Source organism: Pararge aegeria, chromosome 16 (assembly GCF_905163445.1).
Source record: "Pararge aegeria chromosome 16, ilParAegt1.1, whole genome shotgun sequence".
NCBI classification, from domain to species: domain Eukaryota; kingdom Metazoa; phylum Arthropoda; class Insecta; order Lepidoptera; family Nymphalidae; genus Pararge; species Pararge aegeria.
This window is the reverse complement of record NC_053195.1, coordinates 11950624-12177653: the sequence shown is the minus strand read 5'-3', so window position 1 is coordinate 12177653 and position 227030 is coordinate 11950624. Positions and strand designations below refer to the sequence as shown.

General features: G+C 35.1%; 10 protein-coding genes and 1 non-coding gene across 20 annotated transcripts; 5 read left to right on the top strand and 6 right to left on the bottom strand.

Annotated features, from left to right (window-relative positions):
• Positions 1-7550: 7550 nt before the first annotated feature.
• On the bottom strand, positions 7551-22160 carry LOC120630268 (polycomb protein suz12-B). 2 transcript variants are annotated; one of them, XM_039899426.1, is made up of 9 exons: positions 22019-22160; positions 21887-21933; positions 21518-21811; positions 19546-19750; positions 17387-17622; positions 14420-14630; positions 12722-12933; positions 9973-10247; positions 7551-9289 (listed from the first exon to the last, which is right to left on the bottom strand). In XM_039899426.1, the coding sequence occupies exons 1-9, from the start codon at positions 22116-22118 to the stop codon at positions 8596-8598; spliced, it is 2274 nt and encodes a 757-aa protein (XP_039755360.1). In that variant the 5' UTR covers positions 22119-22160; the 3' UTR covers positions 7551-8595. The 2 variants fall into 2 exon arrangements, with proteins under 2 accessions (XP_039755360.1, XP_039755361.1); XM_039899427.1 differs by having other exon boundaries at positions 12722-12924.
• Positions 22161-22416: 256 nt separating this feature from the next.
• Positions 22417-25164, top strand: LOC120630284. 4 transcript variants are annotated; one of them, XM_039899462.1, is made up of 5 exons: positions 22423-22923; positions 23056-23303; positions 23748-23880; positions 24240-24369; positions 24939-25164. In XM_039899462.1, the coding sequence occupies exons 1-5, from the start codon at positions 22561-22563 to the stop codon at positions 25022-25024; spliced, it is 960 nt and encodes a 319-aa protein (XP_039755396.1). In that variant the 5' UTR covers positions 22423-22560; the 3' UTR covers positions 25025-25164. The 4 variants fall into 4 exon arrangements, with proteins under 4 accessions (XP_039755397.1, XP_039755396.1, XP_039755398.1 ...); XM_039899464.1 differs by having other exon boundaries at positions 22425-22923; positions 23236-23303; positions 24939-25159; XM_039899465.1 differs by having other exon boundaries at positions 22875-22923; positions 23040-23303; positions 24939-25157.
• A 64-nt stretch (positions 25165-25228) lies between these two features.
• On the bottom strand, positions 25229-32224 carry LOC120630286 (ubiquitin domain-containing protein UBFD1-like). The gene is made up of 6 exons (XM_039899466.1): positions 32093-32224; positions 31537-31976; positions 28108-28233; positions 27365-27506; positions 26507-26553; positions 25229-26061 (listed from the first exon to the last, which is right to left on the bottom strand). Exons 1-6 carry the CDS (start codon positions 32103-32105, stop codon positions 25951-25953), a joined length of 879 nt encoding a protein of 292 aa, XP_039755400.1. The 5' UTR covers positions 32106-32224; the 3' UTR covers positions 25229-25950.
• A 413-nt stretch (positions 32225-32637) lies between these two features.
• On the top strand, positions 32638-38663 carry LOC120630573 (fas-binding factor 1 homolog). Its single transcript, XM_039899832.1, has 11 exons — positions 32638-33703; positions 34205-34356; positions 34720-34901; positions 35080-35340; positions 35841-36034; positions 36111-36217; positions 36304-36429; positions 36522-36659; positions 36729-36838; positions 37092-37548; positions 38200-38663. The coding sequence occupies exons 1-11, from the start codon at positions 32638-32640 to the stop codon at positions 38308-38310; spliced, it is 2904 nt and encodes a 967-aa protein (XP_039755766.1). The 3' UTR covers positions 38311-38663.
• Positions 38664-40197: 1534 nt separating this feature from the next.
• On the bottom strand, positions 40198-178548 carry LOC120630574 (rab11 family-interacting protein 4A). 5 transcript variants are annotated; one of them, XM_039899837.1, is made up of 14 exons: positions 178285-178548; positions 132163-132208; positions 115533-115630; positions 114362-114483; positions 105691-105774; positions 103125-103169; positions 85344-85382; positions 84927-85044; positions 48815-48949; positions 48542-48694; positions 45881-46163; positions 44660-44805; positions 42564-42608; positions 40198-41375 (listed from the first exon to the last, which is right to left on the bottom strand). In XM_039899837.1, exons 3-14 carry the CDS (start codon positions 115605-115607, stop codon positions 41238-41240), a joined length of 1383 nt encoding a protein of 460 aa, XP_039755771.1. In that variant the 5' UTR covers positions 115608-115630; positions 132163-132208; positions 178285-178548; the 3' UTR covers positions 40198-41237. The 5 variants fall into 5 exon arrangements, with proteins under 5 accessions (XP_039755771.1, XP_039755772.1, XP_039755767.1 ...); XM_039899838.1 differs by lacking the exon at positions 178285-178548 and adding an exon at positions 175101-175139; XM_039899833.1 differs by lacking the exons at positions 132163-132208; positions 178285-178548 and adding an exon at positions 120128-120348.
• Positions 108210-113798, top strand: LOC120630572. The gene is made up of 2 exons (XM_039899831.1): positions 108210-112946; positions 113387-113798. Exons 1-2 carry the CDS (start codon positions 108404-108406, stop codon positions 113575-113577), a joined length of 4734 nt encoding a protein of 1577 aa, XP_039755765.1. The 5' UTR covers positions 108210-108403; the 3' UTR covers positions 113578-113798.
• A 9134-nt stretch (positions 178549-187682) lies between the features above and the next one.
• On the top strand, positions 187683-194496 carry LOC120630645 (mpv17-like protein). The gene is made up of 4 exons (XM_039899908.1): positions 187683-187830; positions 189981-190066; positions 190164-190276; positions 194249-194496. The coding sequence occupies exons 1-4, from the start codon at positions 187699-187701 to the stop codon at positions 194494-194496; spliced, it is 579 nt and encodes a 192-aa protein (XP_039755842.1). The 5' UTR covers positions 187683-187698.
• On the bottom strand, positions 188987-189068 carry Trnal-aag. Its single transcript has one exon. It is a non-coding gene; the product is annotated as a tRNA-Leu (tRNA).
• A 3657-nt stretch (positions 194497-198153) lies between the features above and the next one.
• LOC120630722 lies at positions 198154-203340 on the top strand. Of its 2 annotated transcripts, none has more exons than XM_039900010.1 (6): positions 198154-198404; positions 199676-200659; positions 200732-200914; positions 201465-201642; positions 202418-202615; positions 203066-203340. In XM_039900010.1, the coding sequence occupies exons 1-5, from the start codon at positions 198207-198209 to the stop codon at positions 202567-202569; spliced, it is 1695 nt and encodes a 564-aa protein (XP_039755944.1). In that variant the 5' UTR covers positions 198154-198206; the 3' UTR covers positions 202570-202615; positions 203066-203340. The 2 variants fall into 2 exon arrangements, with proteins under 2 accessions (XP_039755944.1, XP_039755945.1); XM_039900011.1 differs by having other exon boundaries at positions 198239-198348.
• A 99-nt stretch (positions 203341-203439) lies between these two features.
• LOC120630644 lies at positions 203440-207691 on the bottom strand. The gene is made up of 6 exons (XM_039899907.1): positions 207566-207691; positions 206978-207188; positions 206143-206215; positions 205118-205319; positions 204089-204241; positions 203440-203508 (listed from the first exon to the last, which is right to left on the bottom strand). Exons 1-6 carry the CDS (start codon positions 207689-207691, stop codon positions 203440-203442), a joined length of 834 nt encoding a protein of 277 aa, XP_039755841.1.
• A 9896-nt stretch (positions 207692-217587) lies between these two features.
• Positions 217588-223290, bottom strand: LOC120630665 (MAPK regulated corepressor interacting protein 2). The gene is made up of 5 exons (XM_039899929.1): positions 223170-223290; positions 222997-223081; positions 221726-221835; positions 220139-220195; positions 217588-218982 (listed from the first exon to the last, which is right to left on the bottom strand). Exons 1-5 carry the CDS (start codon positions 223219-223221, stop codon positions 218837-218839), a joined length of 450 nt encoding a protein of 149 aa, XP_039755863.1. The 5' UTR covers positions 223222-223290; the 3' UTR covers positions 217588-218836.
• Between the last annotated feature and the right edge of the window lie 3740 nt (positions 223291-227030).

Sequence of the window (227030 nt, the reverse complement as noted above, 5' to 3'; positions counted from 1 at the left end):
AGGTTCCCCTTTAATGGCAATTCTATTATTTTTATCCTTTCTTAAAAAGAATCTTTTAGAGGCATTAAATTGAAAGTGCCAAGATCCAGGTAACTTAAGTACGTTTTTAACGCTTGATTTCCAATCATAAAAATGGAAGTCGCTGCCTAGTCTGAGAACCGTACCATACTTTTTAAAAATATCAAAATATGTCTGGGGTTCCACAATGACTTCTAAAGGACGTATTTCTCTTTCGATATTTCCAAATACACGGTCGGGGGGCAAAAATGAATGCCCCACTACAGGGAATATCAGCGTAAGTTTCTTGATGTGACGTGGAGCTTTTGTTTTTAGCCAATATGCCAACATTCCCAAAACGATTGAGTTTTTATTTTGCCCCCCACAACCGTCGCAAAATAATTTAATATGACTAACAGTGTCTTCAAAATTGGTATTCATTAGCCGATGAAATACCGCCGAAGCAATCTGATTAGATCCTTTCTTTGCCTCAGTTTCCAACCACGTGTAAATAAATGTGTTTAAACAGTTTTGAGCCCCACGAGATGGCCCTTGACATACTGTTAAGTTATACGTATACAATTGTCGGCTAAAGTAGGCACTCTGGTCTGGTACTTTTGGTAAAACCAAATTCTTTTGACAGTCAAAAGAGAAAATTATTTCGTTGTCGCCTTGTGTTTTGAGGCTAGTGTAAAAGCATTTGGCCTTTAGCTTGTGAATACGAAGCTGAGCTATTTGCAGCTGTTTTTTTGCTGTGTCGCGTTCTCTTTTAATAACTTCTTTTAATTGAATGCATTTAGAACATGCATCTGTAGCGGGAGACTTAAAACTCAAATTAAAGTACTTGTTAAAGATACGTCGGAAAAATTCATATCTCACTGACACATTCTGAGCGTCATCGTTGTAAAGTTTATGCAATTTTTTTATACTTAGATCGCTGCTCAGATATTGCACAGTAGATCTTCCTCTAACATAATGTGATTCCAAAGCTTCAAGTCCCTTTATAAACGATTTTACGGATTCTGTGCGATCAGAATACAGATTGGACTTTCTATTACCTCCTCTTCTTTCTTTCGGCATTGCCATCGTGATTAAATGCTGTTTACAAATTCTTTGAATTCTGTCCCTAGAGATTCCCAGAATTGTGGTCATTGCTTTTTGACACACCTTAATTAATTTGACGCGGCGTCTTCCAGCCAAATTTTCGTGCTTTGGTATAAAATAGCATATAGTCTGGGATTTTCTCTTTCCTTCTTTTTTAGGAGTTTGCGCTGTACAGTATTTTAATAAAAAAGTATCTTGGGTGACTTTAACTGAAGTTGAATAAAAATTCCGATGAAATTTACTGTAGTCTTGAACCGTTAAGTCGTTACACTTGTATCCCTGTTTTGAATTTCCATGTACACATTGTGGTATAACTGGCAGTCCCTTAGGCATATGTCTAAAACAAAACAGATAGGCACATTAATAAATAACAATAGAGCAAAAAAATCCCCAGCAAATAACCAGGTATCTATCCTATTTACAAAAGGTAACCATAAAATAATAATCTTACCGTTTCGACTTCTCAAGTTCTCTCTTCCATGTAGATTTATCAGCTATCTTTTTACGTCCTCTTCTGTTTGGTGCCAAAACAACTTCTTGTTCTTGATACTCCATGATAATTTTAATAGAAAATACCTCGTTTTTAAAAGCCTGCAGTATCTGAAGAAAGCAACGCGTGCATGCACTTCGACAGTATTATGCGTACTGGCACTCAAGATGGCGGCTTTTGCAAAAGTCACCACGCAACTTAGCGTCGTTTGCAAGTTAATACAAACTTAGCGATTTTTGAAAGTGGACTGCCGATCAACATAACGACTTTTGCAAAAGTATTGAGATTTCAATCCCATTTTATTCTTATCATAGCGAGTTTTAACACAGTATATTAAATGCTGACGTTAATATTTTAAATCCTTAACCGATTGGCGCCATTGGATAAAAAATGTTTTTTTTTTAACATAACGTGGTTTGCAAGTGGACTACTCACTTGAGAACAACAGATTTTTTGGTTGTCACTGTGTATTTTTTATTATATCTTTGTTTTCTTTAAAGTATTGATCTTAGGTAAAAGCCGTGGACCAGAATTTTGATCGAAATAGACTACGCACTACGTACAATGCTTTGTTTGAACTGAAAGTAATTAATATTTACAGATATTTGTATCTAACACTGAAAGTAACCTTAAAATTCGAATATAAAATACTAAGTTATAACTGTTTTAATATTGCTGATAGACATGAATAGCATTAATTTAATTGTTTGTACAATAGCACCATAGAAACACAAATTGTTTCGTAACATAAAACTTTTACTAATTATCTCGTCTTATCTCATGTCGATAGAACGAGAAAATGGTAGACATTATTATCTCGTGGCGGGCAACTTGACCATAACAGTATCAGTTGTCGAAGATTGTTGTAGTACTGGCATTCGCTACAACCCTTAGCAATTTTGATATCAGCTTAATTTTAATATTAGCTAAATTATTGAACATTCGAGCATTTTATTCTAGTCTTGATTAATACTTAAACTATCGTACAAGATTATTGCCTTTAAAATTGGAACTATGATTATTTGTCATTGTTACATAATTTACTGCGCCGTGGCGTTCTGTACCAAGGTACCATAAAACTTTAAGAGCAAAAAAAAGGCATTCAGTCAGCCTCATTGACATAATATAATAATACAGGATCTGTAGCCTTTAGTATATAGTTCGTAATTTTTCCTTACCTGTCATAAAATATAAACAACGTTTTCATAGCTTTTTAGTAAAAGTTAAACAAAATAAAAAAATATAATAAAAAAAAAACTCTTTATTTATATATATAATTATATTTTGAAACAATTGGTTTTATTAGTATTTTTGTATTAGTTACAAAAGAAGAGTTATAAAAATAATATAACTAAATCAAAGGCTAAAAAGATGCTTGGTAAAAATCGTTACTGTTGCCACACTAAAATATTTCATTAAAAATGTCTAATGAACCCAAATAATTACATTTAAATTCCTCTAAAACGAATAATGTGGCTTATTCACAGAATTATCTATTTAGTGATAACACAAATTGACATGTTTTGTATTATTTAATTTAAATTTTTTTAATTCCATTTAATTCCTAAGTTTAATATCAAATATGTACACCGGAAACAGGAGAATGTGGTGCACTGTGTGTATACAAACAAAAGAAATGACCACGTTTTGACAAATAAATAATCTTTAAATTTACATTTAAAAAGTATTAAAAAGATGTTTACATTCGAAGACAGTTATTTAAAAATGAGCATTCGTTTTCGAATATCAAAACTTTATAAACAGCAAAATGACGTAATGCGCCTCGTTTTGAAGTCGTCGCCATTTTAAACTGCTGATTCAAAATTAACAATAGAGTTTTAGTTGATGTATAAGTGCGAGCTAATTTAAACTTTGTAATACTGTAAACAAGGTGTTTTTTTGGCCAATACTAGGTTCGATTCTTTAAGTGTGGCGAGCGTGCAGGTCAGAATATAATTTTCACCGCCCCTTTCCCGCGGGTGTTGTACGAGGTGACTAAGGGGAATGAATATAACAGAACGGGCAGCGTCCTCCGTGCTATTACCACTATCTACTGCGATCACCAACCAGTCTGATCAGCGTGGCTAATATAGGCGCCAGTTTAGAGAGGGAGGGAGGGAACTAGAGGTAGTTCCAGCCGTGGACTATTACAGGTTATTGATGTTGAGAAGGCACGCGTCTCCTCTTAGAATGTGTAGAGTAAAGTCCACCGTAGTCAACAACGCTGGCCAAGTATGGTAAGGTAAACACGCCTTCACACGCCTTTGAAAAGGTTATGAAACAGTCAAGCAGGTTTCCTTCAACGTTAAATAAAGTGATATTTATTTGCTTAAATTTCGAAAAGTTTGAGGTGCGTGCTGATGTTAAAGAAGCCGATCTCTTACCCACTAGACCATCTTTATGATCACACACACAACTATTTGCGACGAAAAACCCGAATCAATTGAACTATAAGATTTCTTAGCAAGCACACGACTTCAGACCTAGGAATACTAGGAATTTTTTCTGATTTTATAATGTTTTGATATCCAAAACTAAGAACAGTGCTCTTACTAAAGGTACATTATTTTGACTCGAATTAAGTCCGTCAGAGCAAAAGAAGCATGGCAAAATAGCAATTTATTTAACCTTACTAATATCATAAATGAGAAATTTTGTGTTTGATTGTATCTCTTTCTCGCCCCAACTGAGCAGGAGTCAACTTCATTTTTGGCATAAGTTCGAAACGCGGCTACTTTAAATCTCAGGAAATCATACTGTTCACACGGAATTTGTAAAAAAAAATCCTTAGTAAACGTGAACAAAAAACGCAGGCAAGAAATAATTCATGAAAAATCGCCAGTAGCAAAGATGATAGCCTGGTTATTAAAAAAAAAAAAAGTACGAAAAAACACATAACATTGTTAATAAAGTCAATTAAATCATATACCTTAAGTTTACGAGATTTGCAGGTGCTGTTTTCATCGCAAAGATATAAAATGATAAAAACTCAGCAGCGTAAACAGAGTGGTAACCTGTTAAAGCATAAGTAAGATATTTTCCAAACAGATAACAGCTAATAACTTTTTTTTATATAATTATCGCCGCATAAAAACATTTGTATGATAAAAAGAACCGTCAAAGCGTTACCACGTTTTGAGAGATTTGTTAAGCAGTCCCTTAAATAATCCCAAAATTTAGTGAAACAATTCGCATGGGCAAATTAATAATGTATAAAGTTCAAATTAATGTTTTAACTATTATAAAGGACTTTTTCCAGAGCTGTTTTAAATTTAAAGCTAGGAAAATATATATAATTGAGTTTAAAATATAACCTTTATATATCAGAACGCTAGACAAATTATCTTATTCTTGAACGCATCCTTAATCCATAGAGAAGTAAAGACTTTTCTATAAAGGCTATTTCTTTCTTATAAATTTTAGTAAACAAGGCTGGTTAGCAGAGACGCTATTGTTCTTTTGTAATATATTTTCCTACATTTAAAGCCACCTTCGCACTGATTCTTGAACACATCCCTAAAACCATAGAGAAACCTTCAAAGAGAAGTATAGACTACTCTATGTAGGTTCTTTCTCTTTCTTCTCGTTGTTATAAATTTTTCTAGTGAAGGCTCGTTGTTATTTTTTTAACACGTATTTCCCAAAATTGTAAGCATCTTTCGCACTGACTTACCATATTCGGGTTATATTCTAATATTTATTTGTTCTAATTAACTCATTAGGTGATTTATTCCTAGTCTTTATTCAGTCGATTGATTTTAAAGTTATTGGAATACCTAATACTATTGTACGTCTGTATCAAATTCTATTGAACTTTATATTATCTATTAAAAAATGGTCTGTCTTTAAAGAAATTATACGCTCGCAAGCGAAGACGTTTTCAAGAATAAAAACACTGTAATACAGAGTAAAATGGAACTTTTGTCACTAGTTTTAGAGCTCAAATTCATTAACATTTCTTCAGCTCTCTGAGCAGAGCTGGCGGAATTCACGACTCTATAACAAGTAAAATAAGGTCAACTTTACTTTGCAAGCATATAGTTCCGCTCCACGATTCTACATTCCTTATACTAAGAGTGTTGCACTCGTAGCTGTTTTAAGAAAACTAACCATTATAACGTCAAAGAAAAATTATTCTTATGCCATCAAATTTAAAGTCGTACGGATGTTTTTCTTATACTCATTCTTCAAACATACCGCTTACGTGTGGATGAACTTTAGATTTTGAAACAAGGATGATTAGGCCCATTTTACTCTGACGTTACAGTTTTCGAATTCCAACACTCAAAAGGTCGGTTCACACCGGTAACATTTTCTTGACTTCGTGTTGCGAGCATTTAACCACGCAAGAAAATTTACGGGAGAAACGCTTAAAAAACCGTTTTCTCTCACCAAACTGTTCTACAGTGTACGTGCCAAACTGTACACAAATTGGCACGTAAAATGTAGAGCAGTTTGGCACGTTTGCGAATAAAACATACGCTTTTCCTTCTTTCGCGAGCACAAGTTTATTACGTAGTCATTCAACTGTTCTGTTTGCAAACGGATTTTCTTGCGTGGTAAACGCTAAAGATATGCGAAAAATATCTACCTAGTTGCAAATAACAAAAATAACAAGCCACTAAGTAATTTAGATATCTCCATTTAGTTATTTACTCAGTTTTCAATTTCCATAAAAACCGAATACAGTGAAGTCCTAATAAAATTTATCTACACGAATAAAATAGAACGCAACTTATAAGAAAAGAGATCCAAGATCAGCAAATCGAATAATACGTCATAATTTAGACAAACTTAACTATTTGCCGTCCATTTAATGGACTCGCGTGATGCCTATTTTGTATGGGACATGAGGCAGTAAAGAGCTCCCACAATCTTACGACAGCGAAGAAAGAAAGATTTCACTTTCCAACAAGTGGTCGTCTCCAAACAAAACCCATAAATTGGCAGTAAGTTGTCAACGCATTGCAAATTTTATATGTAGATGACAGAGCGTTATCGACCAGCAATTGTACAATGGCAAGACAATTTACACACAATCCGGTGGCAGTTCTAAAACCCGAATGAATTTCAATGTTAAATGGTTAATAATACACCTCAATATGATAGGTTACTGTTATGTTTAGTGCTCACGTATCCGACTTTGCTCTCTTCTACGTAAGTCCCAAGTAAAATAGACATGACGTAAAACTTAAAATTACTGGGCAGTATAGAAATTATCTAATCACATGACAAATTTTACTTTAAAAACAAACAAACATACATTTTCTCTCGTTTCCTCCCGCGCAAAAGATTTTTATAGTGCTTGAAACTTTCTACATGACTATTTAACGTTTCTAAATCCCGAAAACCCGAACGGGAACGTTTCTAAATGCGATAAAGGCATTTATGGCATTTAGAAAAACCCGTTCGGGTTTTTTTCTATTTCTACCACATTTGTCACACAGATAAGCGAATTTAAGAGGGTCTAGGGTAATCAAATTAGTTATGAATTGCCTAATTTTTGTCCTTTGTACCCTATAAAAACCTTTACGCGGATTGATTACACCAACAATACCTAATAATCTTTGAACAAATCTGTATCGATAAAAGACAGCGTACCAGCACGATACTGTATCGTAATGATACGCTAAGTCTACCAAGCCAATTACATGTAAACAACATTGCAACTACCATATCCCTACTCTTTCTAGATAACGCGATCAATGCACCAACACTCACTACATGAAAACATATAATGAAACAATGTATAGACACAACCGTCTCTCTTATTATATCTATAGACGATATGGCGCCTTTTTTAAAACTACGCGAACCGTCAGACAAAACTTTTACCTTTCCATAAGAGATTGTATAACAAGGATTAAGTATGAAACCTTTGAGTAATAGAGTTAACGTCATCAGCGAGCGGTCAATCAACCCAGTCAACGCTTACCCAAGCATTTCGTTATCAAATAGTAACATCCTGTACTATAATTCTTAGGAAAGCCCGTATCTTAGGGCCTAGTGCCTTCCCAAACATTGGTTAGATCATAGGAATAATTTCTAGTGCACTTTAACGAAGGAAAGTATATAATGGTGTGTTGAGTTCTCTTATAGTATAGTATAGGTAAGGATAGCATGCTGACAAAAACGTGTGTGTGGGTGTGTGTGTGTGTGTATTTGCATGTGTGTTTGTGTGTGGCCACAGACTTCCAGATATTAGGCTTGTTAGCGTAGTTCTAATGGGAAAACTACCAAAAAATTAGTTAAGCTACTGACATTAGCCTATTGAAGAAGAATTCATTCGCTTACCTCACAATTCAAACACATCTCAGGTGGAAGGTCAGTCTTAGTCTAACATTACGAGTTACCTGAAAATATCTCAGTTCTCGAAGCCTCAATTTCGAGCTAAGCCATCACAGCACATACCGAAAGTATTTTACAAACAGTATTCATCTTATTTAAATATATGCTTTGGTGGCATTTTTATCGTCCTACATGGCAGGCAATATTCAAAATGCGTTCAGCTTCAGCACAACATTGAATGTTAAGTTTTGAACCAGCGAATTACATTTGAATAAGCAGTGCAGTACTATAAAGTGATTTTTAATTGACTGAATTATTGCAGTATAAAGTATATCTTTATACTCTTATAGTATTTTTTTTATACCGGATATTTAAACTGCGTTGTAAGACGAAAAAAAGTCCCTAAGCGAAACGGTTGAAACGGCTGAACATAGGTATAACCGACCAGTTTATTGTGTTCCGCGTCGTGCGGACAAGCTCATGAATGAGAAACCCGAATGGGCTTCAAACTAGTCGGGCATACTCCGACAAAAACCCACGTGAGTTCAGCTGTTTCTATATAAGACTGTTTTAAGTTATCAAGTCATCATTTATTTCTATTATTCTTTTACTGGCGACGTTTGAATTTTCAACTTAAGTACCGATGAAAACGTGTACTTGCGGCGTGCTGCAATGCCAGCGTTGGGAGACCAGTCCATTTAAATACTGATTAAACGCTATACAGAGCTTTTTCTTTCCGATATAGAAGATCTTTTTCTACTCAGTATACTACCTGAAGACATTTTCCTTTTATTCTCCCCGATTGGTGCGGGACTGGCTGATTTGAAATTAGAACTAGCGCTTGCCATTCTATTGGCGTTTTGGAGATTTGACGTTTTTCTCCTTACGGATGGTGAAGCTTCAACGTTGTTCAGTTTAGCCGTAGCAGCTATAGGTTTAGGTTCTATAACAACTGGTTGTTGATATTTCCCAACCGAATTCCAATGTTCCCGTTGAGCTTTTAAAGAGTCCCTCATCTTTTCTTTGGCATCAGCGCTATCTGCTAACATTTGATTGAGCATTTGCACAGTTTGATATAAAGCTACCGGACTAAGCAGTCCAAAATCATGTAATGAACACATGTGGAGTGTAAAATTCCTATACAAATTCTTCTCTAGAAGTTCCTTCCCCTTCATCTGTAGGAACATTTGGCAGGCCAGCGGTATTTGGCAGTCCCCAACATAGTTGTACTTCATGACGTGTAAATTCCACATTTTCATAAGCTCCTTTTCTCCTTCGTTGACATCTGTGAACTCGTCGATCATCATCATAGTTTTTTGCTGCAGCCACAACGGGTCCGTTTCACTCTCAGAGTCGATGTCCAATTCATTGGGATAGACTGGCAGGCAGGATATTGTGTGATGATAGAGCCTAGAATAAAGAAATAAAATAGACTTGAGAATTCTATGCTATACTTTTTATACTATGAACATCTATGTGTAATTGTGGAGATATTTTTGAAAAAATATCTTTATTCAAGTAGGGCCATAGATGAAACTTATGATGCGTACATTACATGAGAAATATTTATCGGTAGTGAGATGATGGCGATAACAATGTTCGTAAATTTAAAACTAAAGCTACGACGGGCCCTGAGCTCACAACCTTAGCCAGGTGTTCTTTTTTCTTATCACCATCTTAGATTATCATTAAAAATTATTACAAGAGCAATAAGGTTGGAGCAATAACTCACATCCAAGCTTTTTGATCAATTACGTAGTCCTTTATACTATAATAGTAATTTATACAAACAGGTGACTATGATATATGACACCTGTTTTTTGTTACCATGTATAGGTTCAACCGTTGATCCAATCTTGATGAAATTTGGCACACATGTAGCTTCCATTCCGGAAATGGCTATAGGATACTATTTAACCTTGAAACGCTGCTGATAAAAGTTGAGTTGAGCTATGAAATGAATGGTTTTAGCGCCTTAGACGAATTTTATCCCACGAAAATAAAGGCATGTTTAGGAAGAAAAAAAACGCGCACAAAATAGAGAGCAACAGCTAGTTAAAACCTATGCCTTATATATATATATATACCCTTACCTATTATGACCAGTGAGATAAGGCCTCTGTGCATCCACAATATCGTTGTCATCCAACTCAAGAAACTCAGCTAAGCTGTGCCTCTGAGGTCTTCGTCGGATCCGAGGCCTCCAAACTAGTAAATGAGTTAACGAGGCCCTCCTCGTGGGCCCAGCTCGAGGCCCTGCTGCACTACTGCGGCCCTGTGCTGCTATCAGATCGTGGGGGGACCCGGTGTAAGATCCGTCGTAGAGTTCGTTTATTGAAACGTCTATGCGGGCACCTCCCGGGATTGGCTACGGGTATATGAAAACATAATATTAGGTTACTTCTATAACAGTTCACTGTGGATCTAAAGGTATCTCACAAGGGGAGGGTTTTGCCCACAATCACATCGCTGGGCAGACGGATTATTAATCGGAGTATATGGTAGTAGTAGCATAGAGGATGCTTGATGCGAGGATGCTGCCCTTTCTACATTGTAATACCTTTAGTCGCCTCGTACGACACCAGAAGGAAGAGAAAGGATAAACTAGTACCATCCATTCTTTTTGTAACATTAAACAAAAAAGTATAAAATTATAAAATGTAATAAATAGATTGGGCATGTTGTCAGTTATAAACTTTGTATCGGAAAGAGCAAGCCCTCAAAATACAGGTTGTTTCAAACTTAAATGATGTCTGAACAGTAGGCTATATACTGTTTTGTAGTGAAATTGAGATAAAAAATAAATTATCTTTCATTTTTTATTGGGCGAACGCTTGGCGCATTGCGCAGCCACCCTGCTTTGGGTTCCATTTCCACAACTGCGAAATGTTTGTGTGATGAACATGAAAGGTTCTGGGTGTTTATTTATTTATTAGTAATCCAACAGTGTTACAAATTATTTTGGTTAAGGAAATATAAACTGTGACAATTAAGCCATATGTGCAAGTACAACATATACAAAACAATCAGTTACGATATTCACAACAGCATGGATGAGTGTGAGTGGGTGTGAGTGTGCGTAAGTGTGTGCGTGTGTGTATAAGTGTGCAAATGTATGTGCTTGGGTGCGTGTGTGAGTCTTCATTTATGTAGAAGTGCAATCTTAAATGAATGATTTCACATTATTTATTATCTCTTGCGATGAAGTTTAGTTATGCATGGCTGCATGAGCACAACACCAACAACTGCGCTGGAAGCTATATTATGCATACCACCACTACACCTACACATTAAAGAGGAAGCCACACTTGCAGCCCTTAGACTGAGGGCTTACGGGCTGTGGAAGGAATTTTTATATTTCTTTTGATAGTATCCTTGTATGTCCTATGTTTGTAGGACATACAAGGATACTATCAAAAGAAATTAATAAATGCCCACAACTAGACTGGATATGTGACAAGACGCGGAAACACTATGTGCTAGACAGGCACTATAAAGTAGCCGCTGAAGGAGGAAAAACAGACAAAGCTGACACCGTCGTAATAGAGGTCTACACCGACGGATCAAAGACAAACTCAGGCACTGGAGCAGGGATATAGTGCCCGGAGCTTAACATAAACATTGCCCAGCCGCTTGGTAAGAACAACTCCGTCTTCCAAGCGGATTGCGTGGGCATAACAACAGCAGTCATAGCCATGCTAAACAGAAAAGTAAAAGGCTTCAGCATCAACATAAACAGTGACAGTCAAGCTGTACTAAAAGCCTTAACCAAACACACAACAACATCAAAACTCATACTTGACTGTCACAAGGCCCTACAAGCCCTATCAAAATCCAACAGAGTAACCCTAAAATGGATACGAGGTCACAACGGAAACAGAGGAAACGACGCAGCCGACGAATTAGCGCGTCAGGCAGCATCACTAAGGGTAGCTGGACCGGAACCCATCATACCCATACCCTTCACTGAATACAAAACATGGCTCCACAACCAGACGCAAACATCACACTCGGTGCTATGGTCTAAAACAAAAAAGTGCAAACACACGAAGGAGGCCGTACCAGTTCTCAACCCACGACTAACAACAAAATTACTGCAACTGAATCGACCTAAACTAAGGACAGTTGTAGGTATGATAACAGGGCACTGCCCACTAAACAAACACCTTTCCATTTTAGGTATAACTGACAGCCCTCTCTGCAGAGCATGCATGGAGACGGAGGAAACACCGATACACGTAATGCTCCAATGCAACGGAGTAGCAGATAAACGCGCAGCACACCTTGGCTCCTCAGCAACACTCCATGAAGCACTCGGCGACCTGGGCGGCCTGCTAAGCTTTTGGAGCGAGCTCGGCTGGCTGGAGTGATCCAGCCGCATCAGTGGGCATACGTACAACGGACGGTCCCAGACCAACCAAGTGCGGAAAAGGCCCAGGAACAGAAGAAGAAGAAGAAGAAGAAGAAGAAGTTTAGTTATTTCATTCTTTAATTGTGTTTTCGATAAATGGAATATATCAAGTTTTGTTTTTTGTTATCTGTGTATTATAAGTATTATTCATAGAAATATTCATCAATCATCAATCATGGAAATGTGTGTAATGTCAAAGTATATTTATTTATTTCTTCTCTTTCCACTGTCAGCTTTCACAGGGGCAGGCTACCAGATCATACATGGACATAGACTCTGAAAGTAGTTGCATCTTAAACAATGACAATAGGTGGATTGTCCATATAAAAGACATATAGCCCGTCTGTCAATGGCAGGCGTCATATCAGTAAGTACAATATAATACATCAGTACATCTCATAGTGGCTAAGAAGTGTTTTATAAAAACTTACAAAATATGTAAAGTTGAATCGCGAATGGCACAGCTTGAGGTGTTTGAGCAGAGAGTATAGAGTGCCGCAGTCTAGGGAGCACCAAGGACAATGTAGATCATCGCACGCTTCAGTCTGTTGTCTGGAATTGTTGTTGTATAGGAACTGGTATATAATCTGTTGGCGTTTCGACTCGCCCTCTCTTGTCTCCGATTTTGTTTTATCTGAAACATCTATAATAATAGGATTAAAAAACACTAAACCGACTTCCATATGTTATGGAATTGTTATATATTTACTATAGTATTCCATTGATTTACTAAGCTAAAACCAGTCTTAAAAAACTAGTCTTAAAACCAGTCTTAAAAAACCAGTCTTAAAATATTGTATTGCGGAGACCATTTTGCTGCCTGAGAATAATATCTACAAGAGTTTCATGAATATTGCTGTTATTTGCACACTCTTTTAACTGTGACTCAGTTTTGTACTAAAGCAGTATTATCGAATTTGGTTTTCTTTATATACATTCTTATGATTATCTAATTATGTCTTTAATTTACTGTGTAACTGTTAAATGATATAACCTTATTATTATTATTTTAACTTTTGTATTGCACTAATTTGGAAAATTAGAAAAAGTCCACAAAATTAAATAAAAATATGTTCTTTTTATGTTTGGGTCTGTTGATGATTCTATGTTATTATTATTCATATTTTATACTAGTGTTATCTGGCGACTTTGTCCGCGTGTGACAACCTTAAAAGGTAGACATTACTTATAAAACTTTGTCATACATGATTTTAACGAAACTTTAACCGATAACGCAATGCACGCAGCGGAAGCTCTCAAAAGGAAAAAAACGCGATTTGAAACATTCTTCATTGGTCTTAGGCCTATAGCTTTCCTCGTTAAAGGGCTCTCCAATACTGAAAGTCCATTTAACGAGGGCTAAATATTTTTATAATATGTTCTATACAGATCTATATTTTTAAAATTTCAGCTTATTTATGTTAATTAAATCATCTTTTTTTTTATAATAATTTATTTGTGTTTTTACCTACACTTGGAGGAATTATCAATTTTATAAATTTAAAATGCATATCATTTTTTTTTTTTAATTATTATCAAAATATAAAAAAAAGCAATGTGTCATCTCTTGTTTCAAACGTGTCTCATTGCAATATGCACCTTTGAAAAAGTAGATCGAAACTGCAACGTTTCCTACTAGATGCACTACAGTCGCTATAAGACTGATGTGAAAGGCATATACTAATTTTCGGCAGCGACGGTAGGAGAGCCGTAGCTTAATTGGTGAAAGCGCTCAGGCCGCGTTTGCCCGAGTAGCAGGTTCAAATCCTGTCGGTTCCGAAAATTTTTATATGCATTTTAAATTTATAAAAATAAATCAACATCATTTCATACCTTTTGTAGTCACTTGACGATTGATCAAAACAATACCAAATGTTACTAACCCGCGAAATGCTATGAGTAGTATACAGGGTTGTTAGACATGTAGAAAACGGTGTTAAACTAAAATTTTATGTTTAACTTGGAAATGCCCATTTTTGATTATTTATAGCACTATTTTATAAATTTTATAGATTACCTAATTGGTTCTCAATATATATTATTTGTTTTTATTTCTGCTATTTGAATGTTCCATAGCATAATAGCATTCAAAATCCTACTAAAACGAAAAATATGAAACATTCACTCACTTCTATCAATAGTGGAAATTTTCTGAGTAGAAAGTCTATCTTTGGCAGAATTTGTGTCCTTCTTGATACCATTGGTCTCCCCTTGCTGATACAACTTTGGTCTGTTCACTAACCCATTAGTTGGTTCTTGGCTCCAACTTAGTTTCAACTTTAACAGCGGCCTCACTTTGAATATGTTGAACGGATTAGTCTCTGATGTAAGATCATTTTCCTGGAGAAGAAAAAATAATTCATCATCATCAATAACCTATAACAAACCACTGTTGGGCAAAAGATACCTCTTTTTGCGGTGTACAATATATATCTACATTCATTCATCAAAATAAATTAAATAGTTCAAACAAACTAAAAAAACACGCTTGGTATAAAAAACTAAACTAATTTCTTTCTTTTAGTTTATTCATAATAGCGATTTTTTTTAGTTTTTCTTGATCTATTATTTTTATTAGAGCAAAATTAATCGGTAACCCATCCACCATTAAAGAGATAAAATATTTTTTTTTTTATTCAGTGTGCCCGTCTCTCGAAATGCAAGTTCTAATTATTATTTAAAACAGGCCATTAAAAAGTAATAGCAAACGCCCTCTACCATCTAGTAGCTTAATGTTTTCTGTGGAATTTGTTAGGTACGCGAACGCCATAAGTTTTTTACATTTGGGTCTAGATGGCGCTGTAGTAATTAGTAAAAAATCTTATTTTTTATAGTGAAAATTGGAATAATCTTTTCAGATTAGTGTATTGTCATCGGTCCTCGATATGTCTACAAAGTTTGAAAGAAATCTGACCGTAATAAAAGTAAATGTTTAAAATATATTGTGGACATTTGCAAATTTCTATAAGCACTTTTGAAATGTCAAGTATGTCTGTTTGTCATGACACCTAACAATTCGGAAGGCAGATTGTACTGAGGAGAAATTCAACAGTTGCTCTTTTCCAACATCAATATACAATTTTACAAATTATTTACAACAATAAAACAATGCTTTTAAGCAACCTTGTCAATAAGAAGTTCATCAATATAATACCTTTGTGTATTTTAAAACCATTTTTTCAAGTTATGTAAAGGTAAATCAAATAATACCTTAAATATCATGTTAATAGCATAAACTCAGCTCCACAAAGGTTTTCTGTATGTTTCTCAGACAACATGCACATATAACCAATTTGTGTTAGTTTCTACTAAGTTGACTATTTATTTGTACATATAAATATAGGTATATGTATATATGCACCACATACCTCATCTGTATTTTTGTTATTTACCATTGCCTAGAAAAAATCGCTATAAAGCGATAAGGCCGCCAAATTGTATACGCTGTTTTGTTATACTTTCTTTTTTATAGTTCCTTTTGTGGTGTGCAATTAGTGTTGCCCAAATTCAGTCTTGGTCTTGCAGTCTTGGTCTTGTTCTTGCGTTTTTGCAAGACCAAGACCAAGAACAAGACCGCGTATTTTTAGCAAGACCAAGACCAAGACTGACCGTGCAAGACTTGAGCAAGAACAAGACATAGCCTGCAAGACTCTTGCGTCTTGCAGCTAGGACTTAGCGCTATTTCACGGAGTAGTTAGGTGTAACAGTTCGGTGTATAGGTAGGTAGGTACGCTTAGGAATTCTATGAGACGCAAAAAACTATATCAAAGAATATGAAAAACTGGACCTATGCGCATTACGACTAATACCATAAACATAGCGAATAAAAAAATATCTATTAAAATCAAACTGAGTGCATGCATAGTTATGTTTTAACCATCGGCACTTTGATAATGCGGCATCAAAGGTTTTGTACTTACTTCTCAAAGAAATTTGCCGCTTTTCGGAAGTACATGGTTATGATACACGCGCCGGCGGCTTCTTTTGAAATCTAAAACAATCGTTGCCGCCGCGCCGAAATCATAACATTTGACACTATTCATGCAAAATAATTTCGAATTTTAAGAGTACCTACAGGTGTTCCAAAGAATAAATAAGTTTCAGAGTGCTTAGAATGAAAATGAATACATTATACTGATCACGCAAGTAGTATTATGATTAGGATAAAATGGTGAGGATAGGTAGTAGATGTCATAATAATTCATTCTAGTAAGTAATTATAATATTGATTACTTATATGGTTTTAAACTAATTACTTAGGTACTATTATTGTACATTTAGTCATTATATTTCTTAAGTTTTTACAAGAAAAAATAGCAAAAAAGTGTTCGAATATCTCTGAGAGAGATGATGAGAGTAAGTATTTACTAGCTGTGCCCGCGACTTCGTCCACGAGGAATAGTAACTTTGGAGGTATAGTGACGTTCAGGATTTATTTATTTATTTTAAAACTTCTGTCATCAAACATACAAACGAACTCTTCAGCTTTATTCAAATAAATGATAAATCGTAAAACTCTTTTATTAAATTTCTTATAAGTTGAGGGTTCAATCTCTTTCTAGACAGATAAGTATTGTTCTTTAAAATACAGTCAAGTTATTGTAATTAATTTGTTTTTTTACATGTTTTAGCAAATGTAAGCTTATAAATCATAAATGTTTATTAAGAAACAGTTACTTCCATGGAAAACGACATATAGGTCAGTTGATTTTTCGAATTTCTTATCAAATCTTCAGTTATTTATTAATCTGCTTGATCTTTACTATGGCTATGTTAATTCAAGCTCACAATGTTCCAATTCTAATACGTTTTTCTAAGATTTAAAGTAAACTTTAATAAATAGTAATAGACTAATAGGTAATTGCAAGACTTGCAAGACTCTTGCTGCAAGACCAAGACCAAGACCAAGACTGGGAGCGCAAGACCAAGACCAAGACCAAGACCAGGTGTATTGGCGCAAGACCAAGACCAAGACTGGCTAAGTCTCGTCTTGTTCTTGCATTTGGGCAACACTATGTGCAATATAAGTATTAAGTGTGCATTCATTCTGTCATTCATACATTTTTTTTATAAAGACTTTAAAAAAAAACACTTACAATAGGTATAGTTTCCCATTGAGCCATCAGAGCCTTATGGGGCGACCTAGCTATAGTAGCGCTTCGCCCTCCAGGTGTTACATCATGTAATACTAGATCGTATTCACCGTTAGTTAGGAGGCAACGGTTATGCTTGTCATAGACTATTAATTCACTACCATAAAGCTTGCTCCATTTTGTATCTGTATTGGATGAGTTTAGGTCTGTTGATGATTTGAGACGCTTTGATAGAGGTTCTGGAATAGAGAGAATTCATGTATAAGCTATATTTTGTAAATCTCACCTGCTGCTAAGTGATAATGCAGTTTAAGATGGTATTTTGGGCTATTCTGTTAGGGGTATGTCATATAGCCCAAAATCCTAAGCGTTTTATACGCGACGTCGTGCCCGAACGCTTAATCGCTTAGCGGCACGTCTTTATCGGGAGGGTGGTAACTAACAACCTCCGAAGCAGACCGGACCAGAGAAAATTCAGAAATTATAAATTCCCTAATTGCCCCTGTCGGGGATCGAACCCGGGACCTCCCTCTTAAATTTACAGCTTCCAAAACTGCCCTTAAGCTTACAACCACAGAACAGGTACCTACTGATTACATACTTACCTTTTTCTAAATTGGATTGGATGATATTACTAGCATAGAAACAAAATCTAACACTCAGTCTACCCTGGCAGTGTTTAACTCATATCTAAAATACTGGATCATGATTATCATCAATTATAACATCAATTATAATTAGTAACTCAAAAAAATGATTCTAAACTAAATAACAAAAGAATGCAGCAAGGAATTGGTGTACAAGAATAGAGGACATAAAAAAATTATAATTTCCGCAAATGAAAATATTACATCTTAGTTTATTATTAGACTATTTTTGGGCAGTTGCTTTTAAGACAGAGTTAAACTTTTCTTATTAAGATGCACCAATTGATGATTTCTACTGAACAATAACATGCAAGTTTATTCACTAGTTCGGGATATTTGTAGAGATAGATACGCGAAAATAAGTGGTCTAAGAGACAAGCACCATAAGGGAAATGTGTTGGGTTCAATGCATGAATTAAGATTCACCAATTGATGATTTCTACAGAACAACATGTAAGTTAATTCACTAATTTGGGATATTTCTAGAGCTAGTACTATTAGATACGCGAAAATAAGTGGTCTAAGATACAAGCAAGGGAAATGTGTTGGGCTGAATGTATGAAATAAATGATAACAGCTCCTAACATTATCTTTATATGTGTTTATATGTGGAGTTAGGTTCATTTAAATTGGAATGGAGTTTGGCGACGTCATCCTCAACAGTAAAATGTAGGATCATTAGATCAGTGAGGTAGGCTGCATGTATGATATAAAATCATAATTAACAGCTCTTAAATTTTCACATAAATCACTATATGTGATGTATGTAGAATTTGGTACGAGGCGACTAGGGGACTATAACGGAGTATGGGTAGCAGCATCCTCTGTGCACCTACAAACATCTGCAATCACCCATCCGTCTGCCCAGGGTCGTGATTGTAGGCAAACACTCTCATTGGGAGAGCAGTTCCAGCAGTGGACTGTTGTAGGCTTTGATGATGAAAATAGAGGAGTTTAGTGACAGTCACCCTCAACATTAACATGTAGGATCATTAGAGGAGTGAAGTGGGCCGAATGTATGAAATAAAATCATAATTAACAGGTCTTACATTTCATTATTACATGTGATTTATGTAGAATTTGGTTTATTTAAAATAGAGGAGAGTTTGGTGACGGTAACCCTCAACAACTCTACATTAGGATCATCAGAGTAGTGAGGTAGGCTAAATGTAAGTAATAAATCAGTAGTAATTAACAGCACTTAATGTTATCACTATATGTTAGCACTGTGTTTAATGTTAAGTTAGGTTCATATTAACTAGAATAGGCTTTGTTAACTGTCTAACTCAAAGCTAAAAATAGTAGAATCATAAAACTACTGAGTTGGGCTAAATGTATGTAATAAACCATATTAAAAGGTTTTAACATCATCATCATATGCAATTCAAATAAATTGATTTTCTTAAAGTAGAGGAGGGTTTGGTGACAGTCACCCTCAAGATTAACATTCTGGATAATTAGGGCCGTAACACAGGCTGAATTTATGCAAAAATATATAAAAAAAAAAGCTCTTACCATCATCACCATTCGTGATTTCTGTAGAGCTAGCCCCATTCGAACTAGAAGATGCTTTAGTGACAGTCACCCTTAACATTAACATGTAGGACTTGACATTAGGGCCATGAGATGGGCTGAATGTGTCACTAGAGATGCTGACAGCTGATGCCATCGCTGGTGGCTCAGATGATGATGGGTTGAGGGGTACAGAACAACTGCCCACCTAAAAAGTTCAATAAATAGAATAACACCTGCTATTCATGGAGATTAACAGTTTTAATTGATTAAGTTACTAGTTCCAACTAGATGAACCAAATTCATAACTGAACCGGTAACTATGGATGTTTTAATTTTACCCTTACTTCCTCAGTGTTTCAGAGTAGAGTAGACCTTTTTTTCTGGTTGTTACCACTAGCAACTGATAATAGTTATGACCTTGAGAGTAGATTCAGAATCCCAGCCCACTGAACAGCATTGGCGCAGTGTGATGGGTCTAATCACTTATCATTATTGATAGTTCCATACCTACTAAAATAATTAAACACTACTAACCCAGTCTACGGGTTTAGACAACGGATTTTCTAAATACTATTCATTTGAATATTTACCAACTGGTGTATGACTATTTTTTCTTCTTTACCTAATAATGCACTAATTTCCAAGATAATAATCTAATTTACATAATAAGTAGTTTGTGATATAGTTTAATTTTATTTTGTTCTATTGTATATTATCAGTATGTATTTAACTTAGTTATAAGATTTGTGTCTATCAACAAAGTTATGCTTCTTCTCCTTTGGGAGAAGACCTGTAACGAGTAGCTTATTTGGTTTACTGATGATGGATAACAAAAATTAAACTTGATACTTTCATTGCAAAGCTCTATAACATGTTTTGGGGGGGAAAACAAGAAGATGGGGTCAAAACTCATATAATGCATAACAAGCAAGCAAGCAGATGAGGTTTATGGTCATGGCATAACTAAAGGCAAATCTTATTGAATAACAAAATAGTGCTCAATGTTTGTAGTTCCATGTAGATGATTTTAAAAGTAAGCCTGAAATGCAAATTTTATAGTTGACAGTCCATATCAACAATATTCCCTATTGTTGACAGTCCCACAACTACATTCCACTGCTTTCTATTGCACAAAATTTGATTAATTCTAATGATTGTAGTGTAATGTTAGATAGCATATAACCTAGCTCAGGGCTATGTATGCAATAAAGATGTTTGCAATTTTAACTGAACCCACGTTCCAGGATTAGCATGTTTAGCAAATAATAACTGATCAGTATTAGTAGAATATAGATATCATGTGATAATAATTGTTATGTTCACCAACTTGCATTAAAGTGGCATGTAATGACTAAACTCTACATCTCTTACATCTATGAGATAAGACTAGTGTCTGGAAGTGGGATACTAATTTAGGTGAGACTGATGATGATATTAACCTAATGATGCTAATTTGGTATGATCAAATTAGCATTAGCTTAGCTTTTAATAATTGTACTATGTTAGAATATTAAGTTAATAAATATCATGAGATCTAAAAGTGACTACACTTTATGTGTAGGGCATATGTAAACTCTTTCAATAAACCATACAACTTGGTAAATCCTGCTATCATTACGTTAAAGGTTTAGCTACCATTGCTGCATGGGTAAAGTGGTAGATCTCCTTGTAAAAGCATATAATCATAAAATTAATTTCTTCTTTCTTTTCTTTTAATGTAAAGAATCTATATGTATATATATTATGTTTTAAAATAAAGTATCTTTTAATAATATTAAAAATTATACAACACTTTAACACACAAATTTTATTTATTTTTATTCATTTTGACTTTATTTTAAAACAGTTGACATTTTTTAAAACATACTTCACACTTAAAATTAATAAATAAAATGGTTAACATTACAAGAAAAGTTAGGGAAAATAAGTCATATTTAACAAGCCTTATATAAAAAATACAGAGTTAACTTACCGAAACCTCCACTATGGCTGAAGAGCTTTCTTTCCTCTTTTTGTGACAAATTTTTAATAAAAGAGTTTCAACTTTAACCTGGAAGTCTCTGGTGCACGGCTCATCCAAGCTTTTGTCATAAAAGCCAAGGAATGTTAATGTCATATAACCACCCAGACTATTAGGCTGTAGCTCAGTACTCTTCTTCAAAGTTATTTTCTCTAACAATGAGTCCACTTTAAAACCGACTCGATTCTTGTTGGTCCGAGACATTCTCCGCTTCATATAAGACAAAGTCCTATTGAGAAATATTGGCTGCAAACGTAAAAAACTCGTCACAAACACTAGTCAAACTACCAATTACAAACAAATGAACCACCATATACGAACCGACAGCATATTTCGCGTCCGCAAGAATCTGTATATCTGTGTTGGTTCTGAAATAAGAAACAGATTTGAATAATATAGTGTGTGCGATTCTAAAGAGAACGCTACTTGTGTTGTCTCCAAATCGTGACTTACTTTCGAAAGCTTGCAGGAATAACTCATGGTCAGCCTGGAAATGATCAATTTTAGAGTTTTTGTTTGTTTCACTATCTTTTTCACGCTTCTTTGGGGGCATTTTAGGGTTCACCTAGCCAATTTAGGACTGAAACCGCCAAGTTCATCAGTTCGTTGACTTGACAGCGTTAGTTCAATCATAGACATCTCTTTGTTTTTTAATTGTCAACTATTGAACCACAGCACACTTACACAAAAATACCAGTTTTAAAAATAATTTTTTTAATTTGTCCCTTTTTTATCATTATTGATTTAAAAATAAAATTCTTGTTATAGCAAAATATAATTGCATGAAGCTTGATGCCTGTATTAAAATTATAAAAACTGCCTTGGTTCCTGAAGCTGAGCTTCATTCAAACGTCATTTTGACTACAACATATTGACTTTGAGTTTTACACACAACAAATAAATTGTTAATTGTTTGTGATAGAAAATAAATCCTGAAATATTCTACTTTTACAGAATTAAAATAAATTTCTCATGTAAAATTAAGTAATGATACAATGCAAAAGCTCACCAAAGAAAAAAGTATACGAAGAAAGTTAAAACTGATCCAAAGAACTGCACTACAAAAGGGGATTGACGAAGTTTTAATTAAAAACTTTAATTTTATTTGTTGCATTGGAGAGAATAAAGAAACCAATTTATTTGCAGGTTTAAATAGGAAAATAATAATAACAGTTGGTGTATCATTTATATCGTTATTGTTAGTAAATTTAGCGGCAGATTATATATTAAGTGCAAGGTGTTTGATACCTATTAATCACTTGGTGTGGGAAGCGGCACGTCCTCTTGCTGATTGTAGATATTGTGCGAATGTTACGAAACCGATTATATTGCAGAACGTTACGCGTCAAGGCTTTCGGGTATGATATTATAACTTTATTAATTTGAATTACCTAACAGTTTTGTTCCAATAATACCTATAGACTTACCTTGATGTTTTGGAAAGTTTTTTCAAAATATGGCCAGCAAATTTCAGGGTTATTTTTTTTCAGAAATATGCGTACTCATCAAAACCGATTATAGTGAAACATGCCATAAGTCATTGGAGAGCTATAACAGATATTAATTTTTCCATGTTAAAAAAATTGTATGAAAGTACTGCAGGTAGCTATGAGAGTCTTGAAGAAGGTTGCCAGTTTTTGAACTTTAAAACTAATCTTTTTACATTAAAGGAGGTATTTGAAATGCCAGCTGCAAGGGTGAAAAATGAGCGTGGCCAAGAACCTTGGTATGTTGGTTGGTAAGTATGATCACTAGATTATTATGCTCATACAGGTATTACTAGAGTATAATTTAATAAGAACATGATAATCTATAAACATAATACTAAGCAATATTGATGTCAATTTCAAATTTTGGCTCATACAAAATTCAGTCCAGTTTTTGTTTTTTACTATGTATTGGTTAGCTGTTGAGAGTTTTAAAAAGTTGAATGCAGTATATTTGAAGTATATGATATACTTATAGTCCATCCAATCCAATATGCGTATGCAATTGTTGAATGATCAAACATCACTTTTAATGTTTGTTTGTGTGAAGAGCAAAAACAAATTGACTTTAACTAGCTGCTTGCTAGCTAAAAAACTAACGAATACTCAAGTTTTGGCAACTGGATTTAAGAGACATTGGTAAGCTTTCAGTTCTCCGTTCAGGTTGAATGCTTTAGTTTTCATCTTTTTTTCAGGGGCAACTGTGACCCAGACATTTTAGCTAACATCCGAAAGTATTATGCAGTACCAGAGTTTCTTCCAGAAGATGCAGAGTTCCCAGTGACTGAAAATCTATTTTTTGGATATGAGATGGGAGCTGTTATGCATGTAAACAATTGTTTGTACATTCAACAATTATTTTACTAAATCTGAATTAATTGAACCTTGATAAGAATTGATATTGACACTTGGGAATTGCTACTTGACCCTGATTAAGAGTTTCTATTTGACCCAAATGGGAAATGTCTTTTCACTATAAAGTTTTATTATTTAAATTATCATTCATCCTAGCTGATAACTATTAATTCAATTCATACTTAAATTACTTTGTAGCAGACAAATAGTAATGGCAAGAGGCAAAAATAATATCACTGATGAGCCATAATAGTTTTTCTCTTGAACATAAACACCAAACAGTGCTTCTGTAGAATTGTAGTACTACAAGTGTTATTTCATTTTAATTGCAGTTAGACTATATCCCAAGACTGATGTGGCAAGGGCAGGTGAGAGGTAAAAAAACTTGGTCTTTAATACCTGTGCCAGAATGTGAAAATGTTTGCCATAAATTCCAATATTATGTGGAGCCAGGAGATGTGGGTATGTTTACAGCTCCTCTGTTAAATTATTATTTACTAACAATAAAATAAATAATATTCTAGAGATGTGGTAGTTTTTGTTAAATGCTTCATTAAAAACAACATAACTACTACAATTTTAACCTATTCTTTAGTTTGACTCAGAAAACCAATGGATTGCACACAATAAGTTCAAAAAATATATATTGATTTAAAAATTTATCTTAGTATAATAAAGAAAAGTCAGATACATTTTAATTCAAATTTCATATGTGTTTGTTGTTCATCTTGATCATTTTGGGTCTGTAGTCCATACACATAGTTTTTTTCATTTAGTAGATTATTTGATCATAGAGACAAAGCACCTTTCTAGAAGTCTAGAATAATCAAACCAAAAGATTAAGAAATAAAGGATACCAAGGAATGAATAGTCCTTTTGTTTTTAGATGAATCAGTTATACTCCATTTATAAATCTTTCTTACAAAACAAAAATTACAGCTGAGACCTTATTCCAAATTCAGATGAAGCATTTATCTAATTATAAGTAGTTCTTTTATGCTTTTTTAATTATTAATCCATTTTTGTTACAGTTCTACTAGACACAAGGCTCTGGTACCATGCTACGAGTATTCCAAAAGGACAGTTTTCTATGACTGTGCAGTCTGAATATGGCTGATGACCAGATGTTATATTTTCATAGTCTGATGTTTACAAACCAGTATTATTTACACATATCGAATGCCAAAAATTTTTAAAAATTTATTAAGGAAGCTATTTTATTCTGATGCAAGTATTATATTTAGCGTTAAGTAATGTACGTACTACTTTTAAGGAAATGATTTTATTAATCTTTTTTGAATGAGTAAAATAAAACAAGTAATAATTTAAAATGTTTTTATATCTAATTCTATTATCAAATTCTCATGAAGGATTGGTAGGAATATAAAGAACAGCATTCCGTTGGATGCTAAAATAGAGAAGACTGCTGTTGCAATATTCAGGCCAATCCTTCAGATTGAGTGAATTTTATAAAGTTCAAATAGAGATCAGGTTTCGAAACACAGGACAATAAGCTCATGAATCGTGAACGCGCGATACGATAATAGCAATATGTTACAGCTCAAAACCCCAAATGCATAAAATGCAATTCAACAATAGCAAATAAAAATTCTCACAAATGACCAGATAGATGCCAAATTTATTATCAATGGACAATTTTTAATTGACACGGCATAATGATATCACAAAATAAATAGTACCAATGGCTTGATACAGATTTTTTTACATTCTCAATAAATCGACAATCATAAAATTGTATTAAAAAGAAATTCAAATAGATTCAGGGATTAGGGTTACAATTTTTCGAAATGTTAATAATTTCGACAGTATTTGTATAAGAGAAACGGCACGAAAGCCCCTAGCACTAATTGTATTATGCTTAAAGTTTCAGTAAAATTGTATAACCATTAAATGTACTTCTAAATATAAAACATGGATTATACATACATGTGCTAGGGCACAACATTTATTATTTTATATATATTGCAACTACCCAAGTAGCTCCCAGGTGTTAGATACAGCAGACAGTTTGACATGATTGAATTAGAAGAATTGCCACACACCAAGTACTGCATCCTTTATGGCTTCAACATATTGTGCTGGCACCCAATATATCCAATATCTTGAAGCTTCAGTAGGGCCTAGTTGAAGTCCCTGAAATTATAACATAGGTTGAAATTAAGTGACAAATGCAGAACTTGAAAAGATTTGCAAAACTGAAAATGCAGGTTTTGTAACCAAGTTCAGCATTTATTGCTTCTAGCTCATAACTTGGTGCAGGTTGCATTTTAAGATTTGCGACTCATTTCTGTGCTGTATATGTCACTAATTCATTTGGGAATTTAATTTGATTTGTATTTTAAATAAATTCAGGCCTTTCCCTAGATGGCAAACGGAGAACATTACTCTCATATATTTATATATTTTTTTGCTCTGCCTTTTTGGGGACGGTAAGGAACGCCAATGAGACCCCAATTATTAAAATCGGCCCAACATCAGCATCACAAAAGTGTAACATCTGTTCATATATCTATTATTATTTTTGAACAAATTGAACATTTCTATAACCTTGAATAAAAAATGCCTTTGTTTTACTTACCATAATATGATATTCCTCATGTTCTGTGATGGGTTCCGATACGATACCTAGAAGAAGTATTACAATTTTATTAATAACTGGTTATCAATTCGATTTTTTTTTTAATATTTGTTACCTCATAGCTCTAAATATATAAGCCGATTTAAAAAATTATCTTCGTGTTTGAAACAGTTTACATTAAATTCATGTGGTCAATTTCATTACGTTAAGGGATTTTTTTTAGAGAAATCGGGGGAACTCTTCAAATATAATAGGAACACCTATAGCAATTCAAGTACATGAGCATTTGCTTTTGAAAAGCACAAAGAAAATTACTGGTGCTTTCCTTGCTACTACATAAAGGAAATACAATGTATATTATCCATGCCTAGTAATTTTCTGCATTTTATTTGGCCCCAAGTTAAAAATAGTTATTTCTAGCTTTTTAGTTGTATAAGTGGGTTTTTCTTGTCATTTTTTTTATTATCCTTCCTTCACTCCTGCCTATTGGTATACCTATTATCGCTGCATTGCTGGGCCTCCTCTCTCATATTAATGAGTGTTTTAGAGTAGCCTTCGATCAATAAACTAGATAGTAAAAATTTGGTTATTACTCACAAGTGCTAGTCATTGTGTTTGCGTTTGACATCAAATAAAAGCGCCGGAATATTTTATGAAATTAAGACATAGATATAATAAGTTAATAAACATGTTTAAAAGCTTAAAAGATAAACATCAGAGCAAAAAAAAAAACCGAGAACTCTGCCTGATTTTGTACGAGTCTATATCTAGGTTATTACTGATCAAAGGCATATACTCATCACGCTGCTCCAATACAAGAACAAGGAATGGAACCAGGTCAAACAGTGAAGCACTCACTTTTGATAGAAGTCATGGCAAGTTTCTCAGTGCGTTCTTTGGTTCCTAGCCAGAGCTGATCCTGTTCAGGCTTGAATGTGAGCCTGACTTTGCCTCCATGTTTGTTTAACATCCCACTTACTGGCACAGGGGGTAGGGGCTCCTGAAAATAACATTAATTTATCAAGTTCCAATGAAAAGTAGAAGAAATAAATAAGAAAATTAAAATAATTAAAAAAAAAAGATTATTTTAATTTAGACTAAGCTAGGTCTCTTTTTTAAGTGAACTAAGATTTGTATCTAATCGAAAGAGCGCCATCTAGTGACAATAAATTTAAATTAAAAATTCCTTATTCATATACACCTATCAGACACACTTCATTAAAACTAAGCTTTAGTTCTAAGTTAACAAATTTTTATCACCATCACAATAAGGTTCCAAAATTAAAAGGGAAGTGTGTTCTTGATTGATCTTAATAATAGAAATACTTTGAATCGTTTTCTATTGTACCTTAGTACAGCAGTGGCGTGCCCTTCATACGTGCACAAAAGCACTACATACCCAAATTATTTTATAACTAGTATTACTAGTATTGAAGAGGAAATTTTTCCATTTTATGCCATATACCTGCTTTATGCATACCCTGGTCGCAAACCCCACGCCACCGTAGTACAGAACCCTCATTTGTGACTCAAACACGCAATTAGCTAATTTTTGATATTATGACGACATACACCTTATGATTATAAGAAGTAAAACATACCTTAATTCCTTTGATTCCAGGCATTACATCTGGGGGAATACCTTTATCTAAGACTTTCCTGTGTATCTTTTGCGTGCAGAACAGCTCCTTACTTGTCTGACTATTATTTTTTTCTTCTAGAATTTCCTAAATGAAAATGATAATTCAGTATTAGAATCGCTCTTGCTCATTCGTCTAGTAGCATGTTAGGATGTCTGTGGATTGGGAGGTCCTGGGTTGGATTCCCATATCCTAGATAAATATTGTTAGGTTTTCTTTTTAAGAAATTCTAGTGGCCATTTGATAGGAAATTGATGTTGTTTCAACTGTTTACCTATGATTATAATCGTTAAAGCTTTGAAACTCGCATTGGAACTGCACGGAGGGTCTGATCTCCAAAACCATCTCTCCAATGAAAGAGAGCTTGTGCCCAGTGGAGGGAAATTAAAATGGTGATGATGACGATGATGATGATGATTATTGAAATTGCTTGCTTACTTTGCTTAATTGTGATTAGAAGTGGGTAAAACAATCATGAGGAATTCCATAGAAGAAACAGATTCAGACATAGCTCAGCTAATTGCAAAGCTGAAATGGGCAGTAGGTATACGTCACTTAGGAGGGCAGATGAAGTATGAAAATTATGGTCTCAAGTTGCTGGAGTGGTAAGTGGTATTTAGACAAGTTAGGTCGGTGGTATATGTAGCCATCCCATCCATGATTAAAATTGCTATTAAGGAATTCATTTAAATACCATATTATTTATAGTAGGTATTCTGTAATCTGGCTCCCACCAAATCTGGAATATGCTATGGTTCAGCCTTTTGTAATTAAGCTGTCCCATTCTATAATCTACAGGATTATAGAGCAGGTCAGTATCATATACACAGATTGGTGATCACCATTTTATCTATATCTATACAAATGAAGAAAATTGAAGTGTCTGTCTGTGATTTTACAATAACTGTCAGTAATTGAGCTTATATGATTATTCGATAGATAGCATAAACAAAACATAACTTTTTATAATATTTGTATATCTATAACTAAATCACATTTTTTCATCGTGAATATCCTGAATGCCTGTAAACGAAAGTTTTCATCATATGTGTCCCCTTCATCCTTACATATGAAGCTGAAATATGGACACTCCACAAACATCATAGTCCACAAATAAAAATGGCATGAGCTAATATACAAAGGGATGGAAGTTTCCAAACTAATACATTGCAAATGAAGAGATCTACAGCAGAACCAAAGCCATCCATCCATTGAGTAATTATCTTGTTGGTGGGATTGCCTTTGTGGCCAGAAAATCCTTGTAGAAAGCAAACAAGTTCAATAAGTAATAGCATGGGATGCTCTCTCTCTACATGATGCACCGCAAAAGTGAAGGAAGTGATAAAAATTTAATAGATCAAGAAAGCTGAGGACTAGGTATGATGCATTTTGGGAAAGGCTTAGATCCAGCACTAGATGTCTGCAAGCTGAAATGATGATTATGATGAAGACATCTGTTTTTCGAGGCTAGCCATTGGAATTGCTGAAACGATAGGACTTCTAACAGGAGACAGAGATTTCCTATAAGCCATTCCTATAATATAAACAAATAATTTAAGTAAAACAACTTTTACAAAATAGTTTTTGTTTAACAGTGTAAAACATGGGATGAAAGTTGTATGGGACAATTTTACATACTATCAGAAACGAGAAGTGCCTGTAGCTTCGCCAACATGTATTAATTTAATTATAAAGGAATTGTGTTCTGGCTTTATATGCTAGTTGTGCATTTTTGGGGGATATAGTTATTTTTAACACGTCTATACAAAACTTTACATCATTGCGCAGTTGCTGAGTGATTGATGGACAAACCAATTAACACTTTATAATATTAGTACGGATCATACAAAATCATCATAAAAACAATTACTAATATGCACATCAGCAAAGTCTTCTATAAGTAACAGTAATATCAGACACACTGTCGCTGGCAATGGACGGTGTTTAAAATAGTAAGCACGCTTAATTTAAGATTTGAGGACAAAGAAGCACCTGTTTTTCTCAGTGTATATAATTTTAAGTTTGTTATTCAGTTTTTGATCAGGCATATAAAATAGTACAGCATTTTTTTTGCATCTTAGCTGTCCCCTTCTTTAATTCAACAGTTTGAAGCAGTAGAGCATATGCACACATTTGTTTTTTGAAGTGAAACTTCATAGGCATACAGACATTTTTTGGATTGGATACAAATTACAAGTTATTGGTAAAACTCTGAGCAGTGTATTCTCTTTTAATCAGTGGTGTGCATAGAAAGTATGCACAGGGAATGCAAATGACATAAAATAAAGAAAATCTCCAGTATGATTTATAAAAAACTTAAGGATAGGCACTGTAAGAGTTATAAAAAGCCTACCCTTAAGTATCCAAAACTTGTACTGGAGATTTTCTCATCTGCATATCCTGTGCACGGCACTGCTTTTAATGTGACATGAGCGAAATATTTGTGCCCTGTGCATGTATCTGAGAGAGAATTATACATTTGATACAAAGTTATAGAATTAAAGCATTTTAGATGTACACTCAAAAAATGCAGCCATGTATATATGAACCGCAACTTGGAATGAATGATTAATGAATGATTAATTAATTAAGCAGGTTCACTTCAATGAAATGTAAGGTGTTGTACACACAATTTCATTACATAAAAGTAACAAAATCAATCATCATAACATGCATGCATTAACAAAATTTTGACACAGCAGCATCTTCATTTAGTAAGGAATATAAAAATTATCACTAACATTATCATCTTTATCATTAGACTATTCCCTACATACATCCCTTGGTTGAGCACTAGCCTCCTATCTCATAGGAGAGAGGATTAAGGAGCATTGCATATGGCTCCAAAGCCGTGGGTTCATATTTTTCTTTCAAAACCGGTTTAGTGGAAATGATATAGGTACATGGTTACAGAGTGTTTATAGTATTCTTTTTTTACATTGCTTTTAAATAAATATGACTTGTAGATATTATTGAACTATATACCTATATTGAAAATTAAACTAAATAAAAATTATGAATTGTTAATTTCTTATAAGTAAAATATCCCATACAAACTTTTATCTCTTATTTTACATTGATAATGATCACTTTTTGAAAAACAACATTTAGTTAAATTCAAAAGTATTCATTTTCAAAAACAGGACATTCTCAAAACCATTCCATGCCACATTTTACTGATCATGTTGTGGGTTTTTGGAATAAAATGTAGCATACATTGCTATTTGCATAGTCCTCTACATGTTCAAGTCCCATCAAAATTAGTTCAGCCATTCTAAAGATTAACCCAGAAAGACTGATGACAAAAATCGTAAAAGCTTAAAAAGAGTCAGTTATTTCAAAATCACAGGCAGACACTTCAATTTTACTTATTTGTATAGATTAGCATACCTTTGGTGCACTTTTCACAGCCAAAATATCATCCATTTTGGATCCAACTAGCATGACTTTTCCACCCTTGACTATTCCCGAATTCCTCAATGTGGCAGTATCTCGGGCCATGCCTTTGATTATAAGTTTCTGAGCGGACTGCGGCACGCCGGATATTCTCTCTAAATGAGCTTTAAGTTCTAAAACGGTTGCATCATATGCAAACGTCACGTCATGTTTGTTTTTGTTAAAAACTACGATAAATTCGACCTGTTCCGGGATCTCGCACAGTTCCGAGTCCTCTGTTGACGAAGAAGCACAGGCTCCACCCTCTGTGGGATCTTCGTTGTGTGAACTCCCATGATCAACAGAAGGTTCGCATTCCATATCAGGTTTAGAGCTGCCATTAGCTACTAAGGAGTTCGGATCACGATTTTCTGCGGTGTCTCCCTTTTCTGAAGCTAAAAAAACAAAGGGTGAGTTAGCAAAATTCTAGAACAAAAGGTTCCTCCAGGCCGAAACTGAATTGTCAAAAACCATTACAACGAATACGCAGTTATCCTGAATTAAATCTTACCTATATAATCCATGTTTGGCTGTTAGTCGGATAGACAGAAAATCAGTACTTTTGCAGCAATTGTTTTGAAAAAATAATTAAAAATACAGCCGACTGGCTGACGTGAAGCAACAAATTTTCATCAATCGTCACTCTGGGGTGCGTTCAGAAACCCTTGTAATGTACAAGGGTTTCTGAACGCACCCCACTGTTTAATTAGAAAAACCAATTACTAACTATACATTAAAAGTCAAGGTAGCACAGAATAGTTTAAAAGTCTATTTTGAATCTTCGAATTAGTAAAAAAAATATCTTTATTATTTATATCTTATAACTTATGGATTTTTTAAACGTTTATACCGTAGACTAGCCAATCTATCCTTTTGTCGTTCCGTTGCTATAGCGGCAAATTTTCAAACAACGCCGCGCTCTGACCTTTATTATACAAGTGCCTCGCTGTGATAAACGGTTTTAGTAAACGAAGTATAAGTTAGGAATTATGACTATACTAGGGTGTTTACAAATTAACTGATAGGATTTATACAGTAGTAAATTAGATTACAATAATGAGTTTTAATATCGAAGATCCATTAGCAGGTATTCTAAGTGACGGTAGCGACGACAGCTTCTTTGACGATAATATACTCGGTAAGAAAAAGCCAACAAAGAAAAAAGAAACGCCTACAGCGGAGCGGAAAAACGCTTTGTTTGACATAGGGGAGCCAACAACACAAACAAGTAGTTCAAAACCTGAAGATAAAGATTTTTTTGGAGATACAAGTTTGAAAAGAGAGTCTTCATACAATGAGGAAAGAAATGTACAAAAAATGTCTCCAAATCCTTTTGTACGTACGATGTCTAGAGATTCAAACAGACTTAATCAGAGTGAAGCTAAAAATAATTTTGCAGCTGAAAAAATAGAAGTCACAAAGTCTCCGGGTAAAGTTAAACCTAGCGCAAGCATTGACAAGCTAAACATTTTAGACGATAAATTGAAACCTCTAGATAGGAGTAAAAATTCGCAATATTTATTAGACGATATATTGGGCGGCTCATCTATGAAAACAGGAATATCAAATCAATCAACAAGGCCTGCTACAACTGCAAAAAAACAAGAATTTGATTTAGATTCTATCCTTGGAAGCTCAGAGCCTAAACAAACCACATCAAGTAAAATGGAATCACAAAAAACTGCAAAAAATGAGCCCCCCCAAAATATAAAACCAAAAAAAGGCAAGTCCAGTGATGATTGGCTTGGAATTTTTGAAGAAACAGATAATGGTGTCGAAGAAGAAGACCCGGAGAATTATGTTCCAGAATGGTTAGGTGGTGGTAACAAGAAGAAAAAGTCTCTCAAGGAACCAATAGTAGAAAGTAAGCTATCTAAGCAAAGCCATTCTGGAGAAAATCTTAAGATTCAAGATGAAACTGTTAAATCTTTGAAAACCGCCACCGATACTAATATAGATAAGGTTATGCAAGTTGATCCCACTACAAATTTTTCAAAACTGGGTATAAATCAGGAAGATATTACAATGGAAGGAGCATCTATTTACTTACAACAACAGGAGTCTCAGCTAATGATTGCTCTGCAGTTGAAAGCGCAAGATGAAAAGTTAGCTTCCATGCAGTGTAAGCTATTTCTGCATCTCTCATTTACAGTTTCAGTTACTGCTAATACTAATCATCAGGCCTCTGGGCAATTTGAAATGGTTCCAAATTAAATGGACAGGATTTTTTTTCATAATCTTAAAGATTAAAACTCGTCAATATTTAGTTCTTCACAAGAGGATTTTTTCGGAATGTTTGATGATTCATCTTACTAACTAAGTTGTTATGTTGCCTCCGTTTAACTTGGCTTTCCTAATCTGTTCAAAATTAGCTTCTCCTTTAGTGTATGTATTTTCGGAATATAAAATAGCTTTAATCAATTGATTAAAGCTTCCTTTCTTCATAAAAATTTTCAAAATATATTTAATGTACAGAAATAGTTAGGGACAGTATTACTAAATAAGTATAAATGAAGATCAAGGTAGGATCGTCAGATACTCAAACGAAGAATTTGCTTCTATTTTTGTTTTGTGTCATCGTTTTCATTATAAGCTTGTATAATATCAGTAACTCTTTGAATAGTGCGTCAGAAAGAAAGCCAACGTGTGCAACGTGATGCCGCGCTAGCACAACACGATCAGGTTGATGCGATGCTTCGAAGACAAGCGGAACACAGACAGCAAATGCAAAATATCATTGCCGCCCATCAGGAGCGAATTACACAGAGGATAAAAGTATTAAAACATTTTAGACTAGCTATTGCTCGCATTTATAACGGGGTTTTTACAAATTCCGTTTGAACTGTATGTTTTCCTGGGATACAAAGAAGCGTATTTTGGCTGCTTTTTTAGGGTGTAAAGGAAGGCAAACAAACGATTACACTTTCGCATTTATAATATTAGTAAGAAAGTAAGAATAGCTTTCACGATTGTTTGCTAAATTACGTCGTAATTGCTTTACCATGCTTTTAGCTTTATTAGATAAAGCTTCAAATAAGATGGAGTGAAATGTGGTAAAAATAATAATGTCTTACTTATGTGGCTTACTTGAACTAAGAAATAATTTGTTCCCAAGAAAAACTTTTTATTTTAAAACAGGCTTTATTAGGTGATGCTAATACTGAGAACGACGAAGTTCACGGAGTGCGTTATGAATATGAAGGTTCAGATCAATGTAAGGAGACTCCATTCGCAAAGGAGAGAAAGCAGTTGTTGCAGCTCGTCCAGTCTTTACAAGAAAACCATGATAAGGAAGTAGATTTAATGGAAACTTCATATAGGTAGGATCGTTTAATTATCTAGAATTCAGTCATAAAATGATTTCATATATTAACACTAGCAGTAAGCCATTTAAAAAAATTAACTGAATTCGTTACGTTGTTGCTAAATTTTTGCATTTGCCTAAATACTGGTCCATAATTGTAGACGAAAAATAAGTGTAAATAATTACTTTAACAGACGACAGCTAGCTTTCTTAGAGGTTTCTTTTACTCAAACAGAAGAAAGAATGAAAGAAGAAAGCGATAAACTCGTTAGATTCTACGCTGAAAAAATAAGTTGGTTGGATGAACATCATCAGTTGTATAAAAGAACGTACGAAGAAAATTTAAGTACTTTAACAGAAAGACATAAGAATGAACACGATATGTTAAGACAACAACATTTGGACAATATTAAAGTTTTACAGGATCACCATACAACTTTAATGGAAAATATCAAGTAAGTTATTAATATCGATCAGTAGGGTAGTCTACAAATTTGATTCAGTTATGTCAATTATCGTTTATTAAAGAGCGTTTGTTGTGTTTCTTGATTGATTTTAAAGTTGTTGGAGCCTAGCAAAAACAAGAAATTTAAGAAGTCGAGAAAATTTATTCTTTTCCTCTATCATTTTTATTATCATCATCATTATAATCTTCCACAGGCCAACTATAAGGCACGGGTCTTCTTACAGAGTGAGAACGGTTTTGCGTGTGCGGATTGGTAGACTTCCCAAGCCTTTGTGAACATTATGCTGCACTCTCAGTAATGCAGGTTTCCACACGATGTTTTCCCTCCCAGTTAAAGTTCACAAAATTGACAGGTGCTGCGTGCTGTAATTCGTAGTCAGTTCCCGAAAAGGAAACTGAAGTCCAATATGTTATCACAGCTTTAATATCTTTTCTTTAGAGCACTCATATTATGCTCCAGTTTTAAGTTTAATCGAGAACTTTTTTTAGAAATGCGGTTAAACAGGAGCAAGCTCTCATAAAAGACTCTGCTAGCTTTTCGGCAGATCTACACGAGTTATTATCCAACGTGATAACGAGTAATGAGAAATGTGGTAAATTATATGAAAAATTCGAATCACTATCGCAAAACACTCAACGGGATTCCGAAAGGAGTTTGCAAATCCGAGAAACACAGATTACAGGTAAGGTCGACAAAAATATACTATCTGATTAAATTCAGCTTACAGCTTTTATAAATCACTTTCTTCATCGTTCCAGATATGATTGAACAACTGAGAAAAGAAAGAGAATATTTTGAAAAAGAGAAATCGGAAAGCAAAAATGTGGTCATCATGTTGGAGGCAAGACTCAAGCAAATGACATCGGTAAGTGAATGAACAGGAGTAATGGAGTATTTTTGTACTTTGCGCTGGATTAAACTAAAGTTATATTCGATTAATTATCGTTCTAGATGATAGAAGAAGAATCTGCATTGTTAAGGCAGAAGAAAATGGAATTTGAGTTCGAAAAAGCGACATTTAGTAAACAAACTGAATTCGCTAAGAATGTCTTGAAGAAACAAGACGAAGAAATTAAGGTTATTATAAACATTATTGGAAAGAATTTCGGATAATACATTCTTATGAAATTCTTAAAAACGTAGATAATTTTTAAAATAAAAATTTACAGACGTTAAAAGAAGAGACACAAAAGGAATACCAAGATAAAATCGTGAAGATAGAGGAAGAAAGGGCAAAAGCTTTGAAAGACAGCGCTTTGGTGGCTAAGGAGAAATCTTCAATACAAAGTTTGAAGATGGAACTGGAAGTAAGTTAAGTATAAACATATATTTTTGATATTAAAGTCCTCATTTAATTACGTTTGTATTTATGTTAGAAAACAAAGGCCGAATTGCAAGCGCAGTTAGAAGAGTTAACAGAAGAAAGGACGAAAATAAATACCGAGAAGCAGGAATTGCATTTGGAAGAGCAGAGGGTTATGTCGAAGTAAGTTTGGTAATTTATAACCTTTTCAGTACAATAACTCCAAAGCTAAACGCTATCACCATAGCCTAGCATATAACACAGTGAGGAAACCTCCCTAAGAGTTTCCCCATAATGTTATCGAAGATGTGAATTCGACCAATCCACACTTAGCCAGCGTGGTGTACTACGGCCTACACCCTACATTCAGAGTTGAGACACGAGCCCTGTAGTGAGACGGTAATGTTCATGATAAGTTTTCTAAATATTATTTTAGAAGCAGAGATTTAGACCTATTAGCCAAATCAGCAATGGAGAAACAGTCTCAAGCGGACAAGAAGTATTCCGAAGCTGAATTCCTCCAGAAGAAATACGAGGATAGGATTCGAAGAGTTCAGGAACATGTTGTATCACTTAATGCGAGAGAAAAACAAATTGCCAAGGAAAAGGTGGCGTTATCTCGTGAGAGATTGAGTCTACATAACGAAAGAAAAGAGATAGATAATCGCCAACAGTGTTCATTATGCAGAAACTCCCAATATAATACTGAATATGCTTATATGCCATACAATTTGCCTGTATCGAGAGATTATAAGAATTTATCAAGGGAATATGGGAATTTGAGTTCTCCTGTAAATTTGGTAGAGGCTGAAATGGCTCAACTTATGGGTAGGGTAAGACAAGATATCAACGTTGATGGGGTTGATGGTAATCAGGAACCTGGGCCGTATAAGGTAAGTTTTAGGAATGTATCTAGCAGTTTTTAATTTGTAAAGGACAGTTTAAAAGAGATTTTTTTATTTTCAAACATTGCCGAATCTATTCGGACTATTCTATTCTTAGCAATAATCAAAATAATTGAAATTAAACAAATCAGTAAGTGAATAGATCTTTTATTTTTGCGCTAGATAATGCCCGCGTTCGTTCTTCGTCCGCTTTTATTTGTTGTTTAACCGTTTGTCTTCCCAGTATAAAAAGTAGCTGATGAAATTATGTACCCGAAAAAATATTAAATCTATAGGTATAGATTTAATATTTTTCGGCTGCATGAAATTACCGCAATTGAATGAATTGATTCCGCCACGCCGCGCCGCCGCATCGGGCCGCTGACCCTCGATATAGGATGCTTCTTATACCAATGTACGACGACGAGTTGGGAGCTTGTTTTCGTTGGGTTGCTAGTGAAAAAGCCGAAGTTTGTTACTTCCGATAAAATTCTTAAAAAAATAATATGATTGTATTTAAAAAAAAACAAATACTTAATTATTAGTAGGAAACAAAAACCGGATTTTTTTCTGCTACATTTTTTAAAGGATTATTAATTCTAATACATTGACGATCAAAGGGGCAAGGCTATTTACTAACAGTGTGTATTACCCTTTCAGGATTACATGGATCCGAAACTAATGATGCTGCGATTAGATGTTCAGCAAGTAATAAGTCGTTTAGACCAAACTAAGAAAGATGAAGAAAAAATTAATGATCTCCAGGAATAAACAGTTCTTCAAAGCTTAGTCAAAGTAAATGTTTAAAGCAGTGTAGAAACTACCAACATACGTGCAAAACAGCACACTCACACATATACACGTATTTCCGAATCCCCAAAGCTATTTTCGAAGTTTTTTTTTCGTCGGGGTAACCGTGTCGAGACGAGCGGTCGCTCGCCTTACTGTAGTGATGGTAGGTCGCATGGAGTGTATATATATTTATTATTTATTATTATTTACTGTGCCTAAGTTAAGCGGCCTAATAAGCGAGCATGGACATCTTCTTCATAAGGACAGGACCAAGTGTTTTCCCACAGTTTTATCCCTTCTAAGCAAGGAACCAATAAAAGACTGAAAATATATTAGAATTGTTTCATTTATTTTACTTTGACGATTATAACATTTTTATTATTAGGTATTTTTTTCCATATTAATCGTGTTATCAAAATGTACACAAATGGCTTAACAATAGGGGGAATCCTTAATTATATTTCAATGTAAAAATAGTAACTATTACATATTTTATTTATATCTTTACTACATTATTATAGGTACTATGGTATGTCACTAAACATTAAATTTAGAAGTACATACGCTTTAATGGCTTTATATTAAAAAATCATAAATAATAATATTGATTATATATTTTTTTTATTACGATGCTTTTTGCACCAAATTTTTTATTACCTACATCCAGTCTTTAGGTAAAAAAAATAATTTAGGTAGCAATATATGGACGGCCTGGCCTTTGTAAAGTCTAGTGTCGATGTATATAGATCGACCTTTATCACTTTTATATTCCTATAAACTATACAGTATAATACGCTAAAAGCCCTTCGCACGCCAGTTAGAATGGATAAGTGAGCTATATATATTTCCCGTGCGACATAAAGTACTACTACATTTTGTTATATATACAGGTAATTTATTTAACTAAATGAAATAACCATTTTATGAATGAAGTTTTAAGTTGATTAAAAAATGCCGAAACGATTAATAGCTTAGATAGATTTGGCTGAGATAAAAGCGCGCTTTTCATCTATAAAGGCCTACTAATATACATCGATGGTCTTTAAATATTAATATTATACACAGATCTAAAACGCACACCATGGTTTATATTAAAAAATTAAAACCAACAACTGGACTAAAGAATTAAAATATTCAAACCAAGGAAATACTTTCTATTTTGTATGTACATCATTTACATTGGATATTAAGTAAATCTTCTTTTCTCTGTAAACAAATATTGTTTTAAATGGAAAAAAAAGAATAAAGTAAAATTATATTTTTTATATGTATAATAAGTATACCTTTTTTTTATCTGTTAAATATAATCAATTTCGTTGGCTTTCACGTGTAAGAAAGGATTTTTATTGGGCAGTTTTTTTATAAGTACATATTACATTGCCTCAAAACGTTACCTACCCCTTCCGCAGTCGGTTAATGTTTTTAAACACATCTCTTAATTTTTTTTTTAGTAGTTATATCCACTTTAGGTTTGCCAGTAAAGCGTAGGAAATTGATTATAATAAATAATTCTAACAGTAGAAAGATCCTTAAAATAAAACACATTGCATACATTAAATTAAAAAATTACAAACGTTTCTATTTAAATAACTAATATCAATAACATTATAATATTTCCAGTTTTCAACATTGTTGCAATTCTAAACAGATGCTTATTTTCCTATTTATACATTGATCTAGGTTTACATACATTCTCACATGCATTTTGCTGTATTACACTTCATTAAATTAATATAAATATTACTTACTGATCGTGAAATTATCGATATAATAATTGCATACATATATTTTTATTTTTACTAATTTTATCACAGTGTTATTATCCGATTTGAAATAAAAACGATACCAAAATAAATTTAATAAATATAATTTTATATTTTAATGGAACACATATTTTAAAATAGGTATTGTTATTGTTATTAATAGGGATTGTTATTCATATGCTATGAATATTAGGCCCTATTTACACTTAGACAGTTGCTTGGCAGAGGAACTCGATGTTTCTAATTGGTAGAGATTTAGCTCGGCTGAGTTGTCGAAGCCAGTAATTAATGTTAATATTTTTGACCAAGCCATTGGTATAGACAAAATACTATTTACCTTATACCTGATCTTTATGGAGGCGTGAAAGTGTGCAGTTCACGTAATCTTGGCCGGGCTTTTGAGATGGCTCTCCGAAACTTAAGCTTTTTTTTTATACAAAAAATGTTACTGGCTTCTTATAAATTCCTTACAGCAGAATATGCGATACTTCTCGTGACTTACTGTAGTCTGGCTACTTAGATCGCCCATACCGTGCGTTTACATGATAAAAACTGGCACTTTTTTCTTGTGGTATACTAAGCAAGTTTAAGACTTAAGATGATATTAAAACGCATGAGTTGATTAACAGTAATGCGAAAAAACATTAAATTCCAAGTAGGTTGTTTAAAATATTAAATTAAATAAAAATATTAAATGAAAGAGGTATTAATATAAATTTTAATAACATTTGCTAAGTAAGAGCCCATGGACTGAACACGCCCATCGCATTTTAGCGATACACAGTTAGATTGTTAATTAAATCCTGGCCAGGAAAATAAAAAACCTGCCATATTGCGCATAAAAGTGAAACTATTATTTTCTATACACTTACTCAGTCGAATGTATTGCAATGCAAGTGTGGCGTGCCCAGAACAGGTTTTTTTATGTTCACTGGTGAGGCTTTCCACCGGTACATGTGTATCTATTCCAGCATTAAGAATTGAATTTTGGCGTCCCCAGAACAGGTTTTTTATTTCCCTGGTCAGGTTTTAGAACCGTTACACGTAATTCCATTCCAGGATTTTGGATTAAGACTTGAATGTCATAAAATGAGGGCCTAACTTATCCATCTGAAGTTCACTCTACTACTTTTTGAATGGGTGTTATGACTTGAAGTTGGATTTTTGATGTTTCACCTCCAGCAGCTGTGGGTAGTTTTCGACGATCGACAGAAGTATGCCATCTATGTAGTCCCGCAATTGAACGTTCACGTCCTGCTGTTCTTTCAAAGCTTTTTGTAACTGTAAAGGAAAATTTCGCAATTAGTTTCTTATTATTCAAATGGAGGTCTAATCAGGTATATCAGTTACGACCTTTCAAGCTCCAGAAATCGGCCATATATCGAGGGATATAATTTTAGAATCTAGACAGTTTGCATGGGTACAGCATCTAACACCCAAAGTTGTAAAAATCAATTTTAATCCAAAATGTCAAGATGGCAGATTGAATTTAGTAGTTATATCCCTATCTACATGGTAGGAAAAGGACAGCACTACTAAATTCAATCTGTTATCTGAAGATTTTGGATTAGATCAATAATTAATTTCGGGCGTATAAATTTTAAGATTGGATAGGACTGTAAGATTGTGCTCGCGTCAGGGTTTGTTTAAAATACTGTTGATTTAAAGTCCCTTGTTACGAACAATGATTGTGAAAGTATTCATACAATTTTTACCCAAAACTTTTTTCGGCCTTTACGGAATTAGAACCTGATATATCTTAATAGACCATTAAAATAAAAGGATGAAGGGCCACGTGCGAGAGATAATAAAGTGTTGTGTGTGATAGGATCATGCTTGTCGAAATAAAAAAAAACATAAAGTGAAAAAGGTACTAAAGTAGTATGAATACTAGGCGTAAAAACATTTAAAAAAAAACGAATTATTTTTTGACGATCAAATATTTAGTTTTTTCGTTGTGTCCAAACGTTGTGTGCTTAAAATGTTTGTTTAATATTTGAGATAAACTAAAATATATCCGTTGATCGGTGTGAGCGTTGACCGAGTTAAATGACCGCTCGTTTTAACAGCGAAGCGGTAGCTGGTGGTCTTGGTTACATTGATCCAGTTTCGATGTGCTAGAAACTAGTTACAGAGATGATATTTTCAAATATTTTTTTTCACATTCGGATCGAACATTGTACAGAAACGCTAAATCGCTATGCGGCACGTCTTTTTCGGTTACATAGCGGCGGCCGAAGACACCCACCAGAGAAATTCGGCTGAAAGGGCCTTGCGCATAATAATGGACACACCAATTGAAACCGCTTTATGACTTTTGACCGAAGCAATGTAACCAAGGCATATGAATTTATCAACAAATCGCATGCGTTATTTTCGTTTATTATACACCTAGTAATGATGAATTAAAAAAAAATCATGCAGTTAGGCAAGGTACAGGGCATGCACACATTAGTGTAAATGGCGTACCTTTTCCAACTCTATGCTGTGATCTGTGTGTGTGCTACCATCGAGCTGCAAAAACGCATAGATAATAAATATTGTAGCATCGCAAATCGATCGTTGGTATTAACCCTTAGTATGAGATTACACAGGTGATGGTTTTCGAATTACAAAACGTTATAATGCCAAAGTTTATTTAGGACTTAATGAAGCGATAAGATGGCCGGAATGAAAATATACTTAATTGCCTCATTGGTCTAGTGTTTATCATATTCAACTGCAGGTCACGAGGTCCTGGTTTTAACCCCCGAGTCGGGCCAATGTAATGTGTTTTCTAGAGTTTGGAAATTGGCGATGTTGACCGCCGTGCCTCGAAGAGCACGTTAAGCTGCACGTAAGTATCAGTGAGAGAACAAAGAGTGCACTTGTGTTTGCACACACACTTGTGCACCATAATATCTACTGAGTAGTTGGAAAATCTCTCAGGATTATTGACCACTGTGGCCGAAATCGGTCACGGATACTGATTTTGACTATATCTTCGCAAACACTCGATACTAATATCAGACCGGCCATCGTCCATGCGTCCTTCAAATAACTAATCACCTACTAATGTTCCAGCCATCCGGAAATTTAAAAAATGTCTCTGACAAACTTTATTTTATTCACTACTATAAAATAAAGAATATAAAGTAATTTTTATACTGACTGGGATATAAATCGCAGATATACAAAAATATTAAACAAAAACAAATTACAGGAAACGTAACCCTAGTAGGTTTGAAGTCTATTAAACCTTCGTTCGCTCCAGTTCTTAATGTTTTGTTCTCGAAAACTTATAGCGATCTGCAGTGCAATTTCACACTAAGGGTACAACAAGTCTTTTATACAAAATCCATTTTCTGTAAGCATTGGTACAAGCGGAGGGACTTCTTCTTATGATTTGATATTTGTAAATATCTCATGCAAATCATGACCATGCAATTTGGGTTTCCCTTAACATAAATGCTTGCGGAAAACGTTTTTGTTAAAACCCTCTGATAAGCAAAGCGATGTAAAATTAAATTTTTTAGATGATGACGTCAGTATTGAGTAAGTAGTACCTACATTTTTTCACATCGTTACGATACTTTAACAGAACAAAGCTGTTTAAAAATAAATGTAAGATTATCATGATAATGAAGCCAAAATATTATTATTATATAAATCGATAAGATAACAAAGTTTCATGAAATGGTAATAATGATGATGAAAATAAATTAGTAAGTAATACCATCTCAAATAATTACAAATTTATTTCCCCAGATAAGATCCCCATACAGGCGAAACAGCTACCAATAAAATTTGTTACCAATTTCCAATAAGCTTTTATTTTTACCCTAAAGTTGATCGCAGACTTGCAAAATGCACAAGGTCTACAAGAACAGCTTGAGCCACATTTCGCGTAATTATTTTAGTAATGCAAAATGTTACTGCCCTTTTTTACGAAAAGCTTAACATATTTTACCGAAATCTTATTCAATTCCCAATTAGTTGAACCTTAGTAATTGGACTTTTATATAATTGGACTAAATTGTTGACCACTTATCATAAAATTACAACCTAGCATTACTAAATGTGACGACAAGTCACTTTTATGCAAAATTATGCCACCTTTTATGCATAAAATCCCACCTTAAGTCTATGTTTTTTTCTTACACGTCTTACAATTAACAATCTTTTGTTAGTGCACATTTTATGTAAAAGTTGTTGAGATGATGAAAATACACTTTAACATAAAGAAAATATGTTTTTATCTTGTTTCTTTTATTTATTGTGTCACATTAAAAAGTAATGAAAAGATTCGTTTATAACATTAGAAAAAATGGAGAGTCAAATAACAGACAACCTGGTGGTAGGATTGACAGTACCATCGGCAGTGACCACATTAATATTATTACAGACTGGAAAATGGGTTAAGTGCGGCTCTTGCTGATTTGGCAAGTCTTGCAGCGATGTGAGATCAACTTTACCCACATGATCATAGTTCAGTTACCCTTTACTTAAATAACATATTTCATAAGTATATTAAGCGGTATTCTACTCAATGGCAATAAAGTTCTAAAATGCCGTGAGATATTTACCTCGTGATCGCTCATCTGCGAGAGTTCATGCGCGAGGGAGTTCGTAGCAACGAGTGGTCCGCTTACGCCGTCGAGCAAGCTGCGTCCTTCTTCTACGCCGCGGGTTAAGATTTGCGCTTGGAGTTCCTCTTGGGCTTCCGTTAAAGCTGAAAAACAAACAGTTAGGTAACTACAAACTTACTATCTTTGCTCTTCATACGGAGCAGAATCAACTATTTCTTAGTCCTTCAAGGCGAAGGACTAGACTAGAAAATAGCGCCGGCGCAAGTTGCATTCTTATTTCAACTATTTTCATCCTATTCTGCATATGAATAAATTACATTTTGTATTAGTTACTTAATTTTGACGTAGTTCGGTCGGTGGGGACGGTGTGGCATGTTTGCAGCTTTAGTTAAGTAACGCAAAGTTGCGCTCGGACGATTTTGGCCGCATTTCGCTTACTTCAATATGCATCCCGTGACTGGCTGAGTTGTCTTTCTATTTCTCTCTTAATCTACTTACCCTTACATTAATTACAATAATTTCAAATAATTTCTTACATTTACCTAGATTAAATTCAGTTTTATTTCAGTTCTTCAACAAAAGAGAACCGTTCACGCAGCGACGAAGTTCACATTTCTGTTGCAATTGTTGACTAGCGTACTAGTGTAATTTACATTTGATTTGCGCACGAGGCAAAGTAAGTTCTTCATTTAGTTAAAGATAGAGGGCGGGAGTGGCCCTCAGGAATCGCAGCTCAAGTTGCGTAGCGGTACCTAAGTTTCGTAGCGGTACCTAAGTTACGTAGCGGTACCTTAGTTGCGCAGCGGTACCTAAGTTGCGCAGCGGTACCTCAGTTGCGCAGCGGTACCTTAGTTGCGCAGCGGTACCTAAGTTGCGCAGCGATACTTTGCGCAGCGGTAACTTGCACAGCAGTAACTTGCGCTGAATTGTGTGTGAAGTAAGTTGTGCTCGGACGATTTCGGCCGCTTTTCGCTTACGTTATTCTGATTCCCGCCATGCATTGAGCTGTCTTCCAGTTTTTTTTTAATGCTACTTACCCTATTATAATTTATTGTAACTTACACTTCACACACAGACACTTACATTGTAATTTAATTTCTTTCAGCAAAGAAATTGCTGGCGCTCCTGGCAGCAACCAATACTGGCTGGGAGATCTAGACAGCGGCGTTACAATAGATCGCAACCTGCGCCACAAGCAGAAGAAGAAGAAGAACTTACATTTGTTCTGCGTACGAAGCAACGTCAGTTCTTGTCTTAGTTCATCAAGGCGAGGGTCAGGCGGTGGGGGCGGGGCGGCCCTCAGGGTTCGCAGCTCAAGTTGCGCAGCGGCAAGTTGCGCTCGGACGGAGTCGGCAGCTTCTCTCTCACGTCGCTCCGCGTCCCGCGCTGCGCTGAGTTGCGCTGCGAGCTCGCCCGCGGCTTCCTGCGCTTCGCGGGCGCTACGAGTGCCGATGTCGGCGTTTGCACGTAACGTTTCTGCTACACCGCGTAGCCGTCCGACCTAAACAATAATAATACACTTAGCAAAATACAGAAGTCGTAGCATAGTGCATCAAAATCCACTCCACTTTAAACTGTAACAATATAAATATTAGAAGCAAAAATAATCACGTCGTGCAGTTTACTAGGCTACATAAAATTGCTAATTCATTCAAGGGCAATTGTATATTATTGTATAACAAATTACCCAATGAAATGTTTAAGATGTCTCTTAATAAGTTCAAAGTTTAAATAAAACGTAAGCTTATAGAAAAATCCTATTATAATGTTATTCAAAAAATTTTGAATTTGAATTTATAATGTCGATGGTTTCTCGAACAAAGTCAACTTCTCACTTTAACTTCTCAGTTCAATTAGTCACTTCATACCATTTAGCAGTCGACCTTAGTTATTTTACCTCTAATGTTCTAAACATTCACCGTAAAATTGCTAAATGGGGGAAAGTTTGCGAGCTAGAAAGCATACCCCTTACTGGTTGAATATAAATGCCATGGAATAGCCCTAACAGGTTAGCCCGCTACCATCTTAGACTACGTTATCTATCTCAACTAGGAGTAAACTCCCAGTTGAGATGGCAGTCAAGGTTGGCTAACCTGTAGTGGAGTACAAATAAGAAAAGGTTCAATCTGTAGAGGCGTATTGGCAATTTCTATTTCAGATACGCTCGCATTATAATAGTTTAAATTTACGGCCTTGCAATCACGACGGATGCAAATGAATGCTCTATCACCGTTTTAAATTATGTAATAAAATATTTGTCTGGCATAAACACACTTTGAACACTTATCCTTCGCTCGTTAACTATTGATGTTTATGTCTCATAAAAGACAGTTTTTAATAGGTACATGGTGAGCTTTCACAGATTTGCATTGTTAATTTTACTGTTATTAAACTTGGTATCGGATAGCGAGTGCAAAAGGTCACTTTATGTTTTGTTTATTATTGTAAATGCGAAAGAATATTCCATTTGCTTCTGATTAAAATAAAAAATAAATGTTAAATAATAATTTGAAAGAAGATTTTTTATACATAAAAAAGTTTAGGGCCGCTTTTCTGTCATACGGTTTTCTGTCTGCGTGCGGATCTGATCTTTGCCAAGTGTGAGATATGTAAGCTACGTTTACTTATTCGATCGCGCGAAAGTTAACTACGACTTGTATGGTATCGAAAGTATCCATCTAGTTTCCGGACGGTTTCCCTGTAATACCACTAGATGGCGCTTCTCTGATACCATATGAATCGTAGTTAACTTTCACGTGATCGAATAAGTTAACGTAAGTAGAAAATCTCTCACTTGGCACTCAGCATGCGTGTGATAGGTAGGTATGCGCAGTGATGTTGCATAGAGGGTATGCAAAGGGTATGCAGATGATATAAAATGAAGAAAATCTCCAATACAAGTTATAAATACTTAATGGTCGGCTTTTTATAGCTCTTACAATGCCTATTCTTAACTTGTTTACAACTCGTCCTGGAGGTTTTCTTCATTTTATATCACCTGCATACCGTGTGCATACCTTCTATGCACGCCACTGGGTATGCGTCCCGCATGAGTGCTGTCCGTGTGATAGGATACAGGAGGCTTCCAGGCGAATCAGATCCGGGTAGCAATCCGCATGACAGGAAAAGAGCCACTTATAAGACCAGGCCAGGTTTTGGGCAATGTCGTTTAAATCCACGCTTGGTGAGCCTAACCTCTAAATCCATCTCTCCTATGAAAGAGAAGACTTGTAAACAGTTGTGGCACTTAAATTATATGAGATATATCAATCCATTACCGGCCAACCACAAGGCACGGGTCTTCTCCCACAGTAGAAAGGTTTAGGCCTTAGTCCGGCACGCTGACCCAACGTGGATTGGTGGAGATATTATCCATAATCAATAGCCTATATAATTTCACTGCTGGATTAAAGGCCTCTGACAACTTGCCTTAGTAAAAGATTTGCTCGCTCGCTATCGAAGAGTCGTTTTCGAGTATGGAAAACTTGAACATCGGAGTATAATGGATCTTATTTGCATTGTGTTTAAGCTGAAATTTGCCTACAAATATTTAGCTCGGCTTTTTAAAAGAACGTTTGTAAAACAAAATTCAAAAGTACCTACAGGATTTGCGTCTCTAAAACGTGAAACATTTATTGCCCCATTCATTTTGACGATACACAGTTTAATACACGAAAACGATTCCGCGATTGCTAGCAAACGAATATTGTATAAAGGGTTTACTGCTCATACGAGTAATGTATAAATATGGGATTTAAGAGAATTGGCTTTGTTACTTTAGCACGGAGTTAAAACTATTGCGAGGGGAACATTCAGGCCAATATAGAGTGATGGTGCTTTGATACGGCACGGCATGCTAGGTAAAATGCTAGGTCTTACCTCCTGTTTAAGGTGGGATGCTTCTGATTCAGCAGCACCCAGCCGGTCTGTGAGTGCGGACAGCTGCGCATCGCGGTCGCGTTCGACGCGAGAGATCGCTTCCCGGCATCGTTTTTGCTCTTCCGCTATGCGCTCCTCGCATCTGCACTCGATCTGAAAAACAATAATAAAAGAATTACAATTAAGTAGGTACAGTACTAGTTGTGATACTAAGAGACATCAAGCGAGTCACAGGAAGGGAGTGGTATTTAGATTAAAGAAAATATATAATACCTCTCGGATTTGCTCGTCGAGCATGTGTACTCGCGCTTGCAGAACCGCGTTGTCAGACTTGGCGCGGGCGTACCTCTCGTCTGCGGTGCTCTGAGTGTCCGCCAGTGACGTCACTTGCTGCTGCAACAGCTGAACCTTGGAACAGAAAAAAATGCCATTATAATAGGATAGGATTTTTTCAAAGCTACTCGCGACTCTGGCTAACTTTTTTATTTATAGTATCCCCTGACAAGGAATACAATTACCTACCTACCATCTGCTAAAGCATGGGAACATTGAATAAGAGGAGTTTACCCCCGTTTATTATAGCACATATATTATTATTTCCATTTGTGCGCCAGTGCTCTAAGAGTAGATAAAGCTGTGAGAAGATACATTTTTATCCTTTCCCCGGCGAGAAAATTGTCTCCGGCCCATGCTAGCCTTGCTATGGTAAGATGAAAACACTCATTATCATATCAACCCATTACCTATATAACTATTTATCCGTCAATTATTAGTACATAACTAAAAAAACAAGTTTTTGGAGATGTATAGAAGTTTGTTCTCTTGTTCGTGCTCTTTCACGTCAAAACTACTATTTGGGGTTTGAATAAAATTAACATTAGTTCCTTATTCTTGGTAAAGTCCAGCACCTTGGCTGACACACTGTCCTGTGTCTTGATAAATGCGATAGTTTGGATGTACGTTTGACATTAAATCACGCCAAAATAGCTGTATTGGTTTTAGATTGGATGAAAGGCGCGCGTTGGTTATATTATAGTCTGGATAGCACAAGTTTATCAAAAAACCGAAAAAAGCGCAACGAATCGCGGGCGATTACAGAAACAAAATATTTAAATATTGGCTAGAAGCAGGCGTTACTTTGCGGAATTCCATGATAGATTATGAACACTAAGGTTAATTTTCTATATAATTTGTATTCTTATTTTGTTGCTATACTCCGACACCGAAGCAAAATTCGCCAAATGTACGAACGCCTTTTATACCTTTGAAGATGCTCCAGTGTTGGAGCGCAACGTGCGTAGAGAGTACATTGCCGAGAATTTGTTTGGTCTAAAGATTGAAGAAATTATAAATTACATCATATAGATTTTCCTGCTTTTTGCGGAATACTTATAGCATAAAAAACCGAACGAAAAATATCGTTGGCTGTTTTATGTTAAAAGGATGTTACTTAAATAGAAATTCCGAAAATCTCATAAAATTATTCGAAAATGTAAAGTAGATGACTCGAATAAGAAATCTTGGGACTGTTCATTCGACTTACATAATTTATCGACTTTCACGTATGAGTGAATTGCATGTTTTTTTAATTATTATTTATTAAAATGTGTAAATGTTTAACACAATCTGTTAAAGTAAAGTTACGTAGTACCCAATTAAAGTGATTTTATGATTTACGACACTTGCTTCATCCACCAACTTTGTGCGCCTCAAGACACTACTCATAATACTCCAATCTCCTGAACTATGCTGTAATCCACTAATGATTTTTTTGATACTACAATGTCTTTATTATAAGGAACAATATTGTATTCCCAATAATGACTATTGAAAAGCATCTTAATTTTCAAAATATTTTCGACATTAAATGTGTTAAAAATTAAATACCTATCTACCAAGTAAACAAGCCATTTTGTGGGATTAGATCTACTTAAGACCACAATTTTTGTAGGATATTGTTTATGCATGTCATGTCATGTCATGTTTATGTTAGAGTACGCAAATAACGAGGCAAGCTACTATAATATTATAAGGAGTAGTAGTAAAATAATATATGCCTTCAGGGAAAAGTTGCAGCAAAAATGTTTAAAAAATATTGTAGCCATATTCAAAATTAACATGTAAAATGCAATTCATGTACAAGGACAACATGTCTGTAGTGATTTCCTCCAGAAATCCTTGAATGAGAGAAAAAAATAACGGGTAAGTATATGCTGAGTAGGTACTTAAAAGATTAACTGATACTCATTAAGAATACAGATATACAGAGACATGCACAGATGTGGTATAAATACCAAACGTAAACTATAATGTATAAAGCTTGGGTATGAATTGCTCTAACTTCATACGGTGGTGGATGGTGATAACAAAAAACACCTGGCTAAGTTTTTTGTGGGCTCTTCTTAGACCAGGGCGCGTTTGGAACCCTCCTAGCTTTAGTTTAAGTTAATGAATGCTTGCAGTTATCACCATCACTAACATTAGTGTAGCAAAAAAAATGTATGAACGCTTCATAAGTGCCTGAGGTCTATATGAATAAAACATTTTTGAATTTTGAATTTAAACTATTTTTTTAAGCTACGAACGTGCGATCACGACGGTGCGATCAGTCTAGCCCAGCGTGGTCATTACCGGGAAAATCTTTGTATGGTTGGAAAAAAGACATCAGCGAGTAGCTAGGGCCCTGGACCGTGTGTTGTGGAACTCCCTACAAAAGACCTATGTCCAGCAGTGGACGTCAATTGGTTGAGATGATGATGATCATGAAACGTAAAAACGTCGAAAACACTCTACTATATAATAATAAATAGTAAAAATATAATAAAATAAATTTAAGGGACACCCCAATACATACAATAATATATGAAATTGATAATGGTTAAAGAGGCATCGATGCCTCTTCATTATTAATTTCAATAATAATAATGGGTAAAGCAGCTTAGCTAAACACACTTAACATTGGTAATTAGTAGGTACAAGGTCAGTTCCTCCCACTGTATTATGTATATAGTGTAGTAAACAGTACTATAGTACTATTACCGATTTGTATAGTGGGTGAGCGCATAAGTAAATTAGAACTATTGAGGTACGCGTACCAGGGGCCGATGAGTCACTAAGGAGCTCAGTGACAAACAGGAAGGGAATCGTTAATTTCATACTGAAAGAGCAATGAACGTTATGAATAAGACGGCTGTTTGACTAACTAGTCGGTACATATGTTTATACTCCTAAGACGTGTGACCATTCTAAATTCTTGTCCATCCCGACTGTACACAAAATAAAAGCGAACAAATTACAAATTATCTTAGCCTCCTCGCACACAGTCAATATTATTGACAATGCAAATATTGACAGTCAACAGTTTTTATCAATATTTCGATTCTGCATTACATGACACATGGCAATGTTCAGATTATTTACGTGTGTACGAGGTGCTTTAATTAAATTTAAGAAAAAAACCAGTTAAGTGCAAATTAGATTCGTACACAAAAATTCTTTATTACAGATTATAAAAAAAGACACGTTTTTTTGTACCTTGGGGTGTCCCTTAATTTTATTTTATTATATTTTTACTATTTATTATTATATAGTAGTGTCTTTTCGACGTTTTTACGTTTCATCATCATCATCATCTCAACCAATTGACATAGGTCTTTTGTAGGGAGTTCCACAACACACGGTCCAGGGCCCTAGCTACTCGCTGATGTCTTTTTTCCAAACATACAAAGATTTTCCCGGTAATGACCACGCTGGGCTAGACTGATCGCACGTTCGTAACTTAAAAAAATAGATTTTTTTAAAAAAACAAAAAAATATCATAATCATACCGTACAGTATGATTAATCATAGACAATAATAAAACTCAGAAAAAAAGTGACTAAAGTGCCAGCAGCTGTGGAAAGATGGAAATTGATCGTATGCCAAAATGTTATTCACGTACTTGTATCACAAGTTACAATAACGAATCTTCAGACATTGATAAAAAAAAAACTGGTGTTTGGTACCTTCACCTAAACGACTTATGCCCGCTTTCACTTAACCTAGGTATCACTCGAATGCCTAATGATTTAGGCGATGCAGTCTAAAGAAAAAAAAACTTTGGTGATAAATATTGGTGAACGGTTGAAAATTTAAACAATGTTTTGTATGGGAATAACCCATTCAAATTATGTACTTTTAATAGAGCGTTCTTTAAGTGGCACGAAGTTCGCCGGGTCATCTGGTAGATTATGTGTCGTCAGTGCCCGTGAAAAATTTAGTTCTTACCAACGAATTGGTAACATATATTTTTCATTAAGCCAATGCATAGCACAATGCAATTAAAGGGGCAGAATATAAATTCAACATAATAGGTTGGGGAAAAAGTCTTTTCGCATTATAGTATGTATGAACTTGTAATAAAATCTCTTCAGCTATACTATTTGTATCCGGTTGGTTTTGGTATCATTAAAAGTTTAAATTTTAAAGAAGATAATTCCAAATTCAAATTAGGAAAGTGTGTGATTTTTATTTGTTTTTCGTACTGTGAAGATGAGTGAATCTAATGAAGAAATTCGATACATTTTAAAATTTTACTACAAAAATTACAAGATGGCAAAAAGTTATCGAACAAAATGGTAGCTACATACTCTAGTTACCTAAATATAAAAAAACTATATAAAAAATGTTTCAAATTTTCTTAAAAAATGTGAAGAAACTTTTTCCCCAGCCTAATACATATTTTAAGCTATGCATATTCAATAATAACAAACAAAGACCCTTTCCTTCTTCTGTGATGGATATCTGTATGAAATTGCAAGTTTCTTTAATTGTAAAATGTTAATGTAAGAGTCTTATCTTAGACTCGACAGTATAAACTAGTAAGGCCTTTATTGATCAAAGGTCTGTTAGGTAACGTTTCGTTACCGTTGTTCCAACAATCAAAGAATGAAATTGTTTAAAAATCGTTCAAGAATATGATTAATCTATAGCACTCTCCGTTATAGTGGACCACATTACGTGAACGTAAGAAAATGGGATTTCTTATAGACATTTTATGTCTTTGTCTGTGAAAGTAGCTTTGGTAAATAAACCTACTGCAATGGACAATTATGTGGAAGCAGGTCGATGTAAGATCAAATTCAGTATCGACTTTCTCGTGCCAGCATGCGTAAACCAGTATCACAAAACTGGGCAGTTACTTAACATTACACTAAAGGAATAAAACGGGTAATAGCTACTATATTTAAATGATGATGCTATGCAGAGATTGTATGATGAATATAAGTTAAATAATATGCAAATAAATAAATATATACTACGACAATACACACATCGCCATCTAGCCCCAAAGTAAGCGTAGCTTGTGTTATGGGTACTGAGATAGCTGATGAATATTTTTTTTTATGAATACACAAAAATACTTATAATATACAGATAACCACTAAGACACTGAAAAACTTTCCTGTTCATCACACAAACATTTTCCAGTTGTGGGAATCGAACCCACGACGTTGGACTCAGAAAGCAGGGTCGCTGCCCACTGCGCCACTTCGCCGTCAAATGGTCCAAGGTAGAAGCTTAAAATAATATTTCGTTAAGTCGAATGTTTCAGATCATTATTGACCTTATCTTACTTAGTCGATTAAATTAATTATTTGGTATATTATAAAATCTATAAAAATAAGGATGCTTTTGTTCAGATAAGATAGGTTAAAAGTGATGGATCTGACTGGCAGATAATGTATGATGGATATCTTATGGCCACTTCGCACAAAAACATAAAATATTGGAACATGTGATATATTTCTCGAGTTAAGTCTGAAATAATGAACCTTTCTGAAGACAGAAGATAAATAATTTTCGTGTTCAGTTTGATAGACATGAAAAAAAAAAATTCAATAAAATAAGTTTGGTTTACTATTTCGATTAGGATCCTTATCTTCCAAAATTAAGTACGATATCATTTGGCCTTTAAACCGGACCGAATAGTTTGTTGACATTTTTATATTAATCAGTAAAAATTATACTTTATACATTACGAATTGGCCGAAATATACGGACCTAAATAATTCCTGAACCTAAATAATTCCTAAAACCTAAAGAATATAATAAATACATCACTGGTGAATTAGGGATTTTGTTTATGTATTATTATTATTATTTATTTTGTTTATTTTTATTTTATTTACTATAGCTACGAAAGGGGTCAAATGAGACCCAAGTTTCAATTCCCTTGTAATCATTTATAATTTTTAATTAAGTTAGTTAGGCACTACCTACTTATAAAAGTATCATTGAACTCGTGACCTTAAAGTCTGCTTCAGTTTCAATAAACAACAATACAGAGCAAAATGGGCATTTTAAACTGTAAACAAGTAGAAAATACATAATATTATTTACAAGCTGTTGTCCGAGATCTTCGTCCGCGTATATTACAGTTTTTTTACAAATCCCATGGGAACCATTTGTTTCCTGGGATGAAATGTAGCCTACGTTACTTACTCCCCGTCCTTTCAACTAAGCTAAAGAACAAGGTGATTGGTTAGGACGTGAAGCAAGGAAACAAACAAAAATACATTCGCTTTTATAATATTAAATAGTCAGTAGTATGAACGTTTATAACACGAAGCTAAGATGCAAGGTGATATTTATTTAATGGGTGCAATTATTAATAATCGTGTCCAATAATAAAAATCCCAACCTGAATACATAAATAAAAATACCAGTAAGAAATTAATAGTTGTTTGAGTCTCTTTGGAAAGAAAACAATATTCTGTTGATATTTCAAGCGCCGGTATTTATACAAAATCATTCAGAACAATAACTATTCATTCATCAGAATCCGCTCTCACAAATCACAGACTGCCCTACTTGTCAGAATATTACCGACCGGTCATTTTCGATCAAGTATTTCAGCTTTTTGATTTTTTTATTATTTGAAAAGAAGGCTCGCCATTCTAGCGCACCTATCTACAAGGCATGCTTAAAAAAATTGGTAACGTAATTAATATTAAGACTTCCTTATAATTTTAGAATTTTTTCTGGTCTTTTTTGGTGGAAGGGGTCGACTGTGGTTCGTAACCAGTAACCACCTTACCGACATAGACGAATCACAAAGCTATTTAGCGCTCTGATAAAAGGCCGTGTAGAAACGGCCATACCCCAAAAAGGTTAGCCCGCTACCACCTTAGACTGCATCATCAGTCAACCAGATGAAATGGCAGTCAAGGGCTTTTGAAGTGGAGTATAAAAAAAACAATTTATCTAATTAAATCTGGGAAAAACAATAAATTTAAGGAGAATAACGAAATTTTACCTACAAAGTTTTAGTTACGGTTACGGCTAAGGACTTAAAGAGCGGTTATGTGAAAAATTCAGTTTCGGTCGCTCACTTATATATAGGTTACTAGAAATAATACTGCTTTAATCGCCAATTAACTTTTTATATAAGGAAGTTCGACATCAGGTTTAACTGGTTTACATGTAAAACGTTATGGAAATAAACTTTCTGTACCAATTATTATTCAAAGTAGCATACTTAATTGTAATCGCGTGTAAATATGTCTCGAAACTAGATAAGCATTCAACCAATCTTGGCGGCAATTATTAATAATATTATTGTTTATCTACAATTCAATTTTCAATGTTGACGGAATTGCTACGTATTTCAATTACTGATTAGAATGGATATAGAATAGTAGAATGCTTATATTGATCAGTTTTCATTAATAGTGTGATTAGGTACCTAGATGTTATCTAATTGTTTTAAAAAGTATATTTTCTCTTGGATCATTAAACATGTCAACATCATGAATATAACATAAGTGAAAGAGGATAAACAGAAGATCGAAACCTTTGGAAATGAGCACGGCATGCGTAATTAAAATAATCTAAAAGCTAATCAAATAACAAAACATAAATTTTAATTTAATACCTTTAATACTATGCGAAGAAAAGAGATGATAAACAAGTAAAAAAAAAAAAGTGTTGGAGATATTTAAATACAAGAGGCTGGTAGAAAAATAATTCGCTTAGGTCGTAGAATTTCTACGTGTTTTTATAGTATTGTAGCATTATTACAATTTTAAATAATTCCTCCATGGACGCCGGTAGACCTTTTTGTATAAGATGCCACCAAAAGATCACTTTGTTTTATCTTCTTTTTATTTAAGTTACCACATTTGTGTTTTCTACATTTAAAAATTGTTCCGGTTTTGGTAGCGCGAAACATTTGATATTTAATTAATAGAACTGAGATGTTTGCATAATCTTTCCAAGGCGCATTATTTTAAATTAACCATAGCCATAGGAAATAATATACCATAACCGTGGTCGATTACTATGGGTCTCATTAGAAGTCTCAGAGTAAGAGTCACTCAGCAGGCGATGGAGAGAGCTATGCTGGGAGTGCGTATCTGTACGTGATAAAATAAAAAATGTTGAGATACGTAGAAGAACTAAAGTTACTGCCAGCTCAGCGAGCCTCGTAACTGATGTGCCAATGGGCGGAGAACATAGCTTGGAGAACCGATGGCCGTTGCTATCCCAAGGTTCTGGAATGGCGACCCCACATTGGTAAACGCAGCGTTGATTGGCCCTTAACGAGGTGGACTGACGACAACAAACATGTCGCTTGGAGCAGCTGGAAACAAGCGGCCCTGGGCCTTGGATTATGAAACTCAAATGTCTAGAGGTGGACGTCAATTGGCTGAAGGAAAGATTCACTAAGTTCAATAGTGTGACGAATAAATTGATTGTTCTCCGAACGTAGTTGATGTATTAAATAACAAAGAGCACGTGCGAATAGTGTTTAAGAATAGATTTATTGATACAAACAACAAAGTCTGCGTAGTACGACGATATATAAGAAATCAGTCGAGCATATCAAAAACAGTGCATCCACTGACCTAGCATGTTTTAATCCAAAATAAGTCTTTCTATGAGCTTTCAGTAGTAGGTAAATATGAGAACAATATTTACCTGCTACTGGAAGCGTCAGTGTAAGACTAGGCAGTTGAAAGTCATGGAAACTTTTTGTAGGTTGGAAAATGATCGAAACACCACACTACATTTAACATCAAAACAACATTAAGGGTCCAATTTGTTTATTAGCTCAATTCATTCTTTCTTCGTTAAATTTCTCAGATAGGCAGTCAATGATGTTTTCTTGTAAAATAACGCAGAAGAGAAATTATGATCGTATTTATGAAGTAGTGAAAGTGAAATTGAATTTAAAATAATGTTATGCGATTTATAGCTGAGCCGGTATCTATTGAATAATATGCCATAGAGTTTAATGATGTTTAATAGATTTGTGATTTTTTTATTTCACATACTTTCAAGTGATGTAACGATACATTACAAGTGTTTGCGTTGCTAGTCTTCTTATATTACTAAAGATTCCTTAATTAGAAACTCAATTTAGGAATAATTTTCAACACGTCATTTAATAGCTGAACATGTTAGATGGCCTGGACGATAAAATAACAGTAAGAATGAACTTTAAAAAAAAATTAAAATTTATCGGTAATTAATATAAAAGTGCTGAAAATACAAAACTACGTTTTTTTAGCTATACACCGTGTTTTTTATCGTCGAACTTTGTCACTTTAATATATCCGATCTACAGTATCTCTAAGCAATGTTCAAAACAATTGATGTTTACTCAATGCACTTGTGATAAAAAAACATCTGAATTTAGATATTTTGGAAGTTTTGTTTGTTTATAAAATATCTTTATTAATTAAATAATTGTATTACAGTTCATATCCTAGTGACTAGCCTAGGTTGAACAAATCAATAATATACTTACAGTTTAGCAGGTTACAACACCTTTTTAAAACTTTACAGCATATAAACTAAACATTTTTAACAACTTATTGAGCCACATAACAGATAATAATAACTTTTTTTACGTAGAACTTAGTACATTGAACTGTTAAAGATCATATTTTGGAAGTAGCTCATCAAATTAAGTTCTGCCTATTCAAATACCGATAAGTGAGAACTAAATTTAATACGCCGCGCCGCCGCTTACACTCGATACAATTATGATGGACTCTTTTACTTCTTATGCAACAACATAGGAATTTAATGTTATTCATGTTTTATTTTTGTTTATTGTTACCAATGGATAGTAGACATCGGACAGCTTAACTGGCTAAAAAAAAAGTTACATGTACCTATACGAATAGGTTTCATGAATGAAACTAGTATCAATATAACACCCAGTCGTTTTTTCACCGGGGGTTAAAAATAAAAACGAAGTGACCATATATTAATCGTAATAATAAAAGCTGTAAAATCGATACATTATATTGAAATGTTGAGATGCTCTGTATGTTATTTGCGATAACCTCTTTAATTAGATATGTAAGTAAAATCATGACGTTAATGAGTGAATGAGATCATTCTCGACAAATGTGCTCGTCGGCATCTTATTCATGAATAAGCAAGCAACGAAATTTACCTCCGAGATGATAATAACATCATTGTATTTTGTATGTACCATCATATTCTATTATCCGTGGCGTCTGTAACGGAGACAGCATTTTAGACCATTAAACATTTCAGATTTATTCGATATAAGTTAGTTTGCCCTCTACAATCGAATGCAGTCATACTAATGCTAGTTTAATTTGAATTGTTCACAGTTAATGGACATTTTAATATACTCAATCGCTTAAGAACAAAAACAATACGCTTTAAACAGACAACTACTTCTTCCAACAGACTTATGCGCTACTGGAAACTCAACATACGACATACGTAAGCAATCAGTAACAAGTAAGAAGTTATAATGTTTAAAGTTAATACCCTTTACATAGAGAATGAGTTGAAATTGCCGATTATTATCGCCACGGCAAGTGCAATAGGCGCTTTGGCTGAATAGCCGCTCGTGACTTCCCAGAGCGGGAACATTTTCCAACAACTTGTCTAGTAACTTTCCACTATTTGTTCGCAACTTTATGTATGAATATTTACACATTGATATAAGATAAAGAGAGAAAAAGTATACAAAGAATTACAAACGAACAAACGAATTTTTTAAATCTCTCTATCTCATCCCTTTAACTGAGCAATTGTTGTATACAACGTGTAAACGATTTACGAAATACTTTTGAAGGGTGAATAAGAATATATCATAAGGAATCGCCCTGTAAAAATATTAAATCAAAAAAAGCATATTTATTTTTCCAAACGAACTAATTCAAAACATTCTAAATGTTTACGTGTGACAACCCTATTGAAAATAAAAGACCTTATAAAGTGTCAGGAGTCAATTGATTTTAATTTTGCATGTTATCTTAGGGCTGTGTCTGATACCTTTTAGTAAAAACTATAGCAGTGTTTTACTCAAAATCTATTAGCATTCCGGTTTCACAGATAAGTGTTGGAGAACATGGGGATAGGACAAGTTTCAGAGACAGTAAATAATGTCTTTAAAGCCTGTGAAATAATATTTCGGTTTTCATTTACACGTTGTATATGTATACATATAATCTGAATCTCAGAAATCTCAGAGTCCTTCTGTAAATTTATTTAACAGGGATTACGCGTGCGACGAATATAATAAATAAATATACTACTACAATACGCACATCACAATCTAATTGAAAAATATTCATGTTCACCAGACAAACAGTTTCCAGTTGTGGGAATCCACCCTAAAGCTTAGGGTTTAGAAAGCAGGGTCGCTAAAGGAAGTTTTATAATTCTAAAACAATTATTTAGAAATAGTTCACGGTTCCTTTGGAATAGAATATATAATTAATAACATTAATTATACATATTCAGCAAGTTTCGAGTCCGAAATATTTTTTCGGACTTTTGTTTTAGAATACAAGACATATCGTATCGATGTAAATTTATGGCTTATGGTTGAAACTCGAGTTCAATTGCTGTAGCAAGTGAATGTTTGTCATGTTGTAATGAAAAAGAAAGTAATTCCGACATGAATGTTTAATGTATAACAATTTCTTGAAATTGGATCTGATTACTTGAAGGACTTAACGCATTTTAAGTGATTGTACGAGTAACAGTATCGTATTGGATTTCGGGTTAAATATATCGGGTTACATAGCAAAATTTACCTAGATTTGATGACGGTTTTAGTTACAAAAGATATACAATACATCTAACTTCTCGGCTTTTCTGTTTATCCTTGTATTCTGGGTCCTAATTGATGGTTATAAATTTGAATTTATTGAACAGTTTAATGAATGTAAACAATAACTTATTATTTCTTACCATAATACCATTTCTTTCAATTGTCATTAGTTTCATGTACAGATTGTTTTAATGAGAGTGATCTGTAAAGCGACGACTTATGTTTATAATTAATACTGCCAGAATAGCGCTATGCTGCTATAAAGTTTTTTTTTGTCTCCAATAGTTTTAGATTTTACAAAATTGATTTCATCAAATTTAAATCAGCAGCCGTTGCACCTCATGCTGTTGCACCTATATATATTATAAGCAATCAGCTCCACTCTCATCTCTAGCAAGATAGAAAAAAATATTGTAAAATGTTGATGTGTGAAAAGAGCAATTGCTCAGTTTCTTGTTGGCTTCATCTTGGTAGAATCTGTCTTTCAAAACGGTGGTAGAGTAACTATAAACATAAATACTCGGCGTTTGAAAGGCCTTATTTATAACATGAAACAAATTAATTTTGAATATAAAGTAATTCCCACCCTGGGTATTCCATCTTAGTTTATGTCATAAAAATCTCCTCTCAGAAGGAGAAGTGTTTAGAATTCAGTGTATCTCACTTTTCAAATTGGGCTTTGTAGACCTCACACGCCTATGAGAACATTATAAAGAACTTTCAGGCAGCCGGTCTCTTTACGGTGTTTTGCTTCACCGTTATAGCAAGTGATATTGATTTTTGTATCTGCCAATATTATGAAACCCTTCATATGCTTTATTTTCCGATCAAAGTTGATTTATTGTATCACCACAATTGTCTATTACTAGATTCTCTAATGCTCCTTAATGTAATAATGAAGCCACATTTGCATTTTACCTAGCAGCCGAACTAAATGGAACCAAATCGCCGGAGCGCGGACGAATCGATATATATGCATTGATACGTTGCTAACGGTCGATGCTGTCGGTCGGCGACCGCTTTCCTACTCGAATTACTGCGTGAAATAATTAACAATCACTATTTTACTCACACAGTACATTAATACTTGAACCTTCACAGAAACACCTGCGTTGACCACACTGAATGAATATAAAACTTATAGCGGAATATATCGGAAACATGCGGACAAAGATGACGAAGAAGCCGCACTGACTGAAGTTAATACGTGGACTAATTCAATAGTTGACTAACACGTGTGCGATTTTAAATAAGCGAGTCTGACGTATAGTGCCGAGGGAAAATTTTACTTCATTGATAAATAGTAAGACTGAATTAGTAATAAGTGAGAAAATCTGGTGGACCTGTATACAAACATGTTTGAGATCTTTAATAAGGGAGTCTGATGTATAGCCCCGAGGAAGAAAAATAATTGATAAATACTAAGATTGAATTAGTACCAGATTTTGAGACCACAAGACCACAATATGCCGGAATTTCAATCCTGTATCAGAAGTCAGTGTAAGTAGACTGAAAGATAGTATAAGTACAGTACTAGGCTTATTTAAGGCACACGAACTAAAAAAAACCGGAAGAAGTCAATGAAAATCACAAAACCTTCCAGTATATTTCGGAATTTGCACAAAGGCGGTCCTTTCCATCAGTTTCTCAGCTCATACGTCTTTGAAATTATGAATAATTTAAGAAAAAAATAGTCAAGCTATTAAATTCCTACATAAAATAGATTAAGAGTTGTTAAGATCTACCTAATGAGACGTTATGTGTGGAAACTGATCATATTTCTGTACGACATTGTGCTTTCTTTACCGAAAAGTTTGTCCAGTATTCTATAGTTATAGTAAGCATTCGCAAAATTGAACTTATGATAAAGTTGAATAAAATAATTCAAATATTGTTCCAAATCCAGTAGTAGCTACTAATCATACCGTAAAGTCATTTACTCTGTTTCGATTGTGCAATAGCAGAAATAGTAAAAGTATAATAGTATGAGAATGTGAATACATAAACATCTTGTGATGGATGGCGAAGGCAAAGACCCAGTAATAATCTCCAACGCTAATGATCCTAATAATTTAGATGAGTTAGATTAAACCCAATAATGTAACTTGAATAATAGTAAGATTTTACAACTGACAATCATCTACGGAGTAATCATGATTTAATGGCAATTTTCATTGCTTTATTTTATTACTTCTTGCGACGCGTTTTTTTTAAATAGCGTAGAATTCGTAACTGACGTACATCACACTTTTGTCTTAATTCAGAAATACGAACATTGGGTTTCCATAGATATGGTTAATAGCGAAACTATCTCTATGGATACAACTTTATCGTAGTACACATTTAAATACACAATTGTGTGAATATCTTTTATATAACTTTATTTATATATATTTTCTTACTTACATTGTCTTGGCTTTATACTTGTTTTTTGAGATGACAATGATTTAGCTGTTCTATACTTTTTACAAGATTATACGATATAAGATATAGTTTTATCATCTTATCGATGAAAACGATAATAAACAAGGACAAATCTCTTGGCTAGTCGACTTGAAAATCTGTACCAATTTTGTTGAACATAAAATTATAAACTAATTGTATTACTAAAATAAAAAATACCATACAGGTCCTAAATAATATAGATTGTGCTGTTAATATTTTTACGTGTAAAGAGTTGACAGGTACATTTAGATTACATAATTGGTGAAAACCAATTAATCATTTCAACGCTACTAGTAAAGACACGTTCAAACAATCAGTGGCATATTATTAATGTTGATTGGCGTTGCACAACATTTCAAATATCTCACGAATTTTATAAATAAGCAATAATGAAATATATAATAATTTTTTCATACTTAACAAGATAATTCGGTATTATCTTTACTTTGATAACGTGAAAATCTACTGTTAGTAAACTAACGTGCAAATTCGAATAAATATAAATATAATGTACTACAATTTAGTGCATCCAGGAAAATACCAAGCATCAATTAATTTCTTGCAAATAAATCATTGAATTGCATTTCTTTGTAAAATTTAAAATATGTTGTGTTTTATGATTTCAGAGACAGATCAATTTTAAAACAATTCAATGATAATATAACCAATAATGGTAATGGAATTTGTAGCGAGGAACTTATTAATTAGAATTTAACTAACTTGAACGCTCTGGGAAAGTAAAACACGATGTCAAGGATCTTTAATCATTATATTATTGCATTACCGTGTTTCCTGTTTATATGAAATCATTTATAAATACTAGTAGCATTGTAGCTTCCTTGCTAATATTATACTTCCTAACTCTACATCAGTTTAAGAGAGATAAATTAACAAGAGTAATTAATCAGTAGACAAAGAAAAGATGGTATAGGAAGTATGAAGTCTAGCTAGACATAGGTTTACATTATAAGGTTGTTTTAGCGACCCTGGCATACTTGCTGGCACTGATAAACGTCAATAATTCTGTTGACCTATATTTAAATTATAGGGGTGGTATCATTGCGGGGGTTTGAACGTAAAGTATGCAAACGTAACAAAATAAACGTACGGTATGCCGTATGTATGTCCTGCGTATACTTTACAATCCTGAATTGTAAAGTAAGGATTGTATCATAACCAATAATGAAAATATGAATAGAATAGTCGATCTATGAATGCATTAATATTTATAAAGCAATTTTGTGGTTATTCATTTAGCTTTATGAAATGGATGACTTTAATGTAAATATTTTAACAGCTGAGATCTAAAAAAACACATAATTCCAAGCATTCAATAGACAATGTAAGATGGTGATAAAGAAAAAAAGAACCGGCTTAGTTTGTTGGGGGTTTTTTCTCAGTGCATTAGGAACCCTTGTAGCTTTAGTTTTAAGTTTACCATCAATTTTCTTATATATATACATATTTTACATGTAATGTACGTATGAAAAGTGCCATCTATACGCTTATTTAAATAAGAGTTTAGATGGCATAAAGAAATATTTAACTTTGACTTTCGACTTTGATGGAAAACGACACTCGACAAGGAAATGGGCAATTGGGGGCTGGGGCACTAAGTGTGTGAGGATACGGGTCTATGGTGATAGCGATGGTAAAAAAGTAAAAGCTGTGATAAATAAGACATCGACGCGGATTTTTTACTAGGTTGAACAATATGTTAGTTCCTGAAAGTTGTTATAACTGATTCTTATTTTGACTGTTAATTTTAAAGATAAGAACCATTTAAAGGGTTGTCTTGCATTATCATTTTTTCCAAGGTAAAATGTTATTTTGTAAAAAAATTACACGAATTCATAAAAATTATCATTTATCATCGTATAAGAATTTTAACGAGGGAAATCACTTCTATATTTACGAGGGATTACTGATTAGGTTCGTTCTCTATTAATATAATTATACCTAAGTATTTGATATTGACTTGTAGGTAATCACTGACGTAATATGAATAGGTGGTATATGGTTTGATATAAGTCAGGTAGGTAATAGTCGACGTTATTACTATTTCCTTTTTATTTTATTTGACTTGTTTCCCCCTTTTTCTTAGAATGGATCTTTTGGGAGATTCTTATTCACTACCAGAAGGTGCTGTGTTATGACTCCAAGGTGTTATTTTTCTAAAGGGAAATGAGGTATCTACCGCCCCTGTATATATATAGTCAATCCTATATTTATAATACTAACAACAAGAATGTTAGCTTTAAATTTTGTGCCATGAACAGTAAAATAGATTAGCCAGATAATCGAAACATGTTTGCTAATTATCAATTCACGAGGCTTTCTATTATCTCGCATAATATGTGATTTGACGTAACGGGCCGACAGCTTGTCAATGCATCGTTATGCAAAGTGAAACATTGTAGACATTTCCTTCTTACGGCCAATTGTCTAACTGGCGAGTAGTTTGCAACGATTTGTGAGGCTGTGAGAAAATATTGCTCATATTAGTGCGCCTAATCATACGTGTAATTAAAACGTTGATTTAATTAAAAACGAAAGTGTTATGTATATGCCTGTGGAGAAACTTAAAAGCCTTTGCGATTCCTGTTTCGTTTACGAAAACAAACTAATGCTAATGTTTTTCTTTATCGGTTTGTTACATAAGAATAGAGCGTATTTTCAGATACAGCCTACCCAAAAAGTGCTCAGGCTGATCTCATGATAAATGAGGAATGATTACTACGATGCTAGATGCAGAAATCAAAGATACAGATATAGAATTTCTACCTTCTTTCCATTTAATAAATGCCACGGACCTTGTTTGACCCGTAATAAATAAAACCTATGGACATACAAGTGATATGAAGTACTAAAAAATCCTGTTTAACGATAATCGTATGGTTGTCTGAACTTACGCGATAATAAAGATATGATAACAACCGATACTGAATGTGGTAGATACAGAGAATAGATGATTTAAATATTGATTTACAAAAACCCTTCATTAAAGTGCCACTAACCATTGGCAGGAATTTTCTCGATAGTTAAGTAGTAATTACAAGTACTTGGATTTAAACACGTATACTTTAAGCAAATGGCATTTTAAATGCTAATTCATTCTGTACAAACTTCGACATCGCGTGCATAGGCTCTGCAGGGTTGTAAATACGTCAAAACATTTCACGCGATTTACTTTCGTATACTCTGATGTTTATGTAATAAATAAGTTTTATGGAATCGTTAAGCCTTTATCTATGGTAGAGTATAGAAGATTGCGTGACAAAACCGCGATGGTACGGTCAGGTTGAGGAATGGAGACGTCACGCTCTAATCAGCCGAAAAAAACACTTTTGATTTCGATAGACTTGGCCTGAGTTATTCACAATCTATTATTATTGATTACCTTAGCATTTTTCTAATGTAATAATTTTTTTATAACTCTCCGATCATATGTCTCACCAGAATTAAATTTACTGTTGTTTGGTAGTGGGTTATTACATTTCATGATTCAAATAAGGACAAATATGTAGAGTAATGATAATAAAGGGACGTCATGATGACGGTAGTGAAATTAATTAAAATACAGTAATTTTAGATTTACGTCAAGCACAACTCACTTGATCTGACAAATTGTCGCACCATTGATGAGCAGCGGTTTTCTTTCCACCATTTACACCATTCGTTAGATGTGGCGTTAAAGGTCCTCCAGTAAACAAATCCTCAGTAACACTATTGTCTGACGTAATCCGCACTCTCACAGGCGGGTCCTGAGGCCCTACAAAGTCAAATTGTCCATCCCACATATCGTATTCTAGCTCCAAACTATCTTCAACCTCAATTGATTCACCCATGTTGCCGCTCGAGCGGTTAAAGAGTCCCGACTTAAACATTTAGAAGTTGGTCCATTAAATTACGTTGTCTTTGGATTTATTCATATATTGCACAAAACACGTTAGCCCTAATCAACATCTAATTTGACTTACAAAACGGATTAGATTAGTAAAGATAAGTCTTTGAATGGCACACTGAATTAACTGTACAAAACTCTTTGAAAGTTGTTACACAGTACTGCGTAGCAATTTAATTTGACTAATTGACCACTTTGTCTTACAGTAGTAAAATCTCACACTTATTGTCACATAGCGTAAACACTCGCACAGCTTTCGCACGGCTTTTATTATTTGTATGTAAGTTATGAACTTCCAATTAATTGTCGTCATACAAGAGGATCAAAATATCCGGCAAAAAGAGACATTGACGAAGTCTATTTAAAACGTTTAACGGCTGCCCTAACATCGTTTGTGTAGCACTAACCGTCACGTCCACTGCACAGGTTCCTACTACTCCATTCAATTTCGTTTCAAATGGGGCTTTACTTTGAATGATTGTATGAGGGATAAACTTTTAGAATCAACGTTTACGTTACGTTGAGTCAGAGTCACGCTCGGCACTGAACGGCTGACGGCCGGCTCGCCCCACCCATCGGCACGACGTGATTATCAGCCTGCCAACGCCGCACAGCCATACAAATAAACTTTATTCGCTCCCTGCACATATGCACGATCGTGTGATGGATATTCCCGAGGCAATAACCCCTTACATTTGCTCCCCCAGTCTGGATGCATCTCGTAATTTTATGGACGAGGGGCCACCATGATTGCTCGGTCATTCAAGAGCAACTCTATTTAAATATGAACGTAGGTTTTTTCTATGATACAATATAAACTGTCGTCGATACAAGGAAGCGACAATTAAAAATAAAAGACAACTGTGTCATTTATGAAATTACCAATGACTTTATACAGCGTTAACAGTTACAAGTATATATCCTGAAATGCCAAACTAATCGAATCTCAATTGAAATTATTCGTTCAAGTATTTAATTAATGGAAAATTAATAATCAATACGAAAGTATGTGAAAGTGAAAAAGCATGTAATTAATAATAACTTGATTAATCTTGGAAATAAGCAAACGGACGATCGAGATAAGACGATAAAAAATGTTTACCTAATCAAACATCGAAATTGAAACTATTGTCAGTGAGAGCGTGTAAAATGGGAGGTTGGATTGAATGCCACCAATGTCGCGGCCTTATTTTATGGATAACTAATATCGTTGGATAAGAGATAATTAAATCAAAAGCAAATCTAAATTAAATTGAAAAATTTGATTTTAAACACAAAATGCTTACGTATTAAAGATTTTGAGTTGGAAAACACTTAAAGACGCACAGTTTTTATAAACATCGTATTCATTATCGGTTTTTGTTTCAACAAACAAAGATGATAGTGTCCATATGGCGTCCATGAATACATCATTCCGTTCACCTTATCTGGTTCGTGATAACTTGAGGAGGCACGAAAATAGAAGCTACTTCATCTCCCTTAACGACTCTTTTAATGCCCATATAATGCTTTTCTTATCTTGTCTTGCCCTTAAGTGTACTATATTTTAATTAAATTACTCTACTATACATAGATGAACTGGCATTCTAACTGATTGATTCGAATTTAAGATGTAAATGTAGTATAACTATACAAACAGTTGATACTGTACACGTAATTTTTGTTTTATTAATAAATACTCCTTATCGTCTTTGGCAGCATCATTACTCATTAGTGGCCAACTCTCTAGATTTGATGGTCACCTAGTGATTAAAAAAATGGTATAGTAATCACGATTACCTCGCAATATTGAAAAAAAAAATATTAAAGCTACAAAAGTGACCGGTGGCTTATTTAGATAGAGAAGGTTTTTAACAATCAGCAATGGATCATTTTGTGTTAATCTCAGAAGCTTAACGAATCGCTGAATTGGAATATTCAGGGAATAATGTTAAGACGTTGGGATGGGTTTAAAATTTGTTTAGATATTAATTAGCTATTAATGCCTCTCCAGTGTGTTATACGAGTATAATGCAATAAGAAATAAATCTAAGTTTGTGGTGCCTCGTTTATCTTCGTGTGAATTTGAGTGATGCGACAGCTCAAAAAGATACGACACAGTGTGTTACACGTAAACAAATGAGCGAGAAGTAGATTGTATCAATGACTACGAGAAAAGCACCAGTATACACAAATTACACAAAATTACAGAACAATGAACCATTATAGAGAACTTTTTGTTAGTCAGTACTGTAATACAGTCGTTAGAGTTATGTCAGGTTGCAAACAATAGAGCGTTTAATTCTTTGCAAATGGGATTTGGAATATTTGCGTATTATATTAAATGTACATTGACTGTAGATTTAAATTTGATTATAATATGACCAATTCCGCAAAACTCTTATTATTACTTCATTATGAAATATAACCTTGTTAATATGTAGTAACAGTAGAGTCAATAAATAATTTTTAATTCTTTTAAAATGGGATTTGGAATATTTGCGTATTATATTAAATGTACATTGACTGTAGATTTAAATTTGATTATAATATTACCAATTCCGCAAAACTCTTATTATCACTTCATTTTGAAACAGAATCTTGTTAATATGTAGGAACAGAGAATAAATAATTGTTACACTACAATGTAACTGTACTAGAATGCTTGGTTGCTTGATCGGTTTGAAGTATCTACGGTTTAGTCAATAGTATGAAGAAGTAACATATAATATGAACCAATTATTTAGGAACAGCCATTTCCTAAATTACTCGTATATTATTTCAAAGTAAAAATTCAACGCGTAAATATTACTCTGCTTAAACCAACAACCGTAGTCTTTATTCCATAAAATTTCAGGCAATACCAAGACAATTCCAGGATTGCTATCGGGCATGCGATGTGCTCGGATTTTCCCCTCTTACTCATCGACCAAGCTTCATCAGTCAAGAAATAACGAAGCTTTGTCGATCAATAATAGTTGGAGTTACAGGGCGTTTTATTTAATTTAGGTCCTTTAACTGATAAATACTCGTAGATTTTAACGTTTTGATAGTTTATGTATTAACAATCTGTCAATATATACATTTCTTCCATTAGCTGAAGTTCATTAATTGGTGATCGTCGCTGACAATATTGAGGATAAATTCAAAAATATTGTATTCATGTAGATAGATCTATCAAAGGCACTTGTGAACCTTTCATACGTATATTTAAACATTATGTGGAGGAGATGATGATAACTACATTAGTTAACTTAAAACTAACGCCAGGAGGGTTCAAAGGCGCTCTGTTCTTAGAAGCCAAAACAAACTAAACCGGGTTTTATTTTTTTATAACCATCTCTTAGTTAGTTAATATCAAGCTACATATAGTTTGGGCAATTCATACTCAAGATCTGGTTCATTCATGTTATCCTTAATATTAAAATAGCATTTTTCTATAAGCTTACGATCTGTGAACTTTAAACTTAAAAAACGGGTCTTATTTGGGTATTCTATACTACTGTATTCAATCATTGGGGCAAGGGAAAAGCCTGTACCTTGTACCATAAAGTAAGTAACTTCTAGAATTACTGTTATTTTTTTTTATTTCTACAATGACTAAGTGCAATAATAACATCAGAGTAAAGCTTCCATCTTAAGCGACATTCACTGAGATTGATAACATTGCTAGTGTTATTTATGGCTTATAAATTGAAACTAGAAGAAAACAAATTATTTAAAATAGTACATATTACTAATACTGGAGGTCGTATTCATTTAATCAGTTTTACATTACATACCTACTTAACTTGTGTACACGCCTTACATTTAAAAATTTATTTTACAAGTTCGTTACAACCAAAAAAAAATGCCTTCAAGTCAAATTCGAAGGTTCCAATGTTTACGTATTTTAAAAAACTTTGACTAGAGCTGAGTTAGGTTTTAACTGGATACATTTTAAAATTTAACGCTGTGCTAAAAAAAAATCCTTAAAATTATAGTATAAAAATAAATGTAACGGACTTAAAAATTACAAAATTTTAGAATTTTGACTGTCTTAAGACAGTGAAAATTCATCATTGCTTTAAAAAAAATCGGCTCCTAAAGTACTGTCTCAGGTAGGTATTTCATTTGCAGCTAACAGCGTATGTTAATTTAAATTATTCTTTATTCAAGAGTGGCCTTTGCAAGGTCTCACGATTCATTATATGTTGATGATGAGTAATGATTAACGATTCTTTGCCTTACTCGAACCGATCTGTATCTAACCGGAATTTATGAAAAAGTAACATTAGGTACCAAGCGCAATATCGGCAAATTATCTCTAGGCCATATTTACAAATTTATGAATATTTTTATTCGTAAATTTTCTTCATGAGTTAATGATCGGAAAAGTGATTGATGCCCTGCCGCGTCGCCTTACTTCGTATCCTCTCTTGTTATAGGGTTTTGTGTATGCATCGAATTCTATATTATTTCTTTCCATGTTATCGTTTGCAAATTCACTATCTCGCCATTGTAATAATAAAAAAGGTTTTTTTATTTTTATTTTTATTGACAGACCTAGTACCTATATGACCTACATGATTACCATCAGGTAATCAGGAAAACTATTGTCTATAAACAGAGCAATACTTTGCAGAGCACGCAAGGAACATGTCGTAAAACCTAAACCGTGTACACGCCTAAAATTGAAGCATCAAAAAACACTCCGCTTTAGCGTTGTTTCTCGAACAAACGGTTGGTCACCATTTCGCAGTTGAAAGTAATTATTTTACCTTTAATGTTCTAAACGCTTACCATAAAATAGGAAAATGAAAAAAGTTTGGGAGCTACCAACATTCAGCGGGTGTAATGAAAACGCCTTGCGCACGTCTCTACGTGCGCATGGCGTTTTCACTGTTTTTGGACACAATGCACTGCATACAATTATGAATTTGGATTCTGTATTTTCTTAATTCTGTGCTCCAAGTTTAGCTCTCCATCGCGCATTGGAACTTTCTCATGAGGCTCATAGATAGCGACTAGGAGAAATAAGTCATCACTGGCAACACACACTGTTTTGGAACATTTAAGAAGCTGTATTAAAATTTGCGACATCTCCCGCTAGGTTGGTCTCAATTACCGACTAATTATACATTTAGTCTAGAATTCGACATTAGGTACAGATCATTTGAACATGTGCTTGTCGATTGTTGCGGCTCTAACCTAGTTTGGTATCGTTGCTCCTTGCGAAGAGGAATTTAACTTATTGGCCCATTTTTAAAAGTCAAAAAAAGAATAAATAGGTTTTGTCCCATATAGTTTTGGCTGGCTGCGAAAACCAAATACAACAGATTGCCTTTTGGATACTGCCTCAAAAAACGTTGTGTATTTTACAAGATTTTGTCTAGTTTTACCTGCCCCGAAGTTTGTCTGTAATCAAATACCATCGGTATAACAAGAAAAATGATGTTAATATCATACGTATATCATAAGTATACGTATAGCGTACAACAATTCTGGAGCATTGCGCGATGAAATGCAACAAATATCATTCATATTATCAGACCAGTCAAAGAAGAAGAAGAAGAAGAAACACTTTATTGCACGTATAACATACAGGAAAAGAAACAGTAAGGAGTATACAGTACACAATGTAGACATGCAAAGGCGGCCTTATTGCTGCAAGCAATCTCTTACAGGCAACCTTTGTAGATAGGACTTACAGCAAGAGAACGGGATAGTGCCAAGAGTGTTGATAGAAATACATAAATACCAAAATGTAAAGATACAAATACATATATAATTTTAATAAATATACGTAATATATAAAATATACCTACATGATATATAAATAGAAAATATACATAATATATATAAAATTATTATAAATATATAACAAACATAATATATATAAGTAGATTTTAACACACAGTTAAAAAAAAAAAAAAAGAATATAAAGAATCTACTTCAAATTTCATCACTCAAAGAGAGGTAGTAGCAAAAAGCATTCAAACAAAAACAGAAAAAACAAACTGTTGAGTATCTCTTCAGCTTTTGTTTTAATATTTAGATAAATGTATAAATATAGGTAGATAGAAACAGATACGTGTCTATCGTTACTTCCCATTTGACATTTCGGTCCTAAATAAAACTTGATGCATTTGCGAAGGCAACTGGAACACAATTTCCACGATATAAACTTTGATTACCATTCTAAACATAGATTAATATCTATGTTTAGAATGGTAATAAACAAATTTGATATTGCATAATATCATCGGTTTTTGTAAGTGCATGTAAAAAGATAAAGGCATGGAGACTTCAATGAATATTAATATTAGATTTGCTTAGAGTTGTCAAGTGTCCTTGAAAAAAAAGAATTCACTCGTGAATTTTAAACCTATTTTTATGTTGTTTTTGTTAATAAATATTTTTTCATTTCTTCATTTTCGCAAGTGAAAAACCCAAGTTAAAGAAGAAAAAGCAATAAAAATTGACACATTATAAATCCTTACGAATATTACAATGCGAAAATCCTAACTAATTAAATCCAAATAAGCAACATGGTTTTTGGCCTAGAGATAGTTAAAAGGGCGGAGAGTAATATAGGCTACTTTTTAAATTGTTACTACAGTATTTAGACATAGAATGTGAGCAATAACACGTTATTAAATATTATTAAACTCTCAGCAGTCCTTCGGCAAAGAATTAAAACCGGATACTTTTTCTAGTAGATTTTTTATGACATACATACTCGTACAATATTGATCCAAGTATAGAGTAAGAAGAGGTCATAAATGCTAGAAATATAATTTGTCATCTGGATCATCATTATCATATCAACCCATTACCGGTCCACTACAGGGCACGGGTCTCCTCCCACAATGAGAAGGGGTTAAGGCCGCAGTCCACCACGCTGGCCCAGTGCGGATTGGTGGACTACCCAAGCATAAAGAATAATACAAAATGTTAGACATCAAAGACTCTACCGTATTACAAATACTTGGGAACCAATTTTATTTTCAAATGTATCTCGAAAGGTATCTTCTACTAACGCTATTTTCATTACCCATTTTTTATTGGCCCATTTTTAAAAGCCAAAAAAAGAACAAATAGGTTTTATCCCACATAGTTTTGGCTGGCTACGAAAACCAAATACAACAGAGTGCCTTCTTGATACTGCCTCGAAAACGTTATTTTACAAGATTTTGTCTAGTTTTACCTGTCCCGAAGTTTGTCTGTAATCAAATACCATCGGTATTACAAATACTTAGGAACTAATTTTATTTTCAAATGTATCTCGAAAGGTATCTTCTACTAACGCTATTTTCATTACCCATTACCTATTATTTCATGCGGAAAATACACTATATTAATGTAGTATCTGATAACATTATACAAATTATACAATTACGTGTAATCGTATCTACTGTAAGCATACTACACGTTTACGACTACCGATGTCTACCAGTCAGTAAAAACAGGTTTTTATGGTACGAGCTTTGACTTACTTGCTTGCTTAACTGTCTTAATTGTAATATGGATTGTTTATTATTTTCTTGCTTAATTCTTGTACAAACTGATTTATTTTCCAACATCTTTTAGGTGTGTAATCATACATACGAGTAAAACGATAAATAAAATGAAATACATGTGACATTTTACTATTTATTTTGCCGCTCGCACCAATTAGCATTTAATCCACCATTTTGAAAAAACTTAAAGTTACAAAATCTTTTGAAAGTAGTTCTTGTAGTGGACTAAAAACAAAAAAAAAAAAGATTTTTTTATGAATATTTATATCTTTATAAAGAATGAATAGTAACATAATTAATTTATTCACGTACATCATAATATTAGAAAGAATTTTTTGATATTTTGTTTTAATTATGCACATTCTTATTATTTGTAACAAAATAATGCTTAAGTAATTTTTTTTACATTGGTTTCGGAATCCAGAGCCGTAAAGCCACATCAAAAAATATGATAGACTGCCGATTTAACATTATCACTTTCAAGAATAAGCTTACAAGAAAATAACTTACAAGAATATTGGAGAGAAGCAAGCTTTACTTTCATAATACAAGAAAGAATGAAATTAAGGAATATACATACTACTATCTTCAACAGATATAGTAAAAGTAAACTATTTATTATTAGCTGAAACTGTTACTGTACTAATTATAACTAGTAGATAAGCTGCGAAATTAACACATCTGTTGATGTAAAAGCATTGAACTCTATTGGAGAACACAAAAAGATTTCTTGTTTCTATGTGTTTTGTTGGTCTACCCTCCCGTCTCTCCCTGAAGTTTCAAAGAAAAATTTTCTACAAAAAGTTTCCGTTCTTACACGTTTATGTTATGTTTGTAGCATACCTTAGCAACGTATACCTACAATGTAATTGGTTACAAAGTTTTAACAAAATAGAACGCATCTACAAACAATACCGCGGCGTTCGCACGAGTTTCTTCACTTTCCGTTTCGCAGTTTCTTGTTGAAGTTGCTGTTTAATTGGCTGAAGTTAGATAACTATTCTTACACTTGTGGGGTTTGATAGATTACATTTAAAGGAGACTATCTAGTGAATGTAATGATATGCATAATTTTATATTATATCTTCGTAATAGGCTAAGTTTGTTTCTTTAAATTAATTAATCCCTATACCTACTTCCCTATCCCTACCCTACTAATATTATAAATGTCAATGTATGTTTGTTTGATACGCTTTCAGGCAAAAAAATCTTAACCGATCCTCATGAAACTTTGTACACATATTCTTGGAAGTGTTATAAGTAATATAGCATAATTTTTATCCCGGCTTGGTTTCTTTGGGAGAGGGGATGAAAGTGTTTGACGATTTTACACCATAACTCCGGCAAATTATAACCGATTTAATAATTGTTTTTGTACCATAGAGGTTGTAATATGTGTTTAATTTTGCGTAGATCTTATGAATGTGGTTGGAGATAGAGGACAGAACTCCTCAGCGGACAGCAGCAAACGCCTCATTTGAGGCTTAGCGATACTGAATACTTTAATTTTTTTTAGAACTACAACTAAATTGAATGCCACATCAAAAAACAAAATCAAACGCAGACGAAGTCGCGAGCAACAGCTAGTAGTAGTAGTATACTATAAATAAATATACTACGACAATACACACATCGCCATCTAGCCCCAAAGTAAGCGTAGCTTGTGTTATGGGTACTAGAAGGACTGATGAATTAATATACATAAATACTTATAATATACAGATAAACACCCAAACTTGTTCCAGTTGTGGGAATCGAAACCACGGCCATGGACTCAGAAAGTCAATTATGTACAAGTACCTACTCATTTATTCATTGAAGTTGTGATAACCCAGTGGGTGGGACTTCGACGTCACTTTCGGGGAGCCAAGAATCCCAACGCGCACCTCTACCTTTTCTAAGTAATTAAAATATCACTTGCTTCAACAGTGAAGAAAATCATCGTGAGGAAACCTGCATACTTGAGAGTTCACTATAATGTTCTCAAAGGTGTGTGTGATCCGCCAATCTACTACGGCCTTAACCCCTTCTCATTGGGGGAGAAGACCCGTGCACTGTAGTTGGCCGGTGGTTGATATGATGATGACTCATTTATCATCGTCATCATTATCAAGCTATTGATAGCCCACTAAAGGGCGCGGTTTTCTTCTCAGAATGAGAAGAGCTTAGGCATTAGACCCCCTTGCTGGCCCAGTGCGGTTTGGCGGACATCACACACTTTTTTGAGCATTATGGATAGCACTTAGACAGGCTTTCCTTACGATGTTTTCCTTAACTGTTAAATTAAAAACGCACAGAATTTCAAATAGTAAGAGGTACGATCCGAGGATCGAACGCGGTCCCGTCTGAAGAGAGACCGAAGCTCTAACCACTAGGCTATCACCACTTCTTTACGAACAAGTTAGTTAAAGTAACCAAATCATAATTATATAATACTAGATGTTGCCCGCGACTTCGTCTGCGTTTGAATTTGTGGCATTAAATTTAGTTGTAGTTCTAAAAAAAATTAAAGTACTCAGTATCGCTTAGCCTTAAATGAGGGGTTTGCTGCTGTCCGCTGAAAAGTTCTGTCCTCTATCTCCAACCACAGTTTGGATAAAATTAAACACATATTATAACCTCTATAGTACAAAAATAATTATTTAAATCGTTTATAATTTCTCGGAGTTATGGTATAAATCTTAAAACACTATCACCCCCTGTCCCAAAGGAACCGAGCTTAATGTCGGGATAAAAAGTATCCTATATTACTTCTAACACTTCCAAGAATATGTGTACAAAGTTTCATGAGGATCGGTTAAGTAGTTTTGATTGAAAGCGTGACAAACAAAGTTACATTCACATTTATAATATTAGTAGGGATAACTAAACTAGGTACCCACAAAAAGTTTACTATATGTTAGGTATTTAGGTATACAGTAGTACAGGTAGTATATTACAGGTAGATAGGTACAGGAAAACCTACCTACTTATTAAATTGTACGTTTTCTTATTTTTTAAGGCAAAATTTCGCTTTCAAAGATGTAAACAACTTTCGGAGAGTTAAAATTCAAAGGGTCTCTACAAGTCTACGGCTTGCTCTCGAGTTTCTTTTATGCCACGAGAGGGCTCTCAAAGAGCAGGGATTCTTTGTAAAAAGCGGGTTTGTTTACAAAAATTGCGAAGAAATTCTTTTATGGCACAAGCACGACCTCTCTCGCTTTAGAGTCCTGGCTCTTGAACCGATTTGATAATTGTTAGCGGTTACATTACTTTTCGAAGCGGTGCATTGTAGCCCAGTGGTTAGGAATCCGACTTCACTACCGGCGGGGCCACTTCGAATCCTAGCTACCTACCTACCTATAACTTCTCTAATTTATGTGCTTCAACGGTGAAGGAAAACATCGTGAGAAACCAGCATGCCTGAGAGTTCTCCATAATGTTCTCAGAGGTATGTGGAGTCCACTAATCCGCAATGGGCCAGCGTGGTGGACTACGGCCTTAGCCCCTTCTCATTTTTGGAGGAGACCCATGCCGTGTAGTGGGTCGGTAATGGGTCGATATGATGATGATGAAAGTAAGAGAGATTTTTGAAGTGAAATTATAGTAAATAGTGTTATATAATGAATGTTTTTCAGTGTCTGGGTGTTTATATGTATATTCTAAGTATTCATGTATATTATTCATAAAATTATTCATCAGTCATCTTAGTACCCATAACACAAGCTACGCTTACTTTGGGGCTAGATGGCGGTGTGTGTATTGTAATATATTAAAAAAAATAAAAAAATATAGGTCATCATCTAGGTACATTCCTTCATATCTTACAACATTGCCAAGTCTAGACACACAGTCACCATTCAAATCAACATACATATCAGGAGTATGTCGGTAGGTAGTACACAATGGAGTAGGTATGCGCGAGTAGTGGGTGGGTAGGTGGGCTATGTATGTCAAGGATGTACGGAATTATGGGCATAGCCGAAAACGAAATGCTTAACTAAACGTTAGCAGCAAATTTCATAGGTACACAAATAATAAATTGGTTGGCTGATCATTGGGATCTCCACACAATTTTTCAAAATGTGGGACAAGCTGTGGCTCTTGAAACGCACAAATAAACTTTTATTTTTTTGAAGTATAGAAGAAGTGCCTCGCGGCGCACCTTTGTACTTTCTACGGCGTCCAGGTTGTGTACCCCTGGGCTAACTTGTAGTAGAATAAGGAAAAAAAACTAGCGATCTTAAGAAAGCAAAATAAAATAAATCTAGACCGGACCCATAACCTAGGATCAAAGTAATATAAGGTACCAGCAGCCTTTCATCCACCGCCATTATCCTTCAGGAAGTATTGCATAAAATCATTGAATACAACGCAGCCAGCCTTAATGACAAATTAATTCAAGCGCACAGTACGCTATTTGTTCTAATGCATTATTTATGTCCGTGCCTATCTAGGTAATGTTGCGTGCAGTTTCTCCCAGGGCCCATTGTCCGTTGCATTATGAAGCAGTCGCAAACTTAAAAGTGCGATTAAATTGATCCTTATTCAAACTGAATAGATACAAGTTGGTTTACCGCGCAACCGTAGCTGTAAAGTTGTCGCAACGCAGTCTGAAAGAGTCGCCCACGTAGTCGCAAATGACCCTATGCGTTCCGATTAATATTTCAAAGAATTTCTGCACTGATTTGAATGTTACATTCCCGTAACGAAATGGAAAGCGAAATTCGATTGGTATTAACTTATGCCAATTAAATTTTATAGACAACCGATACAAAAGCTTTCTATTGAAGCTCATAATATTATTTTTAATGTTATTGTGATCGAGAGACATCAGTGGGTCCATTGCGAAACATGTGGTTACAAAATATCGATTATTACAATGAACATAATAATAGAGATGTCATCATAATACATACATAACATAAATATTGTTATTGGCCGAATATATCGTATCTTGCTAATATTGTGTTTAATAACCAAGCGGTGGAGTTGATACCTCTACGCCAATCAGACTTTTTTTTTAAACCAGATAAAGGTTAAAGATTAATCTGATTATTAAAGAATACCGGACTAAAAATCTTAAAAATATTACTGCGGACGGGTAAGTATTTTTTTCTTATTTACGTTAGTGTATAAAATGCATATCTTCTAAATTATAGAATGCACGAATACATGAATGAAGTTAATACAATGAAGTTGATCACACTCGAAAAACGTTATACCTATAACAATTTGTGTTATTCGATTTTTTTTAAATTATAAGAAAGGGGGCGTCCATAAATTACGTGAGGTGTTTAAGGGGGGGAGGGGGTCGAGTCAAATCTCATCTAATCTTACGTTGGAGAGAGGGGGGGTCTCGGCAAATATCACGCAATTTTTTTTCTGATTGAAACAAAATTATACTATTTTGGTCCATTTAATCCAGATTGTACATGCTAAAGATTTTATCTTAAGCGTAATCGTAATACGATTAAGATCATTTATTAATTCGTTCGAAAGAAAATAATTTCATTCATACTTCGACGTTTTAGAGTAGATATTCTTTTTTTAATCACAGTAGTTACGATTTAAGTATTCTATTGTTAAATTTTTATTACACTTATAATTAAACTCTCAGCAATATTGATTACTAGTCTTGAATAGTCGTAAATAAAAGCATGAAGCAAATTTGTTTTTTTCTTATTACAATAACAATCCAACGCGTTTACGTACGAAACTCACATTTTGAAAAATCTCACGTGAGTTTGGGTGATGGGGGAGGGGGTTGAATGAAATCTCACGACATCTCACCAGGGGGGGAGGGAGGGGCAGAAAATTTAAAAAAACACCTCACGTAATTTATGGACGCCCCCAAAGGTTTTTCTCTGAATGGAGGTCATACTTTTTATGGTTGGTGACTGGTGTCCGACTAGGCATGTCTTAAATCCCGTCTTTGGAATAACATGCTCATCACTTAAATACGGTTATAGTAGTAAAGCTTTTTGCGACAGAGCTCGGCCGGTGAAGAACTACTGCTATTCTTATTGCTTATAAATAAAAAGCAGTTTATTTGTATAAAGGGCGACTAATATAAATTTTGCCCGGAGCGTCTGAATTGGCAGATCGTAATGCTGACGGTGCGTCATAAGTCTGTTAGATAATATTATTGTCATGTACAATTAAATGAACGCAATCCTGCCCACGCGCACCAATAAATCATAAAGCACACAAACACAATACATTATGATTGTTATTCCGTATATCAATCGTTTACGATATGGGCCGCACGCATCTGACCGGAAGGTGCCCAGGCACCTTTTCCGTCCGCCATAGTTGTTGTCGTACGCACTATCTAATGAACCGGCACGATCTATTGTTTAAAACCTTTCCTTGATATTCATATTGGGGTCATTGAACAGAAATTACTGATTATGTACACCTTTATGGGCAATTTTGACTATATTAGGTTTGTTTATGCCGGGTTTACGATGACTATACGTTGTGTTTCTGGAATATTAATAATAGCCGAACTATGCCTTTATCCTCATCCAGTATTAACGCATTGCTCTTTTTAATATGGCCGACGATCTCTTTGTTTCTCCGATAACTAGGGCTGACACTCTTGGCAGAGCTTTCCTAAGCTCACTGCGGTCCTTGCACTCAGTTACGCTAGCATCCTTATGACTCTATGATATGTCCTTAAATTACCAAATTTATTTAATTTATTAATTAAATAATAAACATACATACTACGACAATACGCCCCAAAGTAAGCGAAGCTTGTACTACTAAAGTGACTGTTTAATGTTCCTATGAACAACGTACATAAATACTTTTAATATAAAGATGAACACCCCGACACTGAAAAACATTCATGTTCAATACACAAACATTTTCCAGTTGTGGGAATCGAAACCACGGCCTCAGAAAGCAGGGTCGCTGTCTATCAATTGACAAAATATTACGTAGTTTTAGAATCTTCGCACCCTTAGGCTTTGTCAACTTGTCAGTGTACTACACATTCCTTTTAAATAACAGCTTAGGTGCTTAAATACTAAAATAAAACAAACCAGCATTTAATTTAATTATTAAATTTAACCAGGTAGTCCACTGTACTGACCCACAGTAACAAATTGGTTGATTCTGAATATTGATTCCGTGCATTAAACGCAAAGTTCAATAAGTTTATGACTTAAACTTCACGTTTGATGCGGACTTTACTAATTTAATTTTACTTTAATCATACTTACATTGATTTTAACTTCTATGTGATCACCGATAGGAAAGTGGTTAGTGAAAGTCAAATGTTACACAATAAAATGACGGAAACAGATTTGAATTATATGCATGGCATTAAAGGACTTCTGTGGCATCATGACCACCGAAGTTAAATAATGTTCTTCCCGTTGATGTTTATGCCAAGTTCGTTTCACTAGATCCGCACGATAACGAATGAAAATATATCACTAACTTTGCAGTTCCAAGGACAACATCATAACTGAGAGAACGGATCAGTTTTGTTGTACTGTGACAAAACTTACATCGGTTGCTCTATGTGTGAGAGTCTATCTGTGATACTTGATAAGATTATTTTGTATAAGAAGAATTAATATAAAAAAACAGTTAACATTGTATGCAATGGTAAGCATTTGCAAAATATTTAAAACAGTCTACGCTAGCGAATTAGTGAAACCCTACGCTAGGGACGCTAGTCGTAACTCGTAAGTTGAGAAATAAATAAATAAAATTTTGCAAGTTGACCATCAGCCTGGCCTTATGGACGATTCACTCGAGGTTATTCATTTATTTCGTCGTAAACTTCGTCATTCCCTTTGAATAGCATATACCTATCTGCAAAACGTGAAATACTTATTTTAGGATTTGGCGGGATTCCAATTTGACCTTGGATCGAGTTACAAATTCAAGCCGACATGCAATGTACTGTGATGTACAAATTATATTTTTGAATCTATTAGTTTGCTAGTACATATATAAATCGATGTTTTAAGTCTAGGTCATCGTAATAAAATGATATTAAGTTTACTTTATGCATTGAATCTTTCCTTACGGTAACCAATTAGTATTCTCGCAAAAATAAACAGATGTTTTCATCAGTTAAATTAGTACCCATAACAACGCTTACTTTGGGGCTAGATGGTGATGTGTGGTATGGTCGTAGTATATTTCTTTATTTATATTTATGTTCTCGGATCTGCGGGTTGTACAATGTACGTGATTGATCGAACGATTTGATAAAGACAGCATAACTTCAGTTTCACTAACAGTTCAGTAGAGTTTTAATTTAGAATACTGGACCATAAATGGAAACGTCTGTTTCATTGTTTTCATCATTTAGACTAACTGGCTAAGTAATGATGCCCTTACAAGAGGGAACAGAAAAAAAATCTTGATATTCGTTATAGTCAATAAATAAGGGAGTCGGGACCGATGAGACGGTTTCTGTTACGTTCGTCTTTTTCAGCGTTCAAAATGAATCCATATGTCTTAGTCACGAGGATGAATGGATGACTCCATCGGCTGATCGGATTATTCTATTTTTCGTCTGATTAAACATTAAGCAGAATTTTGCTTCGAATAAGCCCTCATTTGGCATGCCGAAAATAAACATGTTCATTGGAATCGGGCTTAGTAGCTGGAACCTATAAATTACCTTTCAAAAACAAAGTCTGCAGAATATACGCATACAGTAAAAAATATCTTTATTCCCCGTCTTGAAATCCTAATGCCAAAAAGGAACTTTAAAATCAAAGGAACGGTATAAACAGTGAGTACGTAAATGTTTATTAAAACAATGCTGAATTTAATGAAATTATAGCAAATTTTGAAAAATGCATCCATACAACCTTTTGATTCTCAGATTCGATTTACTAGTTACTGTTCTATTATTGATCGGTTTGCCTTACTATGTCTTGGACTACACCTCATCCTTATATTCAATTTCAGTCCAAAGGTTTTTATTATGATCTGTGTTATTTTCAAGATCAACTTTAAGTTTCAACTTTTATGTAATCAACGTGTTAAATCAGACATAATACTGCTCAAATAGTTGCATAGCTAAAATGGTGATTGGCGGGGCACATCGTTCAAGCAATCAACTGATATGAGGAAAGGTACGATGTATCGTAAGGTACTGGAATGGCGATTACTCTAGGTGATTAGACGATATCAAAAGCATGTTTCAGAAAGCTGCAAGCGGTAAAGACCTTGGAAAACTTTATCTTTACCAAAGATCAAGCACTGGTTGTTCATCGGTTGAGATGATGGTGATAATGATGTCTACAGGCTTTACGCGAGCGATAGGTATGAAACAGTTCCAAAAGCGTTTTAAATGGCTCAGCTTGCAAGAAGAGTTCATCTTTAAAGTTCTGTTGTATTTGATAAGTTGGTATTTGTTTAATACATTGTTAGAAACCTTTGCTATAACTATTAGCCTTATCAACAGATCAGCGTAAGAACAAGGATGATCAGTTAACAAGTCCGTAACGATATAACAACAATTTAACTTCAAGTAAAATTCACATTCCTCAAGTATGACCTGATGAGTTCGGATCAAAAACATCAGCCGATATCAGCGGAAGGAAGTTGACGTAACACCATTTTTATCAGAAAAACAATGACTTACCAATGACACATGACGGATAAATTACCTAACCTGTTTTCCAAGACAACGCGATAGTTTTCATGGAAACTTGTTTTTAATCGCGAATGAAGCACCTGGATTGGTTTTATTTGCAGCACCTACTTATTGGTTTTATTATTGTGTATTTAGTTCCCATAGTTTCTAAAGGAAGCGAAATTATTTAAAATAAAATATTTTATCAATTTTTCACAAAATTAATGAACTACTCAATCCACAATCCACAATGAAATACTGAATTCAATCCTAGATTAGACGCAAACTGACAGATCGATCTTCAAAGCAATTTCAATCCAAACTTTTGATAGGTATGTTTTAACGTGGGTTTAAAATGCCTGGAAAAAATGTTTGATATTTAATCTGGACATTTAAGACGACGATGTATTTTAAATGATAGGCTTTAGTGCCATAACCTTTACCTTATCGTAATGAACGATAATAATATGGGCTGAATCTTGTCAACAAACTGTAGGACGCCACCAGACAGTTAGCTTTGCTAGTGATAACCTATAGCATTGTTTTTAAGGATATTCAAAGATGTTTAGGACAGGAATTTTTTAGAAAACGACTATATATTATATACGATTTAGCGCTTCTTTATAGTTAAGATACTTAACACCTAAGCTGAGCTTGCATTTGCTTATTCTCTGAAATTTCAGCTTAAAGAGTCTAGGGACAAATATATATCGAAACTTACTATGGGTTTCTTTGTCCTATTTATAAAACATAACTAGGTCGCTTAACCACAATACTTTACAATTCTCTTATTCCTTATATTTCCAGACAATCTCCAGACGATTCTTGGTAGTCAGCTTATATGCTAAGAATTAGGAGTTAGAACATACCTTGTAATTGAGACCTTGAACATCCTCCTCGAGTGACACATCAGAGTACATGTCGTCAGCTGGCTCCCCACCCGATCCGCACCCGGATGAGTTGAAGGACGACGACCGGTACAATTGGCTAAAACAATAATAATGCACTCCATTACCTAGTCAGAGTCGTCAGGACACCTCAGGACAGGAATTTGAATTAAACGTTTGAGAATTAATCCAACGCTACTAGCGACAGCTGTCACGCACACTAGAAAACTTTAACGCCATCTATGTCCATTTTATGGTTAGGTTCAGTTAAACAACCATGGCACCATGAAGTATCCAAGTACACCAATAGATGGCGCTGTCAGTAAAATTATAGCAAAATTATAAAAGTAATTAATTTCTACTATACAGAAAATAGTATTACAAGAAAATATCAATTACCTGGCTAAGACATTGGAACCGATTTGTCGCTTCCCCGAGCTGAAACAATAAGGAAGCATTTCAGTAAATTGTGCAGTAGGTACACTTTTCAATAAAAAAAGATTTTTGGCAGCTTCTTGAGAAGCTTCTCAAATCTTTCACTTACTAATTTAGGTAAACAGTTAGTCTATTCAGTTATTATTAGATATTTACACAAATTTAAGTTTAGGAAAAGAATGAGAAAAAAATCCATTGTTATTAAAATTATTGATAAATTGGTATACTGTTCTCGTTACTCTAAGCTTTGAAAATGCTGCTTGTCTAGAAATATGAACTACTTATGTAATAAATTTTTTTTTTCTAACGTACGGTAAGTGGTAAGTTGGTAACTATATTCACTATACTGATTTATTTTTTCTGAGCCAAGTACACAGAAGAAAAGGGAAATATTGCGTTCTTCGGTACTTAAGCATTTCAAGCGCGAAACATTATCGCTATTGTGCATCTGTAAGCCAGTAATTATTGTGTTATATAAGCTAGAATGATGCATTGATGTAGACGCAGTGTTACGTCTTTATATTTTGTAAGTAAACAACATAAAATAATAAAATCAAACTAGCTGACGACTGTCGATTTTGCGTAGGCTGTGTCCAAAATTGAGAACCACACTCACAAGTTGCGTAAACTTGGAAATATCAAGGCTGTTAAATTTACAAATGGTAGGTAGGATATATCTACTTTAAACAATTTTAAGTGATATTGCGTTAGTTTTGCTTTTAATTTTGTGTTGTTATTTTTAATTGAGTTGGATCTCTTAATATATTATTCAATCATCTGGATTTATTTATTTGCCTTAAATACGATGTCAAAGAAAGGTAAGATCAGTTGGGGCAATTTTGGAAAAACAGGGCAAAAACGCAGGAAAACACCGTTTCTAGTTCCGGTTTAGAAGCCAAACGTGGCCGAGAGCTTATTTTGGACGATAGGTGTAGTGTCACCACAGATAAAAAATATAACACCGCACAGATTTGTCTGGTTGTGGCGTATAATAGAAAATGAAGCATCATTTCATTAAAAAAAAAAAAAAAAAATCTTATTGTTTTGTTGTTTATTGTACCGCGGATTGCGGAGCCTTAAAATTATAGAAGAGGAAAGTATTGAGCGTATCGCGGTGCATCGCTTTCTTACACCATTTCATGCACTGCGAGCAACGCGTAGATACCTATCACCATGACGATTTCACCATCACAGTAGCTATGCGTCCCTGGTATATATTTAATGCACTTATGATGTTACCAAGTAATTAAACCGGAGGTACTTATTATGTAATGCACTCGCAATTAACGCAGCTTTGCCTTTGATACTTTTAGAGACTGTATTTTTAAAAGAGCTAAAAAAAAGGAGGCTATCAATTCCATTAAATTACAAGCGAACTCCAAACTTTACTAGAATTGCGAAAGTGAGATGCCTAAAAAGTAAGAAAAATTGTATGAAGTGGAAAGATGAAAAACTAGTGAAATGTTTTTTAAAATGTCAGATTTTTTTTTATCTTCTATTTTTCTCATTATTTTCCTCTCAATCGATATTTAAAAGAGTTCAATCCCATTCTTAAAAATCTGCTATATGCAATCATTTGTACGTTGTAAAGTAATCATCTGATGATTGGCTCTGCAGCAAAATGCGCGAGAATAATAACATTTTGAACAATACGCATACGTTGCGTTTAAAATATAGATAAATAATTACATGAATATACATTAGAAAAAAAAAACAAGCGGGGAAGTCTTTGGGGACTGCCGATAGAAGTTAAAACAAAATCTATGTACCTACATATTTACACAGTAGGTATAAAGATAGCTCATGGGCAGCGTTTGGTGACGATGACGTGAGTTCCATGATTTTTTTCACCGAAAACGTGCTCAACTCTAGTGTAAAGAGTTTTCACTACAAAAAAAATATCCAAACATATATATGTCTTGTTAGAGAGGTTTTTAAGCAATTGTACAGGAATTTAGTTCAAGTTTGTGTATTTCCTTTCGATGTTATGATGTACGAATAAATGTATATAAACGTAACGTTTATTACTCGCTGCGTGATGTAAGAGTGTTACGTGTTGGTATTGTTTGATACAATTTGACCGGCGCTCCGGCACTAACATCCGCGAAATAAATAACTGTCACAAGCAATCATGGTATTTTGTTGTATACAAAAACAAGCGCTTGCCACATATTCCGTTGGCAGTTGTCAGTTCCCGATTCTTCCGAGAAGAATATTAATAAAATTATCCCTTGTAAATTAACTGTAGTATAAAACCATTTCTTAAAGGCCAAACGGCGGTGTCCTATTAACTTCTTTAGCGGCGTTCAAAATTGTGCCTAGCGGATGGATAGGCCAATCACAAGAAGCGCTGGTTTGTGCAAGGATCTTGATTGGTCATACGCGAAACGCAAGCTGGTACCTACTCCGGTGGACAAACTTAAATGTGGCGCTGTGGCTTTAGCCGCTGACTACACCCAAAATGGGCTTTTAGGGCTCCAGCGACCGTCTGTAATTTAATATCTATAACATTGTTGACATCTTGGAGATGTCTCCTAAAAAGTTCAAGGTTTTCATTAAACGTAAGCTTATAGAAAAGTCCTATTATAGTACAAAAATTACGTTACTGATAAAAAAGCTGGGGTTTGAATTATTGCTCTAACCGGGCTTGCTCCTCTAATTATTTTAAATGACAATGTGAGATGGTGACAACAAAAAAGAACACCCGGCTATGTTTGTTGTAGGCTTCTTCTTAGACCGTTTCCTGCCCTCGTAGCTTTAGTTTTAAGTATACGAATATAGTTATCGCCATAATCTCACTACCATGTACATAATTTTCATGTAATGCAATAAGTGCCATTTTGAATAAATATATTTTGGCTTTGACTTAAATCACTCTGGACAGAGCAGTAATTTTATATTTTCCGAATACGTTCATGATTGCATTCAGTGAACGACCAATCATAAAGCGCGCGTTCGTGTAAATCTTGTGAATGGTCGTACTTGAACGCTTGAACACCGCTGAAAACAAGGCTTTAGCGGATGGTTACATCTTTAATATCTCTAATGACTCTGAAAAGCACAGTAATTTTATACAATATTCCGAACTTTCATTCCTAGGGTTAGTTTATAGGGAATAAAAAGTAACCGACATTAATTAATTACTCCTTAACAGAAACATATTTTATATGGAAATCTAAAACAATACTAAAGCTGAAAAACAAATAGCTATCTCAAGTTTTAAACCCTCATTAAACAACAACGATCTTATATTGAACAAAAAGGCGTAGTCGGTGGCCATCATTGTAATGTCGACTATGCCATTTGTGATAGTCTGAAATCACCAAAGTCGTTTGTGTATTATACTTACACGTACGATAGACGATTTTTTATCTTCCCGCATTGTGGTCTGTCGGTGGTTTGCGTAACATAGCCACAAACATTTTAAAATCCAAAGCATAAAAGTCAGCCCGCAAAAGTCGAATATCTATGTTCATCCATTTAAAGATTTTTAAACTTATTACCCTCACGTAGTCGAGTAAAATAGTTATAATGTTATTTCTCAAATTTTAAACAATCCTTGGTAGGTGTTTGAAAAACAATGCCATATTCTTTCATAGTTTAAGTCAACATAGGCATCTGCAATTATAATAATACGTTTAATATAAGTAAATAACGTTAATTAACAGATAGTAGAAAAGATTCGGTATTAAGTGTTTTAAGTGCGTGTGCTAACGTCGTTCATCAAATGCTTTTCCAACGTTTTTGATGCACTCAGTTACCTAATTTCTCTTTCAGTAATTACTTTGTGACGGTTGGTAGCAGATAAATAAACGGATCATGAAATAAGATAAAAACTTATTGCAGACATTGTAAGGAACAGAAAAAGTGTGCAAATGCGGGATTTCCAAGTAAATATCTACTTTACACTGTATCTAGCCGCATCTATACAAAGGTTAACGGATATAATTCTACTCATGAATAATTTTACTACATTTTCGACCTAAAAAATTAGCTTATATATTGAGTTTTGTATTTTTTTTCAATTTTGATCGTTGTTTTTTTATCTTATTTTATTTTAATTAATATTTTTGAATGTATTTAGATTTCTTGATAAATATCCGGTTAACAGTGATAAATTTTAAGTTTTAGAGGTGGGCGTGATCACTGTTTTGCAGTCTCATACTTTTACAGTATCGTTTCATTCATTAGCGGTTATGTTATGTTATTTTTCACAAATAAATAAAAATAATAAATAAATAAATTATGATTCTGATTTAAGTGGATTTAGGTTTATGTGGGGGGTGTACAGTGTTAATAAATTACTTTACTTTACTTTTTATTAGGAAATAGTTAATTTTGTAATTATTTCAAATAACTTTACTTAATACTTTCAAAGTAGCTGGTATTGCCGTAAATAAAAATTCGTCATGAAATCTATCTACCAACTTGAATGTAACATAGTTTGCTCTCAGAAAATATCTTATATTTTTTAGGGTTTCCTACCCAAAGGGTAAAATGGGACACTATTACTAAGACTCCACCTCCACTGTCCGTCCGTCTGTCTGTCATCAGGCTTTACCTCATGAAGTAGTTAGACAGCCGAAATTTTCACAGATGATGTATTTATTTTTTATTTCTTAGCCCGCCTACAGTTAGTTTGTTCTTGAATGCAATCTCTCCTAATCTGTTCGGGGTATAGCAGTTATATTAAACCGATACACCTAATCGGTTTCTATACGGCACGCTAAACCGTTTGGCGGCACGTCTTTGAAGTTGGGGAGTCTTCAGGCGTACCTACTTACCACAGCCTCGGCCGAAGACTCCCGCCTGAGAAAAGTCAGAAATATCTCTAGCAAATAAAGCATGTTTTACAGACAATTAATTTTATAAGCTGGCAATCCTAAGACAATACTAGCTTGCTACTTACCTACACCGGTTATTGCCGAACAATACACTCAATTTAAAAGTTATGAGTACCACTATGGTCATATAATAAAGTATTACTAGTATAAATATTCAAATGAATTTTTATTAGTGCTGTGCATCAGTTTCCTTTGATCGTTAAAATCTACCGGTAATTGACCGTGACCAATGTGCCGCAGTTTTGAAATACATAATATTCGTTATTTTTTATGTTTGAATTTGAATTGCGGTCCAATTATTAGAATTTGCTAAATGTCGATATTTAACATACGTGTATGTAGCATAACGTTTATCCACCCACATTGTAAATAAATATACTATGACAATACACACACCGCCATCTAGTCCCAAAGTAAGCGTAGCCTGTGTTATGGGTACTAAGATAACTGATGAATATTTTTTTTTTATGAATAATATACATATAAACACCCAGACACTGAAAAACATTCATGTTCATCACACAAACATTTTCCAGCAGTGGGAATCGAACCCACGGCCTTGGACTCAGAGAGCAGGGTCGCTGCCCGCTGCGCCAATCGGCCGTCAAGTATTTGTACATTGGTGAAAGACGTTATTGGAAAGCAATTAAAATATCACTTGCTTCAACGGTGAACGAAAACGTCGTGAGGGAACCTGCATACCTGAGAGTTCTCCATAATGTTCTGAAACGCGTGTTAAGTCTCTGGGAGGAGACCCGTGTCCAGTAGTGGGCGGATAGTGATAGTAATATACAGCGTACACTCCAGACGATGATGCTATATCACCTTTGATGAATACCTATATAGGACATCAGTTAATAAATGGTTAACTTTGCATTTGAATATAGTTGACCGACCAATTATCTTAGTCCTTGAATTAAGTCAATCAAAAATAAAATGCTTTTAGTTCACAAACAACTACGGACGACTTATAAGTTAGAATAAATAATCGATTCCATTGCCATCGCGTGTTAGACAGTATCACTGCTCGTCCAAACCATAGTTTGAACAATGGAATGTACGCTATAAAATACCCATGCGTACACAATGTTGCCTTGTTCTCAGCGACGAGCAACTATTCTGCCTTGGCTGACAATTACATGCTATAAAAAAGTACACAGGCTGAGGTTTAAAACTAAAGAGGTATATTTAGGATTTAAAATTTTATCTATAACCTTTTTGCAGTTGCCTCAGTTATCCCTGACCCCATTTGACCTTCAATGTTAACACAGCTGATGTTATGGTTGTCACTGAGTAATTTTTGAGACAAATATGAATGTATATTTTGAAAGGTTTCTTAACAGAAGTTTTTCTTTATTACATTTAAAAAAAATTATAACAGAAGTAAATTAGTAGTACCTATCTAACATGATTTTAATTTAAATTTCATTGCTATTAGTACAGCGCTATATAAAGATATTCAATTACAGATTGGGAATGTAATTAAGCAGATTATATAGACAGGCAATTTAATTCGTTACTTACGTAAAGTTTTACAAAGTGATTGTAGGATAAAATTTAAATATGAATAGTTTTGCGTAAATGTAATTCATTTTCTAATGTTTACATAATTAGAGCGTGAAAAGTGAGGTCATTCTGAATTTAAGTTAAACGGTTCGGAACTTTTCGTAGGTACCTTATCGGATCAGTATTTGTTGTTGTCTGTTTATAAATTCAGTTTAATGAATTTCGTAGTTCATAATGGTAAAGAAGATTTTTGCACCAAACTTTGACAACATTTTAATTTTATGGATTTTTTTAAATTTCTAGTTACAAAGGCGTACCTAATTATTAAACAACAAATCTAAACTAATATAGATGTTATTATATTATCACATTTACTAAATTGGTATCATTCAAATAAAACTTCTAACCTGTAGGGCCGCTTTCTGTAATGCATGTGGATATTGTTCTGCTCCAGCTTTACAAATAAAGTGTATACTATTTATATGTTATACGTATTTGTAATCCGGTTTAAGTCGCGCGGAATTTACGCGACACTGTTCTGTCTACATCACTAATCGCATTCCCGATCACGTGGTAAATCGACTATGTTATAACAGCACTATTAAAAAAAAATACCGAATAAAAAGATCTGCCTTCGAATTTTTAAACTCTGCTTTGCGTGCGGTAGGTATAGAAAGAGCGCGCGGTCGCGATGTACTGACGCATCAACAAACATAATGGTGGACGATGGACCGCAGGCTACATCGCAAGGCATGAATTATCCACAATAGTGGACTGCGAAACACGGTCCGTTATTAAATTACTAAGCAGTCCGCGGCACCGCAGGCGGACGTAGTTCATATTAACAGTGCAGGTACTAAAGTATTAAAGCTATTTTATAGGCGGCCACTTTTTACAGATGTTAGTGATGTTTAGTTTTGAGGTAGTGTTAATATCCTCATTAATATTATTACTTATTAACTTGATTAACCCTTTGTCGTACAATTTACGGAATGTTTTTTTCTTCTTCTTTCGGATGCCAAATTACTGACGACAGATAGAGATAAAACATTGTATAACTAATCACATATCAAACTTTTATAAGTAAGGCCTTTAGTATGTAAAAAATTCAATAATTGAATTACTAATTTAGAAATGTATACTTCTACCAAAACTGTAAAAAATAACCATTGGACTATCCCTGACTGACGAGTTCATCTTTAGACCTAGCTAAAAACTAAAAATATAGAATAGTTGCATGGGTGTGAAACTTGTTCAATTAATGAAATAAAAAACAAGTTAAATTCAATATTTATTATAAACGGGGGCATCAAAATTTTAAGTAGATAGGCTTGCCTACTCTTACAGTTTTACCCTCTAATGCCAGAAATCTGGGCGGAATTTCTGACAACCCATCAGATTAAAAAAAAATCCCGCGGGGGCATATATTCATTCAGAAAGCAAAGCTCAGGGAGCAGATATAACTATATATATAAGTACCAAATTTTTGTTTATATCTTGAAAAAGGAAATACTTTTCTACAATTTTGTTTTATTTTTCGAGCTGGAAAATTTAAAATGGGTAAATAACTTTACGTTCTTTATTTTAAAAGAACGACAAAATGCCAATTTCTATGGCTAAAATGAAAATTTAAATTCCATATTTTATTTTCAAAAACTGAAAATGTTTCTTATGTTTTAACCAAAAACCTAAATACCAAGTTTAAAGGAAAAAGTTAAAAAAAAACCATTTTCGTACAAACTATCTTCTCTTGTTTTCTTATTAGGTACCTCCAAAGAATATTTAGTCAGGACAAAGTGTAGTGCTATAGAAAATGTAGACACATTAATTGGATTAGTTTTAAGACGAAAAATGTCACCTTATATTTTCATAATATCTGGCTTCGTATCAAAATAAAACTACCAAATTGAATTAGGAAAATACGGATTAGATATTGATGTTCACGTGTATTTTACGACGTTTACCACCAACACGTGTATTTTAATCCTAATTATTAGTAACACTGACGTTTGTGAGTACGACTTTTTAAAGTCGGTGTTTTGGCACAAACACGACTGTTTCAATCGCGTCAGTCGAACTCTTGTAGCGGCGTAACGTGACCAAAGTATCTACGATGTTTCAGGTATTATTCAATACTTCAAAACATCATTTTTGGAAAGCATGATATCATGTAACATTGTAGGCATGGAGGTGCGTCGGGTTGGAACATTGTGTTACTTTCTTGATGTAGTTACGGCCAGTAGCTTCAGTTTTAAGTATATCAACATTGAAATAACATAAATACGATTAATTAAACCCAGCTTATAAATCTTACAGTTATATCAACGGCGAATTTTCATCGTCGTACAACAGCGGCCTAGTAGATCAGTCCAATGTTTACGACGAACAAATAAATAGTTTGTTGTACCAATATATTAATTGTCATCATCATATCAACCCATTACCGGCCAACTACAGGGCACGGGTCTCCTCCCACAATGAGAAGGGGTTAAGACCGTAGTCCACCACGCTGGCCCAGTGCGGATTGGTGGACTTCACACACCTTAGAGAACATTTAGGAGAACTCTCAGGTATGCAGTTTTCCTTCACCATCGAAGCAAGTGATATTTTAATAAATTAAAACACACATAACTTAGAAAAGTTAGAGGTGCGTGCTGGGATTCGAACTAGCCCCCCCGAAAGTAAAGTTGAAGTCCTACCCACTGGGCTATCACCGCTTCCAATAAATGAGTAAAACCACACACCGCTCCGCCATTTCGACTCGTTAGCGCTAAGCGAAGCTAGCTTATTAAAGTGATTCTATTGGTTCTTAACAAACATCCCCTCCCACGCTTCCTGAGTGAGGATGCGTGGGAAGGGATGAGTTTGTTGTCTCTGGTGGAAGCGCAGCCTAAAGAAAGTGTTAGGTTGTGGTTTTTTTATTCCACTTCAATTTAGCCCTTGATTGCAATCTCACCTGATGGTAAATGATGATGCATTCTAAGGTGGTAGCGGGCTTACTGTTTGGGGGTATGGCTTCTTGGCGTCATCGTACCGGGATGATAAATTGCTTAGCTCGTCTGTGTCGGTGGCCATGACCAAAACCTCGCATTAAACCACACCAGACAAAATTTGGAAATAATAGAATCTCAAACCACCCGAGCCGGGAATCGTACCCTCACTTATAAGACCACATCGCGTAATACATTGCCAGGGATATCATCGAATTGTGTGACAATTTATCAACTCTATGTTTTTTGCATTGAAGTTGGCAACACTGTAAAAATATTAAAAAACAGGTCAAGATGGCGTCGTCGGCTAGCTCCGAAAGCCGCTTTATTAGCCGCCGAAAGTAATAAGTAATTAAATTATGATTTTATGTTAAAACATTAATTGCTATTCATTTTTATTATATACTTATCTACCTACGTCTACGACTTTCGAATTTGAAACAACTAAGAACTATATATAGAGAGGTAAATGAGTGTTTTTGTGCAGACAAGAAGAGTTTTTTTAGTTTAAAAAGGTTCTGACATCTGAGTTCTGATTTTAACAGATAGGCTATTTATATATACCTATCTATTAAAATCTTTCAAATAATTATTTATTCAAATAGTCACTTTGCGCCTATTACAAAAAAAGTTGTACATGGTAGGGAAAAATTCGAACACGGTTGGACTGATTTTGATACTGTTTTTTGCATTACTTTGGAACTAATATCATTATGGCGATTGTGTAAAGTTCTTCATAGATCGTTAATTAATGCAATTGGTCATAGATCGTTTCAGGGAAATTCGTATTGTATTAAACTGGACATTCAGTGAAGGCTAACAAAGAGTGATTGGTGATTTAAAAACAATAATATTGTTATTTTTAACCAATCATCATATCAACCCATAAACGGCCCACTTAAGGGCATGATTCTCCTCCCACAATGAGGAGGGGTTAAGGCCGAATTCCATCAAGCTGGCCCAGTGCGGATTGGTGGACTCCACGCACTTTTGAGAACAGTAAGGAGAACTCTCAGGTATGCAGGTTTCCTCACGATGTTTTCTACTACGCTTACTTTGGAGCTATATAGCGATGTGTGTATTGTCATAGTATATTTATTTATTACAAGATGTGCCATGCGGCTTCGTCCGAGTAAATTGCAGGACCCAGCGTCCTGCTTCAGTTTACACCTCCCTCAATAAATCAAATACAAAACGTAAAGTTTTTCAATATCTTAAATGAACAGAATTTGAACTGTTACAGTTTTATTATAAGTATAGATTTGTTTACCTATTATATCACAGGCACTTATGAAGCGTTCTTACATTTAACTTGTAACATGAGTTAACTTAATAATTAATTTGAAGTCTAAGAAGAGTTCACAACAAACTTAGCGTTAATTTTATCGTAAACTAGCTATTGCCCGCGACTTCGTCTGCGTTTGTTTTTTGATGTGACATTAAATTTAGTTGTAGTTCTAAAAAAAATTTAAGTATTCAGTATCGCTAAGCCTTAAAAAAGGGGTTTGCTGCTGTCCGCTGTTGACATTTATAATATTAGTAGGGATAGGGATAGTAGCGGATTAAATTACATAGTATATGTAAAGTAAAGACTACCGCAAAGTAAAAATTAGTTTGACCTCCCGCGACTATTTATTTACGAAACAGATCATTTAGTTCGACATGCCGGTAGGTACCTAATGGCTGTATAAAAAAGAAGGTAGTATTACGGGTCAGACTAAATTGCGATGTTTAGCCTCTCTGTAACCACAATTACTGTGTACGTGACGCAACATTAACATTATTTCGATTGTTAAAACGTAGATTGTCGTGTGTTGGGCAAACGTTGGGCACTGCGAAGGAAGGCGATTTGTTCAGAGTACCCATTGCCAAATCTTTCGATTACAGTACGTATTCGGGTTTATAGCTTTGTTAATACTTCCCATGTTTATTAAGAATTTATTCGAAGTATATTGTTTTTGTTTTTAGAGAGCGGTATGTGGAGCGAACGATATTAAACCTAGATATTTTATTAAGGTGCAAATTAATTGGACTGTGAGGAAAGTACGTTGTAGGTTTCATAAGAACCGTCCAAGTGCGAGTCGGACTCGCGAATGAAGGGTTCTGTAGACTGTACCATTATCTATAAAGACGGCAAAAAAAAGATTTGTTTTGTATATTAATTGTTTGCACTGTCCCTCTTTTATGTTTTCTATTATTACTTTCACGAAAGGTTGTCTGTAAGAGATTGCTTTTGTAATAAGACCGCCTTTGCATACAACTGTATTTAACTTTTTATTTTTTTCTGTTTTTATTTTATTTCATTTTTCTTCTCTTGTATTGTTTCTAAGTTTTTGTAATAAAGTATTCTAAATAAATAAATAATTTTATTCTGTTTTTTAGTATTTTTGTTGTTAAAGCTTTTTAAGGGTAATTGTTTTCACATACCATCGAGTAGCCTAACTGCTTAAATTACTGGTATAAAAAAGAAAAAAAAGATACGTGGGTATGAAACGTAATCACATGGTCCAATATCAGCATAAAAGGGGGACTTAACCTATCTCGCACCTACATTTATATCATCATCATCATCATCATCATTTCAACTAATTAAGGTCCACTGCTGGACATAGGTCCTTTGAAGGGAGTTCCACAATACACGGTCCTGGACCGCTTGCCTCCAGCGGCTCCTAGCGACTCGCCTCGATCTGTCCACCTCGTTGGGGGCCGAGTGCCGTCCCACGCTGCGGTTACCGGTGCGGGGTCGCTTCCAGCACCTTAAGACCCTAACGTACATCGGTTCTCCGGTTATACATATATATGTATACATTTATATACATCACTAGTTGTACCCTGCCACGCTTCGCTGTCGCACATTTTTATGGAATGGTTGAGAAATGAGAAACAAAACAAAGAATACATTAAAAATGTCAGCGAGTGTTTTTCTCGCTTTCAGCAGATGGCGCGGTCACTGGTACATTGATCGTTAAAAAAAACTGTAGTTTCGCGGTCGCGGATATGTGATCGATGCAAAAAATAGATAAAAACAATCCTTGATGCGGATTATATCATGCTAAAATTTCAGCTCGATCGGTGCAGAGCTTTTTGAGTTTTTGAAGCGTATACAAACCAACATAACATTTTCATATAAATAGATTATTAAAACCAAAGATAATAGACTGACCACCTGTCGTGATATTTCATTAACTAAAATTAGTTGACGCTCTGAAGCGTCGCCGTGAAACAATAGGCTTGCAAATAGATCAGCAAAAAATTCAGCTATTTACGGATGTTCCAAAGATAGGCCGTACGAGAAGTCGTCTGTAAACTTAGTTTAACTCGTGTTTATCCTGTTGTATGAGGGTTTAAAATAGGTGGCCAGTATCGCATTATTTACTGGCTGTTGCTCGCTACTTCGTCCGTGTTTATTTATTTACTAGATGTGCCCTGCGGCTTTAGCAGCTTAAATTACGGGACGCGGCGTACTGCTATGAAGTCTACACCAACAACTATCAGATCCCAAACTTGAAGTTGTTTTCAATTGTATGGTACTCGTACTGCCTCGTAATTGTACAAAACTATGATTTTAAGTACAGATAGTATTTAAACATATCTAAACAAACGACTGAGGTGCGAGCGAATGTACAAGTCTATAGTTGTATACCTTCAATCACGTAAACATTGCCAATCCCAAATGCCCGAGGACCAACTTCCGGTTTGCCTTATTTAAATACTTTGAATTCCCTATAATATATGACCGCAAATAATGTTTGGCTTAACAGCAGCAATATAAATTAGTCGTTAGCACTGGGTAATCCAACGTTACCCAAACGTTAACCCAAGTCAGTAAATGGATGGATGCTCGATGGATGCTCGTGGAAGGTTGAAAAATAATTTGGTATCCATCAGATCCTATCCCTAACAAAGAATCGTCATCGTTAAAGGAAGAATTTAATTCGAATTGTTTGTTGATTTGTATGCTAAAGGTTAACAAAGAAAATTTGTGGGTTTAAATAACTACTTTTGGTACTTACTACTATTAAAAATTTAAATTGACAGTCTTACTTGGTTCCTATCGTTCTACAATGTAGCAGTATGTTTTTCCCACAGCTGGATTTATTCTTCTAATTAACACCTTAGGTAATCGTTGCAGATAGGCACCGAGGACAAACCTCTGCGGTTTTTTGGGTGTTTTTATACTAACCATTTTATTGTAATTGCTTTATTTGATAAATAAATAAAAAAAAAAAAAACTGTTTCACCCCTTCCAGTACAACCAGATGAGATAAACAATCAAGGGTAACTTGTAATGGAACAAAAAAAAACAACGACACTGACAGCAATTATTTTTTATGTAATTTTTGGCAACCTCCTTGGCGCAGCTGTAAAGCGATGTGGTTTTTAGCTGCAAGATCCCGGGCTCGATCCGTGGTAGGAACAATTTGGGAATTTATAACTTTCTGAATCTTCTCCGGTTCAGTCTCTGTGGATATCTACCACCCTACTGACAAAGACTGACTGACCGGACTGACTGTATGGGGCTACCTGGACAAGGTTGGCGAGAAAGAGAAATAAATGGAAAAGGATGGAGAAGGCCTATGCCCAAAAATGAGCATTCCAATTGACGTAAAATACCTAACATTGACATTAAATACCTAACATTGACATTAAATACCTAACATTGACTTACAACGATTTTATAAATGACAAAGTAAAATAACAAAAATAATGAAGATTGAATTGAAGATAGCAAATGGTTGAAAAATTTTGACATACACAAACTTACTAAAATTATAATGAATATTATTATTTATTAATTACTATGTACGCCTTAAAATTGTTATGTGTAAACACGAATGCAAATGTTTTACAGTTGGAAAAGCCTTTAACTTTATTGTTATTATTATTATTACTGACAAAGACGTGCCGTTAATTCTTTTAGAGTTTTGACCGATTAGGGGAATGGGTTAAAATAAAATAATTCTATTGAACATCACAAAAAGTACATAAAAAAGAAAAGTATAACCAAAAAACGTTTACAATTTGGCTGCCTTATCGCTTCATAACGATTTCTTCCAGGCAACCAATGGCGAATAGAAACAATTGCAGAAATGTGGAGGAGTAAAAAAATAATACAAATACATTGATAATAATTTATTATTTAATCCAAAGGTTATAAAACTGCCTCGCCGTACCGTAACATGACTCATTGATAATCTCGGAGTAACTAGTGATCATGGAGTTGTGATTCAACAGTCTACTGCCTACGCGTGTAAAGGTCACAGGTAATAATTTGTCACTTTTAAGTTTTGTTGTTGCATTGACCAAAAGGGGAAAAACGCTACCCACACAATTTTAAGTTAATAATTGCTTAGGCTGGCCTGACGGCCATCGAGACAATAATATGTGTTTTTGTTATAGTGCAAATGGGTTCGAAGATCGTAGGTATATTAAAATAATCCTTAGGTACAGAGTATAAAACCAAGGACTTCAATTATAAATTTAATATTACTTATCAATCTGTCACAGTAGTTTAATTTATATTTACATTCTCATTGTTAATAGTTTTTATTTTTTATAATTTTACCGGAGATAATATTGATATTGCTGTAGGTATAAACCTATAATTGATTTTTGTAATGGCACTAGACAGAATTTGTAATTCTAACACAATTTTTTTTTTATGAATGATTTAACAATTGCTGGTGTGTCTTATGAATCTATCTATCTATATTCTATATATATATATATATATATAATGAAAATGGTCTTCGTTTAAGGCTCAATCACGCCTAAACCACTGATCGTATCGACATGAAACTACCACCATTCGATGCGAAATTTTTCCTAGATGGTTTATGGCTTCTATTTTTTGAATTCCAACATTCCTTCATTTTTTTATTGCTGTTTTACTTTTATGAACATTTATCCCGCTAATAAAAACAAAAGATAAGCATTTTCTCTTGATTCTTTTGTTTTCATGGATTTCAACAGAGTGTATTAAACGGATTATGGTTTTTTACATTCAGCTAAGAATCTACTCACGGTAGTGGAGAACGGCTGGACCAATTGGGCTTTTTTTTATCTTCAGAATTGTCAGGAGAAAGTTTTGTATGTAAGAAAATTTTAAAAAAGCCCGATTAAAAGTTAAAAATTTCGATGATAATCGAAGAATTCCCATCTATATAGTCACTCACCACGAAATCTCGGGAACCATAAGACTTAGAAACGTAAAACTTGGTAGGAATATTACATTTGCTATGTAGAGGTCAGCTATGAATAGATTTTAAGAAATTCATTCCCCAAAGGGGATTGCGGGGGCGTTAACAATGAACAATTCCCGTTTTTAAACTATAGCTCCTATAGACTTCAAATTTGGTAGGAATCTTCTGTAAGAGGTGTAGAAATAGGCTATGAACGAATTTTACGATAGCTCACCCCACAGGGGGTTGCGGGGGTGGGTATTAACAATTAATATTTTTAATTTTCCAGCTAAAGCTCCTACAAGCTCCAAATTTTGTAGGAATTTTCTATAAGTGATGTAAAAATGATTTATGAACAAATTTTACGATATCCCACCCCAAAGAAGATTGCGGGGACGTTAACAATAAAAATTTTCAATTTCCAAGCGATAGCTCCTATAGACTCCAAATTTAGTGAGAGTATTCTATATGTAATATAAAAATGATCTTCGAGCGGATTTTACAATGAATCACCTCCAATAAGGTTCGCGAGGGTGGGTGTTAACAATAAAAAATTTCAATTTCGAAATATAGCTTCTAAAAATTCTAAATATGGTAGGAATCTTTTATTATTCACATAAAGAACATCTCAAAATGGATTTCAATAAAGTCTACTTCCGACAGGAATTGCGGGGGTGGGTGTTAAAATCTAAAATTTTTATTTCTAACCTGTAACTTCTACAGACTCCAAATTTGGTGGGGATCTTCGTGTATGTAGGGATATTCGTGTATTTCTTTACAACAATCGTCTTTTTGGCAGCGGAGAAAAAGTTATTGAGAGGTTTCAAAAACTTAACTTTACATGTAGCTATCCAATCAACGGACTAAGAATTTTACATTCATTTTACTTTTGCAGACTACATAACCGACGAATTCTTTTATTGCGGGATCGCGGAAATGTAACAGATTAAAATGAATGCATTTTCCAAGCACATGAGATGTGGAAAAGAAATTTAGTTACTTATTCCAATAGAATTCATAAAAAACATGCACAATTAATTTTCTATAAAAAATTGATGTCACGGAGAAAATTTTAGTTAACAGAAAATTCGTCGCACTTGAACCTAGACAGATTTCAACTTCACATATGAGACTTGCAATGACTTTAACTTAAACTTTCAATGCTCATTTCAAATTTTTTTCTTCATGTCAATTATTATTAATTTTTGGAAGAAAGGCACGGAAATGTTATAATGATTGCACATTGAAAGTTACAATGAATATTAGTGAGAAAAATCACCTGGATGAAAGATACAGGCTAAATCGATGGAATTTAGAATTTGAGTAAGTCTAAACAATATCGATGCTTACAGTTCTATCCGCGGGGCCTATTTATGTTCATACAAAAATAAAAAAAAAGGAGAATAATAAAAAAAATGAAAAAAAAAAAAAATGAAACATAAAATGTAATTTATTTCCTTTTTCAATTCGCCCAGCGGAGCGGGCGGGAAACGGCTAGTAAATAAAATAAAATAAATTATATATTTTTTTTACCTCTTTGTACATTTGCACTTTTCATGAAAATATATCGAAGCACCACTTTTATTACTCACTTTATTACGTAACAGTACGTTTAGTTACCTGATTTAAAAATAAAGTAAATAAACCTTTCGTCTATAATGAGGTAGTAGATGTACATACATACACATAAGGGAATATCTATATATATATATATATATTATATATATATATAAGAAAGTAGTGTTAGTTATGTAAGTTAGTTACACCATTTATAACTCAAGAACGGCTGGACCAATATTTATGATTATAATTATTTGATTTTTTGGATTCGTCTTAGACCGGAATAGGATAGATAGTAAGTATATATTAAAATATAACATTCATAAAAAAATGACCCGCGGACGAAGTTCGCCGGGACAGCTAGTAGATTTACAGAACCTTATCATTTTTTTGGGTAAAAAACATCTCATCGGCGCAACATCTAAGTAAGTACGTAAAAGTCATTATGTTTTCACAACTTCATATAAAATTACTTCAGCTTAATGTTTGGTAACGAATACGTACACTACTGTCGCTTTTAGACTTACTGTAGTCATGATTTATGTTGCCCTTACATACATTACAAACTTTCATTTTCAAGGCTTTTAGAAATAACAAGAACACAAAATAAAACTATAAAAACACAATAAAAAAGTGCATGCAAATAAAAGAAAGAAATCTTACTGTCGCATAGAGCCCCATCGCCGATGCGGCAGATTCTCTTGATGACTATGAAAAAGAGCACAAAATAATGTGATAAGCGGCAAAAAGTGCAAAAAAAAAAACATAGCGAACCAAAAATAGCAATAACAACTTTATGATACTTGAAAATTACAGTATTACGAATAAATAGCCAAAAAAAGTTCATTAGCTAATTTTCTATACAACGTGTAAATGAAAACCGAAATAATACTTCACAGGCTTTTAAAGGCACTTAAACGTAGGGTCTCTGTGAATTATCTGTGAAACCGAAAACTTATAGTTTTTCAGTAAACCACTGCCATAGTATTTGCTGAACGAAATCAGATACAGCCCTAACATAGCATGCCAATTTTAAATCTGTGACCCCTGTCATTTTATTAGATAGGCGTAGCGTAGCGTAGGTACTAAGCGTGAGTCGGTCTTTTATCTTCAATAGGGTTGTCATAAGTAAACGAAAAGTGAAGAATTCGTTTGTATGGAAAAATAAAGATGCCTTTTGATTTATTTATTAATTTATTTATACTCTTTATTTGTACACCACCCAGAAAAACGAGAAAAATAATAGGACAAACGCATCAAGAATAAAGCAGGATACAAAAGGCGGCCTTATCGCTAAGTAGCGATCTCTGCCAGGCAACCATAGGATTAGGTAAACTAAAAAGAAAATTTAATATAAAAAAAGATTCAATTAATTTATAAAAGAAGATTTAATATTTTTACAGCGTTGATTCCTTATGAAAAATACTTATGCATCCTTCAAACTTATTTCGTAATTCGGTTACACGTTGTATAGCTTTAAAATGAAAACTTAATCGAAAAAAAAAATATAACGACAACGACGTGCATACAGACGCCTGGGCGTCTGTATGCACTAGGCAGTCAACAAGGTATTCAATCAGGATAGACCTAAAATAGGCAGATAACAACTGTTAAATTTAAGACTTAAAAAATTAAAGTAGGTACATAAATTCCTCGGGCTCACAGGTTCCAATAGGAAGCTGTGATAGTGTAGTGGGTAAGGCTACGGCTTTCCTTAAGTGGAGACCGAGTTCGAGCCCCAGCACGCACCACTGACTTTTCGGAGTTATGTGCTTTTTTAATTTAAGCAATTTAAATATCACTTGCTATAAACGGTTAAGGAAGATATCGTCACGAAACTTATATGCCTGAGAGCTCACAATGTTTTCAACGGCGTGTGAATTCCACCAATCCGCACTTGGCCGGCGTGGTAGACCACGGCCTGAGCCCTTCTCATTCTGAGGCGACCCTTCTAAATCCAATGTAATCCAATGTATAGGTATTGGATCTATGCCATCATCATCTTGATGTTATTTTATGTTATATGTCTGTTGCTGTTAGCGTTATCATTCGCTATTGTTTTATTGTTTTCCCGACATAAGAAGTATCCATATATTTACACACCCAGAATCACAGAATTAGGAACATTCAGAATCCTCATTCAGCCGTTTGTGTGCAGTGTATTGCGACCAAAAACAGTGAAAACGCCTCACTTTACACCCACGGAATGTTGCTAGATCACAAAGTTTTTTGATATATTCATTTTAAGGTAAACGTTTAGGACATTTTAGGTAAAATATTTATTGTCAACTGCTAAATGGTAGACTAGTGAATAACCGTTTGGTCCAGAAACACTTCTGAGGTGGAGTGGTTTTTTTTTTAAATTTTATTTTTACCTCTACAAGTTAGCCCTTGACTGCAATCTCAGCTGGTGGTAAGTGATGATGCAGTCTTAGATGGTAGTGGGCTAACCTTTTAGGGAGTAGTCATACCCCTAATCGGTTTGTACGCGACATCGCACAGGAACACTAAATCGCTTAGCGGCACGTCTTTGTCGGTAGGGTGGTACTGGCCGCGGCCAAAGCGTCCCACCAGACCAGACCAGAGAAAATTGAGAAATTATAAATACCCAAATATCCCCTGCCAGAAATCGAACCTGGGACCTCCAACTCAAATTCCCAGCGATCACCGGTTCGCCAGGGACGTGTTTAGGTTTCTGTATATTCTTAATTCTGTGATCTATGCCCTATATATCATGTCCCTCAAGATAGATGCAGTGATTGAGCTGAAAATAGGTAACAAACGAACTGGCACACTTTCGCATTCATAATATACCTAAGTATAGATACTGTAGAAGTATTTTAACATTTCGTACCGTCTAACCGCTTAATACCCTGATCGAATACATTGTGCTGCTGATAGGCATTTACGTAAAGTATTATCGTTATTAAATGAAGGTACAAAAATAAACGAGTAAGCATAAGAGGGCGCTAATTGTTTTGTACACAAACCTCTAAGCTAAACTAAATATAGTGCTATATTTTTCCAGTTTGAAAAGCACAGCTACTTTTAAACCTGATAATTCAGTTTAGAAATTTGTGTACAAAAGTATTGGCACCATTGCTTACACCAAATAATGTAGCATATTTGAATACCCACAAGATCCTCTGTTTATCAGACATTTAAAAGAATAAGTTCTTAAAATTTCCGAAATGACAGACACTAAAATATGAAGTTTCCATCAACATACCTCGGTGGGGTCCGCCTGAGACTGGTTCTCGTCCATGAGTGTCTGTTTAAATGATTACCGGGACTTCTGGATCCATTTTCTAATCTGTGAACAAAATAAAAGTACCTAGTTTAGTTTTTCTTTTTTAAATAATATAGTACGTAAGTACCTAATAGTAATTTCGTGATACGGATTGTGAAAATATAAAGTTACTGCGAAGTACAATCTCGAGAATTTGGCAAAAGGGCCTTGTAATATGTTGAAGGTGAATGAATAATTACACTCTTATTGTTGTTCAAACGAAAGTACAGAAAAAGATTAACAAACAATACATCATCATCATCATACCATTACCGGTCGGCCAGGATACGGATCTCCTCACACAATGAGAAGGGGTTAAGGCCGTAGTCCACCACGCTGGCTCAGTGCGGATTGGTGGACTGCACCCACCTTTGAGAACATTATCGAGAACTCTCAGGCATGCAGGTTTCCCCACGATGTTTCCCTTCACCATTGAAGCAAGTGATATTTTAATTTCTTAAAAAAAACGCACATAACTTACAAAAGTTCGAGTTGCGTGCTGGGATTCGAACTCGGCCCCCCGTAAGTGAAGTCGAGCTCCTATCCACTGGGCTATCACCGCACATCGTACCTATTCAATTTGGCGATCCTACCACTACAAAGCTATCTATTCTAGGAACAGGGGCATATTACCATTACTTAAAAATGTAATAGCTTAAAATTTCATTTTTTTCATATTCCTTGACGTCCTAAAAATAAGGATTATAATTCAGAACCATAAATTCAGAGGGTCGAAATTTTATAGGAAAGATAGCTTGATAATTGTATAGAAGGAGGTAACGCACATTGCTATTGCGGGTAGCGAGGGTTACACAGATAAACTGAAAGTTACCAAAATAAGAACAAAACAAGCCTTTAAGAGTTCCTTTAAATCCCGGTTATTAACACAAACGCATTGTGAAGTAATCGTTGAAGACCTGCTATGAGAGAGCAAGAAAGGAGTTCAGGTAACTTACTAGTGCTATTTTTTTTAATTTTTGACAGTCTTTTTCAGAATTATTATAATCCTTATTTAAGGGACGTCAAGATATGTCACATAAACTGACACTAGACTTTTTTGACTTAGATAAAGCCGTGCTATCAAGCTATTTAGCGTTGGCGTACGATGCCGGGTAGAAACCGATTAGGGTGTGGGTTAATATAACCGTTCCCCTTATTTTTTTATTCCACTACACACAAACCTGTTGGTTGCGTTTTGGCATATGTATTTCTTTACGATCGACCGCTTTTCTGACTTGAAACCTACTTGGGAAAGTAGGTTTTTATATTTTTCCTTTTTTTTATTCTAATGCAAGTTAGTCCTTGACTGTAATCTAACCTGGTGGTAAGTGATGATGCAGTCTAAGATGGTAGCGGTCTAATCTGTTAGGGAGTGTGGTAGTCATACCTCCTAATCGGTTTCTACGCAAAATCGCACCGGAACACTTAGTCGCTTAGCGGCACGTCGATAGGTTGGTAACTAGCCACGGCCAAAGAAAATTCAGTAATAATAAATTCCCAAATTTCCCCTTGTCGGCAATCGAACCCGGAACCTCCTACTTAAATTCACAGCGCTCACCGTTGCGCCAGGGAGGTCGTCAAACATTTTACAGGTTAGTCCGGTGCCATTTTAGACTGCATCATCATTAACCATCAGGTGAGATTGCAGTCAAGGGCTTACTTGCATTGGAATAAAAAAAGTAAAATATAAAAAGAACTTTCCCAAGGAAGTTTGAAGTCAGAAAGGCGGCCGGTCGTAAAGAAATATGCCAAACGAAACCAACAGGTTTGACTTCGAATTTAAAGAAACTATGTAATGTATATTTTAATTTATCACGTTAAATATCACTCGCTACAGTGAAGGAAAACATAGCGACGAAAACATGCACGCCCGAGAGATTCCTGATATTGTACTCAAAGGAGTGAAAACGCCATAATTCGCAATTGACCAACGTTGTGGTCTACGGCTTAAAAGGAAAGTACCTATAGGCAGGATCCTCTATACAAATGTTCTCCCTATTATCTCTCTGGAAAATCCTAGAGCAATCGTTAAATCAAAGTCTATTGTAGACAAGTCGTGTTCGATGCCCACTAGTATGCATCGAAACCGGTCCGCGGGTCGCGGGCTCCGCGGGGGGCGACCCGCGAGCTCGAGTTACGTGGCCCACACGATCATTCACGCATTGGCGGTCTCAGTGCATTTACTAAACTTTGTAACAAAATAAATCCTAGTAAACCAGCAATAAGTTTAATTTCAATGCATAAACATCAATACAGTCCAAATTATATATACACACAACATTTTGGTCCTTCGATCCTCAAAAGGATAAATAATCACACCTCGTGGAAAACTCGTGGTGGCCGCATCGTGAATTCATCAAGCCTTAGACCTAAGAAGACTTAGCGAGAAGGAGGCATCGCGGAATGACAAAAGGACAAGGGCACGATCTTCAGTGAGTCCGTTCCATATCCTTTTCTTTTTCTTTCCGTCTTTCTTGCCACTATTTGATTTGACATTGAGACCTTTTCGCATTTGTTATCGCTTGCCGGCCGGTCGGTCTCTTATACCTACAACGCACCGCACCGTGCCTACCGCTTGATTTGCGCGTTATTTTACGCGACTTACCTACTTATTTCTTTGTTATACTGAATTTATATATCCTTTCCTTTCAAAATGTCTGATGCACGGAGCAAAGACCTGATCAAACTTAGAGGGATCATTAAAGGAAAGTTAACAATTTTTCAAAATTTTTTAAATAGCTTAAATACATGTGAGAGAATAAATGAAACTCAATTTAACGAGCTGGAATGTCGTCTAAATAAACTAGATAGCGTACAAGTTGAGTATGATAAACTTCAGACGGAGATGGAGTTGTTGTCTGACGATCCTGAGCAGTTGCTACTCGAACGAGAAGAATTCGACACTAGATATTACTCGCTAGTTGCATCGGCGCGCACTCTTCTTGCTAAGTGTAGTCGTCAGCAACGGCGAACATTATCCATGTCCGAGTCGAGCGAAGGGAGCGAGCGAGCAAACAGGGGTGCCCTTCATGACTTCGTCAGGCTACCAAAAATAAGTTTGCCCATATTTGACGGAGACTTTCAGCACTGGCTCACTTTCAGAGACACGTTTATTTCTCTTATTCATGATAATAACACTATAGGCGATATTAACAAATTCCATTATTTAAAAGCAGCATTAAAAGGCAGTGCCCTAATTATGATACAAAATTTAGAATTTACATCAAAAAATTATAAAATTGCATGGCAATTGCTATCAAATAGATATGACAATGAAAGACTTTTGATTAATAATCATATCAATGCCATATTGGATTTCACTCCTATACAAAAGGAGTCATGTCATTTCTTAAGGAAATTGATAGACACAATTAGACGCAATCTTTGTGCTTTAAATACCCTAGGTCAACCAACTGATCATTGGGACACACTCATTATACACCTAATGACTAAAAAGTTAGATTCTATCACCTTTCGCGAATGGGAAGAGCATCGCAACACAATTTCAACTTCGCCTACATTAAAACAATTTGTTGACTTTTTAACAAATAGGGCAGATTTACTAGAAACTATACATCAAGATATAAAACAACGACAATCATTAACACAAACTTACTTAAACACACAAAGTACGGAAAGAAATCAAAATACACAAAATATAGAAACAAAATCGAAAAACACATTTTACAGCAATAAAACAAAAAATATCGATGATAAAATAATTGCATGTCCCATGTGTAAGCAAAATCATTTTTTATTTAGCTGTCCCGATTTTAGGAATTTAGACGTAGATACACGTATTCTCAAGATGCAAAACTTTACAGTATGCAAAAATTGTCTTAGACCTGGTCACAAAGCCAATTTTTGTAAACTTACACACTGTAAATATTGTGTTAACAAGCACAACACACTCTTACACAAAGACACAGAACAGCACAGCACAGTGGCACTATCTTCCAATATTAATACCATTAACAAGCCCTATATATTGCTTTCCACAGCTTTGGTTAACGTGGTTGGCGCGGACGGAAACCTACACCCTGCCCGCGCTCTTCTCGACAATGGTGCCACTGCGCACTATGTCACACGGCAGCTCTGTGAGAGGCTGGGTTTGGAACGGCGTAACGTAAGCTCCACTGTGACAGGTATCAATAATCAAGTTTCCCATAGTGCAGAGTCTTGTAACTTATCCATTGAGTCATCGTGTGGTGATTATAAACTCAATATAGAATGTTACGTTTTACCTCAAATTACAAATTCTTTGCCTTCTTGTAATATAGATATACAGTGCATAAAACTTCCGCCTAATATACAACTAGCCGATCCTTCTTTCCACATTTCGTCACCCATAGACATCTTGATGGGTGCAGATGTGTTTTGGGACGTTATATGTTCCAACTTGATAGATTTAGGTAAGCAACGTCCTAAGTTGCAACAAACAAAACTCGGTTGGCTTGTTTCAGGCACTTTTAATAAATACAGAAATACAAATACTTCTCCTACTACGTGCTTATTTTCTCAAAATAATGAGGCCTTATTAACACGATTTTGGGAATTAGAATCAATTAATCCTAAATATAGCTTATCATTAGAAGAGCAAGCCTGTGAGAAGAGCTTCGCAGAGAACACTTGGCGCGATAATGACGGTCGATTTATCGTAACTATACCTTTAAAGGAGTCCCCAGATGTACTCGGCGATTCTTTTCAAAGTGCAAAAAACCGCTTCTTAGCGCTTGAGCGTAGGTTTCAACGCAACCCTATCTTAAAAAAGCGGTATTTAGACTTTATGACTGAATACGAAAACTTAGGTCATATGAGTGACACATCAAAAACTTTAGAACCTAGTAACAAACCTCAAAACCGTTCATACTACTTATTTCACCATGGCATAGTTCGTGAGTCTTCTACTACCACGAAATTAAGGGTGGTCTTCAATGGTTCAAGCCCTTCGTCAAATAACGGTAAAACCTTTAATTCCATTCAGATGGTTGGTCCAGTCGTCCAAGACGATTTAATTTCTATTTTGTTGCGCTTCCGACAGCATAAATACGTAGTGTCGGGAGACATCGAAAAAATGTACAGAGCTATTCTTGTAGAACCCTCTCAACGCTCACTACAGCAAATCTTATTTAGATTTAATCCTAGTGAGAAAATAAGAACATTTACGCTTAACACGGTTACTTACGGTACAGCATCTGCACCGTACCTAGCCACCAAATGCCTAGTTTCGTTGGCAGAACAATGTTTTGATCCTGACGCAAAAACCGCTATTACTCGGGATTTCTATGTAGACGATTTTCTTAGCGGTGGGGATTCCATACAGTCAGTAATTCAACTATGTAAAAATGTTACCAACACCTTACAGTCAGCGCAATTTAGGTTACGTAAATGGCAGTCAAATAATACTGAAATATTAAATTCTTTACCTAGTGAAAATTTACTTGAACATATTAAAATAGATAAAACTTTAAATCTAGACAATTCACCCAGTAAAACACTTGGTCTCCATTGGGATTGCAATACAGATAATTTATTATTTACAATTATTAACCTAGATTCCAACTCAAAAAAAATGACAAAACGTAAAATATTATCTCTTATAAGTAAAATTTTTGATCCCCTTGGACTTTTAGGACCTTGTATTGTGCAAGCAAAAATTTTAATGCAAAAACTATGGGTTAAAAAATACAGTTGGGATGAAGAAGTTTCAAAAGAAACGCAAAAGTCTTTTTTAAATTTTACATCTTCCCTTACTTCTCTCAAGTCACTTCGCATTCCACGGTGGGTTTGTACTAATAACATGTTGTTATTAGAATTGCACACCTTTTCAGATGCTTCAGAGCGCGCTTACGGCGCGTGTGTCTATGTAAGAGTGGTTGACACTAATAGCAAAGTACAAGTTCGTCTTTTAACTTCTAAAAATAAAGTGGCACCTTTAAAGCCTACCACAATCCCTAGGTTAGAGCTTTGTGGTTCGCTCCTTGCCACCAGGCTCCATGCAAAAGTGATATCATCGTTATCAATTAAAATAAATAATTCCTACTTTTGGACCGATTCTACTATCGTGTTGGCATGGCTTAAAATTCAATCGAATCAATTAAAAATGTTTGTTCGGACTCGAGTGGGTGAGATACAAGACAGCACTGCCGGTCACAGATGGTGCTACGTTCCATCTAAAGAGAACCCTGCAGATCTAGTTTCTCGAGGGGTCATAGCTGACAGCATTAATTCTCGTACTTTATGGTGGTCTGGTCCAGATTTTCTAAAGTCTAAGAATATAGAATTTCCGATCATACCAAACACACACTCAGATACACATTCAGAAATCATCTTACATACTACTACACAAAATGATAGCACAAACTTACCAACAAACATACTACATAATTTCATAAATAGCAAATCAAATTATACATACTTAATAAGATCATTTGCATATATACAAAGATTTATTTACAATTGTAGAAATCCTAAAAATAAACATATTAAATCTTTATCTACAACAGAGTTACAAAATTCTGAAAATTACTTATTACAATTCGTTCAACAAATAATGTTTGCTGATGAATACATATTATTAAAAGCAAACAGGCCTCTCCCTAAAAATAGTAGGTTAAACTCATTATCACCCTTTATGGACTCAAATAAATTAATAAGAGTTGGTGGTCGTCTTAAAAATTCTTGTTATACATTTGACGTAAAACACCCAATCCTACTATGCAGCAAACATAATTTGACACAAATCATTTTTCAAAAAGAACACATAAGACTTATGCATGCCGGACCTCAGTTACTTTTGTCTCATGTGAGACAAAAATATTGGCCACTGGGGGGGAGGAACCTTGCCAGACGTGTCGTGCATGGTTGTGTACGTTGCTTTAGGTTCAAAGCTAAGCCGTTTCAACCCGTTATGGGTGACTTACCCAAAGATAGAACTAAATTAGAATTTCCTTTTTTACACACTGGTGTTGATTATGCTGGGCCAGTGTTGATAGCCAACCGTAAGGGCAGGGGTGCTAAATTAACAAAAGCTTATATTTGCATTTTTGTTTGTTTTGCAGTAAAAGCATTGCACCTGGAGCTGGTCACGGATCTTACAAAGGAGGCATTCCTTGCAGCGTTCCTGAGATTTATTAGTCGACACGGAAAGCCAATTTCGGTGACGTCAGATAATTCGACGACATTCATAGGAGCTAGTAACGATCTTACATCATTTTTTAGTCAATGCTCAGAAAACATTAAAAATGAATTAAGTAATAGGGGTATTGAATTTAAAACCATTCCCCCTTACACACCTCATTTTGGTGGTCTTTGGGAAGCGGCGGTTAAGTCTGTGAAACATCACCTTAGACGTATTCTAACACTCACAAACTTAACCTACGAAGAGATGTCAACTTGTTTGATTCAAATAGAGGCTATCCTTAATTCTAGACCTCTCACTCCTCTGTCCTCGGATCCTTCAGATCTTACATGCCTTACACCCGCTCACTTCCTTATAGGGCGTTCACTGTTGACAGTTCCCCGTCCTCCGGTCAGCGACGCTAATATCAATCGCTTGGACCGCTACGAGAGGATCGAGAAACTAAAACAGCATTTTTGGACAAGATTCTCAACTGAATACATTTCTCTCCTCCAGCAACGCTCCAAGTGGCGGTCTTCTTCAAGTTCTCTCCAGCTCGGCTCTATGGTTCTCGTGAAGGAGAAGAACCAACCACCACTTCTGTGGCAGCTGGGCAGAGTCGTCAAGCTGCATCCAGGCAAGGATGGTGTCAACCGGGTTGCCGACATCAAGACCAGGAAGGGCATCATTCAGAGGGCCTTCAATAACATCTGCCCCCTTCCAATCTCTTCATAAAGTTGAATGTCTTCAACGTTCCCCGGGCAGTATGTTCGATGCCCACTAGTATGCATCGAAACCGGTCCGCGGGTCGCGGGCTCCGCGGGGGGCGACCCGCGAGCTCGAGTTACGTGGCCCACACGATCATTCACGCATTGGCGGTCTCAGTGCATTTACTAAACTTTGTAACAAAATAAATCCTAGTAAACCAGCAATAAGTTTAATTTCAATGCATAAACATCAATACAGTCCAAATTATATATACACACAACAAGTCGCTTACATTTCTTTTTCTTGAAAAGCTAAATAAATACTTTAAAAACTGTGGTGTAACTAAAATTACCAATAACACATCTTTTTACCGCCATGTTCAGACGACTAAAGGCAAATAATAATCAAAAAAATAACATGAAAGAAAGAAAGAGAAATCTAGACCTAATCTTTATTTAAATATTCATGCGAAAATAATTGAATCGTATCATTTTTGTATGAGAAAACAGGGTAATCCGAAACGTCGATATCGCTCAATTTTGATTAGTAAAATCGGTTTGAGCTACATCCCCATTGCACACTACAGGTAAAGACAGGCAATAATTTTTTTTAAATACCTATTCATCAAATTTTTCCCAGCTATACTCATACCCATGGCTCTTTAGGGCCAGTAATGAATTGATAATCATGATGATGATATGATCCCGACCCCGTAGAACCTGAGATATGCGCAAGATGAAGAAGAATTTCAAACCGGTAACCGTTAAAAACATCAGTACTAACGTATTTGAACTGGGTGCGTCACCATCAGCTTCGCCGTAGCATTCGAAGTTCTCTGCGTCGGAGATCGAGTTCCCGGGGCTGGAGTCGGCGGTAGGAGTCGACTGGCTTGCTCCTGTGCCGTTCTGGAACATAAAAAAAATTATTACCAACAGTTTCCCGCGTTTATTTCAAATCCCGTGGGAATCGTTTGGTTTCCTGGGATAAAAAGTAGCATATGTTACTCTCCGTGTTCTTAACTAACTCTATGCCTAAAATGAAGTTGATTGGTTTCTTAGCTTGGGCGAGAAAAAGGACAAACCTGATAAAGATTTGTACCCATTCTTCTATATTAGTATTATAAAGAGTAAAATTTTTTGTTCGTTTGTACCCAATAGGCTCCGAAAGTAGTGGACCGATTTTAACCATTTCTTCGCCAAAAGAAAGCTTAACTATCACGAAGTAGCATAGGCTAAAATTATTTTCAAAATATTGGAGATCTTTAAGAAAATTGCAATAATTTAACCCAAAGTAGCCCTAAAAAAATTATTACTTGGCGTGCGCTGAGAAAACTATTGATGATAAATAAAAGTTATGTTCTACATGATTAATATACTCATTAATACCAACAAAAATGCTGAGGGAATATATCCAACTATCGATAGGATAAGAATGTTCTATATTCACGGCCAACAGCTAGTTTAATACTTCCCCGAACGAGCTGCTTAAACTTCAATCTGTATTCATAAAATATAAAGTTCATAGGCTAACTAATTTTTCAACGAACAACTTTAAACCTTTAAAACTGATTGGTCTGAAATTTTATAAAATAAGGTAAGTAGGCGTTAAAATAAAGAAAAAAAGGTCGCTTCATGCACGCCGTTTCCGCCATTTAATTTTTTCTCGATTTTCAGTCACTGTTCAATTATCACTAAATCGATAGAAGTGATTTATTTATTTATCCCTTTTTATATTATGAATGCGAAAGTGTCTGGGTTGATTTGCTTTAGTCAGTGCGTGGGTCACGTTGTTTGCATGGAACTGGTTGAAGAACGGTTTGATATATTGTACCACAAATCAATTTGTTCCAACGAAAGCGAAATGAAAACCAGTTTCACCAAAATATACATCGGTTACTCCAAACCGTTTCTAAGCTCTGATGATAATTTAAAAACTTAAAACACTTATTTGTTACCTGTAATTTCCTAGGCATGTTCCCTGGTGAAGAGCGCGGCGACTTGTTTCTCTGGAACACGCTGGGTGCCATCATGACCCCCTCAGGCACCTTCAGCTCTGGAAAAAACATAGACAAACATTATAACAACAAAAATCAAATTCAAAACAATCAAATATTGGATAGAAGCAGGCGTTACGTTGGGGAATTCCATGATATCTTATTATGAAAATAAAGCTTAATTGGTTATACTCCGCGAAAATCAGGAGACGGTGTAATTCCAAATCTCCTACGGTGTAAATAACATGTAAAATGTTAGTAAATTTTAGATGAAAACTGTTGGGCATAAGATTTTAGAGCATTCCTTTTTTTTTTTTGTTGACGGTGGGCGAAATCTTAAAAGATACCTGATTCTCTGCGGGAGAATTTGGGTTATGTGGGATTTCTACCTACTAAAACCCCCTCGGTAGCAAGCCTCAGTACATATTGAGAAGCTCCGGGATCCCCTAGGAACGCACCGATGTGCCTTTCGTGCACAACACTTGTAGCTAGTCCCGGGAAGATTGATTCCCGACTTCATGTAGGTACGTTACCTTGAGGTAAGGCAACACAGGTTGCTTTGCTTTAGTATTTAGCAAGCGACTGTCTTCCCAGGGTCGTAAGTAGAGGTGATGACGTGACTGCTAGTCCCCGTCAGACCGTTCTAGACCCTGCTGTTGCACGTTGCTCATATGTGGGTTACGGATATTAGGTCTCAACGTGTTGTTATAATGACTATGACCGACTTGCTAACTTGCGACTGAGAATGTTTTACGGTAAAAATCTGATGCCTTACAATACTTGGCCCGATCCGGATATTGCTCCTAGGACGTCGTGATTACAGTCTAACACGTCAACCATTGGTGTCTAGACGTATGAGGAGAGCATAAAGTATTAGTACCTACACTACTGCAAATTCAAGTGACTCGTACTTAGTTTAATTTGCTGTACTGATTCGCAGTCGCATCGTGTTTGATGTAATTTTTTTTTATTCTCCTCTAAGGGTGTTAGTGTTAGATCTAGTGAGAGCGTTTTTGCGTTCATCTGCGTGGTGTGTATAAAATATGAAATATATCATATAATGTAGCAAAAAAAGGCACGTGCGACGGTGCGAGTAAAAACTATATAAGAAAATATTTAAAAACAGAAATTTCTCAATAGAAATAGTTATCATAGTTTATTTATACAAGTTTATTTGCATACTCATCATCCTCAGGCATTTTTAGGTATATTTATAATATAAGTTACTATTAGGATAAATGCAATCCATGTTATACAATGTGTGAAAGTGAGTACTTATAGGCGGTTTTAAGTAACGGGTTAAATAGCAGTTTACCGTTTCTAACGGCCGGACTACACAGCGCGTTGCAGCAACGTCATATAGTAATCTCTCTTAACTACAAGGCTGCTTAGAAGCATTCGCACAACTCTCATCTCTCACAAGATAAAAAATTCTAACGATTGTTAATCTGCAAAATTATTTTGCTATCTGCTGAGTTTCTTGCTGGCTTATTCTAGGTCTGTCTGCCAAACTAATGGTTAAGTCACTACAAAAAGAATTGAATACAAAAGAAAGATTATAGCCAAGTCTCTCTTTCTTTCTTTTAAGTTTTTTTTCTTATATGATAATGGTTATTTAATGGTCATCTTATAGGGTCATTTTTCAAAAATATGTAGATTTTACAAAAAGATAAGAAAAAGGAGAGACATGTCTACACTTTACTTTTACGAAAAAAAAGATTGCTTTTGAGCACTGTAAATGTATAAAAGTAGCATGGAATCTACACATCTGCACGCATCTGTGTGAGTTTGCTGTTCATAGATTCCATACTGCTTTAATATAATGCGTCTTGAGGCAATAGGGAATCCAGATAGGAAAAAGGGAATATATATTTGTATGGAATATCCCGCCTATACTTTCCTCTTAACAGTCTGCACTGCATACTAATTTCCTACGAGTATGTAGGACGTCAGTTCCGTACCTACGCCTAGATGCTGCCGCAACGCACCGTGTGGACTGGCCTTAAAATACACACCGCACACACACACGCAATATTATTGTGAATAATCTAAATATTGTCAATAGTTGCCAGTGTGCGAGCCACATGGAATGATTGAAGTGTTAGTCCAAATATTTGCGAACCAGATGTTGTGTTCGTCCGTATTTTTTGAATTTTTATAAATCCTGCGGCCACCTTCCATTTTTCCGGGATCAAAGTACCTAGCATGTGTGTTAAAACAGGGTAAGTTTTTGCGTACATATCCATCCATCCAGCCTTACAAACTTTCGCATATAGTATAAGGCAGTAGGATATTTGACAAAAATATTGAGCGTCTGCGCGGTGTATCTTATGCACCAAATACCTAGTAGGTATTCGAACCCTTAGTCATCGTGGCCCTTAGTCGAATATCATCATAAACCCACTAAACCTATCTTTAGATGCATCTAACACTGTTCAAATAAACATATATTTTAGTACAAATTATAGGTTACCAAGTATTTCGTCGGAATACTACAAAATGTAAGAAACAATTTCACGGACACGATTCTCAGGAATGTAAGAGTAATAAAAGACTGGTTTTCAAGAACAATAATAATCAATGCACGCTGGTACCTAGCTCGTATCAGATGTCCGATAAGAAAGTATTTAAGGTACGCATTTTTATCACGTTCATGAATGTGATTAAGAAAACGCGATAATATTATCAGCTTCAACGATGATGTATTTATAATTAAACATTTTATTTGACAGTTACTACAACAAGTGCACTCAGCGGGCGATGGACAACCTATGCTTGGGCTTGGCTATCTCTACGTGAGAAAAACGGAGAAATGAATGATGAAATCCGTAAAAGAACCAGAGTTGACAGCGTAAAGTGCGACTCTTTAGGTTACGTCGGTAACTTTGATGATGCTGATGTGCCAATGGGCGGTTTGGTCAAATAGCTCAGAGAATCGATGGAAGTTCGCTGGAGTAGCGACCCTGTACTGGAAAGCGTAGTATCATCGTCGATTAATTCAACCCATTGACGTCCACTGCTGGACATCTAGGTCTTTTGTATGGGTTCCCCGGACGTCCAATAAATCCAACGAGAGGGACATGCCGTGGTGGTTTTTAGTTCGGGTAAACGAGTCCCACATAACCTCTGTCCTGCCCAAAAGGACAGAGGTAGCCATAAAGCTTTTCCACCACGACAAAAAAAAAAAAAAGGTCTTTCGTATGGAGTTCAACAAGCCACAGGCCTGGGCCGCTTGCACCCCGCAGCTTCCAGTGACTCGCCTGATGTCGTCTGGCCATTTCGTTGGGTGCCGACCTACGCTGCGTACCAGTGCGGGGTGGCCATTCCAGCACCTTAAGACCTCAACGTTCATCGGTTCTCCGAGCAATGCGACCCGCCCATTTCTACTTAAGCTTCGCGACTCGCTGAGCTATGTCGGTAACTCTAGTTCTTCTACGGATCTTCTCATTTCTGATTTGATCAGGTAGAGATACTACCAGCACAGCTCTCCTCATCGCACGCTGAGTGCCTTCTTATGAGGCCTATAAGACGGCTCAGAGTCCCCGTAGCGTCGTGTGTGTAGAATAAACAAACATTTGAAACATCAGAGGAACTGTCAATGCGTATAGCCGCACCATGTCAACTCATCGCCACAGAAGGAGAATATTGGACATGCAACTCGACAGGCAACTCATTATCGTGTCTTCGCCATATTTACTCGTTCTTCAAAATATTGGAATGGTGGCATTATGTAAGGTTTTACTTATTTTTAACTGCCATATTTACTTGTTTTTCAAAACACGTGTGGTGGCATAATTATGTAAGGTTTTACTTGGTTTTTAACTACGGCCTGTATTAATAATCTCGAGTATGGCCCTAAGCACAACACTTTTCAAAGCATACAAGGGCCTTATGTCACCATTAAGCCTCAAGTGCGTGTAATAAAATCAGCACAGTGTGCTCAGGATCTATTCGATCTCGTCCCATCCTCACCATTACACTGCAAGGCACCGGGAGGGTTTTCACACCTATGTTGTTAATATCCCAAAAACTCGCACGAAGCGATTAGCATCTTCTTATCCTTTACGCATGGCTGTGTTTTGGAACACCCTTCCGAGTTCTGTGTTTCCTCATTCTTCACAACCTGGGTATCTTTTGACGGCCGATGGGCGCAGTTTGCAGCGACCCTGCTTTCTGAGCCCGAGGCCGTGGGTTCGATTCCCACTACTGGAAAATGTTTGTGTGATGAGCATGATTGTTTTTCAGTGTCCGGGTGTTTATATGTATATTATAAGTATTCATCAGTCATCTTAGTACCCATAACACAAGCTTCGCTTACTTTGGGGCTAGATGGCGATGGGTGTATTGTCGTAGTATATTTATTTATTTATTATCTTTAAAACAAGAGTGAATAGTCATCTTCTAGGCAAGCGCGTCCCATCTTAGGCCACATCTATACTTTTCATTAGGTGAGATTGTTGTCAAGCGCTAGTCTATAGTTCTTCTATAGTTACTTCTACTACGGGCTTGTTAATACTGGCTTAAGAATAATAAGATGAAACATCAAAGGAGCCTACCATATATAACTTTGTTGACAAGGCGACAGCAACAGACAAACAGTCGTGCGAGAAGCAATAGCCCACGCCACCAAGCTTCCAGCAACCGCACAGCGTCTAGTGCATCCGTTTTCAGCACTATCACGATCTCCGACACGGAATTCAACATTGAAGTATTTTGTACACATTTAGATTAAGAGTTTTTTTTGGTGTATATCGTTTTTTAATGTGTCTGCATCGATATTATTTCGTTTTATTGGCATTATTAATGTTTAAGAGGATATTCTTATAACAAAATTTAAGCATTAACAAATATAATTACTTTTTTATCTGATTTTGATAATATTTTGAAATGAGGGCTCATCTACTATTCGGGATTGATATTAAAGCAAAATGTACTGTAGCCTATATTTATAGATTTTCTATTTGGCATGTTATTTGACTAATATAGAACCTCCAATATTCCGAGGTAAGCGCTACTGTTTTATAAGTGAGAGGTACCGGGATCGATTCCGGGCGGGGAAAATTTTGGATTTTATAATTTCAGAACTTTATATGGTCAGCACACCAAATTAAACCGCTATGGAAATCTGTCACCAAATAACCTGTTAAATCAATATTTTGCATGCTGAAACCTAATTTCATTTCACCTCGTTTGGCAGGTACAATTATATATTGTTTTGAGCGTTATTTGATGGCAACTTGTTGTTACAGTTGCTAGCTATATTTTGATTGTGGCTTCATACATTCATTTAGTTTTAATTCGTTCATTTGACCCTACCAACAAAGATGTGCTGCTAAATCAGGGGCGTTCAAGTGTTAATTTGTAGAGGATTATAAAAAAAACATACAAACGAATTTTTGAGCTATCAATCACAGAAAATCTTAACCGTACCGGCTATTTCAATTCTAACTGCTTACTCATAGAATTCTTATCAAACTTCGATGCAATTTATCTCAATTTGAACTGTACAATCATAAGTGTGGACGTTAACTCTTACTTTAACTTTATCAGTGTTTCGTTTAGGTACGTTAACGTCTTTGAAAATCTGATAAGGAACTGTGTTATCGGGTTACACTTTAAAATTGTGCGACTGTGCAAATAAAAGTCATAGTTATTTTGACCTAGATATTGAATAGGAACAGGTTTCTTAAATGATTGACCATACTAACCTTAAAGTTAATTTCATAATAAGGACCTTTCCTATACAGTGGCGTGCACTTCATACATGCCCAAAGCACTGCATACCCAAATTATTTTATACAACCCGTATTGGAGGGGGATTTTTCCATTTTATGCCATGTACCTGCTTTATGCATACGCTGGTCAAAAACCCTGTGGCAATAAGGGCACGAATGTCCGCTCGGATTAAGAAGGGTTTACGCACGCTGGCCCAATGCGGATTGGTAGAGTTCACTTGTGATCGTTATGGATCTTTTACCACTAGGCTTTTAAACTGCTTTCATCTCTTACAAAATTGTTAAGTTAGAGTTAAGTTAAGAGATAGGTGGATGTTCGAACTTAAATTAATATTTTAAAAAAAGACAAGAAGAGTTTTGTTTTAGTGTATTTTATTTTACTAGTCAAACCCTTGTATTTGATACCCATTTAGCTGGAGCTATGAAAAAATATGTAATAGAATATATTATCGTCACCCTGTTATCATCCGCGGATACTCATGTACTTCTGGTACACACACCTTAGTTATTACTTTACATTTCTTAACTCTATTACAATATCCACTCTAACTGCTATATAAGGTTTCTAAAATATATATACAAGGCAAAAAATCCTGGCTGAACAACCTTTGCCAGTGGTTTGATAAAAGTACTCGGTCAGGTTGCCAGAATGATCGCCGAACTTAGTTAGAAGAGACACTAAGAATTCCATAAAATCTTTAGTTCTTTCTTAAGAAATATGGCTAACATACTTATATATACCAAACCGTTACTTTGTTTATAGATTTGTGTACAACAAACAATCCGTTTTCACACATTATACCGCCCGCTGGACTTCACGCTCTCTGCACAGGTATCTTAAGAAATATCGCGTTGCACAGCAGCTGCTCTACTTCGCCTGATCGGTTCGAGACGTGAATACAACTATGTCATTGATTAATATAATATGTATGTGCACTATATGTTGTGCGTATCCGTAGTTTCCCATTACTTGTCAGCGTAAAGTCGGTCGGGCATGCCGGAACGAACGTAGTCATCGCTAACTTCAAAATACGTTTATAATACGTACTCGTATAGTGTCGACCTCCCTGGCACAGCGGTCAGTTGTGGTTTTAGGTCGGGGGTCCCGGCTTCGATTCCCAGCAGTGGCAATTTGGGATTTTATAATTTCTGAATTTCCTCTGGTTCGGTCTGGTGAGAGGCTTTGGCCGCGGCTAGTTACCACACTACTGACAAAGACGTGCCGCTAAGCGATTTAGCGGCACGTCTAAGTGGTTGCACGACGGTACTATAAAGTGTCCCAACAGACTTGGTCCACAGAACATTCAGAAATAATTTATTTCCATATTGCCCAATGCCCCAGCCAAATATCAAATTCGGGACTTCCACTAGCTACTTACTGCGCGAGGGAACTCGCCAGTTTCTAAGCGGATAATTAATTTATCCTATTTTTACCCGACTGCGAAAAAAGGAAGGTTATCTTTCGAGTGTACGTATGTATGTAGGTATATTTCATTGGTACGCCATAGAGCCTAAACGGAACATATTATTTGCATTTTTATGTGATCGATGTCAATAGATTCGTCTTAATCGAGACAGTGACAATAGGATAATACATCAAAATAAAAAAAAACAAAATAAAAGATTTTCCTAAGACTTTTTGTTGCTCTACCTATGCAACCAACCAAGTTATTATGAGAAGTGCTTTGGGCGTGTTATGAATATTCTTAGTTGACAGTGTTCAGTATCATGAACGCTGTCAACTAAGATTATTTCAAACCAAGATAAAATAGTCAAATTAAAATCTTGTTTCTATCTCTTCAGTTCTTCAATGAATTTAATAAAGATGGCAGATATTGACGCAGTCGGTTTTTTTGTTTTCTTTCTTTAATTTAACGACCCTTTTCACTTTTATCACGGCGAGTGCAGCGTATTTAACTGCTGTACATTAACAGATATTTCGAAACAAGTGCCCGTCTTTAATATCGCATGTTGTGTTTTTACTTTTTAATTAGAGACGTGAAAATGTTATACTTCCCCGCCGCCGCGACCGGCTTGCGAAAACACTCGTCCTGTTACTTATAACGGCTAAGTACCTCTGTATGTTTGTATCTATTTACCGGCAAAGAGAAAACTTACATGGTCGTAAAAATATCTCCTTCCACTGTAAGAAATAGTGTATAAAATAGTCGCGGGCAACAGCTAGAAGTACTATATACGAGTATACCTAAGTAGTATAAATAATACTACTGAAGCGGTGATAGCGCAGTGGGTAGGACCTCGACTTCACTTTCGGGGGGCCGAGTTCGAATCCCAGCACGCACCTCTAACTTTTCTAATTTATGTGCGTTTTAAGATATCGCTTGCTTCGACGGTGAAGGAAAACATCGTGAGGTAACCTACATGCCTAAGAGTTCTACATAATGTTCTCAAAGGTATGTGGAGTCTACCAATCCGCACTGGGCCAGCGTGGTGGACTACGGTCCTAACCCGGTCACTAACATCGTAGTGGGCCGGTAATGGGTCGATATGATGATAAAGACGACTAGCTGTTGCCCGTGACTTCGTCCGCGTTTTGTATTTGCATGTTTTGTAAATCATATATTAAGTTGGGTATTCTTGTATAAAAAATCTGTTCTCAAAACTTGTTTAGTTTTTTAAAAAACTTTTTCAATTAAGTGTATCTCGTAAAATAACTGTTAAGTTTTATTGTCTTTACATTTTTTTAAACAAGCGATAACTTTTACGTTAAATGTTCGATTGGAATGAATTAAAAAGTACCTATTGTACTGCTATGTAATGAACTTTCTTAAAGACAAAAATTAAAACAAAAAATACTGTAAAAAAATAAGTAAATATAGAATACGATAATATAACTGAAATCCTATTTAAATCGTAATTAAATGCAAATATTTATATATATATGTATACCTAAAATTTTAAAAACGTTAGAAGCTTTAGAAGTTATACTTCTTTGGCGTAACAAGATAAAAATCTTTTAAAAAATATTATTTTTCGCCTTTTTCTAGGTTTGTAGAAAAAACGACACTAACAATCGAGAAAAGGTATTTAATACATTGAAAGTTTTATTATAACGCATTATTTAGTTATGCCATTATCGGCCAACCAAGTTTCACTCAAAATTAAAATTTGAAATTTTTTGGACAATTTAATCAATTAAATCACCGGAATGAGCTCGTAGACTTTGACAATTGAAAGTGTACACTGTCAAAACTTTTTTGGAAAATTAAAAGGTTGTCTATAGCTTCTAACTAGGAAGCACCTAACTTCATGGTGTCGCCTTTTTGTGACGGTGTGCGCGCGCATCGTAAAAATGTACTCTCATAATTTTTCCCTAAGACGCCAAAAGAAGTATAACTTCAAAAATAAAATATTGAATATTTATTTGAATAAGAATTAATACTGCGATACTAATGTTACAAATTTACGTTTCTACTGGCGCGGCGGACTAATAAAACTAAGAACACAAAAGCTGCTATTGCGACATAACTATGATATAAAGATATATTCCCTCAACTTTTATTTAGGTAATAACTTTAATTATGTAGTACATAATTTTTATGTATCATCAATAGTTTTCTAAGCGCACGCCAAATAATTAATTTTTTGCTACTTTGGATTACATTATTGCCATTTTCTTAGCGATCTGTTTTTTTTTCTAAAATAAATCACAGCCTAAGTTTATTACTTTGCGAGATTTCAGCTTTCTTTTGGTGAAGAAATGGTTACGATCGGTCTTATCGATACTCTCAGCGAGTCAATGGTTACAATCGATACTTTCGGAGCCTCTTAGCGGCACGTCTTGGTCAATTGGGTGATAAGGGTTTTGGGTTGTCAATTTTTGTTTTTGGGTCATTTTTATGACAAAACTGATATTATACGTTATGTAATTTCTCTATAAATCGTGTATTATGTGATACTTTTTTATCTGTGGTATGTTAAGTGGTAGATTTTTGAGGGGTTCGCCTGGCCGCCGCTACAAAATCGCCATTTTGTAGCGGCGGCCAGCTTGGACTGATTATCATGAAACATAAGACCCCGACTTTCTCCGTTCAAACAAAAAAAACTAAATCAAAATCGGTTCATCTGTTCGGCCGCTACGATGCCATAGACAAACCGACACACACTCACACACACACACACACACGCAACACGTCGAACTTAATAACACCCCGTAGTTTTTGCGTCGGGGTGCGTTTAAAGATGCCAATAAGCAATATTGTCAATTGCAGTGGATATCAAGTATCAAGTTTATTCATTACACGTTTGGTTCCACTTCAGAAATGGTAAAACGTCCTTGAGCAGACGACATTCCTGAGCCACATAAGTTCTGCAGGCTCACATCTGCATTCCGATATAACTAGGTGGGTAAAGATACTCGTATTTTACAAGCTTTCTTTTCTTTTAACATGACAACTAAAGGTACACCTAACTGATTAACTGAAGATAAGTCCGGGAACAAAGATATATTATTTTGATCATATTTCTGAATTCATAGTTTTATTCGCCGCACATAACTAACTTATCGAATCGGTCTGAATTAAAAAATATGCAAAAATGAGTACCAACGTTTTTAGCAGGTAAGAAACTGTAATCCACAAAATAAAATAATATCGATTTCCTTTAAATTAGGTTTTAGGCCAGTAATTCAAATGCCTAATGACCTTCACTGGAAACTTTATTTTGTAACGGAGAGAGACTTTTCTTTTTTTGAACTTTATTTTTATATTCTATATCAGTGTCTATATCAGAGTATATATCATGTTATAAATAGATAAAAAACACTATTTAGGTAGTTTCGAAAAACACTGTACTAATTTTAACTTTTTCTTTTTACACCATCACCGGCTATAGATATAATTTTATTGCGAGAATGAACATTGTATACGTTAAGCACTTTTTTATATTCTCAACGCGTAATGAGTGTTAAAGTTTATTTTTATAGTTTTATATTAATTTTTATGTTATTAGGTTCGGCTATGTATATTTATGTGAACGCGGCGCGACCGACGTCGACGGCGGAGCGCCGGCATCGACTACTGCACAGCTTTGTGGTTACGCAACCTGCAACATTACGGTATTATCGACAAAGTGTACATAAAAAACAGCTGTTAGTGCTGGCAGATTACAAAAAAGTCGGTAACAGACGTATAAAAAAGGAAATTTGGTGAATATTACTGTGTATTGTGTATTGGTCAAAGTGACTGCTCTTTGACTTTTAGGTCGATTTGTTTGGCAACATAATTTTACTATATTACATTTTCTTTGTAAACATGAACTGACGGCCGATTGGCGCAGTGGGCAGCGACCCTGCTTGCTGAGTCAAAGGCCGTGGGTTCGATTCCCACAACTGGAAGATGTTTGTGTGATGAACAGGAATGTTTTTCAGTGTCTGGGTATTTATATGTATTTTATCAGTATTTATGTATATTATTCATTGAATAAATATTCATCAGTCATCTTAGTACCCATAACACAAGCTACGCTTACTTTGGGGCTAGATGGCGGTGTGTGTATTGTCGTAGTATATTTAATTATTTATTTATTTATTTTTATTTATATCCTTTTTAACGTATAAAAAGTGGTCATAACTCATCACCATTGCTACATATCTACGAAAAGAAAATTTTATTTTATTTATTTAACCAATCGTTTTTTTTTTACATTTAAATAACGGCGTAGTGGGGATAGCCTAGGAGGCATTAGGGGCGAACGAGTTCGATCTCCGGCACGCACCTCTAACTTTACGGAGTTATGTGCGTTTTATTTGTTTATTTGTTTATTGTTATTAGGTACACAAAACAGGTAATAACTAAAAGTAGATCTAAATATAAGTAATAACAAGTTTTGTTCTAAGCTACAACCCAAAGTATGTGTACACAACTTGGAATTAAATTAAACAGAAAGTAAAGATAAAATTGAAGTTGAAACAAAAAAGAAACACTTAAATAATAATATATATATTATTTCCCTAAAGATTATGTGGAATAGTGCTTAATAATTTGATTTTTAAAAATATTTATCCTTTTGTTAAAAATGTCAATATTATGATTACTTGATACTAAATCATTATAAAGGCGACACATGCGAACCGTACCGTAAACGTAACCGTAAATGCCGTTTTGAATTTAAGCAATTCAAATATCACTTATGAAGGAAAAAATCTTCATCCCGCACACTGGAGAGTTCTCCATAATGTGCTCGAAGGTGTTTTAAGTTTACCAATCTGTAATAAGCGTGGTAGACTACGGCCTAAACTCAATCCGAGATTCCCGTGCCCTATAGAAGGCTGGTAATGGATTGATGATGTTGTATATTCCCGCCACACTTGTGCAGTGGTTGGATGGTAGTTATATACCTCATTATCGTCATCGCACAGACCTCCTCTCCCATAGGAGTAACGGTTTTAGAGCATAAATCTACCACGCTGCTTCAATGCGTTGATGCGTTGGTAGACTTGTTACCTATAACTTTGTTTATTTCACAGGCATACTCATAAGTGTGTTACCAAACTATTAACAATGTTTACCACATTATTACAGGTTAAATCGGCTTATGAAACATTAATTGTTCCGTTTGGTGCGGTACACCACCGCGCCGATCGAAAGGCGCGGCGCGGGCGCATGTTTTGTGCAACACCTCACATTGCAAACCCCAATGCCATTTAAGAAATGAAATTATACTAAATAGACCGCGAACACACGTTCACTTCTTTGAAAATTCCACAATGACTTCATAATTCCTCGGCCTATGAATTTCTCTTAATTATTTGTAGGCTTTCTCTTTCACAGACCAGCTTATTTTCTGGCTTAGTGGAAAAGCTTTATGGCGGTCCCTTGGGAAGACCTCCCCCTCTGGGAAATGTCATAATTATAATAATTTCTGCCTGCGGACGTCCACTGCCGAATATAGGCCTTTCCCAAAAGGTACCACCACACCCGGTCCTCAGCCTCCCTCAACGACCCACTACCCGTCACTCTGTATGTCGTTGGTTCATCATGCTTAAGGATGAAGAAGGAACGTTCTGGAACTTTCCAACTTTTGGCCTGCTCATTAAGTACCATTTCAACTTGCTGATAGTTTGGGCTAAGTCAACTTGCTTAGTACTTTGATTCTCGTGGTTGGTTCTAAAGAAGGTATACCCAAACTAATAACCACCGCTGCATGACCCTCTTGTTGGCTTAGGAAGTCGCCCGTCGTATAATTAATACATTATTTGTGGAAATTATGTTTAAAAATAAAAAAATAAACTGAAAATGTTTTTTTTGTTTGAATTTTATTTTTGTTTACAACACTTTTAAATGAAAATATTGTTATTATAATTACTGCAGACTGTTTTCCTTGGGTTGTCGTAATCTTAAGGTTTTTTTTAATAAATAAATATACTACGTCAATACACACATCGCCATCTAGCCCCACAGTAAGCGTAGCTTGGTAATGGGTACTAAGATTACTGATGAATACTTTTATGAATAATATACATAAATAATTATAATATACAGATAAACACCCAGATTGCTAAAAACATTCATGTCCATCACACAAACATGTTCCAGAATCGAATCCACGGCCTCGGAAAGCAGGGTCGCTGCCCACTGCGCCGGTCGGCCATCAAAAGTCGGTTGCCTGGCATAGATCTCCACTAAGCTATTACTCTCGATAATAATATAGCCTTTATTCAGATACAGAATTTTACATTATTAAACTTATATTAACAACTCTGGTGAGTATTAGACACCAACAACTTGTCTGTTTGCCCAACTTTGGCAAAGATCTCCTCCATTCGTTTCCACTTTTTTCTGTTACATATAGCTTTCCAAGTCCATGTTTTTTTGTTGTCTTCCCACCTTCAAAGCTGTCAACCTCGATTCCTTTTCCTATCTATTTTTAATTATTCTTCTTTTATTGCTAAAACTTTAAGCAGTGTGCAAATCTAGAGTAAAATATAAAGAGAAAAATGTAGAAATAAATAAAAAATGGAAAACGTAAAAAAATAACTATAATTGTATTGGATAGAAGCAGGCGTTACTTTGCGGAAATCCATGATATATTATCAAAATTAAGCTTAATTTGCTACTTGACTTTACAATGAATAATTGTTAACAATTATTGTTAAAAATTATTTATTGTAAAGTCAACATCTCCTGATGATGCTCCGGTTTCGGAGCGAAACGTGCGTAGAGGGTATATTGCCGAAGATCTGTTTGGTGTGGGGTATAAGGATTGAAGAAATTATAAATTACACCACACAGATTCTCCTGCTTTTCGCGGAGTATAGCAAATTAAGCTTAATTTTGATAATAAACTATAATTGTGATATACATTTGATCTTAACTAATCGATAAAGGTAACATATTCTCAGTGGCAATAAAAACTGCGAATTTAAAAAGCATGAAGCGATCAAAGTGAAATGATGAGATTACTGACACAGTAGGTCTACAAAGTAACAATAGAAGAGTTTTGTGCGATCGATTACGGGTGCGGCGGGAGCCATCGACCTCAAATTACGCAATCTGCAGAATTCGCAGATGCTTTTAAAGCAATTCATTTGTTATGCAGAACAATAAAATTGATTAATTAGGCAACAAACCCAAGGCATTGGAATGGTGATCGCATTGGACACTGCAGTGTGACAAGGAAAGGTGACTAACACCTGAAATTGCTATTTTTTAATACATATAATGAATTGTTCTGCCGGTTCAACTAATAAGCGGTGATGGCCTAGTGGGCACGGGCAGCACTTCGACTTCACTTTCGGGGGTTCGAGTTCTCTCTAACTTTCTCTCTCTCTAACCTCTAACTTTCCTAAGTTACGAGTATGTGCGTTTTTAGCAAAATATCACTTGCTTCAACGGTAAAGGAAAACATCGTAAGGAAACCTACTCGTACATGCCTGAGAGTTCTCCATAATGATCGCAAAGGAATGTGGAGTCCACCAGTCCGCACTGGGTCACACAAATCCAGCGTGGTGGACTACAGCCTTTAACGCCTTCTCATTGTGGGAGGAGACCCGTGCCCTGTAGTTGGCCGTAAATGGGTTGGTATGCTGATGATGACGGTTTTGCCGTGTGGTGCTGACATATCAGAATACAGTTGTCACCACCCCTCCTCTTGACGCGTGTTTCGTACGAGGCGGCTAAGGGAATATAGAGGAGAATGGGCAGCAGCATACTCTGTGCCATTAATATCATCTCCTGCGATTACCGGACCCAGACAACTGTAATGGAATGCTACCAACCGCCAAAAGTGGAGAAGAATCGCGCGGGAAGCCGTGAAATCCAATGATACCTAGCGCCATGAAATTCATCAGAAGATTTGTTCAGTTCACTGCGATTACGAACGCGTCTGCCCAGCATGGTTCTTATAGGCATACCACTCCCATTTCGAGAGGCCTTTATTCCAGCAGGCTATATCATAATATAATCTAATCCGAATTCTAGAGATGGCAGATGGTATGATCAGAAATAACAAATGAATTTAGTAGTGCTATCTTTTTCCTACTACTTTGTCTAGATAAGGATAGCACTACTAAATTCGATCTGCCATCTGATGATTTTGAAGATTGGTCGTCAACTTTTAACGGAGGTGCTAATTAAGACAAATCTTATCTATAAAAGACAAGGTACCGAGAAAAAACAGTGCAAGAACGTAATGGACATTGCATGACGATGACGCTAATACTTTAGGATTCTTCAAACCCTCGATTTATATCGACGACCTTATTAAAATTCAGACCATATTATAATTCTCGTTTTTCACTGAACAAACAGTACCTACGCGAGACTGCATAAAACAGCCAAGAGGCTGCGCAGATATGGATAAATTCAATGATGACATTGTAGGTGCATTATACATGCGCGAATGTCCCCTAGAACCAACTTAAAGTTAGTACCAATATTATGATCATGGGATCTGTATCTACTTACGTATTCTGTCAAGGTAAAAAGGTAGGTAGATAAAGTAATCCGAATGTCCGATCCGATGTGTCTTTGTGCTTGTTTATTACCTATGTATCGCATAACAACACAAACAAATATCCAACGTGTAAACGAAATCTTAAATAATACTTCACAAGTTTTAGAGGTACATTATGTACTGTCTCTGAGACTTATCAGTGAAACCGAAAACCGACAGTGGTTTAACTAACTACCAATAAACCATTGCCATAGTTTTTACTGAGATAATACAGCCCTAACATTACATACAAAAATAAAGTCATGTGACTCCTGTCACTACGCGCGTGTCGGTCTTTTATCTTCAATAGGGTTGTCATAAGTAAACATTTAGACTGTTTTGCATTAGTGTGCATGGAAATATAAATATCCTTTTTATTTTAATTTTATATTATTACATTACTTTTTAATTTAATATTATTACAGGGTCCTTATGAAATATACTTATGCATTCTTCTATATTATTTCGTAATTCGTTAACACGTTGTATAGATAAATTCAATTATGACTTTGTAGGTCTACATTGTACATGCGCGAATGTCTCCTAGAGCCAACTTCAGGTCGGCCAAGCAAGATCGTGCGACCTATTTGCTTACAGACTGGCTATAAATAGTAAAGTAGGTTGGAAGATATATAGCCGCGATTATCCGTATTCATAATTATTTTCATTAATGCGAAAGTATGCCTATTTGTTTGTTTGTTACATATAATACAGTACTGCAGAAAAGATTTTAGATTCCAATTTATAAGTGCAAAATTGTACGTAGTTGTTTTCTTTTTCTGACGTATTAGTACATAAGTAGTTTTATTACTAGATTATAGTATATTGTTATAAATTAGAAGGTTCACAAAGCCTCCAAAAAAAATTCAAATGTGTTTAATTTTTATTTCTTTCACACTTACATTGCCTAGGTCCACTTCCGAAATTGCTGTCTTGTCTTGGCTTTATCTGTAAAAAAAGAAATAATTTATTAAATACAATTTATGAAATGTCAATAACGGCATTAAAATAGGATGAGTATTAGGATTATTAAGGAAAACAACGCACACACGCCTTTAAACTCTAAATGCATAAAGGTCGGACACCTTTTTTGGGTTTAAAGATAAAAAAAAAGATTAGTAACACTTTTTATTCATTTATCATTTGTGCTCAATCATTAACTATCAACCAATATTTTTTCCAGCTTTCGACAAGTTTAGGTTTATGATAAACTAGCTATTGCCGGCGTCTTAGTCCGCGTTTATTATGGTTCAATATAATCTATATATAATCCTGTGGAAACAGTTTGTTTCCTTATAAAAAAGTAGCCTATGTTACTCTCCGTCCCGTTAACTAGCTCTATGTCAAAAATCTAATTGATGGGTTGCTTAGTTAGAACGTTAAGAAAGGACAAACAAACAAAACACACAAAACACTTTGATTTTATAGGTACCTGAAGATGTAAAATCATCGCGTATACAACTTTGCATAGATCGATAACTTAGAAGAGGCGCCAGACGGATTTAAATACTATCAGATTCAGAATCGACTTTGGTCACGATCAAAAGATCGATTAGAACGGTCCGTGCTTAAAGGTTTGCTTTTTCGCACACCTGTGAGTCACGACCGAATTATGTAGGAAGGTATTGACTACTGAGATCATTAGAGTAACCCAATGGGAATATAAAGGTTGTGCAATTATAGAAAAAGGATATTGCATTATTTTGCTTTTGTACTATATCGGGTTAAGCAATTATGGGTGTTGCAAAAACACTTTGTGAGGGTGTGTTGATTAACCTTAGTATATATACATAATATGACATATGCGTATATTTTGGTTTGGCTAATATATTTTTTCATGTCCAAGTTTCTACGTTGTGAGCTAAGTGAATGTTCAGCTTATTACAGGTTTTTCACAACGTTTACAAATAATTTTAACATTAATTACATTTTAAATATAACTGATTTACGAAATAAACATAATGTTAAAAAATTGAATAGAATTAAAATAAAATTAAAAAATAAAATTTTAAACATCAAAATCCGAGTTCGTTTAAGCTTATTAATAATAATAAGAATAGTAAGGAACGAAAAAAAAATAATCGAATCGAAAAATCGTACTATATTTAGATAGCACACTCAAAGCAGTCCACAAGATGGATAAATCAAAGAAAGTCGGTAGTTCACTACGCGATTGTGGATCCGGTGCCTGTTTTAGAAGGATGAAGACGAATTGTCAAAAACCACTTTACCTCTATTTTACTATAACAGAGGTCAATGACAACAACTTTGTTCTAATAACCACGTCAAAGAGAATACAATCACCACGTCACGCTCCTCTCTGTCGCGACTTCAGAAAAATTAATACAGATTCGAAATTTTTTGCGGGCTGTTTATTAGAGCAATAAGGTTTGGTTTCGAATCCTTTTTTTAGCTACCGATAGTCAATAATACAGTCAGTTACAACAAGGAACTCTCTCGAGAATGTGTGTAACCATAATGCAATTCGTAACGTTATATTTTGCACCGTTGCAACCGTAGATTACGTACTACATGTCTAATATTATGATTACAGACGTAATTCGAATCGAATCAATTTCGATATACTTACTCTAATCGAGTAGGCAATCGATATGATGTCTATTTTATTTAAAATGCAGCGCACGCTTTTATTACGTGAGTAATTTCAATATTATTTAATTTTTTTTTTTATTCACAGGAAATCCTTTGATGTTCTATTGTTAATACATACTGTGTGGAAATTTTTGAGGCATACGGATAATTGATTACGTAACAAAAAATGGTAGGTACGTATACATTCTCTACCTATTAATACCCCACTAGTGGTCACAGATTTCCTATCGCTTGAGAGACAAGAGAGTGTAGAGGCCCACTACACCGCTCTATCCTATCCTCTAGCCGTTTGGCGGGCTTTAACGATTTTTCTAAAATGCTATAACAATAGCATTTTATAACCGGAATCGACGACTCAACTTGCTCTCCAGGGTAAGGGGGTGCATACTGCCAATTTCTTAACACCGGGCTGTTAAGTTATTATCACGAATTACCATCAAAATCCAAAAACTAACACCATCTGGGACAGAGTCTATCGTGTTCGAACTACGAATCAAGAGGTCATCTTGAAACCACATATAAATGGGCAAGGTCTCTATTAATAAATTAAAATCCTCTTAGAGACTTTTTATTCACCTTACGATTACAGCCAGGTTTTTTAGGTGTATTTTATTTCCAAAAAACTATGCTCATGGGACTCATGCGGTATTATTAGCGACGATATAAGGAGACATCGAGAGTTTTAATCCTTCTTCCAGGAGTTTGATACGCTAAAAGTATACACCGAAACCTATATTAAAATGATTTTATAAAAAAATTTAATTTACTTAACTACTTTGACTTATTGGTAACCTTCTTTGTATATTAGATTTGGGCCATGATTTCGACCGCATACTTTCCTTTGTCTATTATTAAGTGTACGTTGAAAACTGGATCGTTAGAGATTTCAAAGTAGTGTGCTACTTTTTAAACCATTAAACACATCGAAAGTGCTTTATGCTAAATGAAATGTTGTTGGTTAACGCTTAATACGTTTGGTTACCTACATACTTACTTAATCTGTGCATTGACCCAATTATAGATGATATTTATCAGGTCCACCCATTACCCTGCTGTGATGAAGTTTGGAGGCAGAATTTATGTTTTTGATATCAATTGGACCGAACGGGGCACGGGGATGGACTACGCAAATTCCCTAATTCAGGCCTGGTTTTTAGAACCACTTCACAGAAATCCCGGGAAAAAATCTCAGGACCCCAAGATCCGTAGTCAAACCAATCAGGCAGTTAAATTACGTGAGACCGGTAAGCAATCCATAAAATTTGTCTGATGTTATTGTAAACACTAGACGGTTAATTAAAATCAATAGAAGTAGATACTGGGTTTATAATTAATTGTATCACCCCTTAATGACAATTATCATACAATATCTTAAAACTGAAGGTATATTGTGTTATAAATAATAATTGAATCACCTACTCTCAAACACCAAAGTCACATCTTAAATATCAATTGTTGTGTATTTAATAATGCATAATCCAAATCATCTTAATATCATATAATTTGACTAAACCAAATGTTACTCCCGCAATTAAAATGTAAACTAATCATTGAATTAAAATCAGATAGAATTGCTATTCGATACTAATATTCAAGATGGCGGGAATCAGCCATAACAATGATTATTCTAAAATGAACGACTGGCCAATTCATTTGACTGGGCGCGATTGTCAACGCACCACTAATCAAATTCACAACCTGAATACCAGAGGTATTTATTGAGTGGTTGCAGAGTCTCAGGAAGAGACTCTCGTTTGTATCCAGTTTATTGCATCTACTTTTATACGAAAATACCCACAGACATCACGTGTAATAAACACTAGCGGTAAGACAAATATTATTATGATTATTTTTTACTATTAATATATTCAAATTTCTAAAATTGCAGGTCAATTTTACGTAAGAAGCTAACATTATAGAAATTATTTTATTATTTTATGATAAACAGATTGTACAACAATCTCCAGCCCGAGGGCCCGATGACTTTAAAAAGGTAAAGTGTCTGGATAAGGAAGCAGAGGATCTTGTATGGTGCTGCATTTTCCGAAATACTTGTGTATCAACAGTGGGCACAGGCTGATTTAATGTAGGAAACCAAAGTAATGGTCGAAAGTATAGCATATTTGCACTTTCATTTAATGAAACTGCGTCAGTATGACCGCTACGTTTAGCTTAATGGACAAGTACTGTTGTTATGGTTGTGAAATAAAACTTATTTACATTACACCAGTGGGCTTGCAACACTTTGATTTTACCTGAAGATGTAAAATCATCGCGTATACAACTTTGCATAGATCGGTAACTTAAGAGGCGCCAGACGGATTTAAAACTACTATCAGATTCAGAATCGACTTTGGTCACGATCAAAAGATCGATTAGAACGGTCCGTGCTTAAAGGTTTGCTTTTTCGCACACCTGTGAGTCACGACCGAATTATGTAGGAAGGTATTGACTACTGAGATCATTAGAGTAACCCAATGGGAATATAAAGGTTGTGAAATTATAGAAAAAGGATTGCATTATTTTGCTTTTGTACTATATCGGGTTAAGCGATTATGGGTGTTGCAAAAACACTTTGTGAGGTTGTGTTGATTAACCTTAGTATATATACATAATATGACATATGCGTATATTTTGGTTTGACAGATTCGAAATTTTTTGCGGGCTGTTTATTAGAGCAATAAGGTTTGGTTTCGAATCCTTTTTTTAGCTACCGATAGTCAATAATACAGTCAGTTACAACAAGGAACTCTTTCGAGAATGTGTGTGTAACCATAATGCAATTCGTAACGTTATATTTTGCACCGTTGCAACCGTAGATTACGTACTACATGTCTAATATTATGATTTCAGACGTAATTCGAATCGAATCCATTTCGATATACTTACTCTAATCGAGTAGGCAATCGATATGATGTCTATTTTATTTAAAATGCAGCGCACGCTTTCATTACGTGAGTAATTTCAATATTATTTAATATTTTTTTTTATTCACAGGAAATCCTTTGATGTTCTATTGTTAATACATACTGTGTGGAAATTTTTGAGGCATACGGATAATGGATTACGTAACAAAAAATGGTAGGTACGCATACATTCTCTACCTATTAATACCCCACTAGTGGTCACAGATTTCCTATCGCTTGAGAGACAAGAGAGTGTAGAGGCCCACTACACCGCTCTATCGCCGTTTGGCGGGCTTTAACGATTTTTCTAAAATGCTATAACAATAGCATTTTATAACCGGAATCGACGACTCAACTTGCTCTCCAGGGTAAGGGGGTGCATACTGCCAATTTCTTAACACCGGGCTGGTAAGTTGGTATCACGAATTACCATCAAAATCCAATAACTAACACCATCTGGGACAAAGTCTATCATGTTCGAACTACGAATCAAGAGGTCCTCTTAAAACCACATATCAAATGGGCAAGGTCTCTATTAATAAATTAAAATCCTCTTAGAGACTTTTTATTCACCTTACGATTACAGCCAGGTTTTTTAGGTGTATTTTATTTCCAAAAAACTATGCTCATGGGACTCATGCGGTATTATTAGCGACGATATAAGGAGACATCGAGAGTTTTAATCCTTCTTCCAGGAGTTTGATACGCTAAAAGTATACACCGAAACCTATATTAAAATGATTTTATAAAAAAATTTAATTTACTTAACTACTTTGACTTATTGGTAACCTTCTTTGTATATTAGATTTGGGCCATGATTTCGACCGCATACTTTCCTTTGTCTATTATTAAGTGTACGTTGAAAACTGGATCGTTAGAGATTTCAAAGTAGTGTGCTACTTTTTAAACCATTAAACACATCGAAAGTGCTTTATGCTAAATGAAATGTTGTTGGTTAACGCTTAATACGTTTGGTTACCTACATACTTACTTAATCTGTGCATTGACCCAATTATAGATGATATTTATCAGGTCCACCCATTACCCTGCTGTGATGAAGTTTGGAGGCAGAATTTATGTTTTTGATATCAATTGGACCGAACGGGGCACGGGGATGGACTACGCAAATTCCCTAACTAAGGCCTGGTTTTTAGAACCACTTCACAGAAATCCCGGGAAAAAATCTCAGGACCCCAAGATCCGTAGTCAAACCAATCAGGCAGTTAAATTACGTGAGACCGGTAAGCAATCCATAAAATTTGTCTGATGTTATTGTAAACACTAGACGGTTAATTAAAATCAATAGAAGTAGATACTGGGTTTATAATTAATTGTATCACCCCTTAATGACAATTATCATACAATATCTTAAAACTGAAGGTATATTGTGTTATAAATAATAATTGAATCACCTACTCTCAAACACCAAAGTCACATCTTAAATATCAATTGTTGTGTATTTAATAATGCATAATCCAAATCATCTTAATATCATATAATTTGACTAAACCAAATGTTACTCCCGCAATTAAAATGTAAACTAATCATTGAATTAAAATCAGATAGAATTGCTATTCGATACTAATATTCAAGATGGCGGGAATCAGCCATAACAATGATTATTCTAAAATGAACGACTGGCCAATTCATTTGACTGGGCGCGATTGTCAACGCACCACTAATCCAATTCACAACCTGAATACCAGAGGTATTTATTGAGTGGTTGCAGAGTCTCAGGAAGAGACTCTCGTTTGTATCCAGTTTATTGCATCTACTTTTATACGAAAATACCCACAGACATCACGTGTAATAAACACTAGCGGTAAGACAAATATTATTATGATTATTTTTTACTATTAATATATTCAAATTTCTAAAATTGCAGGTCAATTTTACGTAAGAAGCTAACATTATAGAAATTATTTTATCATTTTATGATAAACAGATTGTACAACAATCTCCAGCCCGAGGGCCCGATGACTTTAAAAAGGTAAAGTGTCTGGATAAGGAAGCAGAGGATCTTGTATGGTGCTGCATTTTCCGAAATACTTGTGTATCAACAGTGGGCACAGGCTGATTTAATGTAGGAAACCAAAGTAATGGTCGAAAGTATAGCATATTTGCACTTTCATTTAATGAAACTGCGTCAGTATGACCGCTACGTTTAGCTTAATGGACAAGTACTGTTGTTATGGTTGTGAAATAAAACTTATTTACATTACACCAGTGGGCTTGCAACCATCGCTTAAAACAGTATTAATTTAATATGTAAATATACCCAGAAAACTTTACTTCTATGAGTCTTTGTAAATACAAACGAAAAAGTATGTACATGTCTTCGCATAATATTTAAAGTATACCGCGGACTATAGGTTCCTTAAATTTAAATTATTTTAAAAAGTAATTAAAATATTGTGGCTCTTTTTCTAAAACGTTCTTCCCAAAAACAGAACTTTAAAAAAAAACTCTTTGCCGTTATAGGCCAACTTCGGTTAAAATTCAGTTTAAAATGAAATGCATAAAGCGAATTCGAAACTATTCTGACCTAACTACGTTCTCTTCCGACATGAGGTCCCAATGAGTATACATACATAAAATAAGTTTTGGCTTAATCTTCAGAGTCGTTATCGTGCTGTGCACATATAAAAAAAAGACGAACGAATCTAATTAAAAAAAAATAAAGAGACTAAACACTATTATTGTGAATTGTAGTGACAACCCTAGCTGGCCGCTTACAATTATTGACGATCCGAAGCAGAGCGCTACCCGGTAGAGATCGCTCTGATTCACAACCACGTTTTATATTGCGCGTCTGTACCATAATATATTCTCAAACAACCCACTTATAATTACTAGTCTTTTGCAGTCAAGCCACACAACCTTTTCCTTAGGCCCAACGTAGTGGTGTACTTTGGCTGAGTAAACGATATTTCATTCTATAATTTATGTACTAGTTCTTTCATTGAAGCAATTAGCTATTTATCACTTCAAGTTGCTACCGAGTTAAATTGGTGCCTTGTTCAGCGTACGCAAGGACGTTTACAATACAGATTAGTCATGTTGCCGTAGGTAAGGCGCGAAAAGGCGGTTACGAGGTTTCAACTGTGTTAGAAGGCGCAATGACTCATTAGAGACTGTTATTAATACAATAATCAGTGTTATTTTCACTTAAACCATTATCGGCATATGACAATTGTAGTAGTAAAGCTTTTTGTGACAGAGCTCGTTCGGGGAAGTACTATCGCATGTGTTTGACTTTTAGATGGTGGTTAGTAAAGTCTTTTTATCTTGTACTGGTCCGAAAGCGAGTGGTAAACGACTAAGACACCGGGAGGTATATTTGGATAGTTCGAGTCCATGTAGGACTGCAGTGTATCGAAAATGCACCCGTATCAAAATACCCACAAACTCAATGGTTATTTTTTAGTTACAAATATAATTTTAACTGTTTCTTGAAAACTATTTAATAAACAAATAATAATAATTAGCGTATTTGTAAATATACTAATCAATTTATTAAAAGATTTGGCCAATATGAATTTATAGTTATCAAAAGGTTGGATATTAAACCACTTTATAAAATTACTGTAACACGAGGTTGCCAGTGTAATTACAGGCGCATGAGCCTTAACTTGGATATCAACGCGTTCTAATAACTAGGCCACCCCGGCTTTAAATCAAGGCTAAGATGGGTTAGCCTTATTTAATTAAATAATAAGGATTACATAGGACTTACTTAAAAAAGTACTAGGTTGCCATAATCAGTGAAGAGTTTCCGAGACATCACAGACTGACATCAGTGGCGTGCACTTGGTTTCTTACCAGGGTATGCATGCAGCAGGAAAATTGCATAAAACGGCAGAAATCCTCCCGCGATACGAGATATATATCAATTTTAGGGTATGCAGTGCTTTTGTGCATGTATGAAGCGCACGCCACTGCCTGACATGTAGTCTCTTTATTAGCTTATTTCTGCCGCTAAGCAGCATTGTTGCAGTGCTGTGTTCCGGTCTGAAATGGGTGGTTACTGGTGCAATTACAGGTACATGAAGCTGAACACCTACTCTGAGGTTTTTTTTATAGTAATCACTGATAGACCAAGCTGATCCATCTGATGGTAAGAGAAAAACCATCATCTATAAACAGAGCAACTTCACAGGCCATGCAAGGAGCATGTCCTGCAACATGCCGCCGTATGACCACCCTATGAAGTCAACGTAGGATTAGTTCTTTGATAGTTAATGCGCTTTCCGAGAAATTACCTATACTTAACTAAGTACTTACCTCAATCATACCTATACACAAATGGGTATATTAACCTCATATCCTTATTTTCCGCAATCCTTATTGAATCGAACTAAGGAAGAGTAAATCTTAGGGGATCGGATGGCCACAGATGATAAAAATCTAGGTCAGATACTGAAGATGATTACTATTGTGTAATATTAGATCAATGCATCTAGATGATAAATTTTGACATTATTATCAGTGTAGATGATGCACAGCTTATAAATAAACTAAATTTAATTTTTTTTTTTACTTTAGTCATAATTTTTAAGAGCCGTTACATAATTGTTTGTAAAGTGCATTGCTTACATAATCTTAACCTATGTTATAGCTGCATAATAGGACCCGTAAACCTTTATCAGTATCTTTTTTTTTATTTATTGTTGTATTTCCTATATTGTTTATCGAAGGCCTATTATGGTTTGGGGTATGCAGATAAATGCTTCTTCGATATAAAATATCAGGTATCTTAAACGTATCAAATGCGCTGTATATTGCTGACTAACGGAGACTGCTAGAATTGAGCTTAGCTTAAAAAACAAAACATTCTTTAAGTACAACATATTTCTTCGATATATCGATGCATGGATGTTTTCTTCAATTTATTGCATTCAATATTAATATGTATATATATTTTTTCAGATTTTTTTGGCATTGTAGTATATTAAGCTATAAGTGTTAATTTTTGTATACATCATACTGTTACGTATTGCACTGCAGATGTTTCGAGTTATGACAATTAAGTTAGTACATAAAATCAACCATTAAGTCGTACTCCATCCAGTATACGGGTTTCTGTGAAAGCAGCTGGCGTTATTCCAAAAGCGCGAGTCGTATTTCACTCTAAGCGAAATAGACTTGCAGATATAAAGTGTACTATTAATGTTTGCTATAATTGGCTTGCGTCGTCTTACAGTCTACCGATCGGCTCGACAAAAACCAATTAGTTTTGTGCATCACGTTCCTTCCTAACGTCACAGATAATCTCAGTAAAACATTGTTGCTGTTGTTGGTAAAAACATTGTTGTTGGTACTTGTGGTAACGACAGTTCAGAATATAGTTGCTACCTTTCTACTTTATATGAAATACAACGGACTACAGGCAGAAGCGTCTAATATTGTCTACTAACATCTACTGTGATGACTAACACGTCACCCCAGCGTGGTGGTTATGGCAAACTCTCCTGTTGGGAGAGGGCTTCAGATGTATTCTGATATCTGATCTGCGGTCGCAATACGTCAAAAAGAAGAAAAGTTCAGTATGAACTTAGTTGAAAATACTTGAGTACACGGAAAATAGTAAATATAGGTATACTCGTATAATTAATATGAATGAACAAGAACAAATGTAATGTAATGTGGTATACACTGTCTTTAAATTTATTAACCTTCTTGTTTTTTTCGAGATCTCAAGCTTTATCATGTGATTTAATTTTATATGATTTCTAATAAACTAGCTCACCCGGCCACGCGTTGCAGTGGTTTTCTTAGGTATTCAAACAAATTTTGTTTTGTTTGAATATTATTATTTAGCAATAAAATAATATTGCAATAATAAATTGAGGTATAAACTATCAACATTAAAAGAAAAAGCTAAATTTGGTGCAGTAGTTTCGGAGTTCATCTCGGGCAAACATCGATACACTGGAATTATATATAACATTAAACTTTTCAGTATTTAATTTTAAGATCATTGGAAATTAAAGGTGATAGAAATACTCCTTATAAATAATGGTCAAAAGAAAACTCTCATTCTACTTATGTTGCATCATCAATATCATAGTTCTCAGCTAATTAATTTCGCAAAGCTGATCATGGGCCTTCTCTTTATTAAGGCACAGTAAATTAGAGCATAGACCTACCACGCTGCAATAAGAGTTGGATTTTTAACCACATGTTAGTGATAGACTGACTAGCGAAAGACGCCTAATTAACAGGTTTAAAAAAATACTAGGATTTTTATCTGATCTTCTTTAAATTGAAGTTTGGCGATCAACAATCAAAAAGCCTTCCTATTAAGTGCCGCTTTCTTTAGATCTAGGTAACAAAGTCCGGTCTACCACCTCATATCGTCCAACCATTTGCGTATCTGACGTAAAATATTTATTAGGAATTTATTTCAGAGTAATGTCTAAGTTTTTATGTGTGTGTATTTGGTGTGCTTGAGACGCCATCTTGTATTTATTGTGCCGTATCCTAATACACTTGGGGTGCTTAGATGAAGCCAAAGACACCCCAATTGTTAAAATCGGTCCAATAGTGGAACATCTATACATACATACGCTGCTAAAAATATTACTCTCCAGTAGTCACGTGAAAGGCAATAAAATTTTCTTTAGAAATCAGTTAAGTTAATGGTTTCATATCAATAATTCATGTGACACTAAAATCATGTAGGTGTTGCAGTGGTCGGCATAGAAGGCTGTGCTATATACCAAGCCTCGGAACGCCTGACTCACTTTACATAATGCAATATGTAAATACACATTCACGGTAAATGCCCACCGCTACATTGTTATTTGTTACCGGTACTAAACTTTTTTGTTTGTTTTGCATACAACGTTTACTACCTATATTCGGAATCAGTGGCATTGGATTTCATAAATTTGATTTGTAATCACAATAGACTGATATTGCAACGGCCCCGTTGGTCTAGCGGTTATCAAATTCGACAGCAGATCACGAGGTCCTGAGTTCCATCCCCGGGTCGGGCCAATGAATAGTATTGGGTCTTTCTCTCTTCTTAGTACCAGCCCAGAGATTGGAAATCAGCGTTTTTAACCCCGGTGCCGCGGCGAGCACTCCTGATCTTTTACGAACGAGTCGGATCGGTCGTCGGACTATCAGAGTGAGGGAATAGATAGTGCACCTGTGTTTGCGTACACAGTTGCACAATAATATTTCCCGCGTATTTGGAAAATCTCTCGCAAACACAATCACGGTGGCTGTCATCGGTCAGGTTACTGTTTTTTATTTATTGCATTCTTTATTAAAGCGGAAAAAGTCAGGAGGCATTTAGTCGGTGTACCGTTTTTTTGCTTTGGCTTCGGTGAGTAACCAAAACTGTATATATATATATACAAGATAAAGGCGATTGACTGGCTGATTGCTTCAACGCACAGATCAAAGTTCTGGATTAGGAGGAAATATGGTATAGCTATTATAGCGTAGGCGATGAAATTAATTCCCTATAGATTTTTTATGTTAGGTATGCCATTGTCATTTTCCTGCTGGTTTTTTACCAATGTATTGACATTGATAAATAACCCCGAGCACGCCACTATGATGGTATTGCGTTCTTGCGGACCTGGCAGATATTCTCCTGCCCCGTAAAGCTGCGCCACCTATCGATCCAATTGTTTTTTCAAACCAAATTTTCACCTTAATTAATCCAGCAGATTGGAGTTGACAAAAGCACGTACCGAAGGGTACCCAATGTATATTAAGATTATCGATAAATATATTTAACATTTAATATAATAAATTTAAGAGCATTAAACGTAACGAAAAGATATACACAAAATATGAAAACTAATTATGTAAAAATACCACTTCTGATATTGATTCTGATTTAAGATTGAACGTACCTCCGTAAGATTAGGTCAGGTATTGGTGTACTAGATAAGGTCATTAAGGCCGTCGAACCGTTCCATCGATCGAGTTGGTATATACTTAAGTATAGCGACCGGAAACCAACGTCATTCCTACTCGGGCCCTATTGTTGTACTGGCAAAGCCTTTCGTGCGGTTCTAGGTCATAAGATAGGTAATATAAATTTTCTATGACATGACGGAACACGTCGCGAGTAGCTTTTAAGGTAATAAAAAGTCATTTTACCTTTTTGGGTTCTAGCTGGTAGGGAGAGTTTACTTGTTTTGTTTTGTTAGAAAAACAACAACCCCAATAGTTTTTTAGTATCGAGGTGTAGACAGTTGTAAATTTATTCTTTCATCATATGATCCTGTATAGCGTAGGGAAGAAAATCATGTTCCTAGAAGAATGTTCAATATAAATTTGGACATACAATTAAGTAGAGAAGGGCCAAAGACGGCCGATTGGCGCAGTGGGCAGCGATCCTGCTTTCTGAGTCCAAGGCCGTGGGTTCGCTTCCCACGACCGGAAAATGCTTGTGTGATAAACATGAATATTTTTCAGTGTCTGGGTGTTTATGTGTATACTTTAGGTATTTATGTATATTATTCATAAAAATATTCAACAGTCATTTAAGTACCAATAACACAAGCTACGCTTACTTTGGCGCTAGATGGCGATGTGTGAATTGTCGTCTTATATTTATTATTTATTTATTTATTTAAAGAAAACTTGGTTATCGATTGTGATTAAGAAAATATGTGTGTAAAAGGTGTTTTTTGCAATATGCCTTGACAGATAAACAGATGAAGGCTGACCGAAGGCTAGCAAAAAACCATCACCTATAAACAAAGACCGCATGCAAGGAACATCGACCCTGTATCCATCGTCTGCCTGTAATAGTGAGATGACAGCTAAAATAAGTGAGTGGGAGATGAAGATACGTTGTGCGATAGATGTGCATCGGTTAAGGGCAAGAAGAAGATCATAAAGTACAAATAAGGTAGATCTTTTGTTTAAATTTCAATCAAACCTTCAGACTGATACGTAACCTTATTTGAACCGTAACTTATACATTAATTTATATCAAAGAATTCGGTCCAAGGTGCTCGTAGTATTGATTGAGTTATTCGTAGATTGAACTGGAACTATAAATATAGTTCTTCACTACACAACGCTGAATCTACGCTACTAAACGCTAAAGTACTATGAAGTTGTGTCTTACGTATGAGTATTCCAAATTAGGTTCCAGATCACCACCATATCAACCCATTATCGACCTCTACAGGGCACGAGTCCACCACGCTGGCCCAGTGCGGATTATTGAACTCCTCACACCTTCACAACATTCTACATAATTTTATGTGCCACCGACTCTCAGGCATGAAGGTTTCCTCACGATTTTTTCCTTCACCGTTGAAGCATGTGATATTTTAATTGCTTAAAAAGCACCTAATTTTAGAACTCGGTCCCTCGAAAGTGAAGTTGAAGTCCTACCCACTAGGTTCTTGACAGCGAGAAAACCTTGTGATCCGTAGTTTAACATACCAACCACTAGACCAAAGATTCAGTTTCCATGGAACCTGACAACCTTTTCGTCTCTAATCACACTAAATCTGAAAGTGATGACGTATTTCAAGGTACAGCGCCGGGCGTGGGCGTGGTTTTCAAGAACCACTGAGGTTGAGATGAATCACCCAGTCAACGGATGCCAGAATTTACTCACAACATTCCACATTCTAGCGGTTAACATCGCCATCATGTCGTAGTGAACCTACTGTGATGTCTTCTTTTCTTGATATAACTTGGATCCTAAAAAGAAGATAAATGACTTCCTACTACATGAAAATTATTTTTATTCACCAATCAACTGTACTTAGTGTAAGTTATTTTGTCACTAGTTATTAACCTGTTGCACTAACTATCTCGTTTTCCCTTACTTCATTCTACCATAAAGGGTTGTCTGGAAGAGATCGCTTAAAGCGATAAGACCGCCTCTGCGCATTATATATATATATAATGCGCAATATTTGTTTTTGCGATATTTGTTTTTGTTATTTCTTGTTTTTTTTATTTTGACTTTATCTGTCTGATAGACATCTTTACAAAGATGGGCTGGGCTTTTAACAGTACCTACTGAATAAAAAGACTAGGTAGTGTAACGGAAAAAACATTTTCGGAAATCAGTCTAGTAGTAGTAGTACTTACGTATTTACGTATATTAGTGCGTTCAAAGAAATAAATTTATTATTTTTTATTTATCCAAAATATCTCTCGGAACAGGATCGCGAAAGCTAAAAAAATTAGTCAATGACGTAGACACAGAGGTATCTAATATCTACGTCATTTATTCTCAGTCGTATCTCTGACCTCTTTTATTAACGCATTGGACTAGCTGTCTCTATATATGAATATCTTAAATTGTGTCCCCATTTCAAGCGTCAGAAGTGACATACGAGATCTGTGATAGCTTTGGTTTAGACAGATACTACAGCAACTTACCCTGAACAGGTAGTACTACATACTACCTGTTCAGGGTCATCTTGAATTCTGTGGGCCATGATCCCCAAGCTGGGCTCAAGAAGAACCAAAATTAATATTATACCCTTAACAGGTTAGCCCGTTACCAACCGCATCACCACTTACCATAGAAGGAAGGATTGCAGTCTAAGCTTAGGGGGAGTCCATAAAATACGTGAGGTGTTGTTTTAAATTTTCTGTATGGTGAGATGTCGTGAGATTTTATTCAACCCCCTCCCCCATCCCCCAATCTCACGTCATATTTTTCAAAATGAGGGTTTCTTAAGTAAACGCGTTGGATTGTTACTGTAAAAAGACCAATGGACCAAAATAGTATAATTATTTTTGTTTATTTCAGAAAAAAATTTAGATTTGCCGAGACCCGCACTCTATCCCACTTAAGATAAGATGAAACTCGACCCCCCCCCCCCCCCCCCCCCCCAACATCTCACGTATTTTATGAACGCTTCCTTACTTGATAAGAAATAAAAACAAATCAAATCTACAGTTTTTATCTTTCCAAAAATAGTTTGAGTTAATATTACCCTCGTTTTAAATAAATTGCACATAAAAATTCCAATTTCGTCTTCGTATATTAAGAAACTCACAAATCACATGACGTGTGACCATTGAATTCAGTAATTTGGCACCAAACATTATTTAGTGACGTCAAGCCACGTCGACTCCGCACGTCTATAGTAGCGAAGATCAAGGCCCCTATGACATTGGCTGAACTAGGTATGCTACCTCCGTGATTTTTTTTTTCTAAATGCGCAGGTTCGGTATAGCTATTGGTCTAAACAATTTAATCAGGAGCTTGACGCAAACATAACAGGGAAATAGGAACTAAACTGAAACTCTTTACGAGTTTTGAGAGCACATGTACTCGTATATTATGTAAAGTAATTGTGGGTACTCTAATATTAATGTATGTGTGTACCGGCGTGAATGACAAATAAATCAGTATATCATCAGCTAGCGTGTTTCACTACAGTACCTTTACACTGAAGTTAGCAAACAATTTTAAAGCGTTCATGCAAATATGAGGTGAAATAAAAACTTTTTTTTTTAAATTCTGGTATAATTCTATGGAAATAAACTGGGTTATGCGTTTCAGAGTTTTAAAATTTGTCGAATAATTTTTTAACCTAATAACTTTTCCTCCCAAGGTCCAACGCAGTTGTCTTGCTTTTAAAAAAACCTAAACGGCAAATTGTTATTTGTGTAAGACTGTTTGCTCTTGACAGTGTTCAATTGTAAAGCCTTACAGGTACGTCAAGGCTGGACGATAGTTCAATGTAAACTAGTGTCTTGGTTTATTATTTAAAAATGCTGTAACCCTTTTTGCCAAACGCAGTATAAGACGAATGAAATAATAACACTTTAGTACAGGTTTTTAATTAAAATTAAATAAATCGTATTCAAAGTGTTAACCTTTTTATGGAAACAGCAGGGTGGTTCTGTCTTGTTTCATTACACGCTGCATATTGGTGGCAAGTGCTAATATTACGGCGCATTAATAACACAAATACAGATAAAAAGAACACGAAAGCGGGTAGTCAGATTCTGCCCGTGACATCCAACTTGACATCTCGTACCTACGCAGTCCCGTCGTGACCACGATCCATGCAAATATTGACAAATCCAAAAATATAAAATACTAGCTGTTGCCCGCGACTTCGTCTGCGTTTGATTTTGTTTTTAAAGTATTCAGTATCGCTTAGCCTTAAGTGAGTATTGTAGTATATATATATATATAACATGTGACAAATAATTTGCAATAAAATAAAATTGCGACTTTAATTAAAGATCTAAGATATCCTATCTCTTAAGTTGGACCAGACTGCTCACGGTGAGCCAATTTTATTTAAAATCGGTTAAGTAGTTTAGGAGTCCATCGCGGACAAACATCGTGACAGGAGATTTATATATATTAAGATTATCGTGGTAAAATATAGTTCAACGGTACAAACCGTTGAACTATATTTAAGAAATGTTGATTAACCACGAAAATCTTAATTTAAAATCTTAACACAGGTGACAATTCTGGTAAACGGTTACCTCCAGTGGCGTGCACTTAGTACATGCACAAAAGCACTGCCTACCCAAAAATTTATATATAACTCGTACAGCAGCAGGATTTTTGCCATTTTATGCAATTCTACTGCCAAGTAGATGCATACCCTGGCAAGAAACCGAGTGCACGCCACTGGTTACCTCATCTTTGGAAGTAGTAAAAACAATATAAGTTATAATGTTTAGTGGTTCCTTCCTATAATCAAAGCTTAAATTTCGTACTTAAGTAAAACTTCTGCGTCACAACCTGCTTTTAAAACGTAACCCGTTCTCTAACAAATTTAACAATGCCAAAGCCACATAATATCGATTATTTATGATTACAGACAAGCGCAGAAGCCGCGCTGCTGTCTCATAACACGTGGTAAAACTGAATGCAGTATCATAATCTATTTAGTCTAGGAGTTGGATATAACTAATGCTATTATTAACGATTTTCGCGGCTCATAGACCCCGTTCCAGCCACATTCATCATATCAGCAGTGGCGTGCACTTCATACATGCGCAAAAGCACTGCATAACCTAAAATATTTGTATAACTCATAAAGGGGCAGGATTTTACGCCATTTTCCTTCTTTATGCATACCCTGGTCAAAAGCCCTGCAAACGCCACTGCATATTAGCCAACATGTTTGTCTGTACCTACTATATGTGAACAAGTGCTGTTAGTTTCCCCTGGAAAAGCTGATACTTAAAATAAAATCGTTATCGTGACGCATTTTCGTTTAATCGAGTTTCAAATTACAACGATAAGACGACTTGTAGTCGTATTTATGTCGTAGTAGTATTTATGTTATTTATATGTTAAAGTATATATTAGTTTATTATTTTTTTTTATATTTATTATATTATATATTATTTTATTTGTGTAATCTAGTTCAAGTATTGGTATGTAGTTATTAGTTTGATCTTTTTTTTTTTATTATGCACAACCTGCAGACTGCAGTCTGTTATCCTTTTGTTTTGCTTATTCTGGCAGAGATCACTATTAAGCGATAAGGCCGCCTTCTATCTATGTCTTTTTTTATTCTTCTTCTGTATTTGTGTGCAAATAAAGAGTATAAATAAGAAAAATAAAATAAACGATTCTAAAGAAGTTCACTTCAAAAAAAACGAACTCGGAATATTATTTACGAATTAATTGTTGATATCACAACAATAGTTTTATTTTTATAATAGTCGCATGCTAATGTGGAATTTACACATGATGTTATACTTAACACGATTTCACAAGTCTATGTTCAAGGTTAATGCGACATATCTAATTAACAACAGTGGGTAAGACGCGAGATAATTAACACGCCTTTGTTGAAGTGCCGTGACATTGTTCTTCAAACTGAATTGTAAATGTTTGGTGTTTCTTTGTTTTGAAATAACTATAACTATTAATTTTATTTGGCTCTATTTAGGTACCTACTAACTATGTCGTCTAGACAGCGTCGCGACGGTGTATTATAGAGTTTATTTGGGCTACTTAATCTACTGAGACCAATACGGCTAACATGGACATTGGACATTTTTTTCTTCGGGGATACAACATCATAATATTATCTTCTCTTACAGTATTATCAACTCTCCGAGCATCAGCGCACTAGTGGAAATAATATACGTGTAGTAATGAACGGAGGTTAACTTCTACCATGCTTTGGCAGGTGGACACGTTAATTTTATCCCTTGTCAGGGGCAGTGGCGTGCACTCCATACATGCACAAAAGCACTGCCTACCCAAATTATTTTATATGACTCCGTATTTCGCAGTTAAGGCGGTGCGTAATGTTTAGGGAATTTGTAAACTGACACTCGACAAATGGAAAAAATATAAATTCGGTTTTTAATAACCCATACGAAAAATGAAGGATATGGTAACACATACACAGAATATCACATCATGTAGCAAGAATCATAGATAACTTAGGTTATAGAAATGCCTAGTGAAAATCTATTCTCTTTGATTAGGCGTTACCTACTTAGGTATTGCTTTGTTCGTCGTTAGAGATAATCGGCATCGGGGTCCTTTCTCACTACGAATTTACGGGACTTTGAGACGAGCAAAGGTTTCAGAAATAATAAATATTGTAGGATTAGCAATTTGCTAGTCATCGGATAAAGGAATTATTTATCTGCAGAGTTGCTAGATGATTTAATAAATATTATTTTTGTAATTGTATTTGTTACTGTATGCGAAATATAAACTTATATACATAGAAATAGTGGTCAATATAGCTTGCATATTTCAACGATGATGTTAATAAACAGGCTTTAGTCGTGACGCAGATAGGTATGAGATGTGTGTAGAATAATATTGTGATTTTCATTCGTTTTGTATTTACTGCGTACTATCTCGATCGCGAAGAATTTTAATTGACCGTTTGGTAGATAGGTTAGGTACTTATTTGAGCTGAGCAAAAACATAACAGGGTAAAATTTTATTTATTAGGAATAAAGTTTTTAATACATCTGGCATGTTAAGGCCTACAACGCGATTTCCTCGCGATTCGCGATTCGGACTATGAATTTTATTTGGTTAAGATTTGTTAAATTCAAATTCAAATTCAAAATTTCTTTATTCGTGTAGGCCTATCACAGGCACTTATGAAGCGTTCATACATATTTGTTTACATAATTGTAAGGGGATGGTGATAACTTCGTTCGCCAACTTAAATCTAAAGCTACGAGGGTTCCAAACGCGCCCTGGTCTAAGAAGAGCCCACAACAAACTTAGCCGGGTTGTTAGGTTTTAGTTATTATTTCACAAAGTTTACAGTAGCTAGGTATCCTAAAGTAGGGTAACTGACGCTGTCCATCCCTGAGATCAACAGTCCGTTAATTACCACTTGCATTATACTTTTCACCATTCCGATTTTACCTTCTACCTCACTTTATGACTAATTCCTAACTATATTACATTTTGTTTTCTTGCTATTCTTGTCTATGGTGTAAATCAAAAGTGAATTTATGGGTTCATCAAAATTCAAAATTCATTTATTTCAAGTAAGCCTAATATAAGTACTTTTGAAACGTCAAGTCTGTATGTGTGTAGTGACTCTACCACCGGTTCGGAAGGCAGATTCTACCTAGAAGAAGCCGGCAAGAAACTTGCTCTCTTCCAATTCCAATATCAACAATTAACATTTTACAATACATTTTTCTATCTTGTGAGAGATGAAAGCATCATCATCGTCATTGTCAACCCATTAACCATTTTAACCGTTTTAACTGAATTAGAAATATATATTGTAAACGATGATATACGACGTACAAATGAAAACCGAAATATTACTTTATAGGCTTATAGGTCGATTATTTACTGTCTCTGAGACTTATCTGTGAAACCGAAAAGTTTATAGTTTTTGAGTAAACCACTGCCATAGTTTTTACTGAAAGAAATCAGATACAGCTCTAACATCATATGCAAAATTAAAATCATGTGACTCCTGCCACTTTATTAGGTACGTACTTGTCGCGTAGCGTAGGTACTATGCGCTTGTCAGTCTTTGATTTTCAATAGGGTTGATATAAGTAAAAACTTGGAATGTTTTAATTTAGTTTATATGGAAAAAAACGTATGCTTCTTTTCATTTAATATTTTAAAGGGTGATAACTTATTAAATATACTTATGCACCCTTCGACAGTATTCGGTTACACGTTGTTGATAAAATTAACCTTTATAGAACTTAAGAACGTGATAGTAAGTCATTCTAAAAAGCATTGAAACTTCAAGGATATCCTTTGCCAACTGGTTTTTTTTGAATATTGAACGAATACTTAAACGCTTCCTGTTTTACTAACAAAAAATACGCCATAAGGTCTCAATGCGATCAAAATGATTTCCTTCTGTAAAATATTTTTAAACTTGGGTAGCAATTTTGCTCTGTTGTTTTTGTGTTCAGTTCCTTTTAGGTAAGTTAAATTTAGTAATCCTCATACTATTACTGTCATAAAAGAGAAAAAAAATAGAGCTTTAACCCACCACGCTACGCCAACGCAGATCGAATAATGAATTACGAATAACTTAAAAAAAGCGAGTATATAGCCTTTGTTGACTATATGACTTTGTTGACGGCCAACTGGCGCAGTGGGCAGCGACCCTGCTTTCTGAGTCCTAGGCCGTGGGTTCGATTCCCACAACTGGTAAATGTTTGTGTGATGAAAATGATTGTTTTTCAGTGTCTGGGTGTTTATCTGTAAGTATATTATAAGTATTAATATGTATTATATTCATAAAAATATTCAACAGCTATCTCAGTACCCATAACACAAGCTAAGCTTACTTTGGGGCTAGATGGCGATGTGTGTATTGTCGTAGTATATTTATTTATTTATTTATAATGTATGGTATGGACTACAGCCTCCCTTTCCTTAGGGGGGGCGTGCTCTATCCCCGGCACCTGTTACTTTTCGAAGGTATGTATATTTTAAACAATTGAATATCAATTTCTTTAAAGGTTAAAGAAAACATCGTGAGGAAACCTGCAAGCTTAAGAGTTCTCCATAATGATAGCTTTTAGTCACGATGTTTTCCTTCACCGCAAGCAAGTGATATTTTAATTGCTTAAATAACGCTCATAACTCCGAAAAGTCAGTCGTTCGTGCCGGGGCTCGAACTCAGTCTCCACGAAAGGAAATCCGAAGCCTTACCCACTAGGCTATAATTGCTTCTCCTATTATCACTTTAAGAAAATAAGGTTATGTTTTTTTTATAATTATCAGATGAAGTGATGACGAAGATAGAATGTTTGGCTATCAATTCAATTTCAGAATCCAACCCAAAAAATCTGGGTTTGGGTTTTCCGTCCCTATCTGTTTGTACGCGCCATCGTACTGGAATGCAATACATCGCTTGGCACGGCATTGTCGGTAGGGGATATCTAACCAAAGGCTTCCTCCCACCAGACGTACATTAATGTATTTTCTTGACAATGTGAGATGGTGATAACAAAAAAGAAAAACAACCGGCTAAGTTTTTTGTGGGTTTATTTTTAAACCAGATCGTGTTTGGAACCCTCGCAGCTTTACTTTTAGGTTGGTTTTTAAAATATTTTATATAATAATGTACCCATGTACGCAACAATGTTGTAAAGTACGCAACAAAAGTGCCATCTATTATGTGCCTATTAGAATAAAGAATTATTTGACTCTTACTTTGATTTGTTCAGACAAATATCATTACCACGATACATGGTTTCTTTCGAACCGGTCTTGTCTAGAAATATGGCTTCTCTATATGACTGCGTGGGAAACGAACGCGAAAGCATTTCATCATTGCGGTAACAATTAACAAAACACTGTAATTCGTTCATTTTCCGAGAGGCAGTTGAGAAAATCGAGGCAATATAGGTTTTGGAATTTACCTATACCTGAGTGAGTTCAAAGTCTTCGACGTCGTGCTTTTTTAACTCTGTTGATCTCTTGACTGCTATCCCACTCAGTGGCGTGCATAGACGAAATACACAGGGTATGCAGATGATATAAAAGGAGTTATATTAATCCAGTCCGAGTTTTAAAACTTAAGGGTAGGCTTTTTATAACTCCTACAATGCCTACCCGTAATTTTTATATATCTCGTACTGAAGATTTGTATCATTTTATGTAATCTGCATACCTAGTGCATGCCCTCGATGCACGCCACTGGTCCCACTTGGTAAGATGGTGCAGTCTAAGATGCCAACGGGCTGGCTTGTTAGAGGGCATGGCAGTTACATTAAACCTATAACTTAATCGGTTTCTACGCGTCATTGTACCGGAACGCTAAATCCCTTTGTCGTTAGGGTGGTTACGAGCCAGTAAACATTTTAATTCCTCTGTCGTGGATCGAACCCTGGACTTGAAAGCACAGCCCTCACTGCTGCGCCAGGGATGGTCTTTAGACCATGTCTTTAAGGCCTCCCAGCGTCGCGACATTCTTTCCATGTGCCGTCCAACCGTGGAATTACCTCTCGATTGCTTTAGACAAAGCAATCCGTGTATGCACGGGGCTTCATCGAACCTCTGTGTTTCTATTCTTATCTTGTGATATTCGTCATCAATAACCTGTAACAGTCCACTACTGGACCCATGATCACCAAGCTGGGCTGCCGAATTGGGGATCGCAGTAGATGGTGGTAGTAGCGAAGAGGACTCTGCTCGCTCCCTGTTAAATTTTCTTCGTAAAACGCCCGCGGGTCAGGTCAACTCGAGGAGGCATTCGATGCCACGAATGCGATTGTGATATTACATGCTATCATTGCTGACAGCCGGTGGGTGATAGTGAACTACATCTGTATTCTTATCTGCCGTCAACTCACGGACGCAACTCACGGAGATGCTGTGCATAGGATTGTGATATTACATGCTGTCATTTCATTACCTACTGAAACGTTATATGTCAACACAGACTACAATAATTCAACAACTGAGTACAAGTGAGTCCATGTTTGTGTTCGGATAACGCAACAATGCGAGCATCTGAGCAAACTTCATTGTTCGCAGGTGCTGATTGGCCTCAGTCACGATAAAATTATTATTTAACCTGCTCTATTTACTGAAGAACCATGTAACTAACTATACCTACATAACAATACCTGTACATTTAAAATTCAATATTCATATAAGTTTTAAGCGGGAAGAAATAACGAAAACACATTATTTTCATAATCCTTCGTTGCTATGGGAGATTAGGCCTGCAGTGAGATCGTTTTTTTATAGTTTTAATTGACTAAGCAGGTGGCCTACTTGATGGGAAGTGGAAAACCATCGACTAAATCCCTATCCCTACCCTACTAATATTATAAATGTCAATGTAAGTTTTTTTGTTACGCTTTCACGCAAAAACTGCCTAACCGATCCTCTTGAAACTTTGTACACATATTCTTTGAAAGTGTTAAAAGTGATATAGAATAATTTTTATCCCGACATTAAGGTAGGTTGCTTAGGGAGAGGGGATGAAAGTGTTTGACAATTTTACACCATAACTCCGACAAATTATAACCGATTTAAATAATTATTTTTGTACTATAGAGATTTATGTACTAACTTTTTTGTAGATCTGATGAATGTGGTTGGAGATAGAGGACAGAACAGCTCAGCGGACAGCAGCAAACCCCTTATTTAAGGTAGCGATACTGAATACTTTAATTTTTTTTTAGAACTACAACTAAATTGAATGCCACATCAAAAAACAAAACCAGACGCAGACGAAGTCGCGGGCAACAGCTAGTATATTATATAATACAGCAACACTTCTCAGGGCATGCAAGGAGCACGTCCTGCAACATGCCACCCTGTGTCCATCTATTCGAGGAGTAGTTGTTAAGCCTCATGCACCAGTAATTACACGGGCAACCACGCCCTTTAGACCGGAACCCAGCATTGCAACAATGCTGCTTAGCGGGAATGCTGCAGGAATTAGCATGGCGATAGTACTATATACAGATTAAAAAAAAAATGTTTATTTCGTTTCTTACGTAGTAAATGATACATATTGTAAAGACCTCCTAGTAAGCATCAAAATACCTGTGTCAGGAGGCCTTACTCTTCCATAGCAAAAACAAGATAAAATAAAAATGAAACGATTGAATAGTGTGTCTTGGTGTGTATGGTGTGTTTATTTTTGTGTACAGATGGTAAATAAGTATGACGTGATACGTTATTAATAAGCGGAAAAAAATCCGGTGATATAAATAAACAATACCCACGAAAGTTAGTTCTGTTCTAACTTCACTATTTATCAGAGGAAATTAAAAACAATATTAATCTGTACAAAACAAAGCAAATATTGATGTTAATCTTGACACTGATTGAAGAATAACTTTTCTGACAACTGTTAACCGGTCACAACCAGAGTGCCGAGTGATCGCGTAAAAGTTAAGTATGATTTGTATGGCGTCGAAAGAACGCCATCTAGGCCATACAAATCATAGTTAACTTGACCAGGCAGCTAATTATTGCTCTATTATTGTCTACCACTTTTATTATATTCTGTTTATGAATAAATGTAAAATATTAGCTATTCTCGACTTTCGTTCCTTGTGTTACAAATCATATAAAATTTCTAATAAGCGCTTTACGACTGAGCTACGGCTCTCATAGCCGACAGCCGTAGCTTAGTCGTAAAGCTCTAAGGCCGCGATTGACAGCGAGTCGCAGTGTCGAATATGTCGGTTCCAAAATGTTTAGTATTTTAAAATTTATAAATCAAATATTGCCTTAAAATGTAAATAAAGACACATTAAAAATATCACGTCGTACAGTTTCAGTAACAATAAAGTTTATTACTCTATCGTATTATATTTACACATAGTTACTTAAACGATATCATAAATTCGCCACATTGCTTGAAACTTATTCGCAGTGAGAAAATATAAACGACACCGATTTCCAATTCGATCGCTCGAATTGCGTAAATCGATTGCTATGACTATAAGAAATCAGCGAGACCGTGATCGGTGCTAACTGTATGAAACCCTTAGTATGAAATTGGCTCGCTCGGAATTGTAGTCGATTTTGAGTTCCAAAACAGGATAACATAGAATAAAAATTGACCAAATGTGTAAATACGACCGTAATTTTTTGATTTTAGCGTTTGAACGCTTCATAAAATTCAAAGCTAGTTCAGTCTATATGTCAGTCCTAAGTCATTATAATGCGACTGTTTGGCCAGACCAGTGTTGGTATTATAAGAATGAACGTTTAATATAATGGTGTTGATAGCCAGAAGTTTCGGCCTCCCTTTCAAGGTAACCAAGTTTGTTCCCCGGCACGCACGTCTAACTTTTCGGAGTAATGTGCATTTTATAATTTAAGGAATTTAAAATTATCACTTGCTATCGTGAAGAAAACTACATGCCTAAGAGTTCTCCACACGTTCTAAAAATTGTGTGAAGTCTACCAATTCTCACTTTGCCAGTGTGGTCGTTCTGAGAGGAGACCCGAGCCATGTAGTGGGCCGGAACTGGGTTGATGATTATAATAACTAACTTTCTGCACTTCTCAGTCATCGTTTATATAAACTTTAAGAACGTAAAATCTCACACTCCTTACAAATGCATAGGCATAGAATTTTGTAGAAAGGCCTTCGACTTATTTTATTCTGACGTTGCAGTGTTTCGATAATCGAAAACGTCTCAACGATTACGAGCGTAAGAATATCTTACTAGGACTAGGTACTGTAACCCTACTCTCATTTATAACGGTCTAAATACTCAATACTGCACTAATGAGCAAGCAATGGGTAAAAAAGTGTACACGTAACAGAATCTCTAGATCCACTTTAACGATCGTAAATTTTTCTTTATTGCTCTTGTTACGAATTCGTTGTTTTAATAGAACTTTATCGTTTTATTCTGTTCTGATTGAACTGCCTTATCAATGCATCATTGGGCACAGGCTTTCTATTATATGAGAGAGGAAGCAGTTTAGAGATGCTTCTCTGATACCCTTTGGGAACGATTACTAAGTTTATACGGTGTTAGTGATAACAGCCGCAACTGAAGACATACGATACGAGTTATTACAATAATTCTAATCCAAAATCAGCCTCAATAATAAATCGAATCTAAAATCATCAGACGGTGGATAGAATTTTGAACCTTCCGTATTTTTCCCTTTTTTTTATTCCAATACAAGTTAGCCCTTGACTGCAATCTAATCTGGTGGTACGTGATGATGCAGACTAAGATAGTAACTAGCCACCATCAAAGCCTCCCACCTGACAAAAAGATATCCCTGTGGATAAGAATCATTATCAACCTATTACCAGCCAACCGAACGGGTTTCCTGTTAGAATAAAAAGGCTTTAGTCCGTAGTCCACCACGCTGGCCAAATGCGAAATGGACTTCACTCGTCCTTCATAACATAATGGAGAACTCTCAGGCATGTAAGTCACCTCGCGATGTTTTTCTTTACTGTTAAAGCAAAATGTAATTGCTTAAAACGTACATAACTCAGAAAAGCTAGAGGTATGTACCGGGGATCGAACTTGGTCGCTCCGTAAGGGAAGCCGAAGCTTATTTACTAACTCCGCCCAGATTTGAGAAGAATAGTACAACTGAATTTAATCCTAAGATTGTGGATATATGTTTTAACTTCAGGCGTTAGAAAATTATTTTTCTGTCTCAGGCATAGAGGAAAAGTAAAAGCAAAAGTAGGCCATCAAGATACCGACTTGGGTCAAAGTTTAACCAGTATTACAGTTGACTTAACAGTGTCGCAACTTGCCTAAACAGACCTTGTTATTCATCGTATCATTCGATAGACGTCCACTGCTGGACATAGGTCTTTAGTAGGGAGTTCCAAATTCCACGCTTCTGTGCCGCTTGGATCCAGCGGCTACCTGCGACGCGCTTAATGTCGTCTGTGTACCTTGGGGGTCAACCAACGCTGCGCTTACCAGTAGGGGCTGCCATTCTAGCACTTTGGGACCCCAACGTCCATCCTTTCTCCGAACTATGTGACCTCGTTATTATGATTTATTAATAATGTATAACGGGTCATTTCTGGTCTCAAAGCCTCTCCAAGGAAATGATCGTAATCACCACGCTGGCAGACAGGTAATCGTAGTAGATGGTGGACACTGCTACCCGTTCTACGTTATATTCCCTTAGAGGGATGGTGAATGTATTCTGGTCAGCCGTCACGGCACAGCCTGCACTGTATGCCATTATAATTACTATCATGTAAATATTGGGTTACATTCAAAGTTGTGATTGGAAACACATTGAACGTGTTTGTTAATAGATGTAATCCAATATTAGACACCAGATACGGTAACGCCCCCACAATACCACTCCAATGGAATTTGTAACAGTGTAATTAGTAACCGTCATCAATATTAATATAGGTAACTAGTCTGCAGGTAACTTTATGTGCGCATGATTTGGTTGTTAAATTTCCCGCGGTATACGTTAGTTTTATCGGGATAAAAGAATTGTCTGTGTCCAAGATGCTTCCAGGAAAAATAAAAAATAACCTGTATACAATTCCAGCCAGCAAGGTATAAAGGTGACTTTATTTTTATAAAAACGAAATTTTCTTACTGAATAAAAAAATATTACAATACAATAAATAATTATTATCTACGATTAATTTTCAAATCAATCCTCATTTGATCTCGTAAAGACCCCTTCAACGCCCTTTAAGCAACTTTCGTTAAATATTCCCAGTGCCAAAAAAAACATTAACCTCTGACATAAGCCAGCTACGTAGTCGTCATTGTTAAGATTGATTTTTACTATATAAATCGATTTTCCAAGGTATAGGTATTTTCCGATCTTCAAATCCACTTTAGCTCCAAACTAGCTGAGCTATGTCGGTCAATCGGATGCTTCCTCAACTTTCATTTGATCTCGTAAAGATCTGTTCAGCACCAGTTGAGCGACACTCGAGATTTCTTATCACTATCAGGGCCACACTTAGCAATTTACGTTATATAAACCTAGTGAATAACTAGTGGTTTCGTCTAGGGGTATGCATATAAAACTGCAGACCTAGGGGTCCTTGGTTCGATTCCCGGTCCAGGCAAATGACTAGTATTGGGTTTTTCTATCAATAGGTTCTAACCCGGGAGTTTGGGAATTGGCGGTGATTCAGCCCAGTGCCTCGGAGAGCACGTTAAGCTGACCGTACTGCGGTGTGCTTCTTTTCTTTCCGGTCGTGTCAGAGTTGCCATCACATCTACACATGGAACTATTTAGAGTGAGATGGATAGAGATGGCACCTGCGCTTGCGCACATATGTCTTATGCAGTAGGTATTGCCGGCGTAGTTGGAAAATCTCTCTGGACAAAGACCACCGTGACCAAAATCGGTCAGGTAAACTTATTTATACCAAGTAAGGTAATTTCTTATATACATACAGCCACCAACTACGTCAGAGTCCATAGTTAGCGTCTTTCGTTATACAATCCCAGTTCTAAGTAAATTTCTACTAACACAGAGCCAATTGCTACGTCATCATTGTTCAGGTTAAGACGGATTTCTATTGTTTGAAGTAACTAATTACTGCGTGACAATGGCCTTCAGTGAAAAACTAGCATTGTGTGATTGTACCCAAGCCATCATTGAACCTCGCTGTTGTCAAACAAATTGTATGATCTAGGTAAAACGTGTGTATAGATAGTTTATCGGTTTATTGGGATTCTGTGTCTGTGTGTGTGAGTGGACAGTTAAAGGCTTATTATTTAGTATTTATTTATTTATCTCTTTATTTGTACAACACCATGAAGTTAGGAAAATACAAAAAAACAATAGAAATATAAAGACAGAAGTAGAATACAAAAAGCCGGCCTTATCTCTTAGTAGCGATCTCTGCCAGGCAACCTTTGGATTAGGACAAGATGAAGGCTATGGATGAACAGAGGCTGAGTTTACGTTTGGTTCGATTTTTAAAAATCTTTTTTATTAGCCTGTTAAAAAAATATTGATCCAGGATTCAAGCTATACGGAAATTCGTATGTATGCGTAGGTAAACAAAGTTAGTTTTTGTACCGCACAATAATGATCAATGGGTGTTTTTCTTGAAATAAAGTCGCTTTTTAGCACTGTTAAAACTTAAAGTCTGTCTGTTTGCAGTGTCAGCGTTTGGAGGCTATCTCTGCCTCTGGCGAAATGTCGAGCGGTCGACTGGTGGAGACGAGTGAGATTAGAACAAAAGTATGTACACTGATTTAATTTTTTTTATTACTATTGGTATTTTGAAGTCGAGCGCCGAGTCGAGTCCAAAATACATTAACATTTTATGTGTATCCCTCTACCTACTTCACCATAATAATAAAATATTTGTTACAAAACATTAAAATTCCACGAATTGAACGATCAACGGCCAGGCCTAAGCACGCAATCGTGATTCGTGAACCCATAATTTCTTGGTTGTAATATACCTATAGTATTGTTGTAAATACTTAACCGTTTCTAATTCGTTATGGTAAACGCACCTAAATAGACCTTTATATATTAGCTTCTCCCCGCGGTTTCGCTCACGTTATATTTGATTTTCATACAAATTACGAAACCTCCTTCTGCTTCCTTAGAGATGAACTTTCAAAACCTTTTCTTAGTGGAGTATATATATTAAGATACCAAATTTATATATATATTATGCCAAATTTTAGCCCAATCCGTCCGTTTGAGTTGTGCGTAGGCAGATATATATCACTAACAGTGGCGTGCGCAGGGTATGCATAAAGAAGGAAGATGCCATAAAACGGAAAAATCCTTCGCATTTATGAGTTATACAAACATGTTAGGTAGGCAGAGCTTTTGTGCATACATGAAGTGCACGCCACTGATCACTAATGCCCATTTTCACTAAACCTAGGATTGCATAAATCGAATGGCTCCCTCCCTCCCCTCCTGGTGAGATGTCGTGAGATTAGAGAGAATAAGAGTATATTTTATTTGTTTCAAGTTTCAGAAAAAAAAATTGCGTGATATTTGCCGAGATCCCCCCTCTCTCCAACGTAAGATTAAATGATAACTCGGACCCCCCCCCAACCCCCCACCAACATCTCACGTATTTTATGAACGCCCCCTAAGCGCATGGCAGCTGAGGGAGGATGACGTGAAGTCGGAGAGATGCTTCACAACTGGCCTGTCCCCCTGAGAAGTCCTTTGGTCAATGACACGTGGACTCAATCGTGCATCGGAGTTATAAATTCTAGAGTGGGTAGGCCCATTCCGTGTTCCTGATGCGCCATTGATGGTGTATAGAGGAGGGTTTCAGCGGATTAGCGCAGTGAGCAGCGACCCAGCTTTCTGAGTCCAAGCCCGTGTGTCACGCAAAATGTTTCTGTTATGAACATGAATGTTTTTCAGTGTCTAGGTGTTTTTTTTTTTGTATATTATAAGTATTTATGTATATTATTCATAGAAATATTAATCAGTCATCTTAGTACACATAACACTATCTACGCTTACTTTGGGGCTAGATGGCGATGTGTATATTTTCGTAGTATATTTATGTATTTATTTAGGGTTGAGGTTTTGTGGGAAAGCATTTTATCTGCACTAGAGTTGGACAACCGAGCGTTTTTAGTTGGTGGAAGTCCTACATTTTCTTGTAGTCCACGCGTAGCGAAAGAGTCCATGAGGATTGTCCCACGAAAATAAAATCTAAAGTCGATCTAGTTGTTTCCAGTAAAACGGAAACTAGTATAATTAACCTACATTATCCGAAATACGAGTCGAATCGACTCATTAATAAAAATACAGTAGCGTCAAAATGCTACAAAATTTATGTTGAGAAAGAAAATACCGTTGAATCGAAGTCCCACAGTTGGTTACGTGAAACGCCATGGCGTACAATGGTTCATGTGAAATCAATGGGAAGGCAGCTTTTACTGTTAGCGGAATGTACATAGAATTTTAAATTACGATCGTAGGGGCAATTGTTTTACGCTGGCATTTGCGCTGTGGCTTTCCAATAGAGTACCAGAATCATCAATCGCATCATCATCATCATCATCATCATCATCATAATCACATCAACCGAAGGTTATAAATAAGAGGATAATCTATCTATATAAATAAAAGAGAAAGTGTGTGGGTATGTTCCGTATAGGCTCCGAAACGGCTGGGTCGATTTCAATTAAACTGTCAGGGAATCTCCAGGTTGACCTGGTGAGTAATCCTGTAAAGTTTGGTGACGATCAGAGCACTCTTATTTTTGAACTGTCAAATACAGCTTTCATTTACTATGATGATATTCTATTGTTGGGTGTACATGGGTGTAGATAATGATCTTCACCCGCTCGAGAAGAGAATAGAAGAGAATGAATACGGAGATAAATAAATGATTTAATATATTATGAGACTTAAATTAAAAATTTAATGATGTAAGTTTATTTTTTAAATAAAATAAAGCAAAATCTAAACCGGCGAAGCAGGCTGGGTACGCTAGTAATAAATAAATAAATATACTACGACAATGAACACATCGCCATCTAGCCCCAAAGTAAGCCTAGCTTGTGTTATCGGTACGGTATCGACCGATGAATATTTTAATGAATAAGAGATACTAAAATACTTATAAAATACAGATAAACACCCAGACTCACGAGTTGTGGGTATCGAACCCCACTGTTCGCTGCCCACTGCGCCAGTCGGCCGTCAAGAGGATAAACCCTCATAGATATACATACGCAGAAACAAGAACTATGAGCAGAGTATTTCTGCGTAATCAAATCAGAAATGAGGTGATCCGTAGAAGTTCTGGGCGATCGATCAAAAGAGAGGAGAAACCTTGCAAAAAACTACGTATCTCCACGTATCTACTACTCTCTCTGTCCAGCAGACGATGATGATGATGAATAGTATAAACAATCCCCTAACGTGTTTTGAGAGGGGAATGGAACAATGTTCACTTCCCAACTTCGAGCTGCGGTATCAACTGAGTATAATAATCCGATGAGAAATTCAGTGTAATTGCTTCAGATATTTTTAGAACTTGTTGGACCCTATTACGAAGCCTCCACTATGTCCTATCTGTGATAATGGGAGGACCCATTTGTCTGTGTGTCCGTTAGCGGTATGTATATTATGATACGTATAACTACCTCATCATCGTCAGGTGCCATCTTCTTTAAATTGAAGTTCGGCAGTCAACAATCGAAAAGTCTGCCTATGGAGTGCAGCTTTCTTGAGATCTCGGTAACAAAGTCTTGTCCACCCCTTATATCTTCCAACCATTTGCGTCTCTGTCGTCCGTGATCTCTTCCCAACTATTTTACCTTCTAGTACAAGTCTTGGGAAGGAAAACTGGTCTCCGTATTGTAGGTGGCCAAAGAAAGCTACTTTTCTGCGCATAATGGTAGACGTCAGTTCTCGGTCTTTCCCTACTAGTTTTAGTACCTTCTTATTGGATGTGAAACTGTGTCACCTGATTTTGAGCATTTTTCGGTACACGCAGAAAATAACTACCTACCCAATCACAAATAATAAAAATAAAACACAAGGACATCCTTATATAGTAGAAGTGTTTTTGTTTGGTAGTTATTGCTTCGGCTTAGAATAGCAATGCAATGTATGGTTTCATCGTTTATGGTTCAATCATGGTCGCTTACTATGGGCCTCATGAGAAGGCACAGAATCACTCAGCGGGCGACGGAGAGAGTAATGTTAGGAATATCCCTACGTGATCAAATCAGGAATGAGGAGATTCGTAGGAGAACCAGAGTTACCGACATAGCTCGGCGAGTCACAAAGCTGAAGTGGAAGTGAGCGGGGCGCATAGCTCGGAGAACCGATGGACGTTGGGGTTCCAAGGTGCTGGAATGGCGACCCCGCACAGGTAAACGCAACGTTGGTCGGCCCACCTATGAGGTGGACAGACGACATCAAACGTGTCGCTGGGAGCCGCTGGAAGTAAGCGGCCCAAGAGCGCAACTCCCTACAATAGACCTATGTCCAGCAGTGGACTTCAATCGCTTGAAGTGATGATGAAGTATTGCTTTATATAGCACGGTAGTACGGGATCCTTCATGTGCGAGTGAAACACGTGGTTAGGAGGTTTTTAAAACAAAATTTAGAAAGCGGTTTTAAATTACAGATAAAGGCTAACGCTGATGTAAAGTTATTTTACTTAAAATCTCATACTAAGGCCGGTGACATCGTAATTGCGTTGTAACAAAGGTGCTATATTCTTAAAAAGGTTCCATAGCTTTTTACGTACAGACCATTACAATGGGGAAATGGAGTTACATAAAATAATGATGTTTATAATCTGTATAGACTGCTTTCTCGTTTTTATAATCTCTATTTTACCATTTACCGTTATGTAAGTCACTCATTATGACTAGTTTATAAAATCACCTTTGTTTGTGTGATGTAGGTACACAATTAGTCTATGTTTATAGTTTGGATGTTACCTCATCTTAATTAGTGAGAAGTGTTGTACGGATTATACGTTATGTAAAACACATGTTGAATTAGTTTCAGTCAATTGAATTCATGAGATATGTGTGTTTTATCTAAATGTATTATTACATCGTTTTTCACTGGGTAGTGCAAATGCCCGAGACTTGTTTTTTCCAACTTAGCCATGATCCAAGGGTTAACCGGATGCTTTCCTTTCCGTTTCTTTTTTCTTTCAGTTGCCTTTGACTAGTTATGCTTTCGTTTGCCTTGCAGGCTAAAGTATTTTATATTTCGATAAATACGAAATTATGTTAAAAACCTACGGAGTTTTCCCATTAAATAATGACGTCTAAGCCACTATATTTTCTTTTTTTAATAGTTATAATTGACGGACCAAGGTGGCCTCCTGATTGTAAGTGGAAAACCGTCGTCTCTAAACAGAGCAATACTTCGTAGGGCATACAAGGAACACGCCCTGAAAACTGTCACCCTGTGTCCATCGATCTTGAGGCGGCGTAGGTGTTAAGCATCATGTGATTTTAATAGCAACGGGAACCACGCCCTTCAGACCGGAACACAAGAATTGAATAGTAAACCTATTATCTCTTTTAAGTGAACAGTATTTTTTTTTTGAGAAATAAATATCTTTGAAAATAAAGTAAGTAGTACTTCCCAGGACGATCCCTGTCACAAAAAGCTCTACTTTTACTGGTTGGCAACTGAGGTGATTTTCTAAAGTTCCTCACAAAGTTTAATACCCACTGAGATATAAATGAGGCTAATTAGGCTGCCATTGATACGATGCTTGTGAGAAACTGGATGTTTGGCGTAAATAATGCCTATCAAGTTCCATTTCCTTCCAATTGGCAGAGAGGCATTGTAATAATGTCCCACTACAGAGCACGAAACGTTACTAGTCTAGTGGTAGGGCTTCAGCCTCCTTGTCTGGGGCACCGAGCACGCATCTTAAACTTTAAGAAAAAAGCAATAAAAATATCTCACGTTTTAGCTGTGAAAGAAAACGTGAGGAAACCTGCACGTTGAGAGTTCTGCATAAGGTTCTCAAAGGCGTCTACCAATCCGCACATGGTGGTAGTCCACAATGGCCTAAACCCCTACTCATTCTAAGAGAAGAGCCATGGCCTGTATCGGACCGATGATGGGTCGATAAAGATAATTATGAGAAGGCACAGGTCTTCGCTCACATCTCTAAACAGAGCACGCTTATCCAATGGAGGAATAAAGATAAAAGACTTATTTAAAAAAAAAAACAACAATTGCTTACTTGTCATTCTCAATGATTTACTAATTTGTAATTATAGATATATCAAAATTTTCTAGCTTTCAAGCTAAATACATCGTAACGATAAGATAAGAAAAATATAAAGTAGCGATTATTTACACGATGATAAGATTTGATATTGTTTCTTTGGTATTTGATTTCGTTTTATTTTATAGAACTGATACAGATTGCAGTAAAATTAAAGTGGATACAAGCCTACATATATAATATAATAGTTAGTTGGTTGGGACAAATGAATGCATGTTTTTGATTTGCTGAATGCTGACAAAGCACATTTGAAAATTGCAACAATAACTTTGATGTACGGATTTCCTCGGACAAGTTATTAAAGTCAGAGATAATTTATGTAAGATCGACAAAAGAGAAAGCGACGTGAGGAAATAGAAAAGACCGATTATTTTAAATGAATGGAATTTTGTGTACCTACCAACATATTCTAAAAGAATATGTTAGAATGAGTGGATTATAGGAAATACTTATTCTCGTTTCTTTAAAGTAAATAATGAAAGTTGCACGTATTGTGATTTTTACCATACCGCAATACGGAACTTTATAACATGTTTAAAACCAGGCGACGCGTGTCGTTACCTTTTCAACAGATCTTACAATACTAGAATGAGAAGTTTTTTAGAAAGTATAACTATCTATGATACTTTATAAAATTGTTATAATACTTTAAAAAATTGTACTAATTGCAAGTTTTTAGGTTAAAAAATACGTCCGAAATTTAGTTTTTGAAGTTATACTCCTTTTGGCGCGTTTGGGAAAAATGGTGAGCGTAAATTTTTACGATGCGCGCGCACTCCGTTACAAAAACCGACACCAAGAAGTAGCTATAGTCAACATTTTAGTATTTCTAAAATAGCTTTGACAGTTGACTTTCAATAATTTAAACAATACCTTTTTTCTATTGTCAGTGTCGTTTTTTCTACATACCTAGAATAAGGCGAAAAATATTTTTTTTTAAAAGATATTTATCTTGTTACGCCAAACAAGTATAACTTCGAACGCGTGTACATAAGTACACACACGTTTTTTTAAATCGCACCGTTCATGAAATTTATTGAAGTAAACTTCAATGAAATAATGTGCAGTGACTTATAAAAACTTAACTTTAAAACGGAGATTGAACGGAGTGAACCCGTGCTTACACACACACAACAGGAACATTTTAATTCTCGATCCTGTAGGAGTTTCGTGATACAGAGTCATAACGAGCAAAGAATAAAATGCGAAGAATAAATAAGTTAATGTTGTAATCACAGCCACGCGTTTTCCTCCTCACAAATCCATACATACTCGTATTTGAACGGTTCTTATTTTTGAATATTATCCTATATTGGTCGATTATTTATAGTGGCCCTGTTACAGTAGATGCTTATTGTCCAATGTCCATGGCACCCTAATAAGTGTTCACGTTAGCGTGTCACTTTCCTGTGTAGAACACAGGAATGCTTGAGGATGGTTTTTGTGCGGCTTCCTGCGTCGTGGGAATTGTGGGTTATCCTAACCTTTCCCTTGGGACCCGAGAGTCGTTAATGGAAATTATACACGTTATTGTTCCGTGAGAAAAAAACCTATTATGCTATTTTTTTTCTTTTAGGTATCATATATTGATAATAATATAGTTTACTATTTTAGTGCTTAGTTGTTAGCTTGTTCGAATAGGATCACAAAGTCCTGCGTTCGGTTCTCATGTAGGACCAAATATTTTTTAGCTCTCATCAATCTCAGTGTTGATGCAGTTTAAGGTGGCAATGGGCTAAACTGTAAGGTGTATTGCATTTATTCTACTCCTGATCTGTTTCTACGCGATATCACAAGTCAGGTGGTTACAAGCCACAGCAGAAGCCAGCACACCAGACAAGACAAGAGATAATTCAGAAGTTATAAATTGCAATGCATTCCAAAATGCCCCTCTCAGGAATGGAACTCGAGACCTCCGCTTATAAAACTACCGCTTATCGCTGCGCCAGGGAGGTCGTTTATTGTAATAATTTCTTTGTGCGTAGATAATAAAAGAGCGACATAGTACCAGATTGCCAATTTGTGAGATTTTCTACCTTCCTTTACTTATTCGATCGCGTGAAAGTTAACTACGATTTATATGATATCGAAGGAGTGTCATTTGACGGCCGAGTGGCGCAGTGGGCAGCAACCCTGCTTTCTCAGTCCAAGGTCGTGGGTTCGATTCCCACAACTGGAAAATGTTTGTGTGATGAACATGAATGTTTTTCAGTGTCTGGGTGTTTATCTGTATATTATAAGTATTTATGTGTATTATTTTCATAAAAAAATATTCATCAGCTATCTTAGTACCTATAACACAAGCTACGCTTACTTTGGGGCTAGCTGGCGATGTGTGTATTGTCGTAGTATATTATATTATATATTATATATTTCTTGGGAAACGTTCTGTCACTAGATGGCTCTCTTTCGATATTTTATATAAATCGTAGTTATTTAATGCGATCGAATTCGATTCGATATAAGTAAACGTGAGTATATAACTTCACATTTGGCATTCTGAACTCTTTGCGTGTTTGCTGGCAAGGTCACGTCCTGAATCTCCCCACAGACAAAACATGTTCCACTTCGATTCATAGGTTAAGAATGATAAATTGTTGACAATCTACGTTAACTGTCTATATTTACGTAAGTAAAGGGGGAATAGTGTCGAGTGAGTACTAGGATTCAATCAGGAAGTGTGTCGTAAAACCAATTGTTTTGGACAAGTAGTACAGTTTTCGTTTCAATAGTCAGTTAGGGCTGTAAGGTATCAAACATTATGGAAACGAAACATTGGCCCTGTTTGTTTTAAATTAATCTGTGCTTTAGTAATTGGTCGATCGGTCATCTGTTAAGACTTTTATAGTATGGGGATAACTAAGCTTTTTTTTGTATAACCAAAAAGAATAGGAATCGAGAAAAAAAAAAAAAGGCAGTATAAATAATAATCTGAACTCGACGCGGGATCTTCTTCAGGTTTTGGGGTTTTTCGATTTAGCTAGAGATTATTAAATCAAAAATTGCACGTTTAAAGGTTTGAGAAGAGTGCATGTCTAACACAATTATTTAGTTTTTTTAAATCCCGAATACTTTTCCGTGATAAAGAATGGCAGTGTGTGCAAAAATTCATTGACCTCTGTGCAATGGTTTAGAAGAACGTAGCGAACGAATAAACATGCACACTTTAGCATGTCTAATATCATAATGAAATTAATAAAATTTGGAAAGGCTCAAACTTAACGAAACCCATTGGGCTTATCAAATCTACACGCGTAAAGTTGATTTGTTAATTGATCGGAACAGCCATGCCTTCGGATTGAGGTTAAGTGTTAGGTACTCGTGTTTATAAAAGGTTTGGCAAGTTGGATGGCATTGACACACATAACCTAGATCTTAGTTCAGCCTTGATAATAATATGAAACATTTTCGGTTGGTTTGGGTTAATTTACTTCAGGTAAATAAACTTTATATGTTAGATACTATGTGTAAAAGTTAGCCATTACAACAGACAAAAAAAACAGTTTATAAGTTTTTTTTTACTTTTGCAGATAAATTGCAGATATATGTAGTATTTATGTATATATAGGTATATATATGTTTATTTATATGCCACACCTACATCTCTTCTTGAGCTGTATTTTACGCGATTGGTTGCCTGGATGAGATTGTTATGTAGCGATACGGCCGCAAAATTGTATACTTTTCGTTAAATTTTTATTTAATTTTCGATTTTTACATGTTTCTGTGGTGTTTAATAAATGTATATTCATTCATTCATTCATTCATTGTCAACGTGTAAAGCTCGAAATTCACGTTTGGTTCGTTATTAATTACGACTTAACCATATTTTACATGCAATTTTGAAATTTCAGTGAAAATATGTATCTACATAATGACTTAAATAAATTACAAATATATAAATACTTAAATACAAACATTGCCACCGTAGAAGTTAAAAACTTTTTATAAATTCACAGTTTACTTTAGAGATACAAACATTGAAATAAATAATACAGATTATTACAAATGTCAGCGCAAAAATAGGTGATGGAATTCCGTGTGGGCGACTACGGGTTCGCGATGTTTATAAACCTATTCCACAGTTTGTAAACACGCTGGCAATTGAGATATTCATGTTTATCAACAACTATTCAATTGCATCGTGTTTATTGATGTTTTTTGTTTAAGATTGTTTAGATAAAGTACGAGTACCTGCAGAATATAGATTCAAGATGCGTGAGTCTCACGGAGAGAAATGTAGAGTTTTAATATGAAGTCAAAGTCAAATAATAGATGGGCACTTTTGATGCGTACTTTACATGTAAAATATGACGTAAAAGTGAGTTGATGGCGATAACTAAATTCGTCAGCATAAAACTAAAGCTACGGAGGTTCCAAACGCGTCCTGGTCTAATAAGAAGTCCCGCAACAAACTGAGCTGGTTGTTTTTTTTGCTATCACCATCTCACATTGTCATTTGAAACTATTTAAGAAGCAACCTGGTTAGAGCAATAATTTACACCCAAACATTTTCATCCTTGACGTAGTCCTTAATAATATACCTAATAGAACTTTTCTATTAGCTTACGTTTAGCAACTTTGAACTTTTTAGGAGTTTTTAATTTAACTTTTTAATGTTCAAATTATTGTAGTCATATTTCTCTTAATTTTAGATATAATTCTTGAATTGTAAATTATGCATGACATAAATTGCTTAACACTAAACAGATGCTTTAACAATTATTATTTCATATATAGAAATGTTTAACATACTATATATATATATATATATATATATTTAACTTACTATATATATACATATATATATGTGATGGGATTGTGAAAATTTGAAAGTAAATCTTGTGATTTGTTTAGTTTCATTTTGTAAAAAGTTTTATAAAAAGTAGAGCGGCTTACAAAATATGCACGTAAATACATATTGTAGAATTGTTTTATGAAAAGAAGGGAAAACAAAGGTTTTCCTGTTTAAAATTAAAAATGTTCTAAAATTTTGACTAAAGCTTACCGACACCCAGAATGTCAGTTTTTTGCGACAGGGTGCGCGCATCGTAAAATTGTACTCTCTTCGTTTTTCCCTAACGCGCGAAAAGAAGTATAACTTCATAAAAGTAGTTTTCGTGCGTTTATAAGTAGCTTAAACAAAAACATTTGGTGCATGAGAAATGAGAAGAATTTTAGTTTGTATTAAAATAAATCGCCATAATATATCATGGAGTCATGAATTTCCGTTATGCAATTATAAACAGAGACCCTTTGTTCTGTCCGTGGATTTTGTGTTGCACGGCATGCCGGTGTGACATCACGAGACATTTCGAAAGCGTGACTCACCGATACGCGGCAGTCACAATTTACCTATACTTAATTGAATTCTTTAAACATATTTCGTCCCGTCGTTTTAGAATAGCAAGCATGCTGTCACTATTTAGCTTATAATTTCCGTTCAATCCATTTTCCGGTAGGTTGTGATACCTACTGGAAAATGGATTGAAGCGGTTCCGTTCAACAGATCTTTTTTCTACTTATTAACTGTATACATTACACATCCATATTTTATTACAATTAATGGCAATAAAGTAAGACATTAAGCGGTCTACGGTGATAGCGAATTGGGTAGGAGCTCGACTTCACTTAGGTGCCAGCGTGGTGGACTACGGCCTTCACCCCCTTCTCATTGTAAGAGACCCGTGCTGTATAGTGGGCCGGTAATGATGATGAAGCATGAAGACATTAAGTACATTCTAATTTATTTAATAACTATTATAATTATTTTTTTATTTTAATTTTATCTTATATATTCAATTAAATTTTTTTGGCATAATTTATTTCATAAGTGAATTTAATCTGTTTTAAATTGAAAAGAAAAATAATAAATTTACTGTAATTAATAAATTGACTTCTTTCTTTGTCAATATGTTTAAAATTAAAAATTTCTAAATTGTAATGTTAAATTAATTAAAGATATTATTAAATAAATAAATAAGTGGCGTGCACTTCATACATGCACAAAAGCTCATATATATTTATAACAAAATTGATATATATAACTCTTGTAGGAAAGAGAATTTTAGCCATTTGTGCAATTTTCCTACCGTATGCATACCCTGGTAAGAAACCAGTTTACGCCACTGACACCGAATGGTAGAATGTTCTAAACTGTTTTTAATATAACTAGATCTGTATTTACCTACCTACATTCTTGTGAATAAATTTACTATTATTATTTCTCCTGTTTTTCGCAGAGAATAAGCAAATTAAACTTAACTTTCATCGTATTGTCATGAAATTCCGCAAAGTGGCGTTACTTTGCTTTTAACCAATACTTAATGCGCAGAAATTGAAATGTTCATTTTGCAACTTAACTTATTAAAAACATTAAAATTCCATGTCTCCAATGCATTCATTTCTAAACCTTATCTGTGTTTATTTATTGATCAACATAAATATATTTCTTCGCGGCTTAACTCTTTAAGCTAAGAAGTTACCTTGTAAACAGTTCAATAAGTTCTTAACTAAATTGATACAGTATTATTGAAGGTCGCAGCTATAGGGTGTTAACGACCCTCCAATATCGTCACGGGGAGCAGGTAATAATAACAAACGATGGTAGCTTCACCCTCGATGCACTTGACAGCACACCTGTTAGGGTGTCGTTATACTCACAGTAACAGGTACAGTTCTACCTGCTCCGTCCCTATTATCATGTTAAACTTTTTAGTGTAGTGGGACAAACTTTTTGAAGATTACCTCTTTTGTCGCGTTATGTAAATCAAATGAGAGGGATTATCACTGGCGACTAAAACAGAATAAAGTCAGTTTCCAATGGTAGTTTTTTTATTCTACTACAAGTTAGCCCTTGATTGCAATCTCGATTAGATCCAATGGGTTTTTGCGTGATAATAGTAGCTTCTTCAGATCGACCAATTACCGGCCCACTCCAGGGCACGGGTCTCCTCCCACAATGACAAAGGGTTAAGGTCGTAGTCCACCGAACTGGCCCAGTGCGTATTAGTGGACTCCACATACCTTTGAGTACATTATGTAGAACTCTAAGGCATGCAGGTTTCCTCACGATGTTTTCCTTCACCGACGAAGCAAGTCATATTTTTATTTTTCTAAAAACATACATAACTTTTAAACATTTGACGGCCGATTGGCGCGGTTTGCAGCAACCCTGCTTTCTGAGCCCAGGGCCGTGGGTTCGATTCCCACAACTGGAAAATGTTTGTGTGATGAGCATGAATGTTTGTCAGTGCTGGGTGTTTATATGTATATTCTAAGTATTTATGTATATTATTCATAAAAATATTCATCAGTCGTCTTAGTACCCATAACACAAGCTACGCTCACTTTCGGGTTAGATGGCGGTGTGTGTACTGTCGTAGTATATTTATTTATTTTTTTATTTAACTTAGAGGTTAGAGGTACTAAAAGTTGGAGGTGCGTGCTGGGATACGAACTCGGCCCCCCGAAGGTGAAGTCGAGCTCCTACCCACTGCGCTAACACCGCTTCATTTCACTATTTATTTAAAACTAGATTTTAAAGTTATAATGTTGCCCGCGACTTCCCTAGCCTGGAAATCTTGATACGCTTGCCAATACCATGCTATGACGGTCAAAGCTAACACATGTATCCCACGGGACCCGTATATTAACCCATTATCAATTAAGCATGACCGTAGTACTTACCAGGTCTGTTAAAAGAGGTCTACTACTACTGAATGTTAAGCAACTTTGCCTTTTCTGGTGCGTGATAACGCTTGCACCTAGAGTTAAGGTTGCTTAGTTATTAAGGTTGCTTGGAAGCATCCAGCTCCGCTTTCATCTCTAACAAAAAGAAAAATTAATTTTAAAATGCAAAATCTTAATTGTTGATTGCGCAAAAGAGCAACTGCTGAGTTTCTTGCCTGCTTCTTCTAGGTAGAATCTGCCTTCCGAACCGGTGGTAGAGTCGCTACAAACCGACAGACTTTACGTGAGTTAGTCTGCCTGAACTATTTGGATTTAGATTTTTTTACCCCGCCCATTGCAACTTTTAGTTTTTGATTTCATCAACATCCCATATATCTCAGTTATAAAACTTAGGCGCCCAGGTAAAATGCCAAAATCCTCTCTCTTGACAAAATCCTGTTGAGAACATCTCAACAGTACAAACAAACGTTGATTTTCTTGAACATTTTTGCACCTCTTATAAGTAAACGACATGCTTTAATAGAGACACGTAGAGGTAAATAACTCCTACGTTTGTTTAGTTATTAGCATATTCGACTGCGGATAAGGAGGTTTTGATTTAAGATTCCCAGGTGAAAAACCGCTAAGGTACCTATTGATATTAAAGTTCAACAAATACTTTGGGACTAGATGGCGATGTGGGTATTGTCGTAGTATATTTATTTATTTAATTGTTTATTTTGCCATAATTTCGAAAATAGTACTGTAAGAGTACTACAGACTATTTCAGCTGACCAACTGATAGTTACATAATATATTTAGTCTAGTTTTTGCCTCGGGAAAGCCATTCGGAGGAAGTTGATAACTAGTGCGCCATAAATGAGCTGACAGGTTTTAACTTAAACTTTCTCACATCTACACGCTCTATATAGCACTATTAAGGCCCTTGCATGTCATATCAAGAGCTACGCTCAAATTGAGCATGAAAAAGTAAGCTTTATATTGTGCGTCATAAAGTAGATTGTCATAAAAATCGGAAACTAGTAGAGTGTGTGACTGTGCGTATACTTCTAACCGCCTACAAGCACAGCTAACGTAGGCAGCACTGCCAGAATGGGAAAGGGATATTTTTCTCCTCGAAAAAAGGACAGCAATATGCTAATCTTCTCCCACAGTTCCATCCACCTCTGAACATGGGCGCGCGGGTTGACATAATATCAGCATTTTTTTTTTAAATTCTTCTAGAACGAAGTAGCCCTTGACTGCAATCTCACCTGGTGATTGTGTAGTCTAAGGTGGTAGCGGGCTAAAGTGTTAGGGAGTATGGTATTCTTGGCATGCGGCTGTGGCTACAACCCAGTGGCGTGCACTTAACACAAGCACAAAAACACTAACCCTAAAGTTTTTGCATAACTCATAAAGGGGAAAGATTTTTTCATCTGTTGTTTTCTTTCTTCTTTGTGCATATCCAGGTCAAAAATCCTGTGCCCTCCACTGCTAACACCGTACCGACAAAGACGTGCCGCTAATCGATTAAGCTTTCCCGTGCAATTTCTCGTAGAAACCGGAAGTATAGGTACGACTACTATACTCCCTAACAAGTTAGCCCGCTACCATCTTAGACTGCATCATCACTTACCACGAGTTAAGATTGCAGTCAAGGGCTAACTTGTAGTGGAATAAAGAAAAAACTGGCGTTGAAACGGAGTTGGAACGGTGGTGAGAAGGTGTTGAGACGATACATCAGCGAAGACCTTTAATTGACACGTTATTTACGTAAGTTAGCTGTAAACGCCATTAGTGTCCAGTAACCAGTTACAAACGACCAATGTAACCTGTCTTGCTACAGATATAATATGGACACATCCGGCGTTACTTGCGTGAGAACTGTTTCTATAAAAAGGCTCTCTTTTTTACTTCAACGCTGTATTATTTTGCATTAAAATCTAGCATCTATAGCAGTGGGCAGCAACCCTGCTTTCTGAGTCCAAGGCCGTGGGTTCGATTCCCACAAACAGAAAAAGTTAGTGTGATGAACATGAATGCTTTTCAGTGTCTGGGTGTTTATCTGTATATTATAAGTATTTATGTATATTATTCATTAAAATATTCAACAGTCATCTTAGTACCCATAACACAAGCTACGCTTACTTTTGGGCTAGATGGCGATGTGTGCATTGTCGTAGTATATTTATTTATTTATCTATTTTCTTAGTATCGGCAATCCTTGGCCGAGGTAAGTTAGGTTGCCGGCCAAACTGTTATGTGAATTCAAGCGATAACGTGTGCCTAATTTATATACGAAAGCGTATTTGTTACTTTTATTCGACTTTCACGAATAATTTACACGAATGATGGCAGTAAGTTTTACATAAGTGCTCACACCCGCAACTTTCTAGGGAAAACGCTGAGTGAAGGATTCTTGGGAAACTGCGTGAACCACCTGGTCGTTGGCCACATAACGGGTCGTTGGCATTCATCATCCACTTAATAATCAACCCAATACCGGCCCATTACAGGTCATCTATCAGAATAAGTAGGGTTTAGGCCATAGTTGGCCGAGTGCGGATTTTTAGACTTCCCACGCCTTTGAGAACATTATCGTGCTGATTTCCTCACTATGTTTTGCTCCACTGTTAAATCAAGTTATATTTGATTGCATAAATTAAGAATGTTCCTGTCCCCCCCACACACACAGAAAGTGAAGCCGAAGTCCTAACCACTGGGCTGTCAGCGTTTGCGGGCTTAGGCATTATCCCTAATCTAATAAGTACCATCCTCATACATAATTATTATAACCTACCAAGGATGTATATTTAATTTTATATTATGAATGGAATGTGAAGAGTTTGTTTTTGTCCGTTAGAACAAGCTAATCTCAGTAAATACCAAATTCAAAAATTCTTAATCCATTTTGAATTTATTATATTTAGGAATTCTATAGCTTTTGAAACCTCATACTCAGTAGCTCTACATTCGGTTCATAAAGAGAATCTGCCAAGAGAAAGCCGACAAAAAATATTTTAGAGTTCTATTTTCAAATGTTTAAATATTCTATATTTTCAGGCAAATATAATTTTACAATATCCGATAGGAAAATCGACTTCACTCAAATGTAGAGTCTTCAACTAACAAATGTCTAACAAAACTCTGTCATCTGATAAGTCTAACGTTAAGTAGTGAAAACAATGAAGAAACGTACCTTGGTCACTAATTGCCTCCGACGAATAAGAAGACAGAAAGACGTAAAGCCTCCAACCAAAGACCGTCACAAGTTTTCACTATTTCAGAACACACTTATGTACACAGAAATCAAATAAAAATCATATAGAATTAACACTGAACACTCAAATTTATAAATATGTAGTTTATTATTGTTTTAGTTTGACTTTTAATTAAATAATGTACACAAACAGGTTCTAATTTGGTTGAGTTTCACAAACACTAACACCTATCCGACACGCTGGTTGCGTGCTGACTGAATGTGGCGATAGAGAGAGATAGAGCGATGGCGTTGGAGAGAGATACGAATGACGTGGGAGGGAGGACGACCGCTAAGCTTCAAGAACGCGCACTGTTTGCTTTTCCCAATATTCTGGAAATAATTAAACCTTACCTAGTTCTTAGATAGTGCAAAAAATCTTATTATATATAAATTATTATGTTATAATTGATATTAATGACCAAAAACATAGTATTTTTCAAAGATAAGAAGTACTGCTCAAGTTTTTTGTTTGGTGTTAGAGGAGCAGGTTATTAACAAAGATTGCATACACGGTGCCTAATGAAAAGAACGTGATTTGCTAATTATAATTCGTATTATTGTAGTATTTCGTGTATTGTATTATTTACAATTACTACCGTCTAAGTATTTTAATGAGTTATAGATAAATTGCTCACATATCACGTCATTAAAGATTTTGCATAATTCATTGTTAATTATAGTTAGACATCTAATGTACTTAACTCCGACTCTATAGAATCCGCATAGCCTAAGTTTTAAGTTTTACTATAATCGTACTAAGGTGTTAAAATTTTGAAGTACGTTTGAATTATAATTAAAGTTTTAACTTTAATATCGTAAACTCGATAATGAAGCTTAAAAACATTCCATCCTAAGCTTAATTTTGCCGGCCGATTGGCGCAGTGGGCAGCGACCCTGCTTTCTGAGTCCAAGGCCGTGGGTTCGATTCCCACAACTGGAAAATGTTTGTGTGATAAACATGATTGTTTTTCAGTGTCTGGGTATTTATCTGTATATTATAAGTATTTATATGTATTATATTCATAAAGATATTCAACAGCTAGCTTAGTACCCATAACACAAGCTACGCTTACTTTGGGGCTAGATGGTGATGTGTGTATTGTCGTAGTATATTTATTTATAAAAAAAAAAAAAAAAATTAATCCACTTTTCATGTAGGCATTTTCAAAAGGGTATAAGTTATTATATTGGATAGTAAAAGATCAAACATTATTTTGTCCACAATATTGCACACCGACCCACTGCGCATAGCCGTACCTCCTGTTACCTGGCACGGGCGATCACGGCACCCTCCCTCCCCGCACGGTATTTTAAATTTTCATCTTTACGACTCAACAAAATAACATTCGTGGACAAAACATTACCAATGTATTTCTCGTTAATCTGTATTATTAACCTACAAATTACAACAGACTTCAGTGATATTTAGATTTTTTATCTGAACGCGATAGGCGATTAAGGCGAGTTAATAACGCTAAAAGTTGAATCAAGTGTTTCTCGCAGCAGGTTGTTTAAAAGGGGAATATATAGGTATGCATTCGACTTATGAGAACTCTACAATAATTAACCTAACCTCTTTCGAACGAAAAAAGTTTGGTGGCTTATTGCAAAATGCAAATGTTGCAAACTTGTTTTCTATTTTTAAATTAGCAATGTTGTAACATTGTTGGCCAAGCATGATATTGTAAGAACACAGGCAACTGTTGCAGTAGGATAATTATTGTGTTTTTGAATTTAAATTATAAATTAATTCAAAAACACAATAATTAAGACACAATTTTGGAGGCATTCCTGACGGAGCGGTGAGCGCTGTAGTCCCGGAGTTCAAATTTAGATTTTATTTTTTATTTGGTGTGGTGGTAGGTTTCAGCCTTGACTAGTTACCACCGTCAAAGACGTGCCGCCAAGCGATTTAGCGTTCCGGTACGATGTTACGTAGAACCTTAGGGTTTATCGGTTGACATAACCCGTAACAGTTTATCTCACTGCCATCGTAGATTGAATCTATCACTTACCACTAGTTGAGATTGCAGGCAAACTAACTTACCAAATGCTACTAAGGTACCTACGTGTTGCAAGTATAATGCATTCTCTATTTAATATTTTATCTGTGTTTTATGTTATGTAAATGTACATTAAAGTGGACAGTTTTAATATATAAGGTTTACAAAATTAGTTTCTTTGATCGTATGGCAGCTACCCATTTGGGGTAGCTGCCATACGATCAAAGAAACTAATTTTGTTAGGAGTTACAGGAGAGTTCTTCAAGGCTTTAATTTTCGAAAGATTTAATTGGTTTTTTGTCACAGTAGTCATGATTACTTATTTTGAAAAACTGCCGCAATATGTTCGGAAGTATCTAATGTATCCAAAAAGATATTTTATTTTTGCACAAATTAAAGTTTTCAATAATTGATATAAATTGCAAATTTTGTTTGAAAAAATCATTATCCTCGAAAACAATCGCTGGGTGCCATGTCCGTACTCGTGACGTAATAGGTAAATTAGAGCTACAATAAGTCCTTGTAGCCTCGCTAAACATTATTGATTGTGGTATTAATAATGAAAAAACTTAGCAACAGATAGTTTGAAATCACAAAATTATGTTTATGTAGTAGTGACGTCATAATTTTGGATTCGGCGCGCGGTGTTTCAACTGTCATGGCGGATCGCTAGATTTTGCAGTTTTATTTATTGATATAAATACCAATCACACTTTAAATATAAATAAAAATAAATTACCAAATATCATAAGATACAATTGTATACGGTCATCATGGCTATTACGAACATCACATAAGTTATAACTACAAACCTAGGTGGTGACAATGATAAGTGAAAATAGAAACGTTTGAAAATATAACTAGACTTTTTCATAGAGCAAAAACCTATGTTACGGATAGCGTAATGCAGAGTACCTAATATTTGTAACAATAAGGTGAGTTAATGACATTCTGCTGCAGATAAATAAGTATTTAGAAATATTTAGCCTCTACAATCTATTTTATATATTTATTTAAACTTTTTATTTGTACACCACTACACAGGTAGGAAAATAAAGGACGAATAGAGGGAAAAACAAAAACTGGAGTAGAATACAAAAGGCGGCCTTATCGCTTAAAAGCAATCTAGACCTGTAAACACTATTATTTAATATAGAGGTTTCAGAACTAAAAATTCTAATATAGTTACGTAATAAATGACATAGAGTAAGGAAACAAAAGACGTTACTTTACTCTAGTTGTACCACCATACTTCCAGTCTCATAAACGAATTTATAGTCTATCATTTCTCCACTGATAATCTTTATAAGCTTTGTGACCTATTAACTGTCAGAAAATTGTATATCTTAAACTCTATTTTGAAAATGCATAAAACAACAAAGTTTGATACTAGTCGACTAAGTGGGAATAGAAGAATATGCAATGTTTCACTCAGTCATAGAACAAGGACTGCTTTTGCTCGTCGACAATACATCACGCAAGCCACCACTCTTTACAATAAAATAAACAAAGAATTTGCTATATACCAAAAAACGTTTTTTTAATGTAACAAAACATTGACAGCCTGGCTGAAGACACTATGAAGAACCTATGAAGAAACTGAGGCGCTTCTTCAGTTTATTTCTATTTAAAATGTAATGGATTCACACACACTCACGCGCGCACACACACACCATACACACCAAGACACACTACTCAATCGTTTTATTTTAATATTATCTTGTTTTTGCTATGGAAGAGTAAGGCCTCCCCTGACACAGGTATTTTGATGCTTACTAGGAGGTATTCACAACATGTATCATTTACAATGTAAGAAACGAAATAAACGATTTTTATTATTATTATTTTTTTATCTATAGCAATTTTTCCTAGAGTCGGTTATGCATCAAGTTTTTTCAAGTTGACGAAATATGACTCTACTTTAATTTATATGGCAAATATTTATCTTAACATAATTAAAAATAAAGAAACTGATTTCGTGTTCATGTAAAAATACATAATTTAAATGTGCATAGGACTTATTTATTACTATTGACATATTAATTTCAATTGTTATAATATATTATTAATTGATAAGGTCATTTTAATTATAGCATTATGGCTGGATCTGAATTTTATTTTATTTTTAAATGCATACCTGTAAATGGCCTAAAATACATTCTTTTACACATTTGTCAGTACCTTCTTACATTTCCTAGTTATTTATTTACCTATAGGCATAATTTACATGTTTCCAAAATATTCATTTGTATAAAACTCTGTAGTTTTATCATAGAGTTAAAATAAAATATTTTACACTGAAAAATTAAGAGCGTCCGATAGACTTTGCTATTATGTATTTATAAGGAGAGTAAAAGCATTTATATTAACAAACTAGCTGTTGCCCGCGACTTCGTCTGCGTTTGATTTTGTTTTTAAAGTATTCAGTATCGCTAAGCCTTAAATTAGTATAGTTGTATATACATATAACATGTGACTGTCAATTAATTATAGACAAATAATTTGCAATAAAATAAAATTGTGACTTTACTTAAAGATCTAAGCTATCCTATCTCTTAAGTTGGACCAGACTGCTCACGGTGTGCCAATTTAATTTAAAATTGGTTCAGTAGTTTAGGAGTCCATCGCGGACAAACATCGTGACAGGAGATTTATATATATTAAGATATTGTAAGCATAATCTAATCAGTAAGGGCCTCCTTGTCCTTTCGGAATGAGAAGAATTTAGGCCATAGTCCACAAGGCTGGCCGAGTGCGGATTGGTAGAATCCACACGCCCCTGAGAAAATTATGGAAAGCTCCAAGGCATGCAGGTTTCATCACGATTTCTTTCACCGTTACATGGAGTAATATTTAAGTGCTTAAATTAAATTTAAAAGACTCATAACTCAAAACAGTTAGACGTGCCCGTCGAGACTCTAACTCGGTCTCCCAGAAATGGAAGTTGAAGCCTTACCCACTAGGCTATCACCGCTTCGTATGATACATTACACCTATTGGCTGATCGTTAAATAAATAAATATAAATAAATAATAAATAAATATACTACGACAATACACACATCGCCATCTAGCCCCAAAGTAAGCGTAGCTTGTGTTATGGGTACTAAGGTGACTGAGGAATATTTTTATGAATAACATACGTAAATACTTATAATATAGATACATATAAACACCCAGATACTAAAAAACATTCATGTTCACCACACAAACATTTTCCAATTGTGAGAATCGAACCCACGGCCTTGAACCCAGAAAGCAGGGTCGCTGCCCACTGCGCCAATCGGCCGTCTAAATAGTTACATGCCCTGAAGCCTTGGAAAATAGAAATTTGGTTGAATATAAGTCCATCATGTGGCCTGGCTAGAAGATGCAAGGTGCTTGTGTTTTTTATACTCTTCTACGAGTTAGAATTTGACTGCAACTAATAGATATAGTAACTGTGATAATGATGTCTCAGGTGGACTTACCTGAAAAAAACTATTATACATTTTTTGCATTCTAAGAGTCCATCATAAATTCAATTTTATAACTTACTCTTTTTAACTACACTTAGATAAAATATCTGTATAAAGTAGCCATAAAACAATGTATACAAATACTGAGGCTTTTGGTTGTATCTAAGTACACAATTTTTTTTACATAGTTTTTAAAGCCATAATTTGAAGTATTTTTATTTTATCATTTTGTTTATCAAAACAAAGCAAAGAATAACGTGCTTGAAAATTCCCATAGAAAAAACCGTTAAAATTTTAGTCGTGTGTAGCGGACAACAATTTGTTCAGAAATATCGTCAAGAAAAACATTATTTCTTTCTTCGCTGTGAACCACCACTACATAGATTGTTAATACTTTAACTAACTATATAGATTAATTATTTAAGCTTTGTGACAAGCAGAGTTTAAGTGGTTAGTTTACGACTATGGTACATATAAAACTACGGTAAATCGCCTAGTAAAAAATTGGTGAAACCGCACCATTAATTTATATCTACACCTACTAATATTATAAGGGGAAAGGTTTTTTTAGTAATTTTTTTGCCCAAAGTCTCCCAAACTACTGGAACGATTTTAACCATAGTTTACCAATAGAAAGCTAAATTACCGCTTAGTAACATGGGTTTTTTTTTTAAATTATAGAGCCTTAGGTAACTTGCTATAATGTAACTTAAAGCAGCAAAATTTTGTCTTTTACATTAATTATTTGGCATGCGCCAAGAAAACTATTGATGATACATAAAAGTAATGTCATCATTATCATTATCATTGTCATCATTTCAAACGATTGACGTCCAAAGAGTTCTATAACGCAACCAAAACAAAAAAAAAATGTACGACCTGATAAAAGAATATTGGTATAATTTATTTGTAAACATTATTTTAAAATCTTCAACTACCTATGTTAAGTTATATTATAAAAAAAGCACTATTAAAAATTTATAAAAAAATCACTAGTCCGATTGCGAGGTTTTTGCAGTGAGCTCATCCAAGACGCACCGTTTCAAGGACTGCCTTCTGTAAACGATCCAACAACCAGCGAAAGCGTCTAGGGCTTTTAGAAAGTATATATTACCTAGAAAGAATTCCCTGAAAAATCTTAATTAACGCGGACGAAGCCGCGGGCAACAGCTAGTATGAAATGAAGGTGTATCAATGTGTGCCTATGTAGACCGTGACTATGTATATTTTAAATTATTTCATTGAAGTCAATTGTGTCCCCGATGAGTGTGATGGAGGGTCGCTCAGTGTAGATAGCGTTGTTGTACTGAAAAGTTTTATTTCAAAGCAATCACGATCAATAATACGACTGAAGTGAATAAAGAACCAAAAATAATCAACCAATCAACGTTCCAAATAACACTGTCTTTTAATTCATATCAAAAGTGAAGTGATTTAAAATTATAATAATCTTATAAATTATTTATTATAATATTTGGGTAAGAATCTTTTTTATTCTTATTATAAATGCGAAAGTGTGTTTTAATTAATGTGAGAAGTTAAGTGAATAAAATATTATGTATGAATATTAATAATACCTAAGTTAAAATTATTATTTTAATAATTATTTTATTTATTGTAAATGCGAAAGTATGCTTGTTTATCCTTCCTTTACATCCTAACCTAACTAAATAACCAATGAACGTGATTTCTAACATTTTAAATTCTTTTGGATCACTTTTAGTATGTAGTGTGTATTGTGTACCTACCCAGGTAGGTAGTTCTTTTTAAGTCTCATATTTCTAATATTCTATTTCTATTTCGTTCTCATATTTTTTAAATCGTCTGGATAACTGTTAATTAGTTTTTAATTAATTCAATACATGATTATTACACCTAGTTTAACATAGGTACTTAAAATAACTTAGCTAAAAATATATCCCATAGGTACATTTTCTTCGCTAACGAACTCTTCCGCTATGATAACGACCATAAAGGCCAGTGTTTGATATCTAAGGAGATAGTAGGTACCTGTGCATAAAATGTTTCTCGTATTATATTGATAACGTCTATATATAGCTATGTAAATAATAAATCTGAATGTCTTGTTGTCATGTGAAAAAACCCAGCTTTCCACTAAATGCATAAAAAAATAAAAACTACTGTGAACTGTTACAGTGATTTTGTTGAGTGTATAAATAATTAACCTTTTGATAAAAATATCTAAAAATGTGCCAGAGGTTTTACTTAATAAATAAGCAAATGTGCTAATCTTAATATATATAAATCTCCTGTCACGATGTTTGTCCGCGATGGACTCCTAAACTACTGAACCGATTTTAAATTAAATTGGCACACCGTGAGCAGTCTGGTCCAACTTAAGAGATAGGATAGCTTAGGTCTTTAATTATAGTCGCAATTTTATTTTATTGTAAATTATTTGTCTATGATTAATTGACAGTCACAACTCACATGTTATATATATATATATACTACTATACTCATTTAAGGCTTAGCGATACTGAATACTTTAAAAACAAAATCAAACGCAGACGAAGTCGCGGGCAACAGCTAGTATTTTATATTTCTTTTATTAATAGTTTTCGATAAATAAATAAAACTATATTTGATTTTCAGCCAATGTTTATGACATTGTTTCCTTTGGTATTTTGATACAAATTACTTTTGATTTCTATAAATTCTTCTTCTGAAGGAAATGAAGAAAAGTGTCGTTATTGTCGTTAAGGCACTCAATAAGAATCATAGTTCAATCACTTTTGAATAAAATCGTAGGTATTTCATTCAAAACTATTATAAGGACAAACAAACAAATATACTAGCAGTTAAAACGTGTAGAATATCATAGGTGAATTTTAATATAGATAGGTACACCATTGAAAATATTAATTCTGTGATCTTCTTATTTCTAGGCTAGTTCCAGCGACCTTCTGAGTGAACTTGCTGGAAGGTTTGACTGCCAGTAGGTACCTGTGTCATTGCTGTATGCTACATGTGCTTTTCAATCTGGCCTGCCAGAAGGGTTTTAAATAAACTACTTCTTTAGGCTTAGTTTCCTAATATTAGTTTTTCAATTTTGTATTTCACTAACAATTTACAAACCAAGTCGGTCGAAATAAAAGTTTTCTTTAATTCGACTTTACTTTCAAGCATCTGTAACTTTTCTAAATTATGTGTGTTTCAAGCTATTTAATATCATTTCGTTGAACGGTGAAAGAAAACATCGTGCGGAAACCTGTTTATTTGTTTATTTGTTTATTGTTATTAGGTACACAAAACCGGTAATAACTAAAAGTAGATCTAAATATAAGTAATAACAAGTTTTGTTCTAAGCTACAACTCAAAGTATGTGTACACAACTTGGAATTAAATTAAACAAAAAGTAAAGATAAAATTAAAGTTGAAACAAAAAGAAACACTTAAAAAATAATATATATACGTACATGATTTCCCTAAAGATTATGTGGAATAGTGCTTAATAATTTGATTTTTAAAAATATTTATCCTTTTGTTAAAAATGTCGATATTACGATTACTTGATACTAAATCATTATAAAGGCGGCACATGCGAACGATGAGATTGTAAAATATACTGCATTGTTCTTGTAGACACTTAGGACAAAGGGTTTAAAATATTTTAATCTGGTATTAACGCGAGTATTTATAGTAATACGTGTGTACCTGAGAGTTCTCCATAATTTTCTCAAAGGTTTAAAAAGCCTTTGGTCAGCGTGAGTGACCCTTTTCATTGCATGAGAAGGGGTTTTACACTGTAGTGGGCCGGTAATGGATTGATATGATGACAATTATGATGTAGAGAAGAATTATAGTATAGGTATGCCGAAAATACACCCGTCAAAATATTAACTCTGTGATTGCCAGGTGGGTGTCAAAATGGCGTCAAAAATAGCCAACTGGTGGCGTCAGTCGTTGAAGAAGAGGCCGGTGATCACAAACACCGTGGTGTACGCCACGTTTTACACCGCAGCGGAGCTCTCGCAGCAGACCTTCAATAAGATATACTCGGTGAGGCTGCATTTAATTATTCTTCATAGCGGTCGGTAGTATTATTTAAATAAATAAATATATAATCGCCATCAGCTTAAAGTAAGTAAGTGTTACGGGTACCAACTAAGATCATTCATGGATATTTTTATGAATAATATGCATAAACACTTATAATATATAACATTACATATAAACGCCCACACACTGAAAAAAGTTCATCTTCATCACACAAACATTTTCCAGTTGTGGGAGTCGAACCCACGGCGTCGGACTCAGAAAACAGGGTCGCTGCCCACTGCGCCAATCGGCCGGCAAATAATACAATTTTTTATTTTTTTTTATTTTGAAGTATCTTAAGGTTGATGTGTGGTTCATGCCGTGATCAGAAAACAGTTGTTAATACCATCTTCCCGCGGGTGTCGTACGTCGCGACTAAGGGAATATAACAAATTACCACCAATAGCTGCCCAGCGTGGTGATCATGGGCAAACCCTCCCTTTGGAAGAAGCCTTTAGTCCAGCAGGGTATTTATAAAGGCTATTTGTTTAGGCTAAAAATAAAAAAAAATGCTTTTATTTCAGGCCTAAGACCCATTTAACAAAAAATACGGTAAAGATAAGCAAATTAAGGCTACGAAAATAACTGAAATCTAATTAAAATTACCAGGTAGTCAAAAAATAAAAAATAATTATATATTAAAATATCAAATAAAAATTGCAATTAAATAAAAGATTAAAATTTTAACACAAAAATAAATAACATGTTAAGGTTGCTCTGGTAATTATTTTGGCTTTTTAGAGTACAATATGCACAAATAATAATTGGCGGAGTAATCGCTTGCAAGATACAACTTATCGGAATCAAAACTTTTTTGTAATGCTTTAAATTTTTAATTGTGTTTTATTGCTTACGCAAACCTCTACCTCTACCTTATGTCTACTGTAGCAAACTTTTTATGTCTACTGTATCGTAATGAAAATAAATTGCATCAAAATATTGTTTTGTGAATAGAGGAAGTGATTCTATTTTTAAAATACAAATTACTGTCGTTATAAAGTCGTTTTGAAATTCATAATTCGATGCATTATAGGCAGAGTAGATAAAAACCCTTTGTTGCAACTTTGGTGGGAAAAGATAAAATTAATTCTTAAAATGTTTTTTATTAAAAAGATAATGGCAGCGGTGGGATTCGAACCCACGCCTCCGAAGAGACTGGTGCCTTAAACCAGCGCCTTAGACCGCTCGGCCACGCTACCCGTGACGAATTTGGCTGAATTTAGGAACTACTCACACTTTTCTTCCATGATTGCTAAGATATATAAATAAATATACAAAACATTCTGTTCTATTATCATCCCGAAAACACACTAATACTGGCTCAGATATTGGTGACAACTGACAGTTAAATCTGCCCAACCTTTATCATCGAAACTGTTATAATTGAGCTATTGTTTGTAGCGTGATATTTATTCGACTACAAAGCGGGGAAATCAACGATTTGCTAGCGTTTTTTAAAATTTCCCATACATCTACGCTGATATTTAAAAAAAATACACTTATAGAGTTAACGTCCACATACCATGATGGGTTTGTAACGAATAAAAAGATAAAAATATATTAAAACTCGTATCAGAACAGTTTCTCCACGGCATTTAATAATTTCTCCTAGGAGGTACGTACCTCCATACATATATATATATATATATATATACATAATTAAATAAAAGATAAGTACCTCGAGATAGAATGTCTATCTGTAAATTGGAAGGAAAGCTTAATTTGCAATGGGTACTCCGCGAAAGTATTGAGAATGACGCTTATATTTTCTTAAATTTTTATGCTCCTCACCAAACAGATCTTCCGCAATGTACTCTCTACGCACGTTTCGCTCCGACACTGGAGCATCCTCAGGAAATATCTTCCGTAACACTGTATCAAAATTTCTAAAAGTATCTTTGATACCTCATTTTGAAGAACATTTTTCCCTCTAGTGACGAGAAATGAAATTATTTTTCATCATAAAATTTAATTTTGAAACTTACTTTAAAAAAACTCTGACTAGTGCGAATAATTCACACATAATGTTACCCGTAAATTACGTGTAGGCCGCGCTCGCTTACGTTAATTAAAGAAAACTTTGTCTCTGATTATTCTTTATTTAATTTCAGCCGGAAAAGCCAGACATTGATTTGAAATCTGCAGGTCGCATCGTTGCTGTTGGCAGTTGCTTGTATGCACCCACACTTTATTATTGGTAAGATTAATGCAAAATAGGATAATGAAGTAATCGCGTAGTCTAATTTAATAATATTTGCCTATACTAAATTTCATTTTTTTTTTCTTATTTTAAGGTACAAGTTCCTGGATAAAAAGTTTGTTGGGACAGCTGTCAAAGTTGTAGCAACAAAGGTGGTTGCGGAACAATTTATAATGACTCCAACATTGTTAGCAGCATTCTATACACGTGAGTTCCCAACCTCATCTATGTTGTCTTAGCTCTATCAAACAATCGCCAAGTACGTTGCGCTTGAATAAAAGAAAAAATGAAATGTCTGAACAGAAAATCCGTTTCCTCAGATCGACTATTCTGTCTAGCGTCCTGAAGCGGACGGGTGCGTGTTGCCTAGTAGAAGTATAAAGAGTGCCAGAAGTAATCGTAGCTTCGCCCGAGATTGTTTCGCTTTTTAAAAATCTCATGAGAACAGTTTTCCCGGGATAAAATGACTCTATGTCCGTAAATTACTCTAGGATGCAAGGTATCGCTATTCAAAAATCCAAATTCAAATTCAAAAATGTTTTATTCATGTAGAAGGTCTACGGGCACTTATGAAGCGTTCATACATATAACATGTTAGCTGATGGTGAGAACTGCATTCGTTAACTTAAAAATAAAGCTAGGAGTGTTCCAAACGCGGCGTGGTCTAGCAAGAGCCCATAACAAACTTAGCCAGGTTTTTTTGGTTGCCACCATCTCACAGTCGAATTAATATTTATCTATGATGTTAGTGCAATTCATACTCAAGCTTTTTTGTCATACATTTTATCCTTAATATTATAAAAGGTATTTCTATAAGTTAACGTTTATATAAACTTTGAAGTTATTGAGATAAATCTCAAGGATTTCATCTGGCAATTTGTTTTAAAATGATATACAGTTAACCTTAAATGAATAACTTATTTCATGCAGCCTAGTAAACTGCACTACAAGTTTATTTTTACTTCTAATATTAAAATTGTTACAGACCACTTTCTTCTCAAATTTTGTTATATTTCGTTTAAGATTGGTTTAACTGTTCAGAGTCGTGGCATACATAACATATTACGATTATTTTTAAAACCCACGGGAATGTTTCCCGGGTTCTTTTCTGGGATAAAAAATTATATTTCCTTCTCCATGATGCCAGCTAACTCTGTGCCTTCATCAAGACCATAGGTAACAAAGAGAGACTCTCGCATTAACAATACGTGGCTAAATCTAACGATATAGGATTACAACGGCTTATTGCTGAAGCCTCCCAATCAATCCTAAGCCAGCGTAGAAATTAATAATAATTTTATTATACCAAGGTGACTTCGGCTAGAGGCGTGTAAAGGTCACACTCGAGAGCTTGGTAGGCTACGGCCTTAAACCCATATCAATCTGAGAGGAGAAGCCTTTCGTCATCATCATATCAACCCATTACCGACCTACAGGGCACGTGTCTCCTCCCACAATGAGGAGGCCGTAGTCCACCACACTGGCTGAGTGCAGATTGGTGGACTCCACACACTTTTGAAAACATTAGGTAGAACTTTCAGGCATGCAGGTTTCGTCACGATGTTTTCCTACACTGTTGAAGCAAGTGATATTTTAATTACTTAAAACGCACATGACATAGAAAAATGAGGAAGAACGTGACGAACTCCTACCAACTGGGCTATCCCGCTTCCAGAAGCCTGTAGTGGTCCGGTAGTGGATTCTTAATGATGATGTAGTATTTCTCCGAATCAAATCATAATGAATGAATGAATGAAATTAACAGTAAAAATTTAACAAAAGGTATACAATTTGGCGGCCTTATCGCTACATAGCGATCTCTTCCAGGCAACCAAAGGCGTTAAAAACAGCTCAAGAAGAGAGGTAGGTGGTGCATTTAACTGTACTGTGTTGCAAATAAACATGCATAAACCTATATATACAAATATAATAGGTACATATAACAAACTTACAATAAAATATATAGATAGTGATAATAATTAATATATACCTATATAATTAATATCAATAATAAATAAATATATACAATATTGTCAAACCACAAATAAAACAGAAGAGAATAGGCAAGTTAAAGATCCGCAGATGCAGACAGAAAATGATCTTTGACAAGTTTTTTAAAAATGGCATTCCAAAGCTTAACAGCCTGAACAGTGAAAGATCGGTGGAAGAAAGATGAATTATGTGAAGGCACCCTTAAGATCAATTTCCTTGCAGTACGGAGAACTTCACCAGGGCGACCAACGAATTCAAATTTTTCCTTTAAATAAGGTGGAGAAGAAGGAAAAAACAACACACAGTAGAGAATAGAAAGAATGTGCAAATTCCGGCGAAGTCGAATAGGTAACCACTTGAGACGAGAGCGAAATTGTGATACATGGTCATATTTACGTAACCCAAATATGAACCGAATGCTAATGTTTTGAAGTCTCTCAAGTTTATTTAACTGATCGTCAGTTAGGTTAACAAAGCTTGCGTCAGCGTAATCCAGAATAGGAAGAAGGAGAGTCTGTGCTAACATAATCTTGGTAGGAATCGGAAGGAAAAATTGAAGGCGACGCAAAGAGCCTAGAGATGCAAAAGTTTTCCTGCTGACTTCCTTTAAGTGATTAGTCCAACTTAGAGTGGAATCCGTAGTTACACCCAGATTTCTAACGCTGTCAGAGTACGGAACTATGAAGCTATTGAATCCTACGGGCGGCAAGGAAAACCAGTCAACTCTTGAGATTAGGTTCCGACTACCGATAATAATCACCTGAGATTTTTTAGGATTTACAGTGAGGCCATAGGATCTACTCCATTCCAGGATAACACTTAAATCTTTATTCATCCTTGAAACGGCTGTCGGAAGATTCTCAAGAGATGTTTGAGTATAAATTTGAACATCATCCGCATACATGTGATAGAGAGAAGAGAGTTTTTGAGTAATTGAATTAATGAAAACAGAAAAGAGTAATGGTGACAACACGCCCCCTTGAGGCACGCCGGCAGAGATATCACACCAAGATGAATAAGTCTCTTCAACGCGAATACGCTGCCGACGTCCCTGAAGGTAACTACGAAACCAGTCAATCACAGATGGAGATATGTTAAGAGAACGTAAAATAGCCAACAGTACATCGAAATCTACAGTGTTAAAAGCATTGCTAAAATCCAGCAAGGTCAACACAGTTAGTTGTTTATTATCCATGCCCCAACGAATGTCGTCAGTAACTTTCATCAGAGCAGTAGCCGTACTATGACCGGAACGGAAACCAGATTGGAGAGGATTAAGTAAGCACTGCCTATTAAGGAAAAGGTTTAGTTGTTGGTAAGTAAGTTTTTCAAGGACTTTAGAAAGAAACGGTAAGATAGAGATAGGACGGAAATCGCAGAACTTAGTAGGATTAGCCTTTTTAGGGAGAGGAACAACATGCGCACTCTTCCAAGCTTCAGGAAACTTGCAAGAAGAGATGGACTCATTTAAAATGTGAGTGATAATAGGCGAAATAATACTTATGAGAGGAATAATCATATTACGGCTAACGTCGTCGCTACCAACTGCATTCGAAGAGACTGACAATATGCTCTTCTTAACATCACATTCAGAGAATTGACTAAAAGTGAACGGAGGATAAGCGGGAGTTGGAGTTACGGAAAGAGAATGAAGAGTATTAGCTTTATCTGAACAATTAAAAGAGTTAAGAGGAGATGAGAAATATTGATTCAAATGTTCAATATCAACACTAGAAGGGGATGAATTATGGGATGCTTTACCAACTCCAACAGTTTCAAGAAATTTCCAGACCCGGGATGAGTCGCCGTCCTCGACTGAAGTATGAATATGGCGTCGTTGTGCATCTCTACACAATGTATTGCAGCGATTCCTGATTTTAATATACTTTCTCTGGTTTTCATCAGATTGCTTTGCCTTGAGTCTGGACTTTGCAACGTTTTTCTTTAATATAAGACTTTTCAGGTCGTCAGTTAGCCAGGGAGCAGGCAAATGTTTTAGCTTTACTATCTTTATGGGTGCATGAGTATCATAAAGTTGAGTTAAAAAAGAGTTAAAAACAGCAACCTCATCTTCAATGCATGGTGCATTTTCAACCACTGACCAGTCTATTTTGCAAGCATCATCACACAATCGATCGATATCCATTCCACCAAAATTACGCTATATAATATAATATTTTTTTCCAGTGCTTGGAGTTTTGGAGAGAAGAGAGGACGTTTTAGAAGAGCTAAGGGATAAATACTGGAAAACGTTCCTCGCAAACCAAGCCTTTTGGATTCCGGGACAGACCATCAACTTCTTTTTTGTGCCAAGCAACCTGCGTGTTGTTTACGTAGCATCGGCGTCTTTTATATGGATAAATGTGCTTTGCTTCATAAAAAGGCAGAAGGTCGAGAAAGTAGGAGAAAATCAAGAAAAGTTACGTAACAATTGACGATGTATTAAGATTGATTTAAAATAATTGTTTAACTACCTACCATACAAGCCCCTTTTCGTATGTAGGTTGTGTAAATACGTGCCATTGGTTTTGTGCCAATTATTTTGTTTTACACAAGTATTTTAACTAAACTAAAGGCCTAAACTTTACAAGAAGTACAAGATTTGACGGTAGAGTGACCTGCGAAAACGACTCATCGATTGCGAGTAAGCAAATCATGTACTAAGGCTACAGAATTATAGACTGTCAATTTAATTTAGTTTAGAGATATGCATACAAAAGAAACTGCCAATTTTAATTAAATACCATAAAAACTCCAGTTCCAATGTGCCGAAGATTCCAATTCATTCAATACTTTCAGTTTTAGATAGGATAAACAAGAAGTAAATAAATAAGCCAATATAATAGGGCCAAGAGCGGAGTAGTAAATTTCACACAAAGTTGAGAATAATATGAAGAACTCTCAATCATTTCAACGAAGAAACAAGTTATATTTAATTTCTCGAAACGCACATAACTTTGAAAAGTACGTTTTTTATTTTTTAATTCCGCTTCAAGTTAGCCCTTGACCGCAGTCTAACCTGGCGGTAAGTGATGATGCAGTCTAAGATGGTAGCGGGCTAACCTGTTAGCCAGTATGGTAGTCATACCCCTAATCGGTTTCAACGCGACATTGCACCGGAAAACTAAATCGCTAATCTAATCGCGGCAAGTCTTTGTCTTGGTACTACTGGTGGCCTTGGTTGTGGCCAGTTAGCCACAGCCAAGGCCTCCCACCAGACACCGTAGGTACAATACAGTAATAGTATCTTCTTTTCGCTTCCATAAATCGGTTATACAGAATATTCAGGATTAATTCATGTTTACTGATTTAATAATTCTTGAAGAGCTTTTTTACAGCCACCGGTTTCCTCAATATGCATTTTATTTTTCTTTTTACTTTATTCGTTTCTTAAAAAAAAGGATAAGACCTTCACCATACCTTCACCAAGTATGTGTGCCGGAACTGAAAACTAAAGGTCCCCGGCTACCAAATTAAGTGTCACATTAAAAAATACGTAGTTATTTAATACTCATGGCAAAGCTCTGTCTCTATTCCCATAGCTTACTTTTAAATATCAGGATTCGTATCATAAATATCTCTACCATCCTATGATTTATCCTTTATTTATATGTTTTGACGTTATCTTCTTATATATATATTTCTTGTGTGCGTGTGTATGTCACTGAACTCCTCCTATACGGCTGGACCGATTTGAATGAATTTTTTGGTATGCTTTGGGTGGCACCCAGGATGGTTTAGATTCACTAAGCCCGACAGATGGTACTGGGTTCCGCTAGTTAACATATACAAATTTATCCTGACTAACTGATAGACAACAGCTCAAAGGGTTGAAAAAATTTTGAGGGAATATTCTTTATGTAATCTAGTGCCTATAACAGGATTAGTTAAAACGGGGATTGATTTTGCAGGGAATGCTTGTAAGAAAGTTTTGTAGTTCAATACAATTCAATTTTATTTATTTGCTGATACAGGTAAATAGGTGTTACAGAAAAAAATATGTAGATCTTAAATAAACCACGCCAAATTGGCATGCAAATAATGCAATAAAATAGTTATATCCAGAAAACTTATATATATTCATAAACTACTATACTACGTACTATATATGAGAGTTAAATCCTAATATGATATTTTAAAATAATGAAGAATGAAATGCGTTGGCAGGTATCTACCTCGTATTATCTTCGTGAGTGATGATTCATTGAATTATGGTCAGGTGCTAGTGATTTGTATCTGATATAATACTTATACCTATGAATACTAATATACCTACCCTTTAGACAAAGTCACGTTTGGGAATTAAAAGTGCGTTAAAATATACAGCATTCTACGCTTTTCATTCTAAGCATTCCATTTATATATAGTTATTTAAAAAAGGAGTAGTAAAATATTTAAAATCATTCCATTGTTTGTCATTTGTCAGCTTACAAAAAAGGGGCTTTCAAAAACTTTTTAATTCGGTTTTTTTTTTAATGTTTAACTTTTTCATTTATTTTTTATTTCATCTATTTGAAGAAATATTCTTTTTTTTGAAACGGTAGGTATACTTGCGACGTGGTCCCATTGTCGTCAGACTTAGAACTGTTGATGGGATACTGAAAAAGTCGAGTGAACTGTTCAAACATTCTACTCCTCTACATTTTAAAGTCGGTGTCAAGAAAAATGTATAAAAATCAAAAATAAAATAAAATTTACTTTATAAGCACTTTTGAAACGTCAAGTATGTATGTTTGTAGTGACTTTACCACAACTCAATAAAATTACAAGGTACTATATAAAAGGAATCCGTATACAATATATCTTTATCTTTACCTACTAAGTAATTATTACATTTAACTTGGCACCGAATTAAAAATGTTTTAGATCGTATTATAATCTATTTTTTTGCTTTTTAGTCGTCTAGCAAAGTCGGTTTTTTGTCAAAAGTTTTTTTTAATGATTATGTTTTAAAATAAATTCATCAAGTTTTTGTTTAGTTTTTTTATACTATTGCCTCGCCTTTTGTCTGAATTCTACGTTAGTTCAGGTAGATCTTCATCTACAATTGAAGTAAGCAGTGTTTACCTCATTCCATAGCTTAATATCGAATTAGCACCACTGCTTCCAGGAGGCAGATCTTCCAGAAGGTAGAAATGTTACGTAAGTATGTTTATGCGTTTTAATATCTTCAGTTTTAATCCAAACGAGGTAATCTGACACTAAGTTCCAGTAGCAGCTTCAAAATACGTATTTTGAAGCTGCTACTGGAACTTTAACGGGGTAAGTACTTACTCCAAATTTTTTGGCATAATCTAGGTACACTTTGTCCTGACTGACTGACAGCCTAAACGGCTGAATATGAATTTTGAGAGAATATTCTAAATGGGGATTAAATAGAGAAAGTTTAAACTGGTTTGCATGAATGTTTTTGAGATGCATAAAACTTGTAAATAGTACTTAACTTGTAAAATTACAAAAAAAAACTAACCCGAATAGGGCTGGTGTTTAAAAAATTAGAAACTATTCACATTTCATTTATCATTTATTTAAATACATTTAAAAAAAAAATAACAGTGAAATTATAAAAGAAAAACAAAAATCACTATTAAAAATTTATAAAAAAAAACACTCCTCCGCTTGCGGGGCTTTTGAGTACCCAAGCAACCGGCATTATTCACATTATTTTTAATTCCACCGCTTGGCGTGAAATAAGAAATGAAAGTTGGTGGTAACGTTTTTCCAAGATATTATGAATTTTGGTAATTTGAATTTTATTGTAAATAAATTAAATTCTTAATCTTACGGGATATCAGAAAGTCTACGCAGTCGAATGTTCCGGAATTCGCTAGTATAAAATAAATCCACATTAACTTCATAAATGCAGTTAAACGAGCCGAAAAGATTTTCCCTTATGATCTGAATCAAAGGTTATCTGCGGAACTCAACGCATTTCAAAGCAAAAACTGATGCAACACTTCTTATATAAACATACATTAAAGCTAATTAGATAATGTACAATGTCTTGGACTTCCTAAGGATTCCATGCTTCTTTTGTAATGCACGTATTAACTTATTAGAAATACTTTAGTCTTCAGTTAGATTTATAGAGTCTTACAGGAGACATCTTCGTGTTTTTCAACAATAGTTTTGAAAATCATTTACAATGGAAGATTTATGTGTTATTATTAATGGTTCTGTGCTATATTATGAGGAATTTGCTGTAGATGTAGATTTAGTCAATTCGCCATACAATAATATGACGTCCCCGTTAGAAAGTGCATTTAAATCAAGAGCAGCTGAATTTGGTATTATTAGTGGCATACTGATTGCGTTTCTTATAAATTTAGTTATGAGTTTTGAAGTGAGTAATTTTTTTAGTAATTGACGGCCGATTGGCGCAGTTTGCAGCGACCCTGCTTTCTGAGTCCAAGGCCGTGGGTTCGATTCCCACAACTGGAAAATGTTTGTGTGATGAGCGTGAATATTTTTCAGTGTCTAGGTGTTTATATGTATATTCTAAGTATTTATGTATATTATTCATAAAAATATTCATCAGTCGTCTTAGTACCCATAACACAAGCTACGCTTACTTTGGGGCTAGATGACGATGTGTGTATTGTCATAGTATATTTATTTATTTATTTATTTTCAGTTTTTCAGAGTTGAAGAATGAAATGTAAATACTTTAAAAATAGGCAAAATATATTTTATATTATAGATGTTGCATTTGATACCTATTACATTAAATAAAAATAAAAATCATTGATCATTATACTCTGTTAGCGCATTATGACCATTATGTTCTCTGTGCATTATCACGAAATCATTATCTCTTTATTATCCCCGAAACCATAAAAATATGTATGGTGTAATTAGAATTTATTTAATCTTTCAAAAATAATAAAATATAAATATACTACGACAATACACACACCGCCATCTAGTCCAAAAGTAAGCGTAGCTTGTGTTATGGGTACTAAGATAACTGATAAATATTTTTATGAATAGTAGGTATACATAAATACTTATAATATACATATAAACACCCAGACACTGAAAAACATTCATGTTCATCACACAAACATTTTCCAGTTGTGGGAATCGAACCCACGGCCTTGGACTTAGAAAGCAGGGTCGCTGCCCACTGCGCCAATCAGCCGCCAAGAATCTTTATTCACCCACATCGCATAGATCCTCAAAAATAGGTGTTCTACGCACGTTTTGCCGCTCCGCCACCGTAGCATCCTCAGATGTTGACTTCACAATGAATAATTGCTAATTTGTCTCAAGCAAACTAAGCATAGTGTTTATTAAATATGTTGTTACTTAAAAATAAATAAGCTCAAAACATTTACATGTTATGTAAACGTTTTATTTTTGATTCGATTCACCTCCGTGTATGCACTATTCCACACCCATTTACAATTTATTTTCATCAAATGTTGCTTCTAAGATATTGCAAGCCGTATATAAAACCATGAGTAAATATTGTTTTTTTTTAATTTTCTTGTCGTTATGTGAAGAATATTTTTTTTTTTGCCTACAAAACGATGTGAATTGTGTGTGATTGTGATGTGTGGTTGTAAATGCATTGTAATTGATTTAATCTTAAAATCTATTTCTTTGTTGCAGTATGAAACTATGAAAAGGAAAGTAAAAATCAAAATTGAAAGCGAAAACTTGCTGCAAAAATCTTTAATATTATTAATTTTATTATTAAGTTTGCCGTTAGTTGTAGCGTTTCTCATCGGAGCATCTTTGTACAAATTCCTGTGTTCTATAATTATAAAAAGACGTGATAAACATTTTGCGGGATTTCTTGATAGTTTTGATGTTTTTTGGAGTTTAGAAGATGATGCGACTAAAAGTATCATTAATGTGTTGGGAATAATAGAATCACAATCATCTCAAGAATTAATAGAGCACATAAAGGAAAAATTACAAAGCATCGTCCAAAACAATGACACCGAAAAGTTGTTTTATAGAAGAAGTGAAGAATATGGGTTTTACTATTGGAGAAAATGTTGCTATATTGACAGTAGTAAATATGTTCGTGTAATTGATGTATCAAATGTTATTAACCTTAGCGTATCAGATTTAGAAGAGATCATGACTGAAGTGTCATATCAGCCACTACCTTTTAACGATGAAGGCCTATTTCAAATACTAGTGACTAATCAAAAGATAAAGAACAATGATAAAGGAAATAGTGAATATGGTATTATATTTAGAATACATCACGCTGTAGGTGATGGAGTTGCACTTATAGAGTTCTTATGTCAAACATTAGCAGATGGTAAAGATGACGAACTTATAACTTTCTGTATGCCAGAAACTTATAACGTTAGTAGTAAAAAAACAGGTGCTGATTACTTAAACATGATAACAAAACTGTGCGAAATACCTGGATGTTTAATAGATGGAATTTTGAGAGAGCCTGATAAAAGTAGTTTACATGGGCCTCCTTTAACTGGAAAGAAGTTTTACAAATGGGTTGAATCAAATGATAATTTATTTCAAATGGTAAAAGACATAAAGGAGAATGTAGAAGAAGCAAATTTTTCTGATATTTTAGCAACTGCTTTATCTTCAGGCTTTCGAGACTATTTTAGAAAGGTAATTTAATGTAATGGACTTGAAAGGTTTTAAAATGAGAGATTTATTTAATTACTGTTATTAAATATACAGGAAATACATCCAGCCCCTAACAATATAGCTGTCATATTGCCAATAAGATTTCCTGCGGTTAAAAATGGTAGAGTAAAATTGGAGAATAATTTTACCGTCAGTATACTTGATTTGCCATTAGGGGGAGACTTAAAGGAAATAAGGCGACGTTTTAATCGGCTACGAAACAGTTCTGACCCTCTGGTAAGCAAATGCTCAATTTTTTCGATTTCTTAATTTGTTCGATTCTTTGCCATATTTGAGATAAATTTATTGAAATTATTATAAAGCTTTTAGCATTGAATGAGCTATAATATTGAATGTTCTAAGATCAATGTCTTTAGCTTTATAATATTTAGGAGTATAAGATTGGTTCACGTTTGTTTCGTAGTATTAACTAGGCTCCCCCAATGAATGGGAAATCTAAAGCAAAAACAAGTTACCTAACCGATTTTGATTTTGTTTGAAAGGTGAATTAGTCGGGATTGTTATTAGCTATGTTTGATGCAAATCGTTTCAAGATGGCCGCCGCTACAAAATAGCAGTTTACATATTTTTTCACATTTCGCTTGACTAGTAGAATAATGTAAACAATATTGAAACACGGGTTTTTTTTTAATTTTAATTTTATATTTTTTCTTGAATATTAGGTATTGATAAATAAGTAAGTCACTTTAAATGTGTTAGATACTTATGTTTTGAAACTTTAGATCGTATTCACCTGGGTTGGATTCATTTATTATAACTCTTTCAGACCAATTACTATATCCTGAAGTTATGCAGCGTTTTCCCGAAGGAAATACTGACGCCTATGTTTAATAGTAACCAGGCCACTATGGTGTTTAGCAATTTACCGGGACCCAAAGTGTTACGTATTTGTGGTGGAGATCTGAAGTCCTTAGTATTCTTTGTGCCGAATAAAGGAAATACAGGTCAGTTGGCAAGAACTGGGATCACACATTTCCATGTAGCAAGATTTTTTATGTGTTACATTGTTTTAAATCATTAGTGCTAGTGTAGTTTAAACATTAGTGCCAATACTGTTGGGCACAAATCTTTAAACTACACTAGCACGCTTTACCTGTCAATTTAGTTTAATTTAGCATACAACACACAGACACAGACAGAAAACGGTATTGGCATCATTGATAAATTAATAACATTTTAAATTACATTTGTCTAAAATTAATATTCACCAATTCCTAGTTTTGCAATCAGCAGCCTTAACGAAGAAGTTTTTCATTTTGTTGATTAGATGTAAGGAGGTATTGGTGCACATTCTATTGTACACAAATGTTTACTGTTAAAATACCAATTTAGTAACCACCAGATAAGACTTTTGTGCAATCAGAATTGGCACCGGAATTGGCACTAGTGTCATTGACATCTTAACTAGCAATCTAGTCAATGGCAAGATTGATAGTTAAGATGAATTAGACAATGGTCTAAAAAAAACCTCTAATCTAAGCTGGCTAACCTAAAAATGGAGCTATCTATTTCCACAGTACATACCAAAGACTAAAGACCTTCATATTAAGTTTAGCTCTTAGCTAAACTAAGGGATTTGTGTATATCAGAAGTATTACCACCAATGTGTTTTCGTGTCTAGCATTTTTAGTCACTAATCATTAAAGGTATTGGTTTAAGCCAAACTTTTTGTGATGGAACATTAGGTAATATTATTAACTAACGTCATTATTTCTGCAGGTTTAGGAATAACGGCTCTGTGTTATGATGGAGTGCTCAGGTTAGGCGCTATGGCTGATTCTGCACTAGTATCCAGTCCAGACGAACTAGGTATAATTTTAGATGGAATGGTTAAAGAAATAAGAAGTTTACACGACAAATATGTAAATTAATTGTTGTATTGAAGAACGCGACGTGATTTTGACTTCTCAGTAAAAGGTGAATTATTCTTATTACTAAATATAGACTCTATCAAAACAAATTAAAAGAGTGAAAAATACGAAATAGGCCTTTGTAAAATAAAAAAATAAAAGTGCTTGATCAAATCCACTATTTCCACGTTATTCCAAATAATCTGTAGCCTGTACGTTATATAAAAAGTATTTATGTCTTCAGGATGAAAACTATCTCGATAATAATTGCTTAGATGGGTTAAAGTTAAGCTTTCATTAAATTAGTCAACTTTTCGTTAGATATGTTTTTTTTTGACACTGTATAAAGTCTCAAAAATATCTTAATTTAAGTCCAATCATCCAATATCTGGGGACTGTCTTCTATTGCAAGAAGCGATACTGCAACGCATCGCCGACTTACTTTCGTTGAAGTTTTCAAGAACTTTTATACCTGTATGTGTCTAAGGCAGATTCTTATTTAAGAAAATTGTTACAGGAATGGAGAAGACCAAACAATTCATGCGGCGTGTGCAGTGAACGGAAAGAAACATTTTTGTCGAAAAAGATATCAAAATTGCAGAGCATTTGAACTCGCAACTTTCTGGCATTCAGGGTCCTTCTGACCACAGATGCTGAAACTTCTAAATATGAGTTTCCATACTTCTACACTATTAGGTTTATTCCAAAATTACTCATTAGGTCAGGAATTAAAAACAATTTTTCGATTAAAATTTTTATTACTTCTACTTATTACAGTGTAAACCAATTAAGAAGGCATAGAATAATAAACCAATCATTGTGTTTTAACAATTATGTAATTCTTTTATTAAATTATTATTTTATATATTTTTACAACTCAACAATTCTTATTCAAATAGCTTCATCGACTCTGGATTTCAATCGTAGGTTTTCCAGGTAAAGAAGGTTGCATTTTCTAATCTGCCAAACGAACAAAAAATTATTTATGGTTTTAGGTCGGGCAATTTATTTTATTTTGGAGAATTCTGTGTAAAACAAAATGGGATCCTTATTGAGTTTGGTTGGCCAATTTAATTTATTTAAGAGAATTCTCTGTATAACACAACTGGAATATACGCATATTGCTCCGAAAAGTTAAAGATCCACGTTACAGATTGTAGGTCTCAGAAACATGTACACGACGGTCATGGTAAGAATATATGCACGGGTCGTATCGTTTTACCACAAATCAACAATCAAATTATCTGAAATTATTTTTAAATAATCTTCTTACAATCCATTAAAGGTGTACCGCAGGGCATGGATCTCTTACCAAAATCAAAAAGCCCGTATCCACACGCCTTTTAGAACATTATGGAGAAATTTCAAGCGTGTAGTCTCACGATGTTTTCCTTCACGGTTAAAGCAAGTGATAAATACTTAATCGCTTAAAACGCACATAACATAGAAAAGCTAGAGGTGCGTGCTAGGATTTACGAGCCCGGCCCCCGGAAAGTGAAGTGAAGTCCCATTGACACTGGGTTAAAAGAGTGGAAATTACTTTTTCAAGCAGCAAAGTAACAGCAGTATCATGCTCGCAAGCTAGGCAGCGGGAAAGCTGGTCATCCAAATCTCGACGAGCTCTTTCCGCGGTGAGGAGAACAGCTTTTGATGCGCACTTTAAACTTTCTATTCTCTCTTCATACCACACTTTCTGAATGCAATTTTGTTAAGAAGATTATTAAGGAAGTAAATGCAAGCCGAATTGGCAGTGGGCAGGTCCTATCTAGAAACAGATGGTCACAAGTGTAGGTATACCAACTTATATTATGGAGAGGATACGGCACACAGTAACCGCAATGCTAGGCGGACAACTCTTTTCTATTATTAACACACTGGACTGGTAGTCTCTATAGAAATTTCAGCTTAACCTTTGCCCATCTTTTGAAGCACCAAATGAGGTGACATACATATATCTATAGAACTGAGAAGAATAGTGTTTTAGTAATTAAAACTCACTTAGACACCTTGGAATCTCAGCTCTGTTATTACAGCGCCAAAAATGGTGTTAATCAATTAGAGAAAAACTAAAGGGACAACAGCCTGTCCAGTGGTAGGTATAAAGAGTAGCGTAGAGTAGCTAGAAGCTGGATAGTAGTAGAGCTTCTATTAGTAGTAGAAATCGTCTGGAAGCGTACGCCAAGCTTATGTCTGCCGTTAAGTAGCTTGCTCTACCTGGTCAGGACAGGACATACAGTTGAGGTACATAATAAGATGCTTAACACCTAAGCCTCAGGTTCACGGTTCTTTGTAGGACGTGTTAGTTGCATGTTCTGCGAAATGTCGCTCTGTGTATAGGCGATACTTTTCCTCATACCTTCAGGTGGTCCAACGTGGGAAGTTTGTGTTGACACGTTTGGGAAGACCTTTGTTCAGCAGTGCACACTTGCAGGTTACATCATATTATGACAATGATGAAATTTTGGCAGGTTCTGCTTAGTTTCCAATTTGTACGACGGGTTACAAGTAAGCAACAATTCTAAAACTATAAAACAACTGTTCATACCGGCCATAGCTTTAATAAGTTTACCTGCGTAAATCGCTTGTATTTGAGATCCAAATACTTCTCCCCGATAATTAGCAGACACTTATGCACGTGAGTAAGTTCGACATACAATTCTTTTAAACGTTTGTGCAGTTTGAGAAACGCACCATCTTGAGAACTTATCGAATTGCACCGTTCATCGTATGCTCTTAGTAACATTTCATATCGTTTGGATAATTCGTTGTATCTTAGAGAATGAAAATATTATTATTACTCAGAAACTTTTTGGAGGTCACTTTTTTCTAATGATGGCTCTATCCACACTCTGATCACTTTTTGTCAACCATCTATGTCGAGGTACCCGTCTAGCCCAGTTTATTGAGCTTTAACTCGTTGGATCCCCGTTAAAACCATAGCGGAGATTCTATGTATACCTTCCGACGACATTATCATACCAGCTCCTTGTTGCCACATTATAGCCTACCTAGGTACGTATTAGATATTTAATGCGTAGTATATCACCATCATCATCATCATCATCATATCAAACCATTACCGGCCCACTACAGGGCACGGGTCTCGTTCACCACCACGCTGGACCCGTGCAGTTTGGTGGACTCCACTCACCTTTGAGAACATTGTAAAGAACTCTCAGGCATGCAGGTTTTCTCATACTGTTTTCCTTCACATAACTTAGGAATGTTATAGGTGCTTGCTGGGATTCGAACTCGACCCCCGAAAGTGAAGTCGAAGCCCTACCCCTTGGGATATCACCGCGTAGTTTATGCAGTAGACTTGATGTCATCAATAGCCTATAAAAGTCCACTGCTGGACTAAAGTACTCTCTTAATGGATAGGTTTTGCCAATAACCACCACGCTGGGCAGACGGGTTGGTGATCGCAGTAGATAGTAGCAGTAGAACTGAAGACGCTGCTGTCCGTTCTCCGTTATATTCCCTTAGTCACCTCGTACGACACTCGCGGGAAGACGAAGGCTGGTGACAAATGTATTCTGATCTGCCGTCACCACACGGCCATGGTTTTATACCTAATTGGCAATTAAAACTTACTGATACTGCAGGCAAGCTATGCTCATTGTAGACCAAGATTCTGTTACATTCGTCGAACTTCTAGTTTGGGAGGCTTTCGATTTAACTGTAGAAAAAAGGGTTGGTACAGATCAGGTAGTTCTCTACTTCTCTAAATATCTCTTCCTTTTTTGCTGGATAGCCAAAGTATCTATGCATAGATAGCTGCCATTTAAGAAGTGCACAACACATTTTCAAGTCTACTAAAAGTTCTAATCACTGACTAATCACCAATAATAATACTGTAGCTATACTTCCTGCTACCATTCTACAATATCAAAAATTAAAAACGAAGTTTCATTTGTTCACTGCTAAACCCTAAAATAAATAATATCTAATTTTAATTACTAATAAAAACTATGTCTTGGAGAGAACGTGAAGTCTACCAATCATACTTGGCCAGCCTGGTGGACAACGAGTTAAACTCGTCTCATAAGACTCGTTAGTTTATAATGATTACGATGTCGCATCCAAAAGGCCTCGGTATTTGTATAAAGACTCATCTCATTCTGACAGGAGACTCGTAATTTGATAATGATTATGTCGCATCAGCAGGGACAGGTATCTGTATAAAGAAATATTTGACTCCCAACTTTTACTCAGGTTCATGCATGTTTTTTTTATTCCACTACAAGTTAGCTCTTGACTGCGATTTCACCTCGGTTTCTGCGCGATATCGTACCGTACGGTACATTGTATCTACGTCAGGTAGGTAGGTAACGTAAATTTATTCGTGAATTGGAAAAGAGTAATTAAATACCATAAAAAGTATCACTTATATTCCAATAAGAGATATATCAATCCATAAAATAGAAACCTTTATTAGAAAACGATCCAGATTGCCGAGTGGTCGATCCAACACTGCTGCACCAGTCTTTCGAGTTGTGAGAGTGGTTGTGAGCTGATCTACATCTCAGCAATTGGTCCTCGTATTGGCAGGATTTCTCGAAACTTTGCTCAAGATAGTTCAGCAAGCCGCGAGCATTTTTGAGACCATTCGCGAATGCTTTACTTTCAATCTTTTTTTTCTGAAATCAGTAAGAGGTTACAGTCTGCTTGCCCCGAAAAATAAGTGGTAAGTTGCATTGATGTGTGCTTTCTTTACGTTGTTTTAATCAAATAATCATTGGCAAGATGTATGTCTAGAGGAACAAACTCCTTGCTCTTGAACCACGAGACTGGACAAGTGACCGAAGAAATTAAGAATTTGCGCGTGAACAGCAGAATATTATCCCATATGTTGATTGTATCTCTTCCAAAGATAAATTCATACCTAACTACTGTGATAACAAATTTTCCACTTTTTAAGTATCTAGTAGAAGACCTTATAGTGACAGAAGAAACACTTTATTGCGCGTATAGCATACAGGAAAAGAAACAGTACTGTATTCAGTAAACAATGTACACTTGCAATGGCGGCCTTATTGCTGAGCCTACAGGCCTTCGAGCTGTCCGGGAAAGTATAGCCATGCTTTTTGGCGGTAGTATTAACAGGCACATGAGGCTTAACACCTACGCTGCTGATGGACATAGGGGAGCACTTGGTTTGACGTGTTCCTTGTGTAAAATGACTCCAGTCCAATTGAAAAACCAATTTAAGAATCATACACTAACACATAATTTGTCGATTACGCTAACAATATACCACCACTTTAAACTCTTAAAATAATTACTCTTTTACTAATGTATTCCTTTCCCTTTTTCCTTTTCTATTTTAAAATCTCGCCAAATAATCCCAAACGCCCGATATCACTTTGCGCGCCATATTTTTCCCCTCTCCCCTTTCTTTTTTTCCTCGCGTCGCTTTAGTCGCCAGTCCTTCCAACTTTCCAACGTGGCAGCACCGTGTTATCAAATATTAATACTCCAAATCCATGAGTGTTTTATCAAAAGGATTGATGACGGAGTTCTTTTATAATTTCTAGACTCATTTTATTGATTTGCATATCATCTCGTATTGATAATCTAGCTTAGAATGGCATCATTGACGAAAATTCAAGTAACCTTACACTTGAATGCTCTGTTAAAAGGCGTTGATATTTTTTTTACTTACCATCTGCTGGGGCCATCAAATATTACTAAAAAAATGTACCGAGATCGATTTCCCGGGGATATCCCGAATCGATCTCTGTAGAATCTGTCTGGTTACCATTACTTACGTATGAGTACACTTAGGGTAGTTAAAGATAAAAATGCCCAGCTCTCTTCATCGCCCGCTTAGGCTGGGCTTTATTATCTTATAACGAGCTCTTTAAACGAGCAATTCTTGTATATATATATAATCGGAATCTCGGAATCGGTTCCGACGATTTTCATGAAATTTAGTATAAAGGGGGTTTCCGAGGCGATAAATCGATCTAGCTAGGATAAATTTTTAGAAAATGTCATTTTATTCGTCATTTCCAGTAATAACCGATTTGGTGCAGACGAATTTTTTTTTTTTTTATGTTTATAGACGAGCGCTTGACTGCAATCATACCTGATGCAGCCTAAGGTGGAGCGCGCTTGCCTACAAAATGCCTATTCACTCTTGATTTGAAGGTACTCATGTTGCACGGGTAAGCTAGTGATGATACAATATGAGACCACTTATAGGAACCGTAACATGTCAAACATTAGTTTTATGAATGAATGCTTACTCCTGAACGTGCTCTTTGACTTCCTAGAGCTAGTATTTCCAGTGTGATCATAAATCTGACGATTTATTTACAAATAGTGTTTACCGGTATGCTGCTGACCTCGAAACACTTCAAATCTTCAAACTTAATTAAATTATCATGTATCTGGAGTCTTTGCATTTAGACGGTAATATAACGCCACTTAACGCAGCGGTAGGTATATAATTTGTGGATAGTATGAAATTTTTTATTGTGATTTTCGAGATTGTTGAAATATATATGGCATATAGAAGGAAAGCTGAGAAAAAAACCATCGATGTAGAATGAAGTTGACATCTAGACAAAAAGGTTCATTAGATTTTTTTTCATAAATTAAAAAGAGAACAAAAAGGTTCATTAGATTTTTTTTCATAAATTAAAAAGAGAATTTACATTTGAGCTTATAAATTAGTAAAGTATTTAATCAACGATATACGAGTTTCTCTCTCTCTTTTATTATTGGTGGAAACTTATTTAGATATATTAAATATACTTAGTAGTTATGAAGTATATTGTACCTTTATTTGACCTATACTACAATTAAATCATCTTACTCACATCCTGGGGTAGCTGGAAGAGATCTCTTATAGAGATAAGCTTTCCTTTGTACACTTCATGTATCTTATGTTCACAATCACAATTTATGGTACATAAATAATAAATAAATAAATAAACTTGATACCTAGAGGGTTATTTTCTTTTAGATCTAATTGAAGACACTTTCCTAAGTACAGGTAAATCAATGGCCTATAGCAGTCCACCGCTGAACTAAATACCTCACGGGAAGTTTTGCCCATAATCACCGCATCGGGCAGACAGGCTGGGGATTGCAGAACATGGTAGTATTGACTCGAGGACGGTGTTGTCCGCTCTCCGTTATAAACCCTTAGTTTTCTGATCTACGCATTCTGCGGTCACCACACGAAACTGTCGTCTCTAAGTAAAGTGATCGAAAAACAAGTACTTATTCCAATCTGAACACGAGGCGTATTGCGGCGATTGCGTTATGTACAAAATGCGTTGTCTGTAAACCAACTTGATTTGTTCTTGGATGTGTCATCTTGTTTTTATTGTATTTAATTTTTTTTGATGAAGAGATCTATGCTAGGATTATCTCTACGTGATCAAATCAGAAATGAGGAGATCCGTAGGAGGAACTAGAGTTACCGACATAGCTCAGCGAGTCGTGAAGCTGAAGTGGCAATGGGCAGGGCACATAGTTCGGATGGACGTTGGGGTCTTAAGGTGCTGGGATGGCGACCCCGCACCGGTAAACGCAGCGTAGGTCGGCCCCCAACGAGTTAGACAGATGACATCAGACAAGTCGCTGGGAGCCGCTGGAGGGAAGCGGCCCAGGACCGTGTATTGTGGAACTCCCTACAAAAGACCTATGTCCAGCAGTGGAGGTCTATTGGTTGAAATGATGATGATGATTTTTTTTAATTTAAGCAATTTAATATAACTTTCTTTAAACGGTGAAGGAAAACATCGTGATGAAACCCGCATGCCTGAAGGTTCTCCATAATGTTCTCAACGGCGTGTGTAGTCTACCAATCCGCACTTGGCCAGCATGATAGACTACTACCTAAGCCCGAGTTTTTCATTGTTTACTTTTTCATCGCTCTTAAATATTTTTCATTCCTTAACACGAAAGAATTTATTACAAGTCCTCGCACAAAACACATTGTTGCAATTTTAAATTGCATAACTTCATCATCTTTATCAATTTATTACCGGCCCCTATTATAATGAGAAGGAGTTAAGACCGTAGTCCAACACGCTGGATGCGGATTGGTGGACTCCACACGCCTTTCAGAACATTATGGAGAACTTTCAGGCATGCAGGTTTCCTCACGATGTTTTACTTCGCCGTTGAAGTACGTGATATTTTCATTGCTTTGAACGCACATAACTTAGAAAAGTTAGAGTTGTGTGCATGGATTCGAAACCGGCCGCCTGATAGTGAAGCCGAAACCGCAACCACTAAGCTATCACCGCTTCTTGCGTTCTTCATTACTTATTTTCTGATAAGTATAATATTAATAAAAAAAAAAAACTACATTTGTAACTTTGTCAGGTGGTTTATTAAACTACAACAAAAGCATAACTTTTATTAACTAAATCAGTCTAAAAAAATTCTACCTCCTGCTATATCACTACACAAATATTCCATCTAAAAAAAAAAAAGGATAAAAACTGTTCCTACATCGGTGTTCATATTCAATTTTATATTTCATTGTATTTAAAATTTTAAGGAAAAATAAAATATCCTTCAAGAAATACGTGACTTTACCTACATTTAGCAAAACTAATATATACTATATTAGGTATATAGTGTTTATTAGTATACACTAGTATTACAGTTAAATTCGATTTGCTGTTATTCATATCAAAAAGGGAAAAAGTCTCAGAGACGCTCGCCTAATTATATGCACTTAACATTAATTATCTTACAAAAAATAATGTATTAATTTGAATATAAACAGAAATAAGAACTGTCGTGCCATACATTGAGCAAAAATCTGTAATAATAAATATAATTTCTTACTTTTAAACTCATAACATATAATAAATATTTCAAACAATAGAAAATCAAAAACGTCTTTCTTTCTGAACGGGTAGTTCAACCAGTTTTGAAAGAACTTTCAAAGACAGGTAGAGGACATTGCAAGCTTTTATTTGAAACAGTTTATAAAGCATAAAACGACGTCTTTTTCAGTTATGCAGGAAAATGACTCCGTAAATGTTCTAGAGCCCAGGCGCGAACGACGTGGAAGTTATTTAATAAAATTCTTATAACCCAAGAAATTATGGTACCTCTACCTCTTCCTTTGTAGTTCATCCATGAGAAATAAAGACGGCCGTCTCTGTGACTATTAACTAACTTATGTACACTGTCAGAACAGAAAATATGAAGGCAAGGCACGGGCTCATATGCATCTCGCCATTGTTTCTCGTGACACAACGACGCCAAGCTTGTTTATACAAGTCGTGTTTGCTTAAAAATACTAAGATTCGATTTGGCTCAACACGCGTGGCGTCGCGTGTGCTGATGCCTTAAATCCCGGCTTAAGTGCAATAAACAAATATTATTATTATCTAGCAACATGATTTTGGCTCATTCATAAAGAGTCGTACAGAATAGTTCATCTATTAACAAACACTAATAAATATTGAAACGTCAACAACCTATTGATATCTTCGATAGCTAAGGCCCCTGTTACATATCAAGCATCATCTGAAATACAAGCGCGGGCGAGCGATTCACTCTTAATCAACCAATCAATTCATCCATCATCAATCGACGGCCGATTGGCGCAGTTTGCAGCGACCCTGCTTTCTGAGTCCACGGCCGTGGGTTCGATTCCCACAACTGGAAAATGTTTGTGTGATGAGCATGAATGTTTTTCAGTGTCTGGGTGTTTATATATATATTTTAAAGTATTTATGTATATTATTCATAAAAATATTCATCAGTCATCTTAGTACCCATAACACAAGCTACGCTTACTTTGGGGCTAGGTGGCGATATGTGTATTGTCGTAGTATATTTATTTATTTTATATTTTAAAATCAATCAATCATAAATAAATATTGTATAAGCGAAAGTTTGTATGGATGGATTTTGATTTATGGTTTGTTACCCAAAACGCGGACGAATCCACGGGCAAGTTTCTTATTTATAAAACCTACGATTACTTTTAAATTGGGGCAAGTAAACCTCGGGATTTCAAAATGACTGTAACAGAAGCCTTATTATTACAATAGTAAAGTATCATTGGTGATACCTGGATTGACACGTATATAAGTAATGCCTTCCATTTCACAATATTTCCAGTAGTAAGTAGCATCACTATTGTTACACCTGTCAAATTAGTTACGCCTACAATCGTACAAGAACTATTGGTGCTAATTCCATTGCACTCAAATCATTAGACTGAAATCAATCAGTAGATCCGCCAATAGTAATGCTGTCATTGATACTGTTTTTAATAGAAATAATTTTAACTTGTCAACTTAAGTGTTACTTTTACAATCGAATAAGAACCATTGTAAGACTTAGCTTCATCTTATTATTGTCTTACGTCAAAATTATTTTCAAACACGTTGTTTAAATTTATTCTTAAAAATTTGCTTACATAAGGAATTCAATGTATTTTTTTTTTTATAATTTTAGGTATAATTTGGAGATTTAACGGAAACTATTTTCACCACAAGTTAGCCGTTAACTGAAATCTCACCTGGGATCAATCCGTTTAGAGAAATAACTATTCAAAGTTTTTATGGAAATTACGCAGTATCAGCTGTTTACATTCAAGGTTAAATGAGGATAACTATAATAAATGGCAACAGAAACAGACTAACGTCCTAGATAATATGAAAACAATCTTTCATACGTATGTTTATACGCATGTTCACACTCACACACACACACACACACACACACACACGCATGCATGCGGTGTATGCACATAGAGGGCAGATGATATAAAATGAAAAGGTAGGCATTACTAGTTATAAAAAGCCTACTATTAAGTTTTTATAACTTTTTTCCATTTTTTTATCATCTGCCCGCTAAGAGCATATCTTGTATGCATGCCACTGCACACACACACATACTTGTGTAAATGTGATGTCACGTAACTACAATTAGGGTTGACTGTATATTTTTTGGGGTTACTTTTTCATGAAAACTGAAGTTTACATAGCTTTTATGTGTATAAAATTTCTTAATAAAATCGAGGATTACTGAATCGTTATATAAGTGTTGCCTTAGAAACCAGTAACCAAAAGTATACCATCGATCATCCAAAAGAGCTTTTCATAATTTTATCAAAATACATCTTTGGTATACCATCATATGGGTTCTGATCTACGGGAATTAAGAAATAGGTATACTAGTTATCGGCGTTCCTTAATTACGTAGAAAAATTCCATTATTTTATTTTCATTATAAACGTGTGAGGTTTTTTGGACATACTCTATAGAGTTCAGTATGGATATATACAAAGTGTCATTATGAAATTAGCCAAAAAGAATGGGACAAAATCAATTTTCCAAAGATCCATATAAAATTATCCGGCCAATGCGAAGACATGTGCAAGCTTCAAGCGCGAGAAGGAGTCAAAAACAAGAATTAAAAAAACAAATTAACAGTTTTCCGCAGACTAAAGGAAAGAGGTAAACGGCTAACGGTCCAGGACGGTTTTAGCTATAGAAGCCGTTTGCGCAGCAGTTCAAATAGATCTCCAACTCAACAATATACAACATGTAACCGAATAACTAAATACTGTTGAATGATACATAAGAATATGCACCATTTATTTTTACAGGGTTTTTACACCTTGTAAAAATATGTCATAAAAGGAACTTATTCAAAACATTCAAGTGTATTAAAGTATACTCGGGATTCGCGCACGTCTAGAGAGGCCTTATGAATGTGCTTATAACGGAGTCACTTTATTTTCTTTTTGCATCTGATGTTAGGGCAGTATAAACTAATAGCGTTACGGTTTAATAGATAAGTCTCAGAGACAGTGAATAATGTACCTCAGAATCCTGTGAAGGTATTATATTTTAGTTTTCATTTAAACATTGTATACGTTAATATTCATTGCAAATAACGAGTTAAACCAATACAATCAATACTGGAAGTTCATGGTATAGGCCACATACGGATTTGTATGGCGAAATTGGCCTCCAACGCCTCGGCTCGCCTGCGTTGTATATTTTTGATGCTGGATTTGGTATATAGTCCTTATTTTATTTATATAGTATTCAGTATAGTGAAGAGCTCCGACTTCCTCTTTCCTCTACTCTGTGCATTTACATCAACAATTGATCCAGTATAAGCTAAAAACACATGATTAAATATACTGACTTTATTAACATCGGTAAAAATTGTCTGTGTAAGACAAAAACATGTAATGAAGCACGTTTTGCGATACATTAGTATCGGGCGCCAATTCTGCTGTACGCAAATCGTAAAAATACACTAAATTGACAGGTGTAAAAGTATTGTATTTTTAGACCTGTCAATTTGGTTTACTTGAGAAATTTATTGATAACAGTATTGTCTAATCATTTAGAAATTTCAACATAATTTTCAATATTCCATAGTTTATATAGATATAACGTAAAACGTAACGTAGTAAACTGACGAATTAACGGTACAAAGGTGGCATGTGTATTAAATAGAAAAAAGAAAAAAGGAGGAAAAGTTTTCCGAAGAAAATTTTACGTGGATAAAGTTACTATGGTAGAAAATCTCAAATGGCTGTTTGAAAAAAAAGACCAACGAAAAGAAATTAATAATGTAACCCAGTATTAATGTTATTTGCGTAAAAGTTTGTTTGCTGGCCTTCGTTTAGCAATAAGTTTGTGAATCATGTTTGAAATTTCTACATGAACGAACCAGATTATCTGTAATAACTGTAAAATACGTGGCATTACTGAATGCCGTTTAAATAGAAAAAGTCTTATATCTATAGATATACAATATTAAGGCCATCTGAAGTTAGCTTAAGGAAAACAAAACATTGTACTAGGAGTACATAGTTGATTGCAAATAAATTTGTAAGTTTTAATAACAATAGTTATAAAATAGGTATATTCATTCAAGCATAACATGGCAGTAAAAAAAAATTGTAAATAGATTATTGGGTAGATTTTTTTCAAAACAGCCGTTGCATCAATATAAATAATACACATTCGTATTATAATAAAGAATGGATTAAAATTTTAAGAAACAATATTTCTATCGACAGGTATATCTAGACATAACGTTCAAGTTTCCATACTAATAGATAACAAAAGTTTTCGGGAGCAGTAACTTGTACGCTCTCGAATAGTTCAACTCTTTTTGTTAGTTTGCTAGTGAGGAGCCAATTCTTTTTTAATTCCATTACATGCTCGCCCTTGGCTGAAATCTAAAATGATTGTAGATTATTATGCAGTCTTAGATGGTAGCGGGCTAATCTTTAAGTGGCTAAACCTATAAGTGGGGAAGGGTACCCGTGCATCCACCGGATTCCACCGGATTGTGGGAGAATTCGGGGCATCCAAAAACAACAGTGAATATAATTCACTTTTTTTTTTGGATGCCCAAATTGATCCAAAAACAACAGTGAATATAATTCACTTTTTTTTTTGGATGCCCACACAAGTTTGAGTCACGACATGCTTCGACACAGTCCCTGAAATGTTGCCAATGGATAATTTTGTCGCTGATGTATAGTAACAAGATCGTTACGTCTGGATAGATTGTTTATCAACAAGAATCACAACAATTTGAAGTCAAAGCTAAACTAAAACACAATGCAAGTCCACGGTGGCATGCTTATTTACGCCTTGATTATGCATAACCTTGTATAGATTACGCTTTTAGGTATAGTGCTTTTTTTAGCTTGGTTACTTTATAATGATCTATTAATATTAGAAAAGTGTCTGCGAAGGTCAAAGTGTGTTTACTTTGAAACTATAAAATCTTTATAAAGAAAACGTCATACTAATTTAGTAGGAACACATACGTTTTGTGCAAGTAAATATTTTAGGCTTTTATTTTTCCATTAAAAACTCTTTGGTATAAAATCAATATATTGCAATACTCTGGAGGATGTAAAATAGAAAAAAAAATGTTTGTGAACAAAACAAAATAATATATAACATTCATACAATGCAACAATCTTAAAGAATATTGGTTCGAACAACAATGCAAAACCAGTTGCAAATATAATTGAGCTTTGGAAATATTTTCTTATTTTAAAGGTGTTACCTACTGAGATCCACAATCAGCTGTAGATTACTAAATTTTCTCTTATATTAGTAGGTTAAAAAATTTAAAACTGTGTGTTTGAAGTAGTCAAACGAAAGTTTTTTGTCAAAACTCTTTAACTTCGAGACCTAAGTTATTTTTCGTTTTCCCTGACATAGATAGCGAGTTATCTTTTAAATAAACATATAAACTTGCAGACTCGTAAAATACGTTACTTTACCGTTAAAAGCAGAACTAGTGCGTGACTTGCAAACTAGTAACTTTAGCTATATTGTATCGGTTAATGTCTCCAAAAAAATATCAAAAATATATTCTTTGATTTTATTCAGCTACAAGTTAGTATTGACAGCAATATAACTTGTTGGTAAGTAATGATTCATTAGCAAAATTAAGCTTAATTTGCTATACTCCGCGAAAAGCAGGAGAATCTGTGTGGTGTAATTTATAATTTCTTCAATCCTTATACCCCACACCAAACAGATCTTCGGCAATATACCCTCTACGCACGTTTCGCTCCGAAACCGGAGCATCATCAGGAGATGTTGACTTTACAATGAATAATTGTACCACACAGATTCTCCTGCTTTTCGCGGAGTATAGCAAATTAAGCTTAATTTTGATAATATATCATGGATTTCCGCCAAGTAACGCCTGCTTCTATCCAATAGTAATGATTCAGTCTGAAATAGTAGCGGGCTAACATGTTAGGGTTATTGCAGATATAATAAACCCCGAGCCGTGATCCGTTTTTCCGAGGCATCGTACCGAAACGCGTAATTGCACTCGGTGGCACGTCTTTGTTGGACGGTGACTAGCCACGGCCAAAGCCTCGCATCATAAAGAACAGAGAAAATTTAGCTAAAAATATTAGTTCCCAAGTCAAAACGAAAACTTTTGAAACCAATCGCCATGTTCGTAAAAAACGGTTTTTGTTTTATTGCATTTTTAATTTCATCGTCCTTGTAGCAAATAGTTTATAATTTCATTAAAATATTTATTTACAATTATTTTTTAAATTTTTAACTTAATGAAAATAAATTATGGAACTGTATAATAACTTTAAGTTTTAGAAAATTCAAATCCACCATTCATCTACGATCATGACGATATAGTTGTCGACTCTGTAACTTATATTACTGTTTATATGTGTAACTTATATAGCATTTATTTTAAACATATAAACGTTCTTACGAGAAGTGAAATAACTAGATTCATCCACAGTCCTGGATATTGTAGTAAAATAAACCAGAGTTACGTTAAAACTGTCTGACAATGTAGAACTTATATTGCCGACTTCGAATATCTATTGGGAGCAAACTACTCCGCTTTGAAAATATATAAAATGATGTTTTAAAAGAACCGGTAGTAGAGTCACGACAAACAGTCATACTTGACGTTTCGAAAAGGCTATATGAGGCTTATTAAAATAAATTAATTTTAAATTTGAATCTATAAAAGTTTGCGAGGCCCGAAACAAAGTTATTGCGCTTTTCGTAAGGACTGCAGTACATTTTCGTGATTAAAAACATAGTTGAAAAAGGTGCAGATGCATACAGATTTAGAGGCGTGCAAAGTGTTTACGACCGCGGTAAGGGCAGATGGTAAAAACCTTTAACACGTATAAAAAAAAAAACTTCAGGTTAGGCAGTGCTTTTACGCATATATCAAGTGCATACCATTAAACTTAGATCTATCTTACTGTCGCAACCATAAAGAAGTAACTAGATAAGTAAATCTGTAGTTAGTGGCCTAAGTCCAGTCATTAGTTTACATTTGATAAGTGCATAAAATCACAGCACTTGCGGTGGATCTTCCATTAAATAAGCTGCCAGTTTATTGCCTATCCTGGACAAACACCCTGCTTTCTGGACTCTGAAGGGAGGTTACAAACGAAATTTTGTTGCTGGTTGTCTTTCTTTAACCATACTGACTCCCAAAACCGAAACAATCTCGCGTTTAGATCGATGCAGAAGCTACTGAATCGATATTGTGCTAATGTATCGTATTGAAATCGCTTCTGACGCGTATTGCAAATGTCCAAAATTAGTGATGCAGATGCGCTAACAAAAATCGGTATTAAAACTAAGGGCTAGTACTGATGGGCTTTATGCGTAAAGCAAAACCTTACCGCACATCCCTAGTAAAAAGGCTATATGTTTATAAAATTTAGTAAACTGCAATTGATTGTGACTTACGCTACCGAAATGTTTCATGTTCCCTCTCTATATCTTTGGACCTGGTTGGCTCAGAGCGAGCTTGTGATGTTCTGGAAGAGCCGCTTGCCCCACCAGGTTTCAAGGTCAAACGGCTTGAAGTCGTGTAGGACGGAGCTGGGCGCATCATCCTGGTAGTAAAGGTTTGTGGGGGGCGCAGGGGAGGAACTACCGGATCCTGAAATTAAATGTAATTGTTCAATCGTTAATAATAGGTTGGGGAGAAAGTATTTCTGTACTTTGTATGAATGAAGTTTAAATTTCGTCTCCTAGGTTAAACAGTTTATCTAGTTCGATTCAAAGTTTTTGTCGTCGCGGAAGTTAGCTAAGAGTGTAGTTCCGTGCAGGAAGTCAACTGCACCGTCTCGCTGATCGGCTGATACTGATTATTGAATTCTGCACATCGAAACGCACGAAGTTCGAAGACCTCAACCATCTTTTATCATATATATGTTATGAACTTTCACATTAAAACATTTAAAGTAACAAGTAAAATTGTAAATACACTGGACGTCTTAATAGCTATCAACAAGATACTAATATACATTAGCAACAGATTTACAGTTTTCTTCTTCAGAATAGATTGAAACTCTTGTGCTAAATCAAAATTAATGAACAAAGAGCAGCGATCCAGACCTTAGACCTAATAAAGTTCCCTTCTAATTGCTTCAAGGTGTGCATGAATTTTGACGTTCATGTTTTGAGGTCCGTTGGTCTATTGGTAAGCATATTTAACTGCATATCAAAAGATTTAAAATAGGATTGGTGTTTTTTCTATTAAGAAATTCCAGAGTTTGGGTTGGACTTGGAGCTCGTTAACAAGAGACGTTGTCGGCCCTGCGCTTGATCTCTTTGCGGTTGTGTTAAAACTGCCGTTCTTTCGGAAAATGAGAGTGAGTGGAGGAAGAAGTGTGCCTCAACACCACCTGTGTGGTGTTGAGACACACTTCTTCCTTCCAAAGTTCTTCTTTCGGTTAATAGCTTTTTGTCACGCCTGCACAGAAGATTGCTACACATTCTATATTGCACACACAAAAACAAAATAAAAAGAGAAACATAATAGATAAAATAAAAAAAATATCGAAAAACTAGTTAAGGTGTGCAAAGGGGTCTTAACGCTAAAGCGATCTCTCCCAGACAACCTTTGGCGAAAGTAGTTGTTATAAGGAATGGGTTGGTGAGCAGGCAGCTTGAAGAAAACACAACAAAGGTTGTCAGGGTTTAGGCCCACAATTGTGCAATATAAAATCTCCCGCATAATTGAGAAATCCCTCCAGAGATATTGACCAATGTGGCCGAAATCTCCTTTAATCTCAACAAATCCTTAAACTCACCAATTGTGCTTGTAGGTGTGGAGGGCTCACTGTCTCCATTTGCTGTTTGTGTCCAAGCTGCAATTAAAATTCCATTAATTAGCTAAATCTGTGCGAAAACTTCCAATTGAGCATATTGAAGGAGTTATATTTTTTTTAGGTTCCTCAAATAGGTAGGTGCCTCGGGTGGAATTTGCAATGTCTGAATTTTCTCAGGTCTGGTGTGGTGGGAGGCTTTGGTCGTGGCTGGTTACCACCCTACTGACAAAGACGTGCTGCCAAGCGATTTAACGTTCCTGCACGATATCACATAGAAAACAATTGGAGGTATGAGTTTAATACAACAGCCATACCCCCTAACAGGTTAAATAGAACCAGGGGTTCTCATCCTTTTTAAGCCACTGACAAGTTAAGAAATTTTCCCGCGCTTTAACCTAGCGCGCGGTAGATAGGCGCAGAAACTAAAACATCTTCATTATGGAACTAGTAAAACCATAACCAACATTTTTAACAAAGAATTAATAAAAATATCCAGGGCCCAGTCATCCCAACAATGGGATGACTGGGCTTGCTGAATTACGCACAACTTCTCAGAGTGTGGGGAAAGCCAAGACACAGCTACAAAGATAGTAGCAAAAAATATTTTTCTTGATATTTTAAGTACAGAAGATCTTAGACTGCATTATCACTTTCTACCAGGAGTTTGCAGTGAAGGGCTAACTTGTAGTGTAAAAAAAAAAAAAAGGTATTATATGAGGAAGCCAATGAGTTGCTGGAACAATCCAATATTCCTTATCCAATAAAAGCTCATTCTGTAATGTGAAACTCATTGTATTGTACTCATAACAGACAAGCTCTCTTAAGTCAATAAGCTATTTATGAACTGTATGGCCCATTTATATGTAATACAATACTGGTTATACATATTGAGAGTCAAGATTATTTAAAATGGCATAAAATTAAATGGTTAATTAACACTTACCTTACTTCTGTTGTAGTTATACATTTAAATATACTGACATTGTTTCAAAACAATTGCTCAGTTGTTTTTGAGTATTTGATCACTACAATATTGAAGTGAATACAACATACAAATGATTTTTAATTTAAAAATGTTATTTTGCAGCACTGGATAAGGAAAGGTTGCGAAAGTAACCATTAACGCAAAGTTTCTCTAGTTAATACATCTTACTCAACAAAGCAAATTTAATAGTTATGATGTAGGCAAGATCAGTTAAGCTATTTCTCATGATTATTTCATTACCTAAGAAATAGTTATTTTAATCTATACTATACGAATGCATATCTATCTATCTATCCGTTTGTTTGTTACAGTGTACAGCTCAGCTGATAACTGGTGAAATTTGGCTCATGTCCATCTATCCAAGCATGTAGCTTGTATGCACAAGATACATACACAGCTGATGGTAACAGTATCAAAAGAATAGCGTTTGCAAACTTAAATCTCTTAATAATTACCTTGGTAAAATTTTTCATAGAAACAGTTTGCATGCTTACATAATTACAGAGGATACATTTTATCATGAGAGAAAGTCTAATATTGCTAAAATTTTCTCTATTTTACGTTTCCTGAAAACAATGACTTACTTTCACTGATATATCTGATTATTTCTTCGTGTTGTGGAGTTATTACATTGTGCTGTATTCTTTGGTGCACTGTCTTTTTACCATTGGAATGGAATACTGGTTTTGGCATGCTGAAAGCAAAACAATAGTTTCGTTAGGATTAACAATAAAAATTGTTAAAGCAGAGGGACATAGATGCGTTGATGACCATGATGATGTATCCATCCAATGCGATTTGTTGTAGCTGCCTTTAAGGATTATTATCACATTTTAGTGATATTAATCAGCGCTAATGGCTTAATAGACTTTGTTTGTTATCTGTTTGGCTCAACCAATGTACTAATTTTGATGAAATTTGACACACATGAAGCTTGTATCCTGGGCTATCTCATAGGATTATATTTATCTCCGGCTTGACTGCTCAACTTATCTTTGAAATTATACATAGTGATGGTTAGAATTCATAGGATACATAAAATAGGGAAAATAAAGGTTCCAGCAATAATTATATAAACCTAATATAGACACAGAGAAAGTCACAGGCAACAATTAGTTAGCAATAAACTGGAAAAAAAATCATGAATACATTTTCCCACCGGCCACGTTAGTTATTGCTGAACAGTTGATGCTGAAAATTAAATTAGCAGCCAAATTTAATTGGTCATAATTTTTTGTTAATTATAGTATGGTAACCAAAGTTAGCGTTAGAGAAGACTTGTGCCCTGTAGTATGCTGGTATTTGGTTGATATGATTAACCAAGGTTACAAATACTAACTTTAATTGAGGATTAAAAAAGTATTCAACAAAACATTTAAAATGTTTAATAGAGATTGACTTTGTAAGTTGTGTGTGGTTTGAGTAAGCTTGGATATGCAGTAAATATATATTAACATAATAAACTTATTTTTGTATGGATGAGCAAATGTAGAAATGAAAGGCTGTCAGGTCAGAATGTCCGGTTTTTTAATAACAAAAAAAAATTTAGATAAGTAGTCATTCTATTCAGTAAGTTTATTGAATTTTTACATACTTTTTTTACTTCAAAGCACGTGAAACCGCGGGGCACAGCTAGTTTTATAATGCAAAAATCCCTGTTATATGAACTGTTATAGTACTTAGTATTTGATATACTACAGTAGCAAGTGTTTGTTAAATGTGTTGAAAACCGGATGTTTGTTTTATTTGTGAGTTCTGCCGCCGTCTCGACCTCCGGTCGGAGGTTATGTAAAATCTGTGATGAAACTTATTTGATATCCCCCTCATTGCATCATGGTGCTTATAAACAACTTACCTGATTATTTCTCCATTGTCAGACTCTGAAGATTTCCTGTTGTAGTCTTTACGGCTGTCTAACCTTTCTAGATTCTGTGAGAGACCTGAAATTCAAAATATTCCACACTTAGGGCCGCTTCAGGTTACATTGTGCAATAGGAATAAAACTGTACAAGTTTTAATGAAAATGACCTCTACGAGTTTTCGCGACAATCTTGCTGGGTCCTTTGGAGACTGTATACATTTTAAAATTTTGTAACACGAATAAAATATAACTTAAAATCCACACTGAACCGAACTGAAGTAGAATACAATGTTGCCTTGCCAATGTGACACTGACAATTTGTTGACAACTGACATCTCACAGTAGACTCTCAGAAGTCACAGATATAGCACAGATATGATAGGCTGATTTGACAGAAAAAAATGTTACAATACAAAATTGAATGTTATAATTTTTATTAGTTACCTCATCAAAAAAATAAACTAAATAATTTAAGTTTATTTTTTTTGATAAGTAGAAAGCGCGCATCAAATATTATAAAAGTTTAGAAACTTACTTTTATAATTATCGGTTTTAGTGAGTAGTCTGCCAGGGCACAGGACAATCTCTCAAATTCGTCAACTTAAGACTGAAGCTACGAGGGTTCCAAAAGTGCCCTGGTCTAAGAAGAAGCCCACAACAAACTTAGACAATTTTTATTTGTTATCACCATCTCTCATTGTCATTTAAAACTATTTAAGAAGCAATAATTTGCACCCCAGCATTTTTATGGTTGACGTCGTCCTTAATACTGTAATAGGACTTTTTTATAAACTTACGTTTAATTCAAATTTTCACTTTTTAAGAGACATCTCCAAGATATCACTGCAAGTTTATTTTTGCTTCTAATGTTCAAAAAGCGTACTGAGCATAAAAGCATTTCCCCGTGGAATAGTAACACCCTACCGATCGTGCCGCAAAGCAATTTAGCGTTCCGGTACGATGTCGCGTATAAAACGATTAGGTGTACCTACCATACTCCTAACGTGTTATCCCGTTACAATCTTAGAATGCATCAACATATACCATCAGGTCATATAGCACTCAAAGTCTAACTTTAATCATTACTGAAGTCCGCCAACCCGCTTTTACGTAGCGTGGTGAGGATTAAGCTGATTCCACTTTAACAGATCAGTAGGACTTCTTACGACTACATAGCCGACGATCACTATTAGGTAGGATTACAGTGCATTTCTCAATTAATGCTCGTATGGTCAATGATAACCAATAAACACAGCAACTCACGATTAATTACTCGGGTGTCTAGCAACTACATATAAGTATGTATGTTCCTGGTACAATGTACGTAGGGAGGTAATAGAATGACTGATCACAGACCAATGGAGCGTTTGTGCACTATGCCCGATTGGAATCCGAGAAAATCTAACTAAAAGTTATAAAGATACGAATAGAAAATTGTTTAATCCATTTTGGTTTATCAGTTATTTCACGTAGAATTCCAAAACTAGATTTAGGTTGACCAACTTTTTAAATAGTGATTCTGTGAGCCACAATAAAGAAGACGCAAATATGACAAGCCGCAGTAAAAGGAAAACGTTTTTCTCTTTCTAGCTGCAATTTCATTATTTGAAGTAGTAGCCACAAAATCTAGCCAGCAAAAAAATGGTCAACCTACCTGTTCAACTAGGTATGTGGTAATTAGGAAAAATGTACAAAGCCGATATCCGGTTCATATTAAGAACTGAAGCAACGCTTTTGCACTTACATCTTGTGTAAGATCGCTGAAGCTCAAGGGTAAGTAGAAACTGACGTGAAAGTCATTAAAAGGATGTTTACCATGATTATAATTTTTACATAAAACTTGAAGTCGCAAGGATGTATATCGCCTAAGATATCCTTCAATCTATCCGTAATCTTAAGATTTATTTCTAGCATCATATTACGCCAGTAACGTTTTTATTGTCAAAGAATATCCATATTTTTTTTAACAAATAACAACTTTGCTTAGCAACTTATGAACAGGCTTCTTACAGATCGATAGAATATACAAAACTTACGCTAGTTTACTTTGAACATTCATGTCAGTGTCGAGCCATTTTGGATAGAAGTAGGCGTTACGTACTTGTCAATGACTTATAACACATTGTAAAGTGAACATTACTTAGGATGCTCCGGTGTCGAAACCCGGTGTCCGGTGCGGGAGATCTGTATGTTGTGAAGTATAAAGATTGAAGAAATTATAAATGGAACCGTACAGATTCTCCTAATTTTCACGGAGTATTCAAGTATCTCCCTCGTCACCTAATTTTTCAGGATTCAGACAGAAGTATAAGAATATTTTTATACTGTTGTTTGATCAATCTAACTGAAATAAAACTTAAGAAACGTTTAAACTTCAGAACCTAATCCGCTTTTAGGCTTTACATCGAGTCTCACCGTCTACTTTATCTAGAGACATGATTTTCTGTCATTTATAATCTGTGACACGACATTAGCAATAATTTTAATCTTTAATTGGCGAAGGAATAACAACTCGTTTTTGATTGGTCTATGTAAAATTACTGTTTTTCCCGCGCTTTCCGTTTGGCCAGTAAGAACGTTTTCCGGATAGATGAAAAAAAATTAAGAACGAAGAATAGAGGATGGAAGGGAGGAAAAGTAAAAAGATGCTTTTGCATTGTAGTATTGTAGAAGATTTATGAAACAAATTTGGAATTAATGGATTCTGAATTTGATTTATCAAGCTGGTTTAAAAGGAAGCCCAAGCAAAAATATGGTAAAATATCCAAGTTCATTACTGTTTATTGCAGGACTCGGGAAGTAATACCATCTCATTGAGTTTACCATGGAATAGCGTTGTTCCGTTTAATCAATCGTAATCATCTCTCTACAATACAATGTCTACATACCCTACATAGCTATAAAACCAATGAACAGTCACGCAAGCAAAGCGATCTTCCGGGTTGCTTATACGAAAACTTGGCCTATCTATTATCTACTTAGTTTAATATTAATTTTATCGTTACACATAAATAAACATAAGAAAGTTATTTATAGGGAAACCACATTTGATGTTTCACGTGTGGTATTTTAATAATTTTGCACATTTGCACCTCATTGGTTCAAAGGTTTGATTTTCGGCTAATTATTTCAAAAATAGGAGTGCTCCGATCGTCACCAAACTTTACAGGATTACTCGCCAGGTCAATCCGGAGATTCCCTGAAAGTTTCATTGAATTCGGTCAAGCCGTTTCGGTAGTCTATACGGAACATACCCACACACTTTCTCTTTTATATATATAGATTATTAATATCATTAGGGAGGTATCAGCAGTCAGCATTGGACATCTTTGTCGTACTAACCGCATAACCGTGTCGGATAAAAAGAGTCACGGAAATCGGAATTCACGGATTAAGTAGGTAGGTAGTTTTTTAAGGCAACCGGCGTTCACTGCACAATATCATGAATCACAAATGAACAAAGATTGGACACACGCGGAATTGTATGGAAGCACTGGAAACGCTGGCTAAGTGAAAGTGAATGACTTACAATCACCAGCCTTAGCACGAGATTTGCTCGCTCGTAATGGAGGAGTCGTTTTCGAGCATTAAAGTCTGTATCTTCAAAGTAAAATGGACCTAATGACTCTGATTTAGAGTCGTAAATCCTATACTTATGATTTTTGTTTTATGAAACGTCAAAACCCGAGCTAAATAACTGTGGGCAAATAAGAGCTTTAATTTAATGCAATTAAGATAAATTTTACTACCATGTTCAAGTATTTCCATATTCGATGCGAGCGACCAAATTTTGTACTAACGCTTACAATAGCGAAAGTCAATGCAGTGGCCAACACAATGTCACTTCCAATACAATTACTTATATTGTAGGTACTTGTATAAGCCTACTTGAATTGTAAATATGTATATGAAATCATCGATAACTTGGTAGGTAAGTAAATAGTTGTTAATTATGCTACAATAAAATTAATAATAAACATAACTATGTAGTTCTGTATGATTTCACTAGATACCAATACCACGACATT

What these genes read in the sequence shown, in the direction of transcription:
- LOC120630268 (XM_039899426.1), bottom strand. Translation starts at nt 22,118, where the DNA reads ATGCCCCCAAAGAAGCGTGAAAAAGATAGTGAAACAAACAAAAACTCT. An exon ending in CAGCCATAGTGGAGGTTTCG is followed by an intron (nt 19,751 to 21,517) that starts GTAAGTTAACTC and finishes TGAACTTTTTAG; the next exon opens with GTGGGCAGTTGTTCTGTACC. An exon ending in TATCTCACTGGTCATAATAG is followed by an intron (nt 9,290 to 9,972) that starts GTAAGGGTATAT and finishes TCTTTATTCTAG; the next exon opens with GCTCTATCATCACACAATAT.
- LOC120630284 (XM_039899462.1), top strand. Translation starts at nt 22,561, where the DNA reads ATGCAAAAGCTCACCAAAGAAAAAAGTATACGAAGAAAGTTAAAACTG. An exon ending in TTACGCGTCAAGGCTTTCGG is followed by an intron (nt 22,924 to 23,055) that starts GTATGATATTAT and finishes ATTTTTTTTCAG; the next exon opens with AAATATGCGTACTCATCAAA. An exon ending in AGATGGGAGCTGTTATGCAT is followed by an intron (nt 23,881 to 24,239) that starts GTAAACAATTGT and finishes TTTTAATTGCAG; the next exon opens with TTAGACTATATCCCAAGACT.
- LOC120630286 (XM_039899466.1), bottom strand. An exon ending in TGCCATGACTTCTATCAAAA is followed by an intron (nt 26,554 to 27,364) that starts GTGAGTGCTTCA and finishes TACTTCTTCTAG; the next exon opens with GTATCGTATCGGAACCCATC. An exon ending in ATGAGGAATATCATATTATG is followed by an intron (nt 26,062 to 26,506) that starts GTAAGTAAAACA and finishes TTATAATTTCAG; the next exon opens with GGACTTCAACTAGGCCCTAC.
- LOC120630573 (XM_039899832.1), top strand. Translation starts at nt 32,638, where the DNA reads ATGAGTTTTAATATCGAAGATCCATTAGCAGGTATTCTAAGTGACGGT. An exon ending in AAAGTTAGCTTCCATGCAGT is followed by an intron (nt 33,704 to 34,204) that starts GTAAGCTATTTC and finishes CTCTTTGAATAG; the next exon opens with TGCGTCAGAAAGAAAGCCAA. An exon ending in GAATTACACAGAGGATAAAA is followed by an intron (nt 34,357 to 34,719) that starts GTATTAAAACAT and finishes ATTTTAAAACAG; the next exon opens with GCTTTATTAGGTGATGCTAA.
- LOC120630572 (XM_039899831.1), top strand. Translation starts at nt 108,404, where the DNA reads ATGTCTGATGCACGGAGCAAAGACCTGATCAAACTTAGAGGGATCATT. An exon ending in GACGACATTCATAGGAGCTA is followed by an intron (nt 112,947 to 113,386) that starts GTAACGATCTTA and finishes TCTCTCCTCCAG; the next exon opens with CAACGCTCCAAGTGGCGGTC.
- LOC120630574 (XM_039899833.1), bottom strand. Translation starts at nt 120,275, where the DNA reads ATGTTGAATTCCGTGTCGGAGATCGTGATAGTGCTGAAAACGGATGCA. An exon ending in ACATGCCTAGGAAATTACAG is followed by an intron (nt 114,484 to 115,532) that starts GTAACAAATAAG and finishes TTTATGTTCCAG; the next exon opens with AACGGCACAGGAGCAAGCCA. An exon ending in TTCAAGGTCTCAATTACAAG is followed by an intron (nt 48,950 to 84,926) that starts GTATGTTCTAAC and finishes TTCTGTTCCAAG; the next exon opens with GTTCAGCTGTTGCAGCAGCA.
- LOC120630645 (XM_039899908.1), top strand. Translation starts at nt 187,699, where the DNA reads ATGGCGTCAAAAATAGCCAACTGGTGGCGTCAGTCGTTGAAGAAGAGG. An exon ending in GCACCCACACTTTATTATTG is followed by an intron (nt 190,067 to 190,163) that starts GTAAGATTAATG and finishes TCTTATTTTAAG; the next exon opens with GTACAAGTTCCTGGATAAAA. An exon ending in GTTAGCAGCATTCTATACAC is followed by an intron (nt 190,277 to 194,248) that starts GTGAGTTCCCAA and finishes ATTTTTTTCCAG; the next exon opens with TGCTTGGAGTTTTGGAGAGA.
- LOC120630722 (XM_039900010.1), top strand. Translation starts at nt 198,207, where the DNA reads ATGGAAGATTTATGTGTTATTATTAATGGTTCTGTGCTATATTATGAG. An exon ending in ATTTAGTTATGAGTTTTGAA is followed by an intron (nt 198,405 to 199,675) that starts GTGAGTAATTTT and finishes TCTTTGTTGCAG; the next exon opens with TATGAAACTATGAAAAGGAA. An exon ending in GAAACAGTTCTGACCCTCTG is followed by an intron (nt 200,915 to 201,464) that starts GTAAGCAAATGC and finishes TAACTCTTTCAG; the next exon opens with ACCAATTACTATATCCTGAA.
- LOC120630644 (XM_039899907.1), bottom strand. Translation starts at nt 207,691, where the DNA reads ATGTCCATCAGCAGCGTAGGTGTTAAGCCTCATGTGCCTGTTAATACT. An exon ending in ATAGCTTGCCTGCAGTATCA is followed by an intron (nt 205,320 to 206,142) that starts GTAAGTTTTAAT and finishes TCATTCTCTAAG; the next exon opens with ATACAACGAATTATCCAAAC. An exon ending in AATACAAGCGATTTACGCAG is followed by an intron (nt 204,242 to 205,117) that starts GTAAACTTATTA and finishes AATTGCATTCAG; the next exon opens with AAAGTGTGGTATGAAGAGAG.
- LOC120630665 (XM_039899929.1), bottom strand. Translation starts at nt 223,221, where the DNA reads ATGTATACAGTCTCCAAAGGACCCAGCAAGATTGTCGCGAAAACTCGT. An exon ending in TGTCGCGAAAACTCGTAGAG is followed by an intron (nt 223,082 to 223,169) that starts GTCATTTTCATT and finishes TTTGAATTTCAG; the next exon opens with GTCTCTCACAGAATCTAGAA. An exon ending in AATCAGATATATCAGTGAAA is followed by an intron (nt 220,196 to 221,725) that starts GTAAGTCATTGT and finishes TTTTAATTGCAG; the next exon opens with CTTGGACACAAACAGCAAAT.